General features: G+C 31.3%; 38 protein-coding genes, 2 non-coding genes and 5 pseudogenes across 49 annotated transcripts; 19 read left to right on the top strand and 26 right to left on the bottom strand.

Annotated features, from left to right (window-relative positions):
• Nucleotides 1–921: 921 nt before the first annotated feature.
• Nucleotides 922–1,419, bottom strand: LOC114162680 (30S ribosomal protein S31). Its single transcript, XM_028046636.2, has one exon. The coding sequence runs from the start codon at nt 1,402–1,404 to the stop codon at nt 1,147–1,149; it is 258 nt and encodes an 85-aa protein (XP_027902437.1). The 5' UTR covers nt 1,405–1,419; the 3' UTR covers nt 922–1,146.
• Nucleotides 1,420–2,783: 1,364 nt separating this feature from the next.
• LOC114162486 (ubiquitin fusion degradation protein 1 C-like) lies at nt 2,784–6,526 on the bottom strand. Its single transcript, XM_028046398.2, has 9 exons — nt 6,231–6,526; nt 5,963–6,037; nt 5,753–5,777; nt 5,627–5,659; nt 5,407–5,528; nt 5,210–5,340; nt 4,667–4,881; nt 3,353–3,537; nt 2,784–3,147 (listed from the first exon to the last, which is right to left on the bottom strand). The coding sequence occupies exons 1-9, from the start codon at nt 6,333–6,335 to the stop codon at nt 3,058–3,060; spliced, it is 981 nt and encodes a 326-aa protein (XP_027902199.2). The 5' UTR covers nt 6,336–6,526; the 3' UTR covers nt 2,784–3,057.
• A 4,539-nt stretch (nt 6,527–11,065) lies between these two features.
• ADC2 (arginine decarboxylase 2) lies at nt 11,066–13,888 on the bottom strand. The gene has a single exon (XM_028049287.2). It carries the CDS (start codon nt 13,424–13,426, stop codon nt 11,372–11,374), a length of 2,055 nt encoding a protein of 684 aa, XP_027905088.1. The 5' UTR covers nt 13,427–13,888; the 3' UTR covers nt 11,066–11,371.
• A 30,859-nt stretch (nt 13,889–44,747) lies between these two features.
• Nucleotides 44,748–46,493, bottom strand: AVA-P1 (ATPase, F0/V0 complex, subunit C protein). The gene is made up of 3 exons (XM_028049432.1): nt 46,291–46,493; nt 45,593–45,878; nt 44,748–45,232 (listed from the first exon to the last, which is right to left on the bottom strand). The coding sequence occupies exons 1-3, from the start codon at nt 46,364–46,366 to the stop codon at nt 45,100–45,102; spliced, it is 495 nt and encodes a 164-aa protein (XP_027905233.1). The 5' UTR covers nt 46,367–46,493; the 3' UTR covers nt 44,748–45,099.
• Nucleotides 46,494–50,776: 4,283 nt separating this feature from the next.
• Nucleotides 50,777–50,860, top strand: TRNAL-CAA (transfer RNA leucine (anticodon CAA)). Its single transcript has one exon. It is a non-coding gene; the product is annotated as a tRNA-Leu (tRNA).
• Nucleotides 50,861–51,020: 160 nt separating this feature from the next.
• Nucleotides 51,021–56,813, top strand: LOC114164684 (FMN-linked oxidoreductases superfamily protein). Of its 2 annotated transcripts, none has more exons than XR_014984639.1 (10): nt 51,021–51,328; nt 51,415–51,531; nt 51,620–51,856; nt 52,332–52,560; nt 52,655–52,893; nt 53,384–53,656; nt 53,834–54,115; nt 54,699–54,819; nt 55,130–55,217; nt 55,324–55,461. XR_014984639.1 is itself a non-coding variant. In XM_028049431.2 (10 exons), exons 1-10 carry the CDS (start codon nt 51,092–51,094, stop codon nt 56,360–56,362), a joined length of 2,004 nt encoding a protein of 667 aa, XP_027905232.1. In that variant the 5' UTR covers nt 51,024–51,091; the 3' UTR covers nt 56,363–56,813. The 2 variants fall into 2 exon arrangements, 1 of the variants encoding a protein (XP_027905232.1); XM_028049431.2 differs by lacking the exon at nt 55,130–55,217 and adding an exon at nt 56,264–56,813 and having other exon boundaries at nt 51,024–51,328; nt 55,324–55,493.
• A 993-nt stretch (nt 56,814–57,806) lies between these two features.
• Nucleotides 57,807–59,965, bottom strand: LOC114163997 (amidophosphoribosyltransferase, chloroplastic). The gene has a single exon (XM_028048446.2). It carries the CDS (start codon nt 59,859–59,861, stop codon nt 58,158–58,160), a length of 1,704 nt encoding a protein of 567 aa, XP_027904247.1. The 5' UTR covers nt 59,862–59,965; the 3' UTR covers nt 57,807–58,157.
• Nucleotides 59,966–63,817: 3,852 nt separating this feature from the next.
• LOC114162402 (ribosome-binding factor A family protein) lies at nt 63,818–65,792 on the bottom strand. The gene is made up of 4 exons (XM_028046272.2): nt 65,405–65,792; nt 65,127–65,300; nt 64,469–64,672; nt 63,818–64,279 (listed from the first exon to the last, which is right to left on the bottom strand). Exons 1-3 carry the CDS (start codon nt 65,744–65,746, stop codon nt 64,532–64,534), a joined length of 657 nt encoding a protein of 218 aa, XP_027902073.1. The 5' UTR covers nt 65,747–65,792; the 3' UTR covers nt 63,818–64,279; nt 64,469–64,531.
• An 11,826-nt stretch (nt 65,793–77,618) lies between these two features.
• LOC114164298 (auxin-responsive protein SAUR50-like) lies at nt 77,619–78,413 on the bottom strand. Its single transcript, XM_028048910.2, has one exon. It carries the CDS (start codon nt 78,315–78,317, stop codon nt 77,997–77,999), a length of 321 nt encoding a protein of 106 aa, XP_027904711.2. The 5' UTR covers nt 78,318–78,413; the 3' UTR covers nt 77,619–77,996.
• Nucleotides 78,414–87,647: 9,234 nt separating this feature from the next.
• On the bottom strand, nt 87,648–89,736 carry LOC114163746 (putative pentatricopeptide repeat-containing protein At3g23330). Its single transcript, XM_028048040.2, has one exon. It carries the CDS (start codon nt 89,265–89,267, stop codon nt 87,855–87,857), a length of 1,413 nt encoding a protein of 470 aa, XP_027903841.1. The 5' UTR covers nt 89,268–89,736; the 3' UTR covers nt 87,648–87,854.
• A 143-nt stretch (nt 89,737–89,879) lies between these two features.
• On the bottom strand, nt 89,880–90,482 carry LOC114164337 (auxin-responsive protein SAUR21-like; annotated as a pseudogene).
• Nucleotides 90,483–92,439: 1,957 nt separating this feature from the next.
• LOC114164336 (auxin-responsive protein SAUR23-like) lies at nt 92,440–92,982 on the bottom strand. Its single transcript, XM_028048971.1, has one exon. The coding sequence runs from the start codon at nt 92,913–92,915 to the stop codon at nt 92,613–92,615; it is 303 nt and encodes a 100-aa protein (XP_027904772.1). The 5' UTR covers nt 92,916–92,982; the 3' UTR covers nt 92,440–92,612.
• A 3,050-nt stretch (nt 92,983–96,032) lies between these two features.
• LOC114164338 (auxin-responsive protein SAUR20 pseudogene) lies at nt 96,033–96,486 on the bottom strand (annotated as a pseudogene).
• A 6,315-nt stretch (nt 96,487–102,801) lies between these two features.
• LOC114164339 (auxin-induced protein X10A-like) lies at nt 102,802–103,294 on the bottom strand. The gene has a single exon (XM_028048974.2). The coding sequence runs from the start codon at nt 103,243–103,245 to the stop codon at nt 102,964–102,966; it is 282 nt and encodes a 93-aa protein (XP_027904775.1). The 5' UTR covers nt 103,246–103,294; the 3' UTR covers nt 102,802–102,963.
• Nucleotides 103,295–105,812: 2,518 nt separating this feature from the next.
• LOC114164342 (auxin-induced protein 6B-like) lies at nt 105,813–106,447 on the bottom strand (annotated as a pseudogene).
• Nucleotides 106,448–107,344: 897 nt separating this feature from the next.
• Nucleotides 107,345–107,896, bottom strand: LOC146884004 (auxin-induced protein 15A-like). Its single transcript, XM_085666517.1, has one exon. It carries the CDS (start codon nt 107,779–107,781, stop codon nt 107,524–107,526), a length of 258 nt encoding a protein of 85 aa, XP_085522643.1. The 5' UTR covers nt 107,782–107,896; the 3' UTR covers nt 107,345–107,523.
• Nucleotides 107,897–109,635: 1,739 nt separating this feature from the next.
• LOC114164340 (auxin-induced protein 6B-like) lies at nt 109,636–110,160 on the bottom strand. Its single transcript, XM_028048975.2, has one exon. It carries the CDS (start codon nt 110,038–110,040, stop codon nt 109,759–109,761), a length of 282 nt encoding a protein of 93 aa, XP_027904776.1. The 5' UTR covers nt 110,041–110,160; the 3' UTR covers nt 109,636–109,758.
• A 1,618-nt stretch (nt 110,161–111,778) lies between these two features.
• LOC114164588 (auxin-induced protein 15A-like) lies at nt 111,779–112,378 on the bottom strand. The gene has a single exon (XM_028049315.2). The coding sequence runs from the start codon at nt 112,203–112,205 to the stop codon at nt 111,948–111,950; it is 258 nt and encodes an 85-aa protein (XP_027905116.1). The 5' UTR covers nt 112,206–112,378; the 3' UTR covers nt 111,779–111,947.
• A 798-nt stretch (nt 112,379–113,176) lies between these two features.
• Nucleotides 113,177–113,737, bottom strand: LOC114164715 (auxin-responsive protein SAUR23-like). The gene has a single exon (XM_028049462.2). It carries the CDS (start codon nt 113,577–113,579, stop codon nt 113,331–113,333), a length of 249 nt encoding a protein of 82 aa, XP_027905263.2. The 5' UTR covers nt 113,580–113,737; the 3' UTR covers nt 113,177–113,330.
• A 1,975-nt stretch (nt 113,738–115,712) lies between these two features.
• LOC114162270 (CDT1-like protein a, chloroplastic) lies at nt 115,713–125,776 on the top strand. 3 transcript variants are annotated; one of them, XR_014984520.1, is made up of 10 exons: nt 115,713–116,037; nt 116,125–116,244; nt 116,601–116,835; nt 117,270–118,124; nt 118,473–118,668; nt 118,758–118,848; nt 118,952–119,048; nt 121,403–121,469; nt 121,556–121,646; nt 124,999–125,776. XR_014984520.1 is itself a non-coding variant. In XM_085666394.1 (8 exons), exons 1-7 carry the CDS (start codon nt 115,754–115,756, stop codon nt 119,007–119,009), a joined length of 1,839 nt encoding a protein of 612 aa, XP_085522520.1. In that variant the 5' UTR covers nt 115,713–115,753; the 3' UTR covers nt 119,010–119,048; nt 119,111–119,264. The 3 variants fall into 3 exon arrangements, 2 of the variants coding, with proteins under 2 accessions (XP_085522520.1, XP_027901896.2); XM_085666394.1 differs by lacking the exons at nt 121,403–121,469; nt 121,556–121,646; nt 124,999–125,776 and adding an exon at nt 119,111–119,264; XM_028046095.2 differs by lacking the exons at nt 121,403–121,469; nt 121,556–121,646; nt 124,999–125,776 and having other exon boundaries at nt 118,952–119,264.
• LOC114163971 (auxin-responsive protein SAUR21-like) lies at nt 125,084–125,527 on the bottom strand. The gene has a single exon (XM_085666396.1). The coding sequence runs from the start codon at nt 125,525–125,527 to the stop codon at nt 125,231–125,233; it is 297 nt and encodes a 98-aa protein (XP_085522522.1). The 3' UTR covers nt 125,084–125,230.
• Nucleotides 125,777–129,188: 3,412 nt separating the features above from the next.
• On the top strand, nt 129,189–133,250 carry LOC114163970 (uncharacterized). 2 transcript variants are annotated; one of them, XM_028048389.2, is made up of 5 exons: nt 129,189–129,826; nt 131,443–131,739; nt 131,903–132,118; nt 132,210–132,338; nt 132,753–133,250. In XM_028048389.2, the coding sequence occupies exons 1-5, from the start codon at nt 129,584–129,586 to the stop codon at nt 132,969–132,971; spliced, it is 1,104 nt and encodes a 367-aa protein (XP_027904190.1). In that variant the 5' UTR covers nt 129,189–129,583; the 3' UTR covers nt 132,972–133,250. The 2 variants fall into 2 exon arrangements, with proteins under 2 accessions (XP_027904190.1, XP_085522521.1); XM_085666395.1 differs by lacking the exon at nt 129,189–129,826 and adding an exon at nt 129,922–130,567.
• A 1,451-nt stretch (nt 133,251–134,701) lies between these two features.
• On the top strand, nt 134,702–136,881 carry LOC114164735 (COBRA-like protein 2). Its single transcript, XM_028049488.2, has 5 exons — nt 134,702–135,029; nt 135,339–135,792; nt 135,903–136,062; nt 136,154–136,413; nt 136,519–136,881. The coding sequence occupies exons 2-5, from the start codon at nt 135,438–135,440 to the stop codon at nt 136,818–136,820; spliced, it is 1,077 nt and encodes a 358-aa protein (XP_027905289.1). The 5' UTR covers nt 134,702–135,029; nt 135,339–135,437; the 3' UTR covers nt 136,821–136,881.
• Nucleotides 136,882–139,222: 2,341 nt separating this feature from the next.
• On the top strand, nt 139,223–144,699 carry LOC114196248 (5'-methylthioadenosine nucleosidase-like). Of its 3 annotated transcripts, none has more exons than XM_028086831.2 (8): nt 139,223–139,366; nt 139,457–139,520; nt 140,040–140,131; nt 140,858–140,964; nt 141,590–141,664; nt 142,741–142,815; nt 143,936–144,028; nt 144,218–144,699. In XM_028086831.2, exons 1-8 carry the CDS (start codon nt 139,309–139,311, stop codon nt 144,413–144,415), a joined length of 762 nt encoding a protein of 253 aa, XP_027942632.1. In that variant the 5' UTR covers nt 139,223–139,308; the 3' UTR covers nt 144,416–144,699. The 3 variants fall into 3 exon arrangements, with proteins under 3 accessions (XP_027942632.1, XP_027942633.1, XP_085522276.1); XM_028086832.2 differs by having other exon boundaries at nt 140,945–140,964; XM_085666150.1 differs by lacking the exons at nt 139,223–139,366; nt 139,457–139,520 and adding an exon at nt 139,671–139,924.
• Nucleotides 144,700–145,658: 959 nt separating this feature from the next.
• LOC114196149 (5'-methylthioadenosine/S-adenosylhomocysteine nucleosidase-like) lies at nt 145,659–150,004 on the top strand. Its single transcript, XM_028086699.2, has 8 exons — nt 145,659–145,820; nt 145,909–145,972; nt 146,283–146,374; nt 146,683–146,789; nt 147,522–147,596; nt 148,216–148,290; nt 149,149–149,241; nt 149,450–150,004. Exons 1-8 carry the CDS (start codon nt 145,721–145,723, stop codon nt 149,645–149,647), a joined length of 804 nt encoding a protein of 267 aa, XP_027942500.1. The 5' UTR covers nt 145,659–145,720; the 3' UTR covers nt 149,648–150,004.
• Nucleotides 150,005–151,627: 1,623 nt separating this feature from the next.
• LOC114196140 (uncharacterized) lies at nt 151,628–153,969 on the bottom strand. Its single transcript, XM_028086684.2, has 6 exons — nt 153,487–153,969; nt 152,938–153,137; nt 152,687–152,827; nt 152,522–152,602; nt 152,036–152,160; nt 151,628–151,946 (listed from the first exon to the last, which is right to left on the bottom strand). Exons 1-6 carry the CDS (start codon nt 153,707–153,709, stop codon nt 151,898–151,900), a joined length of 819 nt encoding a protein of 272 aa, XP_027942485.1. The 5' UTR covers nt 153,710–153,969; the 3' UTR covers nt 151,628–151,897.
• A 1,416-nt stretch (nt 153,970–155,385) lies between these two features.
• LOC114162809 (putative alkaline/neutral invertase B) lies at nt 155,386–159,048 on the bottom strand. 3 transcript variants are annotated; one of them, XM_028046783.2, is made up of 5 exons: nt 158,775–159,048; nt 157,446–157,897; nt 156,733–157,164; nt 156,074–156,632; nt 155,386–155,994 (listed from the first exon to the last, which is right to left on the bottom strand). In XM_028046783.2, the coding sequence occupies exons 2-5, from the start codon at nt 157,854–157,856 to the stop codon at nt 155,699–155,701; spliced, it is 1,698 nt and encodes a 565-aa protein (XP_027902584.2). In that variant the 5' UTR covers nt 157,857–157,897; nt 158,775–159,048; the 3' UTR covers nt 155,386–155,698. The 3 variants fall into 3 exon arrangements, with proteins under 3 accessions (XP_027902584.2, XP_085522317.1, XP_027902583.2); XM_085666191.1 differs by lacking the exon at nt 158,775–159,048 and adding an exon at nt 158,480–158,758; XM_028046782.2 differs by lacking the exon at nt 158,775–159,048 and having other exon boundaries at nt 157,446–158,758.
• Nucleotides 159,049–165,417: 6,369 nt separating this feature from the next.
• On the top strand, nt 165,418–166,435 carry LOC146884005 (uncharacterized). Its single transcript, XM_085666451.1, has one exon. It carries the CDS (start codon nt 165,646–165,648, stop codon nt 166,036–166,038), a length of 393 nt encoding a protein of 130 aa, XP_085522577.1. The 5' UTR covers nt 165,418–165,645; the 3' UTR covers nt 166,039–166,435.
• A 2,697-nt stretch (nt 166,436–169,132) lies between these two features.
• On the top strand, nt 169,133–170,509 carry LOC114162529 (proline-rich protein 4-like). The gene is made up of 2 exons (XM_028046450.2): nt 169,133–169,409; nt 169,559–170,509. Exons 1-2 carry the CDS (start codon nt 169,259–169,261, stop codon nt 170,230–170,232), a joined length of 825 nt encoding a protein of 274 aa, XP_027902251.1. The 5' UTR covers nt 169,133–169,258; the 3' UTR covers nt 170,233–170,509.
• A 3,463-nt stretch (nt 170,510–173,972) lies between these two features.
• ROC3 (rotamase CYP 3) lies at nt 173,973–174,747 on the top strand. The gene has a single exon (XM_028046451.2). It carries the CDS (start codon nt 174,045–174,047, stop codon nt 174,561–174,563), a length of 519 nt encoding a protein of 172 aa, XP_027902252.1. The 5' UTR covers nt 173,973–174,044; the 3' UTR covers nt 174,564–174,747.
• Nucleotides 174,748–176,502: 1,755 nt separating this feature from the next.
• Nucleotides 176,503–179,341, top strand: LOC114162906 (putative magnesium transporter NIPA6). The gene is made up of 9 exons (XM_028046900.2): nt 176,503–176,776; nt 176,864–176,920; nt 177,019–177,109; nt 177,202–177,362; nt 177,446–177,573; nt 177,662–177,799; nt 178,160–178,252; nt 178,327–178,444; nt 178,631–179,341. Exons 1-9 carry the CDS (start codon nt 176,653–176,655, stop codon nt 178,726–178,728), a joined length of 1,008 nt encoding a protein of 335 aa, XP_027902701.1. The 5' UTR covers nt 176,503–176,652; the 3' UTR covers nt 178,729–179,341.
• A 1,368-nt stretch (nt 179,342–180,709) lies between these two features.
• LOC114162862 (Pollen Ole e 1 allergen and extensin family protein) lies at nt 180,710–182,629 on the top strand. Its single transcript, XM_028046846.2, has 3 exons — nt 180,710–180,937; nt 181,380–181,830; nt 181,926–182,629. The coding sequence occupies exons 1-3, from the start codon at nt 180,787–180,789 to the stop codon at nt 182,275–182,277; spliced, it is 954 nt and encodes a 317-aa protein (XP_027902647.2). The 5' UTR covers nt 180,710–180,786; the 3' UTR covers nt 182,278–182,629.
• Nucleotides 182,630–183,092: 463 nt separating this feature from the next.
• LOC114163309 (uncharacterized) lies at nt 183,093–190,164 on the bottom strand. Of its 2 annotated transcripts, none has more exons than XM_028047537.2 (6): nt 189,504–190,164; nt 184,541–184,656; nt 184,227–184,349; nt 183,852–184,039; nt 183,593–183,659; nt 183,093–183,513 (listed from the first exon to the last, which is right to left on the bottom strand). In XM_028047537.2, exons 1-6 carry the CDS (start codon nt 190,081–190,083, stop codon nt 183,463–183,465), a joined length of 1,125 nt encoding a protein of 374 aa, XP_027903338.1. In that variant the 5' UTR covers nt 190,084–190,164; the 3' UTR covers nt 183,093–183,462. The 2 variants fall into 2 exon arrangements, with proteins under 2 accessions (XP_027903338.1, XP_085522656.1); XM_085666530.1 differs by lacking the exon at nt 189,504–190,164 and adding an exon at nt 187,567–189,275.
• A 4,016-nt stretch (nt 190,165–194,180) lies between these two features.
• LOC114164118 (uncharacterized) lies at nt 194,181–195,648 on the top strand. Its single transcript, XM_028048646.2, has one exon. It carries the CDS (start codon nt 194,458–194,460, stop codon nt 195,409–195,411), a length of 954 nt encoding a protein of 317 aa, XP_027904447.1. The 5' UTR covers nt 194,181–194,457; the 3' UTR covers nt 195,412–195,648.
• A 5,053-nt stretch (nt 195,649–200,701) lies between these two features.
• Nucleotides 200,702–203,113, top strand: ARO1 (armadillo repeat only 1). The gene has a single exon (XM_028049327.2). The coding sequence runs from the start codon at nt 201,032–201,034 to the stop codon at nt 202,955–202,957; it is 1,926 nt and encodes a 641-aa protein (XP_027905128.2). The 5' UTR covers nt 200,702–201,031; the 3' UTR covers nt 202,958–203,113.
• A 2,712-nt stretch (nt 203,114–205,825) lies between these two features.
• On the bottom strand, nt 205,826–206,826 carry LOC114196206 (uncharacterized). Its single transcript, XM_028086771.2, has one exon. The coding sequence runs from the start codon at nt 206,745–206,747 to the stop codon at nt 206,154–206,156; it is 594 nt and encodes a 197-aa protein (XP_027942572.2). The 5' UTR covers nt 206,748–206,826; the 3' UTR covers nt 205,826–206,153.
• A 2,415-nt stretch (nt 206,827–209,241) lies between these two features.
• LOC114162868 (auxin transporter-like protein 5) lies at nt 209,242–212,376 on the bottom strand. The gene is made up of 8 exons (XM_028046853.2): nt 212,062–212,376; nt 211,784–211,969; nt 211,590–211,702; nt 211,321–211,504; nt 211,124–211,221; nt 210,086–210,293; nt 209,744–210,001; nt 209,242–209,652 (listed from the first exon to the last, which is right to left on the bottom strand). Exons 1-8 carry the CDS (start codon nt 212,215–212,217, stop codon nt 209,410–209,412), a joined length of 1,446 nt encoding a protein of 481 aa, XP_027902654.1. The 5' UTR covers nt 212,218–212,376; the 3' UTR covers nt 209,242–209,409.
• A 7,468-nt stretch (nt 212,377–219,844) lies between these two features.
• Nucleotides 219,845–221,567, top strand: LOC114195952 (hydroquinone glucosyltransferase pseudogene; annotated as a pseudogene).
• A 3,499-nt stretch (nt 221,568–225,066) lies between these two features.
• On the bottom strand, nt 225,067–227,795 carry LOC114162272 (Glycosyl hydrolase family 10 protein). The gene is made up of 8 exons (XM_028046097.2): nt 227,588–227,795; nt 227,452–227,486; nt 227,236–227,389; nt 226,779–226,951; nt 226,591–226,692; nt 226,317–226,463; nt 225,589–226,227; nt 225,067–225,511 (listed from the first exon to the last, which is right to left on the bottom strand). The coding sequence occupies exons 1-8, from the start codon at nt 227,661–227,663 to the stop codon at nt 225,176–225,178; spliced, it is 1,662 nt and encodes a 553-aa protein (XP_027901898.1). The 5' UTR covers nt 227,664–227,795; the 3' UTR covers nt 225,067–225,175.
• On the top strand, nt 227,067–227,139 carry TRNAE-CUC (transfer RNA glutamic acid (anticodon CUC)). Its single transcript has one exon. It is a non-coding gene; the product is annotated as a tRNA-Glu (tRNA).
• Nucleotides 227,796–232,484: 4,689 nt separating the features above from the next.
• Nucleotides 232,485–237,822, bottom strand: LOC114162358 (protein NUCLEAR FUSION DEFECTIVE 4-like). Its single transcript, XM_028046214.2, has 3 exons — nt 237,390–237,822; nt 236,461–237,302; nt 232,485–233,197 (listed from the first exon to the last, which is right to left on the bottom strand). The coding sequence occupies exons 1-3, from the start codon at nt 237,711–237,713 to the stop codon at nt 232,720–232,722; spliced, it is 1,644 nt and encodes a 547-aa protein (XP_027902015.1). The 5' UTR covers nt 237,714–237,822; the 3' UTR covers nt 232,485–232,719.
• Nucleotides 237,823–240,635: 2,813 nt separating this feature from the next.
• Nucleotides 240,636–241,765, bottom strand: LOC114164724 (protein EXORDIUM-like 4). The gene has a single exon (XM_028049472.2). It carries the CDS (start codon nt 241,674–241,676, stop codon nt 240,765–240,767), a length of 912 nt encoding a protein of 303 aa, XP_027905273.1. The 5' UTR covers nt 241,677–241,765; the 3' UTR covers nt 240,636–240,764.
• Nucleotides 241,766–245,868: 4,103 nt separating this feature from the next.
• Nucleotides 245,869–250,362, top strand: LOC114162123 (peptidyl-prolyl cis-trans isomerase CYP21-1-like). The gene is made up of 7 exons (XM_028045904.2): nt 245,869–246,203; nt 248,751–248,829; nt 248,959–249,006; nt 249,258–249,281; nt 249,364–249,546; nt 249,685–249,760; nt 249,920–250,362. Exons 1-7 carry the CDS (start codon nt 246,075–246,077, stop codon nt 250,077–250,079), a joined length of 699 nt encoding a protein of 232 aa, XP_027901705.1. The 5' UTR covers nt 245,869–246,074; the 3' UTR covers nt 250,080–250,362.
• A 2,204-nt stretch (nt 250,363–252,566) lies between these two features.
• On the top strand, nt 252,567–253,552 carry LOC114164656 (actin-depolymerizing factor 5-like). Its single transcript, XM_028049394.2, has 3 exons — nt 252,567–252,676; nt 252,757–253,016; nt 253,220–253,552. Exons 1-3 carry the CDS (start codon nt 252,656–252,658, stop codon nt 253,368–253,370), a joined length of 432 nt encoding a protein of 143 aa, XP_027905195.1. The 5' UTR covers nt 252,567–252,655; the 3' UTR covers nt 253,371–253,552.
• A 4,571-nt stretch (nt 253,553–258,123) lies between these two features.
• On the top strand, nt 258,124–260,891 carry LOC114164655 (subtilisin-like protease SBT1.6 pseudogene; annotated as a pseudogene).
• The last annotated feature ends 14,839 nt before the right edge of the window (nt 260,892–275,730 follow it).

Raw genomic sequence — 275,730 nt, forward strand, 5'->3', positions numbered from 1 at the left:
ACCTACTGATTTTTGTTCAAGATTCCTAACAATATTGATTATCATTTGAGGACTTACATATCATTATTAAGAAAATTAAATAAAAACTTAAGTAGACCGAGCTTTTCGGGTTGAGTTTTGAATGTTATCTGTGTTGAAGATATATCCTATGACGAATAGATAGATGTTTGCATATTAAATTATCTCTAATTTCCCATCCCAATACAATGTTCAATCCATTTTTTGGTGTTAAACGTTACTAACTTCATTTAACATATTCAGTGAACTCCACAAAAATACCTTCACATACAAAGTTGTATGACTTTGCTTCAGTAAATAAATATAATTGATAGGCCTCCACCAAACACAATATATTTAGTTCAGACAAAGACTATATCTCAACTCCACAACTTTGCACAACTTTGTGTTCATTTGCGTCAAGAAATTATTCATATAAAAGACTTTCTTGCCAAAACAGAGAGAAGTATCAACAGTGATCAACTAAATCTCTTTTTGTTTAAATAAGATCACAACTTTTCTGTGTTATTTACACTGGAATTAGTAATAAACCAATCAGAGTGAGCAAACCCTGTTATTAAAATAAAATGCTAAAACACTTATTGACAGGGTTGTTATTCATAATTTGTGATAAAATGCTATCCAATTACGGTTCGGTCATTCTCATATGTTCACAAACAAGAAAGAAATCTCGTTTGGTATAAAACTAGACAGAAAATCCAAATGGGATTAAAACTAATCCACACTTCTTCTAGAGTCCTCCATAAGCGATTGAAGTAGTAATGCATTCTAATCTCTCAAGAAAAGCTGCAACTCAGAAATCAAAGTTTTCTAAAGAAATCAAATCCAAAAATAAGACTTTCCCACAATAAAATCCAACGCAGTATCTGCATATACAAAGTGTCCTATATCTCTCACAGCAAATCCTAAATAAGATTATTTGACCATTTGCATAATTAACGGAAGAACATGTCTATTACAAACCCACCAGCATTAGAATTACTTTTAGTTTGGGAGGGATTTTTAGATATGAAACCCTAATCAAATAAAATTAATAGAATGGGGAAGCCAAGATTAAAGAAAAGTATTGAATAGAAAATAGTAGTGAAAGTACATATATGAGTTGCAAACCCTAAAATGAAATTGAAATCAGATTAGCTTGAAAGGAAGAGGCCAAGGGGTAGACCTGGGAACTTCCACCTTGTCCTTTATGCGCTCTATCATCTTCTCTTTCTTCGGCCGAGCGTTACCGTACGATCCCTTGAATCTCTTCCCTTTCTTTGTCTTCTTGTCCCCGCGCCCACACAATTGGGGCGCCGCCGCACTCTCCGCCTTCATGAACCACCGCGCAGCCACGCTGCACCGCTGCATCATGCTCACACCATTCGTAGCCATAGTAACTCTCATCTGCACCCGTTATTGCTTTTCCAATAACAACCCATCTTGCAACATCATATGGGCCGGGCTACTTTACCTGCATTTCTTTTTCATCTCATAGTTTGCTTTTTGCACCCCATAGAAATTAAAATTTTCAAGAAAATATATTTTTGTATGGTGGAATCGAAAATTTAATTTTTTAAGTAAAAAATTTAGATGTTGAAACTTATCTCGTAGTTTGCAGATTGTGTAATTTTTGAAAAACTTTAGTGATTGAAACTTATTTAGTATTTTGCATAATAAAAAAAGTTATATTAAAATTAAAAAAATTGTTTTCATATTTACACTGTGCAATTAAGATGCTTTTTAAACTTCTAAATTACACACAATTAATTAATTCATAACATGATATATAGACAAGGGAAAGACCCCGATGATGACAATAGAACACTGTCAGCAAAGAATACAAATAATAAAAGGAGCAATTTGATACTTTAACTACTCCCATAATGCAATGAAACTACTGAGTGCAGAAAATAATAGCACCTCAAGATCTTATTGAATTGAGATAGTATAATTATTATGTTTTAATTTAAGTAATGTTTAAACATCTAATAAAAAATATTTCAGAACATAAAAGAAAATTTTAATTAAATCATTATAAATATAACTAAGTAGTTAATTATTAATTACAGCAGGTTTTAATTACATGAGAGTGTAACAATAATTTAAATTTTATTTGAATTAAACCATTAATATAATAGATCAAATTCAAAACATAAATTGAAAATAATAAAAAATGAAGTCTCTTTAAGTTTACTCATTTTTCATTAGATTAAATATGTTTTTAATTTCTAAACTTTGACGTGAAATAAGAATCTATTTATATCCCAAAATTTGATACATTTTAGTCTTAAATTTTAAAAATAAATGAATATAATCTTTTTAATCTAAATAATTTTTTTGTGTCCAACATGTTTTTCCATAGACATTAAAACAAAAATATGATGTAAACAACACAAATACTAGCATGAAATACATTTATCATATAAAAAAAAATAAACTAGTTGAGTTAAAAGAACTATATCTATTTATTTTAAAACTAAAAACATATTTAACCATTTTCAGTACTACTTAAACCAAATTCATTAGAATGATAGGACTAGACATATCATTTTGTTTCAGCTCAATTAAATTAAATTGCTTTTATTGAAACGAGCGAGGATTTATCTTTTTTATTTAACAATCAAATCCAATTGAGCCCTATTATATTTTTGTTGCAAAGTCAAGTGATTAAAAATATCTTTACAACCCTTTTAACTTTTAACAAAAAATATAGTATAGATTATCAGCACATTAGCCATGTCTGACAAAGAAATATGACAACATTCCTAACAATCGATGTCACATTCAGCCAAAACAAGAAGCCTGATATTCATTAGCAATGGACATTACGCTGATAACTTACTACTATTATATCCTCTATTTATTATAAAACTAGTACACAACACACTAGTTATTGATTTACAAAAGTTATTATGCACCTAATCTTGAATGTAACATTCTCCTATTTCCTTTAACTTTTGATTACCAAAGGCAACTCCAATGCTCAGTTCGTTGTTTTAATCGGTTCATACAGGGCCAGCTTAGCAAATTACAATCTATGGTTTGATTTCATGTCACTCAACCCCTCAGGGAATACTTCCTCCCAATGAAAGGCTGAAATTTTGGTTGCTTCTGCTGGGATGGTTCTTGTTTTGGCTCGATCTCTTCCTGCAATAAATAGGACAATGATGCTAACTGGCACTGATATAATTGCTATCGAAAAGGGAAAATTGTAAGAGTCAAAATTCTTTACTAAGTTTTTAAGTGATATGATGTTGTTCTTTGTCAGACATTAAAATTTACAGAAAAACAACACTGAAAAATTCAACCGAGAATTCAAATTGAAGGCATTGATGAGAAGCAGCTGAATTACCTTTCCTGTTTCTTTTGTACGGTAAAAGTTTGATCCAAATACTAGCTTTCCCCCGGATGGAGATGTTGTCGAAGACAGTGCATTTACATTTGGAACATCTTTGTTTTTATGCCGTGATGAATAAACAGCAGGAATTGGTTTTCCATCCAAGCGTCTGGCAGTCCCAAAAAATGGATTGAACTTACCTGTGAGGAGAATCCAAAAGTCAAGTAAGATTCTGAGGGAAAATAACTTCGATCATACGAAACTGATAGGTTATATTTTTTCATATATGGTTTATGGGCATGGTCATGGCATATGGTTATTGGGAGATTATGGTTCTGTATGGTTATATGACATTAGTCTTACACATATAAGACCTTAGACACCACTTTAACCCCAAAACCTTAAGGCAATGTTGTTATGGGTCTTTATTCTTATATGGTGTTTAACTTTGTCTTTTCTATCCAATGTGGGACTTTTTGACTCACACTTGGACTATTCCCAACATCTCCCCTCAAGGGTGAGTCCCTTGTTTTTTTCTTTTTTTCATATGGTATATTTCCCTTCAGGTGTGTATGAGTGACCCCTTTGGTTATGGTTATGCGGTCAGTCACTCCGAACCATCGGCTCTGATACCACTGATAGGTTATATTTTTTCATATAGGTTATGGTTATAGACATGGGCATGGTTATGGCATGGGCATTGGGAGATTGTGATTCCATATGGTTATATAACATTAGTCTTACACATATAAGACCTTAGACACCACTTTTACACCAAAACCTTAAGGCAATGTTGTTATGGGTCTTTATTCTTATATAGTGTTTAACTTTGTCTTTTCTATCCAATGTGGGACTTTTTGACTCACACTTGGACTATTCCCAACATCTCCCCTCAAGGGTGAGTCCCTTGTTGTTTTTTTTTCCTTTTTCATATGGTATATTTTCCCTTCAGGTGTATGAGTGACCCCTTTGGTTATGGTTATGCGGTCAGTCACATCGGTGACCCCTTTTGTTTATGGTGGTGGTTATGCGGTCAGTCACTCCGAACCATCGGCTCTGATACCACTGATAGGTTATATTTTTTCATATATGGTTTATGGGCATGGTCATGGCATAGTTATGGTCATTGAGAGATTGTGGTTCTATATGGTTATATGACATTAGTCTTACACATATAAGACCTTAGACACCACTTTAACCCCAAAACCTTAAGGCAATGTTGTTATGGGTCTTTATTCTTATATGGTGTTTAACTTTGTCTTTTCTATCCAATGTGGGACTTTTTGACTCACACTTGGACTATTCCCAACACTAAGAACATGAATACACCTTTGTTTTGTGTTTTGTCTGCAATATTAGGCTTTCCAAGATCCTTGTAATCCAAGGAAGGAGCAAAGTCCACCTCACAGTCTGTCTCGATGATGCTTATAGCTTTAGCAGGCTTTGTTTCTATAATATCCAAGTAATACCTTCTGTTGTTGTATGTCACCATGATAGTATCCCCAGTAGTCAAGCATGAAAATTTTCTCAAAGTCGTCTCTAATCTGCATTGTAAAATATGATCAAAGTCTAATAAATATATATAAGTATAGAACAAATTGAAGTGCTTACAAGTTCTTTCTGCCTTATATAGGTGTATAACTTTCGATATAATGAAATACTCTGTGCAAGGTCCTATTGACTTGCCCTTTCTGTCAAACACCTTGTGTGCTAGTTTCTTTCTCTTCCTTATGATTTTCATATTGCATACATGGTAACAATGTCTATAGAATGAACAATATTACACTAACGAAGGCGACATTTTTACTTTATAATGAGCATTAAGTCAATTTCTTGTTTGCATCTAAAATATTTCGATCATCGAGAACTCACATAGCTTTTGGATTGGAGATATCAAAGAAGTCCTTTGTGTGGGGTTGCAACTTAACGTATGTTCCCTTTGGTAGTGATGCATATTTAACTCTTACGGTGTCTCCCTCTTGCAAAAGCATATTCTGCATCATCTGTATACAACATCTCATTAAAAACTGTGCATTAAAGTTTCAGTTGTTATGGACTATGGTTCCTACCCAGTATGGCATATATATAGTTCCTTCATCTGCAGTGAACTCCAGAACTCCACAATGAGAAACCCGCTCAGAAGCACCATTTGTGAGTTCAAACATCATAGGATAATCGATGCGTAAAAATGCTGCAAGATTACTCTTGATTCTTGTTATTTTTCAGTTGAACATCAACATCAGTGGAAAGAAAATACACCAAATATACATTTAGAGCTGAAAAACTTACCTAGATGATCAAGGGCTGAAGCAGGCATTATAACTAAGCAGCAACAATCATAACTTATTCAGTTCATTAGATGAGTAACAAAGAGTATACATTATTAAACCAAACATGGCCTATGTGGAAACTTACTTTTATCACCATTTTCGATTTCGGGCTGCAGAATTCATGAAGAAAAATGACAGTTAGAATAACTTTCTGTAAGATACATTTGAAGCGGGTACTGAACTTTTGAAACTCAAAATAACTACGTAATTTAGATTCATAAACAGGGTAAAAGTAATGATAACAGTGGTAATTAGCATGAACATTAATGATTAAACGTAATTAAGAAAGTGTGACCTTTTCAATAAATGAAGCAGAGTAACATCGATATGTCTGGTGAAATGATGAAGTCGTGTGATATCCGTCAAAAAACTGCAAATATACCAAAAACTGCATCATGCCACTGTTTCACTGTCTATGTAAACTAGAGAGTTAAAACGGGTTAAAGAAAGCATGCTCGTTAATTAAACTGTAAAAAAGAAAGCAGTAGTTAAAATGAAGACGTAATGATTAAAGAAATTTTGTTACAAAGTTGAAATGAATATTATATATACACAGAGAATACCATTTTGTTTGAAGCTTGGAAATTGAGGTATTCTACGAAAGACACGAAATTGATTGAGTTTGGTTGCAGAAGTAGAAAACTATGGTTGTTGAAGGTCAAGAACATGTGAAGTAGAAAACTGTGTCTATCTGCATCGTATATGTTCTTAGCGTCCTCACTGTACTGCTTAACAAGTACGCAAGAACAACCGTAGATTCCAAGATGCTTGGTAATGAGATTATGTGTATGATTGATTCAACAAAAGGAAGCGACGTTGACGATAAGGGTTAAAGTCTGCATAAATTCCTTTCACACAAACAATCAAACACACGCACCTAACAATAATGTTCCAATCAAACATAGGTTTTATACCAAAATTTAAATTTATTACATGTAAAATCAAGGATGGTCACTCCTACCTAACCCAATCCTTATCGTTATTTCTGTCTCTCATTCTCTTCTTTCTTTAATATCATTTCTTCTTTTAATGTAATACAAACACCGTCACATGTATAGTATTTCGTTATATATTTAAATGATATTACAAAAAAGAACTAAATTAAACATGAATTGTAAAAATGAAGATCATTTTAAACATTTAATAAAAATGACGACCATCCACAACAAACATTTCAAAAATTTAGACAAAAAAGATATTTAAGCTTTTTTTTTCTCATTAATTTTTATCTTAACACGGTGTCAGATATATAAATACATGAAGGGTTTTTTTACATAATAAATCATATATTCTTATAAATATATTACATTTTAGAACGTTAACATATATATATATATATATATATATATATATATATATATATATATATATATATATATATATATATATATATATATATATATTACGGTTTAAACTCCACGATAGAGACTGTCTAAAAGTTTTGCTTTTGAAGAACAAAAATCAATGTATTTGTGGTGACATATATGTTTTACTTCCAAAGAATGTTTATTAATTTATATTTTTTAATTGTGGAATCACTTTTTTACGTAATTGAAATGTTAAGATAAGTTCCAAATAACTGGGAAAAGAAATCTAAGTACAACGAATTATGATGAATTAACAACTTGATTTTGCAAGAAATATAATGTAACAATTAAAATACTAATGCCAATTACTTTCTCTATAAATAAATTCGAAAATATTATATAAGGATAAAGAATATTAATATTCTTAAAGATTCTAATGGAGTCACTAATATATATATATATATATATATATATATATATATATATATATATATATATATATATATTCTTATTTTCTCATTTTGAAAAAAATATATATTAAGATGAGATGAAACCTTGCCTAGTAAAGTAGTTCTTTGACTATTGTGTGTGTCACTTTGGTATAAAAAATGAAGAGTAACATGGCAACATTTGATAACTGTTAACCAATTGAAATTGTAGAAAGTGGAATCTGATCCTCGTCCAGTGTTTCAGTTAAAATTGGGCACTTTCAAACCTTTGAAAAGTGGGTAAAGTAAAAGTCTTATTACTGTTAAACATTGACGAAAAGAGAAGAGAAGAAAAAAAGAAGGAAGATGTAGCATGTGCATGCATAATATACAAAGAATATTCAGAAAGCAGTTTAAGGGAAATTAATTCACCGCCATAAACAGCATAACAGATTAAAAGATTCTTTGGGTTTAACTTTAATTTTGTCAACTCAATGAATGGTTCCATAAAGTTGTTATTCATCTTCCAAGCCACCATGCATAATGGTAAAGATAAACACACTAATATGCCTATTCCTGTGGTGTATGCAGAACATGGAACATATCTCTTCCATACATATTCCAAACCTATTATTATTATTCCTCTAAAATCTTGAACGTTCCCGTGGCTAATGCCTCTAAACAATTGCATCTCATGTGCTTCTAAAATCTTCAAAAAAAAAATATTATCCACAAAAGGAATTATTGGCTTTATCTTTTGTGCTTTAAGAAAAAAAAATGTGCATTTTTTAGTTTAAGATATGTTTAAGAACTTGTATAATTCTTGAATACATTTGGAAAACAAATAAAAAGTAAAGACATCTAAAGAACTTACTTTTGAAACTTTTAAGAAGCGAAAGTGATACATCCATAGAAATTTATGTTCATATATATGAGTTAGAAAAAGAAAACTAATAATTTTATGAATTACCTATATTTTAAAAACATTCCACAAATTCACATGCTGTTAACATCAACTAAATTATAAATTTAACTTCTACCCTAGTTTTCTTCAATATTTTAAAAATTGATTAATCAAAATAATAACATACCACACTATTATATATCGCAAATAGAAAAATATAAATCATATCTTAAAGATTATTGATATAATATAATTTATATTTAAGTATTTATTTATTATAAAATTAGTTGCATAAAATTAACATTTGTTCTTGTAATGCTCTGACAAGAATACTAATTATTCATAATGATCGAAACTTCAATTAGTAAAAAAAATGAATAAGGAAGTAAATAAATAAATAAAGCAGTATTAACTTTTATTTGATTTGAGCATATATTTCTTTTTATCAAATATCATAATATTTTTATTTATTTTTATTTATTTTTATTTAAATTTTGAAAAAAAAATATAAGGTTAAATTTCGAGTCAAAAGCAAACTCGAATATATTATATATGTGAAAGAAAGGTAGTGAATAAAAAATATAAAATCTGTAGGGGTTACATAATATATTAATTGAAAACCCTAATTAATGTATCACTTTCTATGGAGCTTCTGTATGATCTTTTGATGGCAATCTCTTTGTCTTGTGATGGAGATATTTCGTGAGCTGTTGGTTTTTAGAAGACTAAGCATAGTGTTGAAGTCCGATGCATGGACCGGAAAGAACATAATAAACAACACAAAACACGTGGAGAAAACAAAGGACCAAGTGTGAAGTGTGTGTGTGTATGTACAACAAACCTTAAACTCTGGATAAGCCCTTCATTCTTACCCAATGCATACTAAACTAATCAACAAACAAAAAATAGTGGCATTCCATTTCTGAATGAACAATTTGAATCACCGGGAGCATTTGTAAATCTTCCCCAACAACACAAATTTAAGAACACGGGAACATTCGTGTCGCAGTAGTGAAAAAAAAATGGTACTAGGATTTATGTAGTTGAGTTTTAATTTTCAGTTTCAAATAAATTTTTTGGAAGTCTTTTTTAATATTATAAAATCTGGGTACAGGAACGTATGCAACATTGGCATGTGATTTGTGTCGGAAGCCTGATAAAGTTTTTTGAACGTTGCTTGTTGAGAGAAGCAGATAAAAGAAGCGGCATAACTATATTTCTTGTAGTAGCAGTACAGTGTTTTCTTCATTATGTGATTCATGCGGTACCAATAATACTTTGATTTTATGTGGATGAAGCCTTCGGGAATACTTTTTCGTGGGTTGTTTCTAAAGGATTGAATGGAGCAAAGTCCTTCTCAAATATTCCGTTTCAATGAGCAGGGTTTGCTTTTGCAGTATTGTGGTGGTAGGTCACTGTCATGGTACCATAACCGTTAGTGAAGTGGGGGGAAATCTTTCAAAGTGGTAATGAAACAACAATGAAAATATCTGCAATGAGTTAGTGCATGGTAAATTGCCAACAGAACTTACGTGTTCCAGTTTCTTTACGATTGAATCTTATCACTTTTCAACGCGTAAGACTGGGAGATTATAGCTAATCAAGTTTCTTCCACCTCAACGCTAAGAATTGTGGGATTGTGTATCTTCTGCGCTACACTGTGGGACGGAGTTGAAGTGGTCAACAATTCAACCTGTCAACATACATTGTATTTTTTAATTATATATTGTCACATCTATAGATATAACACTCCAATATCATAAATATATTTATCTCTTAAGGAAACCATGCAAGTAAATTAAATCAATTCCAAACTTTCCTTCTTTTTTTCTGAACAAAAACGTAATATTGGGTGTAAACGAATGAAAAGCATACAAAATCTGAAAACACAATCTGCTAGACCCTTTAGTATATCAACTAAGTAACTATTATGTGATTCTTTTTTTTTTATTTCATTGGGATAGATAAAAAAACCTACCTCTCCGACTTTTTAATATGTTCGTAAATGATCTTTTGAACAAACGCTGTTACTGACTTTTAGGGCATGGTTAACACTAAATGCAATAAATGGTTATAGGAAATTGAAATTGATGTTTTCATATGGGCGGGCTCCCGTCCTAGAAAGAAAGAAGTCTGATTGAGGTCAACCTTGTACAAGTTGACGTAGTGCACTTTGAATAAAGTGAAAAATAATGGGGGCAAGAATGAAGGATTATGATGAACTGTCCGTTAAAAACATTGGAACCTTTCTTATTATATAGCAAGTTATAAGACTACGCTACAGAAACAGACATAATGTAACATGTGAACGATAATGTTTTTATAAGAAAATCCAAACAACCCCAAAGCTCTACGCCTAGCATCCAATCAACCCCACACGCAAAGAATTCAACAAACGCAGCACGGCACCCCAATCTTGAACGAAGGAGGTAACATGCAAATTTAGCCTTTCTCTATTATTACCTGCCAATGCCAATTCTGAAGTTGTAACTAGGAATAAGACCACCACCACCACCCACATGCATCATACTTTACCAACCACATTTTAAACATCCATTCAGGTTCAGTAACCACATACTCCAAAAAACTTCACAAGGCCCCCACCAACAATAATAGCATCACTATCAGAATAAACCCTTTTTCTTCTATTACGCTATCTCCATGTCTCGCCTCACAGCACTCAATACACACACACACGATCAAGCCAGTTTAAACTCAAGCCACAAAACAAAAAATAAGCCAAAAAACCAAGGGAAAAGGAAAGGAAATTGTTCATAACAGAACATTTTTATTCTAAGTATAACAAGCAAGGCAACAATAAAATTTGTTACTCTAGAACTTGAGCGAAAGTAATAGACATTTGATTCGAAACAAAATGCAGAAAACAATAACTGACTGAACCTGTCCTTGTCCTGCATCCTGTGCTAAACTAAAAACAGGGAAAACTGAAGAAAAAAAATTGAAGTGCTCGACGACCACCACGAACGTACGAACGACAACAAACAAGCAACACGAACAGACAGAAATGGATGAGAATGCGAAACCCATTTCAAGCAAACACGAGCCTAATAAGACCACTGGACGCCCTCGTCCTCATCGGAAGCGGGAAGGGCAGCTTCATCGAATGAAGACAGGGGAACCAGATAAGGCATCCTGTCAAAAGTGCGAGCAAGGCCAGAGGCCAGAACCGCCGCATTGTCTTGGCTGACATACTCATACGCGCGGTGCTTGAGAGTCTCGAACATGAGCTCGGGCTGGTGCTGCATCACTCGAAGAACATCTCCACATGATGGACCAGGCACGGCCCGCGTGACTGCGAAGCTGTGAGGACCGTCGCTCTGCGACACCCTCACAACGCTGGGACCGCCGAACAAGTTGTGGAATCCACCGAGCGCCTCCTCGTAGGCCCCACCCAAGAACATTCCCAAATAGTAACCACCTCCATCAACTTCATGCAGCGGCAGACTGGACTCCCCGTTGATAAATTTGTCAATCTTCCCATCACTGTCGCAAGTCAAATCGGAGAGAATACCCCTCACGGAAGGCTTCTCGTCCAGACGATGAATGGGGATGATAGGAAACACCTGTTCAATGCCCCACGCGTCAGGAATGGAAGTGAAAACGGAAAGGTTGACGTGGTATCTCCGAACAGATTCCCCAGCTCCAACTGCCTTCCTCACCAACTCACACAACCCATCCACCGCTGCAAGTTGTTCCATGCACACCATCCCCTGTTTGAACTGCTCCACGCATCGCTCCTTCAACTCCTCCGTGTACACCAAACACCGTTCATAATCCCCTCCAAAAGCCGCCTCCGACAGAAAACGATAATCCTCCGACAGATCCCCCGCCAAATATGGGGAGGAGAACACGGAAGAGGCTCCGCCGACGGTGCTGCTAGTTCCGACCGCCTCAAAAACTAAGATCGACTGATGAGACACAATGGCCCTTCCACTCTCGCTGCAGATAACAGGGTTCTTGACAGATCTTCGATCGCACACACACTTAACCGCGTGAACAACCGCGGCAGCATACTCCTCCAGACTGTACCCGACTGAAATATCAGAGTCACACGACTTGGAACCGTCGTAATCAATGCCCAGTCCACCTCCAATATCGATGACCCGCATGTTCGCCCCGAGCCGAACCAGTTCGCAGTAGATCTGCGCGGCCTCTCCCACGCCATCAGCAAGCAACGCTGTCGAAGGAATCTGAGAACCAATATGAAAATGCAGCAGCTGCAAACAATCCAGCATGCCAGCTAGGTCCAGCTTCTTCACAACCCTAAGAATCTGAGCGGTTGTCAGACCAAACTTGCCCTTCTCGCCTGAAGTCCCACCAAAATGGCCAGAATGCTTGGTTCGGAGCTTCGCACGCAACCCAATCACGGGCTTAATGCAAAGCTTCTTGCTCAAATCAACGATTAAATCAACCTCCTCCTCTTGCTCCAGAACAATCACGGTGTTGAGAGCCAGCTTGTTGGCGACCAGGGCAAGAGAAATGTACTCCGCGTCTTTGAAGCCGTTGCATATTAGCAACGCGTCAGGGTTGCCTTTGCACAAACAGCTCATAGCCAGAAGGAGTTCCGGCTTGGACCCTGCCTCGAGACCGAACCGGAAAGGAGAACCGAATTTGACGATATCCTCGACCACAAACCGGTCCTGGTTGCATTTCACCGGGTAAACTCCTTGGTAATGAGAACCGTAACCCTCGGACTGGATTGCGTAATCAAACGCCGACTGAAGGCACTCCAAGCGGTTCTTGAGAACGTCAGGGAAACGGACAATGAGGGGAAGCTGAAGGCCCAGACCGCCGAGAGATTTGGGATCGGAGGCCTTCTTCACAATCTTCAGCAAATCGATCTCCTGGTGCGACAGGGTGGCAGACCCGTGGGAGCGCACCGAGATGTTTCCAGCTGCGTTGACGGCAAAGTAGGGACCGCCCCATCCGTCGACGTTGTAGAGAGCGGCGGAGAGGGACGGCGACCAATGGCTGGTGTTGTCGTCTGTCGTAGACAGAGGAACGTCGGTAAACGCGACCGGCGCCGGAAAAGAGATGTCACCGGCAAATGCATAGCCGGGAGGTGCTGCAGCATCCACGCAACAAGCCAGGGCAGGCATCTCTTGTGGCGGCGACGATCAAAATGAATTAGAAAATTAATATAAAAAAGGGGAAAAAAAGAAAAGAATACGGTTAGGGTTTTGTTGATAGGGCTGTGAAGGTGGGGGCTTTGATAGCCGCCGAGGCCGAGGCCCCGGCTTCCCCCTCAAAAGAAGACAGTGGAAGATCTATTGAAAATGGAGAGTCCCCTCTCTTCCTTCCCGAAAAGACTCCGGTATCCCCACGCCTACCTCTCAGAAGCAAGATTCACACAATTGGTGAGCACAACCCACCCCTTGCACCAGATCTGGTGCGAGAGAGAGATCTAAAACTGTAATGCAGAAAATAGGGGAGTGAATACCGCAAACGGGGGAGGGACACAGACTACAAAGCTGAAACAGTATTTGAAGGAGTTACAGATTAGGAACGTAGAGAGAGGAAAAATAAGGCTTCTACGAAGGTGCGACTGGGCGAGAATTGCATGAACGTAATCTCCATTTTATAGAGTCTGTGAACGAGGGAAGCAACTAGGAAGACGGGTGGGTTTGTTAGGGAAGCGACGTAATGGGCTTTTGGGCCATGGGCCTTACCAATATTCAGTTTCCGTGTCTATCACGCTGCCACTCACAAATAAATAAATAAATTATCCATTTTCCTTTCAACTAAATCAACTAAATTTAAATTAAATGTAGTTACTATGTTTTTGGAGTTTAGAAGGATTCTGCATCGTAATTGCGATTATCATCGTCGAGTTGCCGCGTGGCTTCAACACTGTGGGACCTCTCTCCTAAACCCTTTTCTTTCTCGCCATTTCCATTTCCAGCTACTATTTCTCCTGCATTTCATCTTCTCCTATAATCTTACTCCAAAAATAAATTTTTCTCCTCCTACAATATTCCAATTTTTTTTATTTTTAAATCATTTAACTTCGTCCACTGTTTTTCTTACAAAACTCTCAAAGACATGCTCATGTTTCGTTGTATAATTAATAACGTAATCAATAACACATTAATTAAATAATTAATTAAACACTTCTAAAATAAATTAAATTAGCTTAACTTGGTAATTGCATTTATACATCTTAATCTGCAATGGGCTAAATTTTTGTTTCAGTTAAAAATATATTTTGTAAGTATTTATAATTTATTTATAAGTTATAACAATTTACAAAATGTATAAAGATATCAAAACAAAATTATGTTTATACGTTTATACAGTTTAATTTATATTTAGTCAGTTTATAAACTAAACTCAATATTTAAATACTGTTAACGTAACGTGTAATCGAAGTGACGGCCTAGATTGACGCACGTCACCATCTGCTGCTATATGTGATATATGAAACAACACGTAGGTGTATTTATTTGACTACTTCACTAGAAACCCCGTAAGTTCTTACCAGATAACATTTAAAAATCAAACAGCTTTTTCAACAATTTATTTAATAATTTTAAAAAAAAAAACTTTAGAGATTGAAGATTATTACTATGTTAAAACTAGTTTTCATTTCCAAATATTACTGCGTAAAATAATTCGCTGTTGGTTTTTTCCCTTTTTTTTCAAAAAATATAAACCTCTTCCTTAACGAAAATATATGATTTTCTTTTGATAAAGAATGATTCTGTTAGAGAACATAAGTATAATAACTTCATTTATTCCATGTAACAAGAACACTCAATAACAATTATACGGCACAATAATTTTAGTGTCATAAAACTTTATCTTTTCAACTTTACAGGAAAAACGAATAATATTTGTTTTCTTTTTCAATAACGGCGCCGTATTTTAAAAACAGAATATAATGTTTTCAAAATTCAAGAAAAAATAACTGACAAATATTTAAAAGAAATCTTACAGATCAAGAAGTTGTTTTAAAAATGTGAGTTGGTTCGATGTATTTAGGTTTGATTTGTATTTGGTTTACATATGAGTTTGTTTTACATAAATATGGATCTGAGTTGTTTTTCTTTAAAAAAAAAGTTCCAATAAAGTTTTTATGTTCAATAAATTAAAAATTTTAACAAGTTCATAAAATTAAGTAAAGAAATTTTGGAAGTTTGATCATAAATTAATAATTTAACATTTTTATCATATTTATACTTTGACATAAGCGATGTATTATTTAAATTTTAGCACATGCAAAAAATACATAATATTTATTATTTTCATTTATACAAGAATTTAAAACAACCGTAATGCAAAAGTACAGAAAAGAAATAACTGATATACACAAATGCAAGTCCTTTTTAATACAGGTCGTGGGTCATTTCCGTAGACTGCAAACTTCTACAAACCAACAAACTTAATATCCTGATCCGCTCGCAGTTTTTTTTTATTCTGCAAATCAGTTCACCAAAGCCAGATCCATATTGTCGTACCCTTAAATTATTTATAGTTAACCATTAATTTTATAAATTGAATCTCAGTTCATAATTTTGTGCGGCAACCATCAGAAATTTCCTCCTTTGTCATATACTATCTTTTAAAGAATTTGATCAGTCATTTCTAAGTAGAATTTCGTTTTCTTTCATATTGTTCTTTCATTCACGTCGTTAATAAAATTGAATTTCTCAACCAATAATATATATATATATATATAATCACTCGAACTAAATATTTAAATTATTTTATTTATTTTTATAAAAATAAAAAATTCAAGTGTAACAAATTATAAGTAAAAAATAAAATAACTTGAGTAATCATAGGGTAAATTGATGTATAAATGACAACAAATTATTTTAGTATATACATATAAGTTGTAATTATGTTTAATTATTAATTTAGTCTTAAGGTGGATATGACAAAATTTGATCATTTAAAGAAACATTAAATGAATTAAATAGAATCAAAACTTTAAATAGAAAGACTACATTTGAAAACAACTAATACTATATTATATTGACTTATGACAGAATCATGACGGGCACGTGGCAGTTTATATTTTTTAAGTTAAAAAAATTTTAAAAAATCACAAATTGACATATAGTATGTATGTAAAAAGAACTAATTAAATTTTTTTTAAAATTAGAAGATCAAATTGAATTCAAAAATAATAAGATGGTCAAAATAAATCAAACCAACAAACTAAATAACTAAATCACTAATTAATCCAAAAGAAATAAAAAAAAACATGTAATATTAAAAAGAATTCTACTAGCAATGGATAAAATGAGTCGAAATAAATAAATTATGAGATGAAATATTGCATGAGTTTATAATAAATAAATGAATTAAATATAATCTTATATATATAAGTTTAATATTATTTTTGTCTCGAAATTTGTTGAAATTATAAAATATAATTTATTGAATATTTTTATTTTATTAATAATTTTATATTGACATCACATGGGTGTGAATGACATGTTTTAATGAAAGAAATTGATTTCTAATTAACTAACTAAAAATTAATTATTTTGGTAGTCAAGTTTTTTATAATTAAAATTAGTGATTAATTAAAAAATTGATTTATAGATCGATGATACATTTTTATTCATAGTAAAAACTATTTAAGTATCAAAAAAATGTGTAGTTTATAAATCTATATCCACATCAATTACCATAATGACTAATTATTTTTTATCATTAAAATTAAACATTATTTAATTTTTTTTTTCTGTAGTTAAGATGTCAAATAGAAGGAGGAGGAGGATGAGTTGGAGACGGAAGTAATTGTGCAATAATGTGTCGTCAACAAGAAAATGTGACAACAAATTAAATTATAAGGAAAAGGAAAAGAAAGAAAAATTCAATTATATATTTTATTAAGGAATGTTATGGATTATCAAAATTTATTAATACATACCAGAAAATATGCGATCCTCAATAATTATCAATAAATTTTGTTATTTGTAGATAAAATTTATGGTCAAACATTTTATTAATGAATTTTGTATTGGCCATAATCTATTATACATGTTGTTTATGAATCAACCTGGCCTGACGCCATTAATTTACCAACAGGCTGTAACGTTAACTTGTGCACGAAGAGATAAAAGCTTACGTTTGATGAGTGCTATTTGAAACTACATATAATTATTATTTTTTATTAAATAAAGAAGATAACGAATACAATATATGTTTTACATATGATATAAAAAAATTTACTAGATAAGGAAGAATAAAATGAGAAACGTATTAAACGGAATTATTTGAAATGAAAATACATGTATACCAAGTTTTCCATGAAAAACTCATCACAGAAATATTGTTGTTACAAACTTACAGTAATTCGTACAAATTCTGTAATTAAGGCAAAAAGATTTAAGTTGAGATAGTAAAATTCTTTCAAGTACATTCAATTAAGTAATAAATTTATTATATAAGACAAATACAATAATTATATAATGTCTTCTTAAATTCTAATAATTACTTTGAAATTATATGTAAAATCTACTATTTAAGGTATATTTAAGGAACACTATAATTTTATTAAAAAGTTACAATTTTTATGGATGTTTATAATTTATTATAGACTTAATTATGTTTTGAAGTCTTGATAAATTTGAGAATTCTTTATTAAGTTTGGTTTTGATGGTTTACTGAGTACTTAATACATTTCATTTTTTTCAATTGAGTCACAGATATTAACGTTTTTTAATTTATTGGTGATGTAGCTATTAAGTGAATGGCATTATTATTATCTTGTATGTTATCTTGTTGAGCTATCATCACTTATCCTTTTATTATTGTAAAATGGTATAATTTATGATTTTATAATTTTTAAATTTTTATAATTGCACAATTTTTATATTTTTATTATTTTAATTCAAAATTATATAATTATAAAATTATGATTAAAACTAAAAATTGAAAATATATCACAACTTTATATTTCATTATAAGAACCATAAAATAATACAAACCAAATACCACTCATAGAGTCTTATTAACAAATATGACATTGTGGTGCGGAACAAAGATGGTGTTGGAGTTGTGCGTGAAGGTCGTGGAAGACAATGAAAACGAGATTTGGGAATTTGGAATCACAAAAATATCATCTTATAATTATTGGATCTGAATACGCTCTAATTGGTTTAGAGTTTTTATGATGTTTTTTTAGGATATATAAGATTATGATATACTTTAAATTATAAAATCACAATTTTATAACTATATAATTTTGAATTAAAATATTAAAGTTTCGTAATTATAAAAATTTAAATTATACATTTATAAATCTATAAAATTATAAAATTTAAAAATAATAAAATGATATGGGACGATTTAGTTAACCACGTCAGTGGAGGCTTAATTAAATTAAATTTATTTAATACTCAATAGACTACCAAAATTTATCATAAATTTGTTTAAAAATTTCAAAACTTTTGAAGAATTTAGAAGTCTTTATTATAATTATTATATATATGTATATATATTTATATATTAATTTTGATATCATAATTATCAATGATCGTAAAATCATGTATTTCCTATCATAATAAACATCGGTTTTATAACTAAAAAATAAAATATTTTTCATAGTTTAATAATTACATTATACGAAAAGTACATATAAAATCATTATTACTTTTTAATGTTATATGATATAAAAATAATTTTATTTTATTTTATTTGTAATATATTAATATAATTTGCACGAACATTATTTAAATATAAAATAATAAAGTGTATAATTATAAAAAAATCAATCCAATTCTTTTGATGTTATGTTTTCCGTAACAGTTAATCATCGTGCATATAATATATTATTTATTTTAGAGACTATTCCTCACAATCTTATATTTATAAAATGTCTCAAAAAATAAGATGAAAAATAAATATTTCAATTGTCTTTGACATCAATTTTTAAGTATCATAACACTGTTAGAAACACCAATAATTCTGTTTAAGAAAATTAGTCACAAATAAAAATTAATTCTTATCATCCCATTCAACACATTCCACTCGAAAAACAAATAAAAAGACTTTGCATGTGTCGCACTAAGAAATTGCAAAAAACAATTAACGTGTTCAAGGAAGTCAACATTGATCCACTACATATTTTTCTTCTTTTTTTTTTTTTTCCTTTTCTTTATCCATTTAAAATTAAAATCATTTTGTTGTATGACTGTAATGTATCATTTTTGTTGGTCAAAATGTATGACTTTTAGTTCATGTAGGTTTAACATAGTCAACAATGTTACGTTTTACATTGGCACATAAAACTTGACCTTTTTTCTGTTATTTAAATTTTAGTATTTTGAAGTCCATTGTCATTTTAAGTATATCATGTGAATTTTACTATATATGTGGTACAGCTTTCAGAGAAAAAATTTCCACAAATAATATTGAGTTTCCAAATATCTCATAAAAAGGATAGTTGAAATATCACTTAACGCGAGGTTAACTTTTTCACACAAAATTTCACACATATATATATATATATATATATATATATATATATATATATATATATATCATACACGTGTTATGAGTGAGATACATTCAACAACAAAAATGCAAGTTGTAATCATGAAGAATAGATTTTTATCTCTTAAGGTTGCATTAAATTTTGTTTTTTCTTTTTGTTATGATACTTAAAATATATATTTAAGTTATCTAAAATTAATATAATTTAATATATTATACAGAGAAAATACTATATTAAATATTTTTATATGGTACATATTTTATAACATTTTCTTTGTATGTAATTATTTGAGCCTGGGTAATAGTGATGCACTTCTAATTTCGAGTTTCAATAGTATGCATGTTTCAAGTTTTTATTAAAAATAATTTATTATTTTTTAACATTATGCATACATATACATGCATACGTATGCATTTTATTATTATGGTAATATTTTATTATATATACGAGTGAAAATATAAATGTATTCACTTTTTGTATGATAATAAAAAATAATAAAATTATTATTATAATTATACAATTAGATCTAAATGAAATTTAGAATTAATTATGTTTTTAGTCTCTTAAGTCTCAGTGAAATTTAGAATTATTTCATCTTCAAAACTCTTAATCTTTAAAAATGTGTTAATTTAATTATTTTAACCAAATTTTGTTAAGTTTATCTGACGTTTCAAGCGCATTTCATGATAATATTTAAATTGTTTACACCGTTTGACACATTTTCGTTTCAATGTAAACTCAAATATTATCATCAAATGTGTTTAAAATGTCAAATAAACTTAACAAAATTTGGTAAGAATGACTAAATTCACGCATTTCTAAAGATGAAGACTAAATTGGTATAAAGTTTCAAAAAGAAATTAATTCAAAAATTCACTGGAACTTTAGGGACCAAAAACATATTTAACTCTAAAATTTACAATGATTTTGTTATAAATAGTTTTATTTATTTTATATGTAATTTTCTAATAAAATATTGTTAGATTTAGAAAATTTTTAAACAAAAAAACAGTTAAATTTAAATAAAAAGACTTAAAAAATAATATTAATAATAAAATTGAAAAATAAGTACGAATACTAATTTTTAATTTTAAAATCATAATTTTAACTTTATCTTTCGTAATATTGTTAACTAATTTTTAAACTGTCATATGAACTTCATTCATTTTTTCTTTTTTGTTTCTTCATATTTATAGGTTCTACACTAAAATTCATGTACTTTTTACTATTATTTTCAATCTTTTATTTTTTTAAACTTAAAAAATCCAAACACAGAGGTATGATAGCACCTTTGAGTATCTGCTAGTGGTGAGATAAAAACGATATTATTATTTGCATCTTAATTTTATTTTTTTTCACTAAAAGGAACTACATATGACATTTAAAATGCATAGGTATTTGAATGAATTGTTTATATTTTAAATTTACAAATACGTCGAATGAATGAAAAAATTATGTGTAAATATTTGTATTTAAAAATGACTACTCAATATTTTTTGACTGGTAAGATGATTAAGTAATATTATTTTTACAAATAATGAAAGTATGGCCAACCAAATAAAATGACTAATGATAATCTGTCAAATAAGATATATTAATTTTAAAAACTGACATAAAAATAGGTTAATAAATAATTTTAATTTCTTTACTTAGTTAATGAGAATTTTCGTTATCTTCATAGTTAATAAATATATGATTTCTTGTCTTAATCTCTGCAAATATTTAATTTTAATTACGACTGAGAAATAAAATTTGAAAATTTTAAGCTTAAAAGCATACATTTTATTACATATAATATAAAAATTAAAATCAAATAAAGTATAAAATTAAAATACCTGGTATTTTTGAGGATGAAAATGCACCAACAATAACACAGTGGTTAAACGAAGTATGCATGGGGATGAAGTTAGGTGGAGACATTTCTCACATATTTTGGCTGCAAAACGTGGTTCATTTGATATTATCACTTATTATTGCTATTTTTATTATTAAGTCTCGTGAACTATATTTCTTGCATTATTTCTAAGACTTCGATATATAACTATTGTTAAAGTGTGATATTATTAATGGATGCTTAAATTTTCAAAATTATTTTATTGAAACATTAAAAAATAGAATCGAAGTTAAAACATATAACATAGTGAATTGGAAAAAAAGCCACGTTCACTTGCTTTAAAAAAATGTGCTTTAGAATTCAAATTCTCATTAAATTGTTAAGTGAATTTAAAGTGTTTCATTGTATTAACAGAAGAAAAATATATACAAACTCATATTTCTGTTTGTGATTGAACTATGTGAGACTTTCTGATATAAATTAGGAATTATCTTTTTTTTTTTCTTATTTGAATATACAGCACTAATATTTTGACTTTAGACTATTCAATGTCATCATAGTTATTATGTTTAATAACTTTTACGTGTTAATTATTAGCACTAATATTTTCTTAAACGGTGGGCGCTGCTTTTAACTAAGTAATAATGATATAATTTACTTTTTTTTATTAATGCAATGATAGGTGAAAATTTGTATTATCGTAAAAGTACGATGATTAATATTTTATGTACTTTTAACTCTAAATTTAACACTTATTTAAAATTTTAAAATATAAGTACATATAATTTTAAATAATTTTTATATAACGTTCTTAATACTAATATTTTTAAGAATCTGATTCTAGTTAATTCAACTTTGTTTATATAAAATCTTATTATTTAAAACAATATATATATAAGTATGTTTAATATGAAGGAGATAATGTTTTTAAGAATGCGAGTATTGTTAAGTCGTATACCTTTATATGTAAAAATATACAAGTTTATTAACACATTCTGATAAGTTTTAATAAAATTATTTTACATTTTATTAAATTAAAATAATTGTATTATTATACAATACAATTTATAATCACTTTTTTAGTGTTTTTTATTATAAGATTAATTTACCTATAAACAATTATATTATGTGATAAAACAAATAAAGATAAAATATTTATCTAATCATAGTTTCAAATTTCAAAATTTAATTATTTAAGTTACACAATTTCTTATAAATACGTTTTTTTTCTTCTAAAATTATATAATTTTAAAAGAAACCAAAAAATCATGCAAAACTGCACATATGTCTTGGTAAAAAGGTTAATTATAATAAAATAAAAATGTTAAATATATTTTTTATCTTTTAACTTTTATTAAACTTTAGAGGTAGTCCATCTTTTAAACTTTTGTTCAATTTAGTATCACATATTTAAAATTGTATGGATTCAGTTATTTCAACAAATTTTGGTGAGATTTATTTAATGTTTTAAATATATTTCATGATAATATTTAAATTATTTAAACCGTTTGACACACTTTTGCGTCAATATCAGTTGAAAGATATATTTGAAATATTAAATAAATTTAAAAAAATTTGATTAAAAAAATTAAATTCATACATCACTAAAGATAATGATTAAATTTGACCAAAATTTAGAAAAGAAAAACTAATATAGACATATGACAAATATAATGAACATAGAGCTATCTACATAATTTATTTATTTTCAAATAGTGAAAAAAGAGAACTTTTGTTCCACCACATGTTTTTATTTTCCTTTTCTTTACTTCTGTATTTATTCTTTTAAAATGAAACTCACGATTTATTCAAATAGGAAGACTAATTTAAAATATAACCCTCAGCCTCATGAGTGTGTCTCGTACCAATTAGGCTTTCCTACAAACTCAACCAATAATTTGTCTTTCCAAAATGTGAAATATTTTCGGAAATGTGAAATTTTTGGACGTACCTGGGATTTCATGGAAAAAGAAAGTGCCGTACAGTTTTTGGTTGGTGGCCAAAAGTTATGAATTTTTTCTTCACATTTAACACCTTTGTAAAGCTTTCATTTTATTAATTTCACTCTATTTTGATAAATTAATAATTACAAATATTTCTATGCTTACTAAATTAATAAATTAATCCGTAAGTTATAATCCTTCTATTTATATTAAATTTAATTTATTCTATAATTTATAAAACATATCATTTCAATAAATATAAAATACTTTTTTATTATATATATATATATATATATATATATATATATATATATATATAATAACTCTATTACATATTTTTTAAAAGAAAATTAGTGTACATATTTGGTGGACAATTTATCATTTTAATATAAAATATCTTCTCTAGTATGCTTTTTCTTATCCAAACATCTAAAATTGGTAATATTGGTCTATTTAATTTTGTGGCTTTTAAAGTTTAAAACTTTGAAATTTCAATTAAAAGAGAGTTGTCAATTTTAACATTTTTATTTATACATGTATGTGTACTGATGTGATTTTTAAAATTATATAATTTATTGTAAAAAGAGAGACTATTTCAAAATAAACAAGTTTTAAAAACAAAAACATGCTAAAATAAAAACATTTTTGTTTCCATTTCAAAAAAGTAAACTTTTAAGAACATTTGATAATGTTGTTGTAAATAATCTGAAAGGGTTAAAAAATAAAATTAAAGAATTAATAAAAACTTCAAGATTTCGTTGTATTTATAGTTACTAATATATCATTTTTCATTTTAATGGCTAAAAAATACTATTGTTAAAAATGAAAATTAAAAATTTTAATATTGAGAAACATATGACTTTATTGGATATAGAAAAATATAAAAGTTAAATGTAAATAGATGGTGTTTTTAAGAGTGAAAATGGAACAATAATGATATATAGTGGTTAACAGTAAGGGTGGCAATTAGGACCTGACTCGCAGAAAAAATGCAAGGCGGGTCAGGGCAGTGAGCCCGTAAGTCCGCATAGGCCCGCGGCTCGTGCGACAGCCCGTGCGGGCCGGCCCGCAAGCCTATATAAAATTAAAAAAAAACTTGAACTTGTGTATATTAATTACTTCTTTTATGGACTCTTGTATTAACGTTTCAAATTCTTGTATAACTGAAAAAGATAAGTATTATGTAAGTTTTAATTTGCTAAAATTGAAAGAATACATTGTGTATGTCATAGTATGAATATGATGAAAATGTTGAATTATCAATTTATCATCTAATTCTCCAAAGTCTTTACTTAATTTTGTGAACTTCTTAAAGTTTTCCAATTTTTAAACATTGAAAGTTTTATCATAAAAATTTTAAAAAATTTTTAAAAAAATAAAAATGAAAAAACGGACCGGCCTGCAAACCTGCAGACCAAGTGATATGCGAAACGAATTAATATTTTCGACCCACACAAAATATACGAGACGGAACAAACCAATCCGCGTTACGTAAACTTTATGCGAGCCAGATCTAAAAACGGATCGGACCGACCCGCATTGTCACCCCTGGTTTTTGTGCATAGGGACGTTGTTAACCGGGCAAGGTAAGGATGGTGTGGGTTTTTCACGTATTGTGGATGGAAAACGAGGTTCATTCATAGGATATCATCACTTATTATTGTTGTTATTTTAGTATTATGTCCCACATTCATCAACTTTATCTGCCACTAAGGGGACCAAACACTGCAATGGCCCCACATGTTCAAATCTACACTATATTTTTTTCATCATTTCACCGTTTATTTCCCAAGACTCAGGAATCCACACCAGATCTTTAATCATTTTAAAATTACTTTTTAAAGTATTAAAGATCGAAGTTAAAATATCTGACATGATAAAGTATAAAAAATCACTCATACTATCATAAGCATGAGAAACAATGAACATTACACAAATTATGGTATTAAAGTGAAGAGTAGTTTGTATTTTTCTTTTTGTAAATAACGTTAATGTTCCCAACTGTTATGGAAGTAGAATAAAGTTGAAGTGGCCAGCTAGAAGATAAATGTAAAACTAGTTTTTGACAAAAATACCGGTTTTAGTATAGAAAAAACGGACTGCATTAGTACCACAAAAAAGTCAATAACAAGATAATTGTGATTTATATATGACATAAAATGTTTTACCAGATCCATTTATTTAGAATAATATAATTAGAAAGGAAAAATCCAAAAAAAAAGAAGTAATGTACGTATCATATAACACTCCTGTAGCAAATATTAAATATTTAATGAGAAAATTATTACACTTTTAACCGTCTTAAATAGTTTTATATCATGTTTCTGTTGGAAGTCTCACATCGATTAGAGATAAGGTTAATTCACAATATATAAGTGGGTTCAATTCTCACCTTACAAATTGATTTTGTGGGGTTGAATTAGGCTTAAAAGTTTACTTCTAACATAGTATCAAAACCGATTCCACCCGATATCGGGTCGTCAACGGATCACCCACTAATTTCTAGTTCCACGAGATTCTCAGCGTGAGGAGGTGTGTTGGAAGTCTTACATCAACTAGAGATAAAGTCAATTTACAATATATAAGTGGATGTAATCATCACTTTACAAGTCAGTTTTGTGGGGTTGAATTACGCTTAAAGTTCACTTTCGGTATAGGTTTCTATAGATACTTTTGATTTTATTGGATTTGAATGGTTGGAATCACGTTTGGGTTGTAAAGATCAAGGGAGAGAGGATTAATTAAGAAAGCGATTTGGAAATAATAGAGGCTTAAGTGATTAATCCATTTATTTGGTTCACCAAACAAGACTCTGGTCCACGGGCGTGTCTAAGGCAACTGTTTCTTGTCCACTACTGTTTGACTATTGACTATTTGGCCACTAGATTCCGCACACACACAGAATGTACCACTCATCACTTTCTCAATTTTGATTTTGCTTCCGCCATTTCAAAACTTTAGACTAATCAATTCCTTAATGCCAATACTTCAAATATAAAGATTAGAAACTATGATATAAAAATTTAGGGAAAAAAAAAAGGAGAGTAGAGATAAATATTAAAATATATAATGAATAATAATTGATAAATGATGTATGTGGAGGGCGAATGAAGCATATTATATAATGAAATGAATGATGTAATAGGGTAAGGTAATGATGGAGAAGGGTAGAATTTGAGGATTGAAGATAAAATGGAATCTCAACGGTCATGATGTATAGAAGAAGACAGTGTCTGTAGCAAGGTGGCAGCGTGTAATAATCGCGTAGGAATCATAGACAACCTTACCCTCCATCTTTTCTTTTCCTATTTTTCAACCATAATAAATATTAATTATTTAATCTTGCAGTGAATAAAAATAATTTTGGTGCATTTTGGGAATAGTAGCGAAAGAGAGAGGGGAGGCAGACACTAGCACGAGGAATGGACCAGAAGCAGTTAGTAGCACTAGAATAATAAAAGAAACCGTGGGCCCCAGAGGATATGAATTTTCCTCTATCTTCCATCAGGCCCACAATAGACTGGGCCCACTCTTCAAATTCTTGGCCGCTTGTGGGCTCGTCGCGGATTTCAAATCTATTTTTAGTTTCCGCCTTTCATTCCTTGATATCCTCCACGTGTCATCTCATCTCCTTCTCCCAAAACGCACACATCCACTAATTAAGCGACAATCTTTAAGTACGTGGTTCAAACGTTCCAAAACTTTTTCTTTTTCTGTTTCCTTTTTTTTTTTTGAAGTTTTGCAACAACAGACTCAAACACAAACACTCTTTGACTTCCTATTAAATTATTCACTTCCTCTGTTATTGTTGTAGATATGACACGTTATGAGTATTAATTATGAAAACATTTTGAAAGCAATTATGTTAACTCGTAATAATAAATGATAGTCGTGAGTTGAATGAAAAAGTACATTCACAATCCCAATGTATCCACTAAAGTTTAGGTTTTGCATTTTTAAAGAATTTCAAAAATCATAAAAATAAATATGACTTATCTATCATGAAATAAATATTAAACATGAAAAGTAATAATTTCAAATTTTATAGGAAATGAACTAAAGCAAAAACATTTTATAAGAACTAAAAATAAATTTTTTCACTTATAAGACAAAAAGTAATGATTAAAATATTTAAAATATAAAGAAAAGAATTAAATTACATTAACCAAAATAAGAATTCCCTAATTTTATATGTCAAGCCATACTTTTTGTTAATTTAAAGATTTGCAAGCTTAATTAACTTTAATTTAATGTTAAATATCAATTTCAAAAATTAAAATCGTCACTTTCTCGTGTTTGTGTTTTTACATTTTTTAAATTTTATAAAAATTTGAGTTAAAATCAATAAAAAATATATAATTAATTTTTAAAGTAATTATTATATGTTAGTTAGAAAAATAAAATATATATATAAAAAAAGTTTTTAAGATAAGGTTTAATTAGTCAAATGATACCTACTTTAGTTTAGATGTATCATTGTGATATTTGCTTTTAAAAATGTGTCAATCAAATCCCAACTTTTGAAGAAGTGTCTCAATTAGATCAATTCCAGACAAAAATTATTAAAGCCATTAACTTAATAAATGACTTTTACCACTAAATTTTAATATAAATATAAATACTTAATTTTTTAAGTCATTTTAAATATCAATACCGTTAACGATGTTAATAATTTTTTTTCTAAAAATGATCTAATTGAGACATCTTTTCAAAAATTGAGATTCTGACACATTTTTAAGAGTGACAAACTAACACATGTAAAAAAAAGTAGGTACGATCTAACTAACTAAATAACAGTTAAAGATAAAAGAAATTTTTATAATAACAATTAAGAAGAGATTGTTAGAATAACAATAATTAAGAATAAAAGTGTAAATATAAAATATGAAAAAAAATCTTTTTTATATATTGTTATAAATTACATCTATCTATGTTTCTTTTTACATATTTATCACATGTATATAAAATATTCTCTATGTGTGGTGGGTGTATTAATGAAATATAATTATTAAATTAAACAAGTTTTTACACTAAGGCACTATACTTGCATCATGTGCATTCATATCTATTAGATAGGTACGAGTCACATATTTTCTTTATCAGCATTAGTACGAGTCACATGTTAATGTTTACACCTTTTTTTGTTCATATCCTTATGATTTTTTCGTTTGTTATTTTCGTCCCCTACAACAATAATGACTTCTTTAATTAGGTTCATTAATGTGATTCTATTTAGCATTTTATTTCATGTTAATTGACCCATTGTTGTAATGTTTACTTACTATATATATTCATTAACATTAAAACATTTTTTTTATGTCTGTACGAATTGAACTTTGCAATTATGTTACTTATAAATAGTCATGGAAAAATATTTCTTTTAAGGGTTTTTTTGTACCACAATGGTTTTTGCTCTTTTTTTTTTTTTTTAATTCACCCACAAAACTAAGACTTTCATTTGAGAATAAAAGATTTACTTTATAAAAAAAACAGTAGGACATTTATAAGAGTAAAGTTTAATCCAATGATTTGGCAAATTAGATCAAATCCTTATGTCAAATTAAAAAAAAAAATGCGGTATTAGTTGTTATTGAAATTAAAACTAAAATCTATAACAATAAAACAATAAAGAAGATTTTTTTTTTTTATATCCACATTTTATAATACCTGTTTTATTTTTAGTTATTTTAAAAATTTATTATTTTATAAATAATTTATTTTTAATTATTTTTTTAGAAATCTCTTTTGTCTTAAACTATTATTTAAATTTTCTTTTTACGTATCTTTTTTTATATATTTAAAAACTATTTTAAAAATTATATATTTGTTATTGATCTTAACTTAAATTTCTTAAAAATTAAAAAATACGAACACAGACGTGACAACGTCCGTGTGTTCGTTAGTTAAAATTAAAAAGGTTAAAAATATTTATTAGTAGTACTTTATTATTTTACAATTTTCTTATAGACATAAAAATCTGGTTGAGAGATAAGCTCTTACTAAAAAAAATAATTAGATTAGTTATGAAGAAAAGTAAATATTCCCTTTCAACAAGATTATCCAAAAAAGTTTTATAAGTTAAATCTTTTAGTTCTCGATTTTTTTTAACACTCTCAAATAATATATTAATTATTTTGGGTCTATTCTTCTTAAAATTTTCCCTAAATTATAAATTAAATCATTTAATGTTGTGAGAGGTCTCATATCATGAAAACTTATCCTAAAATTTACTTTTCATGTTATAACATAAATCTAATATTTTGTCTTGAACCTATATCCCAAAGTTTTTTTTTTTTTTTTTTTTTTACTTTAGTATTTGAGAAAAATATTAAAAGAAAATTATCTTCAGTATTTATTTTTCTTATTTTTAAAACAGGTAATCTAACCGTTTTCTCTTTGACATTAAAAAGGAAGTTACGTAATTTTCTTTCTTTATTTTAATTGATAATGTTTCTTTCCTATTGCTAATTGAAGAACACATCTAACACTTTTTTATATATTAGTAAAAAATTATAATCAAATTATGGAATATTTGTTCATTAATATATAGTGAATATTTCAGATTGAATAAAATGATTCGTAAAGGGTAATATTACAAATAATAACATATAATAGTACATATAAAATTTGTGTGATTTGTCATGATTATAATTATATTTTATTTTAACTTTAATGTTAAATAGCTCACCTTATACCTTATTATGCAGTTATTAACTTCCCACTATGATTATAGTTAATATACTTCAAATTTGATATGATACGTAAATATTCAAAGTTAATGAATTTAATTATTATGGATTTGTTAAATTATATAAGTGTTACTGTTAATATTTTTTTATGTAAATCTAAGTCTTGTATATTTATCAGATGATAATCTTTAGTATAATTTACTTAATATTGATATTCTACTTGTTATATATAAATATATATATATATATATATATATATATATATATATATATATATTTATTTATTTATTTGATAGGGTTAAATATGTTTTTGTCACTTTAACTTTCAGTGAAAATTGAAAATATTTCTTCTTCGAAACTTTTGACTAATTTAGTTTCCCAACTTTGGAAATGTATGTATTTAGTCATTTTAATAATTTTTTAAGTTTATTTAACGTTTTAAACACATTTCATAATAATGTTTTAGTTGTTTACATCGTTTAACTTATTTTTGCTTTAATATTTATTGAAAAACATGTTTAAAATGTTAAATAAACTTAACAAAATTTTACTAAAAAGATTAAATTCATCAACTTTTAAAGATAAGGAACTAAATTAGTTCAAAGTTTCGAAGAAGGACTAGTTCTAATTTTCACTAAAAGTTGAGAGAACCAAAATATATTTAACCTTATTTAATATTCTACTTGTTATATATATATATATATATATATATATATATATATATATATATTTGTATTTGTGATTGATATAGTTTAGATTTTAAATAAAAGTAATTTGTTGTGACTTGTTAATTAAGATGTTTTTTTTTTTTTATCAAAAACCTGAAATGAACCTTTGTTTGTAGAAGTGACAAGATTTTATAAGTTTGGTGGAATTTGATAGACCTTATTTGATTTTAAAATTAGCGTCAACTTTTTCGTCTAAACTTTTTTTTAGCATACGCATTACGAAAGTTGTGATAGAAAGTGTAACGCATAATTTGAAATTGCTTTCAAGGTGGCGATTATACAGAGAGTTTGAACTATTTAGAAAATATTCCATTTCATGAGAAAAAATTAGTGTGAGTTGGTATAATAGCATAAAAACTGTTTCTCTTAAGCGGTTGTCATTTCTCAGATTCCTTTTGTTTCTTTTCTTTTGTTTTTATTTTTCTCTTATACTCATCATACAAACAGTTGAAAGACTGGATGAGAGAGAATTTGGGGTTCAGAAAATTTTCAGATTATTATTATTATTATTATTATTATTATCTATAACTATATATAAAGGGGATTCCCTCTTTTGTGTCCACATTTCATAATTCCAACTTTACCCTTTATAATTTAATTATTTATTAAATTTTTAAAAATTAACGGTTACTTTTACAAGTTTTTATAAAACTATTTATTTATCTCCTTCTTCTTTTTTCTCCTACTATCCATCAATATTTATTTTTCTCATATTTTCTCCATATATTTCACTTTAATTTTTATAAATATACTTTTATTTTGTTCATTAACTTAATAACATTACAATATCATCAATTATTAATATAATTCAAAAAATGCGTACATACAGACGCGATAGCGCCTGTGTCTACGCTAGTTATTATTATGATTATTATTATTATTATTATGATTATTATTATTATTATGATTATTATTATTATTATTATTATGATTATTATTATTATTATTATTATTATGATTATTATTATTATTATGATTATTATTATTATGATTATTATTATTATTATTATTATGATTATTATTATTATTATGATTATTATTATTATTATTATTATGATTATTATGATTATTATTATTATTATGATTATTATTATTATTATTATGATTATGATTATTATTATGATTATGATTATTATTATTATTATTATTATTATTATTATTATTATTATGATTATTATTATTATTATTATTATTATTATTATTATTATTATTATTATTGTTGTTGTTGTTGTTGTTTCGGGTGTAGGGACCTAGCGCCACTAAAAACCACTTCAATTTTACTCTTCTTTTCTCTATGTCTCCTCCCTTCGTAATCTGTTGTAGCTTCTTCGTCAAGAAATCTTCCTCTTTGCTCGATCGGTTGAACAGACGATCGGGGTACCTGTCTAAAAGGCTTCGATGCTTGCTTAAGTCAGTTGATGGACCGATCGGTGTATAAGTATAACTGCCGTAATAAATTCGAATTTAAGATGCTCACCAACCTACCTTTGGGCCCTATTTATAGTTTCCGGTGGACATGTAATTAGGGTTCCTTAATCACGACCCAATGATCCTTTAATCAAGATTACTTACTTGTTTAATGTTAATTAATCTAGCTGACTGGTCTCGTTTGGCTGATCGACCGATGGCCTCTTGACTAGGCTGGTTATCTTCTGAGTTTAACAACCTTAAGTGAATAATTAATCTATATGGCCGATCGACTGATGATCATACGTAAAGCACTACGCGAATCACCTATGAGGCTGATCGACCGATGGATCTCCATGGGTTGATGCGTGATCAACCCGGGGATCGATCAATCGACGGTCCTTTACGAGGTAACGCGTGATTCGTCTGTGGGACCGATCGACCGATGGTCCCTTACGAGGTAACGTGTGATTCATCTGTGGGATCGATCGACCGATGGTCCCTTGTGAGGTAGCGTGCGATTCATCTGTGAGGCCGATTGATCGATGATACTTTATAGTTCATCTGTGAGGTCGTTCGACCGATGGTCCTATTTTATAGACAAGTCCTTTCGATGGACCAGATGAATGTGCGTTGTCGATGGTCCGATAGGACATACAGTACAATTATTATATTTTTTTTTTATTATTTGGCACATTTTTTTATATTTTGCATTGTCGTTTGGAGGGTGTGAGTGAGTGATATAATTTTCATAGAACAAAAAGTGAGAAGGTACCGTAACCAACTACTTAAGAATTTATAATCTATTTAGATGGGATGTTCTATAAATTTAAATATATTGAATTATTTTATTTAGATAGGATAATTTTAATTTCATATTTAATCAATTATTTTAATTTCAAAAAATTATTTAATATTAAAATAAATTCAATAATTAAAATATATCATTCATGTAAATATAGTGAAAAATTATGTATAAGATCAATATCACTTATACAGAAAATACATATAGGTATTTTATTTATAATAAATTAAATATGGACTAAGTTCAAATTATAAATAATGATAGAAAATACATAATAATATATAAAAGAAAATAAAAGATAAGATATAAAATATATAATATATCTAAACCTTTTTCTTAAGTGAGTGCATATATAAATTTAAGTTTGTTACAAATATAATTAACAGTATAAATATATGTTAACTGATGACTTGAGTTAATTCAGAATAATTTCTCAAAATAATGTTTAAGACGGGTTTAAATATAAAAAATTGTAAAAGACTAAATCATTGTGATAAACTCAATTTTTGGTATAGAGAATGCTTATTAACAAAGTGACTACAAAAAATAACTTGAATCACACGGGAATATAATTGGAAGTAATACCAACATTTTGTGCGATCGTCTTTTTTTAACCTGTAAGGTATAACACGTATATGGCAGAATTGTGAAAATTAGATTAGAAAATCTTTTGTTCATCGTAAATATAATAAAGTATGACTAGTGGCGGATTCTAGTGGGGCAGGGAAGGGCTTGGCCCCCCAAAAATTTTAATTTTTTTCAATTTAATATATATATATATATTTAAAATTTATTAAATTGTAGGTAGTATATTTTAGAAATTGATGAAAATTAAATTGTGTAATTTTTCATTTATTTTATAAAACACAACATTTAGTGTTAATAGATAATAAAATATAAAATTAAATATAATAAAGAATAAAAATATTTAGATTTAATTTTTTTTTGGTCCCTCTTTTTGTCAAAAATTGATCCTACAATAATGTCAATTATACCAACAAAACAAATCAAAGTTTCAATTTTAATAAAAAAAGTCATTGATTTGTTTTTAAAAATTTAAGAAATTTATCGTAAAATATCAAATTGTATCAAATTTCAATAATTGAGACCAAATTGAAACTAAAAAAACTACATGACCAATTTAACATTTTTAAACCAAAACATGAATCAAAAGAGTAATTAAACCAAATATTTTTTAACATAATTTTTATTTTCTTTCACATTATCTTTTTAGTTCTTCACAAATTGTAATAATTTCTCACTCTGATATTGTAATCATTTTTTACTCTCATATGTTTTCTTTTTGTTTTTGAAGAAAAAAAAGTTATAAACAAACTCATTATTTTTGTTCTCATTTCTCATTTATTGCATCCCTTTCTTGTCTCTTGTCTCAATAATGAAAAACATTATTTTTTATCTCATGAGTTTTTTTGTATATTCATTTTTTTTATGAATATAGAAGAAAAATAAATAATATATTATGTGTTTTTTCATAACCAATTTTTAATTATGACTTGATTATAATGTATTTTTCTTTTAATAATTATGTGTCTCAATTATAAAAAAAATACTATGATAAATTATTTTTTAATGTTATTTACAAAAGAAAAGTATATTGACAAAGAATAAAAAAATAAATTCATTTTTTAAAGTGATAAAAAAAGAAACTATTGATGAAAAAAAGATAAACTTTTTTTCTTTATATATTTTAAAGTATTAGACTAATTATCAATTCAGTTAGAGAATTTATTTTTTAAAATATTATACTAATAATCGAATCTAATAATCTCAAAATTATATTACTTTGGTCTTCTACTTTTTTATCAAGAATATGACAATGTCTATATGTGCGAATAACATGAAATATTTAAAATCACATAAATAATGTTATTTTTAAAAATGCAAAAACAGAGGAAGTTTTCATACTGGCATAAAAGAGAGCATGGGCATGAATTTTGAGTATAAACCCAAAATTTAGTTTGATAGACTTTGTGCGTTTAAAATATAACGTTGCTTATGGTTGTAGTGAGATTTTGTGGGAGGTAACCATATAATAGGTTTATGTTGTCTTTTTCATTTTTTTGTGTTTTTCTGCAAGATTTGAGACAACCTCATTATCCTTATTTATTCATATTTATTATCATTGATAAGAAAAAAGGACATTGTTCTTAATTATTTTCAATAGATGTTGGTCCGCACTATTTTTCAATATTGTTCTTAATTATTTTCAATAGATGTTGGTCCCCACTATTTTTCAATTGGATTTTATCAATGTTTTTTTAGATTTTGTGGACACACAGTGCTGCAATCTTGCTGTTTACTTTATATGATTAATTTTGATGGGATAAATGGTCACTTTAATATAATAATTATTAATATATTTCGCTTTTTAGTTTAACACACAATTTATACTAATAATAATAATATTTTTTTATTTTTTATTTATTTTATTAATAATTGAAGTAAATTAGTTTTTAATAATTGTTGTATGTTTTTATTAAAGAAAAAAATTAATATTAATATATAATTAACTTGAAGACTTCTTTTAATATTAAATACATATTAATACTAGATTTTTTTATGGTTCTTGATTAACATTAACTGAAATTTTTTTATTTTTATTTTTAATGACATAAATTCAGATTATTTTTCAACAATATTTATTTGACAATTTTTTTACGCACTTTTCAATCGGTGTTTTTTCTGGATCGCAATAACTTAAAATACTTATTGTTAATGTTAGTTTAGTGTTTTACTAATTGATATTATTTATTTTTTACACTCCTTTAAATCATCTACTATTTATATTTTTAGGTTGTGTAATACTTTTTTTTTTCTTCAACTTTTACAATTTTTTACATAAAGAATATTTTACATTAGGCACTCGTTTTAAGTCCATGAAAAATCAAAGTTGTATCCGAATTTCTTTTTCATTTGTCATTTTAAAGAATTTCTTTATAAAATAATGTTCTTTTAAAAAGAATGGAACCCATCAGACACCTTATTCCCGACTTTTAAAAGTAATTTTAAGGGTTGATACAGAAAAATTAAGAAATACATTGTGTTTCCCTTTACATTATAGTTTTGTTATCTTTCTCGTTTATTAATCTTGCCTGATATATTTTTCATTTATTTTATACACAGATACACTATGTATGAAATACTGTATATATTTAATATGTTAATATATTTATTTTGAAAATAATAAGATATATTATGTAATATATATATATATATATATATAAAAAGATGTATAATAATTTTTTAAATCTAAATCTAAATCTAAATTATTTTATAAATTATATATTTTATTAATAAGTATTTAATATATCTTAAAATATCATATACAAATATGTGGTTAAGTTTAAAGTCTACTTTTAATATGTATCAGAGTTATTGTTTAAAAGAAGTCTATCATAGCGAGATTTTTTGGACATTCTGTTTCATCCGCTATCGGACCCCGCTAACGAACCACCCATTAATTTCTAGTTCCACCAATGAGATGAATATACCTCGGTGTAAGAGAATGTGTTGAAAGTCTCACATCGACTAGAGATAAAGTACTTTCATATATATATATATATATATATATGGTACAAATCTCACTTTACAAATAAATTTTGTGGGATTGAATTAGATTTAAAATTCATTTTATGCATGATCCAAATTGAATCAGCTCATAAATTTTAAATAAAATAAATCATTTTACTGTCCAATAATAAAATAACACACGTAGCATGTATTGACAGAAACATAAACACATAACATTTAAAAAATAAAATATAGTAAAAGACCCCTTGTCTATGTTTTCCATCGTATTATGCCCTTTGATAATTTATTTACCGAAAGCTAATACATTGTTACGTTCTCGAAAATGTAGATAATGTTTTTAATATTGTCTTCTTTTCTTTTCTTTTCTTTTTTTTTTGCTGCCCTTTCAATTCTATACCTAACAATTGTTCTGACGGTATCCAAATTTTGTATTTGTTCTCTCATAACTTAAAAAAGTTCCTCAGATTGCATCCATTTAAATAATAAGATTCGTTCTTAGGGTTCGCTTTTTGCAATACTAAATAAAGCATGACGCAAGCTGATAAAAAGTCACAAATAAACAAACAATTTCTCACTTGCGTGTGCATATAATTTATGTGTTTTTAATACATTAGTATTGTCTCTTTTTTTCATTAGTTAAATTACTAGTTTTGAAAACAAATTTTACTTATTAATCTAATACGTAAAAATATTTCGTTTTAACATATACCATTTAATCCATATAAATTTAACAGATGGAGAAAACAATTACGAATTTCATTATAAAATTACAAATATTAAAATAAATTATTTTAAATACAAAAAAATAAAGTTTATATATATATATATATATATATATATATATTACTATTATTATGACATATTACGAGCATCAATTTTAATTATTATTGTCTTTAGTCATTATTTGGTTATAATTGTTTTTTTTTTATCGTGGTAACTTGACGATAATGTTAAACAACTCGTTAGAGTTTCACATAATTACCAAAAGACATATATATGAGGAGAATTAAATATTTAAGTTTGCTGGTTAGTAAGTTTAATATGATTAAAAAAAATTCTTTTGTTTTTCAATGTTATATATTCACGTACAAATTATAAAATTAATTTTATGATTTACTTTATTTTTTCATAATACATTTTTTATTTACTTTAACAAATATTAATTTTAAAATTTTTCTATGACACTCTAAAAGTTTGTACAAAGTTTCTCAACGCAAAATGCAACCTAAATTTATACAAAAATATACACAAAAAAAAACAAATATTAATACAAGGCTAGTTAAAATAAAAAAATAAGTTATATTTGCTTCGACGTTCTTCCCATATGTGTCACATTGTAAAAAAATTGTCTTTGAACTTGTTATCCCATAATATTTTAGTTTATGTGACTTACATTTTAGTAAAGCATGAACATATTTATTATAACATAAATGTCGAAACTTAATTAACAATAATTCACATAAAACCACAAATTCATACAAGATGTATAATCTTCATGCAAGATAATAAATCTATATATTTTAAAAGTTTTACCCCAAACCAAATTACAAAATACAATCAAATGCATTTAAATCATTAAAATAATCTAAAATTTGTTCAAACATCATTCTTCATGTGTTTCGAGTTATTTTTAACAAATCAAACAATATAAACAAAATGATAAGAAACAAATTACACTCAATTAAAGCACATTAAAAACTCACTTTAATAATCATATAGTTTAACTTTCCTAACCTGTAATATCTATCCTTAAAGTAAAATTTAATCTACACAAATTAATCTACGAAAAACTTATAAACCTAGAATAAAGTATTTAAATATAACGAAAATTTAATGACAAAATCATAAGAAAAAAAATAAAGAATTAAGAATATTTAGAGCAATTTGAAACTTATTTTGTGTAGAAATTTCATAGCATATGCATGTTACTTACATTCTTTGCTACAAGAAGGTATGATCAGATTATTAAAGAGATAGAGTATGAAAAAGAAAAATAGTAAGAAAAAAAATGTTTAAGAGAGAGAAGAAAATAGTAAGAGGAAAAGAGGTACTTCAATTTTTTATTCAGAGTTATATTTAAAGAATTTTTGTTATTTTTTTTTTTACAGGATACTCAAATTTTGAATTAAAAATTATAAATGACTTGATGAATACTTTTACAAAGAAAAATTATGAGGGTGAGCTGCTTATATATGGTTACGCATATTAGTTTATTAACTTCTATAGATTAATCCATTTTATTTTATGTTTCACATATTTAAACATATTTAATGGAGGACTAAGAAAAATAAGATAAACCAATATATATTTCCAACCCTATTTTTAATATGATAATTTCTTATTTCTCAAAAAATGGGCCCACAACATAAGTTATTATAATAATTAAAATATAACCATTTTAAAGTAAATGAATCCATAAAGCAAGGATAAGAGTGCACTTGTGGCATTAGTTAACATGCAAGTGGTGATATTAATAGCAGACTAATTATATGGATTCATCTATAATACAAACAAGAAAGGAATATAACCTAATTTTATGAGTTATAAACAAATTATTTCAACCTCATTGTTAGTAACCTAATTTATGAATTATAAAAACCTTAATTTTATTAAATATGGGCCAACATAAGTTATTATGAATAAAATACTTTCATCCTAATTTAAATATGATAATTTATTATTCCATAAAATATGGGTCCACACAAGTTACTACAATGAGTAATTAACTTTCAATTATTTTAAAACAAATGAATCCGTAAAGTGAAGATAAGAGGGTGTATATGTTTTAAATTTGTGTTAAAGTTCCTCTAATCATCTTACCTTACTTTAAATCAACTTACTTGTATCACTTTAGTTTAATTAAACTTTCTCTAACTTTATTTTCTACAAAATAAAGAAACTTTTTATAAAAAAAAAATGACTACAAGAAGACACTATAAAAAGCTCATATAAATAATCAAAGATAAAAGGTACATGTTTCATTAATTAGCATGCAAGTGGTGATATTAGTAATCGATGGAGTAATTTTCTATTATAGACTGAATATACGGATACATCTACAAAATAAAATAATGTGAGTTAATTTGATGAATATATATATATATATATATATATATATATATATATATATATAATTATTTCTTAATGACTTGATTTAAATAAATTATTTTAAAACTCAATCCTACTAAAAGTAATATTACTATAATAAGTTATTACATTTAAAATACTATCTACTTTGAAATTTAATAGTCTTAGTATAATATTATCTTTAAAAAACAATTTAAAAGATTTAAGGAGGGAAATATAGTTTGATATTCGTTCATAAATGATACAATACTATCTATTATATATCTAAGATAATGTTAATGTAATTAAATTACTGAAATAGATATTTTATTTAACCGACACGTATCTTAAATTGAGGTTATATTTGTAGACATTTGATGGTCGGGATCCTGCAGTGAGGATGACTTTTTTCCTTCTTCCTTTCTAAACAATTACAGCCATAGTGATTAAACTTTCTCTTGAACAAACTAAATGAAACGTGTAACCCAAATTAACCACCTTAACCATATATATATATATATATATATATATATATATATATATATATATATATATATATATATATGCTTCACAAATATCAGTCTCTAGAAGTCTCAAGACATATAATAACTCCTCATTTGCCACCATATATTTGTATTCTCATCAAAATTTTATTTACACTTTAATTATATTTATTATACTCAATAAACAATATTTATCATAATATTTAAATTATTTTATATCACTTTCAACCCACAATTAAAAACTTAATTATGTTAAATTTACATTTTCGGCAATTAATAAACTTATATACAAATAATATTACAAATATAACCAAAATATAAAAAAACACAATATATAACAATAGTTAATTATACATAATTATATCAATTATATATTTGTTTAATTGATGTATCTATTACATATAATTAAATTAACAATTAAAATCTTTAAAATCATTTATTTATAAATAATTAATTTATATATAATATTAAAATATGTTTTCAAAATAATAAAATTTAAAAACAAAACACAACCGTGTTAATGCACGAGTTTCCTACTGGTTGGACTACTAAAACCAATCTTATAAAAGGAATTATTATAAATTTTTTAAAAGAAATATATTTTGATTATGAAAAGTTAATTAAAATAAATGTTTAATAAATTTGAAAACTAGATGTATCGCTCGTTGAAACATAAAGTGAGACATGAATTAATGTTTCAGGCTCATAAAACATATTATTTTAAGAGTTATACTCATCAATTTAAAAAAGGAAGTCATAACAATAAAATAATATATTGTATATTGAAATATCAATAACTAAATAAAACAAGATTAAAGTGTAAGCTTACAAAATTTTTAAATTAAATATGTTTTTATCTTTTAACTTTAAGTGAAAATTGGAATTAGTCTTTTTTCATCACTTTGAGTCAATTTAGTCATTCAACTTTAAAAATGTATGGATTTATTCATTTTAATAGATTTTCGTTAAGTTTATTTGACGTTTCAAACGCATTTCAGGATAACATTTGACTTGTTTACACCGTCTGACACATCTCCTCTTTACGTGTTAGGTGAAATAATACGTTTAAAACACAAAATAGACTTAACAAAATTTAACAAATAATCTTTAAAAATTTGGTTGAAAAAACTAAATTAGTTCAAAATTCCAAAAATGAATTAATTCAATTTTTTTCTAAAAGTTTAAAGACCTAAAACATGTTTAATCTTAAATTTTCTTGTTGGAGTAAAAGTTGTAAGAAAATTAAAAAGAAAAAAAAAACAGTTCCATACAATGAGATTTACAAAAATAAATTGAAACTTTGTGTAATAACTCTTGTAAGAAAAATGACTAAGTAATTTTATTTTATTTATGGATTTTGACCTAAAAACGAAAAGGAAGTATATTCAAAAGATCGTTCAAACACAACACGCATTCATTACTCAACAAAAGATTGCACCAGATTTGCTGCTAAATCGTTATAAGTGTGGCAGCAATAAAAAAGTGGGTGATGAAATTAAAACAAAAATGGTTGGTAGTAATGATTCAGAGAAGGCTTTGCGAAAAAGAGAGAGTAAAGAAATGAAATTAAAGAGAATAAAACAAGAAGGGTGATGACGCAGATGCATAGAAAACTTTATGATTCGGCATGCACATATGTGGAAGAAAATATGGCGAAGAAAAGAAGGAAAAGAAGGAAAAAGCGTAAAACCCACTTGGATTGTATTGGCCATGTTTGTTTAAGTTATCCAAAATAAAAGAACATGAAACGAATTTGTGTCCTAATTTTTTCTGGTCATGCATCATCGTATACGTCGACACCTTCTGATTAATTGCTTTCTCCCACATAATGCTACAACCATTATCGTTTGCTTTTCCGACAAACATTTTTTTCATACCACACCATTCACGCAAACACTGTTCACTTCCTATGCCTTTTAAAACTGAAATTGTGGATATCATATTCTGCACAAACATAACACTTTAAATTATTTCTATTTGATGTTCGTAACCAAATATGACAACTAACAAAACGAGACAAATTTTTTATTATCTAGTGGTATATGAAAAATTATTGCTACAAGGTCATGTTATTTAAATTAAAGAATGCTAGAGTAGCGTATTAAAGGATAATGGGTCATGTTTTGAGGGAGATCATAGTGTCAACACCAATTTCTTTTGGATGAATAAAATATGATTTGAAAAAAATAAATATTTAAGTAATTTTGAAGATTAGAAATTAAAATAAAAACTTTCTGAATAAATGTAATAGTGTTCCTTCTTTTCTTTACTTGAGTTAATTATCTCAAAATTAAAAAAAAAATTATTGGAAACTTGAAAAAAAAAGGAAAAAAAGGAAAAAGAAAAAAAGAAACGAAAAGAAAAACAAGAGAAGAAAGGGAAAAGAATAAGGCTGAGCCTTTTCTGTTTGGCCCAACTCTCTCTGAAAAAAAAAACAGTCTTATGCTTATTTAATTTTATTTGTTGTTTGCACCTCAACTTTTTACAATTTTAAAATCTCATCTTTCCTTTTTTCCATTTTTACCCCTCCTTCCAATGGGCTTATTAACCCAACTGTTTTTCACTATTCACACTCCACATACTTTTTGAAAAACCTAACCTGATTATTCTTTTTAATAAAACAAGCAGACAGACCAAAATAAACCTAACTTTTGATGAAGATTAACGGAAGAACCTTAATATGTGTGAACTATTTTTCACCTAAATAATGTGGATTTAATATTGATTGTTAATGAGAGTACAATTTTGATCTTTCTAAAAAAGCAATTGAGTATAACTTGTAAGAATATGTTACCTTATGTGTGTGAAGTATTTTGTTAATGACTAACTTTTGTTACAATATTTAGTGAATTTTTCTGTTTAGAAAACTGAATCCGAAAAAAGTAGACGTCTATCTGATAAAAAATATCGATCCTGTTGGAATATTAATTATCATTAGCTATAAGGTATCCCTTAAGGTTATTATTTTCTGCTTATATTCAATTTGCTAATGAAAATAGTCAAGGTTGCATAATTGAACAATGACATATGCAATTAGTAACGTAGCTACTTAATTTTTGGAAAAAAATAAATTGTATGAATTATTTTTTATAATTTCCAAAGTCGGTAAAATTAATTACTTTTATTAAAAAAAGTTGAACCAAGATTAACATATGGTTTGAGAAAATTAGACTTCGATCACTTAAAAAAGGTCTCATGCTCAATTAGCAAAACATTACACAATCTGTATTCCTGTCATGATGAAGAAAATAAATATAATTATAAATTAGCGATGAGATTTTGTGAGTGAGTTTCATAAAACAAATAAGAAATGCATATATGTAGATGAGTTTGATAGTTATGAAGTGAATACTTTATTTTAAAGAATAAAAGAATAAAATAATAAATCTCATTTACGGATGAAAAAATTGACGGCTAATGCTATTTATTCAAAGTCACCAACGTATTGATAACATACAAATCTAATTTTAATATAAAACCAATCTTTAAAAACAATCATTCCCAACTCATTGTAGGGGAATTCAATTGAACTGATAAAAAAATAAAGAAACCATTTGAAATACAGAAATGTTGGATTATTTTGTTTCTTCTATAATCAAACTGTTGATATAGATTTGTGGTTTGACAATACGAAACCAACTTATCAAAATTAATTATTTAAATACAATTACATTATTTACTATTTTACTCGCATATAAGAAAACTATGTGAGAGAAAACCTTACGTACGTAAGTTTATACTCAAGTCCATGACATTAACACATTGTTTAACCTATGAATGCAAATATAGATTTAGATTGATTTGAAATATTTACCATGAACATCTCTATACATGCAGTGAAATGCGATATTTCAAATAATTTTTTTATTTCAAGAATTCTGATTAAAGTTTTAACAATAAACTAACTCCGACAGTATTAGCTTCGGATACGATAGCAGAAATCTACTAATTTAAAGATGAACTAATGGAAACCATATTCAAATTACATGGGAAATTGCCTGAAGTAAATATTTCAGGAAGCATAAACCAATTAAACCAATTTCACCAATTTCAACCAGACTGAAAAAGTGCACAAATAGCTACCGTAGTTGAAAATTAAATCAAGGACAAACAACTGAAGCATATTACAGCTCACTTGTAATACTCAATTGACTGAAAATAACATTACTGGGACTCTCGCTAGTTATCTAGAGTGTGTTCCATTTTTGTTTAATAATTACCAGTAAATAGTAACTTCCTTTCATTTCAGTTCTTAGAAGTTAAGTTGCACTGCATCGATATCTATCCGGTACCTGATCAGAGATCAGCATAACCTTGTTCAGGCATAAACAAGTAAATAGTAACTTGTTTCTTTCATTTCAGTTCTTTCAATTATACGATTCATTTTTCACCTAACCATGAACAATAAAATTATTTAACATAAGAAAAAAGCTATAACCAATTCCAAAATGGAAAGACCCATGAAATACGTTTGCATTGCTAGCCAAATCATTACATGCACCAGTTCCAACAGCTCAAAAATCATATATAAGGTCAGATGATATGGCATAATACAATCAATAAAGAAAAAAATAAAGGAAGCTTAAGGAAGCTTTATTAAGTAAAGATAGACCTAATTATACAAACAAACACCACGAATGGCGAATTGAACTTTCACACAACTGCTAATGCCTGAAAATGCTGCCTGAACATAGCTAATCTCGAAACAACTAATAATTACCTCCCTCACCCCCTTTAAAAGGAGGTTAAAACAGATGGGTGGTCAAAGAATATTTAGCAGCACAACTCCTTTCTTAATCGGCTCTAGACTGGCCAGCACGAGAAGACAGGATAATACCCACAATGAGACCATAAAGGGCAAGAGCTTCAGCAAAAATGAGGATGAGAATCATTCCAACAAAAAGTTTTGGCTGCTGTGCATTGGCTCTGCAGAAGTAGATTGATTCAATCGGTAATATTGCAAAAGGAGAATCAACTACCAAATCCAACAACAAATACAATGCTACAAAACGCAAATAGATATATATTCCATGAAGGACCATGTGTTATTTGAAAGTTGAAAAGGGTAGAGACACATTGAACTGTGCTTCCTGAAGGAATGGTTCAGCAATGCAAAGACGTACGCAGGAAACAGGGCAATGACGTCAAATGCATGTACAATGTATTTTATGCAAGGGTTGATGGATCCAAGAGTTGAAAATGTTGCATACTATAAGATAAGACCTTAAAATATCAGCAAACAAGAAACAAGTGATATATCAGAAAAGAAGTAGAAGAGGGTTATACCTAACACCAGCATCACCAACAATACCAATAGCCATGCCAGCAGATAGCCCAGCCAAGCCACAGGCAAGACCAGAGGAGAGATGTGCGTAACCATCAAAGAGGTAATAAGATTTGGCCTTGGGATTAATGCCGGTACTAATAATAACAGCGATAATAAGGCCATAAATACCCAAAACACCAGCCATAACAACAGGAACAATGGACTTCATCACTAGCTCAGGTCTCATCACACCCATGGAAGCCACGCCCACACCACTCTTTGCTGTGCCATAGGCAGCTCCCATACCTGTCAACAATTCAAATTTGAAAAGAAATTCCTAATAAGCTTAAAATCTTATCACTTCATATTCGAACAACCCTAAGATTCGATCAATCACTTTCACAAGCATCAGAAATTACTCTTTGTAAATGAGATTATTCCGATTTCCTCACAGACACAGATCAATCAATTTTCAGATTTCGTACTATTAAACTTGACTATTTGCAGTAACTAAGTGAATCTCAAACATCAATTGTTCCAAATTTAACAGTCATGACCTTATACACCTAAAGGAATATCATAATTAGGAAGATGTATACGGTTCTGATAAAACAAAAAATTGAATTAAAAGTGAGATTCACAAAATAATTATTTAAGTAATGAAACCATAGACACGGATCTAATCGAAGTGAATGGGGAAACGAAGAGAGTGGATTACAGGAGAAGACGAGGGCAGCCGCGGCTCCGAGGAAGCCGAAAAACGGTGCCGTTTCATCACCGCTGAAACCAGCCATGAGCGTTGATGGATCTGCAACGACGTCGGATAGATCTGAGAAATTCAAAATCTCGGGAGAGACCGATCTCTGAGGGTCTCGATGATTCTGTTGCCGTGATGAAAACGTGGGATTTCCACGTCTATTCCCTTTATAATCACACGTTTTGTACCCGACTTGAATCTCAGAAAACGGGTCAAATAACCCGTTTTTGTAATACTCTTAATCTGATGGGCCTCCAACTAGATCCAGGCCCAATCCCAATCATCGACTATATATCCCCTAGTTCTAGGTTTTAGTCTCCATCCTTGCGAAAATTCACGTTAATTTTTTCGGAAAAGAGAATAATAACAAACTTGGATAACTAATTATAGTTGTTTTGGATACTTTTACTTGTGACAATAACTAATTATAGTTGTTTTGGATACTTTTACTTGTGACATTTTAAAGAATTTTTTATGTATATCATCTTCAAACGTATCTTATCTGTTTTAATAAAAATTACCGATTAATATTTCATTATATTTTTAATCATCACACTATCTATACTTTTCATTTTGATTTTTTAACAAATAACTATATTTAAATAAAATATTACAGCTCTGAGCAAAAACTCAACCCCAAAAGTGAAAGCCATGTATAAAAATACACTCTTTTTTAATTTCATATCACCATCCTGTTTAATGATTCGTTTTACGAAACACTTATCATATATTAAAGTAACTTGACAATATTAACTTCGTATCAATTATTTAAAACTAAAAGTTATCTAATCTTTTTAAATAAACATAACTAAAATTTAACTTATCAGATTTTCTTTTGCGAAAAATCATTTATTATTCACAATTATTAGTGAATCGAATACAAGTACGAATAATTTAATAAAATCTTAAAAATAATTATAATAGTACAACACAAATGAAAACTTATAAAAAGAGAAAGAGAACAGTTATAAAAAAATATATAAAAGGATGTTCTCTAAAATTTAAATCAAAAAATAAAATTTTAAATAAAATAAATAAAATATTAAAAGTAATTACACACATTTAAACAATACAACACTCTAAAACAATCGGGTGTCTTTAAAATTTAGAATTCTCATACCGTTAATAGAACACTAACCTTAATCTATGGGAGATAAAACATAACAGAGCACTAACCTTGATCTATAGGAGATAGGTGAATATGTGTTCTTCAAATTTGACCACGTTTTTCAATCTATCTCTTTGTCTTTCTCTTCTCTTTTCATACTTTCGTGATGAGTTACTGTAAAAAGAACATTATGGCTATAAACAGAACCTCAATCCCTTTTATAAACCAACGTCCATCAAGTTGATTTATATTTTATCTTTATTTTATTTTATTATCACTTCTCATAATAATAACCAATAAATCTTTAAATTATATTAAATCATATTCATCGTAATATTTCAAACACTTCATAAAATTACTTATATATTACAAACACTAATAGAATTAATTCATCAATTAATTTTAACAAACACTTCATAAAATTACTTATATATTACAAAGTTATTTTATTAAATATATAATGTACGTGACTTATAAAATGTGTAAATAATGTAAGTCTTTTATAGTTGTACTAGCGTAAACACATGCGCTATCACACCTGTGTGTATGTATTTTTTAAATATGCGTGTTATATATGATAATATTGTAATGTTATTAAGTTAATATATAAATTAAAATTATATTTATTAAAAATGAAGTGAAATATATGACAACAGATGAAATAATAACCATTAATAAATAAAGAAGAAGACATCCGAATTTATAAAAATTTTATAAAAGTAACGGTTAATTTTTTAAAATTTAATAAATTATTATATTTAAAAGATAAAACGGGTATTTTGAAATATTGACACAAAAAGGGAAATCCCCTTTATATATTGTTATAGAAAAGTAACAGTCAATTTTAAAAAATTTAATGAATTATTATATTTAAAAAATAAAACGAGTATTTCGAAAATGTGGACAAAAAAGGAAAATTCCCTTTATATATTGTTATAGATTTGGACTTTTTGAATTCGATATTAAGTTGAATTTAAGTAGTATATTATAGTTTAAAACAAATAGAAAATTACGTGAATTTGCGAATTAAAGGATGTTAATAGACATGTGTAAAAGTATATATCTGTTTCCTTCTCTAACAACAAAAAATGTATATAAGTTTTTAAAGCCATTAACTTCTACTTTTTCTTTCCCATATCCAAAATCTCGTTCTAAAATTCTATTCGCTTCTTTGATTGTTTGTTTATAAATACAATATAGTTAAAAGATATGATGAAGCAAAAACACGTGTCTTCCATCTTGGCCCTTAAAACTTTATTTTCTTTCCATCTTATAAATAAAAACAAATCCTGTGATATTTGTTTGTCTTGTTTATTTTTCCTTATGTTATATTAATAATACGGTAGTTATGATGTACAAATACATGTATTGCAACTGTAATACAGAGATACAATATATATATATATATATATATATATATATATATATATATATATATATATATATATATATCGAATATATATATAATACGTGTCTGATATAATGATATGTTAATCTTAACAATAATAAAATATAATATATAATATATGCATATTAAAAAATATATAATTTTTTTAATATAATAAATATATGATTTTTTTTTGAGTCCAAAATAAAATTAAATATATTAAATAATTTCAACGTAAAAATTTGTATCATTGTAAAAACATTATTAGTTTATATATTATGTACTTTATTTAATCTATTAACTTTTACACTTCCAATTCATTTAAAAATATAAGAAACTAACTTATTATTTTATTTGGAAAAAACAATTGACACTGTGAAAATGGAATTCATATTAGACTTAACTCTATCTTAACGGGGTAGTTTTGATAGTTGTATTTTAGTTTCATGTTAATGTTCAGTTTAGTAGGATTATTTTTATTAATATTAGTTAAAGTACCATATATATGATTTTTCTTCCATAGTTTTTCTCAATTATATATTTTAAATAAATTTTTATAATTAAAATAATAATTTTTAAGTAATCGTTCATCTAAATTTAATCGATTTGGTCACTTTTTTTAATTAAAAAATTACTTAACAAATAAATAAAAACGAATTGTATTAAAAATATTATAATTATTTATACTTAATTTTATAATTACAATAATGATATTTTTATTAGTTTTATTATCATACAAAAACTGAATCTAAATGCACATATATTTTCACTAATATTTTAGAAAGGCATAAATATATAAAGTATTTAACACATATTTCCGGTTTTCAATTAGACAATCACAAATAAAAAGAAAAGAAAACAAACAAAACAACAACAAAATTGTAAGCCAGTTATATCTCCAAACAATAAATAAATGAATTGATATATTACATAATTTACTAACAACTCAAGTTATTAAAACTCCTTCCTTCCCATCCAGCCACATTATTATATAATACTCAAGTAGTCTTACAAGTGTCATGTACGTGTATGTCACAAAATCTATGTCTGACTCAGATTCATCATATCTAATAATTTATCATAACAGACATAAAACCAAATAAAGGAGACATAAACTAAGTATATAAAGAATACGAATATAAGATTTTATAAGAAATAACAATTTGAATAGTTTACATGCTCACTATTTGCATCACATCGTTATTTTTAAAATCTATATTTCTAAATGATATTAGTTTTTTTTTCTTTTACGTACATTTACAATTGTAATTATCATTGGCTCATTAATATATATAATACACGTTAATTGATTACAATGAAGATAAAGTTATGAAATCAATGAATAAATATGAATGATTGAGTTTTGTCACAGATAATTAAAATACAATAATTAAAATTTTTAAAAACAACTACGGTAAAAAACATAATTCATATAACATTACATTTTTCTTATATTAATTTTCCACTAAATATATCTCTCTAGTTTAAAAGTAGAAAAACCAGGTTCATAACTCCATGTGACTTGTAAGTTCGGCCAGTGCATACAATAAGCAAAGGAACAATATGATACTCCTAATTTGGCTTAAAAATTATAATTGATCAAATAATTTGAATCAAAATAATTGAAAAAAGAAATACATTATCTAGATACATACGACTAGACACCTAGTAGGATGATAAAAAGAGAAAAAGAAAATACATATTCCAAGTATGAGATAAAAATTGGTATATATTGATTTTAGAAAAAAAATGAGTGTTTAAATATTATTGTTTACGAGAAATTATTTAATGACTATTAGATGGTGCATTTCTTTTATATCTTTTATCAGTTTTTGAAATTTATCTCCTAAGAAATTATACATTCTCACCCTCACATAGTCATGACATAAAGCTTGAATTTGAACATAGTAACATGATAAGTATAAACAAAATTTACTTCAATATCATAAATTGTCAGGATGGCCGAGTGGTCTAAGGCGCCAGACTCAAGTTCTGGTCCTCTAACGAGGGCGTGGGTTCAAATCCCACTTCTGACATTTTTTTTTTATTTTCGTTTACATTTTTATTTTTTCAATATACTTCTTTTTCGTTTTTTTTTTCTTTTCAAAGTTTATTTTTTCTTTCCGTTTCATTTTTATTTTTTCAATATACTTCTTTTTCGTTTTTTTTCTCTTTACAAAGGGACAAGACATGACAGATATTTTCTTTGCGTTTCTTTCATTAAACCCTACTTTTCTGTCCTAGCAAAGCAAAGCGGTTAACCCACCATGGACGAGGAGGAACGTGCTAAAGGAAGTTCTGTCTCAGGGGTTGTCGCCGCCGACCAAACCCCAGAGCAACTGGTCTCCAGGGCCATAGCCCCCGTCAAGAAGAAATTCCTCCGCCCTCCTCCGGTTCGGTCTTCCGCTCCAGACGACGACGTTTCCATTCCCACCGAAAACAATAACTATGTTCTGGCCATGGAGACAAAGTCTAAGCGCCAACTCAAACGCGAACGTCTTGAGGTACGCCAACTTCTCATTTGCATGCCTCCGCAAATGCAATCTCTTTCCGCATTTTCAAACTGCTGTGAAACTTTTGAACGTTACAGGGACAAAAGTCGGCACAAAACCTATGTCCCGAAATTGCGAAGACGGGGGATGTTAGTTCGTGTCCTTATAAAGACAAATGTCGTTCGAGCCATGATTTGGAAGGCTTCATGGCGCAGGTAGGTCTTGCTTCGTTGTTTGGTTCCGGCATTGGTTTGTTTACGAACTGATTCCGATTATGTAACTACTAGTTATCATCATCTGCAGAAACCGTCTGATCTTGAAGGAGAATGCCCGTTCGTTAAATATGGAGTATCCTGCCCTTATGGCATAGCGTGTAGATTTTTGAATACGCATGAAGGTGGTGTGCCTTCTGGCGATCGAAATGGTCTGGAGAATAGTTCCGAGGTGAATGGGTTGAGGAAGGATACTCAAAGGCTTTTGTGGAAAAATAAGATGAACTTCTCCAAGGCAGATGCCAAACTCAAAAGTCTCGGCCTCCTGGTATTTTATTTATTCTCTCCTTTTCGTTGTGTTTCATGCATGTTTCATCCATGTTTTCTTCTCCAAAAGGCCATCAAAGATGACGGTTTTACCTGTTGTTGGGGAATAAATTATATTCTAAATAAGGATAAAGAAGTGTGTGTCTTTCTTGCCATTTTTGTTACATTGTTGGCTTTCAAGCAAGTTACTCAATTAAGATGTATTTTTGTGGCACTTGAAGATTTCTATCTTGAACTTAACTGGGTGGATTCAAATGTTCAATTCCCATGTAAATTGTGATTATCATGCTCCTATTTTTTATTTCCTAAGTGTAAACAGTTATGAAATTCTGGTTTTAAATTGCTATTGTTAGTTTTCCCCTTTGGTCATAGTCCATCACTAAATGTGGCTTTGATGTACATCTAACCTCCTATTCGTTTTCAGTTATTTCTGTTTCATGTTGATCAAACTATCTCTCTTTTAAAAATTGTTGTAGGGACGGTCAAAGTCAAAAAGGAATGACTTGGAAAATAAAGAGGGAGTTGACACTGGTTCAAATAAGTATGATCATTCTGATGATAGTGGCTCTTGTGTTGTTACGTCTGACTCAGGTTCTAAGTTGGACTGCCCTGCTGAAGATAGAAAATCTAAATCTGATGAACTTTGTCCCCTGAAGCGAAGAAAAACTAAAGAAAATTGTGGTCCTAAGGAGTCAGAAAATGAAGGTCCTAGTTCAACTATAGTTGTTGCAGTTGATGATTGATATAACTTGTGTAATATGTCCAGTTTGTGTAACTTGACTTCGTATCTCTGAAATAGGTGTTACTGAGAAAATTGTTGAAAGAAGATGCACCGAATCTGAAGCTGATGCTATAGTCCCAGAAACTGATCTAAGCCTGAAGCTTCACTCGCGTGAGAAGAAGCTTATTGATTTCAGGAGGAAGTTGTATCTTGCACCCTTAACTACTGTTGGCAATCTCCCTTTTCGGAGAGTTTGCAAAGTATTAGGTGCTGATGTGACTTGTGGTGAAATGGCAATGTGCGCAAATCTTTTGGAGGTAACTATATGGATTTTTTCTGAATGGTTTAAATTTAAATAATTTTTCTTTCTTTCATCTTCTGTATAATGTATACCCTCTGTCCGGAGTTTGTTCCCTGGCGTATTTGCTACTGTGAAAGTTTTACCAAGTGCTTGATGTAACTTGGGTAATGTGATATGGGTTCAGGCACCTCCCAAAAAGTTTGGTTTTGCCGTCTTTTCTTCCCAAAATTTAATTTATCAAGTTGATTATATCCTCTATAGACAGATAACGTTGAAGGGATGCTTTTCAATGTAAACTCCTTAAGTTTGGAAGCAATAACTCAATGTTTGCCCAAAATTCTGTTCTGATGATGATATAAAATCAATAACGTAGAACTTGATACATTTTCTCTGATCCTTCATGTTCTATTCTCCATAACTCGTATTCTCTTTCCCAACCATCTGTTTTTTCTTTTACGGCCAAGCTGTATTTACGTTCTATTAGTTTTGATTTTACTTTGTTATAGGGTCAAGCGTCAGAATGGGCATTGCTAAGACGACATTCATCTGAAGATTTGTTTGGTGTACAAATCTGTGGGGCATATCCAAATATTGTGGCACGAACAGTTGAATTAATAGAGCAAGAATGTACTGTAGATTTTATTGACATAAATATGGGTTGCCCTATTGACATAGTTGTGAATAGGGGTGCTGGATCAGCTCTTTTAACAAAACCAATGCGGATGAAAGGTATCGTAGAAGCAGCTTCGGGTACAGTGGATAAACCAATAACTATCAAGGTATTTGACATGCCATACTGGACTCTATGATTTGTCATCCTCTGTCTTTTGGCTCTGAAACTTTTTGAGCTTGGTCATATCACCTATGATTGAAAAAGAAAGTGTCTTATCATACTTCTTAAAACTCCTTAACGAGCTTTCTAAAAGTGTGCACAAATCCCTTATCTATTGAACTAGGTACGGACTGCTTATTTTGAAGGGAAGAACCGCATTGATTCTCTGATAGCAGACATTGGCTCTTGGGGAGCCAGCGCTGTGACAATACATGGTAGGTCACGTCAACAACGTTATAGCAAGCTTGCTAACTGGGACTATGTATACGAGTGTGCAAAGAAAGCCCCTACTACATTGCCAGTAGTGGGGAATGGAGATGTTTTCTCATTTGTAGACTGGAACAAGCACAGAACTGAATGCCCTGAACTTGCTACGGACATGATTGCTCGTGGTGCACTTGTTAAAGTAAGTATACCTGGGTTCAACGACCGTTATCTCATTTATTTTAGTTTGAGTACTAATATTTTGACCTGAGATTTTTTGAAAGCGGGATTTATTGTTTTATTATTAAAAATAATTTTTATTATATACAAAAGATATAAGATTTATGTGATATTTGTTGTATAATAATTAACTCATTTTCTAAAGTTAATGAGTATTGACTTGAATTCATATGTATTGTAAATATTTCATAATATCTTGCCATTGTATAACTGGGATTGAAAGTAATTATGGAAAAGTATTTTCAATCCTATCTTTTCTTTCATTCTAAAAATAGCAACATATAGTTGACCATGTCTGCATAACAGATGTGGAAGATAAAGTATAACTTTCGAAAGTGACTGACATTGGCTCCTATTGATTGTCATTGCAAAAACATAGTGAGACTTAAAATGGTCTCTTAAAATTTAAAACGTAGTTTTGACTCAAAATGAACTAAACCCTCTCTGTGTGATAAATATCATGTCATTTGTCTTCATTGGTAGCATTATGGGATTCTGACCTGGACATTTTCTTAATTGTATTAACTAATGGCTGTGGTGTGCAGCCTTGGATATTTACGGAGATCAAGGAACAAAGACATTGGGACATCAGTTCTGGCGAGCGGCTAAATATTCTCAAAGATTTTGTGAATTTTGGTCTTGAACACTGGGGTTCTGACACAAAAGGTATACTTTCTGCTGTGATATAATTACGATAGTTGCGTACTGCAAAATGAAGAAAACAAAAGCAGCTGTTGAGGGATTTAAATGTCTAGTGCAAAGGATGCAACGATTGTTTTGGGCTAGGAACATGTCGCTTTGGAGTGTCATTTGAGACTGTCAAATTTGCTTGCATGAATGGATATATAGTGCATAATCAAACTTTTACAGCAAGTATTATTGTTTATGCTTTTGTTCCCAAGTTTTTAAGTATGCCTATCTTCTTTCACCCGCTTTTCCCAATTGTGAAGTTTTATTTTTTATATTGTGCTTGTAGGCTAGGAACATGTCGCTTTGGAGTGTCATTTGAGACTGTCAAATTTGCTTGCATGAATGGATATATAGTGCATAATCAAACTTTAACAGCAAGTGTTATTGTTTATGCTTTTGTTCCCCAGTTTTTAAGTGTACCTATCTTCTTTCACCCCCTTTTCCCAATTGTGAAGTTTTTATTTTTATATTGTACTGCAGGGGTTGAGAGAACAAGGCGGTTCTTGTTGGAATGGCTTAGCTACTGTTGCAGGTATATACCTGTTGGTCTTTTGGATGTAGTTCCTCAACGGTTAAACTGGCGTCCACCTTCTTACTATGGTCGTGATGAGCTTGAGACACTAATGGCCTCAGACTCTGCTGCTGATTGGGTATGCAGTTCCCTTTCATTTCAAATTATTAATTTCAAGTCTCTCTCAGTTAATTTCTTTAGGGAAATTGAGTTCATGGAGAGGCATTTTCTATCATGTGCTGCTTCAAACAGCAGAACATGTTTTTTTTATTAAACATAGGATGTTAGGCGGCAAGGAAATGTTTCTTGTGAAAGATGAAGATTGAGACTAGGAACACTTGCTAATTATTTATTTACAGTCTTACAATTTATCTAATGATTTCTAATCATATAGTCTTTCAAGTTATCTTCAATTGTGCAAATAGGGGTAATAATTAATTAATGTTTTGGCTGGTCTAAAGGCTTTATAGTTGAGGATGAGAATGTTGCGTTGGATGAGTGTGACATACTAGATAAGATTACGAATGATTGCATTGGAGATAAGATGGGGAAGGGTAGCACCTACTGACAAAAAGTGGTAGAATCTCTCCTTAGGTGATTTTGGCATGTATAGAAACCTTCAAGCCAGGTCACTAATTTATATACATTAACTAATTAACTGATAGTCTCGGCTATTGCGCTGCATCACCTCTGAAAGTTATAAAGAAAAAAGGAGTATGACTAGGACAAGGAAAAAAATACCAATAAGCCTACAAATATGAAAACATTGTACTGTGGCAATAAATTTAATGCAGTACTCTGTTCTGTGCTCTTCCATTTTTTTTTTTCTTAATTTGCATGTTACTTTTCATATATTTTTCCCCATATATATTTTTTCCTCTTATTTTACATATTACTTTTCATGCACAGATACGAATATCAGAGATGTTACTCGGTAAGGTTCCTGATGGGTTTACATTTGCACCAAAGCATAAATCAAACGCATACGATAGAGCTGAAAATGGTTAATTCTGGGGATGCTAATTTTGATGAGAACCCTTTTCTTCTGAACAACTGCTGACTCATGAGGAGACATGTGGTGTGTATTTGACTATTTGATGCTTTTCCCTATTTCTTTCTGCCCCGTGTTAGCTGGAAAATGCTGAAGAGACATTAGGCTGCATTCTTATCTATTTGTTTCATTGGTGGAATTGTTCATCATTGACTTTGACTTTGATTCTTCAACCCACATTCTATAGTTTCAGTCCTCTCTACTAAGAGACTGCACATTTAATAAAAATTGACATTTGAAGTGTAAGCATTAATTGTTTAGGGTGATGCGAAGGTTTAGACTGGGGTCAATTTTGACATTTGTGCTCGCAATACTCATTTATGTGTTGGGGTGGTTGGAGAGAATTTACATTGGAAGTGACCCATGCTTAAATGTGTTTCAATTTATATAAACTTATCGGTTCTTTCATTCTAGGCTGGTGGGGAAAAAGTGAATCAATCACACGCGTCATCGACCATTCTATTCGTGGTACCATGCTATTCGTGAAGTGTCCTCATAAGTCACAATACTTAATTTGACTGCACTAATAGAACGACACGAATGAATTAAGGTTTTAATATGCTGACAAGCTTTATAACATGGAAACAAAGGAAAATCACTAGTTTTTTTGCACGTGCTTTTCTTTGTTTGAGGAAAATTTGAAATAAAAGTTATTATTTTTTGTTTTGGATAAGCGTTGTGTTCTTACACGATTTATTTTTTTCTGTTTTGGGTAGAGATGCTTCTCTGTTCTACGTAAAGACATTATTTCGTTAGTTTTTATGTTCCACCAATGCAACAGCATTTTTTTTTTTTTAAATTGGGATCGACCTCACCTTTTGTAAAGCGCGATTTTTTCTATGTTCTTGGATAGAGATTATTCTCCTTCCTACTTTGAGATACTATCTCTTTACAAATAATAGTTTTTTATAATTATGAGGAAAAAGTAAAAATAAATGGTAAAATAGAAAATATTAAGGGCTGCAAAAAGTTACTAGGATGTTACTATTGAGATGTTCTCTCCTGTTACACAACAACAGTTATTTTTAATTTGGGATCATCACCTTTTGCGTTTTGGATTGAGACTATTTTGTTTTAGTTATTATTTCGTTATTTTGATGTTGTTTAATAAGCCGTGTATGAACAAAGTTGTAAAAAATGCGACATCCCGCCCGTGTCTATACTGAAGGAATAAGGCGATGCCATTGGTAACAAAACCAATTGATTATCACTAGAAACTACTTTTAATATTATGACCTTGTAGTTATCCAACAAAGCACATTGTCAAATCTTAAAACATAGTTTAATCATAACAACAAATCAAAGGTTACAACTGGTTTAAAGATGTATGAAAACATAATTAAGTTTCTCCTCTCAAGCAGTGTTATATACTTAGATATAGAAAATTAACAGTCCCTTAAATGTTTGAAACAACTATGTTTCATAGTTTATTCTATTTGAGTAATTTGAGGAACTACATTGACAAAAATCATAACTTCAGAATTTAATCTGGTGTGTCCCTCCAATTCTAAACAAGGAGAGAGTTCCATATATGCATATCTTAACACACTTGCAGACCAACAAAGGGTACTTATTAAGCAGGGTTTTTGGGAATTCAGATTACTGTGTATAGTATAGTTATAGCTTGTAGTAGTAGTAGTAATGTGGTGTGTGGTTTGACATATTTATCTACTCAACCCAACGGTCAATTCCCACTTAGCTTACACTTACCCAACATAACAAAACAGAACATGACAGAAGCATTACCCTTTCTCAGACACTAACAATCTTATTCTCAGACACTCCCTCCTGGTTTCTAACCCAACCCTCGTTCTCAATAGATTTCAAACTCCCATTCAAAGCATCGTCCCAATCAAACTCATTGAGGTTGCTGGTTTTAAGTTCCTCCGGCTGAACAGGGTATTTTCCGGAGAAGCAAGCATAGCAGTAGTTAGGAGCATCATCCTCCAACAACCTCTTCAACGTGTCCAAGGGAAGAAAAGCGAGGGAATCAGACCCAATAAACTCTCTTATCTCCTCCACACTCATCCTGTTGGAAATCAACTCCTCCTTACTGGGGGTGTCGACGCCGTAGTAACAGGACCCAACAATGGGTGGACACGCAATCCTCATGTGGACCTCTTTGGCACCCGCTTCCTTTATCAGCCTCACAATCTTGGACGATGTGGTGCCCCTCACAATGGAGTCATCCACCACCACAACCCTCTTCCCTTCGAGCACGCCACGCACCGGAGACAGCTTCAGCTTCACCCCAAAATCTCTTATTTTCTGCGAGGGCTCGATGAAGGTCCTCCCCACATAGTGCGACCTTATCAACCCCTGCTGAAAGGGAACCCCAGCTTTTGCAGCGTAGCCAAGCGCAGCCACCACCCCGGAATCAGGAACCGCGATCACTACGTCGCACTCGACGGGGCTCTCGGTGGCCAGTATTTCCCCGAATTTTCTCCTGGACTCGTACACGGACCTCCCGAAGACAACAGAGTTGGGAAGCGCGAAGTATATGTGCTCGAAGATGCATTGCTTTGGCTCCGGATGAGTCACGAGGCAGAGGGATTGGATTCCGGTGTGGTCCACCACCACAACCTCACCCGGGTTCACCTCTCGCTCGTACGTCGCTTCGATCAAATCCAGCGCGCATGTCTCCGAGGCGAAAACCACAGCGCCGTTGCTTCTCCTTCCCATCACCAACGGTCGGAACCCGAAGGGGTCCCTCACGGCCACCAGCTTGTCCTCCGTGAGGAACACCAGGGAGTACGCGCCCTTCAGATTCTCGCAGGCATCCACGATTCTCAGTAGGAAAGGTCTGTGCTTGGAGGTGGCGATCAGGTGGAGCACCACCTCGGTGTCGGAGGTCGTGTTGAAGATGGACCCGTTGTCTTCCAGTTTGGCGCGCAGGGACCGGTAGTTCACGAAGTTTCCATTGTGCGCGACGGCGACGGAGCCGAAGCGGTAGCCGGCGACGAAGGGTTGGACGTTGCAGAGCCTGGAGTGTCCCGCGGTGGAGTAGCGGACGTGGCCAATGGCGCAGGAGCCGGGTAGCTGAGAGAGCTTAGTCTCGTCGAAGACGTCAGAAACGAGGCCAACGCCGTTGACTGTGTGGAGGACGTTGTTGTCGACGGCGACGATGCCGGCGCCTTCCTGGCCGCGGTGCTGGAGGGCGTGGAGGGCGAGGGAGCAGAGACGGGAGGCTTCTGGGTCGCCGTAGATGCCCACAACGCCGCACTCTTCGCGAGGCTTTTCGTCATCATTGAAGGAGGCGAAAGTGTTTGTGGTTTTGGTGCATGGGAGAGGCAGAGTGTAGCGGGTGGAATGAGAGAGAAGGGTTTGAAAGGAGTTGGTGGTGGTGTTGAGAAAAAGAGTGTTAGTGTTGACGCTGAAGCTTTGTGTGTTGAAGAAAGGGAAAGAGGGTTTGGAGTGTGAAGAGGAGCAGAGGGTGGAGAGATTAGACGCGGCCATGATAAGAAGAAAAACAGAAGCACGATAAGAAGAAGAAGAAGAAACCAGACTAAGGTATTGATATTTAAAACACAAACACTTTCTTAGTTGTTCACACGGACCCACCAAACACCTCTTTTTCACCCTTTCTCATTTCCAATATTCCCCACCTTCTTTTTTTATTCTAATCATTCTTATTTTTTTATTCTTCTCCTTCGATAATATCCTTCTCTTTTTATTGCTATCTACTAACTTTGTACGAGTGAGTCTAACTTATTTATTTATTTATCTTTTCGTTATTTAAGTCAATCGTGTAATTTTAAATAAATTCTCGAGACGCGCTATAATATATAAAATATGAAGATAATTCAGTTAGGGTGATATAAATTATATCTTTACTATAAATATCCTTGTTATTAAAATAACAATAATGATATAGTTTTCTTACAGGTAACAATTATTGATTCAATTAAGAGATAAGAATTAAAATCAATATCTTTTAAAGGTACAACGGCTTGAATAAATAAATTAGTTTTTTAAACATGGAAGATACAGTATTTAATTTTAATATTGTTTAGATAAAATGGAAAACCCAAAAAAATTGTAATTGATCTTTTATTTATTTTTATTACTTTACCATCACATGTCTTTTTCTCGTTCTACTTCTTCGTGTACCCACGTATGTCTAAGTAGGATAACTCCTTAATGTTCTCATTAAGCACTTCTTGTCTTTTGGATAATCCAATGTCTACAACACGTCAGAGTTCATGATCAGAATGACACGATTCGCTGCATTTTCAATTTTAATTCCCCTCTTGTTATTTCATTCAAGCATTACATCTTTAGATTAACTTAATTATTTCAATTTTTAAAATGTCATATTTTTTCATTTATGCTCTTCATAAGATCAAATGATCTAATTAATTCAAATTAAAAAGTGATTACTTTTATAAGAAAAGGCAACAGCATTTTTAATTTGAATATTATAATTAAAAGCAGAAACAAATTGCATGATATTAATGACATTGTTAAATAATTATAATGCATATCTTTTCCGAGAGACGGGTAGTTTCATGTTTTAATATTTAAACATTATTATTATTGCTGAATAAAAAAAATAACATTTTTTATTTGCTAGATTGTTAGATTTTTAAGGAGTACTTTCTAATCTTTAGTCACGTGAGACCTAGACTCACACTTGGATAACTCTGATATAGGTTTTTAAGGAGGGAGAGAACAAACACTAATAAGACCTGAATTCAACTATATCAGACATTTACATCACTCTCAACCCACAACCTTAAGGCACTGGGTTCATGAATCTTTATTCTTATATAGTGCTCTAGTTTCTTATTTCTAGTTAATGTGAAACTTAGACTCACACTTTGATTCCTAACAAGAATATCTTAACTTACTGTATATAATAGGTAAAAACTAAGATTTTTTTAATTAAGACGAAAACTATGAGTATAATTTTTTTTACCTTATGCATTAGAATTTAAAATTTTGAGATAGAATCATATTCATATTCAACTAAGATAAATATTTTAGTTTTTTTAAAAATTATTTAGATTTCAAATAGATGTGAATTGGAAATTTAATCCATGATACTAAATGTTTCAATTATATATATAAAAAAAGAAACTAAGAAAAAATTATCTTTTTAATGTCTTTCTCACCTTGTTTAATTTTATTTTCTTATAACATTATTAATCCCATGTCTTTTTCACTCCATTTATTTTACCTTTTCTTTCTACCTCTTCCTTACGCAGCAACGCATTAAGTATTTTATTATTATATAATAACACGTCAGAATCAGAGCAATGCAATTCGGTGGATTTCCAATTTTAATTTGCTCGTTGTCATTTAATAAAAAGATTACATAATTGAGTTAATTTAGTTATGGTGTAGTTTAAGTCAAAGTTTAATTTTTATATTATGTGTGCTCACGTGATATAACATATATTACGTGATGGGATAACTTTTAAACTAAACCATCAAGATATGTTATTTTATATCTAAATAAACTCAAGAACATATTGTTATTATCAAATAAATCAAGATGATATTAATAAACCAGAAGATGTTATTATTATTAGTCATCAGCTGGATTTATTATAATAGCGAAAAATACTTTTTATTATATAATAAAAAATATATAATTGAGACTTTGAAATTAAATAATAATATAAAAGATTCTTAATTAGCAGATTTATGTTTAACTTAAGATGAAAAGTTAAGCTCCAATTTTATATTAGAATGAAGTATTAACTAATCAGTTTTACAGTTAAACACTTTAAAATATTATATTAATTAAATAATAAAGTAAAATTACTTCGTAAATTTAGATTTGTTGGTAGAAACTTAATATTATTTGATTTCCGAATATAGCATAGGAAGAGATGTTTTGTCTGTCTTAAAATAAAATGTGAAACACTAACATTGGGAATCTCCTTGTCAACGAAACTGACCGTTGACCATGTATTCGAATCTGAATGAGATTAGATTCTTGCTTTGTCGATGAAGATGAACGTACGGGATTGCTTTGTTAAAAAAAAAAAGAAAATTTGAACTGTCTTTTTTATCTGAATTATTAAATGATATAAAATTATTAAATATAATTTGAAGACATTTTTTAAATATAAAATTATAACTTTTTTTCAGAGTAAATAATATCTTAAACGTGATATGATATTCTATAACTCTTAAAGGTGGAATTGTGGGAGTAAATATGCAATTTATACACGACAAGTTTGTATTAACGTGGAATCAGAACCTACCTTCAACTCCATCGCCACTTGATTTTGATGATTTCCGAACCAAATACATGCATTAACCACAAAAGATGTGAGATTAAATAAAAAAATTACGCGACATTCTGTATTAATTTTGGGGTAATTATTTAAGAATGTAATTAAAATATATTAATAGTATAATGATGTTCCATTAAGAAGCATATTATGTATAGATTATATAAGTGAATCTATTCCCTGCTAAGAATCTGTGTTGATAATAAGAATGTTGTGATAAAGATGTTTTGGTATTTAGTTCTCCAATGCCCCGTGGCCAAGAGAAATGGGTAACAAACATAAGGACCATAAAGGATAAACTTAAACAACACCCACTCCACTTCCCATTTTCATCATTAAGGAGACGTTTCTGTCACCAATTTCAATTTCTATCTTTACAAATATGGAACTCCATTTTCTTTTTTATCATTTTTATATAACTATTTCCAGACATGTTTTATTCTCACATTATCCTCTTGATTCTACATGATTTTATTTTGTGTATCAAGGACATGAGTAACTTATATTCCCATGACAAGTCAAGTTATTCTTTAATTTCTCTTATAACTTCATTTCTTTATTTTTTGTTTTAATTAATTCGGAATTTAGAAAATATTTTCAAGAATGTGAACATTTCGATCATAGTATTCCTTCGAATATATTTCTAGAAATGCAAATTTATAATTTGAAAAAAAACAACCCATAAATTTCTCAAGATTTTCGGCTATTCATTGGCCGTTATATTTCACAAATATCGTTGTTACGAAGGTGAGTTTTATTTGGGAGTACATTTTCAAACTCTCCCTTTTAGTATTATAGGACACTATTGTAAGCATTTGATTGCATTATTAACTGTGGAAGGTTTAAGTAGAGCATTAAACTTGACACTCACATTATTTTAATCAATTTAAAATAATTAGTAAAAATTTGATATCAATAATATGGTCATTAAAAGAAGCATTTGTCTCCTTTCTTTTCTATTGCAATAATAATAATGCCTTGACGGGTAAAACCAAGCGATGGAGAGAAACTGAGGGGCACCTCAAAAACTCCAAAACCAGTTTTCACAGACCTTATTTGTACGAGAACCAGATATGGTTATGTGGTGAATGGATTGAACTAAGTTAGAACAACTATGATGAATGCGTTGTCTTGTTCTTATAAACCATAAAGCCCGTAAAGACCCAGTTTCAATCAAAAACATTCTTGAAACCCTCTTTCAACTGTAACATTCTTCACTTAGGAACAAGCAAGAGGACAACCTAGTCTAACAGGAACAAGAGGGAGTAATGTACTGCTATCCAATGACCCACAAAATTGAACGAAATCCATGTAAAAAGAAAGAAACCAAAATCACATGTACATGGATCTAGTTGTTGAAGACACCTAAATTTGGATAGCAATAGAAAGCATTATAAATTCCATTTGCAAGAATAAGTAAAGCAAGAAACAAGAATTTACACAGCAAATCCTCTTGTATACTGACATCCTGGGTTAAGTGATATATGGGGAGAAAACCCAAAAACCAAAATTTGGTCTACATCACTTCGGGGTTGACAATGCAAGGTCTTTGTATTCAGATGATATTCCACTTGAGAACACTAGAACAGCATGTTTCCACCAAGCATTTTAGTTATGTGTTTCCGAGCACTGCACACAAGTAATCCATTTGATAACTGAATGAAATTGAGCAATCTTAGGGATATAAATATAAAGCATATATGTATGTAGCTTTCACAAAAACCTAGCAGAAAGTTTGAGACTAACTATTTTTCTTCGACAAGAGTGCTTAAAACATCCCTAGATGCAGCTGTTTGACATAGGTTCATTAAAACATACCTATCAAGATTGAAAGATCAGTCCCAAACAGGCACAGTGAGTGTACTAATGCATTAGGGGCATCTATTCCACGTAAATGACACCTTCTTCAGGATCTTCCCCATCCCAATCATCGTCATCCTCATTTGTTGATGAATCCAACCGCTCCTTGTTTTGATTCCCTGAACTCTTCTCATTCTTTATTTTATCCAATATTGCAATCACCTGAAAATTACAGTGTTGTGGATGCATCAGATTAGTTATAGCTCAGAGTGGCCACCTACAATTTGCTGAGACTTGGAAAAAGAATGACATGCACATGAAAGGATGCCTCATCGGTGAAGATATTTAAATTCGTCTCGGAATTATGAGACTCGCAATTCCACCATGAGAAGCAAAAAATGTAGATTTAGGGTCCAAGGAACACCCCCGTCCCCCAAATCAAAAAATCCAAAAATTAAAAAACATGATGTACCAGTTTATGCACACTTCAGATTGCTGTATAAACCATGTAAAGTAAAGTAGCAAAAAAAACAATCAGATACGGCTTCAAATGGCAACCATAAGGTCTTGGTTTTGGATTAGTCACCGACCAATAAACAACCTTAACGGATGTAAGAAAACTAAAGGATCTTGCAATTGTACCGACAGACACAAACACACAAGTAAGAACGCATACCCTGCTTCCTTTCTCAAAAGAATCATCCTCAATAAAGCGTATCTCGGGAGTTAAGCGCAACTTCATACGCTTCCCCAATTCACTGCGGACATACTTAGCCTTTGACTTCAAGCCGGCAATGGCTACTTCTCTCCCTCTTTCATCCCCAAAAACAGAGACAAAAACCTTAACCACCTACATGTGATGTTTGGCGAGTAAGGAAAGCATTGAATAGCGGTTAAGGAATTGAAGAGAGAGAGAGAGAGAGAGAGAGAGAGAGAGAGAGAGAGGAAAGATGCCTGGAGATCACCGGAGACTTGGACATCGGTGATTGTGGTGAGGGAAGAGAGGTAACGGTCGGCTCCTAAGGAAGTTTCGGGAAGAATAGCATACTGCAACACTTTGTCGGTGAGGAGCATATCAGAGAGCTCTCTCCTTATTTGCTTGGCCACCATTTGGACTCTTCTGGGATTGGCCATGCACCTTATTCTGGAACCAACCACCGCCATCCCTCTCACAATTCGCATTGGGGTCACCCTCACCGTCACTGTGCCTGCGGCAGCGCCGGCGCCGGGGAAGTGATGGCGCCAAGGATAAGGATTCGGACAGGGACATGATGCAACCACTGCGGGGTGAAACATTGCTATCACTACACTGCTCTTTGAAGATTAGATGCAGAGGTAGCAACCAAAGAAGACGCAACATGTTTTTTAATCTCTCAACCCGGCCCAACACAAAGCCCAATTATAAGCTTTACCAATTTTATACATGGCAAAAAAAGGTGTGACTGGTGTAGGGGTAAAAATAAGAAATACAAATTTTATGGGGATGTAGGGAGAAAAAAGGGAGGTGAAAGAAGGAGCGGGCCGAATTGTAGCCCAAATTGTAGCCAAGGCCCTGATCATGAAAATGGATGGACTTTTTTTTTTCAAAACAGATTTTATAATCCAAAATATACACACTAAAACACTTAACTGACTTTTTTTTTTTTTATTGAACCGGCTATTCGAAGATGATTCTTATAATATATATTAGCGATGTTGAACAATATAAATAATAATGTATTTCATTTTTTTACTTCAAATTGTAGGAATTTTATACATGGCAAAAAAATTACAATACATTTTACAATACCACACTTAATTCAATTTAAATCTGTTTTTCTTTCCGTTTTTTTTTTCAAATCTCTTCCACTATAGTTGATATATAATCCTTAATTTAATCTGACTATTGTCATCGCAGAATCTTTTCTGTTATCACTTATCTAAACGATCTCTTCAATCGGGTCAATATTTCTTTCACATGTTTTTGTTTTCATTGCTACCATTCGAATATTCGTATAAACCAGTATTTTAATCTATTTATTATGAAATAAAAATTAACAAATTCAAGAAATTAGCCAAAACTATGGATAATTCGTTAGTTATAGTTATATTGTAAAAAAGAAGAAGCAAAGTGTAGACTTAAAGAGTTCATATTAAGTAAAAGTAATTAAGAAAAATAATATAAAAAGAAATATCTATAAATCCATTTTGTCTTAAAGTTGAAAATTAAAAATAATATGATATCTTATATATATATATATATATATATATATATATATATATATATATATATATATATATGAGATCACGTGGGCAAAATTTGTAATTAAAAATTAAATTTGAGTATAAGGGAAATAAAGAATAAGTATGTATAGAAATGCAATGGGCAAGGTCACGTGGGCGCATTTGATATGTTCCATTACTCTTCTTTCCTGTGGGCCCCATCTCACGTGTTCCTCTCTTCCCTTCCCTCCAACACTGGGCTCCTCCGCACCCTAACTTTTTTTCTAACTATCATTCACATTTTATTTTTCTCAATCTTCAATTACCATTTTTCACAAATTCAACTCCTTTTCATCATTTTCTTTTCCTTTTCTCCTCTCGATTTCTCTGAACTCACATAATCAGAGGTCATGTAACGAAATTAACGGTTGGTCTAAAGAAAATTTGAAAAAGCTCCAAAGGTACTATGTAGCTGTCACATTTTTGTGCGTTTTTATGTTACCTTCATAGCATAACTGATCACTTTTCATTATGATAGATGATTCGATAATTGTACGGCGAGAATCACCATCTTGGAACGCTTAATTATTGAGTATCATTATTGTTGTTCTTACTTTCTTTCTGCCACGCACGTTCAACCATTATTATTTGATTCCTCCATCATTATTGACGTCTAAGGTAGTTCAGCATTTCACTGCGGAAAAAGGGATAACCGGGTAAGTTTGACTGCTATTTGCAAGTTGTAGTAGTCAAGTTAAGCACTTCCTAGAAAGAAAAGAAAAAATTGAGAAGATTGAAAGAAGGTACATGGTGATGGGGAAAACAATAACAAACAATATACCAGAGAATGCAGCGGATATAATTTCCCCTAACTTGCAAGAATCTATGAGGAGCAATAATCAAAGAGCAGCAATAATAAACCACCAAAAGCACAAATAAAGGCACCAAGATTTTTAACGTGGAAAACCCCTCAAATCAAGGGTAAAAACCACGAGTCGTCCAGACCAAAGAAATAGCTTCACTATGATCAACAAGAGTACAAAAGAGTCTTAATCAATAGCACAAATTAGTGCCAACACCCAACCAAATAACAAAGCAACAAAGCTTTCAAATAGAGAAGAACAAGAGAGGAAAACCTCTACAAATCACTGCTGCAGTGCGAAATTAATATCTCCCAACTCAGACCTCGTATCAAAGATCCGACCGGTCAGAATGAAGAGCAATGAGTTCCGAACCTGCTGTAAAAATTTCAGCCCGATCCAACGGTGAACGAATCCGCAGCGCCGAATTTACTGCGACAGCTCTATGAAAAACGTGAACAGAATTTTCCCTCTACCTCTCCCTCTATGTGTTAGGGCTTTCAGTGTATTCTGACTCTATTGTTCTGCCTCTCTCTTTATTTTATAGCCTCCTCTCCACTAGGTTTAAGTGAGACATGGGCTTCTCAAATTTTGGGCCTTTTCTCCACATAGGAAGGGAGCCCAATACCCAACAAATCTCCCCCTCACAACTATGTGGAGATAACCGCCAAACCGGCGATCTCACAACAAACTTCAAACTTTCCTCTTGGCAATGCTTTAGTCATCATATCAGCACCATTATCATCTGTATGAACCTTTTTCAACTCCAACAACTTAGCATCCAAAGCATCACGTATCCAATGATACCTCACATCAATATGTTTGGATCTAGAATGAAAAGTTGGATTCTTACCAAGATGGATAGCACTTTGGCTATCAACAAACAATGAATAGTTATCTTGCCTAAAACCAAGCTCCTGCAAGAATTTCTTCAACCATAACACCTCCTTGCATGCTTCAGTAATAGCAATGAACTCTGCTTCTGTAGTAGACAACGCTACACACCTTTGTAGTCTTGATTGCCAAGCCACAGCTCCCCCTGCAAACTTTATCAAATAGCCCGAAGTGGACTTTCTGGAATCAATATCCCCAGCCAAATCTGAGTCTGAGTAACCCATCAAAGTAGGTTTATCACCTCCAAAACAAAGCTTCATATCAACTGTACCATGAAGATACCTCAAAATCCATTTCACAGCATTCCAATGCTCTCTACCTGGGTTTGACAAAAATCGACTAACTGTACCAACAGCATGTGCAATATCTGGTCTTGTACACACCATCGCATACATCAAACTGCCCACCGCAGATGCATAAGGAACTCTACTCATATTGGTCTTCTCAACTTCATTTGAAGGACTCTGTTTAACACTCAGTTTAAAATGAGTAGCAAGAGGAGTACTCACAGCTTTAGCATTTTCCATCTGGAATCTCTGCAACACCTTCCTAATGTATTGCTCTTGTGATAGATAAATCTTCTTTTCTTTCCTATCACGTGAGATATGTATGCCAAGAATCCTTTTAGCAGCTCCCAAGTCTTTCATGGCAAAAGACTCGCCAAGTGTCTTCTTTAACCTGTCAATTCTGGAAATATCTTTCCCAACAATAAGCATGTCATCAACATATAATAACAGGATAATAAAGTCATCATTAGAAAACCTTTTAACAAAGACACAATGATCAGAAGTAGTCTTCATGTAACCCTGCTCACACATAAAAGACTCAAACTTCTTATACCACTGCCTTGGAGCCTGCTTCAAACCGTATAGACTCTTTCTTAGTCTACACACATAATCTTCCTTGCCTTTAACAAGAAAACCATCAGGTTGCTTCATGTATATCTCTTCCTCCAAATTACCATGAAGGAAAGCTGTCTTCACATCCATCTGCTCAACCTCCAAATCAAGAGTAGCAGCTAAACTTAGCACAGTTCTGATGGATGACATTTTCACCACAGGTGAGAAAATCTCATTGAAATCAACACCCTTTTTCTGTCTGAAACCTTTCACCACTAATCTGGCCTTGTACCTTGGAAGCGTAGAATTTGAATCTTGTTTCACCCTGAAAATCCACCTAGTTTCCAATGCCCTTTTGCCCTTAGGCAATTTCACCAAGTCGTAAGTGTGATTATCATGCAAAGATTTCATCTCATCTTGCATTGCATCCAGCCACTGTTTCTTCTCTTCACTATCCAAAGCCTCTTCAAAACACTCAGGTTCTCCACCGTCAGTCAAGGTTATGTACTCATCACAGGAATACCTTGTAGAAGGTTGTTTTTGTCTATTAGACCTCCTGAGTTGGACTTGAGGTGATTCAGGTATATCACCAAGATCGTCATCATCATCATGTTCCTCTTGAGCATCATCAATTGGAACCTCTACTCCACTTCCAAACTGTTGATCATCAACATCACCATGTTGCTCATTGTCTTGAGCTTCCGTTTCAACATTCTCCAAATTGTGAGCGGGCAACCTCATCGGATTACCATCAGTGAGATTACTGTCTTTCTCGGGTGTGGTCTTCTTCACCTTATCAATGTCTTCAATGGTCTGATCTTCCATGAATTGTACATCACGGCTTCTAACAAGCTTCTTCTCAACAGGATCATAAAACCTGTAGCCAAATTCATCCTCACCATAGCCAATAAAGATACATTGCCTTGTCTTTTTATCTAACTTGGATCTTTCATCCTTAGGAACATGAACAAATGCCCTGCAACCAAAGACACGCAAATGATCATATCTAACATTCTTACCAAACCAAATTTTGTCTGGCACCTCAATATTCAAAGCAACTGCGGGACTGAGATTAATAACATGCACAGCTGCAAGCAATGCCTCTCCCCAAAAGTGCTTAGGCAACTTTGCTTCTGAAAGCATACATGTAACCCTTTCAACCAAGGTCCTGTTCATCCTCTCCGCTAGACCATTCAACTGAGGAGTTTTAGGAGGAGTCTTCTCGTGTCTAATACCATGCTGCCTGCAATAAACATCAAAAGGTCCACGGTACTCACCACCATTATCACTACGGATGCATTTCAGCTTCTTGCCTGATTGCCTCTCAACCATAGCATGAAATTCCTTGAACTTTTCAAGTACTTGACCTTTCCGCTGAAGAGCATAGACCCATAGCTTCCTGGAACAATCATCAATAAAAGTAACAAAGTAAACTGCACCACTAAATGACTTTACCTTTAATGGGCCACAAACGTCAGAATGCACCAATTCAAGTAATTCTGACTTCCTTGAGGGTGGATGCTTCTTAAAAGATACTCTGGTTTGTTTACCAGCCATGCAATGAGAACATTTCTCCAATTCTGCATTTCTCAATCCCATAAGCACATCCTTTTTAGCTAAGCAGTTAAGCCCTTTCTCACTTATATGACCAAGCCTCCGGTGCCACAAAGATGCCTCCATATACATAGCATTCACACTGTCTTTAGCAACCAAAGCTTTAGTCCAATACAATTTAGATTGTTTCTCCCCTCTGGCCATAACCAAGTTACCTTTAGTGAGCTTCCATTTACTAGAACCAAAGTGATTGTCATAACCACAATCATCAAGCAACTGCACAGAGATTAAATTAAAACGGACATCCGGAGCATGTTTGACTCCTTTAAGCAACAACTGCACTCCCATGTTGGTTTGCAGGCAAACATCACCAACACCAATCACTTTAGACTCACCATCATTACCCATCTTCAACACTCCAAAATCACCAGAAGTGTAAGATGTGAAGAACTCCTTCCTAGGTGTAACATGCAGTGTAGCACCACTATCAATAATCCACATGCTCTCATCAGATACAAGATTAACGGACTCAAAGTCACGAAGAAGAACAAGATCACCATCTGTAGCAGTAGTGACACGATCATCATCATCATGATCATTCTCTCTCTGTTTGCCCTTCTTGTCTTTGTTCTCCTTTTTCCACTTAAAACAGTATTTCTGAATGTGTCCAGTTTTATGACAAAAATGGCACTCTAAATTCTTGTATCTTGACTTGGACTTGCTCCTACTCTTCTCTCTACCACCTTTATGTTCCTTTTTCTGACTTCTCCCCCTAGCTTCTGTAACAAGCATCTCAGACTGAGATGAAGAACCATGTGCCTTCCTTCTCATCTCTTCATTAAGAGCACCGCTCTTTGCCATCTGAAAAGAAACAACACCATTCGAGGCAGAGTTCGTAATTGAAACCCGAAATACCTCCCAAGACTCTGGTAGAGTATTAAGCAACCATAATCCCATAACTTCGTCATCAAACTTTATGCCCATTCCTGACAATTGATCTAGGAGCCCTTGAAACTCATTTAAGTGATCAGAAATAGAAGAATTCTCCCTGTACCTCAAATTCATCAAGCAATTTAACAAATACAATTTATTATTGCCCGACTTAGAAGCATACAAAGACTCAATCTTCTCCCACAAAGCTCTGGCATGTGTCTCATTAGCAATATGATTATAAACATTATCTTCAACATATTGCCGAATAAAACCACATACCTGTTGGTGCTCAAAGTCCCATTCTTCTTCAGACATAGAATCTGGCTTCTGTGTAGCAAAGACCGGAAGATGCAATTTCTTGACAAATAATAAATCTTTCATCTTGCCCTTCCACAAATGATAATTTGTACCATTCAAAGCAACCATCTTTGCATTTGCCTCCATCATTCAAGCAAGTAAATATAGCCCAACCAAGAGCTCTGATACCACTCTGATGGGGAAAACAATAACAAACAATATACCAGAGAATGCAGCGGATATAATTTCCCCTAACTTGCAAGAATCTATGAGGAGCAATAATCAAAGAGCAGCAATAATAAACCACCAAAAGCACAAATAAAGGCACCAAGATTTTTAACGTGGAAAACCCCTCAAATCAAGGGTAAAAACCACGAGTCGTCCAGACCAAAGAAATAGCTTCACTATGATCAACAAGAGTACAAAAGAGTCTTAATCAATAGCACAAATTAGTGCCAACACCCAACCAAATAACAAAGCAACAAAGCTTTCAAATAGAGAAGAACAAGAGAGGAAAACCTCTACAAATCACTGCTGCAGTGCGAAATTAATATCTCCCAACTCAGACCTCGTATCAAAGATCCGACCGGTCAGAATGAAGAGCAATGAGTTCCGAACCTGCTGTAAAAATTTCAGCCCGATCCAACGGTGAACGAATCCGCAGCGCCGAATTTACTGCGACAGCTCTATGAAAAACGTGAACAGAATTTTCCCTCTACCTCTCCCTCTATGTGTTAGGGCTTTCAGTGTATTCTGACTCTATTGTTCTGCCTCTCTCTTTATTTTATAGCCTCCTCTCCACTAGGTTTAAGTGAGACATGGGCTTCTCAAATTTTGGGCCTTTTCTCCACATTTGTGTTGTTCTCCCTAGTGAAACCCCCTCTGTAAAACCTGACACATGGTGAGTAAGATGCGATGATGCAAATTGAGAGAACCACTTGCGATATGTAGCTCTCAGGAATGCGTTTTGGAGAGTAACGTCGGAAATAATATGAGTGTGAGTCAAAAATTTTACGTTGTATAGGATAGATAAATTTTACGTTGCAGTTTGATTCTAATGTACCTAGTAGAAAAATGATAACTTTTGATGTAGGAAGATTGGGATATAAAGCATGAAAGCAACAGAAGAGACATTTGTTTTGGTGACGAACAGCAGAATGGACAAAGAATGAAACAGAGCATTAAGAGAGTCTGATTTTGAACGTAAAGGATGGTGTGGTTTGGATGGTAACATATGCAATAGACGAAGAAGTGTTCTTTCGAGGAAATAGGCGAGAACATGGGTGGGGCACTTTGGGACAAAATTCCAATACACAAATTCCTAACTGATGTGGATGTAGATGCAGATCACAAATATTCTTCTCAGTACGCATATCCCAAACTATTTACGATCTGTAAAAACTAAACACAGAAATGGTGACACTTTCTTTTTGAATCATTCACATTTATATGAATTGTACTAAATGTAAATGCACATGTTTTTATTGGGTGTTGGGGAGGAGAAGATATTGTTTTGGAGGAAAGGGAGTTAAAGAACAGTGGTGAATGGGAGAATCTGTTTGTGGCTCTGAAAGGAGAAGAAAGAAAGAGAAGCATTGATTAATAATGAAGATAGGACCATTAAGAATTGGCAACTGGTCCTTCTCTGCAAAAGGAAGGACAGTTCCTTTCAAGCTCTGTTTTCATGCAACTGCATTTTTCTTTAATTAGTGCCAACCATCATTTCAAGAGTCTACTCCCACTCTTACTTTTCTATCTCAAAATGGGCTAAATATTCTCAACCATTAAATACAACTTCATTTTGTTTCTACATTTGTTACTTTCAAACTTAGTTGCCAACATCTTATATACAAATATTAGTTGTTAATTTGTTAAAAGTCCCGTGTCGATTAGAGATAAGATCAATTCACAATATATAAATAAGTATAATTCTTATCTTATAAATCGGTTTTGTGAAATTGAATTAGACTTAAAATATACTTTTAACTTAATGAAATAGCTAAACTCATGATCTTTTTCTCTTTTACCTTTAATCTAACTATTAAATTGTCTTATTATTTGTATGTGGATTAATTAATTAAAGTGAATTCATTTTAACTTATATCAAAATTTGTAATTCTTATAATTTAATTTAATTTTAATGAATAAGACTGAATTAAATTTCATATTATTGTATTCACTTTGTATCAAATTAGTAATGCCGAGAAACTTTGAATGTATAAAAACATAGTATTTTGAAATGTAAAAACTATAAATTGATTTCACTTTATTAATTTAATATATTCTTATATTATAAATTTGGATATCTAGTTTAGAGAGTGAATGCTCTCACCTTCTCAATTCTCAATTAAAAGATTCTGTACAGAATCTTATAAAATGTACATTTCAAACTTTGCAACTACTAAACAAAATTCTCTAATCTCAACCTATTGACCTTTATCTATATAACTCGTTTTCGTTTTGTTATTCAGGTTCGTTTTATTTATTATGAAATATAATTTAACATAATTTATATTTAAAATATTTGTATATTATAAAATTTAATTATATAAAAATAAATATTTTTGTGTATTAACAAATCACGACCATTTTTATATTTATAACTAAGTAAAAGTTAACCTGTGAACACTCTTACTATTTTATTTATTTGTGTTCCAAAAAAGTTAAATTGAGCAGTGAAAAAAGGGACATAAATAAAGCATGTGACCAAGTTTGTTGTTTTGTATGAATTTTTTAAAATATAAAATTATGAGAGTGAGATTAGAGAGGACAAAACACAATGAAGACAAGAAAAAATGTAAATTAGATTATGCAACTCATCTTTTACCGGCGGAATTTAGGATCTCTTTGTTCCTTATTCTTATTTTTAAGAAAATAAAAACAAAAAATGATAAAAAAAATAGTTTTCAAAACCAATATCTCTTTCTTAATTTTAAAATAAAAAAAATTATGACAATTGTATCGTTTGTTCGTGCTGTTTCATTTTTTTGTCTTCTTTCATCCTTAACTCGTTAAAGTTTAATTTTTAAAAATCATTTTAACTAATCAATTTTAAAAATTAGAAAACCAAAACACACATCTTAATATTCACCATACATATTATGTATGAATTTAATTTTTTTACATATTATAAATTTAATTTTTTCATAGTTTTAGACACGAACGTACTTGGTTTTCGTAAAATAAAAAATAAATAACCTAATAAAAATATTATTTGCACATTGCAAACAAAAAATAAAAATAATGAGTTTAATTTCAAGGTTATAATTTTTTTTTTTATAAAAATCAAAATCATAACTTGTTGTCCATTTCACTTAGATTAAATCATATTTAAATCTTCAATAATTTAATATAGTTATATAATTTTAATTTTTACAATAATTAATTACATTGATAATGCATTAAAGTAAAAGTTATATTTAAATTACTTTCAAAAAATAAATTATGTTAACAACTAAAATACAAGTGATTATTATAATAATTAATTATAAAAAATGTTTTTTAAAAGAATAAATTTTAACACTACTTTAGCTGGTTAGGTTGATTTTTGTAATAATACATTTGAGAAGAAAGGACATGAAAGAAAGCCTGACGGAGCAATGTCGTGAAGGTAGAAGGCCTACTGGTCATGAACTTCTTTTCCCGGAGAAGAAGCAATGACGGTATTCGGGGAATAAGCATCGGCTAACTCTGTGCCAGCAGCCGCGGTAAGACAGAGGATGCAAGCGTTATCCAGAATGATTGGGCGTAAAGCGTCTGTAGGTGGCTTTTTAAGTTCGCCGTCAAATCCCAGGGCTCAACCCTGGACAGGCGGTGGAAACTACCAAGCTGGAGTACGGTAGGGGCAGAGGGAATTTTCAGTGGAGCGGTGAAATGCGTAGAGATCGGAAAGAACACCAACGGCGAAAGCACTCTGTTGGGCCGATACTGACACTGAGAGACGAAAGCTAGGGGAGCAAATGGGATTAGATACCCAGTAGTCCTAGTCGTAAACAATGGATACTAGGCGCTGTGCGTATCGACCCGTGCAATGCTGTAGCTAACGCGTTAAGTATCCCGCCTACTATACAGATAAATTATAAAACATTTGATATTGTAAGTAGAGGTACAATCTAAATCTAAGAAAAGAAGCACTCATTCTTTTCTTTTTACTACTTCGATATGTAAGAGAACTATTGACTCTGAAAAAAATAAAAAAAAATGTTACCCACATGATGAAACTTTTAAGTAAAATGTAAAAAGTTATATAATATAAGAAATTAACTATTTTGTAAGAAATTATACGAGATTATTAAGCTGTGAATGATGTAGAACGTATAAAAGACATGTTAAGTAAGCAAGTTTGGGGTGAGTTTAGTTATCTAACTCATTGTTTCGTTAAGAAGAAAGAAATGAAACCAGAAAAAAAGATCGAAGCTTTAAATAAAAGATAAAAATAAAGAAAATAGTTTGTTTCCATGTTAATTTTTCTTTCTTTATTTTGAGTAGATTTATGGGTATATATGGTATGTATACAGAAATATATTATTGTTTAAAAGTGTATCTATTTATGAAGATGCAAAAGAGAGTATTGAAGAACAGAAAAAAAAGTTAAAAAAGGTTAGAATAATTATTAGAAAAACATAAAAATTGAGGTATCAAACTCATAAAACAATGTACTCAAAATAAAATACATAATTAATTATATTTTGAAGATAATCCATTATATTATAAATGTAGTTATTTTTTTAATAATACAAATCATATCAATTTTTAGTTTTTTTTTTTTCAATCTGTTCTCCACACAGGTAAAAAGTAACATGATTTTATATTAGTTCTGTTTGGGGCGTGGACATATTCTTCCTTAATATGGAATCATAGTATGTGATGTGGGCCATTCTACCTCCTTTTCTTATTTTAAAGTTCAACCAGATATCCGTACACATTTAAGTACACCACTTTCTCTCACTACTGTTTCTCCGTCCCCTTCTTTTATTTCTCGTTATTGTAAACCGTTTCAAAAATTTTCACACTCTCGTCTGGTCAGTTATAATTTTTTAGAGTTAAACTGAATTTTAGAACCGGTTAATCTCAAAATTTTGACTAATTTAATTTTTTATTATTTAAAATATATAAATATAAATTTTTAAATAAATTTTATTAAATTTATTAATATTTCAAACATATTTTATTATAATAATTAATTTAATATTAAAATAAAAATATATTAAATAATATAAAAAATTCAAAATATAATACTAAAATATATATAAAACATTAAATCAATTTAATAAAATTTAATTAAAAATATTAAATTTACGTATTTTAAAAAATAAAATAATAAATTATTCTAAAATTTTAAAATAAATTAATTCTAAAATTCACTTGAACCAAAATAATATTTACTCCTAATTTTACACACTTGTGGTAAAACTTTCGTTTGTACATTTTGTGCAAGGAAAAAAAAAAGGAAACTTTTTTAGTTAAGTTTATGAATGATTCTTTTTTATGTTGGATACAATATTATCTGTTTCTGTCCAGGTACAAATCTTAACAGAGAAAGATTTTTGTACAGGGAGAGAGAGTAACAGAGAAACAGAGAAAGGTATCTATCTGTGAAATCAAACTTCCTAGATTCCATTGAAAAAAACTAAATTCTCTCACAGGGCAATAGTATAGAACCCCTGCGAGGAAAATTTGACGAACAGCGAACCCTTTATACAATTTTCACCCCTAGAAATTCCTCATGGGGACAAAAGGTTAGAGTCTCATGATGAACATCTAAAAGCCCAAATGGGGCTAGCTGTTAAAAAGCAGAAGAAGAAAAAAAAAAGAATGGGACAAAAAGACGCAGATCGTGAGAAACACAATGCATAGACGGTGAAGAGAGATTGACGATGGGTGTTAAAAAAGAGAAGCAGAAGAAGCTTCGTCTTGGCCAGCCACCTTGGATCTCTGTTCTTGATTGTTGAAGCAATTGATCTCTGATCATCGTAGCGTTGATGTTAGAGAGCGGAAAACAACTTCTTGGCAGGGGATAGTGAGTCCCATATCGTGATCGAAGCCAAACTCTTCCTCGGCCTGTCGAAGGAGGGACTGAAACTGAGGGTGAGTCAAAAAGGAGATGGGGACAATGTATCTACTTCTGTTTTCTCCGACGTAGACGGCGAAATGGCCTTTGGGAACATCGAGGGGAAGAGCATCATGGTTGTGGTCGCAGTCGTTCTTCTTTCCCAAGCTGGAACATCTCTTGAGGATTTGTTTGAGGACTGTGGTTTGAGAGGTTTTGTTTGATTTTCTGATGGCCATGTTTTGAGGGAGAGAGAGAGAGAATTAGAAGTTGATGATGAAGAAGAAAGAAGGTGAATGGGGTGTATTTATGAAGAGAAAGAGAGGGCACGGGTGTTTTGGGGTATGTGTTTTTGTGGAAGGACATGGTGGGAACCAAACCACTGTCCTTCACTGTTCTATGTTGGTCCTCCCAATGCCAACGTTGACATGGACCCTATCTATACCTCCACTTTCATCTCTTACATCATTTCAACTTTTATTTCTTTATTAACTTATATTTTTTAAATACTTTTAATATATGGGCATATTGAATTATAATTTAAATATATAATGGAGGAATATTTTAAATACATAATATTTCTATATGGCTTTAAAACTGGGAACCATTGATGAAGAAAAAATAAAGACTGGGATGTCATTCGAACCCAAGACCCAAACACATACTTATGCTGCCTCTTGCAGTTTTTCACCACAAATAAACCCAAACATTTTCCTCGCAAAATTTGATGTCATACAAGAATTCTTGTTTGAGGTACATTCTGAAACACAAAATTACAACGGTTTGTTTGTTAAACCCCAAACGTATTTTGATACAAAAACACCGTGTCAAGAGTCCTCCGACTATTGTAAAACAGTGTCCACAAAATGTACTTGCCAGATCAAGTTTATCTTTAGGAAGGCCCAAATTGACTTAAAGACCTTCAGAAATCAACTATACAGAGACGTAGTCATGTGTCCTTCTCTATTATTAGAAGCAGGATGTCTCCAGACACTTATCATCCCCCTACCGAAAAATTCAACTCTCTTACCCAAGAAATAAATTCTGTAGTAAATGAGATACAGGCATAATATATGACTAGCATCTGCCTACAAATTACCTCTTCTCCAAAGAGCGCCACAAACCCTGACAACATGGCAACCCATGTGATAAAACTATACACAGAGTCAAATCCCGAGGCTCATGTCCACCTACAACACGGAACCTTGACAGGATTATCTTTAAACAAAGAAAAACTTTACCAGTACCAGCTCTGGAAGGCATATGTTGAAGGATCAAATTGGAATTTCTCTAGGAAGGATAACTCAGAATACATCCTTTTGAAAGAAACCATAAACACCAAGATGTATTGGAAAAAGTTTATGGGAAATAAATTCCATCCTTTCCCTATTGAAGCCAGTCCAATACTGGTAAAAAGATTCGAAAAAGAAAGGATATACAGAGAAATCTACGAAGAAACAGGAAGCCATGGGCAAGGAACTCCTGGATCTTCTTTTCCTTCAGACAATGAAGACTCTGATCAAATCCTTGAAGAAGACCATGAAGACCTAACATCCACTATGGTCTCCAGAAAAGGACAATAAAGAAAGTTTTACCTGTGACACAGTAATTTTACTCTTATCTGAGTAATAGACTGAAGGGTAAAACAATACAGTTATCACATGACCGACACTACAGGTAACCGGTCATTTGTAACCGGTTAAACAGGTTACAAGTCTAAAATTTTTCTATAAAAGAGTCTGTAAGACCCTTATGTTGGGCAAGAAACTCGGAACTCCTCTCTCTCTCTTAATCTCTCTTACTCTTTCCTCTGCCTTCTCTCTAGTTCTCTCTCCCTTCTCTCAAACTTTCCTCCCTGTACTACTGTATATTCAACCATAAATAAACGAGGAATTTCAGATCTCTCCCCCCTCCCTCTGGAATCAAAGTAAGTTTTATGGAGTAGTTTCTTTCTAGGCATCTACGGATGCCTTGAGTAATATTTATTAAAAGATGCGATAATCATTTAAAGGCTTGAAAACATTTTATGTACATAATTTAATCTTTCTGTTTACCCTTTCTGTTTATATTTTGTTCTGCTGAGACTAAAGTTTATGAGAGAATATCTAACCGGCTTTGCCAGATTTATATTCTCATAAATTTTATCTTTTTTTTTATCCATCCTATTGATCTTTTTTCCTTAATCTCCATCCTTGGTATCAGAGCTGGGCTAACCTTGGATACCTTTTGAATATCTGTGTAATTGAAGTGGTTTGTATTCGCTAGGATACCCTTTGTAGATCGGGCATGTTATGGCCAGTAGAGCCGACAGAACTATAAGTCCCTGATGATCTTCCTTTGTGGGTTGAGGAATACTTTGCATATTGCGACACTCTTTACACTTATATTTTCTTGTATATGATTTTAATCTGACAGAAACAATCAAATACTGCGCGTATTCTGGGTTATATTGCTTGTAGTGGGCATATAACTACGGAGTATATATTAAGAGGAGTGCTAACAGCACTTGGGTATAACAACCCCTTTGCTCGCAGTTGAGGTATAAGAAGTCAGATCTAAAAAAAAAAAAAAAAAAAAAAAGAGTTTTTGAGCCTTATGATTATTTATATTCTTTTATAAGTATTACTCTACAGTGTATTCCGTAGATTCCTGTCTCTTATCTCCTACCACTGCTTTTCCGCTTTCCTGCCTCTTATCTTCTACTACTGTCTTTCCGCTTTATCTATACTGACTTTCTGCTTTACCTACACTCCTTCTTTTTTTTTTTTTTTATTTCTGTTTAAAATTTTTTTATGGATAATATACAGCCACTACCCTAAGATAATTTACTTTTATAAACAGTCTCAACTATACACCTATCTATCATAAATAATAATCAACAAGTTAAGATACATAAGATTAAAGGAAATAAAATATTTCTCTTTTAATTAGGGATGTACCTATACATTCTTATTCTCGTGTAGATATAGATCACTGCTGCTATAAAGCTCAATTACTGATGCTTTTCTAAAATTAAAATTTAGCTTTAAGAAAATAATAAATTGAAAGAAAATGTTCTCATAAATCTTGAAAAAACATTTTGTTGGTTTTTTTAGATAATGATATTTTTACAATTAAATTTTGACAATTCCTTTTATAATTTGAAGTGATATTTTTTAATTAATTTAGAATATTAAAAAATGAAAAAAATGTAAAATTAAAAAAAATTGTTAAAATTTAGTTCTTAATTTTTTTTTCTTTCTTAAAAGTCATATACTAAAAAGTATTTTCATTTATAATTATTATATTTAAGTATTTCTGATTTATATCGGATAAATCTACGGGATTTTGATTTTGTAGTTTGTGATCGGATGTAACTGGTTCTTCGAAACTTTTTATTTCTAGTTTTGTTTTCGAGAGACATATATCAAGCAAATTTCTCATATTCTCCATTCTCCTCGAGTCACGTTTCGCTTTAAGTAAAAACTAAAGTATTTATTCACATGTAAAATCTCGTCCTTACAACATTATATCATTTTGGGCGTATAAAACATAAAGTGTTTTTTTTTTCTTGCACGATCAAGCAAAATTATGGGTTGTAAATGTACTTGTGTTTTTTTTTCCCCAAAAATATACATATTCAGGAGAACAGGAAGTACCGTTACTTTTAAGAATATATGTTATCTCCGTACTTGTTAACTTATATTTGATTATTATTGTTTAAAAAATAAGCTTGCTGGAGTAACAGTGAAATATATATATTAAAAAGATAGAGAACGTCATTAACTTATATAAAATTAATCGATGATTAATAAATATACAATATAATACACACACTACGCGAAAAGAAAATAATATATACGTATTTCTGTGGCTTATATCGCACACCTAACCCCACCGACCCTTACCCCTTTGGGTATTTATATACGATCAGTGGCTATTCTTTAATTACAACAAGCAAATAAATTTTATTTTATTTGTACGCATCTATCCCCACAAGCACGCAAAAATCAAGACATGCCACCATCATACATTCATAAAATTTCCTAACAAATTATACCAAGGAAAGAGGTGAAGACAAACACGCAATTAAAATAATAATGTAGCAAAGACAAATAAAGAAAATAGGTATAAATTATTTATTTTTTAAGATCAACATGTCACAAACTATAATAATTTATTTGGTTTAAGCGTTGCAGGGGAATTAGTATCACCTGACGACGGACCTACAAGTACTCTCCGGTACAACCTGGTGATGGTATTGATTTGGATTTTGCGATTGTTGGTTTTGTTTTGTGATGCTGCGACCTCATGAATGACACGTGAAATCAACTTCAATCCGACATTACACTCGATGCAAAACAAAACCAACTTTGCAGAAACCCATGTGTGTTCCTAAATTCTCCTACTTTCGACGGTTTCAACTCGGTACCATACTAAATACATCGTTACTTTATCCTCAAATCGAATACTAATCTCACCTTGTTCATCTTTTGCATTCCCGTTTCGAACACTGCATTCATGAGTGCAGCTGGCTTCCCACTTGTTTTTCCTGCAAAATATTAATCATGTCCCACTTTCATGAACATGTCAGTATCATGTAGAACTCAACATGTTCAGTGTCATACCAACAGTTAATCTGCATCAACATACGGATAAACCTCAACCGTAATAGACCGTGACAGTTCAAGATCAACACATGCACACGATGTTGTTTTTATTAAATTTTCTCTCAAAATTTACATTTTTTTTTCTCACTATCAACTTCAAAGCAAACCTGATAAAGCTATTACTATGTATCTTCCGAGAAAATGCTTCACCACCTTTCAGTTGCACGAATAATTGGATAAGAATTTGAGTATTTGGATGGTAATTGCACATGTCTATATTGTGATTATTTAAGAAAAAAAGCAGGAGAAAACAAGCTAAGCTGTCATGTAAGTTTTGAACATGAACATGGATTTGGAGAGGTCATGCTCAACGTGGTTGGTTCTTTTTTTCTTCGGAAGAAGAAAGGGATAAGATCAAAGTATAAGAAAAGTGGTAATTAAAGCTATTTTTTTGTTGTCAATTTCTCAACCTACATATCACTACTTCGATGTTTGCTACTACAATTATAAGTGTCTCAATACTGCAAGCTTTCCCATGTGGTCCTGCCTAAACATCAACACTATATACAAAAATTGTTACCAGACACAAATCTATATCAGATATATACCACATTATAGTGTTCTAACCCTGCCTTCGTTTTTGTTTTGCTTCTTTTTTACCACGTTTCCTACGCTGAAAAAGTGATATTCGAAAGCTAAGTGACTCGTATACGGCAGTGTCCTGAAATTTCTGTGATCTGTCCTCCAGCCTTTGTTTTTCTCAGTGCCAAACAATGATAATATTAAGATCACACAAAACACTTTTACAGGACAAATTCCAACCACCTTTACAATTTTGCTTGTTCAGAAAATCAAAAACTAGTACACAATATACCCAACTTAAAATATCTGGATTGCATAAATTATTTGCTCACATTTTCACAAAGATGAAAGATGATTAACTGTACTAAAAATTCTCTTATTATATTCTCTTATTATATGTGAACTTTTTTGTAAATTTGTTAAAGAAATTTGTAAGAATTTTTTTTTTGCTATTTTTTGTATGAATCTTAATTGGTAGGTAATCTCTTCCTGAGTAATTATTTCTTATAAAATTATAAAATTCGTAAGTATTTTTTACAAAATTTTTTACAAAAAATATTTTATACAAAAAAATTGACAATAATTTTCTACAATTTTTTTTTCATAATAAAATTTGTTAGTATTTTCTGAAAAAAAAAATTCAAAAAAAGATTGATAAAAGAAATGAGTTTTTTTAGTAGTGTTAAAGTGAGATTTTAAGGAATGCACTAGTTCATTCAATGAGTGAAAGTTCTTTTTTTCTTTTTTGCAACAAGAAACTAGTTTAGTGAATGTTATCTATCTTGTGAATGTAGATTTTATATTAAATTTTTTGGTGTTATTATTTGTTGAACATTAAAAATACATTATATAAATATTTTAAAATTCTTTTTAATATATTTTAAAACTTTAAAATTAGTAATCATCAATATATTTTAAAGATATAATAGAAAAATAATACAGAAAAAATTAATAGACATTCCAAATTGATTCCTTACACATACTCGATGATCCGTGAATGAGATTAATTAGAGAAAAATGGGAATGATTGAAAAGCTGATAAATTTGCAGCAAAAGCTAAGGAGATTAATTGAGCATAAGGGATATTGTTTTAAGTTGATAGGGACTTTACCTTTCATGTGGCACATGAAAGCCATGTTACTCTTGCCCCTAAAGTTCTCTTGTCCTTAAAGTTCTCTTCTCAAAACAACATACTGAGGTAATTGTAGGGTCTCGTGGTATGGTTTCAACAGCTTTTAATAACTACTATATATCCGAGATCACATGTTAAAATAAAAAGTTCAAAATTTCAACTTTTTTAAGTTATGAAGATTAATCCATACGATACCGTTTCGAAGTTACAAGTAAAATGTTAGTTTCTCTTCTAGAATATCAATTATTCCTTACGGATTTTTCTGCGAAAATTATCTGCAAGAAATAATTTTACGCAAGCCCTTGGAAGCTTCTACCAAATTGTACCATGTACATACATTTTGAGTAATTTTATTTGAATTTTTATTAAATTTGTTTTTTCATTGAGTATTCTAAACTTTGGTATTTTCAACTGACACTACATGTAGATCTGTTAGGTTTTTAAGGAGGGGGTTCACCTGGAGAACAAACACTAATGAAACATGAGTCCAACCACATAAGGCATTGACACTACTCTCAACCTAAAACTTTAAGACAATGGGTTTATGAGTCTTTATCATTATATAGTGCTCTACTTTCTAATTTCTATTCAATGTGAGACTTAGACTCACACTTGGATTCCTAACAATCTCCCCTTCAAGGGTGAGTCCCTTCAACGTACACCCCCTTCCAGCAAGCCTTAAGACAATGAATTTATGGATCTTTATTCTCATATAGTGTTCTACTTTCTCATATCTAACCAATAACTTAGACTCATACTTAGATTCCTAACAATATCAATATACACAATTTGTTTGTTAGTTATTTGATTTTATCAATGAATTATCCACAATTAAAAATTTATCGGTAAAGTAAATGTCGATAAATTTTATTAATAAATTTTGTAATTTATCAATAATTATCAATTCGTTGATACATATTTGTCATTAATTACGAAAATTCTTATATGCAAAAATTCTTATATTATGAGTTTCTGAAATTAAACTTTTTTTTATTACTTGAGTGATGTGAGTGTTATATTGCAATGTGAAAATAGGGTGAAGTTTTATAGTGAATATAAACGATATTAATTAACATAAAATGACATATGATTTTTGTTAGTTTAATTAAAACATAATAGATGATGTTACCTACATTAATGATGGTGAGGACAATAGTCCCTTAGTTGGTGGAAGATGATGTTATGAAAGTCATTGTGATGATAGACATTATCGAAAGGCATGACAATATCAATATTCAATACATTTATACATTTTTAGTTAAAATAATATAAATTAATTACTTATAATTTTACATGAATCACAATATCATTTCATATTAATAAAAAAAAAAACAATTAAGGAAGATAACTGAATAAAATAATAGTGAAATCATCTGATAAAAAAAAAATTAAAAGTAGCAACTCAATTAAAAAATATAAAATTTTGAAATACTCCATAAACAACCAAAATTTAATAAAAACTCAACTAAAAATATCATAAATTTATGAGAGAGTTAAAATTAATGAAGCCCAACTTATTAACTTTTTAAGAGGAAGAAATTCATTGTTTTTATTTTACAGCTCCAGAACTCCTATGTTTACAACCTACAAAAACGATATTTTTATAATTTTATAACATTGAGAAAAGTGTTCGTATAAATTTTTTTTGTCAGACTTAAATTTACTTTTAGTGTTTAAAATTTGAGATAAGTATATTTGTAACGTGTCCAATGATTTTTTTTTATTCTTATGCACATGTAGTAAATATTGATACACATATTGGTTTTTAATCTTTAAATGTACACTAAAAGGGAAATAACGATCTGTAAAATAATAACATGAAGGGAAATAATCTTTATTTTGATAATATAATTCTTTATATTATAAAGGTATAGAAATTAAATTAATAAAATAATAATATAAAAGTATGGGAACAAATTTTATGCTCAAATAATAATATTTTTGAACTTCTTAATATATTTGGCAGACATTGGATTGAAAAAGACAGTTGGAGAGTTTGGATAAAAGAAAGATGTGTTATAAGAATAAAATTGATTTGGATAAGTAGGTTTGTGTTGTGTGTGATGGAAAATATGAATTATTTTATAAAGTACAGATTGATATGATATGGTAGAGATGGAAAGTGGTTTCATTTGGTAAGCAACTTTGGAACCACATAAACTAACAAGGCTATGTATGTACATCCATGGGGACCACCTTAAAAGCACATTAGATAAACACATTCCTGCCTTTAGAAGATAGACTTCAGATTATTTATGTAAGGATATATATATATATATATATATATATATATATATATATATATATATATATATATATTAATTATCATAAAAATAATTTAATGATATAAAAATAAGTTCAAATTCATGAGTCAACTTGACTTATAAGAATTCAAACTAAGTTGGATAAGAGAAAAATTATTTTTTTAAATGTGAGAGGAAGAAAATACGAGTTAAATAGATTTAAATCGAATGGAAGGTGGATCGATTCGCAACTATCAATAATTTTTTATTATTTTTCTATATTTTTTATTATAATTATTTATTATTAGTAATTATGTAGATCGAATATTTTTATTTTTTAAAAAAGTTAAATATTATTCGATATTATTTAAATAATTTAAATATTTAATTAAATAATTTGTTAAATTATATTGATTAATGTTTTTATTTTGAACTAATAATGTTTGATGGAATAGATAAATATTTTAATTGTACTATTACGAGAATATGAGTTGAGTCGATGTATTTTTAATTATACTACAATAAATATATAAAATAAATTAAAAAAATAAAACATCATGAATTAATCCACTAATCTACTTAATCGTACTAAGTTGAATCCATATAGTTGAAATTGATTCACATCGGTCTCCCCAAACTTATGTCTAACATTATTAGTGATGGGGACAATCATCGGAAGAGGTTAAAAAAATTTGTTAGGAGGATGAAAATAAGATCAGTTTAAATTATTTAAGATTTATCAATTATAATTAAAAATACTTACATGGTTATGAAAATTTATTAAAGAAATTAAAATAAGTTATGGAATTCTAATTAAAACAAATTTAAATAACTTATCACATTCTAATTGAAATATATTTTATAGTGATGGTGTAGATTTTAAACTCTTAATTTAGACCATGAAGTATTAGTTTAATTTTTTTTTAATTTTTGTTTAGAAATAGTGAAACCCTTCCTGGGCTCAAGGCCCAATCGTTTTTCCTTCTCTTTTTTCCCTCTTTTCGTTTGTTTTTTGTTTTCAGAAACAAAAATAAACTTGTATGCTTTCTCTATTCTTAGTTGTCACATATGTACACATATAACAGACTGCACTTTTGAATCATTTCGGACCGAAAATAAATTTGCATAAGAAATCATCAAAGAGAATATCATGAATGATCTTAGATCCGAATCCTGTGTTTTGCTCTCTGCTAGTTTACATGGTGCAGCATCTAGAGAGAATCCATTGAACTAGTCAGTGACCTGAACCCAACTGCATCCAACATCTTTCGTTAGCCCTCTTGTTTTGATCAATAACCTCAAGTTTCCAATTTCTTCCCACATTCCAAACCTGGCATATAGATTTGACAGCATAATGCATATCCCAACATTTTGAGGATCTAACTCTAGAGCCCTCTGAGCTGCCAACTTTCCCAGCTCTAAATCCCCTCGATCCACACAAGCACTGATTAGAGCTCCCCACATTGAAACAGTACAATTTCCCATTCCCTTATTGAGTGTGTCATTCAACAATTCCCATGCCCTCTGCAATTCACCACCCCTACAAAGTAAATCAACCAGGCAGCTGCAATGTTCTGGACCAGGATCTAACTTGAACTCATTGGTCATTGATTCAAAATACTTGACACCAGCATGAACTTGACCAGTGCGACCACAAGCAGATATCACTGTCAAGAATGCTATTCCATCAGGCCGAATTCCTTCCATCCCCATCTCATCATACAAATCAATCACTTCCTTGTAATGGCCATTCCTACCGTACACTCCCAGCATTGAAGTCCATAACACAATGTCCCTGCTTCTTCCTTCTTTCCTAATCTCCATCCCAACCAACTCGAACACTTGCCGAGCCTTCTTTGCTGATCCACACTTTCCATACATCTCGATCAACGCGCTCTGAAGAAACACATCACTCTCTACATCAGGTGTCGTACGGAGCAAGTAACCATGCACTTGCCTACCCATTTCAACAGCAGACAATCCGGTGCATGCACGCAATGCTGCTGATAGAGTAAAGTGATCATGCTTCAATTTCAACTCGTGCATCTTCCTAACAAGTTCAAGTTCCCGAGCCCAAAGCCCAGCTTCGCCATAACCTGACAAAAGTGCATTGGCACACACAGTGTTCTTCTCGGGAATTTCATCGAACACAAGGGCCGCATCTTGTACATTTGACAATTTGGAGTACAGATCGATGAGAGCACTACCCACAAATACGCTAGAAGACCAACCTGATCTTAGCACCTGGGTATGTATCTGTTTCCCAAAATTAAGATCTTTGACTTTGGACGAAGCGGTTAACGTGCTACACAAAGCGTAGGTATCTAACGGGACTCCGTTGGTGTGCATGAAAGAGAAGGAGGCGACAGCGAGAAAGGGGAAACCTTTGCGACAGAAATAAGATATTATGGCGTTGAAGTGTAATGGGTTGGTGGAATTCATGCATTTGAAGAAGTTTTTGAGCAAGTGAAGGTTATTGTGAGGGAGGCATGCTGCGTATGTGGCAATGAGTTGGGTGTGGAGATGATGGGAGAGGAAGATCATGCCTGTTCTGAGTAGCTGAGCGTGGAGTTTCTTAATGGCCGAGACATCGCCACTTACACCAGATTGGTGCAAAAACTCGAATATGTTGGACTTAGACATGTAATATGAAAATGAAAATGGAATCAAGAAGAGTCGATCCTGTTAATGTTGATGCTGGCTACATTCACAAGATTCAGGGTGCATAAATGCTATTGCTCAATCATAAGACAGAAAATGGACAAAAAGTAAGCAAGATGGAGAAACTAGATATCATGCAAAAGTTATTACAAAATTAGGACGAAGTATTCAACTATTGAAGTATAGCACACCACATACATAACAAAAATCTATAAATCCTGAAGTAGGGTACAATACAATAAGCATCACTGTTCCTTCGTCCCGCGAGACCTCTTCCTTTACAAAAGTTAAAATAATTACAAAATCATTAGAGGATACACATGTAAATAGACATAAATTTTAAAATTAATCTATCACAAAATCTTAGATTAATTTAATCGTTCGAAATATATAAATTATTTTTTTTAATTAAATTTTATTAAATTTATTTAATATTTTAAGTATGTTTTATAATAATATTTTACTTAATATTAAAGTACAAATTGTCAGATAATATAAACAATTTAAATATAATTTTAAAATATCTATCATAATTACGAGTAAAAGCTTGGCTTCAAATTCCCAAAAAGAACGAAGCGGAAAGCAAAAATGGAATGTAGTAATGTTTTCATCCGTTTATAGAGTTATTTGCTATGATACAAGGTAACCTGAAAACCCAATTACACAGTAAACCTTTCTGCAAGGGGAACTTTTTCTTAACCCCACTTCGAAAGGAAAAAAAACTATGCAACAAAAAGCATCTTCAGATTTACTTTATCTGCATCATGTCATAGTTGAAAGGAAAAAAAAAAACTATGCCACAAAAACCATCTTCAGATCTACTTTAGCTGCATCATTTCATAGCCTATGTAAGCCAGAGGTGATGTTATCAAAAATATCTTGTGTGCATGGAATGGTAAGGCCACCCATTGGATGATTGAATCCAAATTCTTCCTCTGCTATACTTAACAGTTCTTGAAACGAGGGTTGATTCAACACTGACACTGGTATCACAAATCTCTTCTTTTCACCCTCTCCTACGTACACAGCAAAGTACCCTTTAGGCACATCGAGTGATGTTGCAGCTGCCAGATTAGATCTGCGAAGGATGTGTTTGGCACCGAAGGAAGTTGGAAAACGAATAGCCATCATTGTTAGTGTTGTTTAGAGCTTGCAAGAGAATTGAGTTGGTGGAAAATGCTTAGTACATTGTGTGCATTTATAGATGAAAGCATAGGGTGGAAAGAGTGGGTTTTTATTAGTGTGGGACATATGCATCCAAAAGATCACGCGGCTTGTACTCAATATAATCGGCATGAAACGCGTTCCTGACCCTCTCTTCTTATTTATTGCACAAACTCACCACTTCTCAGAAAACACCTACACTTGCCTCCCCAAATTGATTTAACATACATAGAATACTTTATGATCACTTTTGAGAATGACTTCAGAAACATTATAGAATTCACTATTTCATCTTTTTGTTTTGGTCGGCGAGTAATAAAATAATTCATCACTGTTTATCTTATCAGTTACACTGATAATGAATTTTTACCGGTTGATATTATTAGATTTACAGATAAAGTTTTATTAGGAAAATGTAACATCAATGAAATCTAAATCCAATCACATAAGATATTGAAATCACTCTCAATCCAAAATCTTAAGACAATAGGTTCATGAGTCTTTATTCTTATATAATATTCTATTTTCTCATTTTCAACCAACATGAAACTTACAATCACGTTTGAATTAAGACTCCAACGTTCAGAAATAATTTATCTTCAAACACGGGTGCGTCTACTGTTTGTTGAAAAGACGATGCAAGTGCAATTGCTACCATTCTTTTGTACGTTTGAAATGTAACTGGTTGGATTGGATCCACGTTTCACCTCAAATAGACAAAAATCATCTGATTATTAGCTGTGCAATAGCATATACTGATTTGTACCAAGTCATAAACTCATAATGCAAGTTCAAGATTAGAGTGTAAACACCATTGATCTAATCATAATTAATGCGACTCTACTTTTTTTGATAAGATATGTATGTAACTGGGACAGTGACTTGATTAGATTTTCATTTGGGTATAGTATCAACCACCACTTTGTACGATGGAAATTTAATTGCCTAAATCAACGTTTCTGTCATCTGAATATTCGACTGTACTGCTCCAATCAGAATGTAAGTCCAGGGATTGGAATTCTATGGTCAATTATTTCCTAGTCAACTTTCCAAGGCTAATTAAATTCAAATTAAATTCATACTGCTTTTAGACTTTGATTTATTGGAGGCAATTGACCGATGTACATGGCTTCAGTTGAAAGAGAATCCTTACATTCCTATAACTTACATCACTTATATTCTTTCTTTCTTCTGACTAAACCCTAAGATACTACTTGTTAATGTGCCAAACAACATACATAGAAACTTCTCAGTACCTTAAATCCATTGACGTTTGTCTGTTTGGGTCAAATATAGCTACAACTTGCAATATGCTCTTAATGGAGATGTTTGTTAAATTGTTAATTAGTTGTTAATCACCCCTCTAAGAAGTACTATAAACACATACAGCTCAAATTCCCTCTCAAATCTTTTAATATATCAGTATAATGCGAATCTTTTATTCTCTAAACTCGAAGACGTGTTGCATATCAAACTTGTGTGATTCGTATCTCTTTTGGAAGTTATGATAGAAAACATTTTGGGTCTTCCACCATTAATTTTTGAGCTGTTAACTGTGCTCCGTTATCAGAAGAGGAAGCTTCTCGGATCCTACTTAGTCGATTTGTGTGGTGTGGACATCATGCTATATTGTGATAGTACTGTCTAGTGCTTTTTCAAGGAAGGCTTCTTGCCTATTATATATTATATTATATTATTATTATTTCACCAATAATTAAATTAAGAGGTATTTGTCATATCATTTTAATTCAATTGACTACTTAGTTGTCCACTCAATTATTGAATGATTCCTGTACGATTCCTAACTTAAAAAAACCATGTGCCCCAGTGCTTTTGTAGGAAATTTTGAGAATTTAACAATGATTTTGACATAAGGATATCAAAGTTTCTTTCAGTTCTAGATTAGTACGTAGATATATACAGTGAAACACACCATTGAAGAACCAAAAGAAAAGGAGATAAAAAAAAAAACTGTAAACAACAGGGAATATAGTGAAGTTTGTAATCTCATTGTTTTTGTACTGATGTTCTTTGCCAATGATACAATTAATGTTTCATATTAGAAACCTTTCAGCAGGGGTAAACTTTTGTGACACCACATGTTGAAAGGCAAAAAAGGCAAAAAAACATGAAGAAAAAAACTGTGATATGATAAAATGCAGATCATAGCCTATGTAAGGTGGAGGTGATGTTAAGGAAAAATTCTTGTGTGCAGGGAATGATGAGGCCACCCAGTTGATGACTGAAGCCAAATTCTTCCTCTGCTATACTCAGAAGCTCTTGAAATGAAGGGTGGTTCAAATATGAAACCGGTATCACGAATCTCTTCTTTTCACCCTCTCCTACGTACACAGCAAAGTGGCCTTTGGGCACATCGAGTGATGTTGCAGCTGCATGATTTGCGAAAAGACTCGATCGCCGAAGAATGTGTCTGGCACTCAGAACACTGGGCAAACGAATAGCCATGTGTGGAATATAATGGTATTGGTTAGAAGTTGGAAGAGGTTAATTGAGGTGTGTGGAGAAAGTGTGGGATATTGTGTGTGTATTTATAGATGAAAGCGTGAGGAAGATTAATTGGTGTGGGACATATATGCATTGAAAAGAACGCGCAGTGTGTACTCAAACTTATTGGCCAAAACGTGTTCGTGAACTTCGCTGCTTCTATGACCAAGTGATCATGTCTTAGTGAACACATGTACATGACTCCCACAAATTTATTATTTCAACAAACGTCACATAAATGCAAGCTTCTACCTCTTTGTACGGTGGAGATGCAATTGGTTAGAATAGATCCACATTTCTCTTCAAATTTCGTCTTATATTTTTGGACTCATCGATCTATAATCTTTTGATTCAAGTCCACTGGTTGATAAAATCACAATTTGATATACTTTTTCTTGACGATCGTGTGAGTATTATTATGAACAGCTCTTTTGTACGATGGAAGTGTAATTTGTTAGATTCACGATATTTGGCCTCAGAAATCATCTGCAAGTATTTGCCGTGCAAAACATGTACTGAATATACATATACTCATCTGATCGGAATGCAATTTCCGTGATCAATTATTTCCTAGTCGCATCAAAACTGAACTACTTTCAAATTGAATTCAGACTCGATTTGTTCAACACATAATATCATTTATTCCCACCTTAATCCTTTGGTAGAATAAACTAATGAGTTAAATTTTATTTCTAGATATTTCATTTGCTATTTTACTTTTATGTAGATTACCATATATATTGCGTTAATTAGACAAAAATACTTTACATAATATAAAAAATAAGGGTGTGAAAGTGAGTCAATCCAACTCAGATTGGTTGGTTCATTACGGGTTGAACTATAAATAGGTCAGCTCAATCTAACTCACTTTTTTGGTGAGACATAAATTTTGCAATCCGATTTGAGTTGGTTGGTTCACTTACGAAATATCTTTTATTACAATTTATTTTATATATTTATTATATTATAATAAGAGTGAATTAATTCAATTTATTTTTTATAATAGTGGAATCAAAGTGTTCACTTAATTCTCAAAGTATTATTGTAAAGATAAGTTAAAGATTAAAGTATCAAGGTATATAACTTCGTAAACAAATAAATCAAACATTCAAACGATTCAAATATTATAGAACAACCTTCTAGTATTTAAAAATATGGGATTATGAACCTATATAGTTATAAATAGTAAATAATTATAACAAAAAAAAATTAAAAAATTGTTGGTGGGTAAGTGGGTCAACCCACTTTCAACCTGGCTCAAACCCGTCTAATCCGTGAGTTAAGTGAGTCGTATTCTGTTCAATTGGCTTTCGAAAAAAAGTAAAATTTTCTCAATTCAACCCACTCCCGTGGTAAGCTGGTTTGGCTTATGGGTTAGAATCCATTTTGACATCTCTAATAAAAAGGGTATAAAATGTTTTATTATCTTAGAATGTATTTAACCGAGTCTCATCAAATTTCTTTTAGAAGGAGTGATAGAGTTGCCTAGTGGGGAGAAGGAAGAGAAGAGATGAAAATGTCGTGGGTTTGATCCTTCATGCTAACAATTTAGAGAAATAAAATTAATTTGGTGAGATTTAAAAGAGATGGTGGGAGAGGTTCTGACTTCAATTCTTCCTCTAACAAAAACTAAACATATTATAATTGCTGATAAAAATCAAATTCCATTAGAATCATATTTTCTTTAGAAGTTATAATTCATTGCTTATTCATATTGGCTGCACTAACGATTAAAGAAGCGCATTAAAAAATTTTGAACTGTTAGTTTTTTTAGTGATATCAACATTTGTAAGGAAACGATTTAGCTTTAACCCTTATGCCCCATCTAATTTTTTTTGCCTGTTGGCGAAGGATTGAAATAGTCTGTCACAGTCTATTCAAACCTTCAGCCACGTGATGGCGCAAACTGTACAAGAATATATTTGAATGTGTTGTATAATTGTTATTTTGAGATAAAAAAAGAAGGAAAACGGTCTATTTCACAAATCAATTAAGAGAGAGTTTCGTATATGCTTAATTAGTGCAATTTGTTTTCGTAACAAAAATGATTTCTCTTAAATCAAAAGGTATTTTCCACATTTTAATTCGACGGACTAGTTTAGTTTGCCACTCAATCAATGAGTTGCCCTTTACAATTTCTAAACATTAAAAATATATAACATGCCTATAATGTGTTTTATGAAGATGTGAGGGTTAGTTTGTTACTCTACTGCATTTTTTTTCTGCCAATTACAACAATTTCACAATTTATACCCGTGAAGAGTAATTTTATCCTCATTATCGATTTTGCTAAAAATATGTTTAAATATATATTTACTTTTTATAATTTTTTGGTTTTGATAATTAATAGATATAAGTTTTTTTTTTAAGTTATTGTAAGATCTATTTTTGATTTAATATGTTTATTATGTTTCATGGAATCTTTGAAACCTAAATATTATAATCTACGGGATTTGTTCTCTGCAGTTATAGATTCAGAGAAAAAAAAAGAGGAATCATTAACCCATGGTCCACTTAAAAATAGTTGAAAGTTTAACATGGTAACTGAGAATTTTAAATCTAACTTAACCCTAAAAAAATCGACTTGTAAAATAAAATTTATACCTCACTTATATATTATAAAATTGGCTTATTACTAGTCGGGGTGCGACTTCCAACGTAAACACAAGGAATAACATCAATCTCGACAGTAAGCCAGTTGTTCCAATCTTCAAAAATATCATTATAATTTTGAGATGTTCATTGTATTGTAAGAGTTCACTCATTGTTGCTTGATATTTCGTGAATACTTATGATATTTAATATGCTGACAGTGTATCTGTTGGGGAATTTTGAGTATGCTTCATGTCACTTTGGTAAATAAAGTATGTGTTGAACTACCCTAAATACTCTCATTTTATATATATTCATTATCGTTGATAAAAAGAAAATATTTAAGAAATAAATCATAGGAACTAAAACAAAATTCATATAGGACAAGGAAATACGTAAACGGAAAGAATTTAGATCGATATAAAGTTGATACATGAAGAACAAAATGGTTGAAATAGTAATTAAGAAAGAACAACCAAAGTGGAACATATATAGTAATATCTCAAAATTCAACAGCATCATAGTAAACTTTTCTGCACGAGTATAAAGCCCATGTGAAAAGGAAAAACCATAAAACAAGAACTGTCTTGAAATTTAGTGTTCGTGCATGTCATGGCCTACGAAAAGCAGAGGTGATGTTAAGGAAAATGTCTTCTGTGCATGGAATGGTAAGGCCACCCATTGGATGATTGAATCCAAATTCTTCCTCTACGATGCTCAACAGTTGCTGAAATGAGGGTTGATTCAACACTGACACTGGAATCACAAATCTCTTCTTTTTACCCTCTCCTACGTACACAGCAAAGTGCCCTTTAGGCACATCGAGTGATGTTGCAGCTGCAATAGATCGACGAAGAATGTATTTTGCACTCAGAACACAAGGCAAACGAATAGCCATTACAGTATTATAGTGTTTGTTAGAAGTTCAAAGTGTTTTTCACAATTGGGTTGGGTGAAAAATGTTTAGGATATTCTTGTGTATTTATAGACGAAGGTGCGAGGAAGAATCAGCTCTGAAGGTGGAGAATAACGTGGGACACATGTATTCAAAACATCATGCAGTGTGTTCTCAAACCTGGGGGCAAAAAGGTGTTCATGACCTTCACTGCTCATTTATTGAAGGCGATGCTTTTTATGCTTTATTTGAATGGACTCATGAAAAATAAGTGTTTTAAACAGAAGAAAATAATAAAAATTTATATTATTTATATTACCTAAAAGAAAATAACACATGAAGGAAATATCTTTGTAAAATCTTGTTATTGCAAAATATGTTATCTGAAATTGTAAAAATACCACCGCGCCATTATATGTTTCAGTTCCTGGACAACCAAAACATATAAGATGAGGTAAAAATCAAGATCTGACTAGTGTTTATTTTTGTCATTATTAATACATCATTTTTGATTTGGATATTACAACAAATATGATTGTTGAGTTGTTACAACAAGATATTCATAATAAATTATGGAATTTTAAGATCATTCTTTTTTTCACAGTTATAAAGAGGTGGTCTTGTATTCTTCAAAAAGAAGACGATTCAATTCATATCTCTTTTTCTTTACGGTTTCTTTTCATCTCTTCTCCTTTATATCTTTCCTTTATTATCCTAAATTATTCATACTCTTTTAAATATTTATCTTACCAATTTCTATCATGTTCAAGATATATCCGAAACTTTTTTGTTATACCCTAAAATATTTGTACATGCACTATAGGATCGTTTGAATACGCCTAAAAAATTTACATATCTGTGTTCCCATATTATTTTGACTACAAATATGTGAAAAATTTGTAGTAATTGGTAGAGAAATTTAGGTGGATAAGAAAATGCATTGGTTAGATTAGATCCACATTTGATTTCCCTGAAATATGATGTAATTGGTACATTAACAACATACACTGATCTGTACTCCTTTAATGAAAGTACACTGATTGGAGGGTGAAAGCCATTGATTTGATATTTGTTGACAAGATGGTATAAAAAGGCCATAGATCATAGATGAAATTTGATTAGATTGTACGATGAAAATGCGATTGGTTAGATCCATATTTCGCCCGCAAAAACCATCTGCATATTTATCTGCCGTGCAACACTTGTACTCATTATACTCATCTAATCACAATTCACCTCCACTAATTCCTATTCCGATTCCCTCATCAATTATTTTCTTGTCACCATCCAAACCTTACCTACATTATTCAAATTTAATTCACATGGCTGTGTTGCTCTTCAATTTATTTGAAACACTAGATTCATTTGTAAAATATTCATCAAATTATGCACACAAGTATTTACTATAAAATCCAGAATACAGACTTCAAGTTTACACGCAAATCGAACCAAAAGAAAATGGAGAAAAGAAGTGTTAGGTTTATAGAGATAAATTATTGAGGATATCAAACATCGATGAGACTTCCAACTAATCAGACCTGAGATTTAGAATTTAGAACAATAAGATCTGAGTCTAATTACATAAGGCATTGATACCACTCTTAATCTAAAATTTTAAGGTAATAAATTTATGGATGTTTATTCTTATATAATGCTTTATTTTTTTATTTTTAATCAATATAAGACTTAAATTCAATCTTAAATTCCTAAAAAAAAAAGTAACACATGTCTTTCATTGTTGTTTTTTTGTCGATGGAATTTAATCTGAAACACCAGTTGCATAGTAAAACCTTTCTACCATTCTAAATGGGTCAACTTTTCTTAAGACAATGTTGAAAAGAAAAAACCATGAGACAAAAACAGTCATATCATAGTCAGATTTACGTTGGTGACATGTCATAACCTATGTAAAGTTCTTGAAATGAAGACTGGTATCACAAACCTCTTCTTTTCACCCTCTCTCTCCACTGATTTTGCAGCTGCATGATTTGCAAAAAGATTAGATTAAAATCATTATTTCAGCACGATATTCGTTCAAGTTTTTCTATATTTTGTAGGAAAGATTTTAGGCAACACAGACATAGTTAATCAATTCCTAGGTGACATCACACCATTCAAACTTTATTCATTTTTTGAAAAAATTAATGATTTATGTGTAAAACTTAATAAGAACAAATGTGATGATGTATCTTTCAATAATTTATATTTTGTTGGGTGAAAATACAAGAGGTTAGATTACATCCACGTATATCTTCAATTATAATTATTGGCCGTTCAAGACATATGTACTGGTTGTACTTTTTTCAAGAACTGATATAATATTGGTATATCAGATCTTCATACTTAAACTCTGAACTTGGAAATCTATATCGACAATACAATTAGGTTTAAAATTCATTATTTTATAAGTTTTAACTCTGTGAAATTGTGTACAAAGCTAATCCTATTATAGAAATTCATTTTATTATTTTTTTCTGAAGTTTATCCGGAAGTGTACCTTGGCATAACCACGTTACAGCTGTTTGACGTGAAAACAGATAAGATCATCGTACAATACTTTTAAAACTCAAGTGAAGACACTTGGCAAATGAATAATAGCCGTTAATTATAGTATTGGTTAGAAGTTGAAAGAAGTCATTGTTTTCCACAATTGAGTGGGTGAAAGAGGTTGAATGCGTGAGTCTGCATGTGGAAATGGTTTATGAGTGTTGGATTATATTTTTTCTCACATACGAGAGTTATAGTCATACATGGGATATGATTATAATCATAAATATTGTAATTATATATATATATATATATATATATATATATATATATTACATTTGTATTATATATAAAGTATTTAATATTATTTTTATCTTTAAAATTTTAAAACAGTGGTGTTATAAATCTTTATTTTGGTTGAGAATAGTTTTGTGAGTTAAAAAGTCTCACATTAGATAGAATAAACAAACTTAAACATTATATAAGAATAAAGATCCATAACATCATTTTTTTAAAGTTTTGAAGTAAAAGTGGTGTTAAAAGTCTTATATATGTAAGACTAATGTCATATAATCATATAGAACCATAATCTCTTAATATCTATAACCATATCATATGAAACATAACCTAACAATTCTTATACAGTGTTTAACTTTGTCTATTATATCCAATGTAAAATTTTTAACACACACTTAAACTATTTATAATAATCGGTATGGGCATTCAAAATATCGGTGGCTTACCAAATTAATTTAACATCGGTAGTAAAGTACGCTCTATCAATCAATTCATTATTCAACTTTTGTGCTGATTTATGATTTTTTTTTTGTGAAAAATATCATCTAATATTTTGCCGTGCAAAACATACTCTTCCATTCATATTCCATTCATAATGCAATTCCATTTATGGGAAAGTAAAGCCCATGGATCTAATCATAGTGGAGTGTACCATTTGTTGACAAGATTGTGTAAATGATTAGAGTTCCATGTGGGTAGAATATCAACACACTTTTTTGTGCCATGAAAATTCAACTGTTTGGATCATATTTCCCCTAAAAAACAATCTAGAAATTTGTCTTACAAAGCATGTACGAATTATACGGATCTTATCAGAATGCAAGAACATGGGAATTCCGTGATGAATTATCCTCTGGTCACCGTCAAAGTTTAGCTAGATTCAAATTATTATCACACTACTGTTTATAGATATAAGTTGCAACATGTTTGCACAGCTTTTAATGTTTATCAAACTTTTCTTGCGATAAAGTTCACATTCCAATTCAGATACTTATATAGTATAACTTCATTGAAAGTGGATATTTTCTTCCCATCTTAATGTATATATTTTAGATAAGGTCTAAATCTAAGATCATAGAAGTTTAAAATGTTCTAAATACTGCATTTCATTTTGTGTCAAATAGAATTTGAAATATGCTCTCTAGTTGTTTCAGTTCATTAACTACCCTTAAAAAAAATGAGAAATGTTTGTTTAAATAAATTATAGGGTTAGTCATTTTGCCACTTAATTGCTGAGAAACTTTATTGTAAGAAAGGGTGTATTCACTTAAATCGATGAGTTTGAGTGGATTTGATAATAAATTGTGTGTTGATTTTGTCAAGAGATTTAAATGTGATAGAAAGTAGATTTATAAGTAAAGTTTGTCACTAAAATTTTTTATAAAGTATTTCTTACAAAATTTATCACCAAAATGAAACTTGAATCCAACCATATAAGACATTAACACCATTCTGAACCCAAGACCATAAGATAATAAGTTTATGGATCTTTATTCTTATATAGATTCTTAACAACTTTTATAGATGAGTAATAGTAATCCTTCGATGGATTTTCTTACCACTTTTATTAAAATATTAATGAAGAAATATTTTCTTATAATTTCTTTCTTGGAAAATTTAAAAGTAATAATATTTTCTTAAGCTTGTAAGAGACTCCACTAACCACACCAACTGAATTTATCAAAGCAATGAGAATGATAATTAACGGTGTAAGAGGATTGAAAGACTTTCAATTTTTCATTTGAATTTTTATTTTATTTTTTATTTTTATTTCGTAAATTGGCCAACCCTTATCAATTGGACTCTTTGTTGTTTCAGGCTTTACATTGGTCCAATACAAATTCAGAAGAGCAGCTAGCATTACAAATTTGAAACAAGTGAAGTGAAAGTAACAACAAAAATAAAATAGATAAGATAAATGTGGTGGTATAGAAACATTGAGTTTTATTTGGGGAAACCTATGGTTGATTCCAGAAACTTGGGTTGGGTTGGCAAAGGATAAGATTGATCATGTCTCCTATTTTTTTGAACAGTAAGTAACTGTACATATTTCTGGAAAAAATTTGACTATACATAAAATGTGTAGTCACACTCTTTGCAGTAGCAATTGTTTCAATATTAGCTGGCTGGCTATGCTTAAATATTCTATCATCACTCTATTCCAAATCAGTCACAAACTACATCAATTTCTTGTGATTTTAGAATTCTTTCAATGGGTGATTGTTTGCTCTCTGAGTTTTTAGTATAATATTTTAAAAGAGCACAAAAGATAACATTTGCCATGTGTCACAAACAGAATTAATTAAACGCAAAATAAATAAAAGACAAAACAATTAAACTTTTGCATAAAGAAGGAAAAAAGAAAACTATTTTTAGAAAACTCGTTTGTAAAACAAATTCCTAATTTCTCATACGTCAACTTATACATCTTGATTTTTAAATAAATTAAATGAGGTTTTTTATATAAAATTAAATGCAGTTTTTTTCTTTAATGTTATTTCTATTGTTGTACTTTCTCTTAATTTGTTGTTGTAGTTTGTGCATCAGTGCATTTTGTGTTCTCGAACTCACCTTTTACGTTTTGATTATGTCTTAACAAGTGATTATAATAAAATATTATTAATTTAATATATAAAATATAATTATTTATTAAAAATAAAGTAAAATGTATCAGAAAATAACTCTTGATAAATAGAGAAAAAGAGAAGAAGTAGAGATAAAACATTTCATAAAAAAATTTGTAAAAATAATGGTTAATTTTTAAAAATTTAATAAATAATTATATTTTGAAAGGTAAAATTGGTATTTTGAGATGTGAATACAAAAGAAGAAATCGTCTTTATATATTGTTATAAATTTATTAAAAATAAAGTAAAATGTATCAGCAAAAATTCAAAATAAAATAAATTGTATCAACAAAGATAAGAGGATAACTGTTGATAGATAGAAAAAAAGAAAAGAAGTAGAGATAAACTATTTTATAAAAAAGCTTGTAAAAATAATGATTAATTTTTAAAAATTCAATAAATAATTATTTTAAAAAGTAAAATTAATATTTTGAAACGTTAACATATCTGTTTATATATTATTATAGACGAACGTCCTTGTGACATGGCTTAAAATTGACTAATCCCCGAAACTGTACAATAATACGTGTCTACAATGTGGATATAAATGGTTTTTTAAGGCTTTCCTGTAACCAAAAACATTATACTGAAAACTATATTGTAGTGAGTGAACTTCTTAACTACTATACTGAAAATTAATTCTAATCATTAATAAAGAATAAGTAAAAATATTATCTAATCTTTTTCTCATGATATATTTGCCCTAATGTTCATAGTTATGAAACTATAGGTTGAAAAACAATTTAAATAAAGTAACTCAAGTAATTAAAACAAACGAAACCATACAATAAGTGATATCTCAAATGATTAAGATAATTTAAAGAAGTGTCACTCAAATTTAGAAAAGCAAAATCAGAGTTCTGCATAAGTTAAAGAAAAGTACACTTAAATTCTAGTTGAGTCTTCTGGGTGATTTCAATATATTCAATAGATTACTAATATAGCTATGTGACACAGTTAAACTCACATGCTTTATACTTTATTTAGAATTACTTCATAGACATAGGTTCATAAGGTTCATATTCAGTAATTAAACTGAAAAGAAAAACCTAATGCACAAGTTGTATCAATTAGTCTATTTGGTGATAATAAGGATATTTTGTTGCATGAATTATAGCTGGTTCAAGCGAGAAGCTACGTTGAAGAACACAGTCTCCTCGCAGGGAATAGTGAGACCACCCATGGGGTGACAGTAACCAAACTCCTCTTCAGCTTGTCGGAGCAATTCTTGAAATAAAGGCTCGTTCAAGAACAGCACTGGTATCAAGAACCTCTTCATTTTCTCTCCAACATACACAGCAAGATACCCTTTTGGGACTTCTGCATCCTTGCAAGAGGATGTTTGGCTTCCACTAAATGATGATCGTCTTATACCAGGTAAGCGAAAACCCATTGTTTTTCTGAACTCACTGATACGCAGAATGATATCAAGTGCTTATTTCTTATGGCATTAAAATGATCTGTGATGTTTGTGAATCAAATGAAGGGTATATATAGGTGTAGGAAACCCTATATTTACTGAGTTGGTTGGTTGATGAATTATGATAAACGGGGTTCAGTGGGAGACAGTGTTCATCATAGATGACATGGTGTTGGGATGAAATTTCATAACAGATGACATGAGATATCAGAAAATATGTCCCACATTTTAGAAAGTAGGCATAGGAAAGAGACATGTAATAGTTCTTCACATGTTTCAAAAGTATGCTCCAGAAGACATAAAATATTTTGTACACTTGTAATATGAATGGCTAGTACTTCAGATAATACTTATTCTAAATATACACCACACGATATTCCATATATAAACTGTTAAATAAATAAATGTTGAGATTGTAAATCAAGGAGAATGACATTTCCAACGAATAATAGTTATTTAATTTTCCATTTGACTTTGTTGTTACCGACACATTATATGGTTTTGTGTTGAAATGAAATGCTATAATTATGGAAACTTGTGTACACGTAATATGAAGTGTGATTCCTGTTGTCGTGATCCACACTTCGAAGTAGTTAATGTTTGAATATTGACTCTGGCTGCCAGGAGCATGAAATGGAAGACAAGTGATGAAGGATGATTCAAAATCAGCAGCTTCTGCTTTCTCACAACTAGCTATACTTTGACGACAAGTCCATGTGAATTGCATGGGAAGTCCTTGTGATTTTAGTTTTAACTCTTCATCATCACCCTAAGAAGACTTTGTTTTCTTTTTTTCATATATTGAGTGTAAGCTATTGTGTCTACACTGAATGTGTGATTAATGTACTTTCTTCTTGCAGTATTTAGTCAGAAATTTGTATGAATTTTAACAGGAAGGAACACATATCTCCAAAATAAGTAGGGTTGAGCTTGTACATCTATTTGTGTTCATTTAAGTAGACAAAACTTAACAGATAACTCTGAGCAACATTGTTTAACAATATTTTCATTCAGATTACATTTATTACTTAATGAAAAAAAAGACTGCTATACAAAGTCTCAACCCTGTTATAATAATTACAGTTCTGGTTGCAATGTGAATAGATATATATAACACAGATATTATTTTTAATTCAAAACCTTAATACAATTCAATAATTCAAATTATATATTGTTTATGTTCTTCATTCTGATATGAGTGGAACTTCCTACTATCTTTGAATTCCTATCACTCTCCTTACTCAGTTTGCTCAAATAAAGACGGTGATAAATTTTCATCCAATTTTAAGTCCCTGGCAACAAATATCGTCACACCTTGATTTTTTCACATAATATGTTCACATTGATAGTTGAGTTCCGTCCTGAGTTTCTGGAAAGCTTTTTGTATGTCTGTATGCCTTAAAACAAATGAACTTTCATGATGGTGGAAAGTATTATCATGCATTCTTGATCCACAGTGTCTCTAAAATTGTTTTATTGTGATTGTCGACATGAGATATTAATAAAGGCCACTCCTTTTGAAATGTATTGCCTATGAAAGTGTCCTGAAATTGGGTGTTTCACATGTTTCAAACAACTACAAACATATCAAATATTCTGTTAAAACTTTTGTAAAGCGACTGATATCTGCTAGAACTTGGAAGTTTCACATGGTCTACACCCTAAGCTATAGGTAGAAGTTGTTGTTGACTAAGAGAATTTATAAAATGTATATGAAAGCCACTGGTTGATTACATGGACTTGGGGCAGAGAATAGAATTCATGAATCATTATGTATGATCTACTATTCGTGTACCGTATGACTTTGAATCAGTCATTCAAACAAAGGTTTACCGTAGCCTACATAGAAGTTTCGTTTGAATAATGTTCTGAAATACAATATTTTTGTTTTCTATCTTACATTATTTGTCACTGGTCCAGAGAAATTTAAAGCAGAAAACTAGTCCTAATTGGACAAAGTATGGTAAACCTGACTCTGTATTAGTTGATTTGTTCACTATCTTTTTGACTAGTTAATTCCATGTTCATATCATGTCTCTAAATGAAAGGGAATTTGCTTATTTGTCAGTCACACACTTTGCTAGTAGTAAATGGTGTTTGTCATTTGAATACAAGGGTATTTATGATGATTCAAGGAATGCTAGCTGGCTGATGGAAAATGAACTCATGGGTCACTGTTTTCATATTCTAAGACTACTCTATTCAATTCAACAGATATAGAATGTGCTTTCTCACTACTATTTTGATGCGACAAACCGTGTGAAGTGAACAGGAAGTCCCTGTGAGTCTTTTTTTCAGCTCTTTCAAAGCTTCACAAATAACATTAATTGGTGACTAGCACATTATTCTATGGTTGGATCAATTATTAGCATACCCCTTTCTCCATTTTGACTTCAATCTGTTCAGGTAAAGACGGGTTAAAAATTTTCACGTAAGTTTTATTCCCTGGTAGCTTTCTAACACTGTATATGCAACACATTGTAACTTAGTAAGGTTTTGTGCTTGTGAAAGAGAAAAACATTTAGGAAACATATGTTCTTGAATTTTTCAATCTAATAAACAATTTTTGTAACAATTTCCAAAGAAAGAGAATGAAACAAATTCTTTACAAGTCTTAAAAGAATCCTGCTATACACAATCTCACTACTAATGTGTCAGTACTCTATACTTTGAGCTTCAGAGTCCATTCAAGCGAGAGGTAACATGCAAAAAGACATCTTCTGTGCAAGGAATTGTAAGACCACCCATTGGATGATTGTATCCAAATTCTTCCTCTGCTTGACAAGCAAATCTTGAAATGAAGGTTGGTTCAAGTATGTCATGGGGATCACAAACCGTTTCATTCTCTCTCCTACATACACTGCAACATAGCCCTTTGCAATGTTTATAGCTTTTGGAGATGATTGGCTACTACCAGTAAATGAAGCCCTTCTAATTGCAGGGAAACGGAAACCCATTTCAAATGTCTCAAAGAGCAAGTTAAAAATCACAAATACCAGAAGAAAGTAGCTGAGTTTTGCGGTGAGTTTGCAAATGAGTTGAGTTGGTTATGAAGGAAGACAATATATTTATACATTTTAGTTTTTCTTGAAATCTGTTTCCTAGAGAAATGATATGGTCCATGAGATGAGAGATCACATGGTGTTGTCTCAGATGCCTCTATGAATTATAAACAAGTTCATTAAGAGTGAAAACCACAACTTCAAAACCAGTGGCTTATAGATACTCACAACCAACGTTAAATAAAATGAGATATGCTCAGGTTCAATTCTACTGTTTTTGTAGACATGCAGCAGACATGCCACGTGTTTTCTTCATACAGACTCAATTCTATATATTGCTGATAAAACCTCTCTGGGTGACGCGTTCTACGGTAGTTGATAGCAGTGGATCATAATTATTAGGATCCAGCACGGAATCTTTATCCAGAGTTCAATCACTGTTTGTTTTGACATGCAAATTTTATGTATATAAAATCAAAGCAGAATAGTACGTGATTGGAACCATGGAACCACAAGGCGTAAATATACACTACTGTCCTTAATATAACCAGTCTTTTCATGAAAGTCTGGCAACAACTGTCCTTTCATCTTCCATTCATTTTAATCTCAATAATATGTAACTTGTACTGATAATGGTTGTTTCATTATTATTATCCTTTTTCATGAAAGAATGATTAGCTAATAGCAATTTATTAAGTATATCACTTGTTGCCGCAGAAGCATCACTATGATGCTATTGATTGAGACACTGCGAGAAGCAATGACCCCTAGGAAGTGAGTCTGAACTTTAGGTGCAGAGAGAATGGGAAGAACCACAAATTTAAGAGGATATTTGTTTTATGGTGCAGAGTAAACAACGGACCAAAAATGATAGAAAAGTGTTCCCAGTGGTTAAGGCTGTTTCAGATAAGTTAGGGTTCTCAGTTTTGCTCATGGACAATATGACACTGCGTGCAATTATAACCAATATATTCGGTGTGGTATGTTCAGTATCTTCAAAAGAATCATGCTCTCAAATTATAAGCCAGCTTATACGCGTATAAGCTTTAAATTGAATATACAATAAGTACTTAAAATATTTAAATTGAATGATATCTAAGAGAAGCAAAAATATGATAACCATCTCTTTTCATTACTTTCTGGTTAAAATCTTTCCACTCTTAGTGGAAGGGGTAAAAAAAACAAAAATGAAAAATCCTCCTGTACAATTTTTTTCTCATCTACTCTAATAAGTCTCCTTTAGCATGAACTATAGCCCATTGAAGCTAGAAGTGACATTGAGGAACACATCCTCCTTACAAGGAATCGTGAGACCACCCGTTGGATGAGAATATCCAAATTCTTCTTCTGATTGACTCAGTAAATCCTGAAAAGTAGGTTGGTTCAAGTATGATATTGGAATCACAAACCTCCTTTTGTCATCTCCAACATAGACTGCAAGAAAACCTTTTGGTGGGATTTCAGCACCCTTGGATGCTCGTTTGATACCAGGTAAACGGAAACCCATGATGTTTTTTTAATTGAAACTCCGAAGTAAGAATGATGACAGAAAACTTGTAGAGGAAAGTATCTCGTAAACTTTGATTCTTGGGAGAGAGATTGGGTTGTGTTGTTGTGATGAAGTGGTTAGTATACATATATATATATATATATAAATGATCGAAGTTAGGTTTGGTGGATACTATTTGGTGATATTATGAAGCTGTGTATATGGGCCATTTGATGTGTTAAAGTGGGATACAAACAAACAAGGGTTCAAAAGATATCACATGGTATTGTCTTGGAGGCCTTAGTCAAGGATAGTGATTGCTTGTCAGATCGATCAATTCAAGTGGGTCGAATATTCTTGAGGATGTGCTGACATGAGGACCACTTCAAAATGAACATGTCGGAGAACCTGTCACTTGTGTAGTATCTGGTATTTTCTGCATTTTAACTGTTTGGATCATGCCTCCGAAAGAGTGTCTATTAAGTCACATTATGCAGATGTCAAAGACAGGAGAAAATGTTAAATTCAATTCAAGTGTTGTACAAGGAAGCAAGATGATTATATAAAAATGTAGGTGTCAAAATGAAAGAAAATTAAGAGAATATTGTTTCAAAATTTAACTTTAAATCAGGGATATAGAAATCCTACTGTGGCTCCAGAATTAGCTAGTCTTCATGTCTTATATATTTTCATGCATAATGTAAGTTGAACACCAAAGACTAATAGTAGCAACGTGAAATAAGATGAGATATGCTCTGGTTAAATTTAGTGCATAATTCAATACCTACATCTTTTTCTATACAACAGACATGTCTACGCGTTTTCTTTATATTGACAACGCGACTCAATCCTAGCATATATTGCTGACACCATCATATGTCGACAAATTAAAAGGTAGTTGATAACAATGGATCACAATATTTGGTGCCATCAACCTTTATCAAGAACTCGATCACTGGTCACTGTGACCTAAAGATTTTATTTGTAAAATCAGAGGTAATTAGTACATAATCTGTCGACAATTTGAATTGTCGGTTATTTATATTTAAGCTGCATGATTTTAGTTTTTTCAAGAAGTTTAGTACCAACTGCCTTATAAGAATCCAAGTGTGAGTCTAAGTCCTACATCGAGTAGAAATAAGAAAGTAGAGCACTATATAAGAATAAAGACCCATAAATTATTGTCTTAAGGTTTTGAGTTGAGAATGGTCTCAATACTTTATATGGTTAGGTTCAGGTCTTATTGATAATGAGTGTTTTAGGCAAAATATTAAAGAAGAACGATCTTTAACAATTTTTTTTTTCTTTAGGAGATTTGATGTTTTTTTAGTTCAGAACTTCAATTTTGAAGTCCAGATGAATGATGACAATCAATTAATGATTTTCCAGTAAATTACTTTGGTAGAGGTTTATCAGTCACTTCTTGTTGTTGCCCCAAAAACAACTAACAAACCATGTGATGATTCTGATTGATTGGGACAGTGCATATAACAATAATGACACTTGAATTTTAGGTGCCGAAAGAATGGTAAGAGCCACGAAATTAAAAAGATATCCCTTCTCTGGTGCTTAGAAAACCAGGAATAAGATGAACCACATATTATATAAGAATCTGGCAAAAGGCTAAGGCTGTTTCAGGATTGATATAAGTTTTCCAAGTTTTGCGCATGAACCACATATTACAGAAAATTAATGCTCTTAAATCATATGCTTATACAGATTAACTTAGAATTCAAGAATTAAATGAGATTATAACAAAAACTAATGTTGTATTAATCTCTTTTAGTAACTATACCATTGACACCTCCACTATCCACTATGTTGAATGGTAAAGGAAAAAAAACAGTATGTAAAAAAGATCTAGTCTTGAAGAAAAACTGTAGTACGCAATATATCTAAAATTGGCGCAAGGTTTCGCATGTATTAAAAGATTCATTTACAAGTTGTACAAAATTGCCTGAACTATGTTAGGATTAGGATCTTTAGTATTGTGAACTATAATCTGTTCAAGCGAGAAGCTATATCCACGAACATATCTTCCTTGCATGGAATCGTGAGACCACCCATAGGATGATAGTAACCGAATTCCTCTTCTGCTTGGCTCAGCAATTCTTGAAATAAAGGCTCGTTCAAGAAGGACACTGGAATCAAGAACCTCTTCATTTTTTCTCCAACATACACTGCAAGATACCCTCTTGGAACTTCCAACACCTTGCAAGAAGATTGTTTGCTTGCACTAAATGATGATCGTCTAATACCAGGTAAGCGAAAACCCATTGTTCTCAAAGTAGTAGAAGGAAGCAGTCACTTTAGTTCTAATGCTTGAGTATGAGTATGATTTATGTTGCTTATGAAACCAGTGAAGGGTATATATAGAGGGTGTAAACTTTTCCCTGGCTTATTGGATGGTAAATGTGCTATTCAATGGGCTTTGGTGGGAGACAAGTTCCTTAAATATCACATTGTATTGTCCTGAAGGATTTCAATGGAGGATTACATAATGACACACAATTACACGACCCACCATTTAGAATATAGACCTACCAAAGGATCCTGTAATGACCTACTGCTTCACTTGTTTCAGACAGCTCTAAAACATATCAAATCTTTTGTTCTTGCATAGGGAAACTGATAGCTGTTGGTACTTGAAATTCCACCTATTAAAGATGAAATCTACTTTGAAGCTGTTACATGATTGTGACAACGTTTCTAATGACATTATCAGTTGCTACAATATATCTTAACATTAATATAGAATATGTTATATTAACATTAAACTCATGGTACAAATTTTAAAATTAAAAGAAATTAAATATAGTTTAGTCAGTTAATGGGACGCTAAATTTTAAATTTTAAAAATTTGGATGTATTTATTATTGAAGTTATTAATTTCAAGTAGTTAACTATATAGAAGAAGAAAAGTTCATAAATTATCTCTTTCTACAATTTCATAAATTCAACAAAAAGAAAATTTTGCGATTATTTTTGCTGGCTCTCATGAATGTATCACTTGATTATAATCCTCTTGGTTGAAAATGGAAAGGCTTGTTCCTTGGCTGTCTTGAAAAGACTGCAATTATGCAAAACTAATGATAATGTAACGAAGTCAATGATTCAATATTTAAAATCAGCGATAGTGTACTATTCTGCTATGATCTTGCAGGTATAAAATCTACAGGTCATAACGATTAATTATCAAGCTCTTGATGTTGTTCTGAGTATATTGTCCTAAGATTTTCTTTGCATATGGCAGAATAATTAGTTGAACTCTAATTCATGAGCGGTACCAAACTAGCTTTGAGGGTTTGAGAGTTTTCCTAGTAAATATTTAAGGAATAAGTTAATGTAGAACACGAAGGTTTATGTGTATTGTGTAACTTCTGCTAATGATAGTAAGCTAACATGAGGTAAATAATATTTTTAAATTAATCATACAGTTAATAAGGGTTCAAATAAGTAGGTGAAAAGAGACATTGATTGATAGACAGACATGAGTAGGAAATAAGGAAATAAGGAAATAATAGAACCGTGGATGAGAAATCAATTGCTGCTATATATATTCAATTTATTTGGATCAGGATTTTTCTTGTTTTCCTTTATCAATGTTGTGAACTGTAAATTACTTTACAGAGGATGACCAGTATGGTTTGTCCCAGAAGCAACAAACAGGTCATGTGATGATGCTGATTGATTGGGACAATGCAAACCCTTAGAAATTGAGGCTGATTTTACGGTGTATGTAGAACAGGTAGAACCACTAGATTAGGAAGATATTTTATCTATTGTATCAGGTGAACCAAATATTTTAGAAGAATCTAGCAAATGGCAGGTTCAGGAAAGATATATGTCCATGTTCCAAGTTTTGCTCATGAACATATATATATATATATATATATATATATATATATATATATATATATATATATATATATATAGGTAATACAATAGTTCTGCAATTATAACAGTTTATATTAGATATAAACAATACCTCAAATAACAGAATTCAAAAAGGATATAACAAAAGTTAAAATGTTGAATAAATCTCTTTTCATTACTCTCTGGTTAACATCTTTCCACTCCTAGTGGAAAAGGTAAGGAACAAAAATGAAAAATTCAAAGAAATTTTCTCCTGTACAATTTTTTTCTTTTTCTAATCTACTCTGGTAAGTCTTCTCTAGCATGAGTTATAGCCGATTCAAGCGAGAAGTGACATTGAGGAACACATCCTCCTTACAAGGAATTGTGAGGCCACCCGTTGGATGAGAATATCCAAATTCTTCTTCTGATTGACTCAGTAAATCCTGAAAAGTAGGTTGGTTCAAGTATGATACAGGAATCAGAAACCGCCTCATATTATCTCCGACATAGACTGCAAGAAAACCTTTTGGTGGGATTTCAGTGCCCTTAGATGCTCGTCTAATACCAGGTAAACGGAAACCCATTGTGTTGTTTCAGATGAAAGACACAGAAAACTGATGTAGAAGAAGGAATGCACAAACTTTGATACTTTCGAGAGAATTGAGTTGTGTTGCTTGTGAATAAGTGGCTAATAATATATATAGATGAACTCAGGTTTTGTGGATACTATTTGGCGCAAAAGTTAGAAGTGGACGAGCCTTTTGATGTGTTCATGTAGGAGACAAACAGACACGGGTCATAAGAGATCACATGATGTTGTTTTAGAGACTACAGAGAAACTCAGACGTGTGCTCTACATTTGTTGGAGATGTGCCAACATGATGACCACTTCAAAAATGAAAGGGACGTTACATGTTGGAGAATCTGTCAATTATGTAGCCATGGTAAATTGTAATTTGTGATTTTGATAACATTTCAATAAGTAAAACATGTGATACCATACCCTTCCACGAATGGTATAGACTGTGCTAGGTGCTCGTTGTCTAGGGTTTCCTTTCAGTGCATGCTTTATTGAAATAACTTTGATGACATACAAGTCCATATGAAGAGCACAAATCCTTTTGAATAGTCTCTTTCAAACATTAAAAAGTGACTAAAGATGTTGTTATAATATGTGATCAGTCATTGATTTATCATATTCATTTCTTTTCAGCTTGGCTAAGCAATTCTTGAAATAAAGGCTAGTTCAAGAATGACACGGGGATCAAGAATCTCTTCATTTTCTTTCCAACTGCAAGATACCCTTTTGGGACTTCCACTACTTTGTAAGAAGACAATGAGGATCTATGTTACATATTCAGGTTTTGCGCCGCAAGAGAAAGCTTAAGAAGCTGCATTAGTAAATACCATGCATATTTGAATATACAGTTTTTTATTACTTTCTTATTTGGGTAGAGATGAAACTGAAAATACCCAAAATTTGTTTGTTTCTGACAATACAATAAAAATAGTATAACCAAAATAAAAGTTGAGCTGAAAGAAAGCAATCTCATAATTTATGTGAAGAAAAAGCCTCTGATAATCTTGTATTCATGGAATTCTGTTACAGTATATCTTTCCTGAAGAACAAAATGGAAAGATGAAAAAGTATGTATGTATATACATGGTTAAATTTTGTCATTTCTACACAAACAATTAGTTGATTCTGTCTATCGCCTGTGCAAGCGAGAAGTGACTTGAAGGAAGACATCTTCTCTGCAAGGAAGTGTGAGGCCACCCATTGGATGATCAAATCCAAATTCTTGTTCAGCTTGACTCAGCAACTCTTGAAAAGAAGGTTGGTTCAAGTACGATATGGGAACCACAAAACGCTTCTTCTGGTTTTCTCCTACATACACTGCTACACTTCCCTTTGGGATGTTCACACGCCTTTGAAACCCACGGAAGCCGAAACCCATTATGCCTGATCCTTATTTGGTGTGAAAACAGTGATTTCGAAGGAACTGAATCGAAAGTGTTTGATGCTTAGAGAACGCTTGGACTTGAATTGCTTGGGACTAACCATGAGCCTATGCATATATATATATGGCTAAGGAGGAAACTTTGCCATAGATTTGGTACAGAAATTATTCATGAATGGGGTCTAGTAGGAGACATTAGCATAAAGGATCACATGATTCTGTCTCAAACATCTTTGTCAAATATCTATAAACATCTCAGATTAATGGTCTCGTGAAATACATGAAGGGGCAATGGCCAAATGGGTCTAATGAGGGACATTGGCATGAAAAATCAGATGATTCTTTCTTAAACGTCTCTATCAAACATCAACGTACAGCCAACACATTTCCATTTGAAACCTAATGCCAGTCTGAAAATTTTAATATCATGACTTATTTTTTTCGCGACATGTCTACGACATCTTAATGTTTGATTTGTCTCCATACCAGAATCCTTCATATAAGGTTTAGAAATTGTGGCAAAAGTGGGCTCCAATATAATTTTATATAAAATAAATATTGTATAGAAATCTGCTCGGATTGGAATATATACAATTGTTAAGGTTTGATTAATTGTTGGCTGCAGTTATCTTCTGGAAACATCAGACAAGGAGTTATGGATGCTATTTATATAATCCTAAACCACCTAACAAATCCTCCTAACACCTCCAGAATAAAGTGAAACACAAAAATCTCAAAGTGGTACTTGAATTTTACTTTATGATTGTGACCTGGAACTTATTGCGCTTCATTAATTTCATCTTCATCTACGTTGTTAAATCCTATTGTCGTTTATAATATTGAGAGTGTTTTGTTTCTCTGTTTCGTGGGCAAAGAGAGTGTTATGTGGTTTATCTGAGACATTACGTGCAAAACACTGATTAAAATGACCGGAGAGTGTGATGATTTCAATAATGTATTGCAAACATAACTTATCCTATTAACAGACAGGGTTTTGTTTAATATTAGAATTTAAAAGAAAAAAGTTTGCTTCTGCTTTCTGCAAAAGGAATATGAAGAAGAAAGCAACAGTACAATGATATCCCATGAAACAGATACATCATTTTCTAGGATATGATTATACAAGAAAAACTCTAGTTTGTCCACCTAACAACATGGAATAGTTGGCAGAGCAGAGAAAATCTAGAAAGAAACCAAACTAAAATTATGTAGAGAAAAACAAAAGGAAATATAGGCTTGGTGAACATTTAACATAAATGAAACGAAATTATAAACAAATCTATGCAAGTTTAGGGTTTTTCAAATTTTACTTAGAAAAATGACAAGTTTAGAAAAATTGAATTCTATATCAATTCATTTTTTTTTACCATAATACATTGATTAAATTAATGTGATAATTTAATTAAATTAATATAATTATTTATTAAATTTATATATAAATCAGTATATCAATTTTAATATAAATACTACATAATCATTAAAAAATCTTATAAAATTTTCACAAACATCACTCATCTTCTCGTAAAGAATCAATCCAATAATAACTTTACCATAAAAAAATGACAATTTTAATTTTGAACCCAAACAAACAAATTACAGATAACCAGAAGCTAGAATCAGAATTAAGCATGATAGTCCAGACTAAAGATGGTAAATATAATCCCAATCTCTTATTCATAAAGTTTCCATATTTTAATGCCAAATTATAAAAAAAAATTCGCATCTCAATATTTGATGTTAATATTCTTATAAGGCTGTAGTAAAGAAGTAAAGTGTTATTTTATTCTTTCACTGGTTCTTAATTTTTGAACTACGATACTTTCCCCCGCACCCAAATAAAACAAACTATTTACCACTTTATTATACAATATTAAATATTAATAGTTTAATTTAAAAAATAAAAAATATATTACAATATTAATATAGTTAATTCTTATCGTTGTTCATTTTAAACTCTTAAAAGTAATATTCATTTCCAGTCTATTGTTTAAATGTTGTTTACTCTAGTTTTAAAAGCCTGAGTAACGTCTCTTTTTGGCGGGAAGAAACGTCTCATTTTGGCGGGAAGCAACGTTCCGCTTGCAATAAGAGAAAGTTTTTCCGCTAGATAAAAGCTTGAGTCCATAGTAATTTTTCATTTCACTGTCACAACTCACTAATCATCAAGCACCATGGAGAAACGCAATCTCCGAAGCTCCAAGGTCCAATCGCCAAAGCCCGTTCAATTCAGTTCCAAGACGCCGGACAAACTGTCGCAACGGATCCGCAACCGCGGCGTCGCGCAAGGGTTGGCAGACATAAAAAAAGTCTGCAAGGGTTTACAGGATCGGAAGCGACGCGGTGAAACGAAATCGTTACCGCCGCAAAGCAAGACTGTGAGAAGGCAGATCTTACAGTGTTCTTCTCCGAGTAAATCCAAGAGTACTGACGATCATCCTTCCAAGCTTCCGGAAAAGTAATTTACATTTTAATTTTTTTAATTTTTGGATGGTTTAAAAAATATATACTGATCATAGTTGTGAGTTTCATGGTTTGTTTGCAGATATGAAATTTTGGATCATTTCTTCGATCGCTTGGACACTTTAATTTCAATGTTCTCTCTGAAAGGGAAGACGCCATCTTTTACGGAAATCAGTTCTAGAATTGAATCTTTAACAGACAGGTACGGATCGCTTAGGTTCTTTTACTTGTAATCAATAGCAATGTTTCATCTTTTATTTGTACATGAAATGCTCGTTTATGCTTTTTGGTTTTACACTCCGTGGTCAGATCTCAATCACACCCATACACTAAAAAAATATTACATGTGAAAATATTGATTTCTTTTGTAATCACTTAGTATTCTCTTACTGAGTGTATTAACCTAATTTGAGTATTCTAAAATCAATAACAAATCCTATCTCACAGTCAGCAAGAAGGTCATACTTTAAATGTTTTGATCTAGGTCTCATCCTGCACTATCTATACTGGAGTAGTGTCCAATAACAGAATTGTGTATTTTTTTTAATTTTTGTTTAGGAGGTTTACTCACGGCCATCTAGCACAGTTGAAATTTATCTTGCCTGAAGCTATTGTTCTGAAGAAGTTTCTAGTGCATGATGAACGGACCAGTTGTATGAAGCCAGATATTCACATTTCTTTAGCCCCTGAGGCGGTAGAGTCTGATTCGAAGATGCCCCCTCAACGTGGGAGAGTGTCATTGAAAAAGTTGTTTCACGCACGGCTTAGAGAATTTTGGGAATCGCATCCTGAGGTGGGTCACATTAGTTCCATCTAGAATAACTCTTTAATAAGATTTACTGTCAAGCATTTCGTATTACTGATTCAATTTTGCCTTGATTTTTATTCCTCCGAGCATTACTCTCTGGCTGTCTAGTTTTGTTCATGATTGTGATTGTTATTATGCAAAATTACTATAGGTGTTCAATCCTATGATATGCGAATGGAGTAGTCGTGTGCTCCGTTGGGAAAATCACGGTTCATAAATTAGGATAATTTTTAATGAATCCAGTCTAATTTTTGCAATGAGCAATTGCTATCTCAATCAGAATAATTACTTTTGAACAAATCAAGATTATTTTTTTAATAATGGGCAATTACTACCTCAATCAGAATATTTACTTTGTAATATCTCAATCAGAATTTTCTATGCATTTTATTTGGTCTGAAATATACTTCTATGTGTAGGGTGATGAAATTCCAGAAGGAACTTTGCCAGAGCCATTCAATCGCCCAAAGAAAGTCAATATTTTAGACACGTTGGAAACTCGTCTCCCAACAAAATTATCACTCTGCATGCGCTATAATGACATTGTCAATAATGTAGAGTCTGATAGTATAGATGAAAATAAGTCTGCTGCACCTGTAGAAACATCAATTGAATTGCCTAATGAGCATCTAGCAGCAGCTTCTCACATTGCTCCATCCTTTAGAGCAAGATTTTCTTTGAAATTTAAACAAAATTTAGCAGATACTGTACAGCAAAATTCTCAAGTAGATTCAGTACAACCCTCCCCAGCTAAGTTGGCTTCACAAGCAGCTAGAACTGAAAATTGTTCATGTGCCTCCCTGGAATCATCCAGTGAAAATTGTGCAACATGTGCCTCTCTGGAATCATCATGTGCTCCCGCTCCCAGTTCTTCTCCATGCAAAACCGTCGACAACACAGAAAGCGAAGATGGGTCTCTCGATAATATTGATGCCATGTCAACCCCAGCAAGAAAAAACGTCGAGTACATAGAAAACAAAGATGGTTCTTTCAAGAGGATTGATGCCATGTCAACTCCAGCTAAACTTGTTTCTACTCCAATTAGATTGATGAGTGCCACACCTGCCTTGCGTTCAACCAAAAGAAATCTTATGAGCCCAGATGACCACCCAACCAGTTCTTTGAACAAGTTAGCTAGGCGTCCACCTCGCTCAAGGTCATTGGTATTTGACACCCCGGTGAAGAATGAGGATGTTGTGAATGAAGACAATGCCGGTGGATTACCAATAGATGATGATATTTTTGACATCCTCCCAGGAAAACTTATCCAATCGGTATGCCTTTTCTTTAACAATGTGCTACTTTCATTTATTTATTTATTTATTTGGTAATAATGGATCCTATGGTTTTAAATTTCTCATTTGGAAGTGGACTGAATAAACATTGTTGTACTCGTTAGTATTGAACCTTTGCTCCTCCATTTTTTCTTGTTGTACCATGAACTAGAATTAAAGTATGCTTCACCATTGAGTAAGTATGAATCTTGTGTATAATCAGCCTCACTTTTATTAGTTTGCCCATTTAATGTGCATTTCAATACAATAATATTGGGTCTAGTATCTGTTTAGGTTTACTTTGACCCTTTGCATTAATGTGATCAACATTTACTGTTCCTCTTTCAGATTAGAGAAAAGGAAAGAATGACAACGGAGGAAAGAGATCCAGCTATCACTCAAGCCAAGAAACGGAAAAAAAATATAGCTAACCTTCCAAAGCTCTTTGACATGATTCGTCTCTTGCTTCGACAGCGGAATTGTATCACTAAAATGGAGCTTGTAAGCAAGATAATTTCAAGCCACAGCGATATTGTTGACAGAAGTAAGGCACTATTTTATTATGTAGAAATGATTTACTATTTTATAGTTTTTCTTTACACTAACTAAAGCTTTTCTGGTTCGTATTTATAGGTGAAGTTGAAGAACAGTTAGATTTGTTACAAGAACTAGCACCGGAATGGATTTCTGAGAAGCAGGTCTCTAGTGGTGATTTGCTCTTATTGTAAGTTCCTTTGACTTAGGCGCTTTCTTTTAAATCTACTATTTTTAAGTGTGTACCTTGCCTTTTCCTTTGTTTTTGACATTTTGGCATGTGTTTTTGGTAGCATAAACAAAATGTTGAACCCTGAAACCATTCGAGCATCTCTTGAAGAAGCGGCATAGTTGAGCAACAAGACAATTTAATTGATGTACCCGTTACAGGTGTGTAGATACATTATTTTTCGAGAGAAGCTTTACATGTCTAATATATATTTATTTTGTAGATGAGGTTGTGCTTTTGTAAATGGTGAGTGATTCGACGGAAACATTTAATTGTATTTATTTTTTGAGAGAAGCTACCTTAGCCTTTAGATGTCTAATATGTCTTTTTTTTGGTAGACGAGATTGAGCTTTTGTAAATGGTGAGATTCATGAAAACATTTAATTGCATTAATGCATCATAATTAAGGTGTTATAAAACTTCTTTCATACTCACGGCTGTGTATATTCTAAATATCTTTTCATAATATAATAATGACAAATCAAATATGAAAATAAATGTACAATATTATCAAGTGTTTAATCTGGAAAATACATATTTATTAATAATAATGGTATAAATTTTATATAGTAAGAAATAACAATTTTTGACCGTCTAAAATATAAAGGAATAAATAACTACATTGATATTTTTTCTTTTCTTTTAAATTTAATAATTTTCTTTTAATATTTTTGTGATTGGAGGCAATTTGCTAGACATAGAATGAATTGAACTATTGAGAGAATAAAAAATTATAGATAAAAAATAAGAGTTCTTAAAATAAAATGAAACTAGTAAGTAAACAAAAAATAGAAAATAAGCTTTTTGAATTATCTAGTGAATAAATTAAGGCTTTAGATGATTCAACTTTCTAAATTGATATAGAGTTCTTCATATAAGAAAATTAATTAATTAATAAAAATATGAAAAATTTTATGAATGATTCAATATTTGTCTCGAAACAATTTATTTTAATAGAATTAATATTTATGTGTTTTGGGAATACAAGAGAAATCAATATCGATTTATTTTAAAGAATTAAAAGAGAAAATAAAAAAATTGTATTGTGAAATAAAGTTTCTCTTAAAAAACGACATGAAAGAAAAGATGAATATATATAACAAATTAAAGACTATTTTGAACAAAAACATCAATAAAAATAATTTATTTCATCTTTATGAATTATTTCATTACTATTACTATTTAATTGTATTTAAAACAACATTAGTTGCAAAGTAACTGCAATTTAATTATTATTTACCTAGATCATTTTATTATTTGTGAAATTTAATTATATATACACTGTCAATATCATAAACATATTACTAACCAAATTAATTCTAAGAAAACATTAATTTCATTTAGTATTTAATATAATTACTATTGTTTCTATTATTATCATCAGATAAGATTTTACTTGTCATATTTAATTTCCATATGCATTTATTAAGATTTTATTCAGTATGAACTTTTAAATAACGCCTAAAGTTGATAAAAGTTCAATTTATGAGATATCTTTTTATTTTTTATTTCTTACATCTCCATAATTTTTAAAATAATTATTTTACGTTTTGTAAAGGTAATTATTGAGCTATCTATCTATTTTGAAAAACGTTCATAACATGATTTTTAGAATATAATTTCAATAACAAACTTTCCGGAACATAAAAAATACATGTTAGAGTGAACATTTTGGAATAAATTTTCAAAACAAGTTTTTTTAACATATAAGATATTTGAAATAAGATTTTCTCTCTAAATCTCCAGAAGAAAGTGAAACACAAAAACCCCAAGTGGTACTTGAACTCTACCTTCTGATTGTGATCTGGAACTTATTGGGTTCCATTAATTTAATCTATAGACTATATATTAATCTTTACGTTGTTAAATCCTATTGTCTTTTTTGTAAAAATTGACATGTAAATTTAATGAAAGTTGATATTTTTTTATTAACAAAGCTGAAAATTCTCATGAAAAATCAATCCAACAATAACTTTACCATAAAGTAATGACAAATTTAATTTTGAACCTAAACAATTAAATTCCAGAAAACCAAAAGCTAGAATCAGAATTAATAAGCATAGCAGGCCAGACTAAAGATGGTAAATATAATCTCCATTTCTTATTCCTAAAAATTTCCATATCCAGTGCCAAATTACAAGGCAGTAGTAAAAAAGTAAAGTGTTATTTTATTCTTTCACTTAATTTTTGAACTACGATACTTTCGCCACCATCCAAATAAAACAACTATTTACCCCTTTATTTTATTATGTAATAGTAAATATTAATAGTTTAATTTAAAAAATAGAAAAAGATATTAAAATATTAATGCAGTAAATTCTTATTATAGTTGTACATTTGACTATCTTAAAAATTAAAATAATTTTCCAGTTTATTGTTTAAATGTTTCCTTTGTCCTAAAAGCTTGAGTATTAGGAGCAAGCGACAACGGCTCAAGAAGCAAAGAAACGAAAATAAAATTATAGCTAACCTCCCTAATCTCTTTGACATGATTCGCCTCTTGCTTCAACAACAGAATTGTATTACTAAAATGGAGCTTGTAAGGAAGATAGTCTCAAGCCACAGTGATATTGTTGACAGAAGTAAGGCAATGTTTTATGTTGAAAGGATTACTATTGTTAATTTTTTTTTTCAATTAACTAAAAGCTTTTTTGGTTCGTATTTGTAGATGAAGTTGAGGAGCAGTTGGATTTGTTATAAGAACTAGCACCAGAATGGATTCTTGAGAAGCATGTCTCTAGTGGGGATTCACTCTTATTGTAAGTTGCTTCTTTTTAGCACCTTTTTTTTAAATTTACTTTTTTATCCATGTGTCTTGCCTTTTCTTTTGTTTTTGACTTTATCTCATGTGTTTTTAGTAGCATAAACAAAATGTGACCTGAAACCATTATTAAGGGTGGCAAACAGGCTAGCCCGGTCCGTTTTGGCCCGGTCTATGTGGCCCGTCAAAAAACGGGTCGGGCTGGGCTAGCCCGTCAAACAGAAATGGGTCAAAAGTCACAATTCGTCCCGTATAGGACAGGTTAACGGGCTGGCCCATCTAGTTTTTTTAATTTTTTTTTAATTTTTTTAATTAGTTTTCAAATTTTTTAATTTGTTTTATTTTTTAAATTTGTTTATATATACATATAAATTATTATTAAAGTCATATTTAATCAAATAAAATATTATTTTAACTTTTAATTGATTAGTTAATGTTTTTAATTAGATAAGTTAAAATAATTATTAAATTTACATATTAAATTATTTAATTATAACTAATAATTCAAATTTAATTTGTAGGTGTTAATGATTTAAATTACAATACTATTATATATTTATACATTTAAAATATGTAATCTAAAAAATTAATCTTTTTAATTACTTTTATTTTATTTTATTTTTTTAAAACGGGTCAACGGGCCAGGACGGACTGGCCCGTACTTTGACCCGTCAAGTTGACGAACTGGACGGGACGAGCCAGAACGGGTTGACGGGCTGGCCCGTTGGGTCCAGCCCGTTTTGCCACCCCTAACCATTATAGTTGAGCCAGAAGACAAATTAGCCCAATGTAAAGTTCACATGTGATTAAATATAGTAGTATTTATTTTGAGTAGCTTGTTTGGAGCTTTAAATGTTTGATATATTCTTTGAGTAATATTTTAACATCAAACTTGTTTACTCTTTGATATTACTTTTTATTACATTTTATTCTTTTTCTCATTTACAAATACCAAATTTTTATGACTATTTTACTGTGTATCACATGAATATAATATATGTCAAATATCATTACTATGTTATTTTTATTAGATCAAGTTGTACCTTTGTGATCTATGAGATGGATGGAAACAATTAATTGTAGATCACATAATACATCATAATTTAAGGTGTCAGGTAGTTCCCATCTTTTATGTTGATATGTATATTCATTAAAAAAATTTATAAAATAATAATCACAAAAAAAAACAATATTATCAAGTATTTATTTAAAAAATATATATTTATAATTAATAATTTTATAAATTTTGTAAATAGTGGTCTAAAATAACTATATAAAAGAATAAATATATCTACATTGACTTCCACAATTTTAATATTTATTCGTTTTTAAATGTTAATAAATGTTAGAGAAGGTATTTTTGTGATTAGAGAATTTGCTAAATGTAGAAGGAATTGAATTACCGAGAGAATAAAAAGTTATATATAAAAAATAAGTGTTCTTTAAATAAAATAAACAAGTAATTAAAAATAATTTTTTGAATTATCTAAATAATAAAAGGTTTAAAAGATTGAACATTCAAATTGATAGATAGACTTCTTCATATAATAAAGCTAAAAAATTAATAAAAATATGAAAAATTCTATAAATGATTCAATATTTGTCTCAAACAATTTATTTTATAAAATTAATATTTATGTATATAATTTAGTCTTTTTGCTATATATTAGTACGGGTATAGACAGTAATCATGGGGATGCAAATAAAAAGCCCAAGATTTGTGAGAGCTACGCCCTAACTGTGGAATAATTGAATTATGATAAAGTAACTTATCTACAACGCCGAATTGTTAGATAGAATTTAATTTAGATCAATGAAAGTAATCTATACTTTAATTTATAGTTTGTATGCAAAATGATGAGATTAGAAGGGAATTATTCAAATAATTCAGTTTGAGAACAAATATTCACAACACACACTCAAGAAAGATGTGAGAATAATAATATGATTAATAAGTCATAGACTCTTATAATTCAGAATTCTATAACTTTTATATGGTGTGAATTAAAATAAGACTATTAATTCTAAAGTTGTTTTTTATTTCTGTTATATAGATCATTGTTTTCTATATTTAATTTAAAAAAATAAAATTAAAAAAAAATCAAAATTACGTTAATCTCTCAATACCATATAACCATATCACAAAATTTGAAGAACAACGAGATTGAGTCTCATAAACATGTTTACATCAAGTTAAAATTTCAATATTTGATTCATATTCAAATTTTAAAGCCTTTGTTTTTATATTCCATTAATCTATTTGAATCATGTCAATCTAACTCCGTTATTTAACAAAGAAGATGGTTATTTATCGAAAAAAAAAATTAGAACTAGTTAATGATAGGGAAAAAAAACAGTTGATAACTTTAAAATTTTGAAATAAACAAGAAAGAGAAATTGAAAAGTGAGATAAAATGATTTTAAAAAATATTTGATTTTTTTATTTAAATTAATAACTAAAATAATTTTTATTATTAATTGATTTTTAAATTAGTCACTAAAATTTAAATACCTAGATTTTGACTACTTAAAAAAAGTTGGTTTCTAAATACATCTCTAATTAAAAAATTAGTTACTAAATTAATTTCTAAACATTTTTTTTGTCATAAAATCTATTATTTGATAATTTTCTTATAATATAATATATATATATATATATATATATATGTGCATTATCTTATGATCTTTTAAAAAATTTAAAAATTAAAATTTCTAATTATTATTAAAATAAAAAATATAATTAAATATAAAGAATAAAATAATTTATTGATAAAGATAAAATTAAAAACAAAATGTATATACCAAAAACTAGTTACCAAATAATTTCTAAAACAATTATTTTTATTAATAGTTATATATATTTTAACTAACTTGTTGAAGTATACTTTTTAAATTTCAACTTGAGATATGTGTAGGGACCACATAACAAATAACTAAGTTGTGCTTTGGTACATTAAATGTTTAAACTTTTATCGTTTTATAATGTGATTAATTAAAAACCAAAAAGAAGTTTTTATATTATTTAATCCTTATTTCTAAAATTAGTACATACGCAGACAATAAGAATATTTTTAGAACAAAATATTTAACTTTACTAAAAAAGACAATAATTATGTTTGGATGGCTATGACACATTGGACAAAATTTGCACTGCTCGAGGATTAAAATACAAGAAACTGCAAACATGCACTGTTGCAAATAAGATTTCAATATTCAGCTGCTAACTGCATTCTATATAGGTATATATAACACTAAGCATAATTGAATACACTATCATAGTTCCATTTTTCTATTACTATCGGATAAGATTCTACTCCAAAATCTGATTAATCATCATCTACAATATATAGATATAGAAGAAGATGATAACTACAAAGGAAAGCTGCAACACTGAACAAGCAGCATATGAATGGCAGAAAAATGAATTTGGTAGAGTTCTGAGAAATCGTAGTCAATACTTATACATATATAATAAAACTGTGTACAATGAAATACATCTTATGACGTATTTGTGTTAGTACGTATGAAAAAAACTGTGAAAATGGCGAGAAAAGACAGAGAGAGAGGAAATTAATATATGTTTCAGGAACGTAATTGAGAGGTGAGAGAGATGAATGCCTCTTCTTTGCAAGGGATAGTGAGACCTCCCATTGGATGATTGTAGCCAAATTCTTCCTGAGCTCGGTTGAGCAAATCAAGAAACGAAGGATGGTTCAAGTAAGATATTGGAACCACGAACCTCTTCTTTTGAGCCTCTCCCACATACACCGCTACGTGACCCTTCGGAACGTTCGAGTTGTTTCTATTATGCAGATGCTGCTGCCACTTCAATATCTTGTTCGCATGAACAGCCATAAATATCGGAAGACGAATACCCATAACTAACTGTGATTGTGGTTGAAGTGAAGATGATGCAACGATTGAGTTTGGAACTGAGAGACTTCAGTAGTTGTGTGTATATATATTGTTGCAGCAGAGAGAGAGAGAGTGGGAAGCCATACATTTCCAGAAAGGATGTTCAGAGGCACAAGAGAAAGAAGGACCCACTTCATGAAATTCAACAAAACGCTCACATGCGAGAACAGAAAACTGCGAAGCACACTTCAAAATTCAATCTTGAATCACCCACTGTCTTCAAAACAGCGTGCCGTACACTGAAAACAAAAATTCACATGTGATGTGATGTGATGTGAGTCCTCCAAAACTTAGGAACACTCGCTCGCCGTAATTTGTATTAAATGCGCAACATAATCACACATCCGTACTACCACATATCTACGAGCTCTTTCTTACTGCATTTTGTTCAGCGTTATAAAAAGATATCATAATAATATAGTAGAATTGGCCACCATATCAAATGGTCAACAAGCACATGATATCGTACTTTTTAACTATATATTTCGCATAAATGAATTCATTTGAATTATAAAAAAAAATATTCATTTGAGTTAACTATTGGTAAAATTTATGTGTATTCTTCATCCAAAAAACCAACATTATATTGATATTAAAGTTTATATACATAAAGTTGACTAGATTTAGAAACTGAGAAGCAGCTTTGATATCATATCTAATTGGAACTTGATTTTTGGGCAAACAGAAAGTGGGAGTGTGAATAAAATATAATCACAATCTGGCAATGATGAAGAAGTGGAAAATATAATTTAAAAGTTGTCCTTTTTCATTAAAGATGATAAGAGAATCAGTATCGAGAAGCACAAACGTATGAATATGCAGAGTGCATGCATGTGGGTAGAAGAAGGGGCGTGGGTCTCTCAATTATGCAGAGAATGGAGATGAATGATCATAATAATGTTATTGACTGCAAATGAGTTAACAACTTCCAATTATGTCAATGTTAGAACTCATAAATACCTTCCATTATCAAATTCCTTTTAGATATCAGAAACATAACCTTAGGGCAACACTATTCACTTCATAGTATTTCACATTGCATTATAATATACAATATTATAAAAATACTTTATTACTAATGTAATAAATATAATCTAAATCTTGTTTTGCTTTAACGCATAGGGTTATGTTATATATTTTTTCATTTTAACATAATTTTTTAAAATTTTCATGTGAATCTAATAATAATTCCTACTTTTTCATTTAGTTAATACAAAACTTTTAAAACTAAATCTTAAAGCAAGTACCAACCAATTTTTTAAAATGAACTAAATGATCTAAACTTAAAAGATAAATTACTAAAACTAAATTTAGAACGATAAATAACTAAAATAAGATAAAGCAAAATAAAGTATATTTTTTATTTGTTTTCTTAAAATGTAAGCTTATGAATGGTTCAAAAGAGAGATATAAAGGACCAACATTTTTGGTGCCAACATTGGTTTAAACAATTAATGTTTTGATTGCGTTAATGTTGGATATGTATTTGATGGGATCATAGTTTCTTTGATTAGGTTTGTTGATAGATTCGGGAATCCTTCTATCTCAAGCTAAAATTTTTTGTCTTGTAGTTTCTATTTATAGTTCGTATATACGTTGTATTTCTTTGTGAAGTATCTCGTATCTTAAAACAGAAGCAAGAGGTATTTATACTGACCAGTTGCTTGTTCAAGAAGTGAATACGTAGAGTCAAACCTATGGTCAATCAAGACAATTGGTAATGTATACTTTAGGACACACTTTCCAATGTCGAACTATATTTTTCATTATTTTAAAATTACATATTTCTCTTTTAAAATATTTATGTTCAAATAAATAAACATAAAAGACCAACTTGCCTACCTAGCTGCCGCTTTCAATTATTTGAACGAACATAGATTTCCAAAGTTGGATTTAAGAAAGACAGGAAATCAGTTTTTTATTGAAAAATAAAATAAAATGCGATAAAATTCTAATATGTAAAATTAAAAAATATTATTTGAAATACCTTAATCATACAAATTTTATTATGAATTATTTATACTAAAACATTATATTAATCACATTATCTAAATTAGAGTTCTTATTAATTTAGTTATAATTTGATTTGACTCAATCTAATCTAATTAGACCTGAGAAACAAAATATATATGTCACTAAAACTAACCATAACTGTTTAGATAAGGAGATGTAGAATTCACAAAGTTCAGTTACCATCACATAGTTCAATTACTTTATTTGTTCGTTATATATATCTTTCTCACATTTATATATCGAGGAATTAATTATAAATAAATATAGTTTTTTTTTTTCTTCCATCACAATCCACCCCAAATTGTTAACATCATTCTACAAGGAAGTGAAGAAGATGAAGATGAGAAATCACAGTGAAAAGGAAATGAAGTGCAACACCGACGCTTATCTGAAACTAATCTGAATTGGGCCATTGGCCCAAAGTCAAGATCTATATATTGGGATTAGTGGTCTCCGACATGTTTCTACTTTCTCCCTCTTTAATTTCATATACCTAAAAATATCACTCCATCACAGATATTTTATTATATCATAATCTACTTTGAAATTTCTTATATCATACAAAAACTTTCATGGATAAGAAAGTGTGTGACTTTTTTTTCTTGTTTACTTACTCACTTAAGAACTAGAATGTAAAAAACCTGGAATTTTTTTACTAGACAATTTTTAGCAGTTAGATGTTGGGTTAGTGTGAGAGAGCATGGGTCTAATTTATACATAAACAACTCTTAATTCAAAATTTTAAAATAATAAGTTTATGAATAGTAACTTCAAATTATTACTACACATGTTTGGAAAAAAATTGTTTCATTAAATATCTTCACATAGTTAGTGTAGTTAGTACCATACTAAGTTTTTTCAAGTTCAAATGTCAGAGTAAACAAATGAATCATTTAAAAATCATTCAAAACTCTTTCATATTCTTCAAAAATATGAATTTAAAGAAATTATTTTACAACCATTCTACTTGGATTTTGAACTTCCTGGACTTATATGAACATCGATATATTCAAAATATGAAATAAACTGTTATTAACAAATTAATTAATAATGGCTTAGGAGATAAAATGTGTCAAGTTGACTAATTTTTTATCACATATCTAATATATTATTTAGTTACATCAACATTATAACACCTAATACGATTATGACATTAATCAAAGGATTAAACTATACAGGCCTATATTAAATTTGAAAGACTACTTCAACCCACTCTTTTAGTATTCATATTTACTTTTGTACTCATTATTTTCTCATTCACTTACTAATTTGAGTGTTATTCACAAATAAACATTATGAACTGATGTACTTATTTCTCGTTATTGTCAACAAATTGTTCATTAACTAGAAAATTGAAAATTTTACCTCACTAATATTTCAGTTTAAACACAGTCAGTGTTAAAAACTGTTGTCATTAGAATATAACTTCTAAAATAAATACTATAAAAATTATTAAATTTATTAGCCGTTTAAAGTGGTTAAATTGTCCATGCGTGAATTTTTTTTTTCACACAATAATTTATTGGACTGAAGTTAGGCACACAGAGAAAATGAAGAAAGAATATATAAAATCACATCAACTAAGAACTAAAAGTACAAAGAATTTCACTACGAGAGAGAGAGAGAGAGAAGAAAAAGGGACAAAGCAGGTCTGCTTGGTGGTGGATGAAATAACTTTCCAATTGCTAAAACAAACAGGACCAACATTTTTTGAGCACATGTTGTGTTTGCTCTTTTTCTCTTACATGTTTATATGTGATATATGATGAAGATTTACATGTATATACTTTGGTCTGGGGAGCCACGTGTGGGGTTCACACTTCACACCATTGCTGACTGATACAATAATGACCTTCTTCCTTTCCTTGCTCCTGCTCTTCCACTGCGTTCAAACTCATTAATAAACCAGTCACAGGCCAAAGGGTGTTACGGTATTAGTGTTTTTGTGTTGGTGTTGGTGTTAGTGTTAGTGTTAGTGTTACTTCTCTTTTAGAGGTGAAGGGTAGAATGGCGAGTAAGCGGAAAAATGGTGCGAAGGGAGAGATTGTGGATGGTTCCAAGATTATGGAGTTGGTGGGAAATGAACAGGTTTTCAGCAACTTTGTGGACAATAAGTTTGAGGAGTTGGATAAGGACAGAGATGGGAAACTCTCCATGAAGGAGCTTGAACCTGCTGTTGCTGACATCGGTGCTGGCCTTGGTTTGCCTGCTCAAGGCACTAGTCCTGATTCAGATCACATCTATTATGAGGTCTTGTTTTCTTTCTTTTTCTTGCCCAATAATCCCTACTTTTTTTTTTCCCTTTTTGGGTTTTTGTCTTGTTTAGAAAATATCTTGGATTGGAATCTTGGCAATATTGTTGTGTTGTGTTGGGTGGGGGTTAAACTTAAACATGAAAGAAAATATGCATACATGTCTTTATTTGAAAGAAATTACTCATGAATGAAACAATTCTTTGTCAATTGTTTATGATTCCCACTTGGAAAACAGGTTATAACACTCGAATCGGTTGCTTCAAAGTGTCTAACTTGCTACCAAGATTGATGTTGTATGGGGCTGCTTGGCTTTTTTTTTTCACTTTTTTGCATTGGCTTACGCTTTGGCAGTATTCCGAGTGCAGTTTATTTTAACTCTGTCCATGACAATACTATCATGATGATGACTAAGAAAAAATAGCTAATTTATCACCAATAATAAAATACTCACTACCGTCATCTAATTTGTTTGAGTTCCCATGTCTTGTGGATGTGGTTTTCCCTTTGTTAATTTTTTTTTCTCTGTGGCTGTGGCTCCTTTTCAGAGAAATATACCTGTTTAGTGCTTCTGATATTGATGAAGAAACAGTCTGTGTCTGAACTAGGGATAAAAAAAGTCTTCAGTGACATTTCTCAAAATTATTGTTAATGTGGTGCTTGCTTTCTAGAATAAGTTCTCAAAATTGACTTCTAGCTGGCCCCAGAAGTTTCATAATCCATGAACCATGTTACCTTGGTAGGTCCAGTGGAAATCTGCCTTATCTGCTGCAATTACTTGCCTTACTCTATTTTTGCTTTTAATTTTCTCCATGAAAGCGGAATCTGGTGACGTATGTAGAGGAAGAAACAGTGTTAAGCTGGCAATTTAGCAGCTAATATATGTTAAACCAGACTTGATCTAGACCCTCCTATTGAAGAACTGGGAATTGTTATTTTATACTAGACTTTAGAGAATCAAAAAGTTAAATCTGTTATTGTAGTTTTGATTTGGATTAGCAAAAAGTTAATCTGTTATTATAGTTAATGATGAACTCCTGGGACCCAACCCAAAATGCTAGTGCCAGCTCCAATGCTCCACATGTGCACAAAAAAAGGTGTTCCTTTAATAGCATGCTTTGGGAAAAAGCAAATTCCTTACCTAATTTACTCTGCTAAATATGGGCAATAAAAAATTTAGAGTACAAGACAACTTAGCCCCAAGAAAGAAAAAGAAGCAATATGTTTCTAAATTTATGACGTGATATCATTCAATGTGGATTTACCGGTGGGCTTTTTCTGTTGCTGATTTTCCTTCATTTCTATTTGTTATGAAATATGATGAAGTACTATTATCATGCTAGCACTATATACTGCCCAGCAAAATTTACCCAGTGGGCTGTAATTGTTCCCAGAAATTGATTCACTTTTGTGGTACATAGGTAAACCAATATGTGTATCTGCATTAATTATCTTGATCTGAAGAAGAGTTTGATCTGTCATTATATTTTCAATAAAAGTACTCAAGCTCCTTTCACAATTTCTGCATGTACTACCCAAATTTCCATGCTTTAATTTGAACAAATAATGGAACAAGACTATATGAGTGGAAAATTCTATTGACCTTGTGTATAGGTCTTGAATGAGTTCACCCATGGCAAGCAAGAAAAAGTAAGCAAGATGGAGTTCAAAGAGGTCCTCTCAGACATTCTTTTGGGCATGGCTGCTGGACTAAAGCGAGACCCTATTGTTATACTTCGCATGGAAGGGGAAGATCTACTTGAGTTTGTGAATGGTCCAAGTTATGAAGCAGAAATGGCATCCATTTTCTCTCAGATTGAGTCCCCAAGTGGATCACTTCGTGAACATGTAATTGAAGCTTTTGGGAGACTCACTGTTGATCAAGGAGTTCCTCCCACGTCAGATTCTTGGGTAGATGCTGCAACTACTCTGTCCTTGAATGGTGTTTCTTGTACACAATTAAGTGCTTGTTTTTGAAACTAGAACTTTGTGTATCAAAACTTGATTATTTACAGATATGTCTCAGCATTTTTTTTCTTTTACTTATCCTCCTGACTAGCAATTTTTCATGAAGGTTTTCAACAACGTTGTGGATCCAGCACTGTCTCAAGCTGGGCCTGCTTTGGACAAACCTGCTGCTCAGGAGACATTTTTGGAAGAATTTAAGAAAGTGGCATTCAGTGTGGTTGATATTCTTAAAGAGAAACCTGTCATTGTCGCCCACAGTGAAAACACATTTGATGGACGCGGCGTTAAGAGACTTTTATCCAACAAGTTTGAACTAGAACGGGTTTATTTTTATTGTGATTCATTTCAATATCTTTCTTTCTTTGAATTTACTCATCCATACATGAAATTCATCGATCTGTCGCATGATGCAGACTTTGAACTTGGCTTTAGAGAATCTGCCAAAAGATCGCAATGGAAAAATATCAAAGGACTATCTGCGGGTGGCACTAGATCTGGTGTCTCCATCTGCTGGTTTGCCTCCAGTTGGTGCAATTGAAGAGGTATATTACTAAATGCATGCAGACAAAGACATCCTCTTTCCTACTTAGGTTCATCTATTTGGAAATTGCTTTCACTCTATTGAATTCTGTATGCTGCTAGATAGTTAGTTTTGTTAAAGAACTAAACTAGGCTGAAAAAATATAGGACAGATTAAGACATTTTCTATTGAAATGTTGGCATGAGTCACTTCAATGCTAGTGTTTATAAAAGAGATTGACACATTTGTTTATAAATTGATGCTGCTGTATTATAGGCTCAAAAGTTTTAGTTGGCATGAATCAGTGCTACAACTAGTTTTTATTTTTCCTCTTGGTCCATGCCATCATATCATGGCATACAATGATATCTTCTTATAAATGTTGACTTCATTTTCTTGAGCCAGAGATTAAAAAGCCGCGTGTTTGATTTGACAGATGGATAAAGTTATCGTTGAAGCCTTTAAGATGGTGAATGCCGATGACACAAACACGGTTACAGAAGAAGAATTCAAGAAAAGTTTAACTGAAATATTGGGGGGTATCATGTTGCAGTTAGAGGGCAATCCCATATCTGTTTCTTCAAACTCAGTTGTGCATGAGCCTTTAGGCTCATCTTCTACACTCTTGCAGCCATCTTCTAGTGAGACAGCATAGTTGTCTCAAGTTTATCACCGGTCAAAAAACTAAGTTCAATCATTTTTCTTATTGATGCAAATTGTTACTGGCATAGTCTCTTTTCAAGAGTCACTTTGTATGCTGTGGGATTATTTATGGATCTGAAAATGATAGAATTCCATTGAAAAAAAAAAAACTCAATTATCCTTTGCCGGGCGTGTTTATCACTTCAGTTGTAATGTAGATAGATGTCTTGTAGGCCATTGATGGTGACATAAACAGCGACTTAATATAATAATATGACATGTATTTTTCAAATCAGTCTCTGAAAATACATACCAGTAGTTGGAAGATTATTGGATGAATAGAACTAAGGAATAGTTATAAATAAAAAATAATATGGATTATGTTTCGCATGCACCATCTTTTATTGGACCTTTTGTTGTTTTTACATATATCAACAATCGCAGGCAAATGGTTGTGGAAATTTGGGATGTGCCGGCAAGAAGATGCCTTAAGTATGCAAGGAGTAAATATATCTTTGACTTCATTTATCACTTGATACCTTTAGTCAATAAAAATAGAGTCTAACTTGTGAAAAGGTAATTATTTATAAAGCAAGATTGAAAAATTAGATGGTTGAAAGAAAGTGGTAGCGAATTATTGAAGATCGGCTGAAGAACATAGCTGTTGGGTAATGATGCAGCATTACATAGCTGTTGGGACATAGTTGGATAATGGATAATGTATGTGCGTAAAAATCTATGGTTTCATGGCACTATTTAAGCTAGTATTTTTATCAGTTAAGATAAATAGACGAATCACAATCCTTTCAGATATTAAATATGTCCTTTCACACATTCGGTTGCTAATGGACAAAGACAGGAAGCCATGCCTCGCAACACAACAAGGCAATTCCATGAAGACCGATATATTGTGTTTTGAAATGTAAAATATTACATCACAAACAAATATTGCAAACTTTTTAAAGGAAAAGTAAACTTAGGTTGGTGTTTTTCTAAACAATTGGGATTTGAAAAATGGAATTTTGATATTTATTTATTTGTGGTTAACTGTGAATAAACGACCATTTAACCACTTCAATTTACGAAGATTTTGATTATTTAAATAAGAATTTAAAGATTTTAGAGAAAAAAATCCAGAGTGCTACATTTGAAAATTGAGGGATATAATAATAGAAGACTTAACGTTAGGACTTAGATAGCGTTTGGACTTCACAGACTCTCAAGAGGCTGCAACAACCAAGACAAGGGACATACAAAAATTCGTGATCTATCTACTTCTCACACATGGAATGAAAATTTTCATTGGAAGTTTGTATCCACTTTCAGGTGGAAGGAAGTTAGAGACAAAAGAAAACGGAAAAGAAGAGATTTTGTGAGATTAAATTAGATTTAAATTCTGTTATCTTAATATACATTGTTTAATTCCAAGATCAGGTTTACTTGATTTCTCCCATGATGTGGTACTAAAGGAGGACAGGTAGCATAACCTAGGAAGGAACAAACAATACATAAAGCTGTCTCATGAGAGATGAAAGGTGTAATTTTCTCAAAACATTATTGTGTAGCTTAGCATATATGTATCTGCGTGGAATATATGAATGGTGTCTATAATGTTGTTCAAATTCAAGATTTGTCTAGTCGTATAAAGTAGGTGATATTTCCAATGACATCTTGTTTGATATTTAGTGCTGTATAATAGGAAGCAACACATAACGGGTTTCTCTAGATTGATAAACAACTTATTAAATAAAGCCACCCAAACCTACCTATTTTCAACGCTAACAAAATGGTGCTCCTTGTTCCTACGCTCAAGTTGATCATCTTTTTTGCTCTCTTCGTTTTTTCAGGCAATGCACTTCTCCTTTATCTGCTGCTTCTCTTCTGTTTTCATTACATAATCCTATGCTCTTGTCTTTCTAACTGCCTTATCTTCTTCTCTTTGTTGTTCCTTTCTTCTCTTTTGCTCATTTAGCTCTCAATATTCTCTGCAGATTGCTTTGACCCTTTGGATCCAACCGGGAACATTTCCGTAACTTTTGACATTTACCAACGTACAGATGATGGATATCTGGTAAGTACAATTACACACTTAAACTGCAAATTGATTTTTGAACCACATACTTAGTACTTCACAGTTATGATGATGCACAACAAAGCGCAGCAAAAATTCCCCTGGAACTATACACCATATATCTGGTGGTTTGCAAATTACACTAAATAGAAGCATTTGAAGTTTATTCTTCTGACACCAACTAGTTGATTAAGTTCTACCGTTTTGTTGCATACAATATAAAACAAACAATGAAGCACACAACTAGAATGTTGTTTTGTTGTTGAAATCTGAACTAGAATCGAGCTTGGAATGTAATGTTTTGTGCAGGCAAGGGTGAGACTTGAGAACTACCATCAGTATCGGCATGTGGAGAAACCAGGGTGGAAGCTAGGATGGAGATGGGCAAAGAGTGAAGTGATATGGTCAATGAGTGGTGCCATAGCAACCGACAGAGGGAATTGCTCATCTTACAGCGGTTCTCAGATGCCACATTCGTGCAGGAACGATCCCATCATAGTTGATCTCTCTCCGGAGGTCTCAGAAAACAGGTCAGAGCATTGTTGCCGTGGTGGCCTCCTCTCTGCCTGGTCTATTGATCCTTTCGGTGCATTCTCTTCATTTGAACTTGAAGTGCGCAACGTGGGAGATAACCCACTTGGACAACCACCTAACAATCTTACATTGATGGCCCCAGGTCCTGGTTACACTTGTAGCCCCCTTCTTGACACTCATCCCTCGGTCTCCTCAGATTTTGGGGGACTAAGACAAGTTCCTGTTCTCAGTAAGTTAATCTTCTCATGCCATGTAATGTAACATTCTCCTGCAACAAGTGGTTTTTCTTTTGAACTTAGATCACAGTCAATGATTAGTTTACTAAATTTTGCACTTCAGGAACTTGGAAATCAACATGTGCGTATTCAAGTTTCTTAGCAAACACATTACCGGTATGCTGTGTTTCCCTCTCATCATTTTACAACCCCGTCGTCACATCTTGCCGAAATTGCAGTTGCGGATGCAGAGAAGCATATAAAAGTACAGCTTCTTGCATAAGGTGTGTATTTCAATTGCTCACTCACATTTGTGTGAATGCCTTTGTAACTTTCATTCCCTCTCCCTATTCATTTGGGTGCTTATCTTACCAGGCCTGGTTCCTTGTCACGGTCCAATGAGGACAACACGATTGAAACCGTTGAATGCACCGACCACATGTGCCCCGTTCGAGTCCACTGGCATTTCAAGAACAACTATATGAACCAGTGGAGAGTGAAGCTTACCATTTCTAACTACAATTACAACAAAAACTACTCCAACTGGAACTTGCTGGTCCAACATCCTGGTTTCACTCAAAAAACATCAACCTACAGTTTCAACAGCACTAAACTTCCCACCCTCGGAATCCAAGGTACTGTCTTCATGATCATACACTTCATTTAACCATAGCTATATTAATCAAAAACTCAAAATACTCTTACTGTGCAGTTCTAATTAAGAAATAAATCTGTGGCAGATGGAGTTTCGCTGTTTTGGGGAATAGATTTTTACAACAATGAGCTATTGCATTCTGAAAAGGCCAAAGTGGGTGTTGTGACAACAGAAATACTGTTGGATAAAGATCCAAATTCTTTCACAGTAAGTAATGGATGGGCATTTCCCAGAAGAATATATTTCAACGGTGACAACTGCGAAATGCCTTTACCTGACACGTTTCCTATGCTGCCAAATCGTAGCTCTACTCTAGCACCTCCTTATTATGGTTTTACTCTCTTATTCATCCTTTTGTTTCTTCCCCTGTTAGTCTCTTGGGTTTGAACATACCTCATTTTTTAAGAATGTTTTGTGTTTTCTTTATATACATATTGGAAAATTGTAATTCTATATATTATAAATTATAGATTTCTAAAACGCCATAATCTTATTAGAAAAAACTTGTATTAGTATACAGGAACAAATATACTCTAACAGTATGCTATATAATAAATTAATGACAAAAACTATAGTAAATTCCATCTTTTATTTTTCTTTTTTTATAATATGTTGATATTTTACATTCTATTTATCGGAATAAAAATGAAGTATAATACGAATAAAGATGTTGGTGGTACAGATTGAAATTTTGGAATTTAAGTTTAGTTTAACTTTAATTAATCAATTTCTAAAGTAATGATTTTAGTCACTTCTATATTATAATCTGATCTTATTTTTTATATATAAGTTCATTAACACGTTTAATTTTGATTTTAATGGAAAATTGTAGTTGTCAGTTTTGCTCTTTCTCTTCCTCCCACTTATCGATTAACTCATCTTTTTCTTTAATTTTCTCCAATTTATCGTCATTTTACATGAAATTATAAAAGAAATTAACAAATTCACGAATAAGTAGAGACGACAAATAATTTACATTAATTTAGTACAAATATATGTATATATATATATATATAGATAATACTTATATTTTAAATAAGGTATGAAAATAGTACGAATATATATATATATATATATATATATATATATATATATATATATATCATCTCATACTTTTCCGAATCTTCATACTCATTTTTTTTTTAATTTATTAAAACACATATAACTTATTAGGTAATATAAAAAATTGATATTTACTTTTATTTGATTTTTAATTTCGTAACTTGTAATATGTAATATATATATATATATATATATATATATATATATATATATATTAAAATGGGAAAAAAAGAAAATAATATCATTTTGACATTAGATACTTAATAGTATCATGCTTTTTTATAGTGAATTTTAATTTTTATAAAATAATAATAATAATAATTAATATTTTAAAAAATAGATAGACGGGTATATTTTTTAACATTAGAAATGAGAGTGAAATAAAATTTCATATCAACTTAATATAAAAATAAAATTTTACATTGAAAATTAAATGAAATAATCAAATTTACATCAAAACCCAAAATAGAAATATCGGTAATAAAATAGTAAAAATCAGGTATAATTAGTCGTATAATACTCATACTTTTAATTTTTTATTTTTTGGAAAAAAAATAAAAATGCCACGTGTCAAGTCCCTGTGTGTGACACGTGGCGTTGTCAGTGCCACGTGGTATTGCAATGTCACGTGTTAGTGTCATTATCAGATGTCATTGTGTTGATCTCGATTTAGTCCCCATATATGTCTTTTTGTTTCAATTTAGTATCTAAATAAGTGTATTTGATTCAATTTTGTCCCAATTTTTTTTAATAATTAAAATATTTTTGTAATCCATTTTTTATAAGATTAAAAATAATTAAGTATAAATATTTTTACAAAATTAAGTACTAATATTTATATTTTTCTTCTTAATTTCAGACCAAATTTATTATTTATATAAATGTTATACGAATATTTTTTATTAAAAACGACTTTTTAACATATTACTTTATTAATTACTTTTTTATTAAGTACTCATGTTTTGTTAATTTTTTTTTAATAGAACAATATTGTCTCTTACTAATTTTAAACCAAAATTTCTATTGGTTTGAATGTTATACTAATTTTTTTTATTATTAAAAATGACTTAATAAAATAACTTTTACCACTAAATTTTAATATAAATATCAAATACTTAATTTTTGTTAAACTTTTATACTTAATTACTTTTAATTTTATAAAAAAAATGGATTTTAATTATGAAAAAAAATTGAGACAAAATTGACTCAGATACACATACTTAGGTACTAAATTGAAACAAAAGACATACATGGAGACTAGATCGAAATCAACACAATGGCATCTGATAGTGATATTGACATGTGGCACTGACAATGTCACGTGGTACTAACAATGCCATGTGGTACTAACAATGCCACGTGTCACACACAGGGACTTTACACGTGGCATTTTTTATTTTTTTTCAAAAAATTAAAAAAAATTAAATAAAAAATAAAAAATTTTTTAAAAAAATAAAAAAAACTACAGACTGACACGTGACACGTTGACTAACGGCATTCGTCAATCCTGTGTGAAAGAGACCTACTAACCCCACATCGGGTACTATACGACTAATTATACCTAAAAACTATCTAAACCAATAATATTTTAAGCACTTAATGAAAACATTTTTGATAAAAATTTGATTAAAATACTCAATTTAAGAGAATTAAACTTTATATATATATATATAATATCAACCATATTTATCATTTCATTTTCATGGACATATTAAAAATTAAAAAGAGATATTTTATTGTTGAAAAAAGAAAACAGTGTCATAGCGCGATAAAAGAACCAAGAATCTGCAGCAAAACAATCAGAGAAGAAGCCATGGCGGGTCAACCCAAACCTGATATCCGACCCATATTAAACATCGTCATCGTCGTTGGTAACTTACACGCCCCTGTACGTTATGCTTTGCAGTGCTTTTGTGTGATGGTGTTAATGTTAGTGTTGTATTGAATGGAATGAACAATAGCTATGGAGACGGAAGCACTTCCCATCGTCAATAGATTCCGGCTCACTCAGCATCCTCGCTCCTTGTCTGTATCCTCTCTCTCAGTTTACTCTGAAATAACTAATTAATATATATATATATATATATATATATATATATATATATATATATATATTATAAAAAGATCCTTAAAGATTGTACAAGAAACACTCCAAAATATTTTTTTACAAATCAGTGTTTGTTAGTAATCTGCTTCTATTAAATAAATTGTCAATTTTAAGGATTATTTTATTAGTTTTATTAATTTTAAAACTAACTTGATTAACGATTAGAATTTCAAGGAAAATTCACTCTTTTGCGATCTCTTTCTCTGCTTAGTTTGTCATACAAGTTATCTTTTTTTTTTTTTTAATTTATTTTGGTCAACCTTCAGCTTAAAAGAAATAGAGCATTGATGCTATGCTGCTTACAAATCTTGGAATTTCCTTGGTGTAGTTTTTGAACTAGTTATCTATTTGGTTTCTATTGAGGAGATTGAAGCAAAGTGGACCTTTGCTTTTCACATATTTACAATAGATTGAAGTTTCTATACACAATGGTGCAGGTTTCCAGGAAGGGTTCCTTGGGTCCGTTATCATGGGACATACAAGGATCTTAGTATAAACTTGATTTGGCCTGGAAAAGATCCAGCTTCAGGTAAGATGTTTTCTCTTTTTCCTTCGATTCTTCGTGCACCACTTCTAACCACCCAATTATCGGTTGCTTTTACAATTATCACTAGTTAATTTCATATCCGATTCTGTTGGAGATTCTACTTGGATCGTTGATATAATTATATTATCACTCTTTTAATTTTATGATTTTGTAACCAAGTTATGTTTAAATATAAATTCTAACATTTTATAAGAATCTATGTTAACTGCTGTTTGAATTTATCTCATCATCAGCTATTGGACCATTATTAAGTATAGTGAGTCCTACGAACTTCTCATTCCAGGCACGAAATCATCTCTTAGGGAGCCCCTAGTTTTATTAGTTCTGTAAGATTTAATAAGGTTTAAACTCAAATTATAAGAGGTTCAGGTTCTTCTAAGTGTGGGCAAAATTTGTGATGGGCCACCGTTGTTAATTAGGTTAATGATGTATTGATTGTTTGGAAGAAAAGTGATAAGCTGGGAAGAATGAACGAGTTTATGTTCCAATCAAAAACCACTATGACCAAACAATAGAAAAAGAATAACAGGGTTTTTGCTGAGTTTTGTCTAGATTAGACTTTCTTTGTTTCCTCATTGTGTTACATGGGTGGTAGTTTGGATGTCTCTTAGAACAACTATAACATGACCCCACCTACATAAAGAGAGAAAGTGGCAATTTGTTTTGCCTGCTACTTTGATTTGACGAGTCTTGATCCATTTCTTTCAGGGGTTGATAGTATAGGCACAATACCATCTGCTCTTGTAACATATGCTGCTATTCAAGCATTACAACCCGACTTGATCATCAATGCAGGCACTACCGGTGGCTTCAAGGTTGGCACTGTCTTCTCCCACAGCATAATAGTGTTAGACTTGCCGGATTACTAGTTTTGAACTCTCAAATGTCTGTTATACTTTTCGCATCTCTTCCTGGGTTAGTTTGTTTTGATCCTCTATATTTGAAATTATTGACGTATTCATTTTTGCAATAGTTTATGGTAACATGTGGTACAATGTTTTGAATCTGACCCTGTATTCTATGTTAAATACTGCTTCTTATATTTTTCTAATTTTTTTGTGATGAATGAACTTATAACATAAGTGTTTTATGGTAAAAATCAATTGATCTAATGCATTATTTGTAAATGGTCATTGATTTGATGTCTCATAATTTTATGTATAAATTGTTCTGGTATGAAGAAATTGATTACTAAAATGTATTACTGTGTGAATGGACAATATGACTGTGGCATGTTGATGACAAACTTATTTTCTACCAGCATGTGCAGTTGTTGTACTTCCTCCCCCACTGGTGTACATGACTCAAATACTAACTCTCAGTGAATCAAAATCTTATGATGATTATACAAGTTGTTAAAAATATTATGATGCAGCTATATGCATGTGTGTGTACATGAACATATTTTTCTAAATAGTGTTTATTGTTGAATGTTTTCAGGCCAAAGGAGCTAGTATTGGGGATATTTTTATTATATCAGATTGTGCTTTTCATGACAGAAGAATACCAATACCTGTAAGTGTAATTCCTCTTGATAGTTCTCGATTGTTGTTTTTTACACTCTTCTCTATTTGGAAGTGCAGTTGGCTGTGTCAAGTTTTTATTTAAGAAAGCAATTGATGGAATAATCTATAGTGATGTTAGTGTTTTGGTACTACGTATGTGTTGGGGGAGAAGGTGTGAAGCGTTAAGAAAATACATCCTTTCTCTGTTTTGGCTTTTGTTCTATCTATGTGGGATGCATGTCTCTCTTTTAACATGTATCTCTTCTTTCCTTCCAATAATATTATTTAACTAGGAAAAAGAATAATAGTTGAATGATTTCAGCATGATATACCTCTTATTCTTTATTTTCTCCATTGATCAAATAGAAAAAATATGAGTAAGTGTTAAAGATCCTACATCGACTAGAAATAAAGTCAATTTATAGTGTCTAAGTAGAGACATTTATCACCTTACAAGCTAATTTGATGAGATTTAGTTAGACATAAGCACACTTTTTAATATAGTATTAGAGCTTATCCTAACGAGGTTTCTAGGACCTATTGTGTTACTCGCTATCGACCACTCACAAATATCTCATCTAATGTACAAGATGTACGTACCTTGACATGAAGGATGTGTGTAGGAGACAACTTTTAACAAGTTTGTTTTTTAAGGATGATTTGGGCTTAAACTCACTTCTTAATATTAAGTATAGTGGTTGACCTATCTATACCATTTGTGCAATTGCTATATACTAAAAGTATGTCAAGTTAGATTTTAATCAAGAGGATTACATACTATTTTTCTCTTAGAGTTTTCAATTAGTCGATTAGGAATCTTATTGACAATTATTTGGCTAGAGACTTAGAGTGATTTATTTCAGTATTTCTTGGTCGATAATAATGGATTTTAAATTTTAAAACTTCTGTTGAGATATTCCATTTGTGAGTTGAATGCTAAATAGATGTATGTTTTCAGGTTTATCTTTTAAGCCTTTTTGGGGGTGAGGGGTGAACAAGAACAAAGTTGCTCCGTGCTCACAATGTAGTGAGTAAGAAGTTTTTCTGTAAACATTAATATATATAGACATGAAATGTCTTTTGCAGGGATTTGATCTGTATGGAGTTGGTTTACGTAAAGCCTTTAATACACCAAACCTTATAAAGGAGCTGAATCTAAAGGTGAGTAATATTTGATAAAATGTATACGCTTCTGCTGAAAACAAAACTCTTCATAACAGTTAATCTTGCCGATCAAAACAAAAAATTAACAGTAATCTTATTCAAAATTCATATTGCCAACTAAATCATGTGCCATCTGTTAACCAGATTACCTGGATTGAAAGAGATGCAAATGCCATCTTGCAAAGTTTGTGCATTCGAGCACAAAAGTTATCTTCCTGTTTTTATGACTGTCTTGACTTGACACTTTGGAGTTCATTTTGGATTAGATTCTTACTGTTAATAATATCCGTATGATTAGACGTTCAAGGATTAATTTTGAAGCCAACATATTATAATCTGCCCAAGAGAAATGTTAGGAATGCAATCTTCTATACATTATTTTGAACACACTTTTTTTGTTGACTAAAGTTAATTGGAAATCACATAAATCACAAGTTTCAACCCCTAAAAGAGTGTGTTAGAAGATGTATATTAATGAGTGAGTTGCTAACACTCGTCATGTGCAAAAAAATGTCTAATCTATTTTATTTTTTATTTGCCTCGTTGGACAACCATCTCTGCTGATAAATTGGAGATTTACATGTTTAATTCATTTTCAGTCAGTCTAATATGCAATCAGTGAATGATGAAAGCAAACCATTTTATGCCAATGCAAAAAGAAATTGTCTAGCTTCTGCCAAGTTGGTGACCTTTACTTTGTTCAGGTCATTAATACATTTATCTCTTGCTGTTTATATACTTTATGTTTATATTTCTTCTTTTGAGGCAAGGTGGTGCAGTCTTGGCATAGTTTGAACCCATACCCAATTTAGAGGGAATTGAATTGAACCGGTTTTTCCTGTATTACCATTAGTGTTAGATGAGGTTACAAATGCATTGCTGCCTTTGCATTAATATCTTGCAAGTGAATAAACAGCTTTAACCTAGATAATAATAGTAGTCTTCACACCAGATAAATATCATACTCTGGAACATGGTTATGTTACAGTTGAAGATCAAATACATGAACATGTGCCTTGATTTGCTACACTGTGTATTTGTTGCCCAATTCTATAGTTGTTTTTACGTTACTTATGTAAGACTTGAACTTTAAACGACATTTGCTCATTATTTTCAGGTGGGTAGATTGTCTACTGGTGACTCTTTAGACATGACACTGCAGGATGAATCATTAATCATGGCAAATGATGCAACAGTTATAGATATGGAGGTAAACTGATTGGCACATTCCACTCATATTGGGAATTGCATGAATCCACATATTCACAAATAACATGTTGTGTCATCAAATAAATCCCCATTTAAATATCAGAGGACTGAATAACTAACTAGTAATTGTTCTGATCGTTCAATTGTGAAATATATAGGCTTAACTCCCAGTTTCAACATTTTCTTCCAGGGAGCAGCTATTGCTTATGTTGCTGACCTTCTGAAAGTTCCAGCAATTTTTGTAAAAGCTGTAACTAATATCGTTGATGGCGACAAACCGATTGTAGAAGAGTTTCTGGAGAATTTGGCTGCTGTAGCTGATGTGCTTGACCCGGCTGTTGAACAAGTTGTTAATTTTATTAATGGAAAATCGGTATCTGAACTTTGACAAGGAAATTTCATCTTCCAAGTTGTTTTGTATTCAATTATGGTGGGCTCAGGCTAGAACACTGTCATTATTGATTAGGAATTTGTTTGTGAGATTTAAGCAAAATTAAACTCAGTATAAACTGAAGATATTGCATCCCTTCCTCTCTTCCCTCTTTTGTACTATTCTGACGTTGATGGCTGTGCAAGTTATCTGCTAACATTTGTGACATTCACTGTAAACATGTACACAAACCAAGTTTGGACAAAATAAAAAACTATGTATAGAATAATTGTTTTTTGGCAGTTTATTGAGAATAATCATTGTTTCACGACAAATGTAAATTTATATTTAATGGACCTCTGATCAAACCCAACAAAAACTATACTTCCAATTATTGATTTTACTTTTAAATTCTTCTTAATTTATTTTTTTCAAATATTCATTTAAAAACTAAGGATAAGTTCACGTAGTTAGAAAAGTATATTCAAATGAAATATATTCCTGTACCAAAAGAAAATCAAAATATATTCAAAATTAAATAACTTATTTACTATTTAGGTTTAAGTTGCAGAATGTGATTATATTTATCCAAAATCAGGGAATGTCGTACTTATTTTTGCGTAGAGAAGTGTTTATTTGTTTTTATTCCCTGTATTTATCTTTTGCTTTTATTTGGTATTATCGATCTAGGTTAGTGTTATTTATAATATAAATTACATACTTATTGCAGATAGATATCACATAGTAATTATATTAACTTAACAACTATTTTGGAAATCACAAAAGGTTATGTTTTAATTAGCTAACAATATAAACTATTTTACAACCAATGGTGTGGATATATTACATTTTATTATAATTTAGTAATTATATTTTTACTCCTTTTACAAATTTTAAAATATAATTTTAGTTCTCCAAAAATTTCATCTTATTTTTTTCTCATTAATTTTGGAATACTAATGTTTGTTCTTCTAAGTGTGTATTTAAGAGTTTATAATCATTATTTAATTATTGTTATTAGACATTAACTATAAAGACGTTAGTTGAGAAATAAATAAATTAGACAAGTGATTAATAAGTTGAATTTTTCGACACTACCCAGATTAAAAAGAAAAAAAAAAACTTGAGGAACAAAAGTACAACAAAATGAAAAAAATTTACTGGCCAAAATAAAGTCATATTATTTCATATATATATATATATATATATATATATATATATATATATATATATATATATATATATATATATATATATATATATTATTTCTCGTGGGGAACAGAGATAGAAGCGAAAAATAGTACGAATCTGCAACAAATAGTCATGGCTGCGCTTGGGGACCAATCAGATGCTCCTCCTCCTCCTGACCAGCAAACCATGGCTGCCCAGAACAAACCCATTTCTAACATCGTCATCATCGTTGGTACCCTAAGATGTTATGTTATCTTCAATTTTCTATTCTATTTAATTGTTCTAATATTAATGTTAATGTTGTACGGAATGAATAACAGCTATGCAGACGGAAGCACTTCCCATAGTCAACAGATTCCAGCTCACCGAGGAACCTAATTCTCCGTCTGTATCTCTCTTCCTCTCTTTTCTTTTCTTAGGTTTTAAGACTACTTACTGTAATTAGTTAATCACCTTCTTTATTTCTTTTACTTTGGCCTAATCTTGGGTGAAATGAAATATTGTATCATATTATGTTGTTTTCTAATTATTTTTTAATTCCTGCAGCATCTTAGAATTGCTTGGACTAGATTTAGTTTTTTTCTTTTTCAATCAATTATTGATTTATTTGTTACTGCGAGGTTGAAATATAGTGGACCTTTACATTTCACATATTTACATTGATTGAAGTGTCTGTCTTTGCACAATGCTGCAGGTTTCCACAAGGAGTTCCTTGGGTCCGTTATCGTGGGACATACAAAGATCTCAATATAAGCTTGATCTGGCCTGGAAAAGATCCTGTTTTAGGTAAGGATGTTGGTTCTTGTCAATTTGATTGATTGGAAGAAATGTGATGGGATGGGAATAATGAATTTGCTGCTATGAAGCTTTTCCTAATCAAAACCTCTAGGAAGAAATATAAAAACATGATCTCTGCCCCTTTAATGAAGTCTGGACTATGTTTCCTGATTGTGTTACATCAGAAGTAGTTTGAATGTTAGTCGGTATAACTGTAACATGCCCCCATTTCATGTCTTCAAGGAACATAAGGAAAGCAGCAATTTTGGTTTGACTGCTAGTTTTCATTTGACAGGGTTCTGATCTATTTCTTTCAGGGGTTGATAGCGTAGGCACAATATCATCTGCTCTTGTAACATATGCCGCTGTACAAGCATTACAACCAGACTTGATCATCAATGCAGGAACTGCTGGTGGCTTCAAGGTAAGCACTGTCTTCCCTTGAGCAATAGTCTTATGGTAACTGATTTTCTAGTTTTGTATCCCAAAAAATGTCTGTGCCTTGTGCTATTTGTTGATCTCTTCGGTGTTTAGCTACTTTTGATCCTCCTTCCTGTGAAATTGTAGTCATATTCATTTTCAATATATGAATTAATTATCTGTTGCAATGTTTTTCATTTTTTACATACCCTCTTGGTGTAGTTGATACAACTGTTTTTTTATTACAGGAAATCATTGTCACTGTATAGTACACGCATTTCAAAGAAAAAAATTTCATGCTGTAATCTTATGTTAAATAACTTTTTGTCTTCTAAAAGATGTTTTTATAACTTACAATAAGTGATCAAACAAAGTTAAACGAAAAACATAATTTACAATCAATGATAGCCATTGATTGTGCTTTATAATTTTATATAGATTTTTTTTTTTTGTAATCAAAAAATCGATTAAACTAAAATGCATGACTATTTAAAGTGGATTGACCGACCATATGACTGTAATCTATTGATGACAAGATTATGTTTACCTGCCTGTGCAATTGTTTGACTTTCCACAATTGATGTACAAATAACAAATAGTAACTCTTCATATTAAATTCAAATCTTATAATGACAGAGTATGTAGTCAAAAATATAATTTTGCAGTCACAGACAAATGAATTTGTATATGCATGAACATATTTATCTAAGTGGTGTTCATTACTGGATGCTTTCAGGCCAAAGGAGCTAGTATTGGTGATGTGTTCATTGTATCAGACTGTGCCTTTCATGACAGAAGAATACCCATACCCGTAAGTGTTTTGTTATGCCTCTTGGTAGCCCTTGATTGCTTTGTCTTTGCCCCCTTCTCTACTTGAAGTATGTTTGACCATGGCAAGTTGATATTTAAGACTGTAATGCATATAATATCTATTGTTTGTTGTGGTGGTGTTTTTTTTTTACTGTGTACTGGAGGAAAAATGGGGAAAGAGAATAAGAAGAGTATCATTTTTGTAGTTTGAACTTATTTCTATCTTCTTAGGATTTGGTTCATTTTACATGTGTTCTTCTTTAATTCTATTAATGCTCTATCTACAATAAAATTTTAACAACGTCAGTGTTATATAACTCATCTTGCTCTAGTTCTTAGTTAACCATCCAAGAAAAGTTTGAGAAAGAGTAATGTGATTGATCTATCAGTATCATTAATTTTGACTTATTAACTTAGTGGGTTAAATGCTATGTTTTCTTTTATAATTTTCTGTTGGCGCAGTTAAGAATCTTGCGTATAAACTATTGGCAGAGAGTTACCATAACATATTTTAATATTTTTCATTGATACTGGTGAATTAATTTTTAATTCATTGATAATTTGTTTCATGCTTGCAATGTAGTGCAGTAGAAGTTTGATATGTTTGATATCTTTTGCAGGTTTTTGATCTGTACGGGGTTGGTTTACGAAAAGCCTTTGAAGCAGCCAACCTTGTAAAGGAGCTTAATCTAAAGGTGAGTGTTATTTGGTAATATGATTTGCTCTTGAAAATAAAACACTTTATTTAAAATTCACATTCGCAAGAAATACCTTGATATCACAAAATGTTGTCATCCAAAATTCTGAGTTAGGTTCCATTTGTTAACCAGATTACCTAGATTGAAGAACTGCCCGCTCATTTTTGTGAAGTTTGTACCTTTGATCACACAAATTGTGTTGTTTTTCTAGGATTGTCTTGGCTTGATGCTTTGACTAGGAGTTCAGTTGAGATTAGTCACTCCTGCTGACATCTTGGTTGCATATGATGTATGTTTAGACTAGTTTATGAATCGGTATGTCTTGTAGGATAAACATTTCTGCTGATAACATGGAGATTTACATGTGTAATTTATTTTTTCTACTAGACAATGTCAAGCTATGAATTATAATTTATAAATCGTAGATGAATGGAAAAAATATAAACCCTTTTTTTTATGATAATCTAAAGTTTCCAGGTTGTTGACCATTACTTTTGTCTAATCATTAATGTATTTATCTCTCTGATATTGCTTATTACCTTTATGTGTTCTTTAGAGGCCGGGCAATACACTTTTGTCTTGTATATTGGTGTATGAGGAGGTTACAAATGTATTGCTGATTTGCGTTGAAAATCTTGCAAATGAATAAATAGCTTTAACTTCAATTATAATAATAGTAGATCACTTTCACACGAGATAAAACATCCTAGACAGAAGCAAGTTGATGTTCCATTTTACAGTTCAAACAGATGAAAAATGTACTTTGGTTTGTTTCATTGTGTTATTGTGGCCAGTTCTTTTGCTTAGATTAATTGTGCAGAACTTGAACCCAATTAATATATGTGCATATTTCAGGTGGCTAAATTGTCAACTGGTGACTCTTTAGATATGTCACAGCAGGATGAATCATCCATCATTGCAAATGATGCCACAGTTAAAGATATGGAGGTAATCTGATATATTTGGTTACTTTAGACTGTGGGATTTTCTGTTAATCTATGGGGAATGGCATGAATCTACATTTTCACAAATCACACCTTATTGCATAAAATAAACCCCCGTTTAAATTGCAGAGAACTGAATGATAACTAATAGTAGTTCTAATTTTTCCTTGTTGAATATTGGCTTTAACTCCCCGTTTCAACTTTTTCTCCAGGGAGCTGCTATTGCATATGTTGCTGACCTTCTAAAAGTTCCTGCAATTTTTGTGAAAGCTGTGACTGATATCATTGATGGTGACAAACCAACTGCAGAAGAATTCCTGCAAAATTTAGCAGCTGTAACTGCTAAACTTGACTTGGCAGTTGAACAAGTTATCAATTTTATTAATGGAAAGTGCATATCTGAACTTTGACAACCCAATTTCAGATTGAGTTTTGTCATAAGCAATGTTGCACCGTGGGCTCCAACTGTACACTACCATCATTGATTGGGAATTTGTGAGAATTAAGAAAAAAAATACAAACTTATAAACTGAAGAAATTGCCGCCCCACCTCTCATGTGGTCTCTTTTGTAGTTCTGGTCTTGCAAGCTGTGCAAGTTATCTGGCAAAGATTGTGGCAATCATTGTTAACATGTACGATGCTATATATTTCTAAGTGAACCACTTAAAGGAATATGTTTGATTATTGTCTCAAATTTTCCATGATGATGGAATGATTGAGTAACGATTTTAATAATGAAGTGTGTCCTATTTCATGGTTGCCCTCATATGTTTGGGATATGAATTTGCCTTATGGCCTATGAATATTCGTTGTTCAGGCCTGAGGCAATCCAAATAGCCTTATTTCTTATACAAACAAACATGTAAGCTCAAGCACATGCCTTCCTTAGTAATGTGCACAACAAAAAACCTTATCTTTGTACTTCGTGGCTCTTGAAATGCAGTGAAATTGGTCTTTAGTTAATGTTTGGGCTTGTCTTTGCAGTACATATAAAATAAAGTATATGATTAAATCTGGGAGATACTTAAAGGTGCTCCCTTAAGTATCTGTGTCTGACTTAGTTTTAGATAAATATCTGATCTCGTGTTAAGGAATCGATTATAGTTTAAAAATTAATTGAGACAAAATAAATTTTAGTAGCCTTTTAATTAAAAATAAAATTAAAGTTTTACTACAATCGTACTTTAAAAAAAAAAGAAGGAAATATTTAAACATAAATTACTCTACGAACTCATTTTTAAATTAAAATCAATTTTTTAAAAGCTTACTAAGACACTTTACATGTTTAGTTTAACTTATTTAATCTTGTTTTATTTAAATTATTTTAGTGCAAGTAAGTGGTTGTTTCCCCATTTTAAGCGTTACCAAATTTATATTTATATTAAAATTATATTGAATGCAGTGGTATAACCATAAGATATTTGGACCATTTTTGTATAACATGAATTTTCATAAAAATAAAAGTTTTGTTTTTAAGTTCCAAAAGGTTGAAAGTATTTATAAAAGGTTATCAAAGTGTGTGTTTTATAAAACTATTGTATCAGAACAAAATTTATAAACCTCTTAAACATAATACCTCATAGTATTTAACTATAACTATAGCTATTTAGTCCAGCCTTAACAAAGACGTTTTTCCCTAACTCTAATACCACCTTTAAGAAATTATTTTGAGATTTTGCACTATTTTTTTATCGAGTCCCTCAATGTCACGTACTAAGGTATCGTAAGATTTCATTCAATTTTTGCTTTAATAGTATATATAACTTTAAGATTTTAGGTAACTTAGTGTAGGTCCAACAAATTATTTTTTTATTTACAATTGATTATTTAAAGAAATTTTAATTATCGAAAAAATCAAATATCGAATTAAGAATATTAATAATTGGTTTTTAATTAATAAATTTTATACGACACTAAAAACACACCTAAAAGAATATTAAGAATCCAAATTAAGTTATTGGTTAAAAAATATATTAAATTTTATTTTTTAATTCATGCTTTTCATGTAATATCGTACTAATGAAATCATATAATTTTTAGTGTGACATATTGATAGGTGTTGCTCTTTTTTCTTCTCTTATTATGTTCTTCCATTCGCACTTCCCTCAGTATTTTTTTTATTAATTTTTATAGTTATTAAAATAATTATCATCAATTAAATAAAAGTTTACAGAGATTTTAATTTAATTCTTTTGCATTTTTAAAAAATATTCATGTGAAATACAGAGGATAACCAAACTGATACAATACATAAAACTCCCAGATGTTAATTTTGGACACGGAATACAAACACCTTTAAAAAATACCATTATCTAAATGTTATGGAAAAAAAAAATAATCCCTTCAAAGTTCAAAGAACTTTATGACCACTCCCACCACCCTCATTGGCTCAAGTCAAACAGTTAACAAAGCTTAAAATGCAGAAATGTTCTGTCAACAACTGAATTTCTTCAAGACCTAAGCAAATAGACACATCGTGTGTATTATAGCATTTCCAACTACAAATAACGTCTCTTCAGCATAAATATCTAGTTTTCCATTAATATCTAACTTTACAAAGAACCAGATTCTTCCAAGGAGCCAAACTCTTCCAAACAACAAATATAGCTTGCTTTATGTTCATGTAAATGCAAATATGCAGTGAAGTGAATCGTGTGAATCACACCACTCCAGAAGGTAGACGGAGAACAAGCTGTCCCCCGAAAACACTGCAATAAATTATGTATCGTAAGGAACAGAATCACGCTAAAAGAGGTCAAAATAGAAAAAAGAGACCTATATGATGCACTCAACCAACCTTTGAACATAATAGTAACAGAAATCTGCTAAGATAAATGTCTGAACAATTTCTGAAATAAGCACCATTGACGGCCACAATCCATACCCCAAGGCAACTAACAAATGTCCACGACTATCCAACACCTGTTACAAACAAGAAATGGTAATTTGGTAGGACACTACCAATTTGCAAATCCACAAAGCTGCCACTAAAGTACTTTGCTAAGAACAGCAAATTAATAATCTGCTAGCAAAGAAATTTGATTGAATTTAAAAGATAGAACATACAAACAAACCATAAAATGAAATCAGATACAGGCAGACTACATGGTCCTACAAAACTCAATACATTTAGAAGAAAGCTGTTATTATGCCAATCCAGAAATGTCCATCTTAGTGATAACAGACACCAGGACAAGCAAGCAAACAAGTGACAACTGAATTTGAAAATGGCTCATAGAGCTGACTAATGCATTCACAAATTTTAATGAACTAATCATCATACCTGAAGAACCCAATGAGCACAACTCAAGAATCTCGCCACGCCCAGGGCAAATACATAGTGTGCCGTGAATGGCTCAACAATCTGAAAGCATAAAGGGAAATAATGAAGAAGGAAATAGTATAATTGTATAACGTAATGACATGTATGATGCATGTTGTTACATACTTTGGTGTTCTGCATGACTCTAAGTTGGGGCAGTACCGACACAGCTTCAAGATATACACAGAATGCCCAGAAAATCCTGTTCAATAAATGATGTGAAGTTGATGGATGAATAAACAAGGCTAACACAGCACAGGGTACCGCCTGCATTGAATTTCAAAAATAGAACAGGTAATGCACAAGTATATAACCTTTTAAGTTGAGTAAAAGAAAAACAATGTAGAATAAGAAGCTTATAATTTTGAAGTGATTACCACATGGTATATAGCAAAATTGTCTTTCTCGTGCATGTAACTAGATCTCAATTTAAAACGAATCATGTATATAACCCACACTGTTGTAGCAAAAGTAGCCAAATCAAGAAGGGTGTGTATATCATATTCCATGACAAAACTGCAGTACAGCCTAACAGCTAAAAACAGAGCCGTCAATTCCTGGGATTTGAGTGATAATCCTGCACATCACAAAGAATATAACAAAAAAAAAAAAAAAAACTGAATAGTGTTTCTTCTTTTCAAGCAACAATGCAAGAAAATAAAATCAGTCAAACAATGCCATTAATGATCCAATGGGAACGTTCTGAACCAAACAAAAACTCGATGCCATAGGTAGGTAGGTCACATTGAGTTAAACATTAATGCATAGCGCAGAGCAATTGGAAATTTTGAAAAGGAAATTGCAGACATATTAAATAAAAATATAAAGAAATTAGATTTAATAATTTTAGCTTGAAAGATTACGGGACTAATCGTTGACAGAAAAGGAAAGGAAATTAAAGAAAGTGGAAAGAAGGGATAAGTAACCGGCACAAGTTTTTTCTTTGATGAGCTTGTAGATGAGAACAGAGATTCCAAGAGAATGAACAGCCTCGGCGGCGACGAAAAGATTGTCGTGGTCGTGAACGATGATGCGAAGAAGGACGAGAGCCGTCATGCCTAGCAAGACGGCGATTAAAGCCTTCGCCTTTGGTGGTTGCCGCCGCATCCATGTGATGATTGCGTGGATCGTTTTCTTCCCACCCCTCATGATCCCTTCTTTTTCTCTTTCGCTCTCGCTTTCTCTCGTTCCTCCGATTCAATTAATTTGTTCAGTTGTTTATTATTTGAATTGAATTGCGTTCCTTCCTAATTGAAATGGTTGCATGCGTTTCCCTCCCCAAATTCTGAATTAGGGCACAACTCAATCGACTCCAACGTCAGCTTCGACTTTGAGTCGCTGCAATTCCCCACCCAAACTGCCAGGGAAAAAAACCCGTTTTGCGCACTTTTCGCGATCACAGATATAACACTGTTGCTATTATTTATCTTAATTATTTTAGAATATCAAATTTGGAATTCAACGTTCGTGGTACGTTCTTAATGAATACTACCACACGTTCCCTTAAGCTATACAAGTTAAAATAAGACCATGATGACAAATTTGAAGTATTATCTTTTATAAAGTTTCTTGTCTATGATTGAAAAAAAAAATCCTTCTTAGTGTTGTGTTTGATTTTATTTGAATTGTATTAAAAGTTCTTAATGATATATGAAAATTAAATAGATTTAAGTTAGTCAGATTTTATTTAATTTAAAACTTGAATTACAGTTAACTTTATTTTTCATATTCTTACACAAATTACATAATTTTATCATCAAATATATATATATATATATATATATATATATATATATATATATATATATATATATATATATGAATTTGGTTCGTCGATGTTAGAATTAAAATTTGAAACAAACTACTTGAAACAAAATCCAAAAAAATTAGTTTTAATAAATTTTTAAATAATTTTTTTGGATTAATTAAATTTTAAATCTCTTAATTTATAATTTATATATAGCATATGTCTAACATGTATCTCTTTATCTAATTTTAATTACTTTTATTTGGACAGTTGAGTTGTTGAATTGAGTTTTTTTTAATGTGTGTAATTATATCTGGATTTCGTAACAAATAAATACACGAGTTTCAAATTAAAAAATTTGACATGACTCAATTATATTATAAAAATATCCATTGCATGATAATTTTACTACAAAAAAAGTTGTTTAACGTTTTATTGTATGAATAGTATAAATAAATATTTCATATCTCGTGTAATACTACGGGTAACTTAACGTTTCATAAAAAAAATAAAAAAAAAGTATTTGTCTTTCTTCTCACTAATTAGTAAGACAAATTTATGACCATTGTTTTGAGTTGTTATAATTTTGGAAAGTATTTTTTTTTAATGTAGTGAATTAATATAATTGAATTGGGTAACAGTTTTATGTTAAATGTAGCTCAATTCAGGTAAAAAAAATAAATAAATATGGGGCGAAACATTAATTATCTACTAATTTTTTCATACAAAAGATAATTACATATTATATAGATGTTGTTTTAGGAATATTACGAGTACACATTTTATACATCAAATATAACAAGAAGTAATTCGTTCCAATGAGCGATTGCATTACTTTTTTTTATTATAAAATTATTTAAACAAATTTATGGTTACTGGTTTAGTTTTTTAGTATTTTAAAAATTATTGTTTATTTGTGTTATATATCGTGTAAGAAACATTAAAATATTGTTTTTTTTTTCTAAGTTAAAGAAGTGATAGTATTTTTTAACCACCGTACTAAATCATCCAATCTCAGTTACGGTTGAGTTACGTTATTACTAAAGGTAAATTTAATTAGTTGGACTGGAAATTCATCTGAATTAAACTCATGTGAATCACTTACACCTTGGTTGATAAAGTTTAACAGAAAAATGTTGATAACAATTCGTAAATTCTAGTAAACGATAAAATTCTAATCTTATTTGAGAAAATAAATTCCCTTGACTGGTATGATTTGTAGTGAGGAAGGAGCAGGCATGTATAATTGTAAGAAATTGGCGTTAAGCTTTGGACAGAAGGAACAGGAAAACACAAGAAATGCAACATAGAAAGCATCAATGTGGTGTTTCTGGCCTTGATCTTGCTGCTGTGTTAGAAGTTGATGAAGGAAAAAGGAAGAGAAGTGAGTCTCACAAAGTCCATGAGTTTGATCTCTTGAGTAAAGGCTTGAGTAGTTTGTCTTCTTCGAGAGCCACAAGGCCTATATGGGAAGGGTCATCGAGCATCATCCTAGCCGCCAAGTAGCCAGCAATGGACCAGGTCTGGAACTTTCGAGCCTGCTTCCCAATGTATCGCCCCCCCTTTCCGTCGTAATATTCCGGCCAGTTATCCTTCAGCAATTTACCCTCAGCAATTTGAAGGGCACGTCTTGCAATTTGGGGTCTCCCAGTCTTTATCGACGCAGCAGCCAGAAGCCACAACAGAACTATAACCACCACAAACATGTTACTGAGGTTGTAATCCAGAATGGTAGCATATAGAAGAATGAATGAATGAATGAATACCTGGCCAGGATCCCCCGTTGTGGTAACTCCATCTAGTATTTTTAGGGTCACACCCTGTTATGATCATCCATTCATGGCTGTCTAGAGCTGGATAACAGACTTTGACAGGCATCTCCCCAATCAATTCCTCCCACCGTGATTCTATGAGATCCATTATTGCAGTTGACTGCTCCGGAGTTGCCATGCACGACAAGATTGCAACGCAGTTCCCGAGGCAGAACCACCGGAAATCCATCCTGGCTGGGCTCACATTCCCAACGAAGTATCCACCAAGTTGCGGCATGAAATCGAACACCCAATCTGGCAAAGATTCTGGAATAACATTGAACTTGTTCACTGCAGTATGTGAGTACTCTTCTGTTTTGTACCGGTATACATCATTGAGTTGCTTCAGATCCAACCAGAAGTGGCTCCTCATATGATAGCTTAAGGCATGCAGCCTTTTCACAATTCGCTCCATGAACTCTTTCCCTTCAGCGTCTTGCTTAAGCAATTGCAAGGCACATCTTAGAGCCATGAAGAACAATGCTTGAATTTCTATTGGATACCCATAAACACCCTGAAATCATACACAAGTTTTAAGGAAAAGGATACATGTTTAGTTTCGAAGAGAGCAGACAAGGCAAAAATGAGGGTGTCATAAACATCGGAAAACTCACCATTCTGCGATCAATCATGCAGCATCCATCAGCACATAGTAAAGTTGGAAACGTGTCAAACCCCTCTGACAGACATAGACTCAGGATCAAGCGCATACCCTTTTGACATTCAGGTTGTTCGGCCAGTGAAGAGTCTCCCGTAGACTTTGTGTATGCACGAAGTAGTATGATCCACCAAAATCCAGAATCAACAGGAGCGACCCTGCCTATCGCACTTTCACCAAAGTCTGCTATAAGAGTTTCGTGGTTTCTGACGGGATCATGGAATACTTTAAAACTAGCTGGCATCACCCCTTCTGCTAGATGGAATCTGTCAATCTTTTTCTCCCACGATTGAAGGCGAAGTGTCTTTAAAATAAAATTTTTAACAATTTCCGGTTCACCGTGCATCAGAAAAGACAAAGCACTTGGGACAAAGTCTCTCACAAACACCTATGTACAAATACGGGAATACCTTTATTAGAGCAAAAGAAAACATTGAAATGGGGAGACAGGGCAAGAGAATGTATAATGATCAAAGCCACTGACTGATCAGCGTGAAAGGAAGTATAAACCAAAATGATGAAAAAGACAAAGACTAAGCTGTAGTATAAAAAGAAAACATGGCCTACAAGTGTAGCCAAAATTAAAGTACGTGATGAAATTGTGCCTATTCTCATTATCCCCAGAAACAGAGAAAAAGAAATAGCGAGGATATGACAAGGTCTTGCTACCTGATCATAATTAAGTTGCTCATCGGAATTATCCAAAGCAGCAATTGTACCAACTGGCCGGCCACGAAAATATACCAAGGAACGCCTCAGAGCTTCCCAAGCTTCTGATGTTAATGAATGTGACTCCCATGGCGCTGATCTTGGAGTATTGATGCCAGACTTTGATAGAGGGGAATGTATATGATCAACATGTTCTGCCAGGCGAGAGGAGATATCAATTTTTGAGATCAAATGGCGTGGAGAAAAGCCTACGGATAGTTCACTCAATGATCTTTCATCACATGATCTCTGTCTCTCTATATACAAAGACCTGGGCCTATCTAATGCTTTTGAGAAATCAAATTCCTCCTTTTCTGCCTCTGAACTCTTTAAACTTCCTTTCTGAGACCCATCTCTCGGAATGGATAACATCTTCCAAAATCTTAGCACTTGCAACAGCCTTGCTCAAAATTCTGCTCAAGTAAGTATGTTGACATAAAATTAACATAGAAGTACCACACCCTTAAACTGCTAAATTCCTTGTTTCTCACAATTCATAAGTCAGAGGCACATAATTCCAAACTTGTGCACCATTCTCTTAATCCGAATTCAAAATGATATTAGTTCAGAAACACGGTTCCCAAAACTGATACTACATGAAGATTATAAACACCAATCTACAAGTGATTAACTTTGAAAATACCATCACACTGTTCAAATTCAAGCTGTTTGTCGTTACCAAAAAGAAGTAAAAAAAAAAAAAAAATCAAGTGGTTTTAACTTCAATTATATATTCCCAACTTTGCAACTCCAGATCCCTCTATCAAAGGCACAAATTATTTTCACTATTTTTTTTTTTTGATTAATTCTAGAAAGGGTCACTTCTTAATTAACTAGCAGGTCAAATTTCTCCCAGATGCTAACTGAAAAGTCTCATACAATTTGACAATCGCAAAAAGATAACCACGATGAGCAAACAAAACAAGCCAACCTCAAAAAAGAAGGAAAAACATTTAAAAGAAAGGGGGTAACTGGTAAGGAAAGTCAAGAAATACATATAATTTGGTAACGAGATATGGATATGCATAAGAAGCAGCATTGTAAAATCTCCACGGTTGTAGAATGCTATCAGAAAAAAACTAGCACGCTGCCATCAAACAATTAAGGATCACAAAACTTTCAAGATTTGCGTTTACGCATCATGCTCATCCCAAAACAATAGATTCATGCAAGCTAAAAAATGTGTAGGAAGGATGATGCATGACAAAGAGGGTTGATAATTGCTGAACGGGTCAAATAAGATAATTATTTAAAATTGCAAAGAACTAAAGAAGAGAAAAACTAACCCACCCCACAAGTTAGGAGATATTATTTTTTTTTTCTCTGGGTTTACAGTGTAAAGTTGTAGAGAAAGAAGAGAAGAAGTTGAAGCACGTGAAACAAAAAGGTCCTCTCTTTCTTTGTTTCTTTATTTCTTTATTTCTCTGTGTGATTGTGATTTGTGAAGGAAACGAGGAGTGAATGAGTCTGTTTCTGCATCATCTATCTATGATATGAAAGGATGCATCATGGGACATTTGGGTTTCCACGGAGGGGCTGATATTGTGGTGCTACGTCGGATCTTAGTCTTCTCCATTTTCTCTTACCATCATTCTCACTCACCCACAAAGTCACGTTCAACCTTCAATATTCACATCGCCTTCTATTTTTTATTTATTAAATTAAATTTTTTGTCTTTTTATTTTTTCTCCTTTCATTATATCATTTACCTTTAAGTATATTAGAGTGAGGTGAAATTTACAAAATTATCATAAATTTGTTAAATATAAAAATATAATAAAATCTTGCTATTGAAATCATTACTATCTACGTAGCAAACATCTAAACTATTATCCGCATTTAAGTATTGTCCACAATAAATCGATATGCCAAAAAAATGTTTATGTACAAAAAAGTTTATATGTTCACAAAGCCTATAAAATCCTAAAAGAAATATGGTAATGCAATAATCTCTTTGACTCTTACCAATGAAAGTCAAGGGTCTCTCAACTCGTACCTTTGTTCACCTCGAATGCTTGAGTCTAGTCTTAGGAAAAGTACAAGAAATTTTATATGCATCTTTTGGACGTTTTATCTTCCCGTAAATGTAGGTAAAATTTTTCATGTGTATTTTAATTGAATTCATTTATAATATTCTAAAGTTAAAACACCTTTACCTTGGACTACCACTACCAAGAATTCACAGAAAAAAAAGTTTTAATACCAAATTAATATATATTTAAACATAGATAATTTACTTTTATAGTATTTTACTCTTATAAATCAAAAACTATTTTCTTTTTATAATATTTGGACTACTACACATATATTTAATTTAAATCTCAATAAAAAAATACAATTGATTATACTTTATTAGTTGAATTGATTGTAATGGGATACTTCAAAGTTTTATTATTAAAAGAGGATTCAATGTATACCAACATGAATGAAATAATATAGAAAATAAGATTCATCATACATTCATACTATAATTCTATAAGTATTAATAAAAAGAGAAGTGATAGGCATGAAGGATCACACAGTTTTCATCGACCTGGAAAAAACAAAAGATCTTTGCATATCTTTCAGGTAACACACGAGTCATAAGGTTTTGAATACTTCTCCCAAAAACACCGATTTAGTTATTTTCAACAAATTTTGACTTTCTTGTGATAGTACAATATTTCACATGATGGAGTACTGCGAGAATCTTTATGAAGAAGTGGCGTAGCAGGATTTGAAGGGATGAAACTTCAAATGACCATTGACGCCTTTTCTGCCACAACATCACAAACGACTCATTAACTTCTGTGCTAAAATTGAACCACTATATATATTCTGTGCCATTAGAACTGTAGGTTAGAAAAGCTTTTGGGTTTGTTTATAGGTAAAAACTCTTGGATAAGAATCACATTACAGTGATGCGCAATAGAAACAGTTTATAGTGCGGTTTAAAGCCAAATTCAAAATTGAATTCCTTTTCATAATAAAATGGTTTGTCCCTGTAACAAGTCCAATTTCCAAAAAAGTTAGTTCAATTGATAATCTTAAACACATGGCACACAAACCATGAAATTGGCCCCCACGTGATGGTGCCTGTTTTAACCATTATTGCTGAATGTGATGGCTTACTAGAAAAAGTGGTGAGAGCAACAATTATCCAACTATCTAAAGTTGTGAGGTGGGTATTAGTCTGGGATGTGATGATGAGTGTTTGTTCTATAAAAATCTATAGGGGAAAGAAAGGCTTCTCCTTGGTATTATATATATCTGCTTGATTGAATTAAGAATCTGTAAAATCCCTTGGAGAATTTGTGAGGATGGGTTACTACTGCTATAAACGCAGGACTTATAGCAGTCATACCTCAGATGTTATTGTGATGTTGGGCGTGGCCTTGATGCTCCTCTGCATACCATGGCTCTTCACGCGTGAACAAGTGGTGGTGGTTGAAGAAAAGAAGACGAATTGGTCAGCTTTCATCACGCCAATACTCGTACTATTCATCCTGCTTTTGCTTTCACTCATTGGATCTCCAAGGAGGGTTTATGCAAAGCCAACGTGCTATAGGTGTAAGCATGGCTGTTACTGTTACTGGTAGTGTCACTCCAACACCTGCTCCATCCATCATTGGTATTGTCTTCTCTGCTTAACCATTATTTCATATATTCTTGTTTATGTTAGGAATTGAAGTTTGAGGTTAGAGATAAGAAAGTAAAGTATTATATAAGGATAAAGACTTATAAATTCATTATCTTAAGGTTTAAGGTTTTGAATTGAGAGTGGTGTCAATATTTTATATGGATGGACTCAAGTCTCGTTGGTATTGTGTTTCTCCAGTGAAATTTCTCTATAAAATCAATATCTTATGTAATTGGACTCAAGTCTCGTTAGTAAAATTGTATCAGAATACTATGATATATGATCATAAATTATATATACCGTTATAGTTTCGTATGAACATAAAAGTGTGGCATTGGGTATGGGATCAAAGCTACGGGGTGTTGCGGAGTTAGAAAAAGTTTGATTATAATTAATTTGTTGAAGATAATTCCAATTGCTTGAAGGGGAGGAAAGAGAAGAGAAGAGGAAAAAGAAAATGGATTGATGAGATGAAATGAAATTGGTGACTTATTACCTAATTTTGTCCCCACTGTACCTCAATTATTTCTTTTATATCGGCCTCAAGCGTTGGCTTTTAAGTGTATTACGCATCATTCACCTTATACAGGAACTACTTTAGTTGCTTCTATGTACAACATTTACTTTACTAATAATTAACATATAATTTATTTTCATTGCATTTGTCCTTGCATTCTTTATCTATGAACATTTTTGGTAATATTTGGCTTTAGAAACTTTCATGAATCTATAAATATTTTCACAATAATATTTTTTTTTTTGAAGTTTTGTTTGCAAGCCACGAGGGAATGGCAGTGTTAGCGAAAAATTCGTTTAGAAAACATGAGTTTGAAGAGATATAATGAAAAAGATTGTTTAAAAATTAAAGTAATTTTTTTAAATTAATTATTTCTGAAATAGTTGCTTATTTAAATAAATAGAAAAAAATGAATTATTTTTAAAATAAACATATTAGATAAGCTTATACAAAACATAAATATATTATTTTACCAAATAGATACTTAAAATAAATAAAAAGAAACTCATCGAATGTGTACAGTGGGCCAAGAATAACATCTGTGCGCGGAAAAGTCACGTATGTATGGAGGAAATTTCTGGTATACGGAGAAAAGAAAAAGACATTAATTACAAATTTTATTTAAAAGAAGTATAAAATAATAATTTATACACAAATTAGTTTTAACTGATAAAAATAGTGATTTTATTTTTTTCAAAATTTTATATAAAAAATAAATCTTTAGGCAGTGTCTAGTGTGATTACAAAATTCTAGCTACACACAAGGAGATCAAAGAAAGTATTTTTTTTATAATTATATTTATGAGCACTTACTCTTGGTTTATCTATTTTCTTTTTCATCCACTTTACATTTCATCTCAAACATAAAAAATAAAACTATCTAAAATTAAAGGTTAAGTGTAGTTTATTTTCTTTTAAAATATTTTTTAAGAACTAAATCATGGCAGTGTTCTGAATTCAAAAGTGGCAATAATTTATTTATGATTAACTCTACTTAAAGTCGAACATTAATACTGTCTGTAAAAATAAAATTTTAAAAATAAATTCTCGATGTAAAATTAATATAAATGAAAACGAGATTACAAATATAAACTATAATAACTTTACAAACCATAATTCGCTTAATCCTTTAAATAAGAAAGTGTGAGAGAGTTAAAAGAAACGCATAAAATGGTATATGTTTGTATCGCCTAGTTTATTAGAAAAGAACAAAAGTGATGGTGGGACTCATGTGTTCAACATCCATATAATGGATAAGATTTGCAAGTAATATTAAATTCACTTAATTGAGTTTTGGGGCAAAAGTTTCAATCCGTAATTCGCGATTTTTTTATAAACTTTTAATACATATTTTTTATGTGTAATAATATGCATAATTCTTAGGTTAAGCGAGGAGGTTGATCCATTTAAGCCATGAATTTTGTGAAACAAATACAATTTGTAAAAACTAAAGTCCTTTTAAAATATATAAATGGTTTTTTTATAGTAAAGATTTCTGCGGATACATGTCGAAAATGGCATTTCTCGCATTACCCTAACTCTATGTCTAAGAGAGAAATATAAATCAAAGAAAGATAATAATAATAATAATTATTATTATTATTTTTTTATAATTATTTTTTTATTTAAAATTATAATAGATATTATTATATTATTGAGAAAGAGTGTTAAACAAATGTTTTTTAACCGCAGTGTCAAACTAACTTTTTCCTATAATTTACTATGACAATTAAAAACAAATTGCACCTGTTGACGGAATAAAAAACTTTGTTTCATTTACCTATCAGTGCATTAAAAATGATAAAATAAACACACATAACGTTTATTTATATACACGACAATAATAAATATATATACATAATTTATATATTTCATTATGATTTGAAATTTTAATTCGACCAAATTTAAATAAAATAGCATATATGTATATAAAAAGTAGAATTAAAGACAAATATTAATTTAGTGTTTGATTGATGTTATTAATGTAATATTTATATAAATATGTGATATTTTCATATAGTATTAGGTATTATTTTTATCAAATATTATATCATTAAATTAACTAAAATATAATTTTATTGTTAAAATATAGTCACGTTATACGTTTTTGTTTCCACAATTTTTTTTTGGTTCCTATAAATTTATTTTTTTATTTTGTTCTTTGTTATTTGTTTTTATAAAATTATTGAATATATACGGATATGATTGATTGACAGGGATATAGAGATGTTGCAGCTCAGATTTGGAATGTTATGCTTTGTTGGTTGCGTCAGATTTATAGAATTATATCGCAGTAGTTTAAACCGAGTTTAATAATCGACTCTTATATTCTTATATTATTTATTGGATTTACAGAGAAGATTTATAGATATTTTATTTTTATATAATATTCTATTTTTTAATTTTTAACTAATGTAAAATTCAGACTCATACTTAAATTTATAAAAATTTGTGTTGTGAAATAACCTCACATTTACTGTTTAATAATTTTAGAATTAGCTAATAGTTAGTATGCAAACCTACCATATCAAATACATTATATTAAGTAGATACTTGTAGAAAAAATCATTTTAAAAAATTAGTCTTCTTCAAATTTTCAAATCTAGCAAAATAAAAATATATAATCAATCAATGGAACTTTTTTAAGACAGCAATTAAAAGAACATTTAGGATAGACTAAAATAAGTTAAACATATATGTAATTTTATAGACAAAATTTAAAATTATGTCTTTTACTTATGGACAAATATTGTCTTGCTTTGAAAAAATTAGAGGATGAGAGGTTAACGTTAAAATTTGTCTGCATAATAATATCATTAACATATAGAGGTAAATTCGTATCTGCACCTTGTGAATTAAGCCTGTGTTATTTATGTCCTCCAATAAAAATAATAATAAATTTTTCATATATATATATATATATATATATATATATATATATATGTTTTAAGACACAAACATAATACTAATGAACAATAGAGGTTACGTAAAAATGAAATAACGAGTGATTAGTATGTAAAGTTCATGGAGATTCATTTCACATATAAAAGTTATGTTTAATTTTATTTTTATTTACACTGTAATAATATTAAAAAATAATAAATGTTGAACTTCACCAAGTGCAGACCTCTTTTATATATATATATATATATATATATATATATATATATATATATATATATATATATATATATATATATATTTATATATGATTCTTATTTTAATTTTTAAAATAAAATTAATTTCATTTAAAAAATATATGTAAGATTAAAATATATAAACACTAAATTTTAATTAAACATCTATTTATATATATTATAAAAAATATGAAATCGTACCTAACTAAATCAACAAATACATTAACATCTATGCTTTCAATACTAAAGAATAAATCAAATACAAACTAACTGGTCATGAACAACATTTATATGTAATGATGTTAATTTATTTTTAACTAATTATCTATTAAATAAAAGACATTTACACACGTAAGATTAATCCAATTAGAATTTATTACGTAGATAACTTGTTTTCCTTTTTCTGACAGGATAACTACAAGTGTCTTAATTTCAGTGGTGGGGGCAACCCTCCTAAATGGTAATGAATTGGGCAACAACCAGGTACGCATTAATTTTGACAATTTTTTCATTTTTTAAATGATTTTAAAATATTAAAAATGAAAGAATAAAAAAATAAAAAACATTAAAAGATATACATAAAATTATAGAAAAATTATCAAAAAATTTAATAGTAAAAAAATCATTTTTCCATTCACAGTTTAATCTATAAATTCAAAAACCATTTCATTAAAAAAAATAAAACTTTGTTTGTTCTACAGTACACACTAGCCTTCTTTAGGATGTCCTACCTAGCTACTGTCACTGACTCTCATCTTTGACTCTCATTTCACACTCACACAAACTTTATTTCCCAAACAAGCTTCTTCACGTTTAGCTATATAATATAAATCTATAAATAAAACAGAACAAAAACTCATCAATTCCACAACACGATTCTCACTTCAAATGGCATACAGTAGAAGTAGAGCCTCCTCTGTTTTGAACGGTTTCACTCTCAACCCCGTCCCATACCCCGTTTTACTCATCTTATCACTCATCCTCTTGTTCCTCGCCATTTCATCGTATTTCTCCTATCAAGAAGTGCTTGAAGCTGTTCAACAACAACTGGGGTGGATGCTGTTAGCCACACCGCTGCTGCTAATACTCATGCTTCGTTGCTTATCGTCTCTCCATACTTCACAATGCTTCTTTTTCAACTCCTCGCCATGGGACAGAACAACGACCACGCACCACTTCCAATCAGAGGGTACCTCTCCTTGGGGTGTTGCCGCTTTCATTCTCCTCGTTCTCCTGCTTCTGCACTATCACTCCACTTTTCTTGATTCCTGGTTTGTTTGATTTTGTTTCGTTTCTGTTCAGAGTTTCTTTCTTTCTCTACACTTTATTTTCTCTGTTTCCGTTTGACTTTATTACTTATTTAGCGTAAAGGTTGATGCTACTACTAGCCTGATCATTATTGTGTATATATAAGTAGATGAACAGATCATGGTGCTGTATGAATATGAATTGGTTTAAGGTGCTTCGTAATGATAAAGATGATGGTGGCAAACTATAGCACAGGAAAAAAAATTATACAGAACGGTTTCATACTTGCGTTATTGGTGGTCCAAACTTGTTCCAGTATTTCTGCTGAAAAGATGGTGAAGAAACAAATTGTTGTTCATTTGTGTATATATTTTTTAAAATAAAGTAATTCGGCATCATTAGTTTCTTGAGAATACATATTATATTTGAACGTTGTCTCTACATTCCTTAGACAATATATATGCGTTTTTGAAGTATTTTTAAAAAGTCACTTCTCAATCGCCGGTCAACATATATGACATTGGAGAATGCAAACAATAAAACGAATTAATATTTTATTCTTAAGTAATAACTTTGATCGTTGTTTAAATTTACAAGGAGTTACAAACAAGAAATCGTAGTGTGTATATAAGATGTAAAATACAGAAAGTGAGTTGGAACATAATGAGAAGTTTTTGTATTTATTATTCAGTAATTACATAAAGAATGAAAGTGGAGGTTTAGTTGGAGTCATGGTCTGAATGCGTTGAAGTTGAAGCTTGCAGCAGTAGTAGAATATGAAACGATGAAGAATATTAGGAGGAGGGGTAAGAAGAAGAGGAAAAACTGAAAGCTGATGGCTGTGCTTTGGAGCTGAGCCATGTAGTCTTTGTAACGGGAGAAGGACAACAAGGCAATGACAATGCAAAATATGGTAAGTAAATGCCCTGAAAGAGAAGAGCCATTGGTCATGGTTCCACCCGATTTCCATTCTGGACCCCTTCTCTTCGGGAACAGGAACATCATTTTCTCCTATTCTTTTGTTTTGCTCACCACACCAAGAAAGCGCTTGCACAAACCAGGACTCTCTCACAATCACAAGCACAAACCTTGGTTGAGTTTTATAAGCACAAACCAATGTTTCTGTATTGGGTTTGGCATATATTCTTTTAGTTTAACCAACATAGAACACAAGTATTTACAACTTGGTTGGCAAGGTATCTGTGTGAAGAAGGATTGAAGGTCTTCAACACGCATTCCAACATGCAAAGTGGCTATAAGAAGATCGTTTATCTCTGAACCCTGTCATAGCACCCACGAAATAAATACCAATATAATCTATATTTTTCAATATTTATGTGTTGCGTACAACAGAAGTTCGGAGACGCTTTATGAAACCACATTCCTAATATTTTCAGGAATATAAATATTTAAATTTAGATTTAGAGAGTAATATTTATCATAATATCTGATTGTTTGAAAATCATTGTATTTTCTCCTTTCTTATGAAAAATTAATTTTTGTAAGTGCAGGTGACTCTTCATCCAACTTGATATTGAAAATTTTCATCATGTATTTTAAAAATCATGTATATATATTTTTAGCATTTAAAAATATGATTTAAGAATATGTTATTATAAATGAGAATAAACTTTGTTTACTATATTCCATATGTATATATTTTTTCTTATAATTAATATTCGTTATTCTTTTATCGTTTTTGAATTGAAATATGAAATCTATGTGCAGATATATTAAGCTTGAGTAAGATTAGAATAATCAAATATGTGTACAATTGAGTAAGATTGTGTCCTGGAATAAGATTCTTATGAAAGAAAAATTATAATATTCTATTTTTGTCTTTTGCAAAAGAAATTAAATTTATCTATCAACTTTAATACATTCGTAAGTAACAATATAATGAAGAATAAAAAATAATTAGTGATATAAACTAACAGTCTATAGTTAAAAGTGAAATTGGAATTTGACTTGTTTAAATAAGATGTGAATTTTGAACCTTCTAATAGAAAAAAAGGATATAACTGAATACATATAGAAAGAATTGTGATTAATGAGAATCACAAATCTTAAAAATATTACTTCTAAAAATATGCTATATTTAGTTTTATTAAATAATACCTGATAATTGAATTGGGAATTTAATACTCCATCATTAAATTATTGATTAATAATACGTGGATAAAATATTGTATTTCGATTGAATTTGAATTTTCTGCTCAATTTTTTTATATTGTTCTTCTGTGTTATTATAAAATATTAATTTATTATTAATTTTAACGTTTTAAAATATATTAAAAGAATATTTAAAATTTCAATACGTTTAACCGAATACACCATCCAAAAAACTAACGAAGAATTTGAACTCATCGCAATTTTGCAAAACAGTTCCTTTTCTCACTAAGACCAAAAGGTTAATTAACTGGTTTATCTCAGTATTCAACATCGTAACCATTACAGTGTTTATGTATTCTGGCAGAAAAATTATAGCTAGCAACTCCACAGTTCCAATGCTTTCGGTTTTTCTTCAATTAAATCCATGTGACGCTTCACATGGTTTAAACCAGACCGCAGTTAAAGATTAACCGATGTAGTCTGTTGGCATAAGTTTTCGTAACACATGCATGTGTGGTCATATGTGGGAAGGGATTCGCTATCTACATTTGATGGTATGTCATAAAATTTAGTTTGTTGATGAATGAATGTGGCTCACACAAATGGTATGCATGGTGGTTTATCTTAACTCTATTAAATGTACAAGTCAACTAATAGTAAAAATTATACTATTTGATCTTTATATACAATTTAATATTTTAAATGGTACTAATTGTGCTTTTTTATAAAATGAAACGTAAAAAATAAGAAAAATCCTTATACAAATTCGTGAACTTTTAAATTTTTGAAACTCTGATTAAAATGTAAATAAAGTACATCTCACCAGAGCTCCTGAACAATGTAATAGTAACATAGCCAAAATTGTAAAAAAATATATGAACAACTTATAGTGGGTTGTGAGCGATTTATTGGAGCTATTTGGTAGGTCGAGACAGATATTCATAAAGATGCATTAAGCATTTGGTTGAGGGCTGATGCATCAATGATAGATATAAAGCCATTTTTAATGTAATTTTCACAGTCAGTAAGCCATCCATTCGTTATAAATTAAGCTCTCCAATCTCAATCTGCTTCATCCTTTCATCTCTCACTTCCAACTCTACCTTATTCTTTCATCTGCTGTTCTTCGTTGCCATTTCCAATGCAAATTTTCATCTGCTTCTGTTTGTTGTCTGTGTTTTTTGTGGTAAGTGGCTCCAGCAATGAAGAACACAGGACGGTCCAGGTAGTTGGCCAAGGAGAATGCGCAGACTGCACCCATAACAATATTAAGACTAGTCACGCTTTCTCAGGTACCTTCTCTTATATTATGTTAGTATATTTAACCATATAACTTTGTTTAATTCTTCGACCATTCATTCATATATATTATACAATAAACTATTGGTTTTAGCTTTTATTTATGCTACTAGTATGAATCCTGTGCATTACCTGTGTGTAGGACTACGTGTTGCAGTAAACTGTAAGTCACCTCATGGAAACTTCAGAACGAGAGGGGTGGGTGCCCTTGATGAATATGGAAACTTCAAAGTATCCCTTCCGCAGGACATGGTAGAAGACGGTGAGCTAAAAGAAGATTGCTATGCTCAGCTGCATAGTGCATCAGCTGAACCTTGCCCTTCGCATGGAAACTCAAAAATTGTAACTAAGTCAGTATCTGAAGATACACACACCCTTCAGCCTGCTGCGGGAAAACTCACATTCTCATCAGCTATGTGCACTTCAGCCTTCTTCTGGCATTTCTTCAAACACCCTGAGTTCCCCTTCCCTCCCAAAGATGACCACCCAAATGACCCTCTTCCTCCTCCTGTGCCAGTCCATAAGGAACCTCCTTCAACACCAACATATAAGAAACCTCCAACGAATTCTCCATCTCCGGTTGTCAAGAAACCAAACCCGCCAAAGGAAAAGACACCTTCTTCTCCCACTCCCATTTACAGGCCTCTTCCTCCGACTACTCCCATTTCTGAACCCTCTCCCACTACGCCGCCATTTTTCAAACTATTTCCTCCTTTCCCATACAAGAAGCCGTGCCCACCTCTAATTCCCAACATGGAACCTCCAAAGTACTATCAACACCCATGGTTTGGAAATTGGCCCCCCTCTCATTCATAGACCACTCTCATTGCACTAGCTAGCTTGGAGCAACATTTTATAACATACGTGTTTGATTTTTTTTTTTTTGTTTCTATCTGATTATTTCTGTGTTAGCAATGGTGTTGGGATTGATTATTTTCAAATAAAATCCATGTCAGTGGATGGAGAATATGAGAGCATGGAGAAAGAGAGCATAGAAAAACAAATGATTGAGCAATGTTGTCTGAGAATGTTTGGGTTTGTTGATGAATTTGAATGTGATGAGTTAATTAATAAGTAAAGACTTTTATGTTAATCTATGAAATAATTCTGTATGATTCCTGTGGTAGCAGAGTATGTGATTCTTTGTGGTTTATTGATTTTATTGGAATGCACGAAGAAAAAAAAGTAATGCAGGAAGGATCCACGGAACCTTTCCTATCAGTACCTGCACTCTTATAATTAATATTTGGGCTTGAAATATGGGCTTAAGCCCTGTAACTAATTACAAAACATTTAGGTACAAAAATTATATCTAAATTTTATAAGTTTTATGTATTCATAAATAACTTTGTAACTCGGAAAATTTCTACTCTTTTTCTCTAATAATTTCATTAATTATTCACTGTTTTTAAATAGCTTCAACATGTCATTTTAAAATTTTATTTTCATGTCTTCCTAATTTTGTAGATCCAAAATTTTTTTTTCCTAATAATTTAATTAATTATTCAACATTTTAAATATTTTTAGTATTATTTTTTATATTTCATTTGGTAATACCAGCGGAAATCACATTCTTTCCAACTTTTATAATTTACTTACCTTTTGTAATTTATAACTTCTAACGTATATTTAAATAGGTACAAAAACATTTAAAAACTTTTTTATTTAGTATAAAATTATATCTAACTTGATTAGTTTATAACTTTGTAGTTTCTAAAATCGTATTTTAATCCCTAATAATTGTATTAATTAAATATTTTTAGCATCTTTTTTGAATATATATATATATATATATATATATATATATATATATATATATATATATATATATATATATATATATATTACAAAGAGGTGATGTAAATTTATACTTTTAATCTACTATATGATATTCCTCATTTTCGTGTACAATTTTTTTTTTATTTTGTCGGTAAATATTGTATTTTTTTAACATTTAACTATTTTTTCTAATTTCATATATTTTTTTTAATGTAACCAATTTTTTAAAACTAAACTAACTTTTTATTATAAAAAAAAACTATTTTCAGTTTTATTATTTTAGCATTTAATTTTTCAATAACTACTCGTTCTAAAAGAATTGTTTACTATTTTTTGTTTCAAAATATTCAAAAAGTATTTATTTGAAAAAAAGAAAAAAAAAAAGGTGCTTGGTAGAGATGGCAAATAAACCCGTCCCCGTGGGTATTGCCCGAACCCGTCCCCGTTTTGACGGGGAATCCCCGCATTGACTGGGTATGGGTATGGGTATGGGGAATCCCCGACTTTTTCAGTTGGGTATGGGGATGGGTATGGGGATGTACATATACCCGTCCCCGCCATATCTCCATTCTCGTTTAAATTATTAAAATATTCACAATTAATCAAGTAACCCCTATATATATATATATTTTTTTTTCTATTTTTTATTTCTTTTAATTATTTCATTTGTCATGAAACTCATTCTCATCTCCAATATATTTTTTATCTTATCATAACCTTTATGTAATTATGTTAAAATGATGTATGTTAATTAAAAAAAAATTATGCCTCACATTTGAATATTTATATTATTTTTTAATATTTTTATTTATTATAAATTTTTCTTTCACATGAGAATGTTTATACTCTCAATTTAAGATAATATAAAAAAAATTCTTTACTTATTATTATTATTAATTTTTGTTTAATTTGAAGAACTCTTTTGTTTCATTAAAATAATTTTCGTTATTTTTCAACCATTAATTATATGTTAATATTTGAAAAGTTTTCTTAATTCTCTAAGATATTTTTCGTCTTATCATACCTTAGTTATACATTTGATTTCCTTTGTGTGATTTTTTTCGATAGTCTCTCAAATTATTTCTAAAACACACATTTGTTAGTTTTTTAATATTTTTATTTATTTTTTTTATTTTCATCATGTAGAATAATATTTCGATATATTCTATCTAATTATTTTTTATTTTATAACTCATTATTAATCATAATGTAATTTTTTCACTTTAAATTCTGTTTGAAGTGGTTAAAATTATATATATATATATATATATATATATATATATATATATATAATGATATTTAGGAATAGTATATGATAATTCACTACAAGAAAAACATGAAATGGTGACTGATTTAGTCAGTAACCCATATCAGTCACTATTTTTCGTCATTGGTGGTAGTAGTTGATTTATTGTCTGAATCAATGACTAAATTAGTGACCGATTCAATGATCGAATCTGTACTTGATTTAGTGACCAATTTAATTACTAATTTATATGTAATTTAATGACAAATTTTTTGGTCACTAATGATATTTCTATTTAATTTTAACCACTTCAAACATAATTTAATAATTAGTTCTGTAAGGTATTTTTCATTTTATCATACCTTAATTATACATTTGATTTCCTTTGTGCGATTTCTTTCGATAGTCTCTCAAATTATTTCTAAAACACACATTTGTTAGTCTTTTAATATTTTTATTTATTGTTTATTTTCATCATGTAGAATAATATTTCGATATATTCTATCTAATTATTTGTTATTTTATAACTCACTATTAATCATACTGTAATTTTTTCCACTTTAATTGTATAAATAACTTTTATTTACTACAATATAAAAATTTAATGTAATTGCTATGAATATTTTTTTGTCACTATCCAACATATATTGAAGTTCAAAAGATACAAAATCTATGTCAAAATTTTATTATTATGTTTATTATTTGTTCTTTGTGTCATTTTGATCAAGTGATGTATTATAACTTTTATTAGTGTATAAAAAAGAGATTCATTATAATTTAAAAAATTGAAGTAAACAAACATTTAAAATATATTTTAATTTGAATATTTGTTTTCCTTTTATTATTATGTTTATTATTTATTCTTTGTGTCATTTTAATCAAGTGATATATTATAACTTTTATTAGTGTATAAAAAAGATATTCATTAGAATTTAAAAAATTGAAGTAAACAAACATTTAAAATATATTTTAATTTAAATATTTGTTTTCCTTTTATATTTTTTTGAAATATTTTTTAATTTTATCAACTAAGTTCATCAATGTTGTAGTTTGCAAATTTAACAAATGTTTTGGTTCACATGAAATTTTATTTGGTATTCTAATATAAAATGTAAACAATTATAATTTATTTTAAGGTATTTGGCATCGAAGAAAATCCTCCTAATATTGAATATTTCATAATATTATGTTTTCTTTACCGTAATTTTTTTTCTTTTATAAAAATTAATATTGAAGTAGTTAGAACACGGGTACGGGTATGGGTACGAGATTATACCCGTTACCCGGTGGGGATGGGGATGGGAAAAAAGTTTAATACCCGTTGGGTTTGGGTATGGGAATGGGGATGAATTTTTTATGCGGGGATGGGTATGGGATAGCGAAACCCGTCTCCACCCTGCCCCGTTGCTTGGTCTATGGGATGAGAGAAAGAAAGGGAGAAATAAGATGCATCAGATCTTAACTGTAGTGAGTACACCTATTCAGAGCGAGCCACGTGTACAAAGATCTCGCTATTTATACTCCTTCCCCTTCCCTAACTCAGTAAGTCCTCGCCTTTGATCTCTCTCACTCCTTCAACTCTCAATTCAATTGCAACGCAACAATGCCCAACCCTAAGGTCTTCTTCGACATGACCATCGGAGGCCAACCCGCAGGCCGCATAGTCATGGAGCTCTTCGCGGACACCACTCCCCGCACAGCCGAGAACTTCCGCGCCCTCTGCACCGGCGAGAAGGGAGTAGGCCGCAGCGGCAAGCCCCTCCACTACAAGGGATCCTCTTTCCACCGCGTCATCCCCAACTTCATGTGCCAGGGCGGAGACTTCACCGCCGGAAACGGCACCGGAGGTGAGTCCATTTACGGCTCGAAGTTTGCGGACGAAAACTTCATCAAGAAGCACACAGGTCCTGGCATTCTATCGATGGCGAACGCAGGACCGGGCACGAATGGATCTCAGTTCTTCATCTGCACCGTTAAGACGGAGTGGCTGGACGGAAAGCACGTGGTGTTCGGGGAGGTGGTGGAGGGCCTTGACGTGGTGAAGGACATCGAGAAGGTGGGATCCAGCTCCGGCAAGACCGCCAAGCCCGTCGTCGTCGCTGACTGCGGGCAACTCTCCTAGACGTGCTCATGCAAACGGTGTCGTTTTACTGCTTTGTCTAATTTTATTTTAGTCTGTTCGAGTTTTGAGTGACTTGAGGTATTTCTGTTAGGGTTTCTACGTAGAGTAGTATTCCTTCCTATCATATAACTCATACTACTGCTACGTTAAATAAAGTTAGGTTTAATAACTTTTTAATCTTTAATTCCTACTTCTTTTTTGCTTTTAACATCATTTTAGGCTTTCTTTAATATTTTATTCATTACTATTTAATTCTCCACGCAACTTATACAATCTATAACAGTAATAAATAATTGTTCACTGTTTACAATTTTTATTAATATATGTAGTTTTCATTTAAGGAAAATCATTTCCATTTTTTTAGTAAATATTAAACAAAGCAATAACTTTTCGTTGCTACATTGGACCTAAACAATATTTTAAAACGCTGGTTTATCTTCTACAGAAAATCATCGATTATTTTTTATTTTGTTGTCATGGAATGGAACGCAGAGAACAACGATTTTTTTTAAAACGATGGATATATGCTACACGAGTTACTTAAAAATTTTGGATTGACCTTTAGATTCAGTAAGGTATTGTTTGAAATGTTTTAAAAAACGTAAAAATTGAATTTAAATGAAAAATATTTTAAAATTTAAATTATATCAATAAAATTAAGTTTAGTCTTAAATATAATAATTTGATATATAAATTAATATGTTTATTTTAAATAAATAAGATTTTTTTTTAAAAAAAATATGGAATTATACTATAAAATATATTTGCTTATAAGTTTATAGTCTGGTTCGATCTAAATTAATATATTCGCTAGATTAAACTTTTAGATAAGAGAGGAAACTTATTAATTTAATGATTTATTGATTAGATTTATTTTGTATGAATTTTAGACTATTCAGTTGAATCAAATCACATTATAAATTATGCCTCCTGGAACAGACATAATTAAAGAGAGAGTGTTTAAGTGTATGTTAGAGACTTAGACTACATATGTATTTTGTTTGTAAATTCTCAATTTTAGATAAACAAGGCGTTTTGATTTAAATATAAAATAAAAAAAATATTTAACTAGTTTTTCCATATGCATCTTTGAAGTAATTTTCTTATATACATTCTTGCAGTATCAAAATAATATTTGATTTGTTAAGACTTGTCCAGTGATCATAAATTAGTCATTGATAGTTGATTTTGAGATATTGAATGAAATATATTTACGAAATTTAAAAAAATGCATTAAATAAATTGTTTTTGAAATGTTTTTTAAAATTATGTATTTGATCTAACTTAACCCAATTATAATTAGGTTATTAAACTAAAAAGATAAATTTGATTCAACCCGATTATATTCAATTATGTTAGATTAAAATTAAATTATACTCGGACAAGTTAAACCCCCAAGTTACTGGGTTATCATTTTGGGCCGCACTTGTTATAATTGTTCCACCATCTCACTTTTTCTGATCTATAAAAGATTCTTGTCTATATATTATATCATGGATAGATTATTGTTTTGGATTGTATAATTTAAAAGTGTTTTCATGAAAAAGATAATTTTTCCAATGCACAATCCAGAAATCATTATTAAAGATAAAGCGATAATTTCTGGAGATGGGGTGCAGAAAGAAAACCACATTGGGCTGGGTTTGGGGTTGGGATTGGGCTATAATAGGAGCTTCTCTGGATTTGGGTATATCTTTAGCTGTACTTGGGCTGAGTTGTGTACATAAAAGAATATGTCAAATGAGGAGGTTTCCTTCAAAATCGTAATATTAATTCCACCATAATGCATAGTTTCCTCCAAACGTGAAACTAACTTGTTATTTAAATTCACTGGATAAGTTAAATTTGATTATTTTCAGTTACTTATGATGATTAATTAAAACATAAATACACGCTTAAGGGCTTCAATCGAATACTTAACTGTACGTGACAATCGTGTGAAGAAATCAGATTGCAGCATGAACGAAGGCATACATTGTCGCGAAGCAGAGTGTGACGAGGGAAGCTTCCGAAGAGGAAATGATGAAAAAGTGGTGAGCCCCTTTGATGAGAAGAGAGTGAAGGTGAAGTGATAGTGACAGTGACAGTGATGGGGATTGCAGAGAACTCAAAGGGGTTGGTTCTTGCCGTCGCATCGGGTGTGTTCATAGGAGCAAGCTTCATTTTGAAAAAGAAAGGTCTTAAGCAAGCTGCTACTCACGGAACTCGTGCAGGTCTTCATCCTTTTTCCAATTTCAATTTTTTGCGTGCCTCGTTCTGATTGCTACGAATGCATGAAATGAAAGTAATTTTACCTACAGGAATCGGAGGCTATTCTTATCTACTACAACCTTTCTGGTGGGCTGGCATGGTTACAAGTATTTTTTCTTTTTTTTCCTTCTCTGCTGTTACCATTCATATAGCCTTATTATTATGCTTTTATTTGGATATTCAAACTCACTGTTATTGATGGCAGTGTTTATTGGGGAGGTTGCTAATTTTGTGGCTTATATATATGCTCCTGCACTTCTGGTTACTCCCCTCGGCGCACTCAGTATTATTGTCAGGTACCAGTGCCTTAGATTTCTTCTCATCAATCTTAATATGTTTTCACATTGTGAATTCCTGTTCAAATTTGTTCATGTATGCGTTGGGATAGTGCTGTCTTAGCCCACTTCTTGCTGAAGGAAAAGCTTCAGCAGATGGGGATTTTGGGATGTGTGTTCTGCATCGTGGGTTCAGTTCTCATTGTCATCCATGCACCTCAAGAACACGCTTTGAATTCTGTACAAGAAATATGGGATCTCGCCACTCAACCCTGTTCGTTTTCTTTCTCCTTTCCTTATTTTTAATTACTCTTGTATTAAGTGTCGATTCTGATAATCTTATTTTTGTTTCAACAGTATTTCTTGTTTATGTGACCGTAACAGTGTCGGTCATTTTAGCCTTGATTTTGCATTTTGAACCTCGCTATGGTCAGAAAAATATGCTGGTCTACTTGGGAATTTGTTCATTAATGGGCTCACTTACGGTACTTGTATTTCACCGATCACTGTGATGCAAGCTTTATTTTGATATTTTAAAGCACAGACTAAGTATATGCTGACTACACTATTCAGGTTATGAGCACAAAAGCCATAGGAATTGCAATCAAGCTTACATTAGAAGGAATAAGTCAATTAACGTATCCTCAAACTTGGTTTTTTCTTGCCGTGGCTATCATATGCATCATTACACAGTTGAACTACCTGAACAAGGTGAGTCCTGGATAGTTACGAAATTTAGCCTGATGCAACCTGTAATTGAAAGCATAAATATTATGAATTTTATATTTTTGTGCATGAAAAATTGAGTTCTTGCACTTGATACAAACTTAATTGTACACACGATTGAAATTAATGCGTACAAAAATGGTTGTGTTAGTCTTTAGGCTCTTTTGTTCCGAAGATTTATTATTTCACTTCCTAGTTACAGACAGGTTAACTGAATTCTAATGTTGTTTTTACTGTCATCATATTTCTTTGCATATCAACCATCTATGGTTTATCTTGGTTTCCTTGATCTGTTGTTGACTAATCTTGTACATTTTTGCTATATGGAATGGAACTGTGTTTCAGGCACTGGATACGTTCAACACAGCTATTGTCTCTCCTGTACACTATGTCATGTTTACAACTCTGACTATTATTGCTAGTGTGATAATGTTTAAGGTATCTTGACATTTTCATATTCTGGGATTCCTTCGGTGCTATATCGAACATCTTTTTTTTAATTTTCTGTGCAGGATTGGTCTGATCAGAGTGCAAGCAGCATAGCCTCTGAAATATGTGGATTTATCATTGTCCTTTCAGGAACAATCTTATTGCATGCCACAAGAGAACAAGAACAACCAAACATGCGAGGTACTAGTTATGTTACTGTCAATCAATTGCGCACACCCAATTGGGCAGACCCAAATCCTGGAACAAAAGACTCGTGATTGTAGCTTCTATTTGCTACCTAATGACTCTCAAATTTCCCTTTTCCTTATTTCGTGTAGCATATGATCTATGTGCATCACAGTTAGTTAACTTTAGACTTTGTTGCAGGGTCCTTAACATGGTACATTGGTGAAGACCTGGTGAAGGGCATTGAAGATGAACGCCTGAACCTTATTATACACAGTTCAGATTACGTTGAACAGTGACTTTTTCGGAGGTTGATGTAAGAGAACCTGTTCTCATAGCATCTTCCAACAATGCAAAGATGAACCAAGAGGGTTCATGATTTGGAGCATTTGCAACCTGCGTAGTTTAAGCAATGTAGGTAGTTTGAATTATAAAATGTGTGATTTAAGCAAATCCTTTCCAAAATAAAATTGGGATTTGAATTAAAATAGGTAGTTTGAATTATAAAAAGTAAAGAAGGAATTAAAGAGGAAGAGATATAATGATGGAGTGAATGGTTGTTGGTTTTTTTGGCTCAAAATAGATGGATGTATTTGCATCACATAATGAATGAATGAATTTGAAGGGTAGTGTGGAAGTAATAAATCGAGGCATTGACATGTGATATTGTGGTTGGAAAGAAGAAAAAATTTCTAGAATTTGAAGCAGATACAGTTCACACTCACACACTAGGGAGCTTATTTTTCCGACACTTCGGACTCTCTTCATTAATGGTGGTGGCTACCTTCACGGCTCACTAAATACTCATCACTGCTATGCCAACGGCTATGCAAATTACCATTACAACTTGTAATAAACATGTTTTCTAAGATACAGATTTTTAATTTATAATTTGGTCCCAGGATGTCATAATCTTGCACGTTTCCTTCCATAATTTCCGCTCCTGAAGGAACACATCCACCCATCAATTATATCTGTGGAGATTTGCTTCTTCGCTGTACTACATTACGTAGACTTAAATTGTCCCGTTCATATTTAAATTATTTCAAAATAAAATTAAATACTTTTTTATCTTATTTTTTCCATGAGAATTGAAGATGGATATCAATAAATTCATAGTAATTCACAAATTCTTCAATCAGTTGAGGTAAATCTCTTATTATATAGATTTTTCACTTTGAAAACTTGTTTCTAGTCCCACTGACCTAATAAAACAAAATTAAGGAAATGATCAATAAACTATATTACCTTATATCAGCTTATATAAACATGTAAAAAAATACATATTGCTTCTAATTTGATTCTTATAAATAGGATTATATACATATTAAGTTTTAAATTTATAATTGCTTTTGTTTGAGTCTTGAAGTGAAGATTTTACCTAATCAGTCATAATAGTATCTTGTACAAGATCATTTTGAAAATTTTAAACAATTTAACAAGGTTAATTAATCATGCGTTGTATTGTTCATGGGTCTTTGAATTGTTTAAAAAAAATCAATAATTGTCATCGTACTTTATATAGAGATAGTCAATAGTATGTTTATTTTTTATTTTTTTATGTTCGGACCTATAACTTAATTACAAATTATTGTAAGTTTGGAGACCTAGTTAGACGCTATGAATCTATTTAAAACCTATATATAATTTAAAAACTGTCAAACTAATTTAACCTAATTTAAATAGCTTCATAATAAAAGTTGTTAAACAAGTTTAAAACGTATGAAATGTCACTCTTTAAACAATATGATATGGTCATGTTATATTACTAAATAACTCTACAAAAATTGTACAAAAAAAAAATCTATTAAACATGAAGAAAAGTTTTATTCTCTAAAGAAGGAAAAAAAATACTCCTTTTTAAAATTCAGAAACCAAGTATATTAAATTCAAATTAGAACAAATGAGGAAATTGACTACAACACAAACTCCTGGGTTAATTTAATTTACAAGAGAAAAAAGGTTTTAAAAACAATTTTGCTCCTAACTTTTTTTTCTTTCATTGACAACGTTGATTTTTATTCTTAAAGTCATCGGAATGGTGAATTATTACGGACATTAGCGTAACATGCTTGCTTACATTCTATACATGGTTCTATTTCGATACTAGCTAGCGATCTACCATTAATGAATGCCGTACCACCCTACATGGTCCAATCCCATTTGAAAAACGATATATAGTGCAGCATTAAATGTAGCAGTTGAGGGTTGGAACTCAGAAATGAGAGATCATTTAGTGCTCTTTCACTTTTTTCCTCACTTTGATTCAACTATTTAAGTGTTCCTCACACTGTGATCACACCAATCCATTTCTTTCTTCCTTGTTTTTTGCTTAGTGGGTTTCCATTCCAGCATTCATGGACTTGCAAGTGAAGCTTTTCTTAGCAGCACTTCTCATTCTTGCAGCAGCCATTCATGAAACGCAGGCAGACACCATGGTCACTGGCACTGTCTTCTGTGACCAATGCAAAGACGGACAGAGATCCCTTTTCGATTATCCTGTTAATGGTGAGTCAGATCTAACTCCTTCCACATTTTTGTTCTTGTCTCTGTTCATGGCGTATTCATAGTCTTTCTGAATTATGCTTTGAAAATGTTTACATCTGACCTTTTCTTACACTCTTAATTCACAAATTGTTTAGAGACATGATTTATATACAACTGTGTTTTTTGACATCATCACATAATGCACCAAGTACATGTCTCTACTTTTTTTATCTCCCGTGCTAACATCTTGTGAGGTGAAAGAAAGCTTGTTCTTTTTTCCTACTTGGGATAAAAAGTATGGACAAGTCAACCCCTTTATTCCTTCAATAAATGAAGTTTGAAAATATTACAGGTGGCCAGCTGGTAATTTAGATGTTCAATAAATAATGTGGTAACCATCGATCAGATTACTTTTAAAGATCAATGTTCTTAAATTTCTTTTGCTCCCTCTTGCTTGCTACAGGTGCAAAAGTAACTCTGTCCTGTGCTGACAGTAATGGGGAAATTACAATGTCAAGAGAAGAAACAACGAACTGGTTTGGAAGCTATACTATGAGGTTTGATGGTGCACCCGACTTGAGTGGTTGTTCTGCAAGGGTCTCAGGAAGAGGAGAAGGGTCAATGGGTTGTGGTGAAGGTGCTGGTCCCTCCCAAAATCCCAAACTCATGTTTAGGATGTTTGACATGGAAATGTATACTGTGGATTCTCTCCTTGCTCAGCCTTCACAACCTATGCAGTACTGCTCAAGATCTTCCACACCAGTGTCAGCACCAGTCACACCACCTAATTCTACTCCACATTTCAAGCTACCTCCAATGCCAGAATTCCCTCCATTACCATCACTACCACCACTACCATCATTGCCACCCCTACCACCAGTGATCTTTGCTGAGGCTTCAGCATGTCCATCAGAGTAAGTTTATACTACCTTGTCATGGGCAAAGTTCAATTGGTTCCACGTTCATAAACAAGTTTGATTACAATATCCATAATTTTCTAAATTTTCAGGAAGTGGACACTGTCAGAATACAAATGCTACTGGAGGGGTGTGAACCGGGACACAAAAGTAGCAGTGGCTTTTGGAATGGTTGCGGCAAGGAGATATGGAACAGACATTACACTGTGGCATGGGTTGCAAGGGAAGGGAGACCCTTACAGGACTCTTCTCAGAGAAGGAATCACTGCACTTCTTAACTCATATAATAGCTTTCAATTCTCTTATCATCCTATTGGGGTGCTCCAACACATGAATTTGGCTTTGATGGGTTCAACCAGGACTGTCCTTCTTACTGCTCTACGTTTCAAGAGAGCAAATTCTGGTGCTGGGAATGTCACCTGCAAATTCACCACTTGCAAATAATTTATAGGCTTCTTCCCATATAGCAGGTTTGAAAAGGATTGTTTTTGGGGAATAATCAGTTTTATTTCAAAGGTTCTCCGCAAAACTTTTGATAAAAAAACTTCTTAACCTCAAAAATAACCAATTCAAAAATGCAGGATACAAAATTGAATACTCTTCAATAGCTTGTCTTTATCTTTATTCTATATATGGAGGTTGGTGCTTTATGGTATTTCACCTACATAGGCACTTGTAATGGCTAAGCATTTCCTTAGGCTTATATATCTCTGCCATTGTGTAGGATATTGTTACCACTTACAAGAATCTAAAAACTCTACTCAAGGAAAAAAAATGAACTAATCTATGAATTTAAGTACTGTGCATTGGGGTTCTTTCGGCCAGCATTGTTTGAATGAGAAATTCTGTAGTCAATAAATAAACATGACATGCCTTTCCCAAGCAATTGCTATTTGTCAGTAAGTCCATCCTCATTCCGCGTTTCAGGTTCAAAGCAATTGTTTATTCTTTAAGTTTCTATCTATCTACATTTAAATTAACGAAATTACATAGAAGCATTAATCACGTTCATAATTGACTATTAATGATTCTGTACTGTTAAATATTCTAATCAACATTTTATTAGAAACACCTAGCATTATAAAATATTAGATACATACTAAATATAAAATATTAAACACCCTGCATAATTAAAATGTACATATTTTTGTTGGACTTATTAACTTTAGTTAACAATAAAAGTTTCAACTAATCAAACTGCTTAATTATCTAAAATTTGAAAGAAGTTTTGCTTTAGGAATGAGAAGATCGAACGCATGTATCAATGAAAATATAGTAATAATGTTGTTCAAGGAGGCTTAAACACCACAATCTTCTGAATTTTTACAAACTACACTTCCTCCTACAAAAAGCTAAAAAAGTCTATTGACTAATTTCGCATGATTTTGCCCGTTCTAGTTACAATATCATTCAATATCATTCAGCTTTACTGTTAACAGTCTATATACTCTCAAGCAACAACCACCAATAAAGCAAAAAGATCGAGAAGTACTGTTAACAGTCTATATACTCTCAAGCAACAACCACAAATAAAGCAAAAAGATCGAGAAGTACTGTTAACGGTCTATGTAATCTCAAGCAACTAACTACAGATAAAGCAAAAAGATCGCGTAAGTATGCACATTCGATTTATTCGTGCTTACGCCGCGACATATTCCTCCACTTGTCCTTCAAATCAACCTGATAAAAATAATTAGATCAGTATCAAAAGATGAATTAAAAAAGAAAGTATATATCAACAGCTTCTTAATAAACTTACCTCCGTTCTTCCTGCAAATATATCTTTCTCAGAATTTAGGATTAACTTCCAATTTCCCTTGCCAAACCTATACATGTAAAACAAGTATAATGAGGATGGAAAATCGTTTTGAAATGGTAATTAATTCTACTTATATTCTCGAATGAAGTAGAAAGGGTATAACAGTTGCAATTGTAAAACAGCATATCAAGAAAAAAAACTTATATAGTCAAAATTCACAAGAAAATCATGATTTCCCCAGTTTAGAACAAGCAATTACTTGACTACGCCTTCTCTGAGCGTCGCCTCTTCTAACTGATTCCACCTTCTTGCTTTTCTCCTCATTTTAGTTTCTTTTGGTTCATACTTCTTCAATGGAGAAAGATTTCTCCTCTTGGGACTAGGCAAATTAAATCTACTTGCACGGTTTGATGTTCCACCCTCCAAGCCATCTATTGACTCATCCCACTGCAAAAAGGAATCAATAACTTATACACTAATTTGAAGGCAAATTAAAAAAAAAAATGAACAATACAAAAATTACTAAAGGAGAAAGAGGCATGAAAGAGGTTGAATATCCAATATTATCCAAAGAGTCAAAAGGAATTGGTTATCATAATAACAAATTATAATAAGAAAAAAAGCACACAATTACCTCATAAACATCAGCAGTTGTACTTTTATCCACTAAAATAAATCTTCGATCAGAACTCTCAGTGATAAGAGTTATTGGTAAAGATTCCTTCACCAACAACTCCCCAGAAATGGATTTTCCAGACTGCAAAAAAAAAAATCAATAAATGATACACTAATTTGAAGACAAATTCAGAGAACACAAACATTATTAGAGGAGAAAGAGACAGTGTTAGATTGTCATTCCTATAAATATACATCCCGTCTTTTCCAAAGAATAAAAAAAAATTAGTCATCATAATAAGAAATTATAATAAGAAAAAAACACACAATTACCTCATTAACACCAGCAATAATATTTGTTTCCACCGAACAAGGACCTTGGTCACAATTCTCAAAAACAGAGGTTTGATTATCGTTATCAGCCGCAACACTGCTACACTTCAGACTTCCTGTTGGACAAAATGAAAATATCACGAATTTAATTTCTAACTACTATGACCATAAAATCAAACCAATAACAGTTTACATGTGTTTAAATAACAAATATGACCTATAAATTAGTAATTGTCAAAGGAACAATCTTATTGATCACATGTTATATACTATCGTCTCAAAATTGTTGGAGCTAACAAAATGCAGAGAGTAAGGAGATAGGGAGGTAAACAGAGTATTAAGAATTAGGACTTATTCTCATTAGCATTATTATAATGTATATGTATAAGAGTTATATACAGATTACAAAGGTAACTACTAATTGTATTATACAGTTAGTTACATAACAGTATTTGGATTATACAACAACATTCTAACATATTTCTAAGTTTTTCAAATCTATGTTGTCTCAGGGGCTTTGTAAAGATGTCTGCAATCTACTCTTTTGTGTTGCAGTGTATCAACTCAATCTTGTTCTTCATAACTTGATCTCTCAAGAAGTGATATTTGGTCTCAATATGCTTGCTCTTCTCGTGACTAACTAGATTCTTGGATAAGTCTATTGCAGACTTATTATCCACTTGCAATTGCACAGGCTTCTTGTATTCCAGTCTTAATTCTTTCAAAACAGATTCCAACCATAGGCATTGACAGGCTGCTTCTGCAGCCTGCTTTGCAAGAGGAAAGGGCCACCACGCTTTGCTTCTTCGAGCACCAAGATATTAGTGTTGTCATGTACTTAAACTAGTACCTAAAGGTGTTTTTCCTTTGAACCTTGTCCACACACCAATCAGTGTCAGACCATGCTTCTAGTACAATGTCACGCTCATTTGTTTTTCTTGGATAAAATAGAGCCAAATCTATTGTGCCCTTCAAGTACCTAAGAATGTGCTTTGCTGCCAGCAGATGTGGAGCTCTCGGGTCTGTCATGAATCTGCTTATCAAACCCACTCCATAGCTGATATCAAGTCCGCTATTAAAAATATACTGAGAGATCCCATCAACTGTTTATAAAGTGTTGCATCAACAGGTTTCTGATTTCCTATAACTGGTATAGGAACAGCATTGCAGTCTGTCATCTTAAATCTCTTTAATACCTCTTGTATATACTTTCTCTGGTGCAGTAAGATCCCAATAAGTGAGTGCACAACTTCAAGACCTAGGAAATAGTCAATGATTCCTAAGCTTGTCATCTCAAACACAGTATTCATATTCTCCTTAAACCGTTCAATCTCAATCTCTTCATCACCAGTTATCATCAAATCATCTACATAGAGGCACACCAGTAGCAAATTTTGCTATGGTACACCTTCACATAAACTCGAAACTCAACACTGCATGTGTCATCAGGAATGAATCAATGCATTTATTCCAAAGGGCGTATAGGGCTTTCTGCCTATAAACCTTCTGCTCTTCTCCACTAACCTCGAATCCAGTTGGCTATCTAACATAAACTTCCTCTTCCAAAGGCCCATTCACGAAAGCTGACTTGACATCATATTGGCATATTTTCCAATTCTTCCAGCTAGCTATTGAAAGCAACAATCTTATTGTCTCCATCCGTACTAAAGGTGCGTAAACCTCAGTGAAATAAATCCCATGTTTCTACAAAAACCCCTTTGCCACCGGCCTTGCCTTATATTTGGCAATTGTGACATCTGGTCTGGACTTGGTCTGGAAAACCCAGGATAGATCAATTGGGCTTTTATGCTTTGGCAAATCAACCAACTTCCATGATCTGTTTTTTTCAATGGATTATAATTCCTCCATCATGGCTTTCTTCCACTCTTTCATGTCAATTGCTTGCTTCCAAGAGATGGGCTCAGTGTCAGCAAGTAATGTTATGTGTGCAAGGTCTCCATTGTCAGTGACTTCACTGTCATGGAATAATTCATGACCGGTAAGCCTTGAAGAGGGGAATCTAACTCGTTCAGATCTTCAAACAGCAGCTTCATTACCTGTTGTAACCTCTGTGCTTTCTTTTGACACCCACTGCATCCTCAATAATACAAGAAACACTAGCCTCTCCTTCATTCTTCCAGTTTCATTCTGCAAATTCCATAACAAGAACATCGCTGCTAATCACAACAGAGTTAGATGTACAACCTATATGCACCAGTCAGATGATATCCAATGAGTATAAGAGCCTCACTCTTATTATCTAGCTTCTTCCTCCTTTCATCTGGGATGTACGTATATGCTAAGGATCCAAAAATCCAGAGGTGATGTACCCTTGGCTTATCACCAATCCTAGCCTCTTTAGGTGTGTTGTTTTTCAACCTTTTGGTTGGACTACGATTAAGAATATAAGTTGTAGTGGACACTGCTTTCCCCCAAAACTGGTGTGGTAGATTTTTACCTTTGAGCAAGCATCTAGTCATGTCTACCATTGTTTTATTCCTCCTCTGAGCCAAGCCATTATGTTGAGGTGTGTATGGGGCTGTCATCTAATGTTCAATGCCTTTGTTTTTACAAAACTCAACAAATTCTTTGCATTTAAACTCTCCTCCTCCATCGGTTCTCAAGATCTTCACTCTCCAATCTTACTATCTTTCCATCAAGCTACAAAAGTTGCTAAAATTGCATAAAGCCTCCTTTTCTTTCAATAAGTACAGCCATATTTTCCTAGTAAATTTGTCTACTAGGATAAGGAATTACCTATTACCTTTCAGCCAAGCCATTATGCTGAGGTGTGTATGGGGTTGTCATCTCATGTTCAATGCCTTTGTTTTCACAGAACTCAACAAATTATTTGCATTTAAACTCTCCTCCTCCATCGGTTCTCAAGATCTTCACTCTCCAATCTTACTATCTTTCCACCAAGCTACAAAAGTTGCTAAAATTGCATAAAGCCTCCTTTTCTTTCAATAAGTACAGTCATATTTTGCAAGTAAATTTGTCTACTAGGATAAGGAATTACCTATTACCTCCAAGAAAGACTGCACTAAAAGGTCCACACAGGTCTGCATACACTACCCCAAGTGGTTGTTTGGCTCTGTGAACTGTTGCCTTCTTGAATTCCTTGCGATGATGTTTGCCCATAACGAACCTTTCACAGACCTTCTTGGGGGGTTGTATATTTGGTAATCCACTCACCATTTGATTGCTGCCAAGGAGTTGCAAACTCCTAAAGTTTAGGTGACCATACCGATAGTGCCATAACCAATCCTCCTTATCATTTTTGACAACATTCATGCACTGTACTGCTATGACATTCAGGTTGATTCTGAATGTGCGATTTTTAGACAGTGGAGTCGTGAACAACAACCTCTTCTTCTCATCACACACTTCAATGCACTTCTTCTGCATACTCATGGTGTACCCTTTCTCCAACAATTGCCCTAAGCTCAACAAGTTATTCTTCATTGTCGGAACATATAGCACATCACTCATGAACGCGGTTCTTCCGTCTTTCTTGGTTATCAAGACCTTCCCGATACCTTCTGCAGTGATTGTGTTGTTGTCAGCAAACCTGATGTTGCTCCTCGCATTGGTGTCCAATTCAATCATCCAACATTTGTGTCATGTCATTTGATTGGAGCAACCAGTATCCAAGTACCATGTTCGGTCACCCTTTCCATCTTCTGTAGTTGTTACCATCAAAAGAACTTGGTCAGAATCAGAGCTTTCTTCTTCATGAACCAAGTGGGCTTCCTCGTTCTTCTTTCCCTTCTTGTTTTGATTAGACTCATTGTGCCAGCATTCAAACAAGGGTCGAACTTATCACAAACATAGCATTGCACCTATTTTCGATCAACACTCTTTCTTTATTTTCCTCCTTTGTATTGTTTTCACCCCTGTGCTTGGAGCCTTCTTTTTGCTTGTTGGTATTGTCTAGATCTAAGACACTCCAGATCTGCCAGAGCCTCTGCTCCGCTAAATCAACCTCTAAACCCTCTTCTTTCTCTGCCTCGTGAGCTACTACTGGTTGTTCTGGCTTGCAAAGCTTGTTCCACACTTGTGTCAACACCTTTTCTTTCAAGAATCCGCTGATCATGGGCTTCCAGGAAATTCTGGAGTTCCTCCACTGTCATTTTCTCCAAGTCTCTAGTGTCCTCAATAGCTACTACTATATGATCATATTGAGGGGTTAAGGTCCTCAACATTTTCATCACAAGCTGTCATGTCGTTAACAAGAGCTTGGAGTCTTCCGAAGTACCCAGCTACTGTCTCCTGCCCATACATAGAAAGCAGTTCATATTGCCTTCATAAAGACCAGATCTTGACCTTCTTGATTCTTCCAGAATTTCCATACCCAACACACAACATATCCCACGCTTACTTGGTTGTGCTAGCCTTTGATATCTTTTGGAACACGTTTGCTGACACACATTGATGCAACAACATTCTTGCTTTGCAATCCAGGCGTTTCTTCTCTCTATACTCCTCCTTTGCTCCATCATCTGCATTCTTTGATAGCTCTTTGAACCCAATCTTGACTATCTCATGTACTTCTTGAAAGCCCATAATAGCTTTCATCTTCACGCACCAGTCACTATAACCCTTCCCATCAAATACAGGGAGGGTGCCTGTCATCATGCCTCCTGCAGCCATTGTTGCACAGTGACAAACATTTGACGTGTACTTCGATTTCTTGCGATCCCCTTTCAAGGAACCTTGCTCTGAAACCACTATGTTTGTACTGACAGAATGCAGATAGTAGGGAGATAGGGAGGCAAACAGAGGATTGAGAATTGGGACGTATTCTCATTAGCATTGTATAAGAGTTATATACCGAATACAAAGATTACAAAGGTAACTACTAACTGTATTATACAGTTAGTTACATTTGGATTATACAACAACAAAAACATTAAAAAAAGAAATAAAATATTAGGGATAATAAAAGTTTAACAAAACATACCGGGTTCCAAATCGGTACGGGCTTCATCTAAAAATGCTTTGACCTTCACCATGGCATCCCTTTTAGTATCTATGGAGGCCAACCTTTCCATTACTTCTGAATCCAAAAGTGAAGTTTCAATGTCCTTTCTCCACTGCTCCAACTCCCCTGAAAGCAGAACACTCTCTTTTCCGGAACCGGAACTATTCATAAGCGCAATCCTAACTCGCCATATCCTGTTCACGGCATCGAGGTAGAGAGGATTGTGGTGGTGGCGACTTAATTTCAGATACTTGAGCGTGCATTCCACCGCCACGGCGCAGTAGGCGGCAGTCATGGTAGCGGGGACCGGAGAGGCATCGCAGCAAAAGAGTTCCGCAAGGAGCTCGAGGGTATAGAGAAGGGGTTCGGTGATGGAGTGAGTGGAGAGGTAGTGTTGAAGAATTTTGAGAAAAACGGTCTTCTTGTTGCGGGGCTCAAGACCAAAAACTTGGCCGATTCGAAGCGAATTTTTTAGCATGTTACCGTTAATCTCTGTGTCTGGGACTCTATGAAGAATGTATTCAAGCGTCCGGTTCACAAAATCATGCTTTGACTCCATCTGCTTCCACTTCCCTCACTACTTCCAATCTTTTTCTTATTTAACCCTAACTTCCATCTGCTTCAACTAACCATCCGCTTCGACTTCCCACACTAATTTAATTTGTTTTATGTTATAAAATAATATATATCATGTAAAATAAAAATTAATATATATAGATAATTATTATAATCAATGTTTTCCAAAATTAAATATTTTTGAAATATATAGTATTTAATTAGTCAAATATATTATGAATAAAAGTATTTATTTTATTTTAGAAAAAAAAATTTAAGTATGCATAAAAAAATAAATGTTAATTTAATTTAATAAGTTATTATTATATGTTAATTTAATAATAATAATATATCATAGAAAAGTAAAGTTAGTATTAGAAAAAAGTCACAAAATATATTAATTTAAATTTGAAAAAAAGTTATCTACATTTGTTATAAAAAATTCTTAACAAATCATGTATATGTATACGTAAAAATATATACTTGATTACTATTTTTGTCAACTTTGTCAATTTAATTATAATATTTTTTTTTCAATTTAATCATATTTTTTGTCAATTTTATTTTATTTGATTTTTTTTAACATCATTTAAATCAATAACAGAACAATAATAATTATGTATTATTTTGTAATTTTTTTATTTTTATTATTTATTTATTTTTTAAATTTTTTAAAAAAATATTTACGAGAATCAATGTTGTATATTAAATTTGTTTCTTATATTTATTATTTTTTTTGTTTAATTTAGTTTTAATTTTATTTAAAATTAAACAAATTTATATCTTCAAAATTAAAATTAAAATTATTTTTTATATAAAAATTATAATATTTTTTATTAAAATTTATATTTTTATTAAATATTTTTGTTTAAGATTATAAGTTTAAAATTAGAAAAAAATGATAACAATGAAAATTAACAACATTAATATGAATTCTTAAATGTTACATAATTGTATATTTTGAATACAATAAAACTATTTATAATTAAATATTATTCTTTTATCTTTTAGCTACATTTTAAACAAATTTATTGAAATTTAAAATTTTTTTTTTTTCCGAATAGTTTATTTCACAATTTCTCAACATAACATTTTAAAAAATGTAAAATATTAATCTTTAAGTGTGCTAAATTTAAAGTTGATTAAATGTTAAGAAAGTACTTCCAAAAAATACATTTTCCATATAGTTTATTTCATAATTTCTTTACATAACATTTTAAAAAATATAAAATATTAATCCTTAAATATGCTAAATTTTAAGTTGATTTAATATTAAAAAAGTATTTTCGCGACACTTTAAATACACAATATGAAGATCTTTACTTAGAACTAGAGTTACATAACTTTCATCATAAATTATACTAAAATAAAATTTAATTAATTAATCAAGTGTTAATTAATTGATCCCAAACATAAAACAGCAACAACTTTGATTGCAGATGCAACTAAACATGATCCATCATCAAATAGCAAATGAAAAGTCCCAATAAGTGACACTATGTTGCCCACAACCAAACAAATAATTCAAAATTCAAGTGTTGATGAGTCCAACCGTTGATAGAAAAAATATAGTCCAACTTTTTTCCATTGATGAGTTCAAATTCAAGTGTTCCATAATATATTACGACTTTGCCTTATACATTTTTTTTTCTTGTAATTCAAACATGTTATTGTTCGTGTAACATAAGGCGCCAAAGATGATTTGAAATTCAAATTTAAAATTACAGTCCTAATTTCAAACTGAATTGAGTTTCTTTTTTTCAAAAAAAGAAAGAGTAACACGCAAGAAAACCCTAAACCCCAAATACATCATCCAAAAAAATGAACTTGAAAGGGGTCACAGGTCTGCAATACCTCAAATAGCACAGGTCATCATTGTACAACATTGATTTACTGAAAGCCTAAAACCCTAAACAAAATAACAGAGGGAATTAGGTTTGCATAGATGTCCTGCTTCCAAAACATTTCTCGAAGAAATAAAGCAAAAACTTCAAATGCAGAAGAGGTCAGAAAAAACAGAGCAAACAGGAAATGGTGAAAATTCAGAAAAAGAGTGAAAGACGTGCGAGAGAAAATGAAAATGCGAGAACAAAGCATAACACAGAAATTTCCAAATTGGTGAAAATGAGCAGAGTATTTATGTTGACATGCGAATGTAAATAGTCAAAAGAAAATAAAGGAACATTCTAAAATTAAATTTCAAAATTAAGACGGTTAAAATCTTTAAATTAACCTATTACATAAAAATTTAAATCAAAAACAGTAACAGATTAATAAAAGAATTGAAGTTAAAAACGTAACGGACTAATAAAAGAATGAAACAAACTCATAATACAATTTAATATGATTAAATTTTAATTTTATAAATAAAATTCATTTTGACATGTAAACATAAGATTTAATATAAATATAAAAAAAATTGTGTTAATATATAAACAATTAATTAATTGCTAAACTAGTAAATGCATAAATATAACAAATAATAAAGAATTAAATATACTTACAGACACTTTAAAAGAAAATGTACTATTAGATTTGTAAACCAAATCTGATTTCGAAATGACATGTGAATAAATATTGAATATAAACAATAAAAAGATAAACGAAAAGATATATTAAAACTGCATTTCAAAATCAAAATAATTTAATGTCAAAATACATTAATTGAAAAGATTGATTTTTTTTTTCTGATTCAAATTTTGTCCTTGAATAAAAATGAAGGCAGTGAGGGCCAAAACATGCTTTAAATGAGATAGAGAAGATTCACACTAGAGTGGCAGATACATGCCAAGGAATTATTGCCACCACGAAAATCAATGGTTAAGGACAAAATAATCTCCCATTAGGATGTGAAGTTTGAGGTTTCAGTTTACTGTAGGAGCAACCTAGAAGATAATTTCTATGCTGTCCATGTGTCTAACTTTTGGTCTCTTTCAACTGCTCCTTATGTGTCGCAACAATTTCACAGATAAACCAAAAACAAAGATGAAGACAGGTTTGAACAGGACGGGCATTACAAGTGGACCAATCAGAGCACTGACCCCTCACCATTAATCACCATTTTCACTCCTTAAGATATAAACCACACAAAATTTCACCCAAGTCCTCATATCATAATTTCACTACCTTTGTCCTATTCTCAACCCTTTTGGTTAATAATTGATTAAAAAAATTAAAAAATCCATTTTGACTTCTCTCTGATTCATCCACGCTTTCTTTTGTGTGGCTTAAAATAACACCAAAACAAATGAAAATAATTAATGCTAATGCTCATTATTTTTCTTAAAAATTGTTATGGATTCTATCGTCAAGATCAGGATACAATCGATTGATAATAACATATATTGATGTTGTCACTCTAGTATTGCTTGTATGATTTTTTTTTTTTTTGGGGTAAACTTTAGTTGTAACTTTTTTATACTGGGCTATTATTTTTATACACTAATTTTGCAAACTACTCATAACTTGAATTTCAAAATTTAATTTAAATAGAAATTCAATATTATTAATTGTACATTGTTAAATTGATTAAACAAATTATTGTGCTGTAAATTAATTTTTTTATAATGCAAATCTAAGTGGATGTCAGCTTAAATGGATGATCCATCTCCCTACCAACTTTATCTACAGCTGTCAGAGTGTCCACCTCAGAAAGAAGAAGAAAACGTGTTTTTGTATTTTATTCACAAATAATATTTATTACTTTACATCCTGTAAAAAATATTTTTCTAATTTCATTTATTAATATAATTTAATTTTTTTTAGTATAAGCTGCATAGCTTTTATCGAACTATATATAATCTTATCATAAACAAACAAACTCCTACCCACAGTATTTAAGGGTTTTGATATTGTGACAAGATCTTTGATATTCCAACTGTTAAATTAATTAATTAAGTAATTAAAAGTTACCAAAAGAACTGTTCGATTAATCACTGGCCATAAAGCACTTGCATCAAAACGTTTAACTACAAAAAAACAAAAGAGTACACAACTCAGAACCTTTATGGTGGTATTAAATTTTTCTTACGAACTGCAAATTGTATTATTTCTGAACGAAAATGGTTCAGAAGTTAGGAGTAACCAAAAACATTAAACTAAATTCCTATTTACGAAAAAACTACTAACGAAAAACAGAGGTGCATGTAATAACAAAGAGTTTCGAAAACAACCAAAAACTTATCCTTACTAGTATGAAAAACAACCCTGTTTGAAGTTTTGTTTTGCAGAGTTTATATATATATATACGGTCATCACCTAACGCGGGTAGTTGAGTTTAGTGGTGAAGAAGCAAGTGGGGCTAGGCAAAGGTGTGTGAAGAAGTGAAGAAAAAAGTCCTGTGGTTGTTGTTGCGGTGGGTGGTGGCGGTGCAGTGAAGATGGGTTCTCAGGTGTCTAAACAGATGGAACGGAGAAAGACCATTCACACAGAGAAGAAAGTTCTCTCCGATCTGAAAACGTCCGGAGAAGAGTACCCTGGTTCCGAGTACCGCCCCCAAGACAGGAAAAACTGGATGTCTGGTCTGAACCCAGAGAAACTCCACATCAACCAGATCGTGTGGCCTGGGACGCACGACTCTGCCACCAACAAAATCGGCATCCCCCTCGTGACTCGCCCTTTCGCTCAGTGCCAATCCCTCTCCATATACCGGCAGTTGGTCCTTGGTACCCGCGTCCTTGACATACGGGTCCAGGAAAACCGTCGCATCTGCCATGGCATCCTCGTCACCTACAGCGTCGACGTTGTCCTGAACGACGTGAAGAAGTTCCTGTCTGAGACACAGTCCGAGGTGATCATACTGGAGATCAGAACAGAGTTCGGGCACGAGGACCCACCCGAATTCGACAAGTACTTGGAGGAGCAGTTGGGGGAGTTTCTGATCCCTCAGGACGAGGGCGTGTTCGGGAAGACGATCGCGGAGGTGTTGCCGAAGAGAGTTATCTGCGTGTGGAAGCCCAGAAAATCGGCCCAGCCCAAAGCAGGGAGTCCTCTGTGGAGTGCGGGCTTTCTGAAGGATAATTGGGTGAACACGGATCTCCCTTCCACCAAGTTCGACGCGAATTTAAAGCACTTGAGCGAGCACCCGGCCGTGACGTCGCGCAAGTACTTCTACAGGGTGGAGAACACCGTGACGCCGGTGGCTGATAACCCTGTTCTGTGCGTGAAACCCGTTACACGACGCATTCATGGGTACGCGAGGCTCTTCATTGCTCAGTGCTTCGCTAAAGGCATCGCGGATAGGCTTCAGGTTCTCTCCACCGATTTCATCGAAGAGGATTTTGTTGATGCCTGCGTCGGTCTCACTCATGCAAGGGTGGAAGGCAAAGCCTGAACTCACCTGTTATCGTTTCTACCTGTTTCATGCCTGTCAGTGATGCTTTTCTTTCTGAATTTCTTTTTTATTTATCTGTACATTATATATAGATTCATGAATCTGCTCTTGTACTCTTCATTTGTTGCTCTGTAAAACGTGTATAGATTGGATTCTGAACTGTGAGGAATTTTCCGAGAATGTCTGTCAGATGTGTGTGCTAAATAAATCGAAAAGGTCTTTCATTCTGTCATCCAATTATCAAACATGTTCTATAATTGTTTGTACAGTTTCAAAACTTTAATTATTTATAATTTCAATAAAGATATTTATTTGGATTATAAATATTATTTTTACTCTATCAAGTATATGAAAAAGCACAAGTTACTTCTATACATTTTTTTAAATACAAGTTTTGAAAGTGAGTTTCCTATATACTACCTGTTATTAGATGTAGTTGTGGGTGTATAGGAAAAACTGCTTGTGTAATTTGTGACTCATGGATCTTTGATTTTGATATCTGATGTAAGATGATGATTTTTTAAGCAGTCAATAGTTATTGTTCTTGTCAAGGGGTAGAGAATCTCCAATTAGATCATTTGTGAATATGAATTTGAGTTTGCCCTCATTAGAATGAATATTCATAATTGTAATTTGGATTATTGTATTCTTAAGTATAAAGAAGACAATTTTAACGATTAATCATAATTTTATGTAGTGATAAACTGTTCAATCTAACGTTTAATGTTTGATGAATTATGGTGTAAATTAAATAAACTATGTTTGATGAATTAATTGATGTAAATTAAATAAATTATCTAATTACTTAGATTAAGTGGACTAAATCACACTTGAAAACTAACAAGACGATTGTAAATTACCAAACTTTAAAATAGATATTATTGGAAGTATGATAGGAGATCTTAATCATGTTATTTAACAAAGTTAAAGTTATAACATTGAGGTAACATAATTTTTATTCAAGATTTTAATATTATAAAAAGAAACTAGATTTTGAAAATGTTTAAAATGCTAAAAAATATTAACAAAAAAAATCTCAACAAAATATTTTAGAATAATAAAATTGATGTATAATTGTAAAACTACTATGTGTAAAAAAAATGTCAAGATGTGACATATTTTAGAATAATAAAATTGATGTATATTTGTAAAACTATTAGGTGTAAATAACGATCACAACTTAAAAAATTGAACGTATAAGGAATGGGCTTTTAAAGTTGGACATGGACCGGAGATTATAACCAAATTTGGACCAATATAGGTCTGAGTGGAGTGTAGACCAAAACAAAACTTAGTGAAACCTGCCTTTAACATTTGAAAACGGCCTCAATTTAAAACAAAACTATATTTGGACTAAAGACTGTTTGTTTATTTAAAAAAATTATAGACTTCTTCTACTAAATATATTATAAACTAGTATATATGTATATATAATAATTTTATGGGACATTATATTATGCAATATTATTTCAATTTTAATAATTATCAAATTCTTCATTGCTTTAAAAGAGTTTTATTTACAAATTTCAGCATCTAAAGACACTTATTTTACAAATTTTCTTATCTTTTACTTTCAAATCATTTGAAATATTTCAAAACATATAAGTTAGCCTGATTTTAAATAAACATTCACGTTTCATTAATGAGAAACTGATTATTATTATCTAAAACCAATTTTAAGGTAAACAAGCATATTTAATGACTTCTGCCAAAAAATATGTATCCGAAAAGGTATCTAAAAAATTATCCATCTATGTCCTTGCACAGAAGACAACATTTAATTGAGGAAGTGCATTTGAAGGTCTTGATTATTAGGGAAATTTGAAAAGCGAGATTATTAATGAATAATTATGATTAAAAAGAAATGTTTTGAGAGAAGGTTGTGGTTTTGGATTGTTGAAGTTCCCATAAATATATTTGGGTGATGCAACGTTGACCTAAATATGATGTAATTTGATGCAAGGGACCCAGCACGTGCTCAAAACAATCATTCACAACCCTAGTTGATTCATCCTTAAGTTACAGATTACTTGATTCCGACCAACGGGAACAAACAAAAAAGAACAACAATTTCTTATATAAAATAAGAGTTTATAAGGAGAGAGAAGGGGATGGATTGATCATAGATTAACTTTTTAAATATTCGATCTAAATTTATTTTAAATTTAAATAATTAGACTACATCTCAGAACTAAATTTATTTTTCTATATAACTAGTTTGAATTTCTTTCTAAATCTAAATTTAAATATTTATATTAAGACTTAAATCCAAATTCAAATATTTAAATTAAATTAAAATTTTATAATTCATTTTTTTATAAAATAAATTAAATTGAATTTTCTCAAATTTGTATGTATGGTCAGACTTGACACTATCAAATTTTGTACAAATTATAAAAAAAGTTGGTACTACATGGATAAAAATATTTAATAAAATTATTCTTTAAAGTTATTTATAAAAATACTAAATTACATCAATTTTTATTATACAAAAACCAAATTAAGAATAAAAAGTAAAGTTATTTATAAAAATACTAAATTATATCAATTTTTATTATATAAGAACCAAATTAAGAATAAAAAAGTAGAAGCCTAATTTGATTTTTTTGACGAAAAAATAAACCAAAAAGTAATTTAACCAAAATTTTAACATTCTAAAATATTAATTGAAGATTCACTCAATTTGATATTGATTCTCAATCGCAGCGTGGATTGTTATAAGAGACACAAGCTTAATATCATTTTGATATGTATTGTTAGTCATTTGAAGAAACACATTATTTTCAGAACTTAAATATAATTACTTTTATAACAAAGTACTATAAATTTTAATTAGTGTTGAAATTCTACAGATTCTTCATTGCATATCCCTTATCTTATCTGAAGAAGAACTTAAGGGCGTTCAAAATCCCAGAACAGTTTTTGTTGTTGACAATAGTTGCTATCTTTAAAATTTTACATTATAAAATTCTCGACCATCCATACTCTTGTAAGACATACGGCATTAAATTTAGTTCAAATATCTTTTGTAATTATTTTTTCAAATATTCATAGTTAAATATGATTTAAAATTCTTATTACGATTTATCAAAAACATACCATTTTTTTTTTAAAAAAAGAAAAACAATATTTTCAATATATATATATATATATATATATATATATATATATATATATAAAATTCCAGTACTTATTATTGAGTCAAAAAATTATAATTATCAATCAGGACACAACTCTTTTTATTTAAAAATATAACAATTCAACGTTACGATTCCATTGTTAATATTTAAACATCTTCATTACGACCATATAAAAAACAAGTAAACCGGAAAAGATAGAAAGATAGGTGTGATCTCTTTGAAAAAAAGTTAATGGTAATGGACAATGAAAAATTTATAAAAATAAATTTCAAGTGCAATTCAGAACAAATGTTGCGCCATATTGACAATGTATTGAATGTATGACAAAGTTTTACGAAGAACATGGAGTTAATCATATGTATTAATTTCTTCAACCCTTATTTGTCAACTACATATGTATTGTTAATTATCCTTTTCTTAATTCAAATTTTAAACATTTAAAAGTATCTCTAAAATTTGTTATCCAAAAGTATACACTTTTATCATTTTAATTCAAGGCAGCAAATAATAGTTTGTAACTTTTCGACTAAAATTAAATTATGATAATTTTAATTTACACTAAAAAGTCAAAACATCTAATCGAATTATAAATTTCATGATAAAATAAAAATAATAGATAAACGAATTAACAATAAAACGTGAAATTTTATATTCAATACATTGAAACTATATTATATTAAATTAATTCATATTTACAATAATGAGATCATCTTTTTATCTATCTGTATGCGCCAAGGATTCAGCACTAGCCTAGTTAATATATAGTTTTTTTTAGCTTGAATACACATTCATTCAAAAGAAACAAGTTTTTCATAGTGTATGGGGTTTCAACATTTGTTGACGCTAGCTAGGTTAAACAACCAATTCTTTCTTCAATATATTCTCAGTTTAAAACTGTTTTATTTGTATGAAATAATTTTAATGTTATCATCTTTATTATTCACCAGTGTGTAACAATAGCTGTTTGTAATACAAAATTAACATATGATCCAATACGTTTTCTAAATTAGAAAAAAAATGATCTATTATGTTAAAATGATTTTAAGGATAAAAAAATGGGGAATGATGTGTTAACAAAGTTTTTCTTACAAACTTTTTGACAAACTACTAATTTAGATAAAAAAATATTATTTTATTACTTTATTTTAGTTAAAAAAATAAAAAAATAAAAAAATTTAATTCTATTTAAGGAAGTTTGTCAACTTTGTCAAAATGCTTTTTGTCAAAAGATTAACATATGATCCAATACGTTTTCTAAATTAGAAAAAAAATGATCTATTATGTTAAAATGATTTTAAGGATAAAAAAATATCGATATCCGACTTTGAGGAGTAAAATAAATAAAAAATTATATAAACTAAACTAAATTTAACCAATTTGATAGGAAATAAATTCAATATTTTATTATAGAGGTACATATTTTGATTGCATGTGGAACAAATTTTACATATTAGTGTGTTAATATTTATACATATTAAATAATTACCTTTCACTAAAATAAAATTTTATATAAAAAGCATGTTATATGTAGGTAAAATAAATATATAAAAAATTTATTTTTTATATCCTATTTACGCCTTTTAGTTTCTATTTTCAGATTTACAACAGTTTCATAATCTTTTTACCATTTTTCCCCTAGATTTCTGAACAATTATACTCGATTTTTAAGCGGAACATAATTTTAAATACTAAAATGCTAATATTAGCATCATATACAATACTATGATTTGACTTACTATTTAACTTATCATGTCTCTCGTACTATCCTTTTGAAGTAAACTGTACCAAGACGTATAAAGTAATGTAAAGAGTTTTTTTTTTTTTAATATATATAGATTTATTAATGATAAATAACAGGGTTTTTTGTTGCATTAACGAAATGCATGCTGGTTAAATTTTCTTAGAAGATTCTTCCACATTAGTTAATTGGGATTAGTGTAAGATTTTGTAATTAGTTAATTTAATTTAATTGATTGCAAAGGCGCTTTCTCTCTCATAGTGGCAGCGTGTAAGCCGTACGCACGTTCGTTGAAGAGATAATAGGAGTATCCTCCGTGGCGCGTGTAACTAGTTTCCCTACATGACGTACGATTTACGAAAGGAAGAAGGCGTAGGATGAGAGCGTGGAGTACAATCGGTGGTGTATAAGGTGAGGGAAGAGAAGGAGTTGCCCTTGGAGAGTACTTGAAAGGTTTGGACCAACCATTTGCTCTAACTATATGTATCCAGACCTGTTATTGCAGTTTTTAAGACAACCTGGGAGAAAAACCCGTCGAACCATTTCCATAATTTTCCCCCCTCAGTCACTTACCCGGCGGCGCCACCGTCACCGCCACCGCCAACCCTCCATGACACAAACATCAGCCAAACAATACCACAACCTCTGAGACAGGAATCTCGTACATACAAATAAATTTATTGATCAATCCGAAACGTTGTTTGGTCGCTAGCGAGCGAGCGCGTGAGGGTCCGCTGCAACCATGTCGAGCATCGTCAAGGAGATCCTGGCGAGCCCGATACAACTGGCGGACCAGGTATCGAAGATGGCGGAGGAGGCCCAGAATTTCCGACAGGAATGTCTCGAGCTCAAATCCAAAACGGAGAAGCTCGCAGGGCTCCTCCGCCAGGCTGCGAGGAACAGCAGCGACTTATACGAGCGTCCCACGCGGCGCATCATCGACGACACCGAACAAGTCCTGGACAAGGCCCTCGTACTCGTCACCAAATGCCGCGCCAACAGTGTCATCAAAAGACTCTTCACCATCATCCCCGCCACAGCATTCCGCAAGACCTCCATGCAGCTAGAGAATTCCGTCGGCGATGTCCAGTGGCTCCTCCGCGTCTCTGCGTCCGCCGACGAGCGTGACGACGAGTACCTCGGGCTTCCCCCCATCGCCGCCAACGAACCCATCCTCTGCCTCATCTGGGAACAGGTCGCCATTCTCCTGTCCGGCGCCTCCCTGGACGAGCGCTCCGACGCCGCCGCTTCATTGGTTTCGCTGGCTCGCGACAATGACCGTTACGGGAGACTGATCATCGAAGAGGGTGGCGTGCCCCCGCTGTTGAAGCTTCTGAAGGAAGGACATTTGGAAGGACAGGAGAACGCTGCCAGAGCCATTGGGCTTCTGGGAAAAGACCCTGAAAGTGTGGAACACATTGTGAACGCCGGTGTTTGTTCCGTGTTTGCCAAAATCCTCAAAGACGGTCATATGAAGGTTCAGGCGGTGGTGGCCTGGGCTATTTCTGAACTCGCTGCCAATCACCCCAAATGCCAAGACCATTTTTCCCAGAACAATGCCATACGATTGCTCGTTAGCCATCTCGCCTTCGAGACCATTCAAGAGCATAGCAAGTACGCCATTGCCAACAAGCACAAGTCCCTTCACACCTTAGTTTTGGAGAGTAATAATACGCAGGAAGAAGAAGATGATAAGAACGTTGTTGGACGTCCGACGGGGGCCAACACATCCAATCAGATGCACAACGTGGTTTCCAACACCATGGCAATGAAGGGCATTACCCCAAAAAATAATGCCACCCCCACGGGTAACCACAACAACACCGGCGGCGGCACGAACACCAAAAAACATCACGGTGGGACACAGCACGTGTCAATTGCTGGGACGAGTATCAAGGGGAGGGAATACGAAGACCCCATCACAAAGATAGAGATGAAGGCGATGGCAGCAAGAGCCTTATGGCAATTGGCGAGGGGTAACTTGAGTGTGTGTAGGAGCATAACAGAGTCAAGGGCTCTTCTGTGTTTCGCGGTTTTGCTCGAAAAGGGTCCCGAAGACGTCCAATCTTATTCCGCAATGGCGTTGATGGAAATAACGGCCGTGTCGGAGCAACATGCAGAGCTGAGACGCTCTGCATTCAAACCCACCGCCCCTGCCGCCAAGGCTGTTCTGGATCAGCTTCTTAGAGTGATAGAAAACGAACAAATTGACCTTCTCGTACCTTGCATCAGATCCGTTGGTAATTTGGCGAGAACTTTCAGAGCAACCGAGACAAGACTGATTGGGCCATTGGTGAGGCTCCTTGACGAGAGAGAAGCCCATGTTAGCACGGAAGCCGCCATTGCTCTGAACAAATTTGCTTGCACGGATAACTACCTCCACGAGAATCACTGCAACGCCATCATAGAGGCCGGTGGCGCCAAGCACTTGATTCAACTGGTTTACTTCGGTGAGCAAATGGTTCAGATTCCTTCCGTGACTCTCCTTTGTTACATAGCGCTCCACGTCCCCAAGAGCGAGACGCTGGCACAGGAAGAGGTTCTGATAGTTCTTGAGTGGTGCACCAAACAGGCACATCTGGTGGAGGAACACGGCATTATACAACTTCTACCAGAAGCCAAGAGTAGACTCGAACTGTATCAATCAAGAGGAAGAGGATTTCGCTGAACTATCAAACATATATACCTACCTACCTGCTCAACCATCAAATTGCTTGAGTTTATGTATATATTCCAGGGTGCTTGCCCCCTCAAATTAATCTTAGGCACATCGTCTTTTTGTATCCAATAGAATATATCTATAGAAAAGCTTCTTCTGTGTTCTTATTCAAAATCCTCCTCTTTTCTTTCTTTCTTTCTCTCAACTTTAATTAATCACACTCCTGCATGACATACATGAGACCATGTTTTATTTTTATCCCAATATTATATTACACTCATGTGAAGATGTTGAGATGGAGAGAAGCCATATGGGTGCACTGATAAAGGTCACACACAAAGAGTTAGAATGACTAGTGAAGCCCTATAAATGTACCTAACAATTGAAAGATGATTAGATATTACAAATATTAGAATTCAAATATTAACTTTCATGGCTGATTGGCAATTTTGGTGCTTAAGCAACCCCAATAAAAGTTTACAATAAACCACATCTAGGAGTTGAACCATGAACCATGGAGCAAATAAATTTTTATATATCAAAAGCTAATTAAAATATTTTTATTACAATAAATGAATATAAAATAGTAAAGTTATTATATTATTTATTAATTTTTTATAATCACTACATTCAAATTAGATTTAAATATATAAAAAAATATTTTAATTAATACAAATATATGAAATAAGATTCATAAATATTTTATTTATTTAATAAATTTAAGGTTCACATATCTGTTCACTTTCGTGTAGAATCCTTTATTTTCTTCATTTATGTGTTTACCATTTTAATTTAAATTAATTTTAATCAATCTATAATCTATTTTAATTTAAAATAATTTTATAAATCAAATATATTTTTTATTTAAATTAATCACTCAAAATTTATTTTAACTTAATTTCTTCTATTACATTTTATTTTAAATTAATTTCTTTAGTTAATTTTTTTATATTTTAATAATAACTTACATTTTATTTTAAATTATTTTAAACTGATTATATTTTAATTGAAATAAATTTTAACCATAGAAATACATTTTAATCTTACAATTTTATTAATTAAAATATTTCTTTTCTTCATTTCTCAATCTGTTGTCATTAATTTAAACAAATATCCTTTGTTTCATTTTTCATCTTTTCCACTGGTTCAAATCCATAACAAAGCCTTAATAAACAATCTACAGTATATATGTTCATGAAACATGGTGTGATGTGTTCCTAAATCATAAAAAGAAAATAAAAGATATACACACCAAAAAATGTATACAATTTATAATATATGGATAATGTTTAGATTCGCCAATTACATCATTTACATCTATTGTTTGTAGACGTCACAAAATACACCCTAAAAGAGAAACATCAAAAAGTGTCAGAAAATAATCAAGATATTGGCATTGGTTATTTTAGAAGTTGATTAAAAAGTGCCATGCAGGTTACATACTTTTGGCTTGTGCTTCTCATTAAATCACAATTTTTCAAATTTTATTCTACAATTCAAATTTGCAATGTACAAAATAAAGAAGAATAAAAGTATTACCTAGAAAAAAACTTAACATTGAAATCCTAGCATACACATGCTTTGCTGATGTAATAATTTTTCTATACAATGATGATAATAACTTGAAAAATGATATGTTAACAAAGTTTTTCTTACAAACTTTTTGACAAACTACTAATTTGAGAAAAAAAAATATTATTTTATTATTTTATTTTGGTTAAAATATATATATATATATATATATATATATATATATATATATATTTTAATTTTATTTAAAAAAAGTTTGTCAAGTTTTACAAAAGATTATTTTCCTAATAACTTATTTTAATTAACAATAGTCAATGAAGCCATATATTACATTTCAAATCTACAAAGGGTAGCTTTTCAAGTGATCATATTTGATATGGTCTTTCTTTCGATGAGAATTCACACGAGTGAAATTTTAAAAAAATGACTTATCTAAATATTTAAAATAAATAAATAAATAAACAATTTTGTATATATATTATTTAATTTTCTCGTTTCCAGGTGAGATATTAAGTCGCATTAATAAAGAAGAATAATATATAAAGTCACGAGATATCTTTATTCGAATTTTAATATATTATTTATATAAACCATTTTACTTTCATTTTTTTAATTTTATACTATTTCTCTTCTTTTATTTCAAGAATCGGTCCCACAAGATAATTGAGGCCTAATCCTGAAGGTAACTACCAGCTATGGCTTTTCTTTCCTTTTAATGGCACAACTCTATTTCTGGAATTGTCCTTCTCAAGGTCTTAGGTCATGACAGACATTATTATGCCTTAGAAAAAAAAATACAAACAAATCAAATTAATATTTATTACTCCCATCCCAGACACCAGAACACAAAAACCCATATGCACAACTAAAAAACTGGTTCTTACAAAATTCCCTTAATTAAAAACAAATTTTAAAAAAGGAAACTTTGAAACGACTAATTTAATTGAATATATCCACCGAATACAAACAACTTTCCTTTGAAATTCATAAGCAAAGTTTAATAGGAGATTGAAGACTATTTACACAGTTTCCCTCAATTTGAATGAACAGAAAAATTCCAGTAAACCTAATTATATGTATGAGGATATTCATAAAATCCATAGCCACAAAAGAGATAATCATCTTCATGAAGCAGCAGGATATATAAATGCAAAAATCAGATCATTTTTAGTTAATGCAGCAATCCATCAATGAAAGTTGTAATAGCAGTGTTTAGCATTGGAGCATGGCCAAATCCATGTGTCTTTTCCAATTAAAAGAAGATCCCCACAGAAATAATTCAGTAACAAAACTGTACACATAAAATCTATGGGAAGAACAGGAGCATGATAAATGCAGCAGATCAGGTATTTAAAGATTTGAACATTAAGGTAAAGCAGAGGATATAACTTTCATGATGCGCATTAAACAGTAGGAAGCAGAGTATTTAGCCGATGATTTCAGAACCTCACCAAAACAAACCCTCCTTTTCCCTAACCCAAAAACAAAGCAATAATAAACCCAGCAACTAATGGCTTTTAATGTAAAAAATAAATAAAAACGCAGAGAAGCCACACCCTAGCTAATCCTATATCTAAAGCGTAATCTTCAGAGTTTCAGAGTACGAAAACGAAAAAAGAAAGCAGAAGAACCACAAAACACAGAAGCAAGGCCCCACCCATCATGTGCTACTAAATCAACGCGCATTCGAAGGGCAGTCCCTCGCAAAATGCCCAGACTCCCCACAGTTGTAGCAGCTACCACCGCCACCTCCGCCACCACCTCCACCGTACCTTCCACCGCCACCTCCACCTTGGCTGCAGTCCCTCGCTATGTGACCCGTCTCGCCACACTTATAGCAACCCCCTCCACCACCACCACCTCCACCATATCCACCGCCTCCACCATAGCCACCTCCACCATATCCGCCACCGCCTCCATATCCACCTCGTCCTCCGCGTCCTCCGCCGCCATATCCACCTCTTCCACCACCTCCGCCGTATCCACCTCTTCCTCCTCCTCCTCCACCTCCGCCACCGCGGGTGCCCTGCACGGGCGATTCGTCAGGGCCGGTGACGTCAACGGCCTTGGTGCGACCTTCGGAATCGGAGTCGATTAGGAACTCGACGGACTCTCCTAGGGCGAGGCTGCGAAAACCGTCGGATCGGATGGAGGACTGGTGGACGAAGAGATCTTCGCCGCCGTCATCGGTGGTTATGAAGCCAAATCCCTTCTGGTCATTGAACCACTTCACCTTTCCGGTTACCCTCTGCTTCTCACTCTCGCTCATCTCTCCCTCCCCTTCGGATCTGATCTCTCTCTCTGTCACTGTCTGCTCTACGGCTCAAACTGCTCTGCACCTTCTGCCTTTTATACGTCACAATTTTGACCTACACTTCACTTTCACGCACTCCACCATCCAACGCCTCTGCTTTCTTCCTCTTCCATTTTCTTTCTTTTCTCAATTTTATTAAATTAAACCAACGGCTCAGATTCACTCTCTCCAATCGGACTCGGGCAATCCACGTCCCTCAATTTTAACTCTCCTTTATTTAATGCAATGCTAATCCATATGTTTCTAACACGACAACATCAATTAATGAAATCTTAAAACAATATTTACTTTTCATACTTTCACCATTTTTGTCTTTTACTCTTTTACTCAAAACCAAATCATAAATACTATATATAACTCCTCATTTATTTTGCGTCATTTAACCATCTTTTATTTTTAAAATTTTTAATTAATCTCTACATATTATTTTCAATATCTTTAAGTTATCAATTTTTTATATCACCTAAGCGAGTCACACCCAGACCTAATGTTTTTTCAATCTATACTTTAATGTGGGTCAATCTACACACCAAATGTCATCAAACTATTAAACCAATAATGGTTTTCCAACATTATTTTAAAATATTATATATATATATATATATATATATATATATATATCAACGAATAATTTAACTAAATATATAAATAAAATAAAATATAATTAATTTATTAATTATTTGCTTTATTTAGATAGGAAAATCTCAGTCTTTTGATGAATGCAAAAAAATTAGACTATTTTTTTAAAGGTTTGAATTCGAGAAATAATGATTCGTATAAGATAGTAAATCTCGATTATTTGGATGAGTACATAAATTTTAGACTCTTTGTCTTGAAAGCTTGAGCATGGACTAGTCCATATGAGATTATGAATCTCAATCTTTTTGAGCAGGATAAAAAATTTATGATCTTTATCTTAAAAGCTTAAGTGTCCGAATATAATCCGTCTAAAATAATGAATCTTGATTTTTAGATGACTATGAAAAATTGATATTATTTGGATTTATTGGGCTTGAGGTTCATTTAGAACAATAAATTTTAATGACACCCCACCACTCCAATCTATATAGTGAAACATAACTATTTGTGTCTTTATAAATTATCTACTGCATTAAAGGAGACTAAAGGAGGCACATTGAATTCTTTTTTGGATTAAATCGATTTTCAGATTCAACAAAGACAACTATAATTTCACAAAATTTACATTTTATTTCTTGTACTTTATGATTATTCATTTAAAACATACACATACAATTTATATTCTTTTAGTTTATTTGAATACATTTAAAATTTTTCTAGTTCTGGTTATGTAAAATAATAAAAATGAAAAGATATTAGAAATTATATGTATCAACTAAGAACCAATGTAAGATGTTAAGGAAACATTCAGTATAAAGATCTGTTTGTAATGAAATCCGTGAATACTAATAATCATGAGAAATGGCTAAAATAAATTTTGTTATTAAAATTTTCTAAGAATATTTATATACATTTTTTTAAGATAAGATGATGTTTTATGAAAAAAAAAATAAAGTTTTCTATCGTGGTATTTTTCAATGCAATAAAAATTGCATTTTTAAGTACGAAAAATTAAGCTCAAACCTTGCAATAAAATGATTTTGCTAGCAACATTACTTAACAAACATTGATTTATAAAAATGTTATATTTGAAGAGTAAAAAAAAAAACACATACATTTTAATAGTTGCCTGAATATGGACAGTGCATACAAGACTCGTATGGTAATATATCTAGTCTCCCACGTGTATCTACTCGTATGGTAATAAGTTTAGAATAAAATTAAAATTTCAACAATTTTTTTATAAATATACAACTAACTTATAGAAACACAGGAGTAGACATTTCACTAACGGTGAAGATTTATTCTATATGTTTTAATTACAAAAACTCAAATAAAATGTTATATATTATATGTTTTAATTACAACAATTGTAATTTAGAAACTCAAATAAAATGTTATATATTGGTGAATCACTGAACTAAATGCACATTATATAGCCAAAAAAATCATTGAGAATACCAGGGATGCGATTATTATGTTAACATAATTTGGACCATTGTTAATGGCGTTGGTAGCTACTGTTTCACTAATTAATTTTTATAAAGTGTGTTGCAAAATGTAAGTATTTACATTGTACTGTGACATTGAATTTATAAATAGTCCCAAATTTTTTCAATTTATTTTAAACATAAATCCATAGTAGTAATAAACATATGTTAATTTTAATACATTTTTATCAAAACAGTTCCATTCTCGGTGGCAATAAATACATTACGTTTATTTTAATCGTTCAATAATTATTAAGAAAGTTAGAAAAAATATATTGCGAAATAAAAACATCAATAATTTATGAGATAGCTTAATTAACCCTTGCTAATGCCAGAGTTTGAAAGTGTTTGAAACTCGGCAACAATAATAGGGTACCGTGTGTTTCCAATTTTGTCTCTCTTGTGAGAGTGGGAAAAGGAATAAAGAAGGTAGCACAGGAAGAGAAAGACAAAGAAGTTGAAGAATGTGATAAGGGTAATTAAATAGAAGGAAATAGATAGAGAATCCAGCAGTGATTAAGTGGGAAGAGGATTGAAGAGTGGAGGAGTTAGTGAGGGAGAGGGGAAGGAGCGGTGGCGTTGAGTGGTGGCGGGTGGACGGAGGTGGGTGAGGGGCACTGGTAACATTTGGTGAAGAAACCGAATGTGTCAATCTGGTGTACGAAGTTAACCATACTTGCCCATCCACCGAATCCAAACCCTACCACCACAACCCACACCACCACGAATACGTTGATCGTGTACGCACCGGCCCATCTTCCCACCAACTTCGGGGGTTGCTCCACCGCATTCTGCATTGCATTGCATTCCATCAACAACCACATCAGATGAAATCAAATGAAGCAGTTACAAATTTCAATGAAAATGAATAGACGGTGGTACCTGTCGAGCAGCGGGTGATTTGAAGGTGAAGATGTGAGCGAGGGCGGGGATGATGTAAACGGTGAAGCTGACAAGAAGAGATCCAACGGTGGAGTTGATGGGCCCAAAGAAGGGGAAGACTATGGCCAGAAACCATATGGGGATCACCACCGGTAGCCTCGCAAGAGCACGCTTGCAGAGGCTTCTACACTCGTGTATTCCTATTGCTTTCTCCCACACCAAATACAGTGGCGTGCATGCAAACCCAAATGTTATGAACTGCACCATCCAATATTCCAAACCCCAGTTATTGATTGTTAATTGTGAATTAATTATGAGTTAGATACTTAATTAAATTCTTGCCTGGTGGATGAGCATTAAAATGACAGCCATGTCACGGAAGGGTGACCTTGGAAGGAGAGAAAAAGCGTTGGAGTGATCAAGAAGCATGTCTCCAAATGCCCAGTATACTGCTGCTGCCGATGGAAGCGTCAGTGTCAGTACATACACACTGGCCAGTAAGTATATGGACTTGAATTTTTGAGGCTTCCACATCGCATGCATTATCTCCCTGTTCCATCTCACCACAAAACATCATCATTTCCTCCAACAATTACTGTTCTTTTAATGTACTTCAATCAAACACAGTTCAAATAATCACAGGTGTGTTAAACTTTGCATTGGTAATTACCAACCAATGGGGGAGTTTACTCATTTTTAGGCAGAAACAAAATAGAAAAGAGTGAAGAGAACAACAAAAGGGGAAATTTTTTGCTTAATTTTGATCAGCTGTGGCAGCTGTGCTACAATTCTGAAAGTTACAAGAAGGAAAGCTGGAATTCTTCTGTCCTCATGATAAGAAAAGCATTAAAGCTGATCCATTTAGAAAAAAGAACCTTGGCTTTCTACAACCAAAAAGGAGCTCAAGGATTCCCCAGAAAAAAGGGCCCTTCTTTTGCATGCATGCGTAACAGCATTATTTTCTTTTTGGAAAAAAGTAATACATAACATCTGGAAAAAACGTCAGCATCAGAATTTTTATTTTCTAAACGAACATGAAAAGTTACGATTCTCATCTTTAAGTAAAAAAAAAAAGAAAATCCATGGGACAAGGACTTAAGATGCTCATGTGCTACATTTTTTGACAGCTCGTGTATGAAAAGTCAAGTTTGAGTATACAGCAAATGACCTTTAGCCCCACTTCACCCTGCCTCGTTATTTTGCCATCCAATTTATCATTCGTAAGTAGAATAAATTTATACAAGTATTATCCCATTAGCAGCAACATTAACGTATGCGTTCTAACGAAGCCAAAATCGGAGGAGGAGAAAAGAACCAGTTGTCAAAACATAAAAGATACGATTCATAGGAATGGTATCAGAGGTGAAATATGAGTCTTACACAGTAACGGCATGTCCCCCGAATGTGTAGAGAATGTTTGTGGCCCCCGTAAAATATAGAACCAATTTAGTCGGACCCGAATGCTTAACCCCTTCTACCTACACAATCATAGCAACATCAACATTCCATGTTATTATAGCAACAACCACTAACAAATATAAACATTCATATAGCATTTGCAAAGCTGAAACTATTACCTGGCCGTGGGTGAGAGAAGCAACAGTGAGGTACCAAGCAGTGTAAGTGGTCATGAGGAGGCCAAGAAAGGACCAGATTCTGTAGTTGTGGAAGGAAGGGATAAATACAGTGGTGGCACAGCATGCTCCGAAGATATAAGTCCAAGTTCTCTTATCCAAATTATCATTTATGTAATATATGTTGCTGCAAAAGAGTTAACCATGTTACTACCAAATGAGTTGCAAAAAGACTGAATTTTGCGTTGGAGTTAGATGATATATATACATACCTTGCACAAGCTATGAGTTGGATAACAGATCCAAAAAGAAGAAATGTGCAGTTGAAGGCCAAGCCAACGTTTCTCCAGTGCTTCCCGAGGAGCCCGTCAAGAACCTCAAACCACTGAAAAAACTATGTTGTGTTAAACAGAAACATGAAAAGGGGAAGGAAAATTCAGATTTGAAAAGTGGGAGAGAGTTGAACCTGGATGACATGGTTCCTGAAGTTGAATTTTTCTCTCTCTTTTCTGGTTCTGTATTCAACGTAGAGTGCGCTAATGAGGTAAGCAGTCCAGCAACCCAGCAAGCCGTAGAAGAGTTGAAAAAGGGTGCCAGAAAGCATTCCCAGCTGGGAAAATGAGTAAGGTAGCGTAAGCAGAACTTGAGCCACCTGACATAAACACTCTGTGTTATTTTGGAGGCTGTTTATGATAATATGATATACTTTGAGAAGAAAGAATTAACACATTTTGGGAAACCAACCTGGTTGGAAGCACAGCTAAACCAAGCATCGTAAACAGAACCACCATGCCACAAGAAGCTTAATAACTTGGATTTTATATCCCCAGTCTTCCCTTCACTTTCCATCTCCTCATAGTTCCCAACTATTACAGTTTCAACCTCTTTCTCCGATGCCATTTTTCTTGTTCTTCCTGATCGATATCACGATAACTTACTTTCTGTTACCACACTTAAGGTTGGTACTTGTTTATATTCTGTAGATGGGTTTGAGTACTGTGAACTGTGGGAGACAGGGTTGGGTTGAGATTGGATTGGATGAGAGAAGAGTTTAAGAGAGGAAGTGTATATATATACTGATATGTGCATCGCAGAAAAGGTTCTGTAAGGCTGTCAAAGGTTCTTCTCTAAGACTGTGAACACCCTTTTTGTGTTGCAAGTCTGAAAAGATTTAGAATAATAATCTTGTAACCTATTCTTTTCAATATAATATTCGTTATTCTTTTATATAATTAAAGTGACACATTAAATAATAATAGTATAAGTAGCCTTTGTTATCCATCTTTTTATAACTCAATAATTTAATTTATGATTCAATTAAATATTATTTTTAAATAATTGTCCCATTTGTTATAATATTTTATTAAAATTTGAAAACAGCTTTTGATGTAAAATCTTTATTGCTAAAACATCAACATTTTTTGGAACTAGGGAGTGTATTTTAAGATTAATTTTGTCGATCAGTAAATTTAAAAGGAGACAATTTTCTGTAAAGATGTTATAACAATATTATTCTGCATTAGAACTGTACATGCGATGATGGAGAATAATTGTTTTATGAGGCAAATACTTGATGGACCAAATTGGTGGACCAAATCATATTGCCTCATAAATTAGTTTGACCGAGTAAAAAAAAATCATCAGTTTTTGGGTAAATTAGTTGTAATTAAAAAAAAAATGTTTCATATTTGATCAACATGAGATTAGTTAATTTCCTTTCAAGATTTTAATTTACAATCCACGTTTGAAATTTTCTTCAACTTGCATTACTTCTTGTTTTTCTCTTATGTCGTATTTCCTTTTGTCTCTTATTTCCTTCAACTTTATATTCTATAATTTAATTGAACATTTTGTAGTTTTATTTCAAACTATTTTCAAGTTAATTGTTTTTACTTTTAATTCAAAATTTACATAGTTTTATCAGAAAGATTCTTTTCTTTTGTTACCGAAAGAACACAACTCCCACATTTCTTTGTTCTTTTCTTCTTGTAGCTAATATCAAATACAATGAGACAAAATAAATAGATAAAGGCATAAAGCCACCCCTTTACTTCAGTTTTGTCACATATTTATTCAGCATTTCCAAACCTTTAATTAAAGCGATCAAAAAGCTTAGAAAACATTATTTCTCATTATTGGGTAAAAAAAATCTGTTCTTTTTCTCCATGCTTTTTCTTCATTAGGTTGAAATTTTAAGACATTGGGGCAGCAGGAAAAGTTACCAACCCTCGGGTTTCTTTGTAATTTGAATAAGCAGGTTGTAGAAGTCATTGATCATTGTGCTTCCCCTCATCATGATAAACAATAATGGCTTTTCATTTTTTTTTTCAATCAATAAAACATTATAAGCAGTGATTCTACAGATCCTGTCTTCACAAGAAAATTAAAGTGAGGAATGACAAAAAAACTTAATTACTATGTCACTTATCAGTTGCAATTCAAGAATTATATATGCAGTCATTGTTACGTACATTTCACTAGAGAGATATAACACCAATAAGACCTAGAGAGATATAACACCAATAAGACCTGAGTCCAATCATATAAGTTATTGATGTCACTCTCAATCCAAAATCTTAAAACAATAGATTTATGAGTCTTTATCCTTATATAGTGCTCTTTACTTTCTGATTTCTAACCAATATAGAACTTAGACTCACACTTGAATTTCTAACGGTGATTAATTTATTACAGTACATAATTATTTCATTACTTTCTTTGCAGGCAAAGTTATATATAAAATTTTGATTCAGTAAAAAAAAAGACTAAGGATTCTAGTCCTACTTTGTAGGCTCTGGGACCAGAAACATTCTCTGTTACATCATGTGTCTGCTTAATCACCTCCAATTTGCTGCAAATCTTACACTTAGTTCAATTTTGTTCGTAGCATAATAAGCACCTTGCCTCTCCTTGGTTTATGTCATCTCTTAATGACATTATTAGTGTTCTGATACATAGAAATATCTTTGTTATGGTTCGATTAAATTTTTACTCTTTTATTGTCAGGCCAAGTGGTGGTTAACGTGGGTGTCTGCATAATTAGTGCATTCACTCTGTTCTGCACGTTTTGAAGCAATTTCGAAGGCAAAATGATGGTTAATGTAAATTCCATGTCGTGATTCAATTATGAGTCTTTTCAGCTGATTTCCGAGAATAGATCTGCATCATGTTTGCGTCAGAACCCAACAAAAAAATAAAATGTAGACCGCATGGGTCATGTGGCGAATTGCAACCTTAATACTTGTTTCTCGATTATACATATGGTTCAATGAAGACAAGTTTTGATTGGTGCTTCTGTCATCAAGAACGAAGATTCGTGTGCATTCATTGCAAATTAATGCAGAGATTGATGTTGTAATAGATGCTATTTGAAATAAATTGTCTTTCTTGAATGGTCTTTGGTGGTAGTACTAACCAATTAATTCTACAAAATTGTGTTCTAAAATTTGAGTACGAAAAATATAATCTGAAGAATTGTTTCTTATTTTTATTTATTTTCATGTTTTGAATTAAATTTAAAGATATATTAAAAACTAAAAATAACTATATGTTACAAGTTCCACGTCAACTATTAGAAATAAGACAATTTCATAATATATAAATGAGATGTAAACTTTATCTTATAAACTAATTTTGTGAAGTTGAGTTAGACTTAAAATCTATTTCTAACATGGTATCAGGAGTTAGAACCTATCTTAACAACCACTTATAACACCATTGACATCCTTAACAACCAATATAAAATATTGCTCTGTCAAAATAATAAGAATTTTTTTCAATATCTTTGTGGGAATTATTTGATTAATCATCCAAATAATCTATTAATTGAAGTATTCATTCAAATTGTTTTTTTTTTTTCCATCTTTGTTCATTCTCGATTATTAAAATATGTAACTTTTGTCTCTTTGATATTTGATCAGCAACAATAAAAATCGTTTAATTTATAACGTGATGATACCATAATCATGTGTCAAATCCATGTCTGTTTTACGCAAAAACTTTTAGCTTTGCTGCAGAATTTACCCTTCATAATGTTGTGCGAATCTGATGACTACACATTCTCTACTCATGCCAAACATAACATGCTTAAATTATGTGCAGCAATGATTTAGACTCCATATATGGAATTATATATACTTTTGGCTTTGCCATTCGCTATTTTTACGTTGCTACTTATTCTATGCATCAATAATGGAGACAGCGAAACAAAACCTGATTTGACTTCTGATTCAATTTCTTAACATGGGTGTTTAGTACTTTAGATAATCAATTCTTTGTCTCCGTGGTTGCATCTCAACTTTATTTGCAAAACTGGGTGTCTATGATTACATATGGAAAGTAATTAATTGAAGCAATTTCATGTCAATTACGCACTCAACAGCTAAAAAAAAATCACTTAAATATCTTTTTGGTCCTCATTTTCGTAGTGTTTGTTGCGGATGGTCTTCATTTTCACAGAATGTTTAAAATGGTCCTCATTTTTACCGAATGTTTAGAATGGTCCTCATTTTCGCAATTCGTGTTTTATTTGGTCCTTTTCTGTAACGACGTTTAAATCATTAATGGAACATTGTACAGGTGGCACGGTTTGTATTAGGGTGTATTACGTGTACGGTACAGGTGGCTAATTAATGTTAATTTTTCAATTTAGGGGAAATTTTGCAATTAGGGAAATTTCTTTATCTTCGTCTTTCTTGAGTTTAGATTTGCAGAGGAAGCAGCTAATACTTGCCATTTCATCATTGGATTGCAGTTGCACTTGCACTCTTCATAGTGGATGCAAGAGGCAAATCCATAATCACCATGCTCGAGGAAATCAGAGTTTATTTAATGGAAAGGTGGGTCACCCAGAGAAAAAAGGTTACAACTTTTGAAGGAAACATTTGCCCAAAGGTCCTTGACAGACTACATAAGGAAAAAGAGTTAACCAAATATTTGATCCCAAGGTTAGGTTTTTGTCTTTTTTAACACAATCAACTTATTCGTGTACTGATATGTGTAATGATATTTGCAGCTGGTCAGGAGAAAAGATATTTGAAGTGAGGCACATATATATCCATGGTTGGAGATAAGTACACAGTGAATGTGGATGCTCAACATTACAGCTGTAGGAAATGGCTTCTGACTGCTATCCCTTGCTGCCATACTATTGCAGCAATGAATTTCATCAATGTCAATGCTGAGGACTTCATACCAATCTGTTTTAGGAGATTCACCTATGAAGAAATATATCAATCCATCATCTTTCCAGTCAATGGTGAAGTCTTATGGGAAAGAACTCCCTACCCTGACGTCCATCCACCACATAAGAGAATCTTACCCGGAAGACCCAGGAAAAAAAGAAGGTTGGAAGAGTGGGAGTTGAGAAAGGATAACACACAAATCAGTAAAGGAGGTCATAGAAAAAACTGTAGCATATGCTGTCAGATTGGACATAACAGGAACGATTGCCCAAATAAGCCTGTGGATGAGCAGACTGCACCAGATGTCCAAACTGCTGAGAATGCACCAACTGCTGAAACTCAAACAACTCAACCACCAAGGAATGAATTGGAGAGTCAAGAAACACCACTACCAACACTAGAAGAACCATCTCAGCAGTTTAGAATGAAATTAAAGATTAGGAGGAGGCCATGATAGCAGCTACAAATGTCTTAATTATTTTTTAGAATTTCTGATGTAGAATTCATTATTGATGAACTGCATTTTGACTTTCCTTAAACTTCGTTCAGTTTCACTTTTGCCAAACATTGATGTAATGCATTTTGATGAGGATGAATTAATGTTATGAATTTAACTTCTTCCAGACTTATATCAATTTAATTTTTTCCAAACTTAAATCAATTTCACTTACTTCAATGCTCAGAGTAAGATGTCATTTTGAACATGTTGGGACTAATATCAACATAATCAAACAAATCATTTCTTCATTTAACAATAGTACAAAACAGATTGGACTTTAAAAGATTACACACAATAACAGTACGAATAATACAATAACAACTCAAGTGAACCCTATTACTAATTGCAGCCTCTTCTCAGCAACCTTCAATGACTTCTCCAAATCATTAATCTGCCTCATTTGTGTCATGATGATGACATCCTTTTCATCAACACCACCATTTGAAAAAGTTGCAGCCCACATTATTGGAACCACCACTCTGTAAATCAATAAACCAAAAATTAAAACCAATTTATTATTAACACAAAAATAAAAATAGATTGTACCCAAAATTTTCTACCAATATTCTTTGGAGTTCTTGTCATCCTCAAAGCAGCCATCTCTCTGCAACTACAAATCGGGGTTAATTCGTTTCTCGTTGAACCACCAATAGTGCACGAAGTGATACAACACGGTTGCCTCCAACGATTACAACCAGAGGTAAAGGAAGAAGATTGGGACCGTAACATACCTATATAATGGGATTGCAGAAAGAAGAAGATTGCAGCAATACCAATTGGGAATGGAGGAACAACATTGCCAAAACTCACAAACTGCCCAAACATTCCCTACCAAAACCCTAGCTCACTTATTTATCCACAAATATCTAATTAAGCCACCTGTACAGTACACGTAATACACCCTAATACAAATCGTGCCACATGTACAATGCTCCGTTAATGATTTAAACGGCGTTACAGAAAAGGACCAAATAAAATACGAATTGCGAAAATGAGGACCATTCTAAACATTCGGTAAAAATAAGGACCATTCTAAACATTCTGTGAAAATGAGGACCATTCGCAACAAATACTACGAAGATGAGAACCAAAAAGGTATTTAAGAAAAAAAATCATGCTAATTACGCATCTTTATGGACTCCATGTTCAGCTTCTGCTGCTGAAAAAAAAAATCTGTATCAAACAATTGAGTTAATGAAAACACAATTAGTCTGAGTGTGGATTTTATAATTGTGAAGGAAGAAAGTTTTAGAATTTATGTGTTGGTGGAGATGTTTGTAACATAATTTTCAAGCATCGCATGTGACCGTGAGTGTCAAGAAAAGAGAATATTGATTTGGGGTTAGGAAATTAATTGGGCAGAACAATGTGGACTTTTTGTACCCTATTTCTGTGACAAGGGTCTGCATCAGACAGAAGAAAAATTGCATTCTAAACCTTCAATTTTGATAGAATGTGAGATTCTAAACACTTCATTCATTCATCATGACTCTAGCCTCAAATTTGTTACATTTAAATACCTACTAACGTATACTTAAGGTCTCACTAAAACAAATTTGTTACATTGATTGATATGTTCGCTGATCGATGTTTCAGGAGAATGAGAATTTATGTTTGAAATCTTGTTTCCATTAATACAAATAACCACTTCAAGTACATTCAAATATTATTGTTAGTTTCATTCAACGAATTTAATTATATCACATCAATTGACAAAAAAATCAACCAACATAAACTCAATTTGAAAAAGATAAAATATTTAAAAACACAAAATAAAATTTTGATAATAATATACATAATTAAAAATAGAAAAATAATATTTTAACCAACTTTTTTTGACCCACTTTTAACTCATTACTTTAATTATCATTAGATCATCTTTTTTTATTCTTTTTAGTGATATGATGTGATGATCTAATGGTGATTGAAGTGTTTAATTAGAAGTGAGTAAAAAAAAATGGATTAAAGTATCGTTATCCTTCAAAATATGCTTAAAAATATGCAGACTGTGATGAAACTTTAATTATTTTTTTGTGATTCAATGTTAGGATATATTATTCAAAAATATAACGTTTTTGTTGATTTTGAATCAATATTTCAAGTTTGATTGTAACGAGACAACCTAATGTTGCTCATTGTCTAGCGAAGATGACACCACTTTTTCATGTCTTTGATCACCCTCGTTTATGTATTGATCGTATGATTATTAATTGAAAAATCATATGTTTGTGGCAAATATAAATATAAATATAAATATATATATATATATATATATATATATATATATATAATTAATATTAATTTTTTGGAGTGAGTGAAACATTTCTCACAGTCTATTTCCAATTATGCCTTCGTTGCAAACTTTATTCAACAATTAGATTGCTGAAATCAAATTAAACTTTTGGTAATTATAAAATATAATATTATATTTAACCGATAAAATTGAATACAGACAAACTTATGGTTGCTAAATAACAATTGAAGGTATCACTATCGTTTCATTATACATCGCTTTTGATTTTCCACCAGAACCTTACCACTATTAATTTTGTGATGAATAATTTATTTAATATAATTAAACAATTAATTTAATATTTTTTTGTTATAGAAGTGCTGTTATACAGTAAAACGGAACAGTGTCTGAATAGGATAAGTGAACCCAATCTGTTATAAGTGGGTGGTCCATTTGTAGAGAGATAGATGGTGATTGAAGAGCATATAGATAAATATAGATTAGTAATTCTTAATCCCACATTAATCTCAAAAGGGGTGTTTCGTGGATATCGAGAAGAGCATCGTGGTGGGAGTTGCAGTTATTAATGAATGTAATTGAAATATAACTAAGAATGATATAAACATAGTTTCACTAAAATACAAACATTACAACGCCAATCAATGAATCGAACCACACCTAAAGTAGCTTGCTGTATAAAGTGTGTCATTCAGTTCTTCAATTTGCAGAGCCATGGAAGACCAACAACAGTCACGGGAATTGGAAGCTGTGGTAGCCATGGTGCCAAGCCCGGGTATGGGACATTTCATTCCAATGATTCACTTCGCCAAGAGACTCTGCCGTCACCACAACCTCCGCATCGCTTTCTTCATGCCCACCAACGCGCCTCCTTCTGAGGCGCAAACCACCATCCTCACCGCCCTCCCACCTCTCATCTCCCACACCTTCCTTCCACCGGTCAAACTCACCGACATTCCACCCAACGCCAAAATGGAGACTATAATCTCTGTCACAGTCCTGCGCTCTCTCCCTTCTCTCCGCCACGCCCTCCTCTCTCTCTCCGCCACCCACCGCGTGACCGCTCTGCTCCTCGATTTCTTCGGCACCGACGCCTTGGACCTCGCCAGAGAACTAAACGCGCCCCCTTACCTCTTCTTCCCTTCCACCGCCATGGTTTTGTCTTTCGCCTTGAACTTCCCTCGCCTGGACCAAGACCTTCACTTCCGGGACTTCTCCAAGCCGGTCCACATCCCCGGCAGCACTCCGGTTCAACGAAAGGACTTGGGGGATGCGTTTGAGGACCGGGACGACGATGCCTACAAATGGCTTCTCCACCACAGCAAACGCTACTGGTTAGCAGAAGGGTTCGTGGAGAATAGCTTCCGTGATCTTGAACCGGACACCATAGACTTGCTGCTGAGGGAGGAACCGGGTAGGCCACCGGTTTATCTGGTCGGACCGCTGGTAGAAGAGGATGAAGTGAACATGGTTGAAGGGTGTTGGTGTTTGAAGTGGTTGGACGCGCAGCCACATGGGAGTGTGATATTGGTGTGTTTTGGTAGCGGCGGGACCCTGTCGAGAGATCAGACGGAGGAACTTGCTCTGGGGTTGGAGATGAGTGAAGAGAGGTTTGTGTGGGTGGTTAAGTCCCCCAACGAAGAAGTTGCAAATGCTTCTTATTTCAGCGAGGATAATGGTGCACACCCTTTTGATTTCCTGCCACAGGGATTTGTGGAGAGAACGAAAGGGAGAGGCTTGGTGGTAGCGTCTTGGGTCCCACAGGCCCAGGTGCTGAGGCACCCCTCCATTGGAGGGTTTGTGAGCCACTGTGGTTGGAACTCGATTCTGGAGAGTGTGGTGAATGGGGTGCCCTTGGTGGCTTGGCCACTCTACGCTGAGCAGAAGATGAATGCCGTTTTGGTAAGTGAAGGCATGAGAGTGGGAGTGGGAGTGGTGAGTGGTGAGAATGGGGTGGTGGAAAGAGGAGAAATTGCAAGGGTTGTGAAGATGGTGATGGAGGGTGAGGAAGGGAAGAAGCTACTTCACCGAATAAAGGAGCTGAAGGAGGCGGCTGCCACGGCTCTGAGTGACGGTGGTTCTTCGTCAACCCAAATTTCTGAATTGGCTCTGAAGTGGAAAGCCCAAACAAAAAGTGTGAAAGTGAAATAAGTTGTATGCTTCCGTGTAAAATTGAAAGAAGTTGCATGCTTTCTTGTCTTACTCTACCTGTCTTATGTTGTTTCAGTGTCTCTACCCACCATTATTATCTTCCATGGTGGGTGCTATAGATTCTTTAATGTCTATAGTAAGGTTAATAAGATCAATTCTTAGTTTACTTTTTTTTTTTTTATTCTTCTAGGTTTTATTTTATTTTATTTTAGGTATAAATACACATTTGGTATCCAAACTTTTTCGGAAAGTTCAATGTGGTACCTGAATTTTAGAAATGTTCAATTTGGTACCCAATTTTCTAAAGAGGTTCAATTTGGTCCTCTCCGTTAAGTTGGAGTTAACACCGTGTCCGTACAGGACACGTGTCAAGCCATGAAATTTTTATTTTTTTTTTAATTTTTTTTCAAACAATTAATTTTTTTTTTCAAAAAATTAATTTTTTTTTCAAAAAATTTAAAAAACTGTCACGTGTCAGTTTATCATCGTGCCACGTGGCAGCTTACAAGCATGACACGTGACAATGTAATAGTTGTTTTCAATTTAGTACCCCAATTTAAATTTTTGGTTCAATTTAGTACCCAAATTTTTTAAAATGATCCAATTTCGTCCTTTCCTATTTGAGACCAAATTAGTAAATAAGCTTAATTATAATTTATATAAACATGTTAAAATAATTGTTTTGAATTTATACATCAAATCACTACACCTAAATATTCAAATTATTTTATTTTTTACAAGTGTAAAAAATTTCATGTATAAAAAATTACAAAGGTTAAAATGAAAAAAATAAAATAATTTAAGTATTTAGGTGAAATGATTTGATGTATATATTATAAAAAGTTATTATAACATGTATATATAGGTTGTAATTAAGCTTATTTACTAATTTGGTCTCAAATGGAAGATGACAAAATTGAATGATTTTAAAAAATTGGGGTACTAAATTGAACCAAAAATTTAAATTGGGGTACTAAATTGAAAATAACTATTACACTGCCACGTGTCATGCTTGTAAGTTGCCACGTGGCACGATGATAAACTGACACGTGGCAGTTTTTTAAATTTTTTGAAAAAAAAATTAAAAAAAAATAAAAATTTCATGGCTTGACACGTGTCCTGTACGGACACGGTGTTAACTCCAACTTAACGGAGAGGACCAAATTGAACCTCTTTAGAAAATTGGGGTACCAAATTGAACATTCCTAAAGTTCGGGTACCACATTGAACTTTCCGAAAAAGTTTGGGTACCAAATGTATATTTATACCTTTATTTTATTATTTTCAAGATTTTATTATTTTTTTTTTAAATGTGTATCATCTTAAATGCAATTATATCATCGTATAATTCATAATTTTATATAATTTTCAGGACTATTTTACAATTTTTTCTAAATTGTAATTTTAATCTGTACTTTAATTGTCTTCAACTTAAAATATTAATTATTATAATTGATATATTTTAGATGATATATATTATTATTGTTTTGCTTTGTGTGGTTTTATTTATTATATATAAATAAGACAATTACATATATTGTTCGTATATGAATTGTATTACAGTTGTGGTATAATAATAAATTTATAAGACGTAATTAAGTAAATTTTGATTTTTTATTGAATTATAATCTGATCGGATATCATTGTATTAATATAATATAAATTCATTTACTAAATTAGATTGAGATTTTAAATTAGAGCATTTTAAGTGTATATACCATTTATTTTCATTGTCACTCTTCTTAATGTCTAATGTCTGAAAATTATTTTTTGTATGAATATTTTCTATGTGTTATTTAGATTTATTATATTTATTAGTAGAATGGTTTTTAACGTTATTAAAAGTATTTTAAATATCTTAAAATATCAAGATTCGCTTACTAAACATATAATAGTAAATAAATAAATAAAATATTGATTAAATAAAAATCGACCATAAAATAAAATAAAAACTGAACTCTGTTACCATGATAAGTAATAAAATATATTGGATGGAACAAAATGTATTATATTTAAGTATAGCAACCTCGAGATATGAAAACATCAGTATACACACGTGATTTTGTTTGTCCTTACTGATCCCATAAGTCATACATAGCACCAGATTTCTATTATATTATCTACAATAATATTTTAACTATTGACAATTTTTTTTTATAATTTTAGGTAATATTTTTTAAGTGGTTTTTATTTTTTAATTTTTAATATCTTAAAACCACGTAAAAATGTTATATCATGTTATAAAAAAAATAATTAAAATTTAATAATAAAAAATCATTTTCAATTATACTACACAGACCCTAAAATGATATTCATATTACTTATACTACACTTATACTTATCACTCCTCTAATTATAAATTAAGTTATGATTTGACCATTCTTTACAACCTCTTTGTCTTTTTGTTATATAATTCTTAACTCAAGTATTGGATTGAGAATTTCATCTTATTCTAAAAAAAGAAGGAAAATATGTTGTAGACGCTGCACCCGTTGATAATTCAATTTTAAGGATATTTGGTGTGTTTGGATTACTATTTGAGCACCCCAAAAGTTACTTAAAGAGTATTGAAAGTCACGTTGACTTGATCATTCATTTTTAAGTTTTATGGAGTATTAAAGAAATCTAAATTGTGGTTGCATTCAAAACAATAATTTTTATGTTTTTCAGTAGATGAAATTCCAATTTCATTCAATTAAACTTAACCTTTTTAGTTATAAACCAAACACATTCTTAATCCTTCAAAAATTAACTTTTATATTTATAATATATATATATAAAACAATAAATGAAAATTATCTCTAGAAATTTGTTGAGTGTCAAACTAATACTAATAGTACTCAAAAGAAATTGAAACCATCACAATCCATCTTTTACATATTGGATTTGTATGTACCACAATTGTTATACTTATCAATATTTAAGGTTGTATGTACCACAATTGTTATACTTATCAATATTTAAGGAGTTAATGATTGTGCAGAAAGTATGTTTATATAAAAGATTAAATATGTTTTTAGTTTCTAATTTTAGTGAAAAATTAAAATTTGTTTATCTTTCAAACTTTGATACAATTTAAATTTTAAAAATAAACAAATATAAATATTCAACATTTGATAGATTTTAACTTAAATGTAACATTGAAACACATTGAAACATTGTTTAACACAAAAATAATTGATGTCATTAAATTAGAATGGTTATATTCACTTATTTTTTAATTTTTTGAATAAAAATATATTAAAACTTGAGACATGTAACGATATTTATCTATGATATAAAAGTTAATATCCTCTGTTTTTATTTAGAGGTAGTTGGTAATGTGAAACAAATCAAAATTTGTTACTTTAAATGGGTCTCGTTCAAAACTTGACTATATCCAATACCTTCAATACCTTGTACTTGTTCTAGAACTGAGAGACAAAACCGCCACTAAATAGAAATAGTTTGCCTATGAAGATTTTATTGAAAAATGTAAATAAAGTAAAACCATTTCCATTACAAAAATCCCTTGTTCCTTTTACCTATCGGTTTAATAATGATGACTGCATATTGTGGCGTGTAAGAACATGAGGAATAATTTATTATGATTTTGAATTGTAATGTTTCTCTTATACTATTTCATAATCGGTCATATACGTGTAAGACTGAAAACAGGAAAACAGTTGTAGAAAAAATTCTGAACACAGCATCTTCATTGAAGCAGAAGTGGACTAGAGAAAGGAAGAATTTGAAACTAGTGTTTGCAGTTATGTTAAGCAGCTAAGAGTGGGATCAGAGTGTAACGGTGAAATGTCTAGTTTCTTCACCTCGAGAGAGGGAGAATGTTGAATGTGTAGTCCTGTTGCCATAGTTGACAGTAACAGTATATTCTCCTAAGAAGCCATAAAAGCTATAGGAACCGTGAACATCTGCAACTCCCTCTACACGACCGGTTTTCCACTCTTCAAGGAGTTTGTCCACAACATCACCTGCTGCCAGGTTCTTGAAATTGTTGTCTGTCAGACACATTTGGTAGCACCCATTTGGATGATATGCTGTCCAAAGCATTATCCCATTCACAGAAGGATGTGAGAACCCTTCCCTCAACACTTCCTCCAAATAACTTCCCTACATGTTATCAAAATCACACTTCATTTCAGATTATCATAACCACCTTAAAATTCACATCATCTATGATAACTTACCTGTGAATCTCTATCAATTGTCTTGCTTATATCAACCTCAGTAAGCCAAATGGGAAGTCCAAGTGTTGCCAACTTGTCTAGGATGGCTCTGATGAGAGGAGGATTGGGTATTGTGAAGTGTCCCTCCAAGCCAATTCCATCCATGAAGATGCCATTTTTTTGCAGTTCTCTTACCCGTGAGATATAGGCGTCTACAGTGGAGTTTACATCGCTGCATGTTTCCACAACATTGAAGTCATTCATAAACAGGGTTGATAACGGATCTGATTCATGTGCAGTCTCAAAGAAATGCAATGTTGCATCTGATCCAAGCCTTTGCTCGTAGAAATCAAAATGAAGCATTTCGTTGCTGACGTCCCAGTGTATGAACTCATCTTTGTACTGGCTCATGAGACTTTGTATTCTGGAATTCACTGCAGATTGTAACTGGATGCCAGTGAGGTTAAGAACCCATGGAGGAGTGTATTTAGGGTCTTCCCAGAATATGTTGTGCCCTCTGGCTACGATATTGTTTGTTCGAACAAACTGTAGCATTTGGTCTGAGATGGTGTAATTGACCTTGCCTTCATCAGGTTCTGTGGCGTACCATTTGAGCTCGTTTTCAAAGACTGCAGCATTGAATCGTTTCACAAACCAATTCTGAACCGACACAAGAATTGAGTTTTGTCATGCATTACCTTGTATGCTATGAAATATAGTGTTTAGTGGGGTGCACAAAATATACAAACCTGATAGGGTACGTTGCCAAGAATAGTCTTTGCTATGGCAGATCCAAAAGGGAAGTCTTTTGAGATTTGCTCTATAGAGATGGAAGCTCCTTGCAATCTTCTACCGTTGCTATCTGACACATGAATCGTGACGGCACGCTTTCTTTTCTATATTGAATGCAAGTGGAAAACAAACATTTTATGAGAAAGTCTTGCAACATATATCAGTGTATTTGGTTAATAAAAAACAACTAAGCATTCCGTTATTTTGGTCAAATAATGAAATGTAACTCACAGTGTTGATCATATACTGTTGATTGATTCTCCATTGTTGCTTAGTGAATGGCTGGAGTGATGGGCTAGCAACTTCTATGTTGATGTCTTTACCATCCGCGTTCTGCATAAACAGAATTAAAAGAAACGAACCAAATATAGTAAAACTATCACCGAAGAGTTTTTTTCTGGATAAGAGCAAGCTATTACCTGGAAGAAGATGATGGATAAATTTGAAGGCCAGTTGAGAACAAAACCACCCTTCAGAAAAGACCAGCATCCAAGCTTGGCTGAAACTGTCCCAATGCAATCATACGTCTCTTTCTCTGTTTCCAAGGTAGCCCTTATCATAGCTGAACTTGAACCTTTAACTCTCACCCATGCTGTAACATATTGTCATCCACCCACATCATATCTAACAATTTTACATTCTTACTATTGAAAATGTCAACGTTAAAAAAGTTGTAATTAGAAACTATTGCAGCATAACATCATTAATCCGTTGTAGTCTAGTTGGTCAGGATACTCGGCTCTCACCCGAGAGACCCGGGTTCAAGTCCCGGCAACGGAAAATTATTTTTTTTCACTAAAAACTTCTTTTTTTTTTCTATTAAGCAGAAAATGATGTAATCATAAAGAGAAGAGTGTTAAAAAGACGATAACCAACCGGAGAAAGTGTAAATGGTGGCCTGAGTGAGATTATAGAGAAGGAGTGAAGGCACATAGCTGTTGTTAACAACGTAAGATGAAGCAATCGGAGACTGTTGGTCACTCTTGAGAACTCCTCCTCCATAAAGTGGCTCCCCTGGCTTCTCTTTGCACTGTCACAAATATGAATTAAATTCATAATGTTGAATGGGTTTTGTTCAAAAAATGTAATTACCTCAGTGTAGGCAGTGAAGTCATATAGGGGCCCATCTGCAACGAAGACACGAAACAAAGAATATTGAGAAGAATTTTATGAGTACTTAAAAGTTGGGTTTGAGAATAACAGAGGGAAAATGAGTAGGAAGAAGAACCATATAAAGGAGAAACCAGAGAAGTTGGTATTAGAAGGAAGAAAAGTATAAGGACATAGAAGGGGATATCTTGCATCCTTGGACTTATGAATCGGAAGGGAGAAGAAGAAAAAGGGTTATGAAGTTTGAAGAAAAGAAAGTGAGCATAAATACAAAAGAAATGGGCGTGTTGGAAGTACTGTATGCCCAGAGAACACGGGAGTGTAAGAAAGGAGAGACGACAAAGAGATTGATTGTACTTAGTAGCATTGGGTTGGTGATTTCACAAGGGAACAGGACCTCTGAATAAGTCCCTTCACATGCCATTGTTACGTTAACAAATCATAAATAATTAATTCATCTCACTCTTAATGCTGATATAGTTGTTCACCCTCCTCCTGCATCATTAATTCCCGATTCACCAAACGTTGATTTTTCGCAAAGTTAATTGGTGATGGTAATGGATTTGTATTGCTCATTTAATGTGTCTTTGAATTGCATTTCCATCTTCTTCCTCTACTCGCTCTATTATTCACATTGCTTTTTCGAATATGGATACTGTGCCACTCCATATCCAGTCTTATTATTAATACTATTATTAATGACCATTTCCTTGTTTCAAACTAATGATCTAAAATTTAAACTTTTGAAATCAAGATGAATCGTGATAGTACTGTCTTAAATCGTGAAAAGGTTTAAAATTTTGCGTACTTTTTTAGTCAGACAGACCGTGTCATTTGCACAGGAACAAAATATTAACTCAGAAGTGTGAGAAATGTGTGAGGCGGTCTTGGGTCACATGATCCTTAAACTGATGTGATGACAAATTTTTTTTACAAATAATGTAGCGATAAGTGAATTATGGATGGTTCAGAACTCATGTGAAACATCCTATGAGAGACCAAAAATCACGACCTTTCATCGTTTGGTCTTGGACAGCTGTTCAGGTGCAAAAGGACAATATAACATTATGCGATCGATTAATTAAGGAGTGGAGTTAAACGATGAAGGACACCAATCAATTTCACCTTCTTCTAAACAGAGATGGATGCAGATGGGGAAAAATAGTGTAAACATAATAAGTAACATCATATGTCGAAAAAAGAGATATTTAGTGAAATAGACATGTACAATTTTAAAGTGTCTACCTCATTAGTTTAAAGAGCTAATAGGTTTGTTCGTGTATAATTTTAATGTATTAAATCTTCAATTTGTAAAATATGAATAAAAATAGAAAGTCGAAACATAAATAGATGTAGCAGAATGGAAGGAACTAGTGTTAATCACACAGAACCTGAATTGATTGATGGTTTAAACTAAAGAAACCATTTTTATTAATGTGGAGACTAAAACAGGTTATCTACTTTTGGTATAAGTGGTTGGGTGAATGGAAGTTATGGAAATTAGTTTAGATCACAGTGCATCGACTTGTTCATGACTGAAACTTTTGGTTATGTAAGAAAATTAATAACATTTCTATTACCGAAATGTACAAATCGTATCACCCAAAGATAAGACAATTTTATAATATATAAGTGAATGTAAATTTCACCTTACAAGTTAACTTTTAGGGTTAAATTAGACTTAAAAACCATTCTTTAACATGCTATCAGAGCAATAATTAAAAAGAAAAATTATATTCCATTGAGATTTCTTAAACATATAATTTCATCCGCTATTAGACCATCTATTAATATCTAGTCCTATGCACGAGATATAAATATCTCAGCGTGAAATTGAATTAGACTTAAAGTCCACTTATTACACGAATTTGTTTAAAGAGCTAGGCACATAGCTTCACTTGTGACGGAGAAAAGAAGTGGAGCATGAACTTTCCCAGAGAATGGTATTGCTTGGAGTGGGCATTGAATACTCATTAAGTGAAGTATAGGGTTGGCACGTGCTCTTCTCTTTTGGACCATAGGACCAACATTACTTCCCACTATCACCACAATGCACACCTCTTCCCACCCACCCTTTTAAATATCAATATCATGCATTATCATTTGCCATAAAAATAAAGAAAAACCATAAATGTTACTGTTTTAGCCAAAAAAAAATAATAGTTACGATCAGTTAATAGTTAATGCTCTCTGTCATTTCCGATAATTCCTAGTCTCCTTTACCTCCTAAATTGTTATTAGTTACCAGATTCCAAAAACCACCGATTAACTAGAATGTTTTCCTTTAAATGTTTCTCCTTTATTATATGTCTTCTTTTATTATTACAACTACTCAAAGTTATGGACATAATTAGCATTAATTTTACTGTCTCAATCGGTAATGGACTTAGTAATCCAACACCACGATATTAAACCTAACACCGCATAGTCATCTTAACCTTTGCATCAGATATAAAAGTACTTCTTTAAAGCCATTTATAGGCAATTAGAAATTGGAAAAATTGAAAGGAGTCTCAGAAAGCACATGAATATATGTTTGGAAGATGAGTATGTAACTGAAGTATGTTCCCTCTTTGCAGATTGGCATCATCAACCTGTGAAAATGTGTTGATTATTTTGGTAAAAAAGAGAAGAAAGAAATCAATATATTATCGTTTCTCTCTCAGCTGGGTTTCAGCGTGGTATGGGTATGTTCCTTTCGGTTCTGATCACAGCAGGCTCTGCGGTCCACGTATAATGAGTCTAAGGCATTTATCAAATTCACCCTTCTCAATCAAGCAAAGGTCACACCATTCTGTTTTTAAATTTCAATCATATCTCAACTCGCTAACACAATCTCTCTTCAATCCTTCGTCTGTAGATATCCCCCAAATGGTGATGAGAATCAAGTGAGTTCAACGTTCCATTAGAAAAATGTATTTTGATGTTTTGAATTGGAAATATCGGTCTTTTTACGTAAATTTAGTTCATGTCTCATTGATACTTGGCAAATATATCCGCTTTCGTGGTATTGTCTGAATTCGTTCCTGTTTTGTTGGAGAATTTCCACATTGACTGGGTATGGGTATGAGAAATTTCTGATTTTTTCAATTGAATATGGGGATGGAGATGAGATATACATATCCCGCCATAATACTTGTCCTGCCATATCCTTATCTTGTTTAAATTATTAAAATATTCACAATTAATTAAGTAACCTTATATATATATATATATATATATATATATATATATATACTTTCTATTTTTTATTTCTTTTAATTATTTTGTTTGTTATAAAACTCATTTGCATCTTCAATATATTTTTTATCTTATCAGAATATTTATGTAATTATGTTAAAATGATGTATGTCAATTAAAAAAAAATTATTTCTAACATTTGAATATTTCTATCATTTTTTTATATTTTTATTTATTGTATATTTTTCTTTCACATGAGAATGTTTAATACTCTCAATTTAAGTGTTTAATAACATAAACATTTCATTTACTAGGTAATATAAAAAAAATTACTTCTTATTATTAATTTTTGTTTCATTTGAAGAACTTTCTTGTTTCGCTAAAACAACTTTTTGTTATTTCTCGACTATTGAGTATATATATTGATATTTGAAAAGTTTTCTTAGATGTCTAAGATATTTTTCATCTTATCATATCCTTAATTATACATTTGTTTTTATTTGTACGATTCTCTTCAATAGTCTTCAAATTGTTTATAAGACACATATTTGTTAATTTTTTAATATTTTTATTTTTTGTTTATTTTCATCATATAGAATATTATTTCGATATATTTTATCTAATTATTTTTTATTTTCTAACTTATTACAATCATACTTTAATTTTTTTCACTATTGTATACTTAATTTATATTTACTACAATATAAAAATTTAATGTAATTGTATACATAATTTTTTAAAAGATAGAAGATCTATGTTAAAATTTTATTATTATGTTTATTATTTGTTATTCTTTGTGTCATTTTGATCGAGTGATGTATTATAACTTTTATTAGTGTATAAAAAAGAGATTCATTAAAATTTAAAAATTGAAATAAACAAACATTTAAAATATATTTTAAAAATTTGAATTTTTTTCCTTTTATATTTTTCTTAAAATAATTTTAAATTTTATCAACTAGATTTCATTAATGTTTGTAAATTTAATAAATATTTTAATTCTCATAAAATTTTATTTGGTATTCTAATATAAAATGTAAAGAGTTATAATTTATTTCAAAGTATTTGATATCGAAGAAACAACCATCCTCCTACTCTTAAATAAATATTTGATAATATTATGTTTTCTTTACCATAATTTTTTATTATTTTATAAAAATTAATTAAAATTAATATTAAAGTAGTAAGAAAACGGATACGGATATGGGTACGAGATTATACCCGTTACCGTTATCCGGTGAAAATGAAGATAAGACAAAAATTTGATACCCGTTGAGTTTAGCTATGCAGATAGAGATAAATTTTATTTATAAAAATAGATATGAGATACCAAAACATGTCCCTGTTGTCATTCCTATTCAATACTACACTTCATTTAAAGTATATGATTGAGTTTTATTGAATTTACATTTTCATTTGTACATAATACGCTATATATAACATACTGTAGTAAACAGGAGTAATGTGTGAATTTGTGTGAGTCGATAGAAACACGATTTAAAAAAAAAAATAAAAAATTATCTGTCAGAGTTCTTCCAGTTTTTTGGCCATTAGCTCCGCCAGATAACAAAACCCTGCTTTTCTGATATTACTGGTCGTCTTCAAGTAACGTAATTGATTTTAGAGTTTGTCTTCACTTAAAAAATCATCAAAAGTTTTTTTTTTTTTTATTTATTCGCTTAATTTTGGACAAATATATGTATATGAATATGTATATATGTTTGTACATATGTATATGATTATGTCTGTATTCGAATTCAACAAAGATCACAGGAGATCCATTGCTTCCTATTAGTAAAGTCTGCAATACTTTTGAATCAGATCAACAGAAGCAATTGCAAACATATACTTGCATATATTGAAAATCTTTGCCAACATATTGTTCTCGAAATTGGTTATAGGATAATTCTCTCCCTCCCTGCTGCTTGAAAACAAGACTGTTGCTGACAGACTGTAACCTGATTGCTTCAGAGCACAAACATAAAGAATGTACAAACCGCTTTTATTCCCAAAAAGACATGTGATTACCAGCGGAAATTAGGATATTACTGTGCAGAGGCGCCTCATATATCATCGCCTACTTGATGTGACTGGGTTTTTCTTGGAGTTTTTGCTCAAGTAGATTCTGTTGTAAACCATCTTGGTTCTGATTGATAGAAGAAGGTCTAAGAAGAAGCCCATAAGACAGGCTGCAGCCATAACTATGAATACAAGCCTGTAACAGTGAGGTCCAACACAAGTGTTGCCTCCTCCTGTGGTGGTAGTTGCCTCCATATCATAAAGAATGCCAGCTAGCAGACCAGAGAAGAGGAAAGAGCCAAGGGGAAGGTTAAGGATTAGAATGTTGTAAATGAGTCCGTAATATTTGAGGCCAAATAACTCTGAGGCTGTTGGCACAGTGATGGCTAGCCTCACTCCGTAGCATATGCCAACCATAATGGAGCCTATGTAAAGTGAACCTGGCACAGCCATGGCCAGTAGTATGTATCCCACGCCCATCAATATTTGAGACCCTGCATTCCAAAGGGGTCTAGGAGTTCCGCCTTTCCTGCAAAACAAAAACAAACTCGTCAAAATTAAAGAGTAAGAATTCTTGAACCAAGTTACATCTACAAAGTTTTTAGGAGGAACTTTCTTCTTTTACAAATCAATCCCAGAAAGGTAACATCTTTCTATAGCATCTTTTATTAGTTGAATGGGTTTTCATACCTAAATTTGGTGTAGTAGATTTCTAGTATCAAGAAGCTTCATTTGTTTTTCTGTTTTGCATATTGTTTTTAGTAGGGCGTGTGTAATTATATTGAATTTTTAAGAATACTGTGTATCTCACGTTGATTGAATTGAACTAACTATAGATTCAGAATAATCAAACTATTCTAAAAATTTCTTGTGTTCTTTACATCGATTTTTGTTTCTCTCTCTTTTATTGTTCTTTACCTTTTTGGCAGTTTAATACTATCAACTTCTTTATTCTTAAAAAATCTATGCAGAAATAAAAGAAAGTAAGGTATAAAAAGACGAATAATAAGATGTGACAAGAGAAAGGTACAAAAATAATAAATGTTAGATAAAAGGAAGGGACTATCATTAACGATTTAAGCTTTGGAAATAAATATTATGAATACAAAATTAATTAATAATATGATCATGATACTACAAAATAAAATTTAAAATAAAGTTAGATCCTAATTCAAATTAAAATATGCGAGCTTATTTTAGAGAATGTCAAAAGGTGATTGTTGGGCCACCTATATAGTATTCAATCTATTCTGAACTTGAGGGATGTGTATATATAAATGTGAATAACCTTAACAAGATGAACTAGTTTAAGTAATTTATTAGAGTGGAAGTAAAATTAATAAGAGGCATGAAATTGGGCACCAATGGTCAAACGCGTGAAGTTGCATACCTCCTACAATTTTTAAAACGGAAATGATATTTAGATATATATTTTTAAACTTAATTTTGACATAGTGACGTGTCAATCATTTTTTTATTTAAATTTTTTTTTTTTAAACTGAAACACGTGTGGGAGAAGATAGGGAAGAGGTTCAGCAAAGAGAACCCATAATTTTCTTATTTGGCAAGAGAACTGCAACTTGAGAGAAGAGAGAAGCAATGTCTCACGACGTCATTGAACAGAGAAGTAAGATCTGAGGTTTGGGTTCTCAACGGCGATGGGTGGTGGTTCATTTTGACTTTATTCTTTGTTTCACTCCCACAATCACCAATGATTCATTTTCGTTCAAATGCCATATGTAATTGAAATGTTTGTGGTTGGTTGTTTTGTGGGTGAGTTGTAGGGTTTTTCCATTCTATCGTTGTTGTTGGTGTAGATATTATTTAAGATTTAGGTTTTTTCTGAGTTGAAGATGACGACACTAGAACCACTCTTAACGGAAAAAAAAAATATGATAGCAGGAGTCACACGATATCATTTAGGATTTAGGTTTTTTCTGAATTGAAGATGACGACACTAGAACCACTCTTAACGGAAAAAAATATGACAGCAGGACTCACACGATGTGGGGATCTATGTGCAAATAGGTGAGGAGTTGCGCTAGAGTTTTTGTACAAATATTGGACAGTTCTGCAAGTATGAGACATAATGTTCAATGTACCTAATATGAACCATAAAATGACATTGAAGTCCTTATGAAGAACTAAAAAGTCTGTTAGACCCAATCTTAATGAAAAAAAAATATGACAGCGGGAGTCACTGACATGTGGGGAGCCATGTGCAAATAAGTAGGGAGGTGCGTTCAGGTTTTTGTACAAATACTAGACAATCATGTAAATATGAGACAACAACTTCAATATACCTAATGTCAACCACAAAAATCACATTGCAATCCTCATGAAGAACAGAAAGCTTCATTGGACCCAATCTTAACGAAAAAAAATATAACAGCAGAAGTCACACACATGTGGGGAACTATGTACAAATAAGTGGGGAGTTACGTTGAGTTTTTTGTACAAATATTGGATAGTTATGTATTTATGAAACATGTTCAATGTTCTTAATATGGACCACAAAAATGACATTGCAGTCTACATGAAAAACAAAAAAGTTTGTTGGACTCAGTCTTAACGAAAAAAATATGACAAAGGGAATGTCATTGCACATGGTTCCCCACATGTTTATGATTCCCTTTGTCATATTTTTTTCGTTAAGACTGGGTCCAACAAACTTTTTTGTTTTTCATGTAGATTGCAATGTCATTTTTGTGGTCCATATTAAGAACATTGAACATGTTTCATAAATACATAACTATCCAATATTTGTACAAAAAACTCAACGTAACTCCCCACTTATTTGCACATAGTTCCCCACATGTGTGTGACTTCTGCTGTTATATTTTTTTTCGTTAAGATTGGGTCCAATGAAGCTTTATGTTCTTCATGAGGATTGCAATGTGATTTTTGTGGTTGACATTAGGTATATTGAAATTGTTGTCTCATATTTACATGATTGTCTAGTATTTGTACAAAAACCTGAACGCACCTCCCTACTTATTTGCACATGGCTCCCCACATGTCAGTAACTCCCGCTGTCATATTTTTTTTCATTAAGATTGGGTCTAACAGACTTTTTAGTTCTTCATGAGGACTTCAATGTCATTTTATGGTTCATATTAGGTACATTGAACATGATTTTTCATACTTGCATAACTGTCCAATATTTGTACAAAAACTCTAATGCAACTCCTCACCTATTTGCACATAGATCCCCACATCGTGTGAGTCCTGCTGTCATATTTTTTCTGTTAAGAGTGGTTCTAGTGTCATCATCTTCAACTCAGAAAAAACCTAAATCCTAAATGATATAAACACCAACAGCAACAATAAAATGGAAAAACCCTACAACTCACCCACAAAACAACCAACCACAAACATTTCAATTACGTATGGTATTGAACGAAAATGAATCATTGGTGATTGTGAGAGTGAAACAAAGAATAAAGTCAAAACGAACCACTACCCATCCCCGTTGAGAACCCAAACCTCAGACCCTACTTCTCTGTTCAATGACGCCGCGAGGCATTGCTTCTCTCTTCTCTCAAGTTGCAGTTCTCTCTACCAAATGAGAAAATTATGGGTTCTCTTTGTTGAACCTCTTCCCCATCTTCTCTCACACGTGTTTCAATTTTTTAAAATAAAAATGAAACAAATTTTTAAATAAGAAAAATAATTGACACGTCAACTATGTCAAAAATAAGTTCAAAATATATGTCGAAATATCATTTTCATTTTTAAAACATGCTAAAAGACCCAACCAAAATAACAAGAAAACGGGTCAAACCGACTTACTTGATGAAGTACTCCGAAAGAGAACCCGATACGATCCGACCGAAAAAGCCCCAAATACTGGTCAAAGACACGAAGAGGGACACATCCGAATAACCCAGCGCCAACCCGATTTGACCCATATTATTCATAACCGCCAACCCAGTTCCAACCCCGCAAAGAAACGACACGAACAGAATCCAAAAGTCCACGGTTCTCAGCGCCTCGCAAACCGTGTGCTCCTCCCCCACCGCCGGTCTTCTCTTTTCCACCGCCACCGCTTCCTCCTCTTCCGCTAACACATTTCCTCTCTCCACCTCACATTCATTTCCCTTGTCGTTTCCGCGAAGCAACGGTTCCTCACCCTGCCTCTCCAAATCCGGTTTGAACATGTCCAACCCACGCGCCTTCAAGTAAGAGTGGACCGGGATTCCCAACGGTGCCGCCAACAGAACAAGCAAACCGATAGAGAAAGCCCGAGACGCCAACAAGCTAGGGTTCGGCACGAAGCTGAAGGCCAAGAGGTAAACGGCGACTACGACGGCGACCGCGTTGAAGACCCCGAAATAAGTGGGCTCTTCGTCATCCTGGATGACGGCGTCGGGAGGAATCTCACGGAGGAAAAAGATTCCGGAGAGGCAAACGACGAATGGGATGAGAGCGAGCATGAGGAGAAACGAAGCAGGGTCGTCCGCGAAGAGAGCGTAACAGAGGTTGGTGAATATGGCGGTGCTCAATCCGACATAGCCTTTGAGAATGCCGGAAACAGGACCTCTGTTGCGGCGGAAGTTGCGGATACAGGTGACTAGAACCGCCGTGTTCATCCATGTAGTGCTGTTGCCACCGACGCAGAGAAATATGCACATCTGCATGAATTTTTGGGAATTGAGAATGTGCAATTTTAGGAAATTAAAATGTTCGTGATGAGTAATGAATGAGTAAGTGGTGGTAACCTGGTAGTAGGGGAGGGGTTGGATTCTTTGGCTGACGACGAGCCACTGAACGCCATAACCGACGAGGCCTTCGACGGAGCCGATGAGGAGAATGATCCAAGTGGGGAATTTGTCAGAAGCAAGCCCAGCAAGAAGCCCAAATGCCTTTCCAACGTCCTTGGCCACCGACAGATTGTTGAGTTCAACTTGCGTTAGATGCATGAGGGATTTCAGAGCGTCGGAGTAATTTGAGAAAGTGTAGTTGTTGCCAGAGATGGCTTGAATCCACACCGCCGCCACCAACCCAATCCATTTGCTCCTGCTCCAACTCCGATCACCGTCCATCTTTGGATTTTATTTGAGTGACTGCGCTTGTGTTTCTATCCACCGCTTCGACCATCCCATCCTCATCGCGATCTTATATATGCTACGAAAACACTATTTTCAGCACCTTGCCTGTTACATTACAACTATTTAATCACTCTAAATAATAATAAAATATGAAATAAAAAATTAATAAAAATGATTGCAGAATGACGGTATAAATTTTAAAGGTATCACCTTATCACATCCCTTGTTACTATCCTCTTTCCCACTCTACCCATTTTTTTTATTTTATTTTTATGAAATTAAAATAGATTAGATTAAATTAAAAAGGATTTTGAAGTTTAGCATATATGTCCAAATCTGAAAGCAACTCCACTTTTCTTTCAGTCGTTAATGTGTATCGTTTGCTGGGTGTTGTTGTATGAGGTAATTCTTTGTTACGAAGAGATTGTTTCTTGTTTAAGAAACAAATGTTTAGTTGAGGGAACTCGTTGTGAGATGGAAGACCTCTTCAACAGAAAATTTCACCAAAAATCTATTTATTTGGTTAATGATGATTTGATAGATTAATGAACAGTAATTACCATAATTAATGATGATTTGATAGATTAATCAATCCTAATTTTTTCGTTAATTATTATTTTGATCCTATGTCGTAGTGTCAAGTGTAATTACTTTATATTCAATTAAGTTTCTGTATTTATTTTTATTTCACTTAATTAAATTTTAATATTGTTTCTTTCCAAATTATATTATAATTTAATTTATTTATTAATAAAAATTGTACAGTATGGTCTACCGCCGGACCGCCGGACCATCGGTAAGACGGACCAAGGACCATCGGTCAAGCGGACCCTCATTTATGAAGACAACCGACAGGATACACGACCCATCGGTCGGGCGGCCACACCAAAACCTGGATCAATAATCAGGTTTAAAACGCAATTGAGCCATTATTAAGAAACCCTAATCACAGACCCAAACCAAAAACTACAAATAGAAGCCCAAGGTAGGTTGGTAAGCACACACCTTCAACTCGCATTTTATTACAGCATTTACTGCTACCTACCGATCGGTCTTAAACTGACTTAAGCATCGGAGCCTTTTAGACAGGTACCCCGATCGCTCGACCAACCGAACGGGAGGAGAGCCGAGCTACGGAGGGAAATGCAGGACTTGGATGTTAACTGTGGGCGGATCCGAGAAGAGCTTGACTGGATGACCGAGCGGCGAGAGAAAGAACTGTATAAGCTCATTAAGGAGGACATCAGACAAGAGGAGAAAAAAGGTAATTTAAGTGTTGATTGTAGGTGCTTGGTCCCTACACCCCGAAACAAAAATTAATAAATTACAAAATTTATTCTTTTATTATAAATATAATTTAATTTATGAAATTAATTTAAGTGGAAAAAAAAATTAAAAGATTTAAAATATATTGATAATTCAGTTTAAATTTTATGTAAAAATTAACTTTTTTGTTGGAGACATAAAATTTATAAAAAAGCTAATAAAGGAGGATATACATTTTTCAATTATTTTAAATATTAAAATTTACAAATTACAATAACAACTTTATATATTTTGTTTTTATTTTTCTTTAGAGGATGAGCTTATATTTTGTTTTTATTTTTCTTTACATGATCAATTGGTTATTGCGGTCGATTGTCAATTTGATTGCGGACATGAAACATTTTGATCAAAATATTAGGAAAATTATAAGTTTTAAAGTTGGTATATTTTTAAATTTAAAAAAAAAATAAATTTAATATTTACTGATGTATACATTTTAACAAGTTATTTTAATATAGATATATAAATTATAATTAGATTTAATTATCAATTTGATCATTCGGGAAAGAACAATATAACTCAACTTTTAAAAGTATTGATTCAATTAAGCCAAAATAAAATAGATATAAGATTGAATCGAAGATATTAACACGTAGAATTGATACTGAATTGTGACACTGTTACTTTCAGATGATAAGACATGAACTTGATGTGTAAAAAAATTAAATTTAAAAGAAAATCCAAAATATTACAAAATACGCATGCAATGTACAAAGACAATGTCAATAATATTTATACAAATATAACGAAAAAAATCTAATTGAATTCTTTTAACAAAAATTAAAACTTAATTAAATAAAAAAAAACAAAATAGTTCCAAAATAATGTTTAAACTATTTAATTTTTGTTTGTAAGCATATAATTAATTATTTCAAGAGTGATCCATGTAATTTTCTATTTTATTTTATTCCATAATTTTTTAACTAATTATTTTATTTAATCCATATAGAAGAAACCTATTACGCAGCAGTATAAAAACTGGAACAAATTCTTAGTATATGATATATGGAACTCCTTCATGAGAGGTAAATTCATATACCACCTTCATCATTCGTATTTGTTCTCATTATTCCTTACAGGTGTAGCATCAATGACTCGATCAATTCTCAGATCAGTTACGTTTTTTAATTAATGTTTATCTCTACAACAATTAAAAAAAAAAAAAGGTTAAGCAATTCGTTTAGACCAGTTTAGTAACATGTTACTTTTATCATTTTCAGCACGCAATTTGCCTACTTCCCCTATCAAACTCCGTTATTAATTTCAGAAGACATTAGACTTTGATCCAATTTATTTTACAATTTATTTCACATAATAGTAATTTATTTCTTAATATTATAGTTTCTAATTTGATACATGAGTGAGGCAATTGGTGAACATAGATGTAAGAAGGAAATGTAAAATTATAAAAAAAAAAGGTGAGATATAATGAGTGTTTATTTAGTCCCAAAAAAAAGGAAATTATCTTTTGACAAATTTTTTTAACAAACTTTTGACAAAGTTTCTATAAATAGAATTAAATAGATTATTTTTTTATTTTTTAATCAAAATAAAGTAATAATTGTAATACTTTTTTACTTCAAAAGGTAATTTGTCAAAAAGTTTGTCAAATTTTTTTGTTAAACTATCATCTTCCAAAAAAAATACTCTCTCTACAGTGAAAAAAATTACTGAGAGAGATATGATAGTAATAGAAAGTTAATAAAATAGTAAAAGAATCTAGAGAAGAGTCCAACAGGAATTGGTTTTGAGGTCCCAAATGGCAGGGAGCAAAAACTTGGTGCCCTTATCGCCGATAGCGTTGTAGGCAGCACCGGATACGGGGTCGACGGGTATTGGGCCGGAGGTAAAAATATCAGGGCACTTGCTTGTGGCTTCGTAGAAACGGTTTCCTCGTGCACTTGAGTAAAAGGCGTCACCCATAGGATTTGTGACTGCTCCGGCCAACCCTCCGGCCAACAACTTCACCATCACATCTGCTCCGGGATCTCCGCTTGGTGGCATCATCACTTGCCCTTCTTTTCCATTGCTCATGACGAATGGCCATGCACATTCAGGGCACTCCTCCACCGGGTTTCCCACGGCAACATAAGTTTGATTATCGATCTCACCGTGCTGGGCGCATGATCCTGCACACATCTCCGCCACCGTCACGCCCTTGGAGGCTACGACGAGAGTCAGGGTGTTTGGAACTCCGGCGGTTGCCGTGGGGATCATGGCCTTGATGAAATCTTTGATCAGGACTTTTCCGTAGGGGAAGTCTTGCAGGAAGGCTTGGTTTACCACCTTCACCGTGATCTTGGGAGCACCTACTGCACCTGGTACTGATTCTTGATAACTCTCCACCTTGTTCCACCATGTGGCCACCTGGGGTATGTTCTCGGCGGTGGGGGTGATGGTGTTGAGGGACCTGAAGAACGACAAAATGGCTCTCCTTTCGACCCTTGGAATTGGACCGTACCAGGCTATGCCAACTCTCAAGAACCCACCCAATAAGGGTCCTCCGTGGTAGGATACGGGTTCTGCTTCTTCCGCATCATTATTATTTGAAAAGGCCACTGGAAGAATGAGAAGAATAAAGACACAGAGAGCAAAAGAGACAAGAAGGTGTTTTGGGACGATGTCGACCATCTTCTCCTCTCGCTTTATTCCTTCTTTAGTGCACTTCACTCTTTTTTTTTTATTTTTATTATTATTACTCGATGTCCAGTGCACTTATGTTCCTCTCATGCTTTCTTCACCTATTTATACCCCATCCTTCTTCTTCTTAAGATAGAACCCAGCCATTAACGGAGCTTAAATCTCCCTGTTCTTGCGCCTCCCCACTCAACCCTCCTTAAAAGAAGGAACTTCATTCCCAAAAATAATGGCTTTTCCTTGTAAACAGGGTTGTTCATGGACCATCCTCCACAAAGACATCATACTTTTTCATTAGTAGGTTGCATAAACTGTTTTATATCCACCTACAGTATTTAAATTTTGAAAAATGAAAAACCATTTTTAATAAAAAAATAATAATTTCCATACAAAAATAAAAAATTACTCTATTTGATAATTTTGTTAAAAAAATGTTTGTCAAAAAATTATTTTCTTAAAATTTTATGGAAACTGGGTATGTTTGTAGCCAAAAGTTATCACCAGACTAATTCAATGAAATATTTTTATATGCATTATCCAATATCAAATACATTCAAATGATTTTAATGTATATGTCTACTTGACATTAAATTAAAACTGAACCTGTATCTATATGAATGTTCAATCTCCAATAAAAAAACAAAAGTAAAATATATTCTAACAATCAAATTTTGACCACAATTTTTACGATCTTTATGTTACAGTATTAATTTGATCTTATAATTTTTTTTTTCAAAATCCACCTTGAGAAATGAAACACAGTAAATATGCTGTTTTATATCAAAAGATGAAATGTTATCGGCACTCATTACTTTTCAGCATGTTGACTTGTTTGGTTAATATTTTGAAGAAAATTATTTTGAACTAAAATATATAATGTCTAATAAACTAGTTAAAATATAACGTAATATTTTCAAAGCTTAAATATCAATAAGGTTATAACAAAGATATAAAACAATTTATTAATAACAGGATTGTATCTTGAGTTCTCCATACTTATAATTTTTTTTTGGCTTAAATAGTTATTTGGTCCTAGTTTTGGTCGACTTTTTTCACTTTAGTCCTACTTTTGAAATTGTTTTCAATTTGGTCCTAATATTGGTAAATTTTTTTCAATTTGGTCTTTTTTGCTAACACCGTTAAAATAGTTAACGGATGTGATCAGTAACCGCCACGTGTCATTTTTTGATTTTTTTTTTAAATTTCTTTTTGATTTTTTTAAATTTTTTTATTTAAAAAAATGTACATGTGTCAAGCCCATATCATGCCACATGTCATTTTTGTGATTTTTAATTTTTTTAATTTTTTTAATTTTTTTTAAAATTTAATTTTTTTAATTTAAAAAAAAATCCACGTGTCAAGTTAATATCATGCCACGTGTCAAAGTCAGTTTTTTATATTCAATTTGGTCCCATTAATTGTTTTCAATTTGGTCCTAATTTTTTTTTTAATTTAACATTTTTGTTCCTTTCCAAATTGAGACAAAATTTAATTTGTATATATTAAAATGCATATCTTTATTAAATATTTTAATTTAGAATTAGAGTTAGTTTAAAATTAAAAAGAAAAAAAGCAATAACACCATTAATTTAAAATTTTAAGAGGTTAAAAATATTTAATTTTAAACCAACTCTAATTTTAAATTAAAAATATTTAATAAAAATATGTATTTTAATAAGAATATTCATATAACATTTATATACAAATTATATTTTGTCTTTGGAGAGGAACAAAAATACTAAATTAAAAAAAAAAACTAAGACTAAATTGAAAACAAATAACGAATATTAGGATCAAATTGAATATAAAAATCTAATTATGACACGTGGCATGATATTAGCTTGACACGTAGATTTTTTTTAATTGAAAAAGTTAAATTAAAAAAATTAAAAAATCAAAATCAAAAATAAAAAATGACACGTGGCATAACATGAGCTTGACACGTGTAGATTTTTTTAAATAAAAAAATTTTGAAAAATTAAAAAAAAAATCAAAAAAATCACAAAATGACACGTGGCAGTTACTGTTCACATCCGTTAACGATTTAGACGGAGTTAACGAAAAAAAGTTGATTGAAAAAATATAACGAAAAGTATGATCAAATTGAAAACAATTTCAAAAGTAGAACCAAATTGAAAACAATTTCAAAAGTATAACCAAAGTGAAAAAGTCGACCAAAACTATGACCAAATAACTATTTAAACACTTTTTTATCTTAACAATTTTAATACATGTAATTTTAGTTTAGATTTTCACAATAACAATTATATATTTATAATATTTTTAATAATTATTATATATTTTTAATATACATATACATATATCACATATCATATTTTATTATTTTAAAATAAACGTGTATATATATATATATATATATATATATATATATATATATATATATATATATATATATATATTTCCAACTCTTTGAAAGTAACATTTTATAACTTCTTCAATATTAGTAAAATGAGTTGAATTTAGAACTTCTTTCGCCGACTCTTCTAACTTTTAGTAACTAAAATCGAAATAGGAGATGAAATGTTATAAACATTCGTTGCTTTTTAACGTATCTAATTTGAACAAGATTTACCGAAATTTGCTTTTACCGAAATTTATAGTGTGTAAGTATTAAACTAGTTAAAAGATAACTATTTTCGAAGCTTAGAAAGTCAATAAGATCGTAACAAAAACATGAAATAATGTATTAATAATAGATTTATCTTGAATTATCCATACTAAATTTGTCTAATATAAAATCTTAAATTTTTTATTTTTTTCTTATATTTCACTTAATTTTTTATTTTTATTTAATATGATATTTTTAAATCACAATATTTTTAGTAGAGTTTATGATTGAATGAAATTCATTAGAACTGTCAAAACGGGTCACCCGACCCAACCCGACTCGGTTCGCAACGGGTTGGTTACTTAGTGAGTCAACCCAACTTGGCTCACTTATTAGCGAGCCAACAAAATTAGAACCTGACCTGACCCACTACGGGTTGGCGGGTTAAACGGGTTGGCTCACTTAATTAACAAAAACACACAATTTTTTTTCTTTAATCTCAAGAAAACTAAATTATAATTCCGATTAAAATCTAAATAAACTTCAATACAATCCAAATAAAATCCCAAATTATGTTAAACTCCAAATACAAACTAAAATCACAAAAATATAAATTACTATCTAACATTAAATCATTATTGTCACTTATCAAACTATAGTATTAGAATCTTGAATGAATAAATCCACAACATTTTCATCTCTTGAAACATCTTCTTTATCCCCATCTACAAAATAAATAAATATATATATATATATATAATATACATATATAATATATATACGTATATATATATAATATAATATATTATATATATATATAATATATATATATATATATATATAATATATACATAATATCCATATATAATATTATATATATATATATATTAGTTTAATATATATATATATATATATATATATATATATATATTAATTAAATATTTAAAATTTATTGACGGGTTGGTGAGCCATCCCGGCTCATCACGGGTTCAACCCGAATGATGAGCCGGATTCTTAGTGGGTTGTATTCATTTTTAATCCGTACCAAAAGTTGTAAATTTTTTTCAATCCAACCGGACCTGAATTCGTGATGAACCGGGTTAACTCGCAAATTATAATCCATTTTGACGGCTCTAGAATTCATTGAGATGGATGGATGAAATATGTGTTAAAGTCCAAACACTTCTAAAATAATGTTTATCATATCACCCGAAAATATTTAGTATATTAAAATAATTTAAAAGTTTGCTAAATATACGAAATACACTTTAACTTATATTTCTGGGCAAAGAAAATAAAATATCGAGTGCACCAAAGAATCTTGTCGTAGGACTAGAGCTTCTTTTACTTCAAAATTAAAATTCAAAGATTGGTGGATTAGATATGTGGAAACTTACACAACATTGTAATTAAATTAAAAAAAAAAAGTGTAGCAATTTCAATAAAAATCAAAACAAAAAAACATTACAAGAATTGCAAGGTCCACTCCTGTCCCCTTCGGGCATTAGAATTTCCCCGTTAAACAAAACTCCAACCTGAGCATGACTGCGTGCATGTTGGATTGGAAACAAGAAAAAAAAAATAATACTATGCTTTTATTTTAAAATCAAATAACTTTTGATTATTTTATTTGGTTTGAACATTTTCAATTTGTGCCCTCTGCAACGCCCCTACTCTGCAACTGGAGCCTTCTTCAACCTTCAGCGACTGCGCACTGTAGCGTTTTTTTACATTTGTGTAGCTGGGGCTAAAACGATTCTGAGACAAACACAGTTAGCTCTCCGCGATGGAGTATTACAAAGTTGCTATTTTTTGTTGATTGGATGCAACACGTTATAACGGGAATTGAAGCAATGCGAAAGGCGATCTCCTTTCTCGTTCAACCGCGATGCCTCCTTCTCGTCATTGTTTTCACAATTTTCTTGATTCTCGCAATATCTGGTTCTAGACGGGTATGCACTTTTTCTTTCTTTATTTTTTGCATTGTGGATTTGATTAGGATAATTGAAGCGGGGTTTCGACCTAATTTTTGATATGGCCATGAATCGGTCCCTTTGAGCCTATTGGCTATTGGAAAAAACACAAGTCCCACGTGGACTAGAGATAGTATGAAAATACATGATACAAGTAAGGGCAATCCTAGCTCTGTAGGGATTGGTGTAAACTACTTTGTAGGAATGGGATGTCGTCAATTTGATTTCGTTGATTGAATACTGGGTTGCAATGGTTTTAGGTGTAATTCAATTTCTTTCTTTCTTTACTTTTACTTTCCAAAATGAAAACAATGTAGTTCGATGTTAGCTTTTGCATTGCATTATGGTCCTCTGATTAATCTTGATCAACTCAAATCTATCCCTTTATTGGGCAAGATGGGGAATGGTGATGATCTTTTTGATAGCCTTCTGATGGCCACTTAATTGATGATACGGGTAGGGGTGCATAGGCAAGTTGAGTCTTCGGCTTGATAAATTGTGAAAAGTGAAGCTGAGCTGTAGAGTAGATAGTACGAAAATAAAAGAATGCACTTAGGTAATGCTATTGTTTTCTAAGAACTGTGATCACCATTGTGTGTTGATTGCACAATGACTTCCATATCACTAAAATTATTCTTGGATAACACAGTTTACTGATTTGGATTTTATGTATATGTATTCCCATGGTCAAGAATCTTGCTCGTGTTCTGCATTCTATCTACCTCTGTGGGTTATGGATTCTTTAGGAATATATGCAGTATGGTTCTACTTCTATGATCTGTCCATTCGTCTTAGGTTATGACTTCATCAGTAATTTAAATATTTGGTGGTATGATAACATACATATTAAGGTTCATGTTTTACCTATTTCACTTATTATTTACCACCAAGAAAGAAAGTTCTGAATTTGGTTTATGTAAATTCTAGGTCAAGTTTCCCACTAAGAAGGAAAAGTAAATTATAGTTTGGGTTTAACTGATGTTGCATGCAGGCATGTGAAACTTGCAAGTCCTATAAATCTCACATTATAATGTTTGTGACATTGTTCATCAAATAAGGTACAAGACAAAAAGTTATCCTTTGACTTAAGTAATTCTCCTGTGTTGTTTTAGTGTTGTACCTTGGTGTGTGTATCATATCCCCCCCCATAGACTCTTAACTCTAACAACCTTGATTACAAGAGATATTTATATCCTTTTATTTTCAATTTGATCCAGGGAGTTCAGATTTAACTCCTTATGTTTCTTTACCATTCGATCTTTTTGTGACACTTCCTATTCCCTGTATGTCTAGCAGTTGTGATCAGAAGACAACACTAGATAAAAGATATTGGTAAAAGGACACCCCACAAGGATTTATTGCTTAAGTTTTTAGGAATCTTTGCTATTGATTCTTGCCAATTTCATTTTTAGTACATGATGAAGTAGGTTTTGTGTGTTATCTATGCTTCAAACTAAAAATGTATTGTCTAAAGGGGGAAGTAATCATGATTCTTAGCCTAACAACTTAACCTTTTAGGATAGATGTTAGGAGAGTCTGTCATTGATATGGTATCAACTAACAGCCTCTTTAGGATCAAGGGGGCATAAGTTCAATATTTTCTTTCCTCATTCTTGTAATGGAAAATGTCGATGCTTCAAGTTCAAGACTTTGGATAAGCATTAAGAGATATAGTCTCATTCATAAGCTTTGATTGTAGCTTTGAAATACAAACCACGTTCTTTTATCCAACATATTAATCATATATTCATGTGAAGTGAGGGACTTAGAAATTTTAAGCAATGTTGAATCCAATTATAGATTCAAGCTCTGAAAACCGTACAAAATTGTGCAAAAGATAGATTTATATGGCCAGTTCTTTACAGGAACAAATATTTACAAACCAAGACATAAAACTAGTAGAAAAAAATTTTGAACCAAACAATTTTGAGTTTAAACCTAAATGAGTGGAAGTTAACAATATTGGTAAAGTAACCCTAGCAACATGAAATTAAAAACCTAATGTGTTGGGTTAGAGTATTGAGCTTCTTTCACATTGAGTGTGGGTAACCTCGAACTCCGCAGGTAAAACCCGTTTAGTTTACATTACAGGTAATGCAGACCGGGTTTTAAAAACCCACATTTTGTTTTTAGCTTAAAAATATATACCCATACCAGCACGGAATGTGGGTTATATGTGTAGTTTGTGGTCTTTTGCCCAAATACCTGGTTCTAGGCATAAGTAACTAATGTTGCGGCAAAACTAGTAAACTGCTAATAAAATAATAAATAAAAGTAAAAAGTTACTTGAGGCTCATATATCCCTATTATACTTTCTCCATAACCTGGCTTTATCCCTTTTTGGCTGTACACTTTTATTAAGAGAACTCGCCACAACCCTCGCAAATTACACTTGTTTTTGAAACATTTTATTTGAAAATTCATGGTTCAATCATTTGTAAGTTTTTTTCCACATTCCACTTAAATTTCCCTTCTTGGCTGGTTATTGTGTTCTGTCAGTAGTAAAATTCACCTTTACTGATGTAGGTTGAAGAAAAAGTAGAAGAAGAGCCTGAAATTACAGACAGAGTATTCTTGGATGTTGATATTGATGGACAACGTCTAGGTTTGGAGCAATTTTTGTAATTTTTAATCAATTGTTCTCATTTGAACCAAACTAATCTACTGGGCACTCTGGTTAGAAAGATGATAAAAGCAAGAATTTATGATGTGTGTAATGCACTAACTAATGCAGGTAGGATTGTCATTGGATTATATGGCCAAGTTGTACCGAAAACTGTGGGTATGTATGTCTTTGATTTCACAATCCAATTCTTTAGTCTGTTACTCAGTTTCTTTAAGTATACGAATGGTGAGTACACCCATCTGTAGAAATTTTACAGTTTGTGACTTACAAGTTATTCTCTATGTCTATACTTCATTCTTTTGTCTGCCTGATGAATCCACCTCATTGGATATAATGGCATTTTACATAAGATTTGTATTATCCTAATGCATTGCAATTTTAATTGATTAAAAATCTTCTGTCTGCAGAAAATTTTAGAGCTTTGTGCACAGGTACTTGGAGTCTTCATGTTATTTTGTTAATTTAACCTCCATCTTGTTTACATACTAATTATGAGCATTGCATATTTTACAGGGGAAAAAGGAAAGAATGCCAATGGTGTAAAACTTCACTACAAAGGAACACCATTTCATAGGATAATATCAGGTTTCATGTTTCAGGGTGGTGACATTGTCCACCGTGATGGTAAAGGATATGAATCTATTTATGGTGGTACCTTTCCTGATGAAAATTTCAAGATAAAACATTCACATGCGGGTCAGTAACAGATTTGCTTGGATGCATGCATTTTATCTTCTTTTTTTTTTTAAAAAAAAAAAAAAACCTTATGTTGACATTTTTGTTCATTTTTTAGGTGTAAGATTAAGTTGTTGTAAATATGCTTCACGGTTGCAGGTATAGTCTCTATGGTGAATTCAGGTCCTGATTCCAATGGGTCACAGTTTTTTATTACCACAGTGAAGACCGGTTGGTAAGTTATTCCGCCGTTTAGGGAAATTTTTCAGACATTGCCGAGTCCTGTGAATTTCTACCTCTCCAGCAAAACCTTAAACAAGAATGTTGTTCTGGTAGGGATCAGAAGCTAGGTTGTTACAATAAATTGATATGAATTGGCTTGCAAACTCTGCAGGTTAGATGGAGAACATGTTGTGTTTGGGAAGGTTGTCCAAGGCATGGATACTGTGTTTGCAATTGAAGGGGGTGCTGGAACCTACAATGGTAAACCCAGAAAGAAAGTAGTAATTGCAGATTCTGGACTCTGGAAAGATACCCAAGAGTCTGTGAGATGAGTAAAGATGAGTTTCCTTCTTCAAGCGCCATAATTTAGATTTCTGTTTCTGTATCGTAGTATTAAATTATATTTCCCCTGTAAAATGTTTAGGAATTCTCGTTGGTCATTTTCCCCTGTTCCCTTGAAACAATACTGCGCTTTTTTTTTTTTTTCCAGTTCATTGATTTTCCTTGGCTTTTCTTTATTGTATTTCGCAGATTTGATTAACACAAAGTTTATATTCTGTAGAGAAAGGGAAAGAAATTACTTTCCTGTTCATTAGCATAATTTTTAAATTTTTACTGATGTCCTTATAAATATATACAAGTTTGTTTTTAGTTTTTTTTTTTTTTTAATTTCAGAACTGCTGATTTTTTCATATTTCATTTTTTAAAAATGTATCACGTTAAATCTTCGTATTATCTTCATCGATGTAAATAACTCACAAAACTTTAGATGACGTTAAAAATGACGAGTTTTTTTTTTTCTTTAGAAATTTTCTAGTCTAAGTTTCAAACTTGCAAAGATTAAAGTTTGATTGTAGCTCTTACAACAGTATTTTACCACAAAGTCGAAGTTCGATTTTAATTTTCCTTAGTTTCTAATTTCAATTCTAGTTCTTAATTTGTTATCTTATTTTGGTCATTTATTTAAATTTTAATATCTCATCCGCGTTCAAATTCATCTTACTAATTTAATCATATAATGATTGTATGTTAGAATCAATCACTAAAGAGGTTCAATCAGCTGAAACTTATCATTCCAAGCAAACACAGTTGCTTATGTATTTCCGACTTTCCATGTTATGGCATTTCTCATTATAAATATTACCAACATGTATTAATGAGAAAATTCTTAAATTTAATAGATAATGTTTTTTAAATGTTAATATTATTTTTATATTTTGAAATATTAAATTTTGTAATATAGTTTAGTTTAGCTATATTAAATATTAATATTTATAAATTATGTTAATAAATTGAATTTACTTTATCTTCTTAGTTATTATACTATGAAGTCTCACTTGAGTTTGTATTCACCTCAAATAACGCTAATAAAATTCAATTGATATGATTATGAAAGTAAAAATAAAAAGTCATCGGATAATGTATGTTAACATTGTAGTCAATGTAGTATATTAAATTTTAAATTTATAATAAAATATGAAAGTATATTGTGTTTCTCGTTCATCTGTTTTATTTATTAGAGCTGTCTTTGATATTTATCCCTAAAAAAAATTAATGAATTCCTAAATTAAAATAAATTTTATTGAGGATTAACATAATTTTTTTCATTGTTTCTTCATATTTAAGCTTTAATTTATAGACCCACTTGCAATAAAGTGTTTTCTTTTCAAGGATTAAATGTGTCATTTATACTATTGGTTATAAGAACATGAATTTCACTTCTATGATTTTTCTTTGTTGCTCATCGTAGCTTAAATATAGATGACAATTTTTTAAGGGGTAATTGTTAAAAAATACTTCGTGTTAAAGAAATTTTGATATGATTATTTTATAAGAAGAAATATATCATATAATTTGTATTTTGTTAAAAGGAAGATTAAATTGATTTCAGTGAATAATTGACATTTCTTTTCTTTTACTATAACACAAAAGGATAGAAATTACCACTTTATTTAACTATTCACTTTTTTGTTTTTTCTTATTAAATCAAATGGTATATCAAATTTTTATTTTAAAAATACAAGGTAAATCGCATAAGATGTAATTAAAGGATATATTTTCCTTAAAAAAAAAAAAGTCCATTTTCCTTAAACATGTAGGATGTAGTATATATATTGGTAATATGTTTGGCATCAATTTGCCAATTACATGATTAGACAAAATTATATGTTAATTACAAAATTACCGTTCAAAGTCAGTCAACTTCTATATTTTTTATATTTGTTAAAAATTTAAATGTGAATCCAAGTCTTATATTGAATAAAAATAATAAAGTTGAGTTTTATAATAAATATTCATAAATTTATTATCTTAAGTTAGAGATAATGTCAATATCTTATGTGTGAGTTAATCTCATGTTCTATTAATATTATATTTCTGATTTTTTCTCAAAATACTTAATATTTCAAAATGAATGTTACTACACAACACCTTTAACTACGTTTGTGGGCTGAGTTACTAAAGAAGTCATGAAACATGAAAAAGAAGTATGTTTAGAAGAGAGGATTTAACGAGATATTAACAAATTGATTGTTATTTTAACCTTAAAGTTCATCTTTATAATATTAATCTTCTTGTTTTTATTTTTGTAATTGAATTATTCTTCTCAAATAGAAACGATATGCAATCATTTTACACGCAACTTCGACTCAAGAAAGCTTCTCTTATATTTTGTCACCTTGTTTTCAAGACCTACAACCAACAAATATATAAAAGTAAAAAATAATAACCTAATTTTGAATGCATGTTTTTGATTAAAAGAAATTGACAGCAAATAAAATGGAGGACAAGATAGTAAATAGGAGGAAAGGCGAATGGCATTTGAGGAGCGAAAGTTTTATATATAGGGCCAGCTGTTGCTCTCATACCACCCGACCAACCATTTTCTGAAATCTCAGCACAAACAAAAATGGCGATGGCTTTCAAGATGGTAATTTTACTCTCTACCCTAATCAATCTCTTCAATTTCATCTTCCTCACTTTCTTTCACAATCAATGATTCAACTTCAGGCAACCACTGGAATGTGGGTAACCGATGAATGCAAGAAATCGTTCATGGATATGAAGTGGAAGAAGGAGCACAGATACATAGTGTTCAAGATCGACGAAGGATCCAGACTCGTCACCGTCGATAAACTCGGCGGCCCCACCGACGGCTACCACGATCTCACCGCTTCCTTGCCCACCGATGATTGCCGGTATGCGGTGTTCGACTTCGACTTCGTCACCGTCGATAACTGCCGGAAGAGCAAGATCTTCTTCATTGCATGGTGCTCCCTCTGCTCTACTATTTCTTCACGTTTTCTGCGTACAAAACAAAATTAGCCAACCCAGTGTCTCTCAATTATGATCTCTAACAGTTGTAGTAATAATGCCAAGGGAAATTGCCTCCAATAATGCCTAAATAAATTATTTATTACTTATTATGTATTTATCAGTAATTGAATTGAAATTATATATATATTTTTATCAGGTCTCCGACAGCATCGAGGATTAGAGCAAAGATTCTGTACGCAACTTCGAAGGATGGACTGAGAAGAGCACTGGATGGAATCAGCTATGAACTCCAAGCCACGGATCCAACGGAGATGGGTTTTGATTTAATCAGAGACATAGCCAAATAAAAGACATGGCTTTTTCGATTTTAATTACTGAATCCTAAGCTTATAATCTTTCTGTGTATCTTCAAATGTGGTTCGCGATGAGTTTTACGTCTTTCTTGTTCTGTATAATAGAGTTGTGAGGTTGAAGTTGATGTAAATGTATGTGGGGCGTGTCATCTTGAATGATATTAATACTATATCTACGTACTGTGCTTCAAATTAAATAACCTGAAACCAAGATATATAGCCAACAAAACTTCGTTGTAATTTTAGACACAAAACTAATGTTTATGCATTAATGCGTTATGTTTTTTTGTTTTTTTGTTTTTTTACTTTTGTTGTTATTAAGGTAAAAGACTAACAAAATCATTACTGTCGTGTAGTTATCGTTGTCTTACCTGATTGGGACAAAATACATAAAATTCAACACAATTTTCTCATTATTTTGCAAAAGTTTCCTCAATTTAAGTAATAACGTAGCACCTTTTACTGCAAAGGAAGTGAAAGGTAGGTATAATGTCGTATCGAAGAAGAAACAGTGTGTTACTGTGTTAAAATCTCAGGAGCTATAAATGTAGTTTGTTCTAAGAAATATAGTAATGTATTGAAACTGAAAAGTGAGCACATCCTCTTGGGGAAATTTTAGACGGAAACTTTAATTTTCTAATCTTATAAACATCTAATAAAAAAACTAATATTTTTATTTTCATAAATATATTTTTTGCAATTATTTAATATTTTTAAATGAAAGTATTATCTATTATTACTCATCCTCTTCCCAAGACTAGCCAGAAATGTCATTTTCAAATGAAAGAAACGTTTTAAAAAATTTTGGTCCCAAAATATTTTTTATTTTTGTTTTAAGCTTGTATGTACAAAGTAAAATAAAAATAGTAAATAATAAATAGACGTTCTTTGTTATTTTCTATATAAAATTTTGAAAAATTAGGAACGAAAAGATTACATTTTTTTTAGATTACAAATAAAATAAAGTAAACATTGTTTTTCAGATTACAAATAATCCTAATTTGTATGCAAGGTAGCTACAAATGATTGTTATATCCATTTGTGATAACCTTCAACTTTCTTTCTTTCCTCTTTCTAAATGTAGACGAGTACTCGGTAGAAAAATGTTTAATTGAAAATCTTCTATGTTACTTACCTAGATCTAAGGTTAACATATGTGTTGAGATTGCATTTCATTTAGTATCATAGAGTTTACTTCGCTTATTATAATTTAATATGGCCTAACTTTAATACATAAAAAACTTTGGTTCGCTAATGAAAAATAAAATAGTTTAACAATAAACAATAAAAGTAAGCATATTTAAATAATATTTTTGCAGTAACTAGTGATAATAAATAATGTCCATTAATATGGCTAATTTGATGTTCAGCTTCGTCCTTCAAATATACAAGTAGAAGGATTTAAGTAATCTATAATACTTATTTCACAATCTATCTTTTTCCAATTAATGAATGTAGGACTTCCGACAAAAATCTTAAATAAGTTGTTAACAATATAATTTTGTGTAGCTAAATTGATGGTGAGGTATCGTAGCAGTGGCGGATCTTAACCAACATTGTTGGGAGTGTCCAAATAATACATCCAAAATTTATACATTTTATTATTGTCACTAACACAATAAAAAATGAAGTATAAGAAGAAAATTGAGAGACATAAATACCAAAAATGATTTATCAATATACCTATTTAAATAATCTATTCTTTTATTCTTCATCAATATACCTATTTTTTAAAAAATACTAAAAAATGATTTATCATAATCTAATAAAAAATTGAGAGACATAAATACCAAAAGAAAATCCGATGATAATCAAATCACACTTAAAATTCAATTATAAAAAACACACAGTACAATCATTTTCTCTTCTATGTTGATAAAATAAAAAATTAATATAAAAGAGGCTCATTAAATAAATTATTAAACTAATATTTCACTATCAAGTGATACAAAAGAGAATTACTTTCTTCTTTATTTCTTCGAGAAAGGAAGAGAACAGTTGAGAGATGAAAGCAAAAATAATTGATTTTTTCTCTTCCGAAAGAAAAGAAAATAGGTAAGAATGGAAGATGAGAACAATTTGTAAGAAATTCAAGGCATAGACATATAAAAGAAGCTCATTAAATAAATTATTGAATTAATATTTCATTATCAAGTGAGACGAAAGAATTATCTTCTTCTTTTCTTCCTCGAGGATGGAAGAGAATAAAGGAGAAATAAGAGAAAAAATAATAGATCTTTTTCTTTTCAGAAACAAAAGAAAACAAATGAGAATTAAATATGAGAACAATTTATGAAAAACACAATCAATAATGAAAACAAATAATAAAAAATATCTTGATAAATCTTTTTAATCTTTATTCTTTATTATATTTGATTTTATATTTTATTATTTATTAGTATTAATTATTATGTTTATAAAAGAAATAAATATTTGATTTAATATTTATAAAAAAATAAAATCAAAATACCTAATATTTATAATAAAAAATTAAAATATCTATTGTAAAAAAAATTCAAAATTTTGGGGGGCCAAGGCCCCTTCCTGCACTCATAATAATCCGTCACTGCATCGTAGGAATAAATGACTAAGACGTTGACTATAAATAAGTGGAGTGTTGACTCATTTCAAATGAGTAAAATATTCAATTATATCATAATATATATATATATATATATATATATATATATATATATATATATATATATATATATATATATAACTATATATGAAGGGAATTCCATCTTTTGTGTCCACATTTCATAATTTCAACTTTACCCTTTACAATTTAATTATTTATTAAATTTTAAAAAATTAATGGTTACTTTTACAAGTTTTTATAAAACTATTTACTTATCTCCTTCTTCTTTTTTCTCCTACTATTCATCAACAATTATTTTTCTCATATTTTCTCCATACATTTCACTTTAATTTTTATAAATATACTTTTATTTTGTTCATTAACTTAATAACATTACAATATCATCAATTATTAATATAATTCAAAAAATGCATACACACAGGCGCGATAGCGCATGTGTTTACGCCAGTGTGTGTATATATATATATATATATATATATATATATATATATATATATATATATATATATATATATATATATATATATATAATTTTATACATATCATTTTGATTTTATTTCTCTCATTGTTATGTAAAACAACTAAGGAGAAATAAAAGAAAAATATGACATATTTGAGGATTTATTTATACATGTTTTTTTGTCTTTACACGTGTATTTCCCAATACTTTATTTTCTTCAAAAATTACTTTATCTACTCTTATATAAATTTGAGTGAATGTTAACAATATGAAAAGTATTTCGCATAATATATGCCAAAACTGAAGTAAATTAAAGGTATGATAAAGCAAGTTTCTCTAAAAGACTTTTAAGAAAGGAAAACATAAAAAGGTGAAATTAATATGAATAAATTAAATAAGAAATAATAATGAACAACTACACAGTTTTAATGTATTGCAACGTGTTTAATGCATTTATATACAGAAAGTTGAAAGGTAGAAGAATAATGGAATGGAAGAGCTGTATTGTATTATTATTATTATGAGATTTATCTTTATCCATCCACGCACAACTCAAACTTTCCAGCACAGATTAACACGACAAAATTCAGCGATGACGTCAGCATTCAACAACCGCACACCACATTTTGTGGGTGGGACCCACAATGGCCAGTTATAGAACGACACTGCTTATGCTCCGCCGTGATCAGCTGCCTTTAATCTCCACCCTTCATCTCGCCCTCATCATGCTTCACTTTCTCAAACAAAATCATTTTTCCACTTTTTTTTTTTAATCAGTACGAGCAATGTGAGAATAAAAGAAGCAAAATGTATTTGAATTCCAAAACAAAAGTAAAAATGAGTATGCTAATTAATCAGTCAAAATTTTACATGTTTTTTTTTTCAAAAAATTAAATAAAAATTGACTTGCCTACAATTACATTTTACTATAAGTGACTTAAACGTTGTAAAGTATTTTTTTTTTTTATGATGAAATAAGTCCAAGTGGTTAGTTAACCAACGTATATACATCAGTTTATTTATACCAGTAAATTTTTGTTAATATAGCATCATGCTATTGAACCTTGAATAAAATGTATACCAGTAAAAAAAAAAAAAGTTTAACTGGTTTTTGTTGTGAATATGAGTTATTTTTGTAAAAGTTGAAGATGTGGGTGGGTAGAAAAGGTAGAGAAAAAACACAACGATGATTAGGGCTTTTATGCGAAGCTTATTTTTGGAAGTAGATGAGAGGAAAACATTACATGACAGTTTATTGTAATATTATATAAGACGATAAAAGATCATTAAACAAAAATGCGTGAAGTACATGGGACACTCAGAAGATAACTCATATCACATTCATGATATGCGGTTTTTAGGTAAAAAATCCAGATAAAATACTCAATATATTTAAATATAACACTGAATAAAAATAACATGTTTTCCTCGATTATAAGAAAAAAGGTAAATGCCAATCAAAATAAAAGTTAATTTTAAAAAACTCCATCTTAACCATTATGACTTAATTGAAAATAATAATAATCAAATATAATTCTTATCATCATGGCCTACTGGACATAACTAGGGACTTTCATGCGAGGTTTGAATAAAATTTTGTTTGTCCAATGTTGCCAAATAATGCAAAAAGCGCAGTGACCATCTTCTAATATCCCATTCCCTCTACCTTCCACTTTACTCCCTCTATATACACTTTCTTTTACACCAATCACTAATTACATTACCTATTATATCATCATAGTTAAATAAACAGTAATACAATTCATAAAAGTTCAATGTGAGTGAGAAATAGAAAAGTTCATCATATTCCTATTTATATTATTATCGTTAGTAGTACTGTGATGGAGTATATTTATATCACTCCTCACTCAATAAACTTCACACATCTTAAGGAAATGGAAAAGATTGGTCGTTCCAGGTTACTTTCCTGCACATTCTTCATCATTCTCTTCGGTTTACTGTTTCAAGTAACAGCACACTATCATACTTCAAAAACATTCATCTTCAGAATCGATTCTGAATCCAAACCCTCCGTTTTCCCCACACACTACCACTGGTACACCTCGCACTTCGTCCACCCAACTCGCCTTCTCCATCTCTACGACACCGTTTTCCACGGCTTCTCCGCGCTCCTCACCCACCAACAAGTTGCTTCCCTTGCCCAGCAACCCTCCGTGCTAGCTGTTTTCGAGGATCGCCGCCGCCACCTTCACACCACGCGCTCTCCTCAGTTCCTTGGCCTCAGAAACCGCCGCGGTCTGTGGTCAGAAACTGACTACGGATCCGACGTCATCATCGGAGTCTTCGACACTGGAATCTGGCCCGAACGCCGGAGCTTCAGCGATTCCAACCTGGGCCCCATTCCTAGCCGCTGGAAAGGGGGCTGCGACACTGGTGTAAGATTCTCTCCTAATAACTGTAACAGGAAGCTGATCGGTGCGCGGTTCTTCTCCAAAGGTCATGAGGCAAGTGGCACGTTGTTTAACGATACCGTCGAATTCCTTTCGCCAAGGGACGCTGACGGTCACGGAACCCACACTGCGTCAACCGCCGCGGGCCGGTACGTTTTCGAAGCCAGCATGGCGGGATATGCATCTGGAGTTGCAAAGGGCGTGGCTCCCAAAGCGAGACTTGCAATGTACAAGGTGTGTTGGAAGAATTCTGGTTGCTTTGACTCTGACATTCTTGCAGCATTTGACGCTGCCGTAAACGACGGCGTCGACGTCATTTCCATGTCCATCGGCGGTGGCGACGGCATTTCGTCGCCTTACTATCTTGACCCGATTGCGATAGGGTCCTACGGTGCAGTTTCCAGAGGCGTGTTTGTGTCATCCTCGGGTGGGAATGACGGGCCCAGTGGAATGTCGGTGACCAACCTTGCACCCTGGTTGACCACTGTCGGAGCAGGCACCATTGATCGCGATTTTCCGGCGGAGGTTGTACTGGGAAACGGACGAAGACTCTCCGGTGTGTCTCTCTACTCCGGAGTTCCGTTGAAGGGGAGAATGTTTCCCTTGATATATCCCGGAAAATCAGGGGTTCTTACGGATTCGCTGTGCATGGAAAACTCGTTAGACCCAGACCTTGTGAAAGGGAAGATAGTGGTTTGCGACAGAGGAAGTAATCCGAGAGTTGCGAAGGGATTGGAGGTGAAGAAAGCAGGAGGAGTGGGAATGATTCTCGCGAACGGAATATCCAACGGTGAAGGACTTGTTGGAGACGCTCATCTTCTTCCCGCGTGTGCCGTTGGTGCTAACTTGGGAGATGAAATTAAAGCATACATTTCATCCTCGGAGAACCCAAGAGCCACTATCGATTTCAAAGGAACTGTGGTGGGAATCAAACCCGCACCCGTAGTGGCGTCGTTTTCCGCGAGGGGACCCAACGCGTTGAGTTCGGAGATACTTAAACCCGACTTGACGGCGCCCGGGGTGAACATTCTGGCGGCGTGGACCGATGCGGTTGGGCCTTCAGGGCTGGAGTCAGACACGAGAAGAAGTGAGTTCAACATTTTGTCGGGCACATCGATGGCGTGTCCTCACGTGAGTGGGGCAGCAGCGTTGTTGAAATCAGCGCACCCTGATTGGAGCCCTGCGGCTATAAGGTCAGCAATGATGACAACCGCTACGGTTCGTGACAACACCAACCGTCAAATGGTTGATCAAGCCACAGGGAATGCCTCCACGCCCTACGATTTCGGCGCTGGACATCTCAACCTCGCTCACGCCATAGACCCTGGGTTGCTTTACGACATTACCAACGATGATTATGTCATGTTTTTGTGTGCCATCGGCTACAGGCCCAGGTTGATTCAGGTGATTACCCGATCGCCGCATAAATGTCCACGGAGGAGGCCGTTACCGGAGAATCTGAACTACCCGTCCTTTGTGGCGGTCCTGCCAGCGTCGTCGTCCTCCAGAGGTTTGTCGTTGCGGAGCAAGACGTTCTTCAGGACGGTGACGAACGTGGGTGAGCCAAATTCTGTGTATTGGGTGAGGGTAGAGATGCAGGCGGAGGGAGTGACGGTGACGGTGAGGCCGTCGAGGCTAGTGTTTTCTGAGGCGGTTAAGAAGCGGAGCTTCGTGGTGACGGTGACGGGAGATGCAGGGAATCTAGTGCTGGGCGAGGCCGGAGCGGTCTTCGGGTCGCTTTCGTGGACCGATGGGAAGCACGTGGTTCGGAGCCCCATAGTTGTTACTCAAGCTCAACCGCTTTAAATCTTCCGGAAGTTTCGGTTGCTCCCTTTCAATTAATGTGGCACTTAGTCAAAGGTCAAAGGAATTTCCGCATCGTCGAAGAACAAAGATGCTTTATAGTCATTATTTTTCTTTTCAAGGTGTCGATGCTGTTATCCTTCAAAAAGTAAAGAAGTCAACATTAAATTGATAAACAGGATAAAGTTGTTTTTGCCATCTAGTAGTAAAGTAAACATAGTTGTATTTTATAATCCTAAGATGACTTAGGACAAAGAACTTAATTTATGAAATATATAATATCTTTCAACAACATCATTCCGAAGTATCGTATTACTTCTCATTAAATTCTGAATGGACAAAATTAATTCTAAATAAGAATAAGGATTATATTTTAAAGGCATGTTATTATTTCATAAAAAAATAGTAAATGATTTAAAAATATTTAATGGTTTTATTTGACTGGAATTGAAATAAGAGAGCAAAGATCATTCTCAACAACTCGTTGAAAGGTTGGTGAATTTGGATCATGATTATTTGTTTGTTGTTTGTAAAACCTTGAAATTGGATATATATAACTAGGCAGAGAGATGGAGACGGAGGTGCTTGAGTTACGGAAAAGCAAGGTTCCATTGGTGGAATGAAAAAGCAAAAGTAATGATAGGAAAGCTAGAAAGCAATTTATGTTATTAGTACTATAGGGGTGACCTTGTTTGTGGGTCACAAAACAGTCTTCATTATTGTCCTAATCGAATCGAGTGAAACAACGTCATTTTTTGTAATAAATTCACTCCAATTCTCTCAGCCCATGAAGTCAATGAAGGTATAGGTGTTGCATGAATATTAAGCATTCGAGAGTGTGGATATGTAGTGCATGGTATAAGTTAATGTTGTGAGGGAAAACGGAAAGGAAGTAGAATAGTGGTAGGGTGAGAGCTAGCTCTGACGCACGCTGCATCTATAATTCGTCTTGCATCTAAAATATGCCCTCAGATGCAACATGTCGTTAATCATTTTGAATTGCATCACATTAACGACATCGTCTGAAGTAGCTAACCATCTCTGGTTTCTTAGGTGTCCAATTCTCACAACACACAAGTATATTTCCTCAATGCTAGAATGAGTTCAGGTGTTCTCAATTGAGTTTTCGTGTGTTATTCTTTTTTAACGTATATATCAGGTAAGATATTAAAATAAATAAAAAATTAATAAATTCAAGTTTTGTGTGGTGTTAGTTTTGATCGATGCAAATGTGTAATATTTTATAATTTAAATTATTTAAAGTATATTTTAATTATTAATAAAATTTTCATTATTAATATAATAGAATAAATTAATATTAAAAGTAAAAGTAATTTAAATTTATTTAATAAAAATTCATTAATTAGTAAAAAAAATTATATAATATAGTGTGTGTTTTATATCTATAGCAAAATTTATAAAAGAAACTAGTGAACAATTAATTTATTTATTTTGGACGACGGTCAAAGATAAACCGAGTCAAAATAGATATTGATCCATTTTATTATTCTTGATTTTTATTTTGAAAAAAAAAATATTATGGTGTATTAATATAGGAAAATACTTATATAATTAATATTGACATATAAATCATGCATAATATAAAGAATTTTTTATTTTAATGTTCTATTGTCAAATTTGGATACATATCTAATGTTACCATAAGCAAATATTAAGGCATTTTTCATTATAGATGCTATAATGACTTTTGAAAAAATTAATCAAGTTAAATTTATTTTGAATTAAAAAAATTTATTAAATAAAACAATTTATCACAATTATTAAGCAGTATTCCATTCCAATTTTTTTAAAAATATATTTATTTTAATAAAATTCATTTTAATTCTAAATCAGTTTAGGGGTAGACTAATTGAGAAACCTAGTCTTATAATACGTATACGGGCAATGCAGTCCATTTATGAAGCCTTCCATTTCTGGCTTCGTAGAGCCCATTTCTAACTCGTGAAGCCCAAACCGTAAGCTTTGGTGGTTAGGCTTAAAGGCCCAATTATGATTTGTGCCCTTACCCATATTAACAGACTAAAGGGTACCCAAAGGCTGATTATTGGGCCAGAAAAGAACCAGTTTTGTTGAAGTAGTGGAATTTGATTACCACAACCAGTCTCTTTCTTCATAAACCGCACCAATCCACACGGAATTGACCAAAACTCTATGGCAAATAAATGTTGAAAAGTTGTTAGTTGGTGTTTAGAGTGCTTAATGGTTTTTCCAATGTGACTACAAATCAACATCACATCAACATCTAATGCCGATGGAATTGATTGTGCTACTTGCTATAAGCCTCCTCATACAATATATTTTAAATTTCTCAAACTCAACCATCGTAACATGTCATCTTATCTTTCTAACTTTTCTTTATTATTATGTTTTTGTGAAAAACTGTGACTGATTTCAGATGCGTGAAAGTGAAGAAACTCACAAAACAAATCCAATAATTGAAGCTTACCGTTTAAAATGTCATTATCATATTTAAGCTCATGGTTGGTATGTCTCCAAACTTTTAGTTTAATTGTAGGATAAAAGGGCCCAACAACATGTGATCACAATGTCATGTCTAAAATCATTCACCAAACTTCCAATATTATATTTCTGCACCATTTCAGAAATCTACGAATCTTGGTGTTTTTCTGAACGGATGTTTGGTAAAATGTTCGCTGCAAAATCCATCCATATTCTCTTAGAAAGCACTACCTTAAATACCATCCACCCCTCTAAATAAAAGTTTGGGTACTGAGAACAAAGTAATTAACACGTGGTTTGAATGCTTATTTCTCCATTTATTAACGAAGAATGCAGGTAATGATAATGATGTGTTTCCGTGAAGGTATGTTAATTGGTTTGGCAATGCGAATGAAGGAAAAGTTGATTTAAGTGAGTGGTTGAAATTGATAATGATTTAAGTTGAACTTTAGCCCTACCTCGTCTAAAGAAATGCAGAACAAAAAAATAAGTAGGGTTTGGTAATTTGACGATAATGTTTGGCAATGTTGCTGGGTAGATGCGGGTGAGACTTGTGTACCCAACGAAAACAAACACAACATTCAAAGGTGTCAAAGGAGGAAAAACAAAAACATCCACAATCTTTTACCTCGTCCAAGCGCAAGCGGACACACTTCTCATTCAAGTAACATTCACTTTTGTGTTTTACATATTGTTCGTTTACACTGTATTTAGAACAGGACCCTAATTTATTTATTTCATAAATTTTCACTTTTTTAAATAAAATAAATTAAAATCAAAATTTCATAACTAATCGTATCAGAAATCATAAATAAAATAAAAAAAAAGGTATATAGAGTTTGCAGTTATTGATATATGATTAGTGTTGTTTGTTTTTGGTGTGCTTATCTAAATCTCCTTCTCATCATTTTAATGACTGACATGCCACCTAACTTTGAGAACTTTTCCTACCAGCTACGTTTTTGCTATCTTGCACCGGGTGCCAATAAATTATCCTGCTCCCACCCTAACTTGTCACCATCACAATTTGGTAGAGGGAGGCCTAGCTCTGCCCACCACCACTTTCTAATTTCCCAATTTTCCAAATTCCCAAATAAATTAAAATATTTGAAATATGTAGAAGAATTTATTGAAAGAATAAGCAGTTGAAAAAGAAAAAGAAAAAGAAAAAAAGTAGTATTGTGTTGTGCATTTAATATGAATAGGGCAGGGAAGGGTTGGGATGTTCCTTTCAGTGGTAACGTTTGGCAACTACCTATTTGTTCATTGCATCATATGGTTTGACAGTTTTGAGTTCATTGGTGAAGTTGGGAAAAACAAACCCAAAGTCACACCCAAAACACCACTCACATTTATTACGTACAAAAATTTCCTACCAATCTCTCTCTCTTGGGTTGGGGTGAAATGTTCTATCAATCATTTATGCTTCTGCTATCATTACACACTACAACTTGCCTTTTCTTCATCAACTTCACGTCAATTAACCCTTTCTTTCACACGGACAAACCCAAAAAACAAATCTATATTTTAAATATGATTAAATATGTTTTTTCCCTTAATTTTTAAAAAAAATTTAAATTAGTTCATGTTCGAAACCTTGATCTAATTTAGTCCATCAATTTTAGAACCGGATGAATTTAATTCTTTCAAGCAAATTTTGTTAAATTTATTTAATGTTTCAAATGCATTTCATGATAGTATTTGAGATGTTTTGCACTTTTTGACAAATTTTTACTTCAATATTAACTAAGAAATTATCATGAAATGTATTGGAAACATCACATAAATTTAACAAAATCTGATTAAAATTATTAAATCCACACAATTTTAAAGTTAAAGAACTAAATGAGATCAAAGTTTTAAAAAAGAACTAATTTCAATTTTTACTTAGAGTTGAGAGATAAAAACCTATTTAACTCTTTTAAATACGATGACATTCATTTATTTATATAATATTTTATTTTATTTTATTGAACTACTAAATTTTGTTTTTCTCATTTTGTATATCTCTGTCCTTTTATGTTTCTTCCTCAAAGCCAAAATCCAAAGGCACCATTAAGGTTGATTCGGGTTTGTAGATGGGTAGTCTTAAAACAAATGACAAAGAGTGCTTTTGGGTTGAGAAGTTTCTTATTAGCTAATAAAATTCAACCAATTTATGTATTATTTTATTTCTTTGAATAATGTTTTCCTGCCTTTTGTATGGCCAATTAATATCTTTAAATGAAAAGCAAAAAGTCAATCGTGTTGACAAATGACAATGTGATTAGAATAAGATAAAGATAATACTGAGATGCATTATGTACCATTGTGAATTAACAAGCAAATAAGGTCAACTGTATTACGAAAAAAAATCATATTTTTTAATAAAATCGACTTTAAGCAGTTTATTTCGCGTCCCCATTTTTAAGTAATTTTAAAATGATGCTGTTTGTAAAAGAAATAGTTCAATGGTGATCACAATATTGCACAATCATTTATTTATGAATTATCGTGTATGATATATTTATTAAATTTTATAATAATTATCTTCAAAATTATATCACAATGTAATTCGATAATAATATTAATTTTTTTTATATTAGCCGTGTAAACTTTTTCAAAAGCATTTTATTTGCTTTGCTTTTAGATATAACTTATGTTGTGTTTGAGTTCAATTTATTTAAAGAAGCTATAATTATTGATTTGGTATTCAACTTTTTTATTTAGTACCAGAATCTTATAAAGAGATTCAATTTGGTCCTCTTCTTTAAGTTGGAGTTAACACCGTGCACGTACAAGACACGTATCAAGTCATGAAATTTTTAATTTTTGTTTAAATATTTTTTTTTTCAAAAAGTTTAAAAACTGCCACGTGTCAAATTAGATAATTTCTAATTAAGCTTATTTACTAATTTGGTCTCAAATTGGAGAGGACGAAATTAGATCATTTTAAGAATTTGAGTACTAAATTGAACCAAAAGTTTTAATCGGGGTACTAAATTGAAAATAACTATTATCACTGCCACGTGTCATGATTGTAAGTTGTCACCTAGCACGATGATAAACTGATAGGTGGTAGTTTTTAAACTTTTTGAAAAAAAATATATATATATATATATATTTTTAAAAATTAAAATAAAAAATAAAAAATTTCATGACTTGACACATGTCCTGTACGGACACGGTGTTAACTCCAACTTAACGGAGATGACCAAATTGAATCTCTTTAGAAACAGGACTCCAACTTAACAGAGATGACCAAATTGAATCTTTTTAGAAAATTGGGTACTAAATTGAACAAACCAAAAATTTTGGTACCAACTTGAACTTAACGAAAAAGTTGAGATACCAAATCAGTAATTATATCTTTAAAGAAAAATGTTTCCACTCAACTTTACCCGAATTATCGGTTCAATAAACAAATTAAATTCTAAAATACTAATTTTACAGTAACTAAATTAAACTTACAAACTTCATGTCAAACAATTGTATTAAAATCTTGGTAAGATTTTAAGTTAAATTTTTTACTCTATAAACTTTTAATCTTACTGTTTAAGTTTGAAAGATTCGTAAAGTCAAGGAGACCCCAGTAGAGATGGCAAATAAACCCGTCCTCGTGGGTATTGCCCGAACCCGTCCCCGTTTTGGTGGGGAATCCCCGCATTGACAGGGTATGGGTATGGGTATGGGGAATCCCCGACTTTTTCAGTTGGGTATGGGGATGTACATATACCCGCCATAATATCCGTCCCCGCCATATCTCCATTCTCGTTTAAATTATTAAAATATTCACAATTAATCAAGTAACTCCTATATATATATATATATATTTATATTTATATTTTTTTTTCTATTTTTTTTCTTTTAATTATTTCATTTGTCATGAAACTCATTCTCATCTCCAATATATTTTTTATCTTATCATAACCTTTATGTAATTATGTTAAAATGATGTATGTTAATAAAAAAAAATATTATGCCTCACATTTGAATATTTATATTATTTTTTAATATTTTTATTTATTATAAATTTTTCTTTCACATGAGAATGTTTATACTCTCAATTTAAGGTAATATAAAAAAAATTCTTTACTTATTATTATTATTATTAATTTTTGTTTAATTTGAAGAACTCTTTTGTTTCATTAAAATAATTTTCGTTATTTTTCAACCATTAAGTATATATGTTGATATTTGAAAAGTTTTCTTAGTTCTCTAAGATATTTTTCGTCTTATCATACCTTAGTTATACATTTGATTTCCTTTGTGTGATTTTTTTCGATAGTCTCTCAAATTATTTCTAAAACACACATTTGTTAGTTTTTTAATATTTTTATTTATTGCTTTTATTTTTATCATGTAGAATAATATTTCGATATATTCTATCTAATTATTTTTTATTTTATAACTCATTATTAATCATAATGTAATTTTTTCACTTTAAATTCTGTTTGAAGTGGTTAAAATTATATATATATATATATATATATATATATATATATATATATATATAATGATATTTAGGAATAGTATATGATAATTCACTACAAAAAAAACATGAAATGGTGACTGATTTAGTCAGTAACCCATATCAGTCACTATTTTTCGTCATTGGTGGTAGTAGTTGATTTATTGTCTGAATCAATGACTAAATTAGTGACTGATTCAATGATCGAATCGATACTTGATTTAGTGACCAATTTAATTAGTAATTTATTTGTAATTTAATGACAAATTTTTTGGTCACTAATGATATTTCTATTTAATTTTAACCACTTCAAACATAATTTAATAATTAGTTCTCTAAGGTATTTTTTATTTTATCATACCTTAATTATACATTTGATTTTCTTTGTGCGATTTCTTTCGATAGTCTCTCAAATTATTTCTAAAACACACATTTGTTAGTTTTTTAATATTTTTATTTATTGTTTATTTTCATCATGTAGAATAATATTTTGATATATTCTATCTAATTATTTGTTATTTTATAACTCACTATTAATCATACTGTAATTTTTTTCACTTTAATTGTATAAATAACTTTTATTTACTACAATATAAAAATTTAATGTAATTGCTATGAATATTTTTTTGTCACTATCCAACATATATTAAAGTTCAAAAGATACAAAATCTATGTCAAAATTTTATTATTATGTTTATTATTTGTTCTTTGTGTCATTTTGATCAAGTGATGTATTATAACTTTTATTAGTGTATAAAAAAGAGATTTATTATAATTTAAAAAATTGAAGTAAACAAACATTTAAAATATATTTTAATTTGAATATTTGTTTTCCTTTTATTATTATGTTTATTATTTGTTCTTTGTGTCATTTTGATCAAGTGATATATTATAACTTTTATTAGTGTATAAAAAAGAGATTCATTAGAATTTAAAAAATTGAAGTAAACAAACATTTAAAATATATTTTAATTTGAATATTTGTTTTCCTTTTATATTTTTTTGAAATATTTATTAATTTTATCAACTAAGTTCATCAATGTTGTAGTTTGCAAATTTAATAAATGTTTTGGTTCACATAAAATTTTATTTGGTATTCTAATATAAAATGTAAACAATTATAATTTATTTTAAGGTATTTGACATCGAAGAAAATCCTCCTAATATTGAATATTTCATAATATTATGTTTTCTTTACCGTAATTTTTTTTTTTTTATAAAAATTAATATTGAAGTAGTCAGAACACGGGTACGGGTACGGGTACGAGATTATACCCGTTACCCGGTGGAGATGAGGATGGGAAAAAAGTTTGATACCCGTTGGATTTGGGTATAGGGATGTGGATGAATTTTTTATGCAAAAATGGGTATGGGATAGCGAAATCCGTCCCCGCCCCGTTGCCATCCCTAGACCCCAGAAACTACAACAATATCTATTTAAGCAGTAATTTGAAATCAAGCTCTTTCCACGTGTCTTCTAACTGTCTCTGACCTGTCTCCTACTTTTTTTTAGTGGTTTTGTTTTAGTTCTAACTAATCACATTTATTATACTTAAAAAAAACTTTTCCCTCACAACTTTGGAGAAATACATATATGTTATTCTTGTATTAACCGATGCTGGTTTGAAAAATAACGGTTCTCTCGACAGAAAAACAGAACAAATTTTGTAAGAAGAAAAAAAAAAACATCGGATATGTTGAGAAAAACGTTAACAAAGTAGAGGTAAAGGTATAAAATATAGTGTTGGCATTTATGAGAGGTATTTGATGATGATGCAGACATGTTTGTATGTAGGTGTATGAGGCAACAAGTTATGCAGAGCACTAGCAGCAGCGTAGTGGTTTTGTGGTTTAGAAAATGGGTTTGTTCGAAGGTGAAGAGAAAAGGACCCACCATGTGATGTTGGTGGGAGTTGAACCAATTTAACCATCCAGAAAGCGGAAAGTAGAAAGAAGAGAAGAAAGCAAAGAATTAAATCAGAAACAAAATTCTGCTCTGTTTTTCAAATTGGAGTAATAAAATATAAATGTTGAAAGTTGAGAACCCTAATTTTGTTATTTGAAGGAAAGGGAAAGATGTAAATATCTGGTGGAAGCTTCTAATGTGTCTACCTAACACATTTGAAAATGAAAAAGTGTGGTGATGATGCTTCAAAAGTGACTCTCCCCATTATATGTGGATATGGCTTCCAATCACCTACAACCCACTTTCTCCTTTCTTCTCACTGCTATGTCATATCATATCTTTTTCTTTTTTTCTTTTTCTCAATCTTTCTAATTCCGTAACAATTTTTCTTACTTTCAGATTAATAAAAAATATGGAAAATTAATTTATGTTATGTTGGTAAGAGGATACCTTTCTCACATAACTATATTTAAGGTTTTTTAGAGTGTTAAGGATCAGAGGGTGACAGTGAACTTATATTTCCTCGGAAATTATATTAAATAAGTATTGATTAGTATCGGGATATCACAAATTAAAATTAAAATGAGGTGGTACTTATTCTTGTTATCGATGGTTATCAAAAATTTAAGTTTGAGTCTAAGTATTACATTGAATAAAAAATAAGGAAGTTAAGCATTATATAAAAATAAAAACACATATAACTCATCATCTTAAGATTTTTGATTAAAAATAATATCAATTTTTAATGTTTAAATTTAACTCACGTCTCATTAGTCATGTATTTCTCCAATAACTTTGAAAAGAATAAAATATTATTTATAAATGTCAATGATTCTGAAATCCATTTAAAGATTCGTTCTTATATGATGATTTTGTTCTAACCTCTAGCTATAATAAAAATGCCTTATTACTTAATAATGTGTATGATGAGCCAATGGAGTAGTTCCTTCGATTTATAAACATAATGCACTCAAAGAAATAAAAATAAGAGGAAGAATGATGATTGAAATATTAAAAAAAATATAAAATGATATTGCTAATATTGTGAATTAAAAAACAACGTTTTCAAATTAAAAACATGTATAAAGTTAGAAAAAGAAAAATTGCAATCTATTCAACATATATAAATACTCAACAAAAGAAAAATTATTACTTAACGTGCAATTTTACAATTGTTTAACAAAAAACTGAATTTTAACGAAAATTATGAAATGTTCAATTTATATGATTAAAATTGTAAAATTTTCTCCTTAACACATAACTTTCTAAGTTTCTTATCAGAGATGACAAATAAACTCGTCCTCGTGGGTATTGTCCGAACTCGTCACCGTTTTGACGGGGAATCCCCGCATTGACTAGGTATGGATATGGGTATGGAAAATTCCTGACTTTTTCGATTTGGTATGAGGATGGTTATGGAAATGTACATATCCCCGCCATAATACCCGTCCCCGCCATATCTTCGTCATCATTTAAATTATTAAAATATTCACAATTAATTAAGTAACCCTATATATATATATATATATATATATATATGTATATATTGTTATGAATTAATGATTGTCCATTGATTTGATACATTTACTCATATGATTCTTTACTCTTTATGGTAAATATTTGTATTAACTAAATTGATTTGTTTTCTTTATGGATTACATTTGTATGTATAAATAGGACTCTTCCTAACAATAATAATACACACAAATGAGTTGCTCCCTATTTTCTATGCTCTATTGTTTCTTCTCTTCTCTATTATCTAATATTTATTCTCTCTATTATTCACTTTATTTCATAACACGCCAACCAATTGAGGACTAGTGAAAGCTTTTTCTCTATAACGACAGTGTTATGCGTGTCTCAATCCAGGCTCCTTCTAATCCTTTCTCAAATTATAATTTTACCTTATATTCTTCCTCTTGTGGTAAGAATTATTTAACTTTATCAATTTTCATCTCTGTCTTATTATTTTTATTTTTATTTTGATGGTGATTATTATTATTATTATTATTTTATGTGCTAGTTTTAAACACACGAAATGTTGCAAAATTTGGATTTGTGACCCTTGATATTACAAAGAAGAATTCCTTATATTGGATTTTAAATGTTGAAATATATTTAGATGCAATGGATATTGGGATACCATTAAATAAAGAAATAAAGCATCTAAGCAACTAATTTGCTCATAACAAAAATATTGTGAGAAGAGATTTCACAAATATTGTGAATTTATTTCATGCCTATGTATCGCTGGCTGGACAAAGCAATAAAGAATAAAGCTTTTGATGAAAAATCATGAGATCCGCCTAATCTGCTCCATTCCCAGAAGTGAATGCAGCAATCAATATTATGAATTTATTTCATGCCTTTGTATGGCTAGCTGGACAAAGCAATGAGCTTTTGATAAAAAATCAAGAAACCTGTCCAAATTGATTCTGCTCCATTCCCAGAAGTGAATGCAGTAACATTTGATTTATATTTTCATGATCGATCATGATCTTGATTTTGGACATGGTTATAAAGAAAATTTCGAAGACACATTTTGTCACCAGAAGTGGCACGATAATGTGAAAAAAAAGGAAAAGGAAAATGTGAAAATATTGACAAAAAGATGAAGGTATATATTATCATTACGATGGTAAAGGCCATTTGAGTTGTATTTATTGTACATCAGAGCATCTTACAAATAATGAGAAGAACATAGAAACACACTTTGCTTATGAAGATAGTGATTCTGATTATGGCCATATGGATGCTACTCATCTTGATATTGTTATTTTCTTTGCTAAAGCAAATGAAAGCATTGATCACCTAATTGATCATGAGAGTGTTGAAAAAAAATCTCATATTGATATTTACGTTTATATGAAAAATCTCTAATTTAAATTACGTTTATAATTATATATATATATATATATCTAATTTTTTTATTTCTTGTAATTATTTGGTTTGTCATGAAATTCATTCGCATATCTAATATATTTTTCATGTTATCATAACATTTATATAATTATGTTAAAATGATGTATGTCAATTAAAAAATATTTATGTCTCATATTTGAATATTTCTATTATTTTTTAATATTTTTATTTATTGTATATTTTCCTTTCACATGAGTATGTTTAATACTCTCAATTTAAGTGTTTAATAACATAAACATTTCATTTACTAAGTAATATAAAACAAATTCTTTACTTATTTTTATTAATTTTTGTTTTATTTGAAGAACTCTTTTGTTTTGCTAAAATAATTATTTCTCAACCATTGATTATATATGTTGATATTTGAAAAGTGATTTTAGATGTCTAAGGTATTTTTCATCTTATCATACCCTTAATTATACATTCGTTTTCCTTTGTGCGGTTTTTTTCAATAGTTTTTAAGACATACATTTGTTAATTTTTTAATATTTTTATTTGTTGTTTATTTTTATCATGTAGAATACTATTTCAGTATATTTTATCTAATTATTTTTTATTTTCTAACTCATTATATCAATCATACTGTAATTTTTTACTATAAATAACTTTTATTTACTACCATATCAAAATTTAATGTAATTGCCATGAATATTTTTTATTACCATCCAACATATATTGGAGTTCAAAAGATACAATATCGATGTTAACAAAATTTTATTATGTTTATTATTTGTTATTTGCGTCATTTTGATTAAGTAATGTATTATCATTTTTATTAGTGTATACAAAAAGAGATTCATTATAATTTAAAAAATTGAAGTAAACAAACATTTAAAATATATTTTAATTTGAATATTTGTTTTTCTTTAAATTTTTTAAAAATATATTCAAATTTTATCAACTAGGTTTCATTAATGTTTGCAGTTTGCAAATTTAATAAATGTTTTAGTACTCATGAAATTTTTATTTGGTATTCCAATCTAAAATGTAAACAATTATAAATTATTTCAAAATATTTGATATCGAAGAAACAACCATCCTCCTAATATTGAATATTTGATAATATTATGTTTCCTATACCGTAATTTTTTATTATTTTATAAAAATAATTAAAATTTATATTGAAGTAATAAGGAAACGGGTATGGGTATGAGTACGAGATTATATCCGTTACCCGGTGAGGATGAAGATGTCATAAAACTTTAATACCCGTGTGGTTTGGGTATGGGATGTGGATGAAATTTTTTGATGAAAATGGGTATGGGATAGTGAAACCCATCCCTGGCTCGCCCGGTTGTCATTCCTATTTCTTATACACTGTAAAATGGGTGCCAATATTAAAATCTAACTATTCACTTTTACAAAAAATTTATATTTTTCCTTCCTTTTCATATTATATAACGTGTAACTTTAACAATTACTTAATCAACTATCAAACTTACTATGGAGAGATTAAAAAGAAAATTAATCAATTGAAATAAAATAGATAAGTAATTATACCTGTAAATGATAGTAAAATATTTATTACATACTTTATTATTGAAAGGTAATGATAATTATGTTTGTAGATACTTAATTATTATTTATATTGATATAGCTATTACACATGTAGCATTTTATTTAATAGTCTAAAATTATTAAACAAAAATTTTATTATTGATATTCATTTAAGCATAGAGTAATAACATGTAATTATTAGATTACAATCATCCAAATAAGATATATTGAAATACAAATTTACACAACTTAATAAAAAAAATTAGAATTTTTCAAAAAGTTTGGTTACAAAAAGTTTAATCATTTATAAAAAAAATAATATTATTTAACCATACATGATCAATAATAACAATACAATTTTCTTAAATTAAACGTGCATATTAATTTTGAATGGTTGTGGGATCATTTCACTATCCCTTATATGATTTAGTTACTCCCACCTTTTTAATTAATCTCATTTATCACACTTAACTATTTCAAGTTCTTTAGTACACAAATGAAAAAGAATTAAAGAGGTATTTATGCAGCTACCATATATATATATATATATATATATATATATATATATATATATATATATATATATATATATATATATATATATTAGCCAATTGGCCAAGTAATTAGCGAAAAACATTCTTTTAATTGCAAACACACTTAATGAATGCAAACACACTCTGTGTTGTTGGGTTTGGTCAACTTAATGAAAAAGACCATTACATGTAAATCTGCTAACATTATTTCTTTTCAACACGTTTTTCTCAATTATTATACTATCATAAAGGACATTATTATGATGCTCTGCCCACCCAAAAACGTGTCACCAAATTTACAATCGCATACAAATATATTATTATCGTGGAAACAAAAATTATTTTAAGCCAACTCGGCTTCTAAAGTAATTTTGCATGTAATTGTAAAATTCTAAATTTGTAAAACTCCAATGAAGAAGTGGCAAAATACAATGCATAAATGATTCATGTAATGTACTAATTGAAATAATACAAGGGTCCCTAAAAGGTTGAAAAAAAAATAATAATGGGAAAAGCTGAGTAGGTAGGTCTCATCATGTGTACCGTTACATAGAAAAGTAATGAAGTTTGTTGAATGGTGACCTAAAAAATTAAATGTTAGTAGGATGGTAGAATATATACATATATATATATATATATATATATGATGGATACGTTGTGCTACAAATAACACATCACTTCATGATCGCAATTTAGGTATCTATTAATTATTGAGCTCCCATGCCCTTTTTTCATCTCACCCTCTTTTTTTTTCACAGTTTATCCATTTACTTTTTTCATACCAACAACTATCACTCTCGTTTTTTCTTCTTCTTTTTTCTCTATAAAAGACAATCCCATAAACATCCTAAAGTACAAAGCAACCCCAATAGTTTTAAGTCTTCATGGTATGTACACAACCAATAAAAAAGAACAGAAAAACAAAACTATTAACAACAGAGTAGGCATGTTTCAAACTTTTCTTTTATCATTTATTGGTTCTATTTCGGTAATTATTACTGTAAGGGTGAGTTCAGATTTTACGTGAAATACAGAAAATAAAATTATAAAATTATTATCCTAAAAGGTTAAGTTTGATTTCAACTTATAACTCATTTATATTTTGTTTCTATAATATAAGATTAGTAAATAATTAACGGTTTAAGTTTTATGTTAATTGGAAAAAAAATTATAAATTTATTGTCTTCAAAATTTAGACTAAAGTTGGTATAAATCTATCGTATAAATGGATTAATATTTCTTGTCCCTTAACTTTTAGTGAAAATTTAAATTAGTTATTTTTCAAAATT

The sequence above is a fragment of the Vigna unguiculata genome, chromosome 9 (assembly GCF_037176805.1).
Source record: "Vigna unguiculata cultivar grain cowpea cultivar isolate G323 ecotype 2 chromosome 9, ASM3717680v1, whole genome shotgun sequence".
NCBI lineage: Eukaryota > Viridiplantae > Streptophyta > Magnoliopsida > Fabales > Fabaceae > Vigna > Vigna unguiculata.

Coding starts and splice junctions, on each gene's coding strand:
- LOC114162680 (XM_028046636.2), bottom strand. CDS start 1,404: ATGAGAGTTACTATGGCTACGAATGGTGTGAGCATGATGCAGCGGTGC.
- LOC114162486 (XM_028046398.2), bottom strand. CDS start 6,335: ATGTTCTTGACCTTCAACAACCATAGTTTTCTACTTCTGCAACCAAAC. Junction 6,038..6,230: donor TCCAAGCTTCAAACAAAATG/GTATTCTCTGTG, acceptor GTATATTTGCAG/TTTTTTGACGGATATCACAC. Junction 3,148..3,352: donor GTACAAAAGAAACAGGAAAG/GTAATTCAGCTG, acceptor TATTTATTGCAG/GAAGAGATCGAGCCAAAACA.
- ADC2 (XM_028049287.2), bottom strand. CDS start 13,426: ATGCCTGCCCTGGCTTGTTGCGTGGATGCTGCAGCACCTCCCGGCTAT.
- AVA-P1 (XM_028049432.1), bottom strand. CDS start 46,366: ATGGCTGGTTTCAGCGGTGATGAAACGGCACCGTTTTTCGGCTTCCTC. Junction 45,879..46,290: donor GGCTGCCCTCGTCTTCTCCT/GTAATCCACTCT, acceptor AATTGTTGACAG/GTATGGGAGCTGCCTATGGC. Junction 45,233..45,592: donor GTTGGTGATGCTGGTGTTAG/GTATAACCCTCT, acceptor CTACTTCTGCAG/AGCCAATGCACAGCAGCCAA.
- LOC114164684 (XM_028049431.2), top strand. CDS start 51,092: ATGGACGAGGAGGAACGTGCTAAAGGAAGTTCTGTCTCAGGGGTTGTC. Junction 51,329..51,414: donor TCAAACGCGAACGTCTTGAG/GTACGCCAACTT, acceptor TGAACGTTACAG/GGACAAAAGTCGGCACAAAA. Junction 53,657..53,833: donor ATAAACCAATAACTATCAAG/GTATTTGACATG, acceptor CTATTGAACTAG/GTACGGACTGCTTATTTTGA.
- LOC114163997 (XM_028048446.2), bottom strand. CDS start 59,861: ATGGCCGCGTCTAATCTCTCCACCCTCTGCTCCTCTTCACACTCCAAA.
- LOC114162402 (XM_028046272.2), bottom strand. CDS start 65,746: ATGTTTCACCCCGCAGTGGTTGCATCATGTCCCTGTCCGAATCCTTAT. Junction 65,301..65,404: donor AAGTCTCCGGTGATCTCCAG/GCATCTTTCCTC, acceptor CATCACATGTAG/GTGGTTAAGGTTTTTGTCTC. Junction 64,673..65,126: donor CTTTTGAGAAAGGAAGCAGG/GTATGCGTTCTT, acceptor TGTAATTTTCAG/GTGATTGCAATATTGGATAA.
- LOC114164298 (XM_028048910.2), bottom strand. CDS start 78,317: ATGGCCATCAGAAAATCAAACAAAACCTCTCAAACCACAGTCCTCAAA.
- LOC114163746 (XM_028048040.2), bottom strand. CDS start 89,267: ATGTCTAAGTCCAACATATTCGAGTTTTTGCACCAATCTGGTGTAAGT.
- LOC114164336 (XM_028048971.1), bottom strand. CDS start 92,915: ATGGCTATTCGTTTGCCCAGTGTTCTGAGTGCCAGACACATTCTTCGG.
- LOC114164339 (XM_028048974.2), bottom strand. CDS start 103,245: ATGGGTTTTCGCTTACCTGGTATAAGACGATCATCATTTAGTGGAAGC.
- LOC146884004 (XM_085666517.1), bottom strand. CDS start 107,781: ATGGGTTTCCGTTTACCTGGTATCAAACGAGCATCCAAGGGTGCTGAA.
- LOC114164340 (XM_028048975.2), bottom strand. CDS start 110,040: ATGGGTTTTCGCTTACCTGGTATTAGACGATCATCATTTAGTGCAAGC.
- LOC114164588 (XM_028049315.2), bottom strand. CDS start 112,205: ATGGGTTTCCGTTTACCTGGTATTAGACGAGCATCTAAGGGCACTGAA.
- LOC114164715 (XM_028049462.2), bottom strand. CDS start 113,579: ATGGGTTTCGGCTTCCGTGGGTTTCAAAGGCGTGTGAACATCCCAAAG.
- LOC114162270 (XM_028046095.2), top strand. CDS start 115,754: ATGGAGAAACGCAATCTCCGAAGCTCCAAGGTCCAATCGCCAAAGCCC. Junction 118,125..118,472: donor CAGGAAAACTTATCCAATCG/GTATGCCTTTTC, acceptor TTCCTCTTTCAG/ATTAGAGAAAAGGAAAGAAT. Junction 118,669..118,757: donor CAGCGATATTGTTGACAGAA/GTAAGGCACTAT, acceptor TCGTATTTATAG/GTGAAGTTGAAGAACAGTTA.
- LOC114163971 (XM_085666396.1), bottom strand. CDS start 125,527: ATGGGTATTCGTCTTCCGATATTTATGGCTGTTCATGCGAACAAGATA.
- LOC114163970 (XM_028048389.2), top strand. CDS start 129,584: ATGGCGAGTAAGCGGAAAAATGGTGCGAAGGGAGAGATTGTGGATGGT. Junction 129,827..131,442: donor CAGATCACATCTATTATGAG/GTCTTGTTTTCT, acceptor CCTTGTGTATAG/GTCTTGAATGAGTTCACCCA. Junction 131,740..131,902: donor CTCCCACGTCAGATTCTTGG/GTAGATGCTGCA, acceptor TTTTTCATGAAG/GTTTTCAACAACGTTGTGGA.
- LOC114164735 (XM_028049488.2), top strand. CDS start 135,438: ATGAGTGGTGCCATAGCAACCGACAGAGGGAATTGCTCATCTTACAGC. Junction 135,793..135,902: donor AAGACAAGTTCCTGTTCTCA/GTAAGTTAATCT, acceptor TTTGCACTTCAG/GAACTTGGAAATCAACATGT. Junction 136,414..136,518: donor TCCCACCCTCGGAATCCAAG/GTACTGTCTTCA, acceptor AATCTGTGGCAG/ATGGAGTTTCGCTGTTTTGG.
- LOC114196248 (XM_028086831.2), top strand. CDS start 139,309: ATGGCGGGTCAACCCAAACCTGATATCCGACCCATATTAAACATCGTC. Junction 139,367..139,456: donor AAACATCGTCATCGTCGTTG/GTAACTTACACG, acceptor AATGAACAATAG/CTATGGAGACGGAAGCACTT. Junction 141,665..142,740: donor ACAGAAGAATACCAATACCT/GTAAGTGTAATT, acceptor TGTCTTTTGCAG/GGATTTGATCTGTATGGAGT.
- LOC114196149 (XM_028086699.2), top strand. CDS start 145,721: ATGGCTGCGCTTGGGGACCAATCAGATGCTCCTCCTCCTCCTGACCAG. Junction 146,375..146,682: donor TGGAAAAGATCCTGTTTTAG/GTAAGGATGTTG, acceptor TATTTCTTTCAG/GGGTTGATAGCGTAGGCACA. Junction 149,242..149,449: donor CCACAGTTAAAGATATGGAG/GTAATCTGATAT, acceptor CTTTTTCTCCAG/GGAGCTGCTATTGCATATGT.
- LOC114196140 (XM_028086684.2), bottom strand. CDS start 153,709: ATGAGGGGTGGGAAGAAAACGATCCACGCAATCATCACATGGATGCGG. Junction 153,138..153,486: donor CAAAGAAAAAACTTGTGCCG/GTTACTTATCCC, acceptor TGTGATGTGCAG/GATTATCACTCAAATCCCAG. Junction 151,947..152,035: donor TGTTACTATTATGTTCAAAG/GTTGGTTGAGTG, acceptor AATTTATTGCAG/TGTTTTCGGGGGACAGCTTG.
- LOC114162809 (XM_028046783.2), bottom strand. CDS start 157,856: ATGTTATCCATTCCGAGAGATGGGTCTCAGAAAGGAAGTTTAAAGAGT. Junction 156,633..156,732: donor GCATGATTGATCGCAGAATG/GTGAGTTTTCCG, acceptor GTATGATTTCAG/GGTGTTTATGGGTATCCAAT. Junction 155,995..156,073: donor CAACGGGGGATCCTGGCCAG/GTATTCATTCAT, acceptor TGGTGGTTATAG/TTCTGTTGTGGCTTCTGGCT.
- LOC146884005 (XM_085666451.1), top strand. CDS start 165,646: ATGGCATACAGTAGAAGTAGAGCCTCCTCTGTTTTGAACGGTTTCACT.
- LOC114162529 (XM_028046450.2), top strand. CDS start 169,259: ATGCAAATTTTCATCTGCTTCTGTTTGTTGTCTGTGTTTTTTGTGGTA. Junction 169,410..169,558: donor GACTAGTCACGCTTTCTCAG/GTACCTTCTCTT, acceptor ACCTGTGTGTAG/GACTACGTGTTGCAGTAAAC.
- ROC3 (XM_028046451.2), top strand. CDS start 174,045: ATGCCCAACCCTAAGGTCTTCTTCGACATGACCATCGGAGGCCAACCC.
- LOC114162906 (XM_028046900.2), top strand. CDS start 176,653: ATGGGGATTGCAGAGAACTCAAAGGGGTTGGTTCTTGCCGTCGCATCG. Junction 177,363..177,445: donor GGATCTCGCCACTCAACCCT/GTTCGTTTTCTT, acceptor TTGTTTCAACAG/TATTTCTTGTTTATGTGACC. Junction 177,574..177,661: donor CATTAATGGGCTCACTTACG/GTACTTGTATTT, acceptor TACACTATTCAG/GTTATGAGCACAAAAGCCAT.
- LOC114162862 (XM_028046846.2), top strand. CDS start 180,787: ATGGACTTGCAAGTGAAGCTTTTCTTAGCAGCACTTCTCATTCTTGCA. Junction 180,938..181,379: donor TTTCGATTATCCTGTTAATG/GTGAGTCAGATC, acceptor TGCTTGCTACAG/GTGCAAAAGTAACTCTGTCC. Junction 181,831..181,925: donor GCTTCAGCATGTCCATCAGA/GTAAGTTTATAC, acceptor CTAAATTTTCAG/GAAGTGGACACTGTCAGAAT.
- LOC114163309 (XM_085666530.1), bottom strand. CDS start 188,149: ATGATTGAATTGGACACCAATGCGAGGAGCAACATCAGGTTTGCTGAC. Junction 184,040..184,226: donor CAACTGCTGATGTTTATGAG/GTAATTGTGTGC, acceptor TCCTTTTTGCAG/TGGGATGAGTCAATAGATGG. Junction 183,514..183,592: donor TATTTGCAGGAAGAACGGAG/GTAAGTTTATTA, acceptor TATTTTTATCAG/GTTGATTTGAAGGACAAGTG.
- LOC114164118 (XM_028048646.2), top strand. CDS start 194,458: ATGGGTTCTCAGGTGTCTAAACAGATGGAACGGAGAAAGACCATTCAC.
- ARO1 (XM_028049327.2), top strand. CDS start 201,032: ATGTCGAGCATCGTCAAGGAGATCCTGGCGAGCCCGATACAACTGGCG.
- LOC114196206 (XM_028086771.2), bottom strand. CDS start 206,747: ATGAGCGAGAGTGAGAAGCAGAGGGTAACCGGAAAGGTGAAGTGGTTC.
- LOC114162868 (XM_028046853.2), bottom strand. CDS start 212,217: ATGGCATCGGAGAAAGAGGTTGAAACTGTAATAGTTGGGAACTATGAG. Junction 211,970..212,061: donor TTAGCTGTGCTTCCAACCAG/GTTGGTTTCCCA, acceptor TGTTTATGTCAG/GTGGCTCAAGTTCTGCTTAC. Junction 211,222..211,320: donor CTTCTCTCACCCACGGCCAG/GTAATAGTTTCA, acceptor ATGATTGTGTAG/GTAGAAGGGGTTAAGCATTC.
- LOC114162272 (XM_028046097.2), bottom strand. CDS start 227,663: ATGCAAGATATCCCCTTCTATGTCCTTATACTTTTCTTCCTTCTAATA. Junction 226,464..226,590: donor AACAGTATATGATCAACACT/GTGAGTTACATT, acceptor CATTCAATATAG/AAAAGAAAGCGTGCCGTCAC. Junction 226,228..226,316: donor TTGGCAACGTACCCTATCAG/GTTTGTATATTT, acceptor GTGTCGGTTCAG/AATTGGTTTGTGAAACGATT.
- LOC114162358 (XM_028046214.2), bottom strand. CDS start 237,713: ATGGACGGTGATCGGAGTTGGAGCAGGAGCAAATGGATTGGGTTGGTG. Junction 237,303..237,389: donor AACCCCTCCCCTACTACCAG/GTTACCACCACT, acceptor AAATTCATGCAG/ATGTGCATATTTCTCTGCGT. Junction 233,198..236,460: donor CTTTCGGAGTACTTCATCAA/GTAAGTCGGTTT, acceptor TTTGTTTTGCAG/GAAAGGCGGAACTCCTAGAC.
- LOC114164724 (XM_028049472.2), bottom strand. CDS start 241,676: ATGGTCGACATCGTCCCAAAACACCTTCTTGTCTCTTTTGCTCTCTGT.
- LOC114162123 (XM_028045904.2), top strand. CDS start 246,075: ATGCAACACGTTATAACGGGAATTGAAGCAATGCGAAAGGCGATCTCC. Junction 246,204..248,750: donor CAATATCTGGTTCTAGACGG/GTATGCACTTTT, acceptor TTACTGATGTAG/GTTGAAGAAAAAGTAGAAGA. Junction 249,761..249,919: donor ACCACAGTGAAGACCGGTTG/GTAAGTTATTCC, acceptor CAAACTCTGCAG/GTTAGATGGAGAACATGTTG.
- LOC114164656 (XM_028049394.2), top strand. CDS start 252,656: ATGGCGATGGCTTTCAAGATG. Junction 252,677..252,756: donor TGGCGATGGCTTTCAAGATG/GTAATTTTACTC, acceptor ATTCAACTTCAG/GCAACCACTGGAATGTGGGT. Junction 253,017..253,219: donor AAGATCTTCTTCATTGCATG/GTGCTCCCTCTG, acceptor TATTTTTATCAG/GTCTCCGACAGCATCGAGGA.